General features: G+C 39.4%; 4 protein-coding genes across 8 annotated transcripts; 2 read left to right on the forward strand and 2 right to left on the reverse strand.

Annotated features, from left to right (window-relative positions):
- The first annotated feature begins 29396 nt into the window (after positions 1–29396).
- On the forward strand, positions 29397–39490 carry ccn2b (cellular communication network factor 2b). Of its 2 annotated transcripts, none has more exons than XM_041809824.1 (5): positions 29397–29524; positions 31698–31914; positions 34075–34326; positions 34422–34678; positions 36425–39490. In XM_041809824.1, exons 1-5 carry the CDS (start codon positions 29477–29479, stop codon positions 36728–36730), a joined length of 1080 nt encoding a protein of 359 aa, XP_041665758.1. In that variant the 5' UTR covers positions 29397–29476; the 3' UTR covers positions 36731–39490. The 2 variants fall into 2 exon arrangements, with proteins under 2 accessions (XP_041665758.1, XP_041665759.1); XM_041809825.1 differs by having other exon boundaries at positions 34425–34678.
- A 21399-nt stretch (positions 39491–60889) lies between these two features.
- On the forward strand, positions 60890–145373 carry epb41a (erythrocyte membrane protein band 4.1a). Of its 4 annotated transcripts, XM_041809083.1 has the most exons (19): positions 60890–60972; positions 89113–89438; positions 91878–92165; positions 93697–93801; positions 95236–95278; positions 95367–95442; positions 95692–95910; positions 97267–97354; positions 99180–99332; positions 99646–99743; positions 99832–100007; positions 100337–100584; positions 104318–104380; positions 107494–107664; positions 131616–131744; positions 132308–132424; positions 133281–133361; positions 135890–136007; positions 144395–145373. In XM_041809083.1, exons 2-18 carry the CDS (start codon positions 89121–89123, stop codon positions 135986–135988), a joined length of 2472 nt encoding a protein of 823 aa, XP_041665017.1. In that variant the 5' UTR covers positions 60890–60972; positions 89113–89120; the 3' UTR covers positions 135989–136007; positions 144395–145373. The 4 variants fall into 4 exon arrangements, with proteins under 4 accessions (XP_041665017.1, XP_041665018.1, XP_041665020.1 ...); XM_041809084.1 differs by lacking the exons at positions 60890–60972; positions 89113–89438 and adding an exon at positions 132563–132649 and having other exon boundaries at positions 92024–92165; positions 132308–132478; XM_041809086.1 differs by lacking the exons at positions 60890–60972; positions 89113–89438 and adding an exon at positions 132563–132649 and having other exon boundaries at positions 92024–92165.
- A 12621-nt stretch (positions 145374–157994) lies between these two features.
- On the reverse strand, positions 157995–165915 carry LOC121524504 (galactose-specific lectin nattectin-like). Its single transcript, XM_041809923.1, has 8 exons — positions 165762–165915; positions 165032–165156; positions 164306–164371; positions 162637–162655; positions 161227–161321; positions 161014–161148; positions 158317–158428; positions 157995–158158 (listed from the first exon to the last, which is right to left on the reverse strand). Exons 3-8 carry the CDS (start codon positions 164369–164371, stop codon positions 158073–158075), a joined length of 513 nt encoding a protein of 170 aa, XP_041665857.1. The 5' UTR covers positions 165032–165156; positions 165762–165915; the 3' UTR covers positions 157995–158072.
- A 10291-nt stretch (positions 165916–176206) lies between these two features.
- On the reverse strand, positions 176207–181639 carry LOC121523677 (galactose-specific lectin nattectin-like). The gene is made up of 5 exons (XM_041808610.1): positions 181516–181639; positions 176879–176973; positions 176663–176797; positions 176479–176590; positions 176207–176289 (listed from the first exon to the last, which is right to left on the reverse strand). The coding sequence occupies exons 1-5, from the start codon at positions 181637–181639 to the stop codon at positions 176207–176209; spliced, it is 549 nt and encodes a 182-aa protein (XP_041664544.1).
- Between the last annotated feature and the right edge of the window lie 86458 nt (positions 181640–268097).

A 268097-nucleotide genomic window follows, 5' to 3' on the forward strand; every position in this document is an offset into this window, starting at 1 on the left:
TGCGAAAATGCTTAATAGAGTTGAGCCTGTTCCAAAAACTAATAAGGGACAAAAGCTTTAGCTTCAGAGTGAAAACAAGATTAGAACAACATGAGCTGGATTTTTTTTAATGTGCAAAAAACTGGTCATTAAAACGGACTCCGTGTGCAAATTCCTTTACTCGTCATATTGTGTTATTGTTTTGGTTTGGAGCCCCCTGGTGGCTGAATTTTACATACTGGCAAACAGGCATGGTATTTTTTAATATTCAGTACTTTTGATGCTTCCAGCTATTAAGAATAAAATGACTACCACTATTAAATGCATGGCATAAAAAAGTATTTAAGTATTGATGATTTCTTTCAACCTTAACATGCACTTCACTTTTTTTAATGAATGCAATATTAAAGCTGCTTCTCTGCAGCACTGTTATCTGTATTTATATAAGACAGAGAGCAGTGAAAACCAGCAGGATCTGTTCCTGACATTAGTCCGTCTTTAATCTTTGTGTCCTACACACAGCACACCTAATCGCCGCTGTCAGGTTCAATCGTCCGTCTGTTTAGGAGCCCAAAGGTGCGTGAGAAGGAGGACCGCTGCTCTAAAAAGAGCTCAACAACCTGGGAGTTCTGCTTTATTTCCCTGCTCGCTGTCTGCTCCACTTACAAATATGAACCTTTGACTCAGAGCAGAGGGACCGAGGGGTTTTCTCCCAACATACCTCCTATTAATGTAAAGACAGGAATCAAATCCAGCTGTAACATGCAGGGAAAAACACAAAGCATCAAATAGCAGCATCATTTCAGCAACAAGGAGCTCAGTGTTAGGATCTGTCTGCAGTACATTACTGCAATTCATTTCAAAATGGTTCCCTCAACATTTTTATAGCAGCAGATGGAACTTATATTCCACTTTAGGAACATTAAACACTGAAGGATTGGCTCTGCTGTTGCATAACAGCACAGAGAGGCTAATCATAGAAAATAATAACCCAGCACAGGCTCTGGATGGATCCATTCTGGCACAGTAGACTTCATTTTCTGGCTCTCAGCGCTGTATTCTCACCTGATCCTTAATCTGGTGAAGACATATGGATCTGTAGGAGCATGAAGATGATAAATGACGAACAACTGACCATACAGGATATTAAACCAGAACATAAAGAGCACAAAGAGCTCTTGAAAAGTGATATTTTACCTTTTTTTCTGTAAAAGGCAGACAAGATACTCCGTACTTTCACACTGATGAATTCAAGCTGATTTAGACATAAGGCTGAATGGGGAAAAACAAAAAGAGCCTTATTTTCTAATCTAATGAGTGAAAATAAAACGTTTTATTTCTCATCATACCATATACCATGTTACAAAAACAGCATTACTTATCAAGATGTGGCATCACGTAAGATGTGTTATTATGAAATGAGAAAAACTTGTTTAACTTGTTTTTATAAGGTCATAAAAAAAGTCAAAACTGCTCAAACTTCCTAACGCAAACTTAAAAATGATCTACTTCTACAACAAAACCAGCAACAAATGTGTTCATATTTGAAATTAGGCTGTGATTCCAGATAAAATTCACTATTCAAACCCCCATACGAATGTTACAAAGTCCATACATCAACAATTTTAATGCATGAATACTCGTGATTAAAACATTTTCTCAAAAAAAAGAAAAAATTTTTTTCCAAAAGTACAAATGAAAAAGATATTCTGAGATGGACAGTAAAGCGTAGCTGCAGGCTGAACCCCTATGGTTCAGTCACATTTAGATTTGAATCATTTCATTTTTCAGAGAAAAAGGAAACCCCCTCTTGTTCTCATATCTTAAACTCATGTTTTATCGCTCCTTCCTGAACTTCATGCTCGGCCTGTTCCAATAACTACTGCTGTCATGAGACTGGGTTTAATGGGAGAGCTGTTTCCTGTATGAGATTTGATGATGAGGCATCCTGACTGATAAGAACATGAGGGGGGCTCCTCTCTCTGCTGTTTACATTCATGTCTGTTGTGCAGCTTTTTCACCCCCATCATGGACCGATGCAATGGGTTACAGATGTCGGTCATGCTTCACGATGCAAGAACGTGTGCTGTTCTCTGCCAGGGTCACATGATGCTGAACACGCTCTTATCTCATGAGTAAGATAAGAGCTCACATAACATGAGTAAATTTTGGTTGTTTTCTCAAGATTCTGACTTATTTATCTCCAATATTCAGGATGACAAAGCTGTTTTTTTCAAGCTAAGGTGGCAGCTCTTCTAACTGCCAAAAATTCCACCTTTCTCTGGAATAGAGTAAAATGTCTGCATGCTTGTCCTCCCAAGGCTTTTTTAATTATGTGAGTTTTAAGCACGTTTGTTATGCCCTATCTTCATATAGTCATTTTTTGTTCCATTTAAGGAGCATCTTTTTGATAGATATAATCCTGTCCACACGCTGTACTCAAAAACATCTTCATCTTCGTAAAAACACAAAAACACTGTTATATGCAGTAAAACTCCCGGCATGTCAGCAGTAGTCAACCCTTCACTGTTCAGGTGAAGTAGCTCATTTACAAACATCAACGATATCGTTGATATGTGAACATTTTCTCCCCAATCCTCTGCAATGACCATTTTCAACGTTTTCAAACCAACCTGAACCAGGTCTAGTCATTATTGTGCCTTAAGTGGACATACAGTACATCCATGAATTTTAATGAGGTTTTCCTGTGATAACAGGTAAATTGCTGTCTTGTTCCTCAAGGTTTCAACTTAGTTATGCTCTATCTCACTTCAGAACAAAGCTGGTGTCCCAGGATAATGAGGAAAATTTGAGACATTACGAAGTTTTCACGCTGCCTTCTGAAAATAGAGTATAACTAGAAAAGCACTATGAGAGTGCAGACCTTTGCCATTAGCCCTATCTCCCAACAGTGAAGAATCCTTTAAAAACATTCCTGGATCCAGATAGTAATCTGGATCACTCCCAAAATCTATTACGCCAATTACTCCTTCCCCGGTGGGATGGAGTCACGGTGAAGCAAAGTGTTGGCTTCGCTACATGTAGCCAGTCATGGTGGAAGCATTGCCTAGCCAACAGATGCACAGACAGTCTCACTCCTGGTCTCACCGGACAACTGAAAGTCATGGCAGAGGGTGAATAGTCCTCTATTCCTCCCAGAAATTGTGAGTATTCTTGCTACAATTCGCTGTCTTTATCTCTGCTAAGCTCTGACTCAACTCCTCGACCGAGCGTGCGTCTTTCAAAATCTATAAACTCCAAAACTTTGACTAGAAAGACATCAAAAACTGCTGCTGGGATTGAAGTTACTCATGTCCGCCATCTCCTGCTGTGAAGTGGTAACAGCGCAGACCTCCGTCATTAGCCTTATCTCCCAATAGTAAAGAATCCTTTAAATAATTTCTGGGTCCAGACGGTGATCTAGATCACTCCCAAAATTGAATCAGTTCTTCCTTATGCCATTTCTGACATTTCCTGAAAATTTCATGGAAATCCGTCCATGACTTTTTGAGTTATGTTTTTAACAAACAAACAAACTAACAAACGAACAAACCCACCTGATCACATAACCTCCTTGGTGGAGGTAATAAGATTGTTCATGGATGTCCTTCTGTAGTGATGTGCTTTCAAACCATGGACGAAATTTTGATTTCAGAGGTGGGGGGGACACAACTGGTTTGAGGGGGTATGGTCAATAGACCTCATTTACATAAAATTATACCTAATTTTTGAGTAAAAATAAACTATAATAAGCTATAATAAGATAGAAAAATAAGATTATCATCACCCTAACATTTGTCACAATGCTCAATCTCATGACTAACATATCTTTATTCTTTCAACCTCACCTGTGAGCCTCCAGCCTCTCCTCCTCTACCTCCTCCTGTCTCTCCTCCTCTACCTCCTCCAGTCTCTCCTCCTCTACCTCCTCCAGCCTCTCTTGCTCTACCTCCTCCTGAATCTTCTTCTGGATTTCTATTATCTGTCACCTGACAAAAATATATTGATGGATGACATATGAATAGTGGGGCAATTTGGGATGCAACAATCGATTTTGATGGTATAGTCTGAAGAAAAAAACTCTGTTTCTCAATTATTATGTCTAATTTATTCACAAACAATATGGATGTATAAAATCACATTTGTAATCCAAGGTTTTATTTTATTTTTCCCACAAACTTTCATTGTTAGTGTTTTTAAACAGTTGCTGCCTTTCAAAACACAAATAATACATGAAAAAAAAAATCAAAAGTGTATCTCTTTGGCTTTAAATATACGCTTTTTTAAAATCTCTGTGTTGTTGAGGCTCTACAGTAATAATAATAATAATAATAATAATATTTTATTTGTCAGCTCTTTCAATAAAACTCAAAGACACTTTACAAGAATAAAACAATTACATACTATGAACATATAAATTGCAGTACATAAGTTTATCATAAAGTTAAATAATAGAATATTAAAAAAAAATACAAGTAATACTATTACTACTACTACTACTAATAATAATAATAGGAGGGGAGAGAGTCTGAGTTTCTGATGAATGAGGGGAAGGAGTTTGTGGTGTAATGTGTTCCTCTGAGTAACTTACACTTTGACTTCCAAAGAAGTCTCTTATATCCAGTTTTCTTTTTTTCGACATCTTGCCACCTGGCTGCGCCTAATTACCAAACACATACACACGCACACACACAGACACACATTCAATGTTAATGTAAACGAAACCTCTGATAGTAAAATCCGTCTAGATGACGTGACCCAGGCAGAACAAATGCCCAACATGTTAACAACTTACAGTGGAAGATGAACGTGGACTCATGGACAACTAGCTGAACACCGGTGTGCTCATGTGCTATAGTCCAGGCGCTGTTTACAACCAGATGGAGTGACAGCGTGGACGGCCAATCACACGGTAGCAAGAAACGGCAGAGCCAATCGATGAGCTTGTAGGCCAGTGGGCGGTCTAAAGGGAAACGGGCTTCAGCTTGAGCAGCCGTTTTCCGCTTGGTCCTAGTGCTCAACCTGTCTCCATTTAATATAGCGTAACATTGTTTTTGGATGGTAAAAACTGCAGGGGACCAAAACTGCCTTTTTAAAAAGTGCAGGGGACATGCCCCCCCCCCATTACGTCCTAGTTTCAAACACAGTTGTTTTACCCTGTCTCTTTCTCGGGTCCCATTTCGTTTCATTTAGGATGCAAACTGCAACGTTTTTCATTACATGAATTTGGGTTGTGATTTAAAGAGACATTTGGCTGCAGACCTCTACAATGGAGAGACCTCAACCGTGGGGTGTGAAGTGGCGTTGTAACCCTTGTTGGGTTTTTCCTTAGTTTGTGGTGTGTTATTTTCAATTTTATTCCCCTCCCCCTTACCCTACCTTTAGGGTTGAGGTACCTAACCCTAACTCTCTTTAGGTTTTCTTTAGTTTGTCTGTTAATTCCGCCATCAGTGTGTGAATGTGGTGTGAAAGGTGCTATACAAGCTCAAGTTCATTTACCATTCACAAGGACCAGACAAATAGACACATGACACAAGCACAGGATTTTTATACAACAGTGAAAATGATGCTCTATCCTCCCCACATCTAAACTTGTAACGGTACCTGATGTCCGCCAGGCACTGCTGTCACTCCTTCTTAGGACGTCTCTTCTCCAGTGGCTGGTGGGAACCGAGCCACAGTGTAGGATGTGGCCTTCTCCTGTCGACTTCTTGTTGAAATGAAACAAACAAACAAGTTATTTGGTTTCTCTTTAGTAATGAATCAGGGCTCAGATCAATTGACTCAGTTCAATAAATCAGATGAATCAAGCATCTTTGCAACCCATGATTGATTTGACTGCATGTACTTTTTGTAAATTATTAGACTAAGTCATTCAATTCTCAGACTAACACAATTTTTACATAATGCTTGATATAAAACTATATCCAATAAAGTACCAGTTTCATAACTGTTTAATATGTTGAATGCTGGAAGTTTTTTTCACACACTGGATGGAGCATGGGGACAAAAAAAACCCTTAAAACTCAAAGAATGACTAAATTTTACTTAATGTTTTATAAATATGGAACTATGTAACACCCAGTGCCATATTCCCATTGTTCATACTAAAGAGCCGGCACATACATCTGGTCTCACTGATGATGACACATCACTACACTTTAGGTTTAGGTGTTTCAGCCACACCCTTCATCCCGCTTCCTCAGATAATTGGTGAAAACTATAGCCTACCTTTTCTCACATAAACAATCTTATTTTTTTTTCTTTGGTGCATGTTAAAAAAAATTGCTGTTAAAACCACAGATTTAGCTTAGCCTGGTTGTTGGTACAACTGTGGATGGCACAAGAAGTACCAGAACTAAACAAAGACATTTCAGTAACTATGAAGTATAATCTATCTACAGCTGACAATACAAACAGTGTGAACATGTTATAACAAAAATTCATCAGTATTTACAAAGTCAAGGTGAATTCTTACTGAAACGACCTCTATGTTTGTGATTAGCTGCTACTATTAGCCGCTGCACTGGAACAAACATACTTTGTGTATAGTACTTCTGCTTTGGCACCTGTAGTTTCGCCCACATTCAGTTTACAGTAGCAACCATAGCACCATTTGGTTTTTATAGGATAAGCTTTACAAAATCAAAACCTCCTTCAGAAAAGCATGATTTAACCATCTGATTTCTAAAACACAAGGGTCTATTTCATAGGACAGTGAGAGATGGGACAGATCGGTGCACGGTTACGGTCACAGGTCATTCTGATGTTACATAACATGATCCACAGAACAGCTCAGAGGAAACATGGACCATCAGAATCAAAAACTCTCAGAGGGTCTGAAGCCGTCCCTTGTGATCATTCACCGTGGTCTTTCTCATCATACGGCATCGTTACACACGACGTCAGGACAGATACGATTTCATGGCGGCTCAGAGAAACGCTTCCTCGACGGGGAATCTCTACATCTGGATCATGTTAAAGAGGATTTCTGTTGATCCTGCATGGAGAACAAGACAAGGTTGGGACATCCTCCTGCTGCATGATCCAGACTCCACCAAAGGTTCAAAATGTTTCCTACATCTATACATGATGTAAAGAATCTGATAATGAAGTTATCTATATGTACGTTGTAAATGATCCAATAATAATAATGATCCGATCAAATGATGGAGAATCCAGAAGACCACTGGTTTACGTGTAGGTACAGGTGGTAAAGGTTTTTTTAGGGATTATGGAAAACTTTTCTGACCTCAGCGGTCCCTCAGAATACACCTTTTTATGCTTAACAGTGATTTATATCTGTTTTGGTCTTTCAGGTACAAAGTGGTAATCCTTAATGCTTTGTGTGGACACACCTAAATGAAAACAGTTTGATATCTGATAGCTCAGACTGCATACAAAGGTGGTCTGGGATGTCTTCATCTGGACTGGATTAGTTGTGTAGATGCAAGGCCAAATGGTACAATAAAGAATTTATGTGAGCGACTAAACAGAAAGCATGACTTTATTTAAGTCCACCCAGCCTAGAGATCTGGGTTATTTGTCTCAGTTCAAGAGCTGGTCTTTCAGCTCCCAAACGGCCCTCATTTGGAACCATATTAGCTTTTTTTGGTCTTAAAAATGAAAGAAGGAAACCAGCTCACAAATGGGAGATGCTTTCAGTCGCTAACAAATGGAGCCAGCTCTTAGAACTGGTTCGTCTGTGAATGGCACATCACAACACAAGCATGTTTATGACAACATGAGGGAGAAAAGGTGTAAAAGAGGCCCTGCTAGCCCCTAATGTTGACTGTCCTCTGTGGTTCCACCCACATGTCCAAAAGTTGCCAACTATGGTCTAATATTTGGCAGAAAGGAGGGAAAAGACCCCAACATCCCCAGCTTCATGAACACGCCATTCTCTGCCTTTGAACATTTTCAAAAGATGACATTCTATTCTATCCCTTCCCAGGCAGGCCAGTCCAGTCCCCCAGTTGTCTATATAGTATATCAGTGTGTCCTTTAAAGCATGTTTATGTCAACATGAGGGAGAAAACCTGTTAAAAAGGCACTGAAGCCCCTTTTGTTGGTGGTCCTTTGTTAGGTCATGAGGGTCGCCATTACCACCCGCTTATCCAAAGTTGCCAACTACTGCATGGCTTAGTATGGACACGTATATTAAAGTAACATAACCTGGTAACCGAATGACCAAAATGGATTGTTGATGAAAAATGCAAACAGGACCTTTGAGGAAGAGGGAATAGTGTAGTTACACTCAGAGGCCTTCAGTAGTTGCAAAAATTCACCAGACTGAAGTCCTATATTGTTGCTTCTTCAACGAAGTCCAAGGATACTCAGGGTCTCTGAATACTGGAGGAAAATAAGGCTATGAAAGGTAGCCGTGTGGAGTGTGACAGCAGAGAAATGGTGTGACACAGTGGAGGGAACTGTAAGAACAGGAATGTGGTAACAGGGGGATTGTGGGTAAAAAAAAAAGTGAGTGTAGAGTCAGGGCGGGTCTCTGGGAAAATTGGTCTCACCACCTCATCCACCTTTTTCCTTCTTTAATTATTTCCAGACGGCTGAATGTTGAAGCTGGACGGCCTTCAGAGCCCGTGGGTGGGTGGGTACGAGGGCAACATGATCCACCAGCTGAGACTCTACAGACGACCTGTGGGACACCTCCAGAAAAACCCCTCTGCGGTCCTCTCTGCTCCTTCTTCTCCTTGGTCCTCTCTCTCTCTTAGCTTTCCCACGTCTCTTTCCTCCTCTTGTTTTATTCCTTTTTTACATTTTCTTCTACTTCTCATTCTTTCTCCCTTCTCCTTGTTTTCTCTCTCTTTTTTCTCCTTTTTTCCTTTCAGCGTCTGACAACACTGGGCCTCGTTCCTCAACCATTCTTAAGAAGAAACATGTTCTTAAAACTCTCTTACATAGTTAAAAAGAAATCACTGCCTTTCAGCCTCCTCCTGCCCTCACGTTCCTCCTCCTGCAGCCTGTCAAAGGTGAGGCGTGCTGCCCTCACTCTCCTCCTCAGGTATTTCCGCCCAGACATGCTCAGGTTAAGATCTTCTGGGACTCGTTCTCCTCTTTCAGCTCCCGCAGTCAAAACAGCCTGAAGCTGCAGAGTGCAGGACAAGGATCCTTTCTGCTGCAGCGACACGCTAACCTGTCAGTAGAAACACACGCAAATACACGTTCAACCAGAGTGAACTTTTTCATCCTTTATCCCCATGCTGCAGTCAGGATGTGGTCGATTTAACTTAAAGTGAAGCAGGAGGAAAAGCGTGGCTTGGATTTGTCCAAATTAGGAAAGTAACCCTATGAAAACCTTTTTCTGCAGAAACTTAAACATGTAGGTTAATATATATGTGGAAAAGTGGGATTATTAGCTGCTGCTTTTAATTGGTAAGAACAGCTGTGACTCTTCACCACCTGCCTGAAAACTGAGCAAAAATAACATCTTTGATTCATGAAGCATAGTCAGATTACCCAGCAGTTAATCAATAGGTATGTGAGATTTACTGCATTAAAATGTTCTTTCTTTTTGTTATTACCCATTGTAGCACTATATTAACAGCGTATGGTGAATGTAAATAGCTGCCTTTATTGACTTTAAATATTGGTCTTTATTGACTGTTGTACCCGCATTTATTGTCAGCAAATTTAAGCCTTTATCACAGTAAATATCAGTCAATATAGACTGTTCAAACAGACCTATATCGACTGTAAATATTGATCTATATTGTCTGTTTATTTCAGTCTATATAGACTGTAAAAACTTGACTTTATTGACTGTTAATATCTGCCTATACCAACTTTAAATGTCAGCCCATATCAACTGTTTATACTGACCTATATTGACAGTAGATGTTAGCCTATATCAACTATAAACATCGGTATATATTGCCTGTTAATACTTGCCTATATTGACTGTCAATATTAGCCTATATTGCCTGTTAATACTTGCCTATATTGACTGTCAATATTAGCCTATATTGCCTGTTAATACTGGCCTATATTGACTGTTAATACTGGCCTATATTGACTGTTAATACTGGCCTATATTGACTGTTAATAATGGCCTATATTGACTGATAGCCTATATTTGCTGTAAGCCCTGTTTGAGGATTAGCCACAGTTAACAGTGATTATTTCAAACATTATCATTTTTAGATACATCTTTTACTCATGAGAGACAGCAACATAACAAACTCTGGGTGAAAAATTCTTATCATTGGTCAACTTAAGTGAAATTGTTCTATCTGTGACTTTATTTTGGTTAGTTTGGTTGTTAAGCTCTACTTGTTCAGATCAACCTTACCTCTCTGTGTCATTGTAGGACTATATCTGAGGACAGAACTTAAACATAGCTGGTGCCACATGCTGCAGGTTCTTTACATGAAACTGCCCAAAAACATTACTCCCAAAAGCCAAATAAAGGTGTTCTCAAAGTAAAGATCAACCCCAGCTTTGTCCTTTTTCATCAGCACAGTCAATGAATGTGTTACATGAAGTATTTACGATATCTGGCTAGATCAGGATTTTCTTTTGAATCACATTATAAATTTCATTGAAAAATAAGACCTCATAAAGGGTTTCGTTGTAAGAGCATATCTTGTTTAGCAATGAGAAACAGAAAAATGTTTTGAAATGTTTTGGATTACAGAAACACTCAGCACACATGCACCTCTCATCTTGAAACTGTTGGATGCTGTAAATCACATTTCTCTTTGTCTTATCCCAGGCGTCATATGTCAGACTCATCACTGTGAGCTATATTGCTCTGTTTCAAACATGTTAGATATTAATGATTCAGACTGAGGAGGTGCTGACTTAAATCAGGCCTAAAATCTGACAGACTGTGCTGCCCCCCCCCAAACCCAGACCCAGACCCTTCCTCTGGTCTCTCTAAGTGAAGCGTGTCTGCTGTACAGTTTTTCATTCCTGTGGTCTGACTGGCACTTCCTGTCAGAAACACGACTGGCTACAGTAAAGAAACATTGCTCCATCTCCTCTTCCTCCTCTTCAGCTTTTTAACAAGCAGTGTTTTGTACTGAGACATGTGGGGAAGTTAGCCCATGAGTGACAGCTGTTTAAGTAGAGTTTAAGACAAACCTTTCATTAAATCACTGCAGGAAAAAGTCAAATACACACAATCCAACCTGTCTAGTGCCACTTGGGGATGCAGGTTAAGGTTGTCAAAGTTTTTTATCCTTTTCTAAACCATGTCTTTAAAAATAGCGCCCACTTCTAATATTAAACATCAAACTTTTAATAACATAAATGTTAGAGTGAGCTGTTGGTGTCTGTCTTCTCTTTATTCATCGATTTAACACTTAGTTGTAGTGTCAACAATTTATCAGATATTAGCAGAAGCGTTTCCTTTGGCTCTACAAAGAAATAATGGCTTCTTTTCCTTTGTTTATGTTATTTGAATTTTCTGACAATAGTTTATAGCAGTTAGAACAGGAGGGAAGTGAGTTTTTGCGACACTCACCTCTCAGTGTTAAGGTGAGCCTGGAAACAAGACATTCTTCGGATATAGAAGATAAGACCGTCTCACATTACGGGTCTTAAACCTGGAGTCTGTCATTTTATTTATGTCAGTTAAGTGACGGTTGATGGTGGTCCACAGGCTCCTTAGGCTGGCAGCGCTGTACTCCCTGCTCAGAAAATATGACTGTCTCAGGTTGCTATGGTTACTCCTAACAGCTAACGGCTGCTGTGCATTAACGTGGAACAGTGCAATGATTTTGTTTTTGACTGGAACTACTTGTGAAGTTTGAACGGTGTCCATATACCAGAAGTTAATGGACACCAATGGAATTTCAAGAGCCAATCAGAATCGAGTATTCAATTGCATTTGAGAAGAAAGAGGCGGTAGCTACAGGTGTGGTTGAGTTGAAGCAACTACAAGTCCATAAACAATGGAGGCCGATGAAGAGATTAGTGTGGATGCAGTGATAGCAGCAGTTTGATCAGAACTGGACAACATTTCTTTATTAAAAGAAGAGCAAAGAACCACACTAAAAGCTTTTCTTGGTGGAAAAGAGGGCTTTGTGCTACTCTTAAGGAAGAGACAAGATGTTTGTCCAGTCACCTTTAACACCAAGGATGGGACATAATCAACCTTAAAATGCACCAAGACTGCAACCCCTAAATTGGCACATTGAGTCTACCATCCAGGGAAGGAACAAGGGGGCACACAGCCCTGTCCTAAAGAAAATGTGTCTTGTTACACAGATGTGTACTTTTCTTAAACACTTCTTAAGCAACAGCTTTGGTTGGTTTATAGTCCTTTCTAAATGGTGCATCATTGTTTAAACAATCCTGTGAAATCTCTCTGTCTCAGTAGCAGAAATCAAAGCATTCCCGTGTTAATTTACCGCTATATATCTTGTTGTCATTCCTTGTTTTGTGCCCAGCTGCTGCGTGTTTTAGACACCTTGTTAACAGCTTCTAATTTTAGCAGCTCGTCTTTGTCTGTTCATAAAAACAAGCCAAAGAAAATAAAACAGCAGCAGCAGATGAAACCCAGCTGTTCTAACTTTACAAGCCTTGTTCGAACTCCTCTAAGCTCTGATGCCAACAGCTGCCAGCTCTCATTAATCAGACTATGTGATTCAGAAACGTTACACCAAACCCACTAACATGGAGATCTGATCTATGCGAGTATTTCTACCAGGCAGAAAAACAGAAGAAAGATGGAAGAAATGATGACAAAACCAGGACATACTGCACACGACTTTACCACTAATTATAATAATCCAAACCACAACAGAGATCATTAAAATGTAAAAGATGGAAAACTTCAACTAAACCAAACCATGATAAAAAATATAATGAAGTTTAAAATAATAACAGGAGAATATTATTCCTCATTTCTGTGTAGCTTTTCATTTTGCTTTTTTTTTTTTGCTCTTTTTTTGGTTTAATGTTTAGTCCACTACAGACCATATCAGCCATCACAGGAAGTCTGACTCATCCAACAACAACAACAACAACAAAATGGAGCTGTCACTACTGACAGTTCAAAATAATCAAGAAAACAAATCTGGAACATGCAGCCACCACTTCTTGGTGCTTTTTTTGTGCAACTGGACCTTTAAAGAAATTTGATCACTAAACATTACAAGAACCAAACTGTGACAACCAAAACCAAGGTAAAAAACAAAACTGTGATCCCAAATCCAAGGTACAAACTGAACCATGACAACCAAAATTGAGACATACCAAACTGTCACCTCAAATACAAACCAAAGTGTGACAGCCAAAACCAAGGAATGAACCAAATCATGACCCCAAAACTAATCTATGACCCTAAAGTTGACCCCAAAACAGAGGTTTAAGCCAAATCATGATCCCAAAACCTGAGAGATGAACCAAACTGTAACCCTAAAACAACGGTATGAACTGAACTAAGACTACAACACTGACTTATGATCCAAATCATGACTCCAAAACCAAAGTATAACCCAAAACATTCCCAAAAACAGAGGTACGAACCAAAAGTAAACTCAAAACCAAGGTACAGACTGAACCAGAACCCAAATCCAAGTTTCAAACCTAACTGTGAGACATAAACAGAGGTATGTACATAATCATGACTCTGAAGCTAAGGTATGTCCAAAATAAGACCCCAAAACAGGGGTAGGAGTCAACAGTTACCCCAAAACTGAGGTACGACCTGAATCAAACCCCAAATTCAAGGTATAAACCTATTCTTGACCCCTGAACATATTTATGAACCTTAACTTGACCCAAAACAGAGGTATGAGCTAAACCATGAGCCCTAAAATAAAGGTATTACAAATCATGACCCCAAAACAGAGGTAGGGACCAAATCATGACCCCAAAAGCGAGCCAAAAACCAACCAAGTTAACACCAGTAACTCCAAAACCCCTAAGAAGGTGGAAGCAGGATCGGGGATCGGAGTGGGGATCTCTGTGGAGATGGAAAAGATGCTTTTCTTCCTGTTGAAAGTTATTGAATGGTTGGACTGACTTTAAAACCACTACTTTTGGATGGTAATTTACTGATTTTTATTTGGGAAAGTATAACATCATCTGCCTAATGAGACAACTTTTGTTGTTTTCTTTAATTTTTTTCTCACTTACTGTTTCATTTCTCTTTACTACCAGCCAGGTATTCCAGGCGTTATGTTAATTGTTGTAAGAGACATCACTGGTATTGATTTTGAAAGTTCATTTCAAAGGCTAACAGAAGGTAAACATGAAAGGTCCATAATGAAGAGTGTCCAGCTTTTTTTGTGAATTATAAACACAATTGAATGTCTAAAACTTCTATTTTTATTGCCGTGGGTACGAGAATCAATTAATTTTTACTAGACTCATATCAAAATCCAAAAGTCTGGTATCAGCCCCACTAGGAGATAAACTGTGAAGGTTCTGGATTGGTGTAATCCAGTTTGGCTGCAGCAGGAGAGTGAACCTGGTAACCACATTAAAAATAGAGAAAGAGATGTCTGGAGTATCACGGTTCTTTAGGGTAAATGAGAATGAATTTTCACAGTTTTCCCTCCAGTGCAAATCTTCAAACCACAGCGTAGCAGCTGCTCCTCGGGGCAGACTTCTGCACCGTGCTGACCTCCTGAAATTCCTCTCATGGCCTAAAACAACCTCAGGCTCTGGTTCCTGTCGTTCTGCCTCCCAGACCTCCCATCCTCACCACTACTCTCTCCAAGACTAAAGTCACCTGGCAGTAGAAGAAGTTTTAGCAGCCACCGTCTGTGTTTGAGTCAGTGCCAGTGTTTGACTGTGCCACAGGAAAAATCCTCCCCCTCTGTGTGTTCCTCCAGACAATTAAACAGAGCCAGGCCAGGGCCCAGTTGTTTTCTGATGATCATTATTAGGAAAAGCTCTCTCATACCAAGTCTTTTGGGCGCAGCAAGTTGTGCTGCAAGCAGCGCGAGGAGGCTGGCGCAATAATGGTGGAAGACGTTTGGTCTGAACTTTTTATGATTAGATTTTATGCAGAATAAATTTAAGTTTTGAAGCTTTTTTAGTAAAAAAATTGTGGTGGAAGGCATTAGCGTGGATACTGCTAAAGTGCCAGTTTTATCAGGACTTGACGACAATTCTTCGTTAAAAGAAGAGCAAAAGACAGCTTTGAGTTGCCTTGTTTTCAAAAACAACAAAAGTCATGTACTGACATGTCTACAGTTGCCATGGTTCATGTTATGCAGCTCTCTACGGAGTTTAGCCTACTCATGGGTAACGCTGCACTCGGTTTGGGGCTATGACGTCACATGTTTTGTTGCTCTGATTGAAAGATGTGACAGACAGAACTTTCATCCAATCACCCTCTGAGTTTTTTTTCAAGGCTCTGCCCTTTCCCAAACACCATCTATGGAAGGTTTCCCACATGTGTTTCACACATCCATCTGGCGTGTCAGGTTAATAAATTATCAAATGGCCGAGCAAATCCAGAGAGAAGAATAATACAAAATTCTTATGCTGACTTAGTCAAAGTACCATTTAAAATTCAAAACATAAAACATTAAAGTGTCTTAAAAAGACTAAGATTTTCTCTGTGCTCAAAGTATCTCAAATCTTGAGTTGCTTGCTACAATTTCCTGCTTGTTCTTGAAACTGCAACTCTGATTTTTTCGTGCAAACGAACCGAACTTTGACTGAGTGCTGGAAACGTATTTCTGCTCTTTTGATGAACCAACCAATAAGAAACAGGTAGAGGATGGACCAATCATGTTTGCTCTGCCTGTTGTTGCTATGCTGTTCTCCAGGAGATATTTGCTTTGATATCACTCAGAGTCCCAACATTCTATCACATACGCACATCATTTCAGTTCACTTCCAAGCCCTTTTTTTGCTGTATTTTACAGATTTTCATGATTGATGTTAAAGTTTGATGATTATTATTAGCTCTCAAACTTTTACATTGTCCGTGGGAAATCCCTAAGAGCACAGAGAAAGTTTTGTTTGCCGACAAAAAAAAATCAGTGTCAGTTTCACAAGCAAGCAGAATTAACCTGAATGAGAAGAGAATGGTTTGAGCACGAGGACTGGAAATTTGTGCTCTAAAATGGAAACATTCGAGAGCAAGCAGACATTTAGAGCACAAGCAGAGAAAATCTAAGAATGAAGAGGTAGTTTAGAACACAAAGGCAGGTTTGAATAGAAAGTTTGACAAAATATTTAAGGTAATATAAAGACTCAAGCCAAAGTGCACAGGAGTAGTATTTTTTAAATCAATATAGACATTTCAGTGCAGAAATTGTAGCTTCAGAGGCAAACACCAGATCACTTTACCTGTCCAGTGGTTGATTTACTGTGTCCACAGTTTCTATTTTTTTGTGGTTTACTTTCAGTCCAAGTTGTCCAGTGTATTTAATGCTCAGTGTTTGAAGCAAAAAAGAAAAAAAAAAAAAGTTCTCAGAGTCGAGTCAGCTACCTTACAACCATAATTGGTGGCATGTCAGTCAGTCTGTCTGTGTGTCCATTTTGATTGCACACCACACTGTTGCTCCAGTTGTCCTTTATACTTCTCAGAAGATTTCTTTGGTGTAGTGGTTCGAAACTGGAAACATGGAAAATCATAAATATGTACATTGTATATTTTCTATAAAATCCCAAAGTATTGTGCTGAGTCATAGTTCAGGGCCTTCTGCTGATTTCGATTTACCTCAGAAGTCGGAGCTGGGAAAGATGTCACACCTGAGTTGAAAGCATTCGCTACAAGCTTGTTTTGTTATATGTTTGCAGTGCGCTGAAACCATCAATATCACCAGCCAATCAAAATGAAGAATGGGTGGGACTTTTTCCAGCTTTGTCAACAGTAATGGTGGAGTAGAGATCTGACTTGTCTTAAGTGTAAAGTTTTCAGGTCGACAGCTTCCTCTAACACCAGGACAAGAATTATTTATATGCATTTTTTCCCCCTGTTTTTTTAGTTTAATATCCTTGAATAATAAAATCACATAATAGTGTATTTTTCTTTAATCTAACTGCCTAAAATAACATGGATGGTTCCCTTCAGCACTCTGTAAATATCCTTCATGACAGATAAAGCTGAACTATAAGCAAAACTTGATATAAAACAAGGAATGGTTTCATTAATATGAGGCATATTGGTTGCACATTTCAAAAGGAAAAGTAAAAATTGTGATGATGATCGATAACAAGTTAAAAACAGACGGTGTATCTGGAGTGAAGCAGAATGGAGTGACTCTTCTGGCACCTGCTGGAGAGGGACCATGGCACATGTAGTGGGAATGCAAACACTAGTAAGAGGGAGTAATTTACTCTGCAGTCCACATACAGGATGCTGCGCAGACACAGTATGTGGAAATTGTGGGTATAAATTCTAAACATTCAGAAAGTCCATCAGCTGAAAGGCCCATATGGTCTTTTTAACATCCATCTAAAACTGAACAAAACTTAACCTGAGACACATCCTTGAAGGATTTATAGGAGGATTTGTGGATCAAGTGTACACGTTTAAATCGCAGCTCTCTGTTGTAGTAGGGGGGTTACGTACATTGTGACAGATGTGTAAACAGGCAGTGCTTCAGATCTGGTACACGCCGTTCTCCGGGCCATGAGAAGCTGGAACCAAACGGAGTGAAGGAAAGAGGCAAATATGCAGGCTGGCTGAGCGTGTGAGGAATGTTCCCGACTTCAACAACATCCTGAGTGAACACATGAGGAAGGTAGAGATGTGGTTCCCTCCTGTAGCTGGCTCTATTTTTAGCCTGCTCTTTAAAGACAAGGTGTTTGTGTAACCCCAGCATGTGTCCCCAGGGACTGGGATCTTTGGGGAAAATAGCCTTGGCTGTGGCAGACTAACAGGGCTGAGACTTCAGTGCCAGTTCTGCAGCTTTAATCTCTGCAGACACAAAATTATGCAACATGGGGCTGGAATGAAATCAAAATATCCCAGGGGAAGAGCTGGACTAACTTCTATTAGTTTTCTTGGTGGCTTGAATTCTTGGTTAATGCCTCCACGCAGGCGACAGCCGAGGCTGAGGACACTTTGTAATCAGGTTTTCTGTCCATATAGCTGTGCAAATGTCTTCATTTGTCCACACAAAGGTCTCAATGACTATATTTTGAAGGTCATTGGTCAAGGTCATTGGGCCTCATAAGCTCTACTTTGATACAACTGGTTAAAGGTTAAAGTCATTGAGTCTAATGCTCATCCCTTGCTTGTGGATGCAATTTTGAAATAACACTTTGAGGGATTTTCATCACACTTAGCTCAGGTGTCCACACAGACTCAAGAAAACGCTGATTAAATTTTGGAGGTCAAAGGTCAAGCTCATTGGGCCTTATGCTCATCCCTCTAAGATTAACCTGATATCATCCCTTGCCTGTGAACGCAATAACTAATGCACACTTAGAGCTCCAAATCTAGTAAAGTTATCCTAGTATCCTCAATCATCAGAGTAGTTGCAGCAGAAATGTCACCTTAATTAAACATTGTGATTTACCCATGTAGGTGGATTACAACCAATGAACATGGTAGATGAACGCCTGAATTTTTCACTGGTAGCCACAGAACAGAAACTGAGAAGAGGTGCACGCTCCAGCAGCAACTTTCCTAAAGTGTCATGAAACATACTCATGCAAATGACCCATATTTTCACTTTGACTCCAGCATAAACTGACTACATTTAGGGGGTCAAAGGTAAATATTTCTAGGCCTCAACTTCATCCATTGCTAATAAGATTTCTACCAATCAGTACCACAGAAGCCAGCCCAGGCCTTCTTCACTCACCACTGTACTTTTACCATCACCTCACAGAGACATTTTACCACCCAGCGTTTGTTCTGTTTTTCTTCAAGCCTTGTTTAAGCTCGTACCATTCTCTCTTTTTTATCCTGCTTCAGAACATCTGACTGAAATCCAGAGAATTAACAGAAAATAAATCCAATCTTTTCCAACAGAATCAAACCACACTCCCTGCCTTCTCACCCAAACACAGCAACAGAAACCTTCTCTGTGATCCATTCATCCTGTGATCCACCCATCATTCCCAAACCGAACATTTAAACCAGACGTTGATGAGCGAGCTCATTAAAGTGAGGTGGGACCTCGGTTCAAATGGCTGGCCTCAGATATTGCTGTAAAGAAACCTATCCTCAGCTGATGAATATTAGGTATGTAACTCAGAGCTCCATCTATCTGCTAAATCTATTCAGTCTAGTGGTCAAAGCATATTGCTCTGATGGTATTTTGACATTAACAGGCCTATAAAGTCATAGTGCTACATGAGGTTTGCTCTTGTTTTGAGTGTAAGTGTGGAGAGAAGCGATCTGCATGCACGGAGTGTTGCTCACATGCTGACAGAGATCAGTTCTGTCCACAGACGATGAGCAGACATTTCTTGAAATGATGTTTACAGAAGAAAATTTTAAAAATGAAAAAGAAATGGATCATCTTCATCTCCATGTGGACAAAGCCTCAGAGCTACCACTTCACTGTAGAACGACTAGGACTCACCTGGTTGTTTGACTCTGTGAGGTTTCCAAATGTTTGACAATGAAGTACAGTGGTGGGTCAACAGGGAGGGCTGTGGTGTTTTTGTGCAGTGTGATCTGTGGTCCAATGAGCTTGACCTTTGACCTTCAAAATCTAATCACTTCATCCTTAAATCCATGTGGGCATTCAAAAGTGTTCGGGCAGTATCACCTTTATAAAAATGGCCTGGAAAGATAGACCGCTGACTAAAACCAATAAACGGCTAAATGATATACACTCCCCTCCAAAAGTGTTGTAGCAGTGTGTGTGTGTGGGTGTGTGTGTGTGGGGGGTGGGGGGGGGGGGGGTTGTGTCTTATAATGAGGGGAGGTTCATGTTTACTTTGTTACTGCACTGTGATGATGGCTGGATGACATCCTGGACATTTAACAGATTTTCAGTGAATATGTCTGATTAATGAGGAATAATTCATTGTAAATGTTCAGATCTAGCAAATAAAACATTCTTTCATTTATTCTGGTATGACCTTTAATAAGAGGAGATGTGCACAGTGATGTTTTTAGTGTAATCTGGGAACAGACGCTGCATCAGCACCATCACACCAACGTTCCCATCAGGAGGATCAGCTCAGTGAGGAAACGGCTCTGAGTCACCGCCTCCATTCGTTATTTCTTTATGTTCTACAATAACAGCAGCAAAGCCTCGGCCCAGATACGAGCTTTGATGTATGTCTGAACGAGATGAAAACAGAGCTGGAGAGGGGGAGGACAGAGGAGTTAGCTGTGAAATCTCAATATAATCAAAGATTACACGATTGACATGTCCTACAGAGGGAGGAGGTTACACCACCTCAGCAGGACGTTAACCCAGGAGGGCATACACATGGTCTCCATAGAACCATGGACTGTATGGAGAATGGGCATGGGTACTGTTATGTCACCTTTTTGACTGTGGATGGCCTCTTTGGACATGGCCCCAGAGATTTTCCAGAGGCACAATCCAAACCAAGTGTTAATTAGATTAGGCTAATAAATGTCATCTCAATACAGTATGGTCGGTTTGATTTTGACCAAGCATTTTAAAGTCCATCATAGTTGAAATCTCCAGTATTAGTTCCATAAAACCAGACTGCTGATGACCTATCAGAAATTTGAAGAGTTGTCCTATTTCAATGATTTCACCATTACACCTGTAACTCTGTTATAAGGGGGGACTCAAAATCAAGGGGTGAAGAAATGAGACTGAGCTCAAGTTATCAGAGCTTTAGTGTCAGATTCTTGAAAAGTGAGCTAACTTTTGAAATATGATGCTGTTGGAGTTTTGAAAGCCACTGAGCTAGATCATTCTAGCATGACCAAAATAGTGAGGTTAAAATTAAATTGTAAATTATAAATTGTGTCTGATGATTGAACTCATAGAGAGTGCTGCCTGTATGATCTATACTGTCACTGTGCACCAACCCTTGCTACCCCAAAACCAGCCAGGCCCACTAGGAACCACCCTGGTTCCCCAGATTATCTGCTCCAGGCCTGGTCAAGGACATTTGAAGACCATAGGTAGGCTTAGATCTGAGATTTTTCCTAATCTTACTGATAAAAGGTGGTTTGGTGATGGCCACCATGGTCCCTGGTGTGAAGAATTACTTGTCTGATTCATTGGGTAGGATGGGTGTTTTGCTGAAATCCTGCAGACTGAACAGCTGGAATAATCAGAATAGTTTTGACTAAGAGAGGGTCTTTATTTATCTGAAGACCCGTTGGTTCTGATCCTGATCGTTGGTTTGGAGTGTGTTGTAAAATATTTAGAGATTTCTTCGGAGGGTGACGGGTGTTATAAGGAAGCAAGAGTCAAGGACTGGCCTTCGGTTTTTGAGTTTTCAGCAGAAACTTTCCCAAAGTAATCAGTTCATCTGGTTCAATGACACGTCAGCCCGCTCCACCCTGCAGGGTCGGGGGCTAATCTCGCTCCAATAACACTCGTCAGCGCGTTACCAGGTGAGGTCATGGTGCAGGAAATCAGAGTCAGCTGAGATAAAGGCGTGATGTCAGGTTGAGAACCAGACCCAGTCTCTGCTCACCGAGAGGTTCAGGAAGTGGCTGATAAGCTGCTCGGCCCTCACACGTTGTCTGGATGGGGGGGTGGGGGTATCAGAGAGTGATGAAGTCTGACAGAAAAACAAAAAGAATGATGGAGAGTTTCTAAGAGAGCAAATAGCGGTGGTATTCAGGAGAGGAAACTAGTCGGGTTTATATCAGATTAAAATGTTACGTCACATATGAGGTGATGCAGACTTGATTTGTATGTTATTCATGTACTTGTGTAAATAAATCTGACAGAACCATGTAAAAAAGGCTTGAACAGAAAAGGATAATTGAAGTTCATGTACATGTGTCATATAAGATCATTACCTGATTATTCACAGTAATCAGATTAGTGTGATCATGTAAACACACTCACTGGCGATCACTTGTGTGATTATCAACTATACAGAAAGAAGAAGTGAGTTACAACAGAGCAACCTAGGATTGACAAATCATCCAAATGAAAATGCACTTTTTAACAACCCTTCTCAAAATTTTATGCCTTTGACAAAATCAAGACTTTTAAGACCTTTACACACCGAGTACAGTTTATTTCATAAGTTATAAAAGAATATCGAGCTCATGTTATGCTTTTTATGTTTACACACTGACACAGAAACTTTTGTATGCCATTATTTTTTTTTCAGAATGGGTTTGATTTTATGCAAATTTTCATACCAGTCCAAGTCATTTGAATGGAGATTTATGATTCAGAACAGGATTCTCTTTACCTCACCTCACTTTAAATCAGTAATCATCAACTGGCAGCCTGGGGGCCAGATGGGAAGGTGTGGGGGGCCTAATCAAAACCATCAGAACCATCATCAAATTCAGAACGTGCAGAGGAAAAGTATGTTGTGGTATTTTGTTTTTTAAAATAAACTCCCTACAGCTTTTAAACAACTACTTAAACAATTAAAATTGACTTTATGTTTAATCCATTTTTTTAGAAATCCCCTGTCAGCCATTAGTAGCATATATAATGCATATTAATACATATTTAATAGTCCATACTTGGTTAAATAAATGAAAAAACCCTGCCATTGTCTGTGTCAACTTTTGACTTCGGGTTTTTTGGGAGTGTGAATTTTTGCACTTATCACTACACAGATATTAGCATGAAACCCATTAATCGACAACCTGACAGCCACAGAAATTTTCAACCAAAATATGTCAATCAGCGCCTTGAGGCTGGCTGTGATATAGGGACTGATCTGGCTGTTAGAGTCTAAAATGTATGTACATTTAAAAGAAAATAAAAATGTAACCACAACTGTGTTAATTACAACATTTTAAAAGTTCAGCATCCAAAGTGCCTGTTTAGGAAAAAGCTGGCCCTTATACAATAGTAGTTGATGACCCCTGCTTTAAACACTGTTTTTGCCTTTGTATTATGTGGTACAAACCATGGAAATGTAATAGAAAAAGGCACAAGTGTGTACTCACAGCCACCTAACAGAGACAGTGAATATAAAATGAAAATCACAGACTCAGTGTGCAAGGGCATTAAGAGCCAAAATGCCAAATTTAATGCTTCAGTGAATTAGTTTGGTCCACCTATAAACGTCCAAATGGTGCATAAAGGTATTGCCCCTAATTGTGACAATATAAACTTTACCTTTGCCTAAACTCCCCAAGGCATTAGACTTCACAGGAAAAGTAGAAAAAATAAATAATGTGTGAGTCACTCTCACCTGCAGATGAGTTTCAGTAAACTATTATAAAGTCAACATCAGTGAGAGTTGCCATGCAGCTGCTCTGACTCATCCGCCTCCATCAGCAGCCAAAAGCACCAAACGGCGCTCTAATCCCATCAAACGGCTTCAGTCACCTCAGCTGTTGTAGCGTAACACAGGATGTAATTAACGGCACAGATCCTGCTGTGAATAATAAGCCGTGGAGTCAGACGGCTTGTTTTCACTCTGAGTTAAAGGTACTGAGGTCAAAGAAATGCTGCTGAACAGAGGAAGTTACACAACTAAACACTCAATGAGCCCATGATGGAGTATTTTTCTGGTCTGAGGCAGCTTCACACAGATAATAGATTTATTCTCTGCAGGTGTGCTTAAGTCATTAAAAGAACAAGAGGCGACTCATGCTGCATTTAGAGAGCTAATAAGGACTCAGGTGGATTGGAGGAAAGTTTGTCCGTTAGGTGAACCTGCAAGCTACAGTTATCATCAGAAAATTTCAACATCCCTACACTTTTCAAAAAAGGGATTTTTCCCACAGGTTAACTGACTTAGTTGGCATGTAGATGATCAATATCGCTAATGATTTTAGTCCTGCAGACCTCATCCCACACGTCTAGATGGATGAAGGGAGACAAGGGCCTAGAGGAGTCCTTTACTGAGCTAGCTGAACCTCTTTAACAGCTTTTCTCCCTCATTTTGTCCTAAAAACAAACAAACAAACAAAAATAAAATAGAAACAAAACTTTAACTTGAAACATTGATGTACTATCAACTAAAAAAACCTCGTGGGGTAAGTGGGCCAGTGATGATGTGCTGTTCACGAACAAGCCTGTGCTACGAAACAGCTCTTCAAAATGTGGTAGCTAGCTCTCGTTTGAGTGACAGTTTTCTTTCCTCCATCCTTTGTCGTTATTTATTCCACATATAAAAAGCCAAACTGGGACCAAAGGAAGAGCTATTTGGGAGTCAAAAGACCAGCTCTTGTCACTAAGCTGTGCCAAATGATCCAGAGCTCTTTAAAAATACAGATTGTCTGTCACAATGAGTGAGGCTGGATGGACATCAGCTGTGGAAACTCAAGAAAAAACAGGGTTTATTGCGACAAACTGAACTGAACCAAGCTGTAACAATAGAAAAAGACCCAATGTGAGCATTGTCTGACTCCGGTTTAAAACATGACCTTATACCCTGGAAAAAAGTGCTGTGCAGAGATTGATTTTGTTTGCTCTTGAAAGATTGAATATTAAAAAGGCTTATCTAAAATTTTCATAATTGAAACTGAGACAAGAGCTTCGCTATGCTTGCACCCACCTGATTGTTGTATAACTTGTCTAGTTCCAGGGGTCTAATGTGCCTGTTTAAGCCTGAAAAAAGAAATCTGAACCCCGTTCTTCATCCAGAGATGAACATCTGTGTAAAACAAAAACCTTTTTAATGGAAACTGCTTCATCTGTCAGTGTTAGATGAAAATAGGGGTGAAGGCAGGGTGAGAAAACAACACATAACCATGATTTACTCCGCAGGTCGGACATGGTGAGGAGGATATACGAGCTGAGCTGTGGCGGCTTCATGATGTCACAAACATGGTGACACCTGCCCAGGCATGGCAACCATTAGAGGGTAAAGAGGAGTTATGTAATGTTTATGAGATGAACACATCAAACTTTTCACTCTGTGGTTTCTGCCGTCTGCCAATGAAAAAACAAGGACTCAGTGTTTTCATACCACTCTACAGCCAACAATTTCCTCCTGATTCTTATGAAAAATATCTCAAACTTTTATACATTTTATTAGCTCAGGCGAGTTTTCTGTGAGTCCAAAAAAGTATACAAAAAGTATACAGGCTCGATTCAGTCACACAGTAACTTTGATGACTACTCAACAGTCACAGAGTCACGCTGATGACTACTCAACAGTCACAGAGTCACTCTGATGACCACTCAGCAGTCACTGAGCCACTCTGATGACCACTCAGCAGTCACAGAGTCACTCTGATGACAACTCGACAGTCAAAGTCACTCTGATGACCACTCAGCAGCCACAGAGTTACTCTGATGACCACTTAGCAGGCACAGTCACTCTGATGATCACTCAACAGTCACAGTCACTCTGATGACAACTCAACAGTCACAGTCACTCTGATGACCACTCAGCAGTCACAGAGTCACTCTGATGAGAACTCAACGTCACTGAGTCACTCTGATGACAACTCAACAGTCACAGTCACTGTGATGACAACTTAAAAGTCAGAGTCACTCTGATGACAACTCAACAGTCACTGAGTCACTCCTATGACCACTCAAAAGTCACAGAGTCACTCTGATGACAACTCAACAGTCACAGTCACTCTGATAACAACTCAACAGTCACAGTCACTTTGATGACCACTCAACAGTCACTGAGTCACTCTGATGATAACTCAGCAGTCACAGAGTTAATCTGATTACAACTCAACAGTCACTGAGTCACTCTGATGATCACTCATCAGTCACAGAGTTACTCTGATGACTACTCAGCAGTCACAGTCACTCTGATAACAACTCAACAGTCACAGAGCCACGCTGATGACAACTCAACAGTCACAGAGTCACTCTGATGACCACTCAACAGTCACAGAGCCACTCTGATGAACACTCAGCAGTCACAGAGTCACTCTGATGACAACTCAACAGTCAAAGTCACTCTGATGACCACTCAGCAGCCACAGAGTTACTCTGATGACCACTTAGCAGGCACAGTCACTCTGATGATCACTCAACAGTCACAGTCACTCTGATGACAACTCAACAGTCACAGTCACTCTGATGACCACTCAGCAGTCACAGAGTCACTCTGATGATCACTCAACGTCACTGAGTCACTCTGATGACAACTCAACAGTCACAGTCACTGTGATGACCACTCAACAGTCACAGTCACTCTGATGACAACTCAAGAGTCACTGAGTCACTCCTATGACCACTCAAAAGTCACAGAGTCACTCTGATGACAACTCAACAGTCACAGTCACTCTGATAACAACTCAACAGTCACAGTCAGTGTGATGACCACTCAACAGTCACAGTCACTCTGATGACAACTCAACAGTCACTGAGTCACTCCTATGACCACTCAAAAGTCACAGAGTCACTCTGATGACCACTCAACAGTCACAGTCACTCTGATGACAACTCAACAGTCACAGTGACTCTGATGACCAATCAGCAGTCACAGAGTCACTCTGATGATCACTCAACAGTCACTGAGTCACTCTGATGACAACTCAACAGCCACAGTCACTGTGATGACATCTTAAAAGTCAGTCACTCAGATGACCACTCAGCAGTCACAGTCACTCTGATAAAAATTCAACAGTCACAGAGCCACTCTGATGACCACTCAACAGTCACAGTCACTCTGATGACAATTCAACAGTCACTGAGTCACTCCTATGACCACTCAAAAGTCACAGTCACTCTGATGAGAACTGAACAGTCACAGTCACTCTGATGACCACTCAGTAGCCACAGAGTTACTCTGATGACCACTTAGCAGGCACAGTCACTCTGACGATCACTCAACAGTCACAGTCACTCTGATGACAACTCAACAGTCACAGAGCCACTCTGATGACCACTCAGCAGTCACAGAGTCACTCTGATGATCACTCAACAGTCACAGTCACTCTGATGACCACTCAACAGTCACAGTCACTCTGATGACCACTCAACAGTCACTGAGTCACTCTGATGACAACTCAACAGTCACAGTCACTGTGATGACCACTCAACAGTCAGAGTCACTCTGATAACAACTCAACAGTCACTGAGTCACTCCTATGACCACTCAAAAGTCACAGTCACTCTGATGACGCCTGAACAGTCACAGTCACTCTGATGACCACTTAGCAGGCACAGTCACTCTGATGACCACTCAACAGTCACAGTCACTCTGATGACAACTCAACAGTCATGGGGTCACTCTGATGATCACTCAACAGTCACAGTCACTCTGATGACCACTCAGCAGGCACAGTCACTCTGATGATCCCTCAACAGTCACAGTCACTTTGATGACCACTTTGCAGTCACAGTCTCTCTGATGACCACTCAACAGTCACAGTCACTTTGATGACCACTTTGCAGTCACAGTCTCTCTGATGACCACTCAACAGTCACAGTCACTTTGATGACCACTTTGCAGTCACAGTCACTCTGATGACAACTCAACAGTCAGAGTCTCTCTGATGACCACTCAACAGTCACAGAGTCACTGTGATTAGGCTGGTAAAAGCCTCACCTCACATTCATATTTTCACTCATTTATCTCTTTGGCCTTTTTGTTTTTACCGTCATCTATTAACTGCACTCATATTCTTTTAGTAAATAATTTATTCACTATAATTCAGATACTGTAAGACACTTCTCTGTGGTAAAATGACTGACATCATATGCACATTTGCCTTTATTATCCATCTTAAATGATCTTATTTACCTCATGTAAATCCGTCCACATCTATGCATGTTTTATACTTATACTAATCATGTCTAGTCAGAATCATTGCACCTTTTGCACATCTTGCAACAAAATATCAATGCATGCGGACTTGTATATATATGAAAAATACAAGAGTTTGTACATATTTAAATCTTATATTTACTTATACTTTTTTCACACATGAAATGGGATCGTTACTCCAAGTGAGCCTAAACTACAGTGAAACTAAGTGTGAATGGACTTTATAGAAACACAAATATGAAGAACAGTTGGCGTTGTCGGCAGGATCAGCACTTGTGTTACTTCAATATTCCAAAGGTTGGTCTTTTCTTTTCTTATAATTTTTTTGATCAGGGATCAATTAGCAGTAACAGAATTCAGGAGGCTGCCATTGTTGTTGGAATCCACCTTCTAGCACATAGTTATTGACTGGAACCTAGTGTTGGGGGATGCTTCATGAGAGATTGAAGATTTCTTGCCTTTTGTGCTGAGAAAATATTGAAGCTTTGGGGTTTCATTCTCAGGGAAAACAGTGACATCTGGTAGTATGTTGAGATGACAGAAGCTATTTAATAAAGGGCCCAAAGTATTGGCTCAACATCTCACTGTTTCAATCTGAATTTTTTGCTGTAAAAGTCATATCATGCTGTGTTTTCCTTTTTGAATTAATCTGTGCAAATATACAAACATTTGGGATTTTTTTAACTTAATTAAATAAAGTGCTCAGTAAGATAGATCTGTTCCTCCAAAGCAGGATTAAAAAATCCATTTCTACCATGCATTCTTATTCATTAAGCTACAGATTTACCTACCATGCCATGGGATTTTACATGTTCAGTTGGCATGAATTTGCTTTGTGCGAAAAGATTGAGACAGTTTTCTATGGCTAGCATTTGTGGGGTAAGAGTGGTAGTTTAATTAATCAGTGTTTGGGGAATGATTGGGACACAATATGAACTACAGTGTCAAGTTTCACTTAGGTTTTTTATTCAGGTTCTGAAACGCTGTCAAAGTGAGAAATGCTTTATCCCTTTATGGGGCAAGGAACCATATATGGTCAACCTCATTCATGTCCTCCTCCCAACTCTCTGTCACACAGTAGAACCAGTATGATTTTTCTCAGCCAATCAATGGAGATCAGTCAGCATCACAGAAAGTGACATCACAGCATCTGACCAATCAGCATTGGCCCAGAGCATCTCAAACTTCCTGTTTACTCCAGAACTTTTGACATGCAGTTTTACGTCTCTTTTGGTCCTAAACAAACGGCCCTAAAATCAAAACTAGTCATGGTAGGTTTATGAAACTCACACATTACACAAATGGATAGAGGTGCTAAATGTCATAATAGGTTTTGTTTGCGTAGGCTTTCTAGCTATTACTGCAATTTTAGCATGAAAATTAAGGAACCAGTTTGGACATACGTCCATTTAGGGCTGTAAAATGATGTCTACATTGGACATATGACCATTTTATCCTGAGTTATTTCTTGACAAATAACTCATTATAATGTAGGAGAATAGTACTGTATTGTGAAAATATATAATGTGATGGCCTGACCATGCAGGCCATCACTCTCTTTCTCTCTCTCTCTCTCTCTCTCTCTTTCTCTGTGAGTGGGGCGTTTGATTTGGAACATTTTCACCTCAGAGCGTGCAAGCATGGCTCTGATTTCTCCGGCTACACCCACTGAGCTGATATTTAAGCCGTGTCTCCTCCCGGGCTTCAACAGTCAGAGAATAACACAGGGAGAGAAGACAACAGTATACATACAGAGGACAGCAGCCTGGACTCCAACATGTCTGTGGAAACTTCACTTTATCTTCTTCTTCTCTTCATCTCTGTGGTAAGCTGGCTTTAATCAAACTAAAATGTTCTTTCAATCCAGAAATTCAAATCTTACCCAGTGTATTTGTTTAATTCCACATCAGAATATCTCATTAGACTCACTATAAGCCACACAGTTCTATACAGACATCTTATTCCAAGGAATAAAAAGCAAATTTAAAACTTAAATGCATGTAGACAGCTACATGACTCAAACATGCATGCTGCATGTGCAGTTGTTTTGAGTCATTACAAGCAAATTATGCCTTTTTATATCTTAAAACAAGACATGTATCCTCATGTTCAGCTGAATGCAGCTTATAAAGGTTTATGAGATATTGTTGACTAGAAATTGGACAATATGCTTTGTGTATATTTTGTAGTGCAGTTGCTGGTACTTGGTGCAGCATGGAAATGTGTGTTTCAGTCAGCATGTGAGTCACTTCAGCAGGGTGTAGTCAATTTTATTAAGAACTCAAAAGTCCTGAAGATCAGCATCATTGTATTTGGTCTGACTACTGAGCATGTGCTGCGTTTCTGCTTTTTTTTTTTCAATATTCTTGTTTTCCTGCAGCCGTTCACCTCTGCTGTCATGTTTTCCTATCAACGTGCTTGCTCCTCTCTCGCTCTCTCTGATGTTGAACTTTGGAGGGAAACAATCATGGAAACTATTTGCTGGCTGTGTCCTAACGGTGCACTGGCTCCCTCTTGTGGCTTTAAAAATCTTTAGCCTAGATGACTGTTCTTTCTGCAGATTTAGATCATCTTTTACTTTGTTAAACGTGACAAATGAAAGTAAATTTAATTAACCTGGAACAGTGGTTCTCAACTGGTGGGTTGGGACCCAAAAGTGGGTCACAGTGCAGTTTTCACTCTGATGTACAGTGTCCCTGATCATATATGCATGTATTTTATTTATTTTATGCACTTTTGCCACGTTTTTGGTTGGTTGGTTGTTTTCTTGTGTTATTTACTTATATATCTCATTATCTTGGGATAACAAAGCTGGTTTGCTATGATAAACATATATTATTTAATTTACTATTATTTGTTTTTCTTTGAATGTCTGTAGATGGGATGTCATCCATTGAAGATGAAGTCATCATTTAAAGCTTACAAATGGCTTTAAAGGATGACATCACCTTCAAAGACAGGGAACTAAATGTTCATGAAGCTGGGGATGTTGGGGCCTTTTTACCTCCCTTTTTTGACAAACAGTAAACCCTCACTCCTCCCTCACAAAGGACAGTCAACAGAAGAGGCCAGCGGTGCCACAACAACCTGATATTGTCATAATCGTGCTTTTTAACGACACTTCACTTTGACGTGTCCTTCAGTGATGGGGTTGTTGTTGCTGCAGTTATTTTTCAAAAATTTTGCTGGTGCAGTTATAAAGTTGACCTTTTAAGTGTAAAGAAACTCTTTTTTAAAAACTGAAACCCTGTGAAACATTTTAAAAACCCCTTTTCTTAACATTTTAAGAAAGTAGTTTAAGAACATTTTTTCAAAATGTCGCCAAATATTCCAAAACCTTTGAGTAAAAAAAAAAAAAAATCATATTTTGTTCATCTTGTTGCCTGTTTGCACATGAAGCCACAGGAAGTAAGCAGCATTCATGTGGAGAGTGTGTAATATATGCTGTATTTTAATGCTGTTCTGCAAACTAGTGCCACTCTATGTTCTTCTCTGTGTCGAACAGCTGCTCTCTCATTGTGTCTGTTTTAATATTCAATGCTCACTACTTTAATAAAAGCTGGTATTGTTGTTCATGTTGCTTTTTTGTTGATGTTCTTGTTCATTTGTTGGTGTTGATGTTGTTTTTATTTTTGGTATAGTTATTGTTGCTATTGTTGTTTTATAGGTACAGTTGTTTGTTTTTTGCTGATATTTCTGTTTTTAGTGTCGTTGTCCACTTAAAGCTGCTGTCAGCATTTTTTGTTAATGGTAATTAACTGGATTGAAAATGTTCACCAAACCTCGGAACTATGAAATCAAGCCAGACAGATAATGATTAGATGGATAGTTTCTCCCAGTTTGGGTTTGTTTGACCAGTTGGAAAACAGCAAATATAAAACCAAGTTTGACATGTTATTACTAAGCATGGTTTGACAAATACACAATTATTTATCGTTTAAAGACTCTGGTAAAAGGTCTCTTGTTTAATTGATTCGTACTTTTTTCTCGTGTTTCAGACATCGGCCCAGGACTGCGCCCAGCCGTGTTCCTGTCCATCAGCACCCCCTCCCTGTCCCGTGGGGACGAGCCTGGTGCTGGACGGCTGTGGATGCTGTAAGGTGTGTGCGAGGCAGCTGGGCGAGCCATGCTCTCTGCTGGAGCCATGTGACCACCACAAAGAACTGTACTGTGACTACGGCCTGCTGAGTGACACCTACACTGGAATCTGCATGGGTAATCAATGATCCTAATCAATATAAGATTACATATTGGAATCCTGAGTGCTTAAACTTACTGATCCAGAGGGGAATCAGGCGCCAACAGCCATTTTTAAGTCCAGCCACAAGTTCTCAATTGGATTAGGGTCTGGGCTTTGACTTGGCCACTCAAGAACATTCACCTTGTAAATTTTCCATTTCTGTGTAGCTTTTTCTGTATGCTTCAGGTCATTTTTTGCTGGAAAATAAATCTTTCCCCAAGCCATAGTTCTCCTGTAGCCTGAAGAAGATTATCCTCCAGGACTGTCCTATATTTGCTGCATTCATTTTACCCTCTACCTTTACATGCTTTCAAGGCCTGGCTGCTTAGAAGCATCCCCCACAGCATGATGCTGCCACCACTGTACTTCACAGTGGGGATGATGTGTTTGTGGTGATGTGCAGTGTTCAGTGTCCTCCAAACATAGTATCTTGTCTGATGGCCAAACAAGCACCATTTTAGTCTCATCAGACCAAAGAACTTTGATCCACTTGATAAATGGGGTCTCCCACATTTCTTTTGGCAAAGTTTAGTTGAGATTTTGGATGAGTTTTCTCTTACAGTGGTTCTCTCTTTGCCTCTCTCCCATAAAGCTCTGACTGGTGAAGAACCTGAACAACAGTTGTTGTCTGCAGAGTTTCTCACTAGTCTCCTTCTTGTACAATCACTTCTTTTGTGATCACTTGAGACACGTTCACTGCTCTCAGGTGATCCCCATTTCACAAACTGTGAGGCTACTGGCACCAGTTGGCTGGGCCTCTGTTGAATTAGGTCAGTCTCTTTAAAGGGGGTGAATATTTATGCGTCTCATTATATTATTTTGTAGAAATCTGTTTTTGCTTTAACAGCAAAGCGTTTTTTAAGTTTTTTTTTTTTTTTTTTTTTTCACAAAAGTCAAATGAGATAAACCACAACCGACTTATACAGTTTATCATGTGGCATTTAGTGTCCTAGCACTGATCTTGGAGCAAAGTCTCTATTGAAATAAAAGGAATTATTATTATTATTTTTTAATTTTTTTAGCCCTTCATTGCTCTTTTTCTGGACCTTAACACGCCCCCAAACTCACCAACTTTTACAGAAAATTGTCCCTCAGGGGCCCCAAATAGAGCTGCATGCATGAAAATCAGTGTACATTTGTATGATGTCTAGACAAAAAAAAGTTTCTTGGGAACATGCTCTAAAACAGTGGTTCTCAACTGGTGGGTCGGGACCCAAAAGTGGGTCGCAAAGCCCTTTTCAGTGGGTCATGTATGTGTGCCTGGGAAAAAAATTGCACCCAACTGTCTATGAAACTCTATAAAACATGCATATTTTATCCTATTTCATTGTTTTTGTTATACTTTTTGTACCGTCTTACGCCCAAGCTCTACTATTCTGATGTATTTCATAAAGAAGTCGAGAGCAGTCCCCAAAATTTGGGTCGCAACTCTCCTTAGGGAGATAATAGTGGGTCCCGTGACTCAATCAGTTGAGAACCACTGCTCTAAAATGTACAGGATGCTACTAACAATTTTTGGTCTAATTTTGGTATTTTTGCACATTATAAAGTTTCCCATTTTTACAAACTCTCCCTGAGTATTTCATCAGATTGACCACAGATTTTTAGAGGTCAGTCTAGATTATATGGAGCTCAAATAGGGTAGGGCCGAGACCAGGTGCCAAATTTGGAAAAAATGTTCTTGTTTTTTGCAGTGTACCACTAGCACTAATACCCTTTCAGTGCTTACCCAACTTCACAGGGATGATCTCATATTGAACACAAATACATTCAAGCATCATGCTGTTTCATTTTGTTGTCAGTGCACAACATTACATTTTCTGACCGTGACACTGAACACTAAAGGACATGTCAGCGGCAATGATGAACAGCCTGATGCCTTGCCATAACACAAGAAGTTGATGCAACTCTCATCTCAAACATTTGATTTTCTTCAAATCTCACATGCATGATAATAGTCTGCCCGTCTAAACACTCCAGTGTAAATTTACATTTGCTCATGTGCCACCTTACATAACTTAAATAAAATTAAAAATATTTTTATTTTGCAATCACAGCTACTTCAGTGTGCCTGCAGCTTTATCTTGATTTTTCTTTAAATGTAAATAATCTTGGTGTTTGTGTCTCTGTCACAGCTCAGGAGGGTCAGTCGTGTGACCTGGGGGGTGTGATCTACCGTAGTGGGGAGTCTTTCCAGCCGAGCTGCAAACATCACTGCGTCTGTATGAATGGAGAGATTGGCTGTGTTCCAACCTGTGCCAGTGAAGCCCGGCTGCCCTCTCCTGATTGCCCGTACCCACGACGCATCAGCATCCCCGGGAAGTGCTGCGAGGAGTGGGTGTGCGACGAGATCCCCCCGGACCAGAACTATGAGTCCGTGATGGCCGGTTAGTCTCAGATAAAGATGACTTCATGATTCTCTTTAAGTTTACTAAACACCATGGTAGACTATAAAACTCTCCCTCCTCTCTTTCCCTCTCAGCAGCATCTCAGATTCACCCCCTGCCCTCCTCAGACCCGCTTTCAGTATTCAGATCGGCGCCCCCCTATGGACTGCCCCTAGAGAGTCCCAGAGATAACTGCATTGTGCAGACGACAGATTGGAGCGAGTGCTCGGCGACCTGTGGCATGGGCGTTTCCTCTCGCATCACCAATGACAACCAGCACTGCCAGCTGGAGAGACAAACCAGGATCTGCATGATCCGACCGTGCAACAGCCAGCAGGAGAGAGAGATCAAGGTAAGAGGGGCTACAGCACATTATCTAGAGGTTTTTGTAAATATGCAGGTTGTACATGTTTAGTGGAAAATGTTGATGGAGTTCTAGCGAACACCTCTTGGTGCAACTCAGACACATCCCCAGTAATGTTCTTGGGGCCTTCAGGTGTTTCGGGTCTTTCAACATCATAAACCCTCGCCCAGGCAATCCAGCCGGGGTGGTTAGGTCCTGGCTTGTGTCTGATTAGCCAATTCGTAGGTACACCTGTACAAATAGCTACTCAGCCAATCACATGGCAGCAACTCAATGCATTAAGGCCAGTAGACATGTTCAAGACGACTTGCTGAAGTTCAAACTGAGCATCAGAATGGGGAAGAAAGGGGATTTTAGTGATTTTGAACGTGGCATGGTTGTTGGTGCCAGATGGGCTGGTCCGAGTATTTCAGAAACTGCTGATCTACTGGGATTTTTACGCAAAACCATCTCTAGGGTTAACAGGGAATGGTCTAAAAAAGGTAAAATATCCAGTGAGCTGCAGTTATGTGGACGAAAATGCCTCACTGACGTCAGAGGAGAATGGGCTGGCTGGTTCGGCATGATAGAAGGCAACAGTAACTCAAATAATAACTCCTTACAACCAAGATATACAAAATACCATCTCCGAACGCACAACATGCAGAATCTTGAAGTGGATGGGCTACAGCAGCAGAAGACCACACCAGGTGCCATTCACACAGGCTGATCAAAATTGCACAATAGAAGATTGGAAAAGCATTGCCTGGTCTGATGAGTCTTGATTTCAGCTGCACCATTCAGATGGTAGAGTCAGAATTTGGCATAAACAACATGAAAGCATTGATCCATCCTTTGCACACTTTGGGCCCCTTAATTCCAGTAAGCATTGTTTAAATGCCCCAGCCTACCTGAGTACTGTTGCTGACCATGTCCATCCCTTTATGACCACAGCGCACCCATCTTCTGATGGTTACTTCCAGCAGGATAATGCACTGTCACAAAGCTCAAATCATCTCAAACTGGTTTCTTGAATGTGCTAGTGGGTTCACTGTACTCCAATGGACTCCACAGTCACCAGATCTCAATCCAATAGAGCACCTTTGGATGTGGTGGAATTGGTGATTTGCATCACGGATGTGTATCCGACCAATCTGCAGCAACTGTGTGATGCTATCATGTCAGTTTGGACCAAAATCTCGGAGGAATGTTCCCAACCCCTTGTTGAAACTATGCCATGAAGAATTAAGGCAGGGGGTTGAACTCGGTACTAGCAAGATGTACCTAATAAAGTGGCCAGTAAGTGTATAAGAACAGTCTTTCCCTGATGTTGACCGTCTTTTGTTGGCAACATTTAGAAAAGTTAGTTTAATTGGCAGAGTGAGGAATTCCTCGCTTTTCCAAAAGTTGCCAACTATGGCCGATTTTTTGGCCAAAACGGAGCAGCTTCCTAAGCATTCAATCATCTGCCTTTGAAGATAATGTAATCCTTTGAAGCCCTAATAGGCTTTAGAATGATGGCACCAGGGCATGCTGCAAAACAATGGAGTAAAAATGTCCTAAATGTATTTGAAGTCTCTATTGCAGCAAAAAAGTATGTATAAAATCCAATTAGACCAACTACAGAGCCTTGAGGTCCTCCACAACACCCTCTAGAACAGTAGGTCTGATACTTTGGGCGTCTTTACGATGAGTACATCAGGATTAAGTATAAAGACTCCATGATGCTGACCTTTACTTGTCTTTGTCCTGCAGAGGGGGAGGAAGTGTGTCCGGACACCAAAGGCGCAGAGGTTCATGCGTTTCGAGCTGTCAGGTTGCTCCAGTACCAGACTTTACCGACCAAAGTTCTGTGGCGTCTGCGTAGACAACCGCTGCTGTACGCCACACCGCACCGTCACAGCACAGGTGGAGTTCCAGTGTCCAGAAGGAGATGCCTTTGTCAAGAAGATGATGTTCATCAAGACCTGCGCCTGCCACCATGACTGTCCATCAGACAACGACATCTTCATGGCGTCGAACACTCGGAGGATGATTGGAGACTACGACAACGGCATGTGATGCAAATGTGCAGAACAGAACTGCACACCCTTTAAACACAACCACATGTCTTGCTTGGATTTAACTAAGCCATAAATAGAATGGGTCAATGATTCATCACTTCTGCACAAAGAGACAGAAGAGTCTGGATTATGTTTTTACTTTTGAAGAAAGCTGAAAAGACGAGAAGTTGTTTGTGTTGTTGGTTTGGAAATCATCCGATAACATAAGATCAATTTTTCAAACAAACAAAGACATCACATTAGGTCCGAGCCACAATATTTGAAAAAGACAAAGCAGTCAGCACCGTCAGCCATGTTTGGTGATGACAAAGAGCATGAGGTACGCTTCTTTAGTGATGTTAAAATCCACCTCTAACATGCCTAGACTCCCCTACCAGTCTCCCTTTATGTGTGCTCTTATAGTTTAATAAAGAGATGCACAGACAACAAAATGTACAAATGCATATCAGATTCTAACTTTATTTTAAACTTTATTGAAAATTTCCTTCCTGGTAACCTGGATTTGACATTAAACGATGCTTTGACCTACCTGACCTTGAAGAAAAGTCTAGAGTAGATTTTATTTTCATTCTCTCTCAGCTTAGTTATCAGCTGTAAAAGTGTAGCATTTTTAACATTTTTGAACTTTTGTTGTCGTTGAGTAACATAAATGGCATAAACCTGACCTAAATAGTCGTGAAGCTATTCTATCTAGAAATATTTTATTTTTAATGTCATGACTTTGACATTTCTGTCACAAACATTTTCGTCTTCAAAGAAAGAAAAAATGACCTGAGCTCTCAATGGGATGCTTAGATTTAAAGGAACTAAAAGTATGGCAAACCACAGCTGAAGGTGAAACGTATGGTGGCTTAGAAGGCCCAAAACAGTTGTTATCATGAGAAAACAGACTGCAAATTCAGAAATATGTGAATTTAAAATGTACAAAACAAAGAAATGATTTCACAGTAAACCTGCTGAAACTAAATAAATGCATAAGCAAATCTAAAGACTGCCCTCACACGTCTGGAGGATTTTTAGGTATCTAAGGGCATTTATTTAGGCTTTTTGCATCACATTTCTTTTATCTAAAACATATTTTTGATCATGCACTTCTTTTGTACATGCACATGGTTGCCCTCTTTGTAAGGTGTCATGAGATAACTTCAAATATGAATTGGCGCAATACAAACAATGAATGATTGATCAACTGATTGATCCTTTCTGAATTTGCAGCCTTTTTCCTCCTTACTGAAAACACCTGTGCTGTTGTTGTGGGTTTGCAGCTATCAACTGCTGTATGTAGAAATATTATAATCAAACCAGCAGTACCTGGTAATAATAGCACAACATAGCAAACCAACCTTTTACTGTGCTATGCTTTATGCACAGTACGGGCCACCCGGTCTGAGCGCCAGTACAACCTAAGTTTATTGGGTACTAATGAAGCATCATGTATTTAGTGTTTCCCTCTTCAGGGACTGAAGGAGGACCACTAAATGGTGCTTTTTGTCATATGAAGGCTTTAAATGTAGCTCTTTGTTCTGACAGAGTGGTCTTTAGATCAGTGCAGGAAAGAAAAGCATAAACCATGACTGGAGAAGTGCTCAAACTTCTCTCTTTTTTACTGTATATTTAAAGAAAAAAGTGTGTACGTTTTTTTAATGTGCTTATGTAAATACTGAGAGGCCTAGTCCACATGGAGGCGAGTATTTTTGAAAACAAGGCTTTTCTTCTGCATTCTCAAAAACTTCTTTGTACGCATGAAAATGTGCTGTACAGAGCCATGCCAGCAGTCGTCCGTCCTTTGCTGTAAATCAAAGCAGTGAAATTTGTCCCCCCATCGACCTGAACAGGTTCTCTTTCCAAACCACTCTGTCATTAGGGCAGGGTTTATGTTTTGGGAATGTTCAATAAGGCAGTGGTGGTAATTATCATCTTTAGAGGCATGAATAGAATATTTTAAAGACATTAAACGATGACATCATCTTCCTCTACAATGGTAGAGGATGAAATGTTTTTGACATTGGGGGATGATTACCTCAAAGACATAGGACAGAATGTTTTATAGACATTAAAGAATGACATCATCTTCAGAGGCAGAGAATAGAATGTTTTTCAGACATTAAAAGATGACTTCATCCTCAAAGGTAGAGGAAGGAATGTTTAATAGACTTTAAAGATGACATTGTCCTCAAAGGTACATGATGGAATGTTTCATAGAAATTTAAGGATGACATCACCCTCAAAAGTTGAGCGTGGAATGTGGTGAAGCTGGGGATGTTGGGGGCTTTCCCCCATGATTATTCACCAAATAGTAGGCCATAGTGGGCAACTTTTCGAAAAGTGAGTAGAAATGGCAAGGAGTTCTACCCACTTTACCAAAAGTTGCCAACACAGAACAGGCACAAATCAAATAGATTGCTGGTGCATCTGTGTTTTAAAAATGATAGAGATATGACGTATGCTTAGTTATTTCAAATAACTTGTCTTTTTTGGTGTAAAGAAGGAAATAAGTTTAAGCAAAAACTGTAGAGAACCACTGTTCTAAGGGTGAATTTCCAATAACCTAATTGCTGTTGGCTTTTGTTTGAAAGGTAAATTGATGAGAGAAACCTCCATGTTCAAAACTACCTGCCCAAGTGTGGACTAGTCCTGAGTACTGTGTACGGTTTTGTACTCTAATTTATGTAACACATTGTTGTACTTGTTATTGTATCATTTTTAACCATCTGACTGTTGCACTTTTCACTACAATAAATAATAAAGTCTATTTTTATAGAAACGCCCAGCGTGTTGTTGGTCCTGCAGGTAGAAATAGAGGACTTAGAGCTGAATGGACATCTCTAAAAACAGCAGATCTCACAGTGAGGTAGCAGAGAGCTCCTGTGTTTGTTATGTAATAGTAATGTGTGTGAGAGCTGCAGGCAGTCAAACTGAGACCAGCAGGCTGCACACGAACACGAGGAGGGGGAGTTGAGACTGCATGGAGGATTCTGATTTCTGCTCCGTTTTCTCTCAAAAGAAGAGAGAAGTCAGGATTACTACCCAGTTTATTGGTTTGATCAACTTGTTCATTCCGGATTTAAATCCATTTAGTAGTAGGGGTGGGAGAAAAAAACAATACATCATAGTATCATGATATTTTGTCTGGTGATATATCGTATCGTCTCATCCACTAAGTATCAATTTTTTTTCCAAATAAACTGCTATTGAATTGAACTGAAGTCTATGATAATGGAAAAATAAAATCAGTTGTTTGGACAATTGTTTGTCCAGTGAAGTCAGCAGAGGTGACGGTCATAGAGCAGGAGAAAGTTGGCAGCACCAGGGGAAGGACATTAGGAATGCAAGCAGGGCACAATGAACATGACACATGGGGTTTGCAAAAAGTGCTACATGAAAACAAAATACTACAGAAATATGACAAACAGGGCAAGACTAATGCTAAATCAGCTAAACAGTTGAAAAAATGGTACAGATTGCAATAATATCAAATGGTGACCCAAGTATCGTGATAATATCGTATCGTGGGGCCACTAATGATTCCCACCCCTTTCTTAGTAGTACATAACTTATCCTCTGAAACTGAGTTTTGTCCTAATTCTTAATTCTTCATTTATACTGCATTTCCTTAATTTGGTCTGTATTTCTGCATATTCACTGGAAGCTTACGGATGCAGACCAAGCGGCAACCTCCGGCCCTGAAAAATGAAGCCAGTGTGGAAGTGCAAAAAATTGCAATACAGCGAGTGTTCACCTGAGACAAACAACAAACACTCAAATGCTTCAAAGTCTGAAAATGAAGGGTCAGAGGAGTGTCACAGGTCAGACGGGGATATTCCTCTTTAGCCCTGAGCTGTTCAGTCTGGCAGGCGGCCATATCATCTCTCTGTGCTTGTGACACAACTGAGTCTGTCCAGTCATAACACCACCATATGGTCGCTCATGTTTACCCATAATGCCCAGAGAGTAATAAACATATACTGTACATACAGGTGGATGTGGTCATGGCAGAGTGAGCAGAGAGTCTGATGATGAACCCTGAACATGAAATGAAGCCTCTGCTGACTGTGATTGTTATTTTGAGGACCTGTTGGAGACAGGTCACAGGGCCCCTTGTAGTCTGGGGCTCCAGGTGATTGCCTAATGATTAAGGTTGTTTTCACACCTGATAGTCCAAGGGACTTGGTCTGTTAGCAACATTGTTGCAATTTCCTTTGGTTTGGTTCGCATTCACGTTGCTCTTGGTCAAACGGACCAAACCGTCTGAACACCTACAGCCTCTGCCCGTTAGGGGCGCTGTTGTCACAAACAAACAGCAACCAAGAAGAAAAGAAGGCGTAGAAAACGAAATTGGAAATCCATCTCTTTCCGCTGGTCTTTTTTTCCCATATATATAATGGAAAAACACAGAATTACACTGTCTTGGGGTTTCTGCTTTTGCATTGGGGCATTACGAGCAGCCAGCGAGGTGGTGAGCTGTCCAGCATGTCATTCATTACATGAAATGAATAAATCAGTACTGACTACGACATGTTGCTATGGCTACACAGACACCAAATAAGGTACCGACATGTATTTGAATGTATTAAATCGCATGTAATTCCCTTAATCATTACGCTCTATGCCACTTCCTGCCTTTGGTTCACAAGTTGGTCCACTTTACTTTCACACCTCAAACAACCCGCACCAGGGTTTGCTTTGAAATGAACCGAGACCCCCTGTTTTCAAGCAGAGCAGAGTCTGCTTGTTTGGTCTGCACACCACTCTTTCACACCACTCTAAATGAACCGGACTAGCTTGGAAAATGGACCAGAGTTCGTTTAAAGCAGACCAAACAGCTCTGGTGGGAATGCGCCCTAAATCTGCCTCTGAATGTAAGTGCAAAAACTGTGCAGCGGGAGCTTCATGAATGGGTTTCCATGGCCGAGCAGCTGCATGCAAGCCTCACATCACCATCATTGTGTCATCTGTGAAGTTTGCTGGAGGAGGGATAATGGTATGACACTTTTTTTTTAGGGTTTAGGCTAGGCCCCTTATCTCCAGTGAAGGCCAGTACTAATGCCTCAGCATATCAAAACATTTTGGACAATGCTATGCTTCCAACTTTGTGGCAACAGTTCGAGGAAGGTCCTTCTCTGTTCTGACATGACTGTGCCCCAGTGCACAAGGAAGGACTATAAAAACATGGTCTGATGAGTTCGGTGTGGAAAAACTTGACTGGCCCGCACAGAGCCCTGACCAACTCCACAGAGCACCTTTGGAATGAGCTGTAAGGGCGATTGTGAGCCAAGCCTTCTTGTCCAACAACAGTGCCTGACCTCGTAAATGCTCTATATAATGGATGGGCACACAATTCCCACAGAAACACTCCAAAATTTTGCGGAAAGCCTTCTAAGAAGGGTGAACGCTATTATAGCTGCAAAAGGGGGGGAAACTCCATATTAAAGTACATGTATTTGAATACAATGTCATTACAGTCTCTGTTGGTGGAACAGTCAGTTCAATTAGTGCCATACCTCAATTATTATTTATTAGTATTTTGTTGCTTTTATGTTTTTATTGTGCCACTGTTTTTAAAGCATCATTGTGTTTAGATGTTGCACTTTTAGTTTTGTTTTAATACCCATATAATATGAATGACCACATTCTATTCTATTCTATTCTATTCTATTCTAAATGCTGCAGAAGTTTTAAATGTGATTATTTTGTGTTGTTTCCCAGAAATAAGACAGCTGACTGTGTTCTCACTGCCTCCTCCCACATCCCTCTGCATCTCCTCAGCACTCTCTGCCTTCGTGTACCGGCTGTTTAAAATGTATGATCATATTGAGGATTTTGCAGCCTGCCTGCCTTCGTTCCTCTGTGTTTTTCACTCTGACTGAAGCAGCCTGACGCAGCAGAGAGCCCCGGGCGGACACTCCTCCACTGCTGTGAGACCAGCTGCAGAAGGATCAGCTGAGAGCGGATGGAAGAGACCGAGCAGCTGTCTGCGGACACCGAGAGCTCGCAGGTGCTGTAACAGGCTCATCTTTCTTCTTCTGCTGTAAATATGCGGCTGCTGAACGAGTTTAAAGGCTGCTGAATGGAGGCAGGGAGATTATTCTGGATCTTTTGTGTTGTGTTGCATGTGTTTGGCCTGATTTGGGGAGCTGTCAGCTGGGCTGTGCTCTCTGACAGACGCAGTACAGTAAAAGCAAACTCATGCAGTGATGCATATTTCATTAATCTGCTGCATGCTAATACTCAAACACCGGGCGGCTCTAAATCCTCTTTAAGGAGAAAACTAATTTAATTTAATTTAATCATAATGACAGAAAAGCATTTAAACTGCTGCAGTATGGGATGTTTAGCTTCTGTTCTAACATTAGAACAGGTCTAAACAGTATTGTTGTGCCAAACAGAGGCTCTGCTTTAGGGCTGGGCAATGTGTCCCAAAATCAACTTTATTATATTTATAGAGTTTATTATGGTATTTATTTGTGAAGATTTATGTATATTTGTATTTCATACAAATGTTTTTGCATTATTCAATGAACTTAGCTGTAGTCAGTGTGCAGGGGTTGTTTTGATTGAAATTACAGTGCATATGCCGATCAAAAATATTCATCCCCTGGATCTTTTACCCTTTCACTGATTTTATAAATCAATCATGGTCATCATAATTTGGCCTTTTTGACAAAAAAACCCTCTTTAATTTCAAAGTAAACGCAGATTTATACAAAGTGATGTCAGTTAAATAAAAAATAGGTTAGGTAAATAAAGGACTGCTTATATTTACCCCCTTCAAAGTGACTGACCTAATTCAAAAGAGGTCCAGTCAGTTGTTGCCAGTAGTTTAACAATTAGTGAAATGGGGATCAGTGAATGTGTCTTAAGTGATTGTTGCAGTAAACACACATGTGTCTATAAGGTCCAGTCACTGGTTACTAATTATTCCTGGCTACCACTGCAACTTGAAGACAAGAGAACACTCCAAGAAACTCAGAGACAAGGCTATTGAAAAGCATAAGTCAGGGGATTGATGCAAAAACACTTCCAAGGCACCGGACATCCACCCGAGATCAGTTAAATTTCTCAGCATGAAATGGAACGAATATGGCACATGTGTAAATCTGCCTTAATGACGCTGCCCACACGAGTGAGTGACTGTGCAAAAAGGAGACTAGTGAGAGAGGCCACCAAGACACCTGCGTACAACAACTGCTGCCAGGGTTCTTTACCAGTCAAAGCTTTATGGGAGCGTGGAAAAGAGAAGACTCCATGGTTATGTGGAAGAAAGTTCTTTAGTCTGATGAGACTAAAATGGAGCCTTTAGCAATCAGACAAGAAGCTACAGTGTGTTTGGGGGACACCAAACACTGCACATCACCACAAACACATCATTCCCACTGTGAAGCACTGTGGCAACATCATGCTGTGGGGATGCTTCTAAGTAGACAGCCCTGGAGGGCTTTTAAAGATAGAAGGTAAAATATGAGAAAATCATAACGGACAATCATAAGGCCAACTCAGATTACACAATTTTTAGTCGTTCATGACGGCACCATGTCAGACCGTGCAACAGAAAGCTTGTCTCGTCTCGGCCGACAGCCTGGCCACACGACAACAGTGGTCTGCTCGTTGTACGCTGACGTCACCACTGTCTCTGTGACTGTGAGAGAGCTCACTGGCTGGGGGCGCAAAGAGTGTAAAACACTCTACAACAGTGTGTGTGACTGTAGCTGTCTCTGCACGTAAAAGAAGAACTAAGAAGAAACAATCATGGATGTATGAAGAGGAGGACAAGATAGAACTTTAGCTATGCATGTGATAAAATATAATGTACACATTAGTTTTCTTGAGGGAGAAAAGGTAGGGACTCTTGTGAATGATGATGCAAAGACCAAGAGAAAATGTTCTCCTGTTGGTAGTTGTCAGAGATCACGGGGTTGATGTTGTGTCAGGATGTCAAACTAGACAATGATTAAAAGAAATTTTTGACATGTTAGCCTTGTACGTTTTGGATGCACCATTAATTATTTCATACTACAAGACCATTTGACCTGATGCTCAAAGTTTGGCCCTGGGTTTGACAATAAGCTGTGACGGTGCAGTTGGGCCAATATCTGTCTGAATTTTTGTAATCTAAGCTGGCTTTTATTCAGTTTCCAAGAGAACTACGGCTCAACCTAAGCTACGAGACAGCCATCTACCACTAATAGCCACTGTAGCTCCAGTTAAAGGCTACAGCCATGCTACTCTTTAACTGGATGTAAACAACAGTGAGCTGATAGCATCTACAGTATGTCTAACACCCGTTTCAGACTGGGAGTGTGACGCGCGCGTCTCGACCGCGACACGTGTGGATTTTCAGTTTGATTGCATGTTAACAAGTCAGGGCTCTGAGACTGCTTGCACGTGCACCGCGTCTTGCGCAGCTGATACGCCCAGCTCAGGCGCGGAGAATTGAGAGATTCAAAGTCTTGCCTATATACACTGCGTGTGGCCGTGGACCATATTAGACAGGAAAATGATAAATGGGGAGCCATATTTACATTGTTGTGGCAAATATGCACATAGAATATGTTTACAATGTGTTACTTGATAACCCTGAGGAAGGCCACAAGCTTAAATGCACCTGTTTGATAAAGTTGTTCTCTAAAGATCCTCTATTAGTGAAGCTTTATGTCTCCACACTTGTTGAATATGTCACAGAAAAGATAAACACCGCATGAATGCTTTTCTGGTTTGTGCTTTTCAAAGTAAAAGCCCGGTTTAGCATTTCTATAGAGAAACTCCGTTCACTTGTGCAGAATGCTTTTATTTTGAATAGTTCCAGACAAACTTCCACTGTACGCCGAATCAATTTGCTTTTAGTGGGGTTTATTGAGGTAAAACTCATAAGAAGGACAGGGCTTTGAGAGCAGGGACATGCGGCTGACATGCAGAAAACTTGCGCCCTGTGTGAAAGCCGCAACGGCAGGAGCCGGAGCAGACACGCGCAGCACACGCAAGCAGCAAAATGGGTGTAAGGAACAGCACTGTTCTGATCTATAAAAGGGGGACAAAGTTGTCCATAGGCTGTGTCAGATTATGCTCACATATAATTGAAGCATTTAGTGAAGACATTTAGGACAGGAGTGTGGATGGTAATGTTTACCCCATTCCTTAGATCAAATTGTTAATCAACTAATGCAGTGATCCCATCCTTGATGAATGGTTCTTTATATATAGATTAAATTGTTCTTATATGGAATAAAATCCACTAAATTAAGATTCCCAATTTAGTCAAATGATTTAAAATTGACTATAATGTGGTTCTTACCATGAACAACCTTTTCACTCAGCATCAGTTCTGATGTTGATTGTTTTGCATCAGCAAAGATGGATGTATTTCCCACTCATAGTTTGTAAACCGTTGGTTTATACATGGAGCTGAAAAGCAGCAGAATGTTTTGATGTGTTCTGACAGAGTCTCTTGTCTCCGTGTGTCCATGTTTCATCACACCTCGCCATCAAACGTCTGCATAGAGATGGAGCCATCCTTCTGTTTGCGCTAACGTCAGCACTGCAGGCCTCCAAAGCTGGCTCCTCTGAGTCACACAGAAAGGAAATATGAGTTAAATGATGGCAGAAAGGGATACAGATCTGAGGCAGACGTAGAGTACATTCAATCCTACCAAGTAGAAACTTCTTAGTAATCTGGATTAACAGTGTCCCACTTGAAGGCTCCATTTCCCTTCTTAATTCTCAAGACATGGAGACCAGATTGAAACTTCTCATCCTAAGTGTAAAGCACACTAGTTCTGTCGTTAGTGTTCCTTTAGTTTTTCATTTATACCTGCAGTATTTAAGCCCCCAAAAGATAATGTAATCTAACAAATCAAAATGTAACACAAGGTAATGTAACATAATGTAATGTAAATATAACATAATCTTACATTATGTTAAATATAAATAATGTAATAAACATAACAAAATGTAACATAATTTAATGTAATAAAGCAAAATGTAGCATAACCTAATGTAACATGACGTGATAGAGCACATCTGAATGTAATAAAATGCAATTTAAACATAATATGAAATGTAGCATAATGTCATATAATGAAATAATGTAAAAAATGTTATATAGAGATAAATTAATGAAACATCATGTAATTAAAGATAACATAATGTAACATACCAAAATGTAACAAAAGGTGATGTCATGTAATTTAATTTAATTTAGATATAGCATTATGTAATGTAACAAAATGTTATGTAACAAAGCATAACATTATGTTGTGTTACATGTTATGTAACAGAATGAAATAGCATGATGTAATGTAACATGATGTAAATTATACATAACATTACGCAACATTACATAATATAACATAATGTATAGTTTTATTTTCTAACTAACACAGTCACAATTTTCTAATCACTTTGATTGATTAATCACAGGGGTAAAGAATGCGATTACCAAATGTATGCCAATTAATCACTTTGACACCAAGTAGCTTTGTAATCTCGACTGGAACCATGTAAAAATTCTCTTAATAAATCCCCAAAGATCCTGAAGCAAATTCAACCCAAAATTTCCTGTCAAATTGTTAAAAATCCACAAATAATTCACCCCCAAAACTGTGTGACACATTATGGAAAACAATCATGATATTTCCCCTCAATTCAATGCAAAATTAAAGAAAATTCCCTTATATTTTCTGGAAAACCACAAGGGTATTTTCCCCCTAATTTACAAATAAATTCCGCCAAAATTCCATGATAAATCATAGAAAATTTCCTGACAAATTTCTCCAAACAGCTCAACAAATACCCTTATATGTCCATAAAAATTGCTGAATGAAGTCAATAAAGTTAACCCAAAAAATTACAAATAAAAACATCCCCAAACAGCCAAACAAATTCAGCTGTATTTCCAGGAAAATTCAGGAACCCCGCCTCTCACAAAAAAAAAACAAAAAACAAAACAATTACACAAATTTGAAAAAAGTGTTTACCCAAATTTCAAAGGACTTTTCACCCAAACTTTCCAATGACGTTCACCCAAAAATAAATGACAATTCCTGAAAAATTTTAAGCAAATTACCCCAAGATTTCATGGAAATCACTTAAACTTCAATGGCTTCACTAGCTAGAAATTATTACTCTTACTTTAAAATTTAACTTCGTTGTAGGAGAGCCATGATGTTCTATCATCACATGTACATGCAGTCTGAGAGGGTTAAATGGCTGATTATGTGCAGGAGACGGTGAACCAATAGGAAACTAGGACACTTAATATGTTTCTTAGTTTGTGTTGAAGATTTTCAGCATTTATAATTTATAGCAGTTATAAAAAAAGCAGTCCTCTTAACAACCTCTAACTGAGGTGAGTTTATTGAATCATCAGTTACTGACTGAATCAGAAGCTTTACATCCTGTCTCCACCGTGTGGCGACAAAGAGTTCTGATGTGAGATCAGCTGTTTCCTCCTCTGATCACTGCAGCTCCATCAGAAAGCTCATTCCTCTCCTCAAACCTTCCACTTATGATTCTGCATAAATACTGATACATGCTGACATGTTAGCATTAATATTTAATGATGCATTTCCATTGATTCTATTTTTGCCTTGAGAAATGGAAAAAGTCTGCAGTCTGTGTCAAGCAGAAGAAAGAGACGACATATAGGGATGAAGGAGGCAGGTTCTCCTGCTGCGGCATTCAGAAAATTATTCCAGTAGCACTGCCGGGACTGCTTTTTATCTGTAAACACTACATGACTTTATTTATTTGTGTCTAAACGAGACACAGAGGATGAAGAAACAAGATGTCAAAGGTGATGGTCTGGATGAACTCACTCCTTGTGGTCCCATATGCGGCTAAAAACTGAAGTCTATGGACAGTGCCATTTCTGGAAACATCATTAGACACGTCACAACTTGTGAACTCTGGAAACTTTGAGTTACAATATCATGAATGCCATCAGAGGGGGGCGTTGATATTTGAATATGATTAACACAAACCTATTCGCAGGCCCTAAAAGTGCAGATATTTTGGTGTCTAAACACTGTTCGGTCACTGTTTGGTTCTTGTAGTTACACCTCCTGGGGACAAATAACAACAAGCTAGTTTTATTTTAGTTTTAAACACACAACTCAAGAGGATTTTTTTTTAGTCAATTTGTTAATTTTCTAACCTCCAGTCATGATTTCATCCATGTACAGCAGTGGTTTAAATCCGCAGATGCTCGCAGATTTAACTATATAGCTTTTTCTATCCCCTGCAGATTTAAGTGTTGTATAAAGTCAGTATCAGCACAAAACGATGTGTCATATTTAGCACAGATGAATAAAACATGCTGGTGAAACATTTGAAAACAAGGCAGCTAAATATAGACGGAGAGCGGAGTGTTTGTGCCGAGCAGCAGCAGGATATAAATAAAAGATAAAAACAACTAAAAATACACTGATAGTGCAGACTGAGGAGGATTGTGTTCATTTGTTTCAGACAGAAAAGACACTCACTGGCTCGCTGCTCTGCAGGACGCTGCATGCTTTAGACACAGCTGACACAGTGAGGATACCGCCATTAATTATTTAAAGCTTACAGACGTGGAAAACTGGAGCTTTATCTTTATTTAGTATATGTGTGATTTTGTTATAAAGAAAGTTCACATAGGATATCCATTTCTTTTTGGACTAAATAAAAGCAAGAGGTCAGCTTATGTTCCTCTTTTTTCCAAATCAAAACCAACTGTTTTGCATAACTTTAACAAGCTGCATCAGCATGAACCAGCTGCATACTGTCTGTATAATGGTGCATTTACATATGTGGTACTGGCTTGACTTGGCTTAACTTGACTTGGTTTTAGTACAAGGCACCTCATTCCCTATCCCAGTATACTTTGATAGTACCCTCAGTGTAGGAGGGGTCATTGCACAGCTGCATGAAACTGCCATGAAGTGAAATTCACCGACAGTGGAGGACATGGAGGTGATAGTGTGCCTGGTCTTGGTCTGCAGCTTGTTATTGACCACAAACAGGGATTGGTATCCAATGTGTTCATTCAGATATTGCTTGGTCCTTAATCATGTGTGTGGACACACATCAGTGTGTGCTGAAAACAGTCTCCCATTCCTGACCTGACACTGTGTCCTGAGGTGGTCTGAGATGTCTTCATCTGGACTGGATTGGTTGTGAAAGTAACTAACTACATTTACTCAAGCTACTGTTATTGAGCAGTTTTCTTGGGGTACTTGTACTTTTTGAGTACACTTCCATATCAGTACTTTTACTTCTACTTAAGTAAATGTTAAACAGAGTAGCCGTACTTTTACTCGAGTACTTGATTCTTGTACTTTTCCTACCTCTGTTGACTACACAGAGGCAAATAGCAGGAGAATGATTTCACATCACATCCCAAAACAGCTGTCAGACACAACACAAACAGAAGTGTTGTTTTTGGTGCGAGACACATTTGCACCATGAGTGAAGTTACCCACTGAGTTGCCAGATCTATAGATCATGATTAGCTGTTGATGCTTCTAAAGGATACATAATGACTATTCTTCATCAGTACACGGTGTCTTGCTATTAGGTTGACTGTCAGGTTTGTGCCACAGATATTCAAGTTTTTCTTCAGCTCTGCCAGAGTGTAGTTTAACTAAATGTGGACCAATGTAGAAACCTTTAAAGTGTTAAATTTAACGCTGCATGACTTTATTCAACACTGTCAGTGTTCTTGTTTATTTTACCTGGTTGGAGATCTATTCTCTTGTTGTTATTGCCAGTAAGGAAAAATAAAGAAAAAATGTACTGTACAACTCATCAGTAACTACTCAGCACTTAAAGTAAACTTTGAATTAGATACCTTTGACTTTTACCCGAGTAGATTTGTAGACCAGTAATTTTACTTTTACTTAGGTTAATTTTGTCTAGAGTACTCATGCTTTTGCTTGAGCACAGTAGCTGTGTACTTTTTCCACCTCTGTTTATTTATACCTGGCCAGCCTCAGCCTGATTTATGGGATTTGCAGCTCTTATTAGAGATCTGGATTATGTGTCTCAGCTCAGTTTTTAAGAGCCGGTCTTTCAGCTCCAAAATGGCTCTTTGTTGGATACCAGTTTGCCTTTTTTGTCTTTAAAACAACATTAGAAATAGAAAAAAGTACACTGTTTCTCAAACAGGAGCCAGCTTCTGTCTTTCTCAAAACAGCCAGTTCTTAAGCTGGCTCGTCCATGAACATCATATCACGACTCCTCATCTTGAACTGAGTTGTCATATGAATCAGACCAGGATCCCACTAGATTTATTTACTAAAAAGTACATCAGCATGTCCTTTAAAATCATGTTAATGGCAACATGAGGGAGAAAAGCTGTTAAAGAGGCACTGCTTGCTCTTTTGTTGATTCCTTTGCAACTATGAACTCCTTGAAAATGCCAAAAGCCTCCAAACATTCCCAGATCCATGAACATTCCGTCCTCTGCCTTTGAAGATGATGTCATCCTTTAAAGCCTTTTATGTTTTTTTAAAGGATGACGTCATCTTTAAAAATCTTCAACCACCTTTTACTATTTGGTCTGACAGAGCAGTGAAAAAAAGTTACAAGTTCTAAATAATTTGTTCAAAACAAGTAAACATAAGTAAATTGAGTTCTTGAGCTTCTATAGCACACAGAACTTGTTTATAAAAAGTGTTTGCAACGGTTACAAAAAACTGAGTTAGTTCATATTAGTGTGCTGAGTAAAATTTATGTTGGTTTCTACAGTGTGGCTTCACTGCACAAAGCATGTTCATTCAGAACTAAATACAGAGAAAACAAATCATTTATCCTTGTTATAACAGGACAACAGGTGAAGCTGGGACACTGAACCCTGCAGCAGAGCAAGCTACACTGCCTAGCATTAGTTCTGCTGAGCATGAATGACAGATTTAAAACATTAAGATTAACACTAGCTGTATAAATGAGTGAAGACTGTTTGTATTGTTGATGATCTAACTTTTTGTTTCTTATATTTCTGCTCTGATCTCTCTCCTCTCTTGGATTTATGACTGCTGCTGTCTGGTGCACATCTTCATGTGATCGAATGGTGAGTAACACTGAACTTCGATTTTTTTTTTTTTTTTTTATAGCTGGAGTTGTTGTTGTTGTAGCGCATTGGCGGTGCCAGATCATCCCCCCGGTGCAAAAAGGGAGTTCATTTGTACAGTCATGGTGCATAAAAACACACCTATGAACACACACGCACTATCTGGCAAGTGTCCAGTAAACACGCAACATTTGAAATGTTAAAATATTTTTTGACAAGTGAAGGAAGTGAAGTCATATTTTTAAGCGTATAGATGTTTATATGAATTTACCACAGCTGAAGGGGGCTGGAAAAGCTTGATACTGTTCCTTAAAAAAAGCTTGAATTGAATCATGGAGGAGCCCTGTGTATTAGTGCTGGTGTCCAGCAGGGGACAGGAGAGAGCAGAGCAGGAAAATCTGATGAACAGGTGGTCTGTGAGTCAGGCTGGATTATCATCATCGTCATCATCATCATCATTGTCATTATGAAATGTCAGCACGCTGATCCAGTACATCAGAGAGGAGAGAGAGTGTTTACATTAGCCCGCAGAGCGACATTCACGCCACTGTCCTAAACTCCCTCTGACCTCTAGGCCTCCACGCTGGTCACATGACTACAAACTGTGAATATATCACCATGCTGCTTGTTACCTGTACGTGTGATGAGATGATTTTTTGATGAAGTGTGTTTTGTTTGATTTGATGATTTTAAATCCTGATGCAGAGAAGAAGATTTTTTTTAAGGTGCTCAGACAACAGAATATGTCAACATGGATGGAAAAATCCATGTGATAAATGGGGAAACATGAGGGCACATGCTCAGGCTTACATAAATGATGTTTCAGTGACTTTAAAACCCAAATTCTTAGAATTAAAGTTAGAATTCTGACCTTAATCTCAAAACTGGAAATACTATTTGGATCTAAAATAACATATTCAGTATTCAGATCCTTTACTTAGGCTCACAAAGTTTAACTTAAACTCTAGAAAAAGTTAAAAGTACAAAATGTCAGATTTTTACACTTGTCTACTTCAACTAAAAATGGACTAAACCTATGTTTTTTGTTTAGTTGAATACTCAAATAACCTCAAATATTTCCAGCAATTCTCTGTACCCTGGTAGCACAGACAGCACACAGAAGTGGTCAAGGATGCCCTCATCTGGACTAACTGATTGTGTAGACACAATATGAACTTGCACCGATTAAAGACTGCCCCATCATCTGATGTGACCTGTGGTATTAAGCCAGTGAACAAAAGCAGCTTTATTTATGTATTAATGCTTTCTTTATGCTCTTTATTTGGTAAGCCTGTTGTTTTGCCTTTTTAATAATTTTGAAACAATGATAAAATAGAAATAGAAAACATTTCATGCATAGAGTTCAATCTAACCAGCACCCTACAACATCTGTTGACTAGATAGTATCAGTGTATCCTTTAAATGCATGTTTATGACAACATGAGGGAGAAAAGCTGTTAAAGAAGCACTGCACTGAAAGATCTGACTGTCCCTTGCCTTTGAAGATGATGTCATCCCGAAAAGCCTTATGTTTTCCTTTTTTTTAAAACATCATCTTCAAAGTACGACGTTCCATCCTGTGAAGATGATGTCATCCCGTAAAGCCTTTTGTTTTTTAAAAGGATGACATCATCTTCAAAGGATGGCATTCCATCCCTTGAAGATGATGTCATCTCGTAAAGCCATTTGTTTTTCTTTTTTTTAAAACATCATCTTCAAAGGATGACTTTCCATCCCTTGAAGATGATGTCATCTCGTAAGCCTTTTGTTTTTCTTTTTTTAAAACATCATCTTCAAAGGATGATGTTCCATCCCTTGAAGATGATGTCATGCCGTAAAGCCTTTTGTTTTTTAAAAAGATGACATCATCTTCAAAGGATGACATTCCATCCTTGCCCTTAGCATGCAGGCCTGTCTGGGCTCCCAGTTCTCCATAATATATCAGTGCATCCTTTAAAAACATGTTTATGATAACATGAGGGAGAAAAGCTGTTAAAGAGGCACCACTAGCCTCTTAGCTTGTGGCCTATTGGCCCCCAGTCATTCTTAAAACCGGCAGCTTTACTGCACACAACACATAGAAGAAACAAATGATCCCAGTATGCCTTGGAAGAAGTTTGCAGCACAAACTTGAAAGGCGTCTTCACTTTTAAAAGCTTTCTTTCCTCATAAAAAAAAGAAAAAAGAGAACCATGTTTATGTATCCATTTTTCCTTTAACTATGAGAGTTATGACTTAAAAACAAATCCTTTTCTGTTCATATGGGTAGAAAAAAGAGAACATTTTGGATGTTTGCTATGCATCTCTGTTTGGCAATCTCAGAAATACCGTGGAGTAAACTTAGTGGTGATTTTAAATGTCACTGAATAAAGAATAACAGCGATCTAATGTTGACCTTCCCCGCTCTGATTCCCTCCAATGAAACACCAGCAGCCTGTTAGCATTGTTAGCACCGTTAGCTGTGTGGGGCCGTGGGCTTTTGTTGAGCTGCTCTGAGCTAATTGAGTGGAAGTGAAAGGCAGTAATTAAAGCACATGCTCAGCCGGACACCTCAGATGACAACAGGAGAGAGAGAGAGAAGGAGAAAGGAAGGAAGCCTCTGGAACAAATGGAGAGAAAGTGATTAACATCATAGCCAGGGCGAGAAATCCACCTGCATCCAAGCTGAGAAGGAGACAGGAAATTAAATTTAACATGCAGAAAAAAGATGCTGTAGAAGGCGTGCTCATCATCCCACTGGTGCTGATTTTACAGATTAAACATACAATAATAACAGGTTTCTCTTTTAGTAGGAGGTGAAATCCTACATGTATTATTTCAAATCCTAAATGTTCAATGATGCTGTGAAAGTAAGCGGCCAGTAAAGGAGACAATTAAGTGTCTATAGGAGGAAAATTTATACAACAAAGAACTTAACTGCAATCCAACTTTCTTGATATTGAGAGAGATAGGCCTATCTGTGTCTGGACCCATGGTTAGGTCACAGGTGACTTTTTATAACTTGAGATTGATATTTACAGTTCACATTATTTCCACGAGGAGGACTCTAGCATGTAACACTCACCCTCTCTGCCATAATAAAACACACAAAAAAGGTTCTACCAGCCAACTGGCCTGAACCCCGTAGAGAATCTCCAGGGAAATGTCAAGATGAAGATGAGAGACACCAGACTCAACAATACAGATGAACTGAAGGCTGTAATCAGAGGAACCTGGGCTTCATAACACCCCAGCAGTGCCATGGACTGATTGGCTCCATGCCATGTCATGTTGAGGCAGTGATTTGCGCAAAAGGAGAATTTTTCCATGATATTTGGAATTTTTGAGATGCACCTGTAAAGCACTTTACCCCATTTTGCTCAGCTTAAGGGCTTCCTACAGGGCATTTTATCACATTGTGTTTACTGAGATCATAGGGCACATTTCCAGGACCCCCTTTAGTCCACTGTGGATTCAGGATCCATATAAATACACTGCAGCACTGAAAGAGTCTGTGAAAACAGTGATGTAATGTTGAATGTACTTCAGTCATAATAAGTAGCATGCTGTAATAGTACAGAGTATCTGATTCGTGATGTCAGTCCATCCATCCATTATCACCACTTATCCCATCACAAGGGGCTGTAGAGGATCCCCGCTGTCAGTGGGTGAGAGGTTATACCCTGGACTGCTTGCCAGTCAATCACAGAGCTGACATACAGAAAGACAACCAGCCAGGCACACTTGCTTATAAGTGATGACTGTCTGAGGGCATTTTAGAGTGATCAATTAACCTAACGAGCATGGGGGACGGGGAGCACATGCAAACCCCACACTGAAAGGTCCTGTCTGACCATGCTGGGGCCCAGCATCGTCTAGTGTCAGGACACCACCTCCTTCACCATTTCAACCAACAATTCTTCAAACTTTCAATCATAACTACATGTTTTTAATGGCACATGAGGCAGTTTAGACTTAAGGTGTTACAAATGAAGTGCTGAGAATCAAGCACCACTTTTTGATACATTCTTCTTGTTTAAAAAGAAGCACAAACCGAACCGTGACCTCCGTGAACCACTGCACCCACAGTAAGGAGTGTAATTTGTCAGCTCAGCTTGTGTTATTGTGTTGCTGTAATCTTCATAATCGCCCCTCTGAGCAGGCTTCATTCATACTGGAGAAGCTTTGTCTTAAACTCGTCTGGGTGACTGTTGGGGGAGATGAGGGTGGGATGTTGTGAATGTGTTGGGGGTGTCGGTGTTGGATCGTGGTCCTCCTCTCTGTCTCTCTGGGGAGCCGCTGAGCTCCGTCTCTTCACCTCGGCAGACGGCCGTCTTAGCAGCTGCTCCTCTCAGTGGGGGAGGGGGTGTGACAGAGGAGGAGGAGGAAGGAGCCTGTGATGAGGGCAGAGGGTGAGGGCCCTTTGTGTGTGATGGGGGAAGGAACAGAGACAGTGAACGGTGTGATGACATGAACAGACAAAAACACCAAACAGGCTTAGATATGCCAATTACAACAACGCCGTCTCTATATCTCTGCTGTGCACTCAACATGCTCGTCTGTTTGCTTCTTTGTGCTAATTCCTCTTTTTTGTGAAGATCTATGCTGTGTTATCATTAATGTGAAAGTTTAAGAAACTATAGTTTACATTAAAGGACAGGAAATCAACCTTTCATTACAGTTTTGAGTTTAAATTACATCCCCCTCCACTACCTGTTATTAGATTTCCATGCAGTTACAATGCTTATATGCCAAATATGTCATATGCCACATAGGAAAATAAATGACTGATCAACTACTTTCATCATTTTGTTAATTTTGCTGACTAAAATAATGAAGGAAAGACCCCAACATCCCCAGCTTCATGAACATTCCATCCTCAGTCTTTGAAGATGATGTCATCCTTTAAAGCTTTGACAGTTGACGTCATCTTCAAATGATGATATTTCATCCTTGCCCTTAGAATGCAGGCCAGTCCATGCCCCCAGTTCTCTAAATAGTATATTGAGGTGTCCTTTAAAAGCAAATTTATGACACCATTTGGGAGAAAAGCTGTTAAAGAGGCACCACTAACCTCTTAGCTTGCGGTTATTTCCCCCTCATTCATTCTTATCAGAGTCAGATTCACCGTGCACAGCATGTAGGGATACCAAGCCACAAGCAGCGCCTCTTTAACAGCTTTATTTCCTAACAACCCTGCTAAATAAATATAATCCAGATTTTTTTTCTCCCTCAGAATTCTGACGTTAGTCTTTCTATTAAAAAAAAAAAAAAAAATCAATGCTTCTAATCCTGTTCTGTATTGAACATAGATGTGAATGTAAAATTATTAGGATATCAGAAAAAAAGTGATTTATTTAGAATCAGGATGCTGTTTTTGTCACTGCACAGCTTTGTAACACATTAAGGTGCTTCTCTGAAGTTTTGTTTGCTGAATGTATTAAAAAAAGTCTCATTCAGCACTTAAACGTGTCGGTATTGTGAGATTAAATATAGTTAGAATATAAATAATCAGTAATGTGCTGGCTTTGAATGAATATTTAAAGGCTATTCTTATCACTAATGAAAAATATTTCACAGATAAGCACTGAACAATCAATCTAAAGTCACTGAAGGCTCTGGTGGTGGTTGGTTTTTTTGTAACTGTAGCTCTACCCTCTGACTGCTGATCATTGTATAAATGATTTTATTTTTTTCATTGTTCAGAGCTCCAGAATAATCACAGAGCGTGTTCGACATGTTCACAGTACCAGGCCGTCGCTGTTATGTAACAGAACACATGTGGGATTTAAACCCTCCACAGGGCTGTCTTTAAGTAAGACTGAAACTCACAGCTGTCTCCACTAATAATGAGATCTGATCCAACCCCTCTCCTCTCCTGTTTCTGATCACTGTACAATCAATAAATGTATTGATCTGTTATGGAGCTGGATGCTTGGTTACTGATGCTGTAGCTCTTCTCTGAACAGACGCTCTCTCTGCTCTGATAGGTCCAAGCTGCAGCCTCCGTGCTCCTATTGGCTGATTCCACATGCTTATTACATACAGAGCTCCTCCCTGCTGTACCAAACAGAGGGAGCTAATGGGTGTGCGAGCCCAGAGTGCAGTCTTACAGGCTCAATGTGCAGTTTTAGAAACTTTTCTACTTTAGATAAAACACATGTAAACCTGAGGTTTCAATTTTAGATTGAAGGCTTGTAGAGAGGAGTAAAAAATCATGCTTAATATCAGAAAAGCAGAGAAGGGATGAAAATATGATAAAATCTAAGTGGCCGCATGAAGGATGTTTTATTTGTTTTTCATGAATGTGAAAACATGTTTTAAAATGTTAAATGTATCCATGATATAACGTTTTCCTGTGAAAAAAAATGTATTCTTTTATTTCACCTGTACAAGATCCAAACTTTAAATTAGAAATCTTTACGTAATATTCCTTTAACATTGAAATTAAGACAAGGTCATTAAAAGATCCTTTTTAAACAACAAAAACAAAGGTTATATTGATCCGAGACTGATCCTTGATAATCTCTACACACCTAACATTTTTATGTTTTGAAGACTGGTTTTGAATTTTTCAGACTTTTTAGTGATCAGTCTAACTCTGTTAAAGCAACAATATGAAACTTTTTCACCTTAAGATAATTGTTTTGAAGTCAATCTAATGGTTCAAAGACTTCCAACGTGGAAAATGGCATTTCTCCAGCTTCCACAGAACACCCTGGTCTCCTGCTTTCAGCACAGTGTAACTCAACTCACTAAATAACATCGTAACTTTACATTTTTTTTTCAACAATTGAAAGGTTTCTGACTTGTGATTTAATAAAAACAAATACACTGTAGCAAACCTAACAAACGTTTTCAAGCTGAGTGCAGCTCTGCAGAAGTCTCTACAGCTTAATGGCACTAGTTCACATACCAGCCTTCATCTGAAAGAAGCCAGATTGCCTGTCTCAGTTTGATACAGTGCAAAGCACTTAAACAACAGGCTGAAGATGCTAGCAGAATAATATTGTACAAAATCCTGTACCATTACAGTCAACATGGTGCTAGGGTTTCCCATCTCTTTCCTGGCTTTACTGCCTTCTGGTTGTCAACAAATGCACTTTGCCTATGGGGAGGAAACAGTGCAGTTACACTTCAGTAGCTGCCAAAAAGCATGAAACCAAATTTCCTCATATCTTACAACCATAATCAGAAACGTGTCTGTCTTGATTTGCACGCCACACCGTTGCTCCAATTGTCTTGATACCATAATTGATACCATAAATATGTTAAGATTTTCTAGAACACCAGAAAATGTTGCACTAAGTCATTTTCCGGGGACTTCTGCTGAGTTCCATTTACCTCGAAGTTGGATCTCGGAAACTTGTTCTTGATCTTTAAGGAAATAAGGGAACAGTAAAAAGGTAAATAAATGATTGATGACTTTTGACTTGTCCACTGAGCTGTCTGTGAGTTTTTAAAAGATATTTGAACCATCAAGATGCAACGGTGGACTGATTAACTGCGATTAATCTGATCAATCTTTAGAGGTCTCGTAAACATTTAAAGTAAAAATAATCAAACCTGTTAAAAGATGGCTTTGTTACTCGATGACAGGAGCTCTAATTGACTGCTGCGTCAGTGGATCTTGTGTTTCCTGCCCTTTTCTAAGCTCTTTCTTTAGACTTCTCTGTCTTTCTCCTGCCTTCTTTCCCATTCTCTCTCACGTGTAATCCTGGCATCAGGAGTAGTTGTTTTGTTGTGGCAGAGAGTGGCTCTGGGACGCAGGAGCACACTGTTGAGCCTCCTAGAGGTGTCATGGGACTGACTTTACAACCCTGGTGATATCGTGGCTCTTGTAGTCCAGCAGTTGACTTGTGGGGGCAGAAATAGGGCACAATAAGGTTAAGGGGTCCCTTCATTGAGTGCTTACCATTTCATCAGGGTACCAGTATCCTATGTTGTCATTTTCTCAGCACTTTTGTAAAAGTGTCACTCATTTGTTTTACTTAGGTGCATTAAAGGCAAATTATTTACTGGATTACTTAAAGGAATTTTATCCTCAAAATTGCAAACAACCTTTGGAGAATTGACCTCTTACCAATGCACACCTTTACAGATTTTAAATCAACAGTTGTTCATATTTTTTGTCTGTAGGGACTCAGTTTTGACATGTATTTGCTGGTTGGCTGATTTTATATCTCTTAATGCATTTCTGCAAGGCTATTTCTTGTTTGTTGCTGCATGTCTCGGCCAGGACGCTCAGAAAAGGTGGTGGTTATATATCTGCAAAAGTTTCAAATTGATGAAGAGCGGTGGGTAATAAGAAAAGTTGGAATATTTTCTGTGGTAAAAACATGATAAGAAAAGGCTGACTATGAGGCTTAATGACCTTGACCTCCAAAATGTAGTTAACATTTGTGCAAATTATAAAGAATATTCTCCAAAGGGCTCTTGAAGTCCCTGTAAAGTAAAATCAAAACTTTGTGTCTTAACACACTAGATATGTTGAAATAAGTTTTCTGTAAAACACTGAGATCTATGTTTGACTGATTTTTTAATTTGGACTGTAGAAAGTTGTTCACCCCTGTCCTGGCTTGGCACTAGCCTATATAAAATCACAGTAGTGTTTTGTTAGTTTAAGTAACTGCCTTCATTGAAAGTAAACAGCCAGTTACATGCTATGGCCCTGTCCACACGGAGAAGAATTCAGGAGTATACACAAAAGAATTTTTGTCAGATTGGCGACATTTGTTACATTCAGAAGCAAAAGATGGGCATGAGCCCTGTAACCTTTGGCCTTCAACGTCCATTCACTTCATCCATGGGCTAGAGTGAACATTTGTGCAAAGTTTGATAAAAATCTGTCAACAATTTCTTGAGATATGTTGTTCACAAGACGAACATGCAGCCCAAAAAATGAAAACTCCTGCCAAGCGAAGGCACAAAAATAAAACTGAAGCCCCCGAAAAGCCGATCCTTCCTCCTCTCCTCTCCTGGTCCGTCTCCAGCTGAGGAATCCTTCTCCAGCTGGGTGTAACTGAGGACAGAGCCTGCTCAGTGCTGCCCGCCGTATGCCTGTCAGACAACGCCGAGGGTACAGCGCTCATTGTGCTCCTGTACCTAAACAGACACATTGTTAAAGCGCTGCTGCTTTTTCCTCTGCTCTCTGATGATCCCTGAGCTGGATTTTTGAAGGATCTGTTTCTGTTCTGCTGGATGATCTGAAGGCTGCGGTGAGTCCATCTTTACATCTTTAAATTAATCGGCCGACTCGGTTTGTTGACAACATTATTTCACATTCAGCGCCATTTGCAGACAGGTACACCTACCGCCCCTTTTATTGTTCCCACCGTGTAACGCGAGGCTTTTATTATGAAAAAACCCGGGCATGGAAAACCTGGCTGCATAAAATCGACTTAATTACGTATTATTTAATTTAGTAGGCTGTAATATCTGATAATAAAACGATGCTGTGAAGATGAACGGAATCAGTGATTGATGTAAACAGCGACGCTCCTCAGATCCACAATGAACCAGATCAAACCTGCAGATCGATCTACAGCTCTTAATGATTTTATTTGGTTTTATTTTCATTATTTCCATCTCCATCATTTCACCGTGCTGCCTGCTATCATCCCTATTTTGTAATGTAGATCTACAGTCATAGATGGAGCATCAGCAGCAGCTTATAGAATCATCATGGAGACTGTTGACAGGAAAATCAGCCTCAATACATCCACATACAGACCATGCATCCACCTTTAGGTCATAGTATTGACTGAATGTTGTCCTATAGTGAATATTAATCCATTTTAAATTTGTGATTCATACCATAATGTGAGGAATTATGTCTTCAAATGCTCTGTTAAATGTCTATAAATAGAAACACCCTCCCTAGCATGTTACAAACTACTAAAACATAACCAGACCTACATTTTTATCCATTATAAGGGCTTTTTAAGTTGTTGTTCAGGTCAGAAAAATCCAAAAATTAAAGTACAGGCTAGGGCTGGGAAACATAACCTGTTTTTAAGTGTTATTCATCAGTACATCCAGAAAAAATGATTGTGGACTTGTATCAGGAGAAAGATAAAATGGACTGAATATCTATATAAATAATCTTAATAGCAGTGAAAACTAGTGAAAAAGCTCAGTTAGCCTAGCTAAACACCTTAATGCCTTGTTACCAACCTGGTGTCTGTTAAAATAGGATTTGGATACTAATGGAGAGGGGGCTTAGAGGAAAAAGGTTTGGAACCACTGCCATTAATGTGTGTTTTTGAAAATGACAATGCCTTCATCTTCAGGGGATTATTTCCTTTGTAGACATCACATGAGGGCAAAACACTTTTTTTTTTTTTTTAAGTAAAGTGTAAAGTGAAATTCAAACTTTGTTCTTAACACACTAGATATGTTTGAATAAGGTTTCTGTCAACATGTGAGAACACTGAGATGTACTTGGAGATAATTTTTGATTTAAACCGTAAGAATGTTTTCACCTCTTTCCTGGTTTGGTTTTATTTGAACAGGACAAATAATCTCAGCCCATCACATCTCTAGTCTTAACGAGGAATTACCTCGCCCCACTAACGCGACGACGTTATAAAATCACAGAGCAGTTCATCTCAGTACAGGCTGTTGTTAGCTGATGTTAGCTGTGTTTTTGTTCATTGTGATCTAATTGTACCACCTGGTAATGATTTTGCAGCTTAATTTCACAAACAAACTGAGATGTCTTTAATGACCGAAATTTAGCCTGGTGGTTAATAACATACTGGCCTGTCTACAACAAACCTAAAATGATAATTTTTTAAAGATAAGTTTAAAGGACTTTAAGAGGTCACCATGTCAGACTGTGCATCAGAAATCTTGTCCCGTCCTGACCGGCAGACCTGCAATGCTAAGAGTGTGATCCTGAAGAGGGCTGGGCAATTAATGTACATTTATGTTAAATCACAATATATCCTTTTTTAATTTACAAATTGCAGATAATGCAGTACTTCTTTTACCTGATATGTGTCAAAATACCAGTTTAATACCATTTTAGCAGGAGAGGTGTTATTGTCTACACACCATGCTAACAATCAAGAGTCATTTTTTTAGAATAGTTTACAATAATTCGGGATCCTATGGCAAGCGGTTTTAACATTTTAAAGCTAAGTTTGACTATCCAGAATTAACATTGTAGATATCTGTAATTCAATTTTACCTAGTCAAAAAGAACATTTCAGATATTCACAAATACATTCTGCCTATCCACAACTGTCGTTACAGATATCTACGTCATTTTGACTAGGTGAAATGATGTCACTTTTGCCATACATGTGTATGGGGTTTCTCATTACAGATATTCGCAAATGAATTGTAGATATCTGTAATTCCAATTCAAGATATCTCTAATTACATTTTGACTAGGCAGAATTAGAATTACAGATATCTTTAATTCACCGCAATTCTGTACAATTCAAGATATCTACGTGTCCCTTTTTGGATATCTTAGTTCTGACTTGGCAAAATTAAATTGTAGATATCTGTAAATGGAATTATGACTGGTCAAAATGGAATTGTAGATATCTTGAATTGGAATTACAGACATCTACAATTCATTTGCAGATATCTGTAATTCACATTGTGGATATCCGGCATGATGTTGTAGATATCTGTAATGGGAAACCCCGTACACATGAATGGCAAAAGTGACGAAATTTTGCCTAGTCAAAATGATGTTGTAGATATCTGAAATGACAATTGTGGATAAGCAGAATGTATTTGCGGATATCTGAAATGTTCTTTTTGACTAGGCAAAATTGAATTACAGATATCTTGAATTAAAATTCTGACTATTCAAAATGTAATTATGAGTAGCCAGAAAGACGTTGTTGATATCTACAGTGTTAATTCCGGATAGTCAAACTTAACTTTTAAATGTTAAAACCGCTTGCCATAGGATTCACGACATTGGATTTTTGCTGATATCCGATATGCCAATATTTCCAGATTCCTTTTGGCTGATACAGATATAGATAATGACATTTAAATATATTTTTCAGACCTAAAACTTCAGTCCTTTGAACACACTTTGAGGTTTGAGGATGAACAAAGAAACAAACCTAAGTCGAATGAGGATAAATACAGAAAAAGACATAGGTCTGTTGGTCCAGCCTAAAAGTCCTCTGATTTATTAATATACGGCCAAAATTTACGGTCAATAAATGCCGATATTCATGGCCAAAATATTGGATGTAAATATCAGCAGAAACTTTGATATCTTCCGATATGGATGTCAGGTCAATATTATTGTGCATCCCAAACAAAAATCTTATTTATTTGACATTTTTTTCTTAATCAAAATGAGAATGACAAAATCATCATTCCTTTCAATGCAAAAATTCATATCAAATTTGCAGTATGTGTCAAGAAACCACAGTTATTTATTTTTTCAAAATTGTTTAGCGCTAGGTCAATCTATCTGATATTGTGTTGGTTATACAATAGAATAATTTACTTCTTTTGTTTGTTGAAAAAAACATAACATGAGGAAGATATTGCATATTAAATCACAATGTTGGGTGGAAAAAAATCTCAATTAGATTTTTTGCCCAAATTGTTCAGCCTTTATCCCGACCAATCATTATATGCTATTATATGCTGACGATGCTGTCTTTGTTTCTGTGTGAGTAGGTTCAACCCATTTGTAACCTTTGCACCTTGTAGTCCAGGGTCCTCAGGTAGCTGCCTACCTTAGGAAAGTCCAACTCTGTTTATGACCATCCCACAGCTTAAACTACTTCTTCAGGCCTAATATAGATGCAGATTATTGTACTATAATATACCACATCTAACCATCCACTAAAGTTATAGCCTAACTTTATTTCTTTACCACTTGAATCTTGTAAATTTACAACTTAAATCTCAGAAGTTAAAACTTTTTTCTCATAAACTGATGACATAGATCGTCACATCTTTTGAATTTACCTCACAACCTTTTTCTTCTCTGTGGTCCTAATAAGCTATAGTTTGTAGAGACATCTGGCAGCAGACCACAATGGTGGCGCATTTTTGGCCTATCTGTTGCAGACCTCTACAATGGGGTGACCTCGACCATGGGGTGGGAAGTGATGTACTAACCCTTGTTGGCTTTTTCCTTAGTTTGTGGTGTGTTATTTTTAATTTCATTCCCCTCATCTGAACTCTAACATTTAGGGTTCACAGAGGACTTCTAGTCTGAGATGGTAAAGCTTCTTTTGTTGTTACCTGTTGCCATGGTGAATCGTTGTATCAGGGCTCCATTGATGATGGCTTTTAATCGCCATGTTGCCCACGCTGAACTCTGAGTTAACCTACTCAGAAATGATGTACTTAACTAAAATTTGCTGTTCTGAAACAGACAACTCAGAGTTTCTCATCTTAGGGTAGATCAACTCAGAGCACAAGGTTAGACTCTGAGTTTGTTGAACCCTAGCTCTAACATTTAGGGTTCACAGAGGACTTCTAGTCTGAGATGGTAAAGCTTCTTTTGTTGTTACCTGTTGCCATGGTGAATCGTTGTATCAGGGCTCCATTGATGATGGCTTTTAATCGCCATGTTGCCCACGCTGAACTCTGAGTTAACCTACTCAGAAATGATGTACTTAACTTAAATTTGCTGTTCTGAAACAGACAACTCAGAGTTTCTCATCTTAGGGTAGATCAACTCAGAGCACAAGGTTAGACTCTGAGTTTGTTGAACCCTAGCTCCTGCCGTAACAGAGCATTCGCTGCTTTAAAGTCAGGAACACATTAACAGTCTGATATTTGACCACTCCACTCCTCTAGTTTCAGGGTTAGGGACACTCCTCTCCCAAAAGAGTTCCTCTTCATTACTCCTTTGTCAATTGGGGATAAAAATCATGTGGTGAATAATGGCCGTTTTATCTATTTGATGCACAAAACACAAAGCAATAGAGTTTAATCACATTACTATTGTTGTTTTCCAATCTACCACCATTCAGGTAGGGCTTGTTTTCTATCAAACAAGGTTGGGTCACTCTGGAGAGGAGGAAGTGACGTTTCATTGTTTCTATCAATAGATCCATGAGGAAGCGGGTCAAGGAGTGTCAATCATAGCTACAGAAGAATTGCTCTGGAAAAAAACACACACACAAAGAAGAAATGTCCCTTTGTATCGAGAAGAGGAGACTATGTACTGGATATCCTTTAGATAGACCTGTATCTGCAAATTTGAGAGCACAGAGAGAAATTAGCCCATTTGGCTCAGATAAATACCATTATGCAGGATTAGGATGACCTTATTTCAACCCTCCAAATATGGAAATTTTAATTTAATTGCAAACCCATATATATATATATACATATATATATATATATATATATATATATATATATATATATATATATATATATATATATATATAAGCTCACGGTATAATGTGATGTTTCATCAGAGAACGCCTCTGAAAATGCCTCAGCAGATTAGAAAAACATCTCCAAGATTAACTTTTACAACTGTTTTGAAGAAAAATGGAACTTGATAACACAAGGTTAAGAACAGTAAGGTTGATTGACACATGAAGGAACAAATCAGGTGTGAGCTTTGACATGCATACGTTAGTGATGTTTTTCTACATCAACAGTTTGGACGACAACATTGTCTGACATGTATATAGACAAATACAGAGAAAGTGTTACAGGCATGGATCATTGTCTGGTGTTTCCACTGCATGAACGTAGGATGGGTCAGGTCAGGTATGGGAGCATATGCCAGTATGGCACTTCGCCACGCCAACCTTGCTGTATTGCTTTGTCTGATGGCCACTGTCCAGTCTTGCTACAGGCCAATGCCCCATCTCTCCATGCATTATCTCAGTTGACCCCTCCACTACACACGCTGCCGCCCTGATGTCTGGTCCAATAGGCCAAGGAAAGAGGGCCAGCTGACCTTTCATAGCTGGAGTCCAGCAGGCGGCACCTCTGGCCATCAGTCAGCATTCAGCCTACCTGATCGGCGTTTGCTGTGCTAGGATGTCCTCCTGATCTGGCAATGGAGGTCCGAAGGGCTTTGCCCTGCTGCCTTTCACAGTTTGTCTAATGGCTGCAGCGTCAGGAGTAGGAGGGAACGGGGTTGGCTGTCACACTTTTTACTCTAGTGTGAATTGCTTATCATCAAAACATCTTTCAGTAGTCATTCCTACATTAAATTGGCGCTTAAGCTGAAATGTGTATCCTTCTTATTTTCCATCTTGCACCTGAAAGTACTGCCCCTCATCACTGATTGGTCCTGTCCCTATCTAACCGGGCCCAAACGGTTCAGACAGGAGCTTTACAAGATGGATACGCCAGTGAGAAACCAGGAAACAGGGTTTAAAAAGTCAGTGGAAAATGGCTTAAAATGGCAAAAACGGCTGTAAATGTGGTCAAATAGGAATAAAAAGTGGTTAGAAAATTGGTTAAAATTTTTAACTTTTAACCAAACATGGGTTAAAAGTGGCAAAGAATTAGCAGAAAGTGGCAAAAAGGGTCATAAGATGCAAAAACAGGCAGAAAAATTGCTGAAACTGGTTTAAATAGGGACAAAAAAGGGTTAAAAAGTGGCAAAAATGGGCAGAAAAGGAAATGAATGGGATTTTAGGGGTAGCAGAAATGGGGGTTTAAAATGGTAAACAGAGGCAAAAAGGCTTTGAAGTGCAAAAAACTGATGAAGGGTGGCAAACATTAGTGACAAAATGGACGGGAAAAAGAGGTCTAAAGGCTAAAAAGTGACACAGAAATAGTATCAACATCAGAAACCAATAATAGCTTGACACACTTTTCAGCTCCAAAGTGAGGTTATTGTTGGGATGTTAGTACCAGCACACATGCATTAATATCAATAAATCATAAAAGGAAAGAGCTCATTCTCTGGATTTTTCAGGGGCCCATCAAATCTGTGGGCAGGCCTGGGAGAGAGCAGCAGTGGTTGATGTGGTAGAGGGACAGAGTGAAGCTAGTTACACACAAATCAATGATACAGTAAGAAAAGACATAATTTTCTGATCGTTTCACAATCAATAAGGAAGAGACCAAATGCTAAGGTAAAGTAGCATGTTGTTTACATACTCTATCAGGGTTTTACAGTTCCCACATGAACTCATGTGTTGGGGTGTGATCTGTTGATCTCTGGTCTCTGCTGCGCTGTGATTCAGAAACAGATCAAGCAAGTGAAGGTGGCGCTATCAGTCAGTTTCAAACTGTTGCATGCACTTACTGCAACAGGTGAATGTTTATTTCAGGACAATCACTTCTTAATTATTTGTTTTTATATCTAATGCTGGTAGTTAGTAGATTAAATACAAAAATAAACCAAACTGAGTTGGTATATGCTCAGTGACTCTAATGTGCAGATTCAGAATTCAAAACTAAATCAAACATTACAAAATTAACCAGTTCTAGTGTCCAGGAGGTCTTTTTTTGTTGCTGTGGTATCAAACAGGAATCAATATTGTCTGTTTTTCTCTAGTATCATATCAAACTTAACAATTCTGGTATCCTGACAGCTCTACAAAACAATAAAACAAGTGTTTTATTGAATATGTATTGAATTTGTTATTATGAATTAAACTTTATATAGAAAGACTAAATAAAAATGTTTATGTGGCTGATGTGTGAGTTTATTGGCTCTAATAACAGCAGTCTTTAGGTCAAATGGTGTATTGATCTGATTGATTTGTGGTTACCCACCATCCCTCTGCAGCTGCTTTATGACCTGATAGGGCTCCGCCCCCTTTTGCACAGAGGGGATGTAAAGGATTACACCATTTTCCCACAGCAGACATGTTTCTGTGGAGTCATGCAGTGGTTTGGGAGGTCAGCTGCTGTTATTAGGGCTGTTTTGTTATGGCTGATTTTCTGTGATTGATGTTAGTTTTTAAACATGATTACTGACTGATTTTCCAACATCTGCTTCACATAAATTCATCAAACTCAAGCACACTTTAACCACGCTGAACACTTTGAAAAATAAGAACTAAGTGTTAATAGATATGTAACAAATGAATATGTGAAATAATCCAGGATGCACAGATGCATCCCAGAGAGCTCTCAAAAATCTTCTTCAAAAACAGCACCACTCCAAATGTAAATAAGATTGTTTCTGATGAACCCAGCCCTGTAACCTGATTGGCTGGGACTCGGCCCAGTGGGAAAGTAATGTGCACTGTGTAGACATTTATCTCCTGGAGCTACCAGACACGTACATTAGGATGCTGTTTGTGGATTTTAGCTCTGCCTTCAATACAGTGGTCCCCCATGATCTGATTGAAAGGCTCACCACCTTGGGCCTAACCACCACAATCTGCTCATGGATCCTGGACTTCCTGATCAACAGGCCACAAAACGTCAGGGTGGGTAACCTCACATCATTTACTCTCATCCTGAACACAGGGGTACCCCAGGGCTGTGTACTCAGCCCAGCCCTTTTCACTCTGTTCACACAAGACTGCACAGCTATCCACCCCTCCAACACCGTGGTAAAGTTTGCAGATGATACCACCATAGTGGGTCTCATATCAGGCAATGATGAGACCTCACTATAGCGAGGAAGTCCAACACCTGGACAGATGGTGCTCATCCAGCAACCTGGTCCTCAATACTGCCAAAACCAAGGAGGTTATCCTAGACTTCAGGAGAACAGGAATGTCTCTCACCTCCCACTCCACATCAATGGGGAGGAGGCTGAGAGGGTAAACAACACCAAATTCCTGGGCATCCACATCACCAGCGACCTTTCATGGACACTCAACACCAACCACCTTGTGAAGAAAGCTCAACAGAGGCTTTTCTTCTTATGGAAACTGAAAAAAGCCAGACTTCCCACCCAGCTCCTGGTGAACTTTTACAGGAGCACAATAGAGAGCATCCTCTGCCACTGTGTTACAGTCTGGTACAGCAGCTGCACTGCAGAAAACCGCAGGGACTTGGCCTGTGTGGTTAAGATGGCACAGAGGATTGAGGGGACCAGGCTCCTGGAACTGAACTCTGTTGACACTAGCCGACTACAAAAGAGGGCTAAAAACATTGTCAAGGACCCAAAACACCCAGCTCATGGACTGTTTATCCCCCCTCCATCTGGAAGGAGATACAGGACAATCAAAACACGCACAAGCAGACTGAGAAATAGCTTCTTCCCCAGAGTTGTTGCATTGCTCACCCTGCCCCTCCATGCCCCCCGAAACACACACACACACACACCCACACACACACCCACACACACACACACACATACACACACTACACTTAACTCACTTTCAGATGGACTCATCCCCACTGACTGCCAGTATGTCAGATGCACTATGTAAATGAGACTGTAGCCACCAACGTCAAATGCAACCACTGTTTAATACCTTCACTTGCCAGCAAGAACCTCTACTCCACTACTTAAAACTTGCACTATGTACACTTTATTCAATGTTTACAAGTGTAATAATGTTTACACTCCACTCAGGGAAGTTTTTCACTGTGCAATATGATTCATTCTCTCTTTTTACTATTGCAACTCTCTCTTTTACTGTTGTGTTATTGCTATTGTTATTGTATTTTATTGTATTTATTCTATTTTTATTCTACTTTATTACCCTTATTCTATTTTATTCTAATTTTACTGCTGCTGGACTGTGAGTTCAAAACAAAATTTCATTGTACCAACAACAATGGCAATAAAGTCTTTTTTTCTTTCTTGTTTACTGCTGAATACATGACTTTAAACCCTTTCCTGTTTATAATGTTTGACATTTAAACAGCTAAGAAAATAAAGAATTAATCCTCTATGGCCTTTATTGAGATAGAACTTGTGGAAAAGGCCAGGGCTGTGACAGCACTTATGCCTGGTATCAAACAGCCGTAGCTGTATCAGCATGTGATCACGTTGGCCTCATTCTGACCCTCTAGATGTTTCTAACTGCAGTGTTGTCTTTATTGATTACTGAATATGTTCATTATGGATGAGGTGTAGTTTATTTCTGTGACCCCATGTCGGCCCTGCCCCTCCCAGCTACTCTGTGATGCTCCAGATGTTCCTGTGTTGGTAGTGTTTTTTTCTTCCTTTCTTTAAATATCTGCTGCCTCCGTCTCATCTGGGTCAGAGCGGCTCGCTGTTTCTGGGATGTTTCCAGAGCTCGTGCCAGCTACCCGCCCTCTGTGTATTCTGTGTATCTGTGTGGGAGGGGTCTGATGGGTCAGGGTGGGGCTGATGTTGAGGCGTCCAACGGTTGGATAGACATCCAGCTTCCTGTCCAGCAGCAGCAGCTTTAATCCCACACAGGGGACGATTAATTTTAAAGCGGCTTTCAGACGTTAAGCTCACTTTCAGCGCTGCCACACGGCTTCACTCACTCACACGGATCTGTTCTTAAGTATGTTTTTATCCTTAACAAGCTTTGAAACTTCACCAAACTCTACAAGGTACAAATATGAGGAGAATAATCTGATATTAGAGTCTGATTTCTAGGTTCAAAAATGAACAACACACACCAAGTGGAGAAGACTTGCTTTGGTCCTTGGTTTCATGCTGCATGATTGATCCTGAACTTCAGACAGTAGATTCATCAATGAATTCTGAATTAAGCAAACTTAAGGTCAGCTCAGACTACAAGAATTTAGCCAGATTTAAGCCCGACTGCAACGTTGCAGCTCGTCGACAAAACTCGGGCCCAATTTAGAGTGTTGGGAATGACAAATGGTCTTGTAGTGTGACAAAATTAATGACGCATCCAAGACGCCCCACGACCATTATTCTACAAGACTAGCATGTCAGAATTTTTCTTACATCGTCGTCTGGTTTGACACCCTGCCCTGACATTAACAACGTGAATCCTGATGTCTGCCAACAGGAGAGCATTTGCTCCTTTGCATCATCATTTACAAGATTTACAACTTTTTATCCCCTTCTATTCCCTAAAACTAATGTGTAAATTTTATTTTATTTACGCTATTAAATGCATACCTTAAGTCCTATCTGAATGAGAGCCAGTCTATATTGTCCTCCTCTTGAAACATACATAACTGTTATCCATAATCCAATCCATAATTGTTTCTTATTCCTTTTTTAAGAACAAAAGACCGCTACAATCACATAGAGCGCTTCTGTAGTAGAATGACTGACACTCTTTGACCCACCCCCCAACAACCTGTGAACTTGCAATCAGTCGCGGAGATAGTTGTGATGTCAGCATACGGCGAGCGGTCAAGATCACTCTTGTGGTGTGGCTAGGTTGTCGGCCAAGACGGTACAAGATTTTTGTTGCATAGACTGACATGGTGCTGTTGTGAACGATCAAAAATATCGTTTAGTCTGAGCCGGCCTTAAATCAGCCTACAGTGATTGGATGATTTGAACAAAATGTACAGTGCCGTGAAAAAAGTATTGTCCTCTTTTCTGATTTCTTAATATTTTGCATATTTTTTTACACTTAAACAACTGTGATAATTAGCACTGTGGAGGAATTTCAGCCCACTCTTCTTTGCAAAGTTTTTAAAATTCAGCCACGTTGGACGGTTTTCCAGCATGAATGGCCTGTTAAAGGTCATTTCACAGCATCTCAATCAGATTTAAGTCCAGACTTTGTCTAGGCGACTCCAAAACCTTTATTTTGTTTTAAAGCTGTTCAGAGGTGGACTTGCTGGCGTGTTTTGGATCATTATCTTGTGCATAACCCAAGTGCACTTGAGCTTAAGGTCACAGACTGATACGGACATGCTTAGGGCCCTTTGAAATCCATTTTATTTTTTGCCAAATTCCATTTTTTTCCATTTGAATTTTTTGGAATTCCGTTTTTTAACCTTTCCACTAATTTTACCAGAAAAAAAGAGTGCCTTGTTTATGTAAATGAATCAAATGTTCACTAATTAAATAGAAATAACCTTAAATTTATTGAAAAAGGGCCACAATTGGCCCAGGAGCCGTTGTTTGGATAACCCTGATAGAAGATAATTATAACCAGTGTAACAGATATTTCCAACATTTCAAGACACATGTTTATAATGTAAATGAAGAAATCCTTCTCTTCTCTCAAACACAGAATGTTAGTAACTTAATAAGCAGGTCACATTAAAGTTAAATGGTTGAAAGTAAACCTGTTACCTAAACTTTTCTTTACTCTCTCAACATGTAACAGTGCATGCAGTTTGTGTTCTACTCCTGACTGTAACGGTTCTCTCCTCATCTCTCTCCATCCTCGCTGTCTGTTCGTCTGCCATATATCAGGGCTACATTAATCCAGACACGTATTGGCTCATTAAGCAACCAAAGGGAACTACAGTATCTACAGGATGAATTATTAAGCCGAATTTAACATCGAATTTAACATCATTTAGACTTCATAAAATCTCGAGTCTGTATGACTTGATTTTGAGCCGCTCAGGTAGTGTTGTGAGGTAATATAACACAAAGCATGGATGAGTTTCCTTGAAGGTGCAACATTATGTTGCATTGTACGACCCCGTATGGGGCTATGTGATGTTTGCTGGTGTTACGTGAAGGGGCTCAGACATGCTGTTATTGTTTAGGAGGGGGCGGGTGAGTGTTTGTGAGTGAGGGACAAGTTGTGCCCCATTTTAGTGTTCCCCGGGAACATATTCCTCAGATGTACATTCCTCTTTCTAAAAAAAATACAGTATTTCAGTCAAATTCATTCAATTTCCACATTAAATTGTAAAATTACGTTTTTATTGCACGATTCCGTCCGCGATTCTGTTAACACAGAAATCATAGGGCCCTACATGCTCCTTCAGGATTTTTAAGAGGAAACTGGCTGCAGACCGTGCATCTCTGATGGCCACTCTCACAGACTGTTCATCTGAGATGCTATTTCAGAACCGAAGTGCCGTAATTTGCCACACAACTTATTTTAGTTTTAGATGTTTTTTTAATTCAACTTTATTAACAAAAAGGTTAGTTACAATAATGAAATAATTCAGGATTGTATAATATTCAGACCTGTTTTTTAAGTAGTAACACAAACAGTTGGCTCACTTTAGCTTCCTAAGCTTTAGCTAAAACTAACATAGTCACACTAGCTACGTAATTAATGTTACTACACAAGCCAATGCAACTGCGTTAGCTTTAGCAACGTGAGCTTTACCACAAAGCAGTGCAGCTATGTAAATAACATGACTACGGCGCTTGCATAGCTGCTTGGTAAGCTTAGCTTTACCTATGTAGATACATTAGACACATAGGTCTGTTACCTATAGCTAAGTTAGCTTTAGTAACATGAGCTTTGCAAACATAGCTAAAACTAACTTAGCTTTGTAGATAATGTACATACATTTCTTATGTAAGTGCATTATAAGTTAAGCTTTAGCTACATTACCTTTGTAGCTGTGTTAGCAGCGTAGCTTATGCAGCTAAAGGAGTTATCTGAGCTATGCTTGCTTTGTTGAAATGTTTTCATGTAGGACTAGCTTTCTTCCTGTTAGCCGAATGTTTACTATATTAAACATTTGGTTATTAGGTTTTGCCTGTCAGTTTTTTACCTTTAAACTTTTGGTATCCCTTACCCTGACCGTAAACGGAAGTTTAACCCAATTTTATTTTGAATGATTTAGTGTGTATTTCCATTCTGAAATACATAGTGTCTCTAATGAATGGTCTGCAGTCAGAATTTTTTGAGATTTTCTTGTAGAAAGCAGAAATCATGGTTCCATCAATAGTGGTAAGTGGTTCGGACCTGAACATCACACTACAACCATGTTTGACTGTTGGTAAGGTGTTCTTTTTATGAAATGTTTTGAAATGTCTCTTTCTTATTTTTGAGTCATGAATACAGATCTTAACTGAGTCAAGGGAGGCCTTCAGTTCTTAAGATTTTTTTCTGGTTTCATTTGTGATCTCCTGGACACGTCATTGATGCACTCTCAGAGTAAAGTTGTTTGGCCAGCGACTCCCGGGAAGGTTCACTGCTGTTACAAGTTTTCTCCATGTGTGGATAATGGCTCTCATAATGGTGGGCTAGAGTCCCAAAGCCTTAGAAATGGCTTTGTAACCCTTTCAGACTGATAGATGGCAATCATTTTGTTTCTCATCTGTTGTTGATTTTCTTTAAATGGTGGCGTGATGTGTTTTTGAGATCTTTTAATCTACTTCACTTCGTTTGGCAGGTTCTATTGAAATGATTTCTTGATTCAACAGGTCAGGCCTTAACCTTGCAAAGCAGATGGATACACCCATTTCCTTGTTTTTCACTGGCGAATCCATCTAGCAAAGCTCCCATCTGAACCGTTTGGGCCCGGTTAGAAAGTGACAGGACCAATCAGCGACGAGGGGCAGTATTTTCAGGTGCAGCAGAGTTGTGACGTTAACAAGCAGCAGCAAGAGCTGGTGCAGTTATGGAGGAAGAGATTAGCGTGGATGCTGCTACAGTGCCAGTTTTATAAGAACTTGACAACATTTCTTTGTTAAAGAAAGAACAGAGAACAGCATTGTTTCTCCACATGGGGAGTGAGTCCCTGACTCAGGTGATGGAGTTCAAGTATCTCAGGGTTTTCTTTACAAGCAGGGGTAGTATGGAGTGTGAGATTGAGTGGTGGATTGGTGCAGCATCAGCAGCAGGGCGGGGCAATAATGGCCCACAATTTATTTCACTTATTTCCCCCTTTGTGATAACAGTATTATATCATGGTTTATCAAAACTCAAAGAGATAACATATTTAAATGCACATTCAGGTGTTACAGCCCTCATTTTGCCCACAAAATAAATGTAAAATTCATTCTGTGGCAGGAATTTAACCTATGATGGTATTGATACTGGTTTACCATCCACCACTATGCCGTACTGCTGTTGTGAAGAGGGAGCTGAGCTTCAGGGCAAAGCTTTCAGTTTACCAATGAATCTTCCTCCTTGTGGTTGTCGGCTTAAGTAGTAACCTAGAGAATGAAGTGATCTGAATGAGATTCCTCAGGAGGGTATCTGGGCTCAGAATTACTGCTCCACTGAACGCCTCAAAGACGGGCCTCAATGCCACTTCCTTTTCTTGTTTGAATAGAGGAGTCTTTTTTGATAAAAAACTCCAAGACTCCTAACTCCATGAGATGCATTTACTTCATAGTAAACCACTGTTTCTGTTTCATGGATAGATTTCACATAATGAAAGGTATTTAGAAGTGACAGTGCCTTCTGGCCTCTGCTGCTGCATGCTTCCAAAATAGGTTATGTTTAGCTCACATCTACAGCCTTAAAGAGTTACCACTTTTACAATGTCTTTACTCCCTCAGTGTGGGAAGTTAATGCATTAAATGACAACAGTGGTCTATTCATTAGCAATTTCACTCTATCAAGGAGATTTTATTGAAAAGACTTTTCAATTTGAAAAAATAAGTCAGAAACTCAGGTTGGCAGAGCATGGCGGTGTGGGTCATTAACAGTATCATAACAGGGAGATATGTACCAGAAAACAGTAAATTAAATCCCCAACTTCTGTTTCTCTGCTCCTGCACAGAGCCAGGCAGCTACGCTCTGATCAGAGGCATATTTACATTCGCCAAGGAGGTTATGTGATCGGGAAGGTTTGTTTGTTAGTTAGTTAGTTAGTTAGTTTATTAGCAACATAATTCAAAAAGTTTGGACGGATTTAAATGACATTTCCAGGAAATGTCAGAAATGGCATAAGGAAGAACTGATTATATTTTCCGTCTGGATCCAGGTTTTTTTTTTTAAAGGATTCTTCCCTATTGGGAGATAGGGCTAATGGCAGAGGTCTTCACTCTCCGAGTGCTTTTCTAGTCTATTAATGTGAGCAGTGTATTTCTTGTGAGTAGGTGTGGCTTCAGCGTGTTCAACGACACACCAACACCATCCAAGAGCAGTTCAGCTGCCTCATTTTTCATGATTTCGAAGCTTGATTTTATAAACTTAGAGATGTTTTCAGGACTGAAATATGGCCTGGTGGTTCATAACACAGTGGCCTGTCATACAACGAACCTAAAATAAAGATTTTCCTTAATCACTTTTCAGGGACTTTAATAACCTGACCTACAAAAACTGATTACAAAATGTTTAATAAAGCCAAGAAAACAGTCTTCTTGCTGGAATAAAGCTCGTCCTCCATGAAAACAATCTAACGCAACATGGTTTACTCAAATTTTTTAACTTACATAGCTCTATTAGCTGTGTAAGCCACTTGCCCTATGTAGCTACATTGCTAACATAGCAAGCTGAGTTTTAGCGACGTTTGCTTAAGCACTCATTGCTGAATCTAACTCAGCTATAGATAGCAGAGATGAACAAACATAGCTATAAAGCTAACTTAGCTAAATCTAAGTTCACAAAGCAGCTGTGTAAGCTACATTGATCCGTTATCTACATAGCCATATTAGCTAGAGCCGTGTTTGCCAAAGCTCACATTGCTAAGGCTCACTTAGCTGCATTGGCTTATGTTCTAACATTTATTATGTAGCTAGGGTATTTATGCTAGTTTTACCTAAAGTTATTTAAGCTAAAGCGAGCCATTTTTTGTGTAATTACTTCTAAAATGGGTCTAAACTTTGTTTGTGGATAAAGTTGAATTTAAAAAAATGTCTAAAACTGAACTTCGTTGTACCGTCAAAATACCGGTAGAGAGACATGGTCTGCAACTGGACCCCTCTCATACTCTTAGAGAGAGGGAGAGAAGCTTTGAATAGAGATGCTGCTCCCTCACATTGAAAGAAGCCAGTTGAGGTGGTTGAGGAATCAGATGGAGATGCTTCTAGGGATGCTCCTAGGCATCAATTTCTTCTTTCAGCTAAACACCCGCTAAAATTGTGTTTAACCCACTATTCTAAAGAGAAGAAAATAGAAAAAAATCAAATTCATATCAGGGTCACTGTTAGCGGGTGTGATGTGAGCCTGGCACACTCTGTGCAGCGTGGTCAACATTAGCAGCTAGCTCCGCCAGCCTTTGTTCCTCTTTACAAATACTGTGCTTTGATATGTGGCCTCTTTCACTTCAGTTGGGTAGTTATATGTAAGTTCAACCCTCAGCCTACATACCACTTTATTTTCATTTATTACTTAAAAAACTGTCATACCATGCTCTTCCTATTACACACTAACTGCTAAGCTTCTCATACTTCGTCTGATGAAGCACCAGGGGGAAGCTCAGACAGGAAGGCAGCGGCCATTATCTGGAGCTACAGCGGCTTCTAGTGGTGGAAAGTTCATTACAGTTAAAAGTGCATTATAGAACGGAATTTCAACCCCATGTTCATGATAAACTAAAGGCAAATGTTTACCGACTTGTATATTTTGCACCAGCTAATTTGTTTTAAAAATGTAACCGTTTCTAAAGGCTTCCTGGTGGCCTCTCTTTGGGGGTCTTCCAGGTGTGTTTAACTGAGGTAAAAAAAACCTCAGGGTAGACTCAGTGTGTGCTGGAGGAATTTGATTTTTGGGAGTGGCCTGGGAGTGAAAGCTGGAAAATGTTGAGGGAGAGGGAGAACGTTGGATGAACTTTCCCAGCCTGTTGCCACCTCGACTCAGCCCTGGATAAGCTTTCAAACAATTAATTCAAATGAAGTCAGAGGGACCGTACAACAATATTTTAACCTAACATGAATTTTTATAGAAGTTTTTCTCTCACCCATGATTTAATTAAAAAAGAAAAGAAAAAGAAAATCAATATATCCATGACTTGCACAGACACACTGGAAACATTTAGAACCTAAAAATTGCCAACATTTTTGTACATTTATAAACACTTTTGATGAAAACAATGACTAAAGCTCTGAAGGTTACTTTTTGATTCCTCTAATCATCAAAACTACAGAAATTATACTGCTTGAAAACATGGTATTGAATATTATTGAAGTAAGATAAAATTATAACCTCTTTAGCTCTGTGAACATACTGTTATCATTCCTTAGTCTTATTCTAACCTAGGAGGAAGGTGTGATACTTGACACTTATGTACTTGTTGGAGATTCTCACCTTGGCACACCTGCTCTACTGCAGCTAAAGAGCTGAACTCATCTCCAAATGTTTTCTTCCTGCAGACAGACAACCAAACTTCATTTTACCACAGAAGGCGATGTGTTGTGTCTGTGTTTACGTGGTCCAAAAAGCTGCAGACTCCTGTGTTTTTCTGGTTGCTTCGACCTCACGCTGGCTGAACACTCATCACATCGTGGACTAGTTTCTGTGTTTGTGCAGTGTGTAGTTCCTGTCATGCCCTCCTCGGTACACCTGGAGCTGAGATCACACGCCCTCTGTTCTCTGCCCCGTCAGCATTTGTGCGTCTGTGCCGGCATGCGCTCTCTGCAGGAGGATGGTGCGGTGCTTTATTAGAGACTTGGCAAACCCCAACAGCTAGAAGACAAACACTGACCGTCATTGTTTATTGAATAAGAATGTGGCATGTCACACATCCGGGGGTGAGTCTAGACTTTTTTTAGACCTAGGGCAGTGGCTTATGTGAGGGTGGCCTGAAGTATGTGTGCACAAACATGTGAAGAAGCAGCATTTATATACCCTTAATTGTATCTGCTGTAATTAAATCAAAGGGATAGTTCAGTGTTTTTGAAGCAGTCATACAAGCTACTCACTTTTTCAGATACTGTACAATACACTGGATTTTTGCACTGAAATTTCTACATAAATTAGAAGATGACTGCTTCACATTTTATTGTTTTTCAGTTAAGTTCTTACATTGCCTCTAGCATTGCCACAGAAATCCCTCATAGCTGTAATGGTGCATTTCTTAGATTAGAAGCATTAGAGCATCAGAAGAACCCAACATCAGTTTGACACACTTTTCAGCTTTAAAACTTTTAAAAAAGATGCCAGCACCAAAGTGACTTATCCAAAACATATCATCAATAAATCACAACTGGGATAGGCCCATTTTTTCCATCTAATTCTGAGGGCAGTCCTGCACATAAAGGAAATGTTTAAAAGCTCACAGATAAATGCCGGCAGACATGGATTTAAAGTAGGGCTGGGACTTTATTGCGTTAATTAAGATTAATAAATGACATAAAAAATAACGCATTTAATCGCCATTTATTTTTGCACTCAAAACAGCGCAGAACGTTTTTCATTGCACGAGTTCCCGGTATACCCGTAATACTGATGCACAGGACACAACACGAGAAACACCATGGAAACCGATGAGAAGTTGTTGCTGGGTTTGGTGGGTGGGAAATTTAGTTTTAAAAAACTCCCGGATGGACACCTGGATAAAAGCACAGTTGTGTGCAAATTGTGCAAGAAAGAATTTGCCTATCATCGGAGCTCTTCCAGCCTTCGCTGCCACCTCAATGCCAAACATGCTGCAGCTAGCACAGACAACGTTCCTGGTTCAGAGCCAAAATGAGTAAGTCCACGACAGACAAATTAACAAACTCACTGGCAAAATGGATTGAAGTTGAATGTCGACCACTCTCTTTGGTAGAAGATAATGGGCTAGAGGCGGTGCTACAGATAGTGTCGTCTGACCCAAATTATGAACTGCCATGCAGAAAGAAAATTTCAAACAATGCAATCATAATATTCCTTATTCATATTGCACTTTATGTTAACAGTGATGAATATCAACACGATTTTGTTGTTTAAGCTCATTTATGTGTCTATTCATTGATTCAGTCATATACCAAAATCCATTTCAATTGAAAAATATTGCTTCTTGTGTTAAATATTGATATGCGATTAGTTGAGATTAATTAATTACAAAGCCTCTAACTAATTAGATTAATTTTTTTAATCGAGTCCCACCACTAATTTAAAGCCTCCATCTAAAGTCTGGAGGAGTAGTGTCACACAACACTCGTGCATGGTCTATTATACCAAGTAGTCTGGTTTGCTTTAGTACTTTGTCAGTGAAAGCGTTGATCCTTCTCATGTTTCCACAGCTGATGTCTGTCCAGCCTCGCTCGCTGTGACAGGAAATCCATCTGTTTTTAGAGATCTGGATCATTTGGCTCAGCTCAGTTATAAGAGCTGGTCTTTTGGCTCTCATACAGCTCTTCATTTGATACCAGTTTGACTTTTTGCATGTGGATTAAATTTTAAAAATGGAGGAAAGGAAACTAGCTCTCAAACAGGAGCCAGCTCCTGTAGTTCATATGAAAGAGCCAGCTTGTAGAACAGACTCATTCATGAACTACACATCATTACTCAGTCTCATACACATCTTTACCAACAATCTTTCCCTTATGTTAACTGTCCTTTCTTTGGCAACTTTTGGACAAGTTCCACCCACTTTTACAAAGTTGCCAACTATGGCCTTTGGTTTGTCAAAAATGGAGGGAAAAAGGCCCAGCTTCCCCAGCAAAAATCTCTTTTTTTGGAAAGTGTAGGTATCCTAGTCAGTGGATGTAGAAATTTTCTAATGCAGACTGCAGCGTGCTTGTCCAACAAGAGCTTTAACAGACTAACTACATTCACAATGAGTCGTAATCACTGTTCTTAACTTCCTGCCTGCATGCATCATCAGGATCATGTGACTGCAAACAACCTATATATATCTGCCGATGCCTGGGGATTGTTGATTTTGCCTCCCGTTGGTGTTCATGTGAGTCTGTTGCATTGACTAGATGATTTTGAGAAATGCAGCTTAGCGTTAGTTCATGCAGGACATGGAAGTCATATGCCCAGCTGTGATCACCTGACAGCTAGCTGTTCCCAGTTATCACCTGCAGTGTATTTAAATATGACGTACTTCTCACTAACCCCTGCTTACATTAATGCTGATGCACCACACTGCTGCTGACAAAGCTTAACCTCCCCCACCCCAGCCTCCTCTTTTATAGCATAAAGCTTACTGCACCCTCATATTCAGATTCATGCTACTATGGACTAATTGTTTTTAAACTCATTTTATTGTATTCAATATGCATTGTCATAAATGTATCTATCCACTAACCCATGTAGAAGGAGTGTTCCTGACTCAATTTCTATTCATGTGTTTGTGCACTGATATTTGTCTTTCTGTTTAATAAGGTACCTAAACCTGTGCATAAGTTGCATTTTGAGCACACAGCAGCATAGACATAAATCAGCTCTTAATGTTCTCATGCTGGGTTCCTAGAGTGAGGTTTCTTCTTTGGAGTTTGGATGCACATCTCTGCATGTCTTCATCTAAGGACTTGGACTTCTGAGTCTTAATATTGTAGTTTTCTTTTATCCAGTCAGACTCTGTCATTGTCCTCTCTGCTGTGATCTTGGTCTGTTTGACATTGAGTAAGTTTACAGTACATGTTGTTGAGCTCTGTGACGGCTTGATTGAGAAATGGACCTGAACTACTGCCCTTGTCCCAGTATACACTGCAGAGAAATTTATGTATATAGTTATATAATCATTTATATATTCATAATGATATGTCAGACATAGGCAGACAAATATCCCCTGCTTTTGATTTCTTCTGTGCATATTGACAATATTTATCCTGTGTTGTATATTTAACCTTGATCATTTTATTCCATGTATTGAACCAACAGACATGATGACTTTACTCTCCTCTGAATTTACTCCTTCAGTGTTTAATAAGTCCGTTTAGTACAAACAGCAAGAGAGAGGCAAGGTTTGAACGACTTCCTGTGGAGAGAAAAATGACTTTTTATTACAGATCTGTCAGAGTGGCTGTGGATTTACAGCTCCACTTTAATTTGTTAAAATGAAATTTTCTTTTTTCTTGACACATCACTGAGGGTAAATCAAACCTCCCGAAACTCTTCATTAAACTGTCAGCTTTGAATTTAAGGTTTGAACTCAGACTGAGGTTAAGGAAAGATGCTGTTTTAAAGAGTTTATCCAATACTTCATTTTGCACATTTAAATGGGCTGATACCTAACTGCTCTTTGATACATGTGTTTCTCTGCAAGGTTGGCTGCAGTAGTCCATTTAAAAATCTAAACTGATTTTCAAAATTGTACACAGAATCGTAAATATCTCACACATTTTGAGGATCATTGGGATAAATAATCCTTTTCAGCGTTAAATCTAGGCAGGGTTTCCCTTGCTCCTCACCAGTTCCTCCCACTTTTGTAAAAGTTGCCAACTATGGCCTACAATTCATGAACATTTTGGCCACTGCCTTTGAAGATGATGTTATCCCTTAAAGCTTTTTGTAGGCTTTAAATGATGACAGCATCTTCAGAGAATGACATTCCATCCTTGCCTTTTGCATACAGGCCAAGCTAGCCCCCCAGTTGTCATTTCAGTCTTGCCAGTGCCCCACAATATTTATTAGCTAAATAAAGTGTCTGTAACATGTAAGTTTGTTTTGTCCTTCTATTGATTTTAAAAGTCAGTTATGGTCAATATAATTTGGCTTTTTTTGACAGAAAAGAAAAAACATATATGTCAGAGTGAAAACAGATTTCGACAAAGTACTGTCCATTAAACAAATATATGTAATAAGTAAATGCCTAATTCTTCACCCCCTTTAAAATGACTGAGTTAACTCAACAAAGGCCTAGCCAATTGGTGCTATTGGTCTCACAATTAGCAAGACAGGGATCACCTGAATGCAGTGAATGAGTCTCAAGTTTCTGTAGTATAAAGACACCTGTGTCTGGAAGGTCCAGTCACTGGTTAATAACTCGTAATAGCTACTATTACACCATTAAGAGAAAAGAACACTTCAAGCAACTCTTTTTTTTTTTTTTTGCTTTGAAATTGAATTTGTTTGCTTTGTTTGCTACTTCACTCTAGCTGGGCATTACATGCACTGGAGGAAAATGCTGTAAGCCAGCTATCCCTGTCATATTGACTGTAGCTATGCTGAACCATATTAGTAGCTAGCTCCAATAGCTAAAGTAATGTTAGGACTTACATTGTGTTTTTCTTCCTGTAAACAATGAAAAATATGAATAATTTTATGTTTAATACAAACCTGATTATTGCGTCCCTGGTCTTGAGACATTGCGGAAAGACGCCAGCTCCGCTCAGTTCTTCTTCTTCTTGTAGGCTATTTTCGGCAGTCCCGCTTAGTTGATAACTATCTGTGCTCGATTACTCTACCTCACGGAAGTGGATGACTTAAACGGTGTGCCATGCTGAACTGAAATTGAATTGTAAACTGAATTTAAATTGAATGAACTGAAATTGAATTTTTATTTTTGAATTTAAGGAATATATAGAGTTGAATGCTTAAGTGATTAAAATAAAGTTTCAAAAACAAGCAAAAAATCAAACAAACAAACTCAATTTCAAAGCAAAAATAAATAAATAAATAAATTCCAAAGCAAATAAATTCCGTTAAATAAATTTGATAAACAGCTAATACCATTTGAATAATGAGTGCAATTATGCATCATATTTTCAGAAAATTGAAAAGTAAATGTCTTTTTCCTTTTTATTTGAATAATCTCGAACACTGAGCAAAGTGAAGATGAAAACTAAAATGAAAATTGAATAATTGAATATTACTTTAACTTATGAGCCAAAAAATGCACACACATTTTGAAAATGAAAAATCATTTCTGCTTTTGCCTTTTAATTTTCAAATCAGACTTTTCATTTAAATAATGAGAGCTAAATAACAGCATTTTCAGAAAATTCAAATATCTAATGTCTTTTTCCATTTCATTTTAATAATGTCAAACATTTTGCAAATTGAATATGAAAATAAATTGACAAATAGGATAATTGAAAATTCTTGTCATTTTTTAGTCAAAAAATGCTCACACATTGTAAAAACATAAAGGAATTTCTTTTTTTTTTTTTAATAACTTTATTTATTGTTATTTTAACATATACAAAACATATGACAAAATGAAGATCATGACATAAGTTCCCTGCCCCCACCCCCACCCTCACCCTTCAGGAAGCAAATAACAAAAACATAAAGGCATTTCTAATAATGGATTTTCTATTTGAGTTATGAGAGCTATTTAGCAGATTCTTTTCTGAAAACTAAGAAGAAAATGTCCTTTTCTTTTTCAATTGAATTATGTTAGGAAAATTGCATGCTTGAAGATAAAAATTAAAATGAAATGCAACAACTTATATTTAATTTTATTTATGAGTCATAAAATGCACACATATTTTGAAAATGATAAAACATTTCTGTTATTGCCTTTGAATTTTCAAATCAGACTTTTCATTTTAGTTTTGATTACTATACGCCAGCGTTTCTGCTAGACTTTTTTGTCCCCGGTCAAAATGTCAATCGAAATAGACTGGTAGACATGTACATATAGGCCCTAGAATCGACTGCACAAAGACTTTCTCTTATTTTTCTTTGTGTAAGTGGTTTAAAGTTTCACAATAAAGGCTACGCACTTTTCCTTACACACGCAGTCAGTTACACAATATACAACGTTAGCTTCACATTAGCACCCTTAGCCTGTTAGCACATTGGCCGCTACTATAACTTTGCAGCTTACAACAGCCAATGCCATCCTCCGCCGACAACAACGAAGCATCCAAACATAACTCCCCAGTGCTCTGTTAACTGGACGCTGCGTTAGAACTCTACATTTCAAATGAATAATGAGTCTTACCGTCAGTTGCTAATATTGGTCCTCATGATGATATAACTGTAAGCTGGAAATCCAACTATCCTGGTTTATTTGGACTAGTCCTGAAAAGACAAAAGCTCCACAGCAGATAGTCCGGTCCAGTCCACCTCTCGTTAACGGCTTATCCAAGACTACTTCTGCTAATTAGCCAGCATAGATCTCTCTCTCTCTCTGCTGCTGCATCGGTGTTTATGACGCTTAGCAGTTCCCTTCGTTTCAGTCTCTTCATTACTTGCAGCGATGACATACTCAAAATTCCTCCATACTGCTGATGATATTAAGCCTTTGGTTAACCAGGAAAACCTCACTTAGATTAAAATTCTGCTTTACAAGAAAGCTCTGGTCAAACTTTGCCTGCAGAGTCTCCAGCTGTACTGAGCATGCTCAGAGAGATAGATTTACTTTGATGTCATTGTGCATATATAATTAGCCATGCTTGCCGTCTGAGGAGATAAACAACCCCAGGCCCAGATAGGTTTGTATTTTTTTTTCCCTGAATAAATAAGATCATCATTTAGAAACTGCATTTTGTATTTGCTTAGGTTGTCTTTGTGAGATATTAAATTTGGTTTGATTATCCAAAACATTTAAGTGTGATAAATATGCAAAACTAGAAAAGCACTCGGGCAGCGCAGACCTCCACCATAAGCCCTATCTCCCAATAGTACAGAATCCTTTAAAAAATTCCTGGATCCAGATGGTGATCCGGATCACTCCCAAAATCTAATCAGTTCTTCCTTATGCCATTTCTGCCATTTCCTGAAAATTTCATCAAAATCCGTCCATAACTTTTTCAGTTATGTTGCTAACAAACAAACTAACAAACAAACAAACAAACCCTGCCGATCACATAACCCCCTTGGCGGAGGTAAAAATCAGGAATCAGAAAGGGGGGTACTTTTTTTTAAGATTTATTTTTGGGCTTATTTGTGCCTTTATTAGAGAGAGAAGACAGTGGATAGGGTTGGAAACAGGGAGGAGAGCGGGGAGAGACATGCGGGGGATGGTGCCATGGGCTGGATTCGAGCCCGGGTTGCCTGCGTACATGGTGCGCACCTTGACCACTCGACTACCGGCTCGCCCCCAAGGGGGTACTTTTCTAGGGCACTACCATCCCACTGTGAAGCACAGTGGTGGCAGCATCATGCTGTGGGGATTCTTCTCGGCAGCCGGCCCTGGAAGAGTTGTAAAGGCAGAGGGTGAAATTAAACTTAAAAAAAAAATTCTTCTCTTATCAGTGTTTTTTGAATAAGCTCATTGTTGCACATTTCTTCATCCATCTCTGCCTCTTGTTCCACTAATTTTCCTCTTCTTCATAATCCTGGTGGGACTCCTTTGTTGTTTCCATGGAAACAACAATCCGACTGTTGTGTTTCAGTTTCAGCTCGTGAAGACGCCCACCTCCTCTGATGGGATGGAGCGTTCATGTCTATGTGTGCATGAAGGCGTCAGCAGCAGAAATAAATCATCCTGTAGCCATCTGGGGCTGCTGGAGCAAGGGATGATGGGAAATGTAGTCTGACAAGGTGATGCTGGTTGAAGAGCTCAGCTGAAGTTCAGGGTTGGGGATGTTAATGCTGAGATAAAATAAGACTGCTGATTCAAACAGAGACAGAAGTGATTCTGTTGTTCAGTGATGAAGTGAAGAATTGATCTGATCCTCTGATTGCACTGTGGAGTGATAGAGGAGTCTATTTTTATCTGCTGTTTTAATTATAAGTTATTTTAACATGCGTAATCAGCTTAAAACGTTTCTGTCCTTTAATGTCATACTTTTCACTTTTAATTTTTTTGTATTCATGATGAAGTGGTTGGGTTTCTGCATTGTTTTATTTTTTGTTCATATTTTGGGATACAAAATGGACAAGTTTTTAATTGTCTTTATGAGTTGATCATTGATCATGATTGATCAAAGTGTGTTCATGAGGGTTCTGGATATTTAGCATGTATTTAACATGCTCTTGTTTCTGGGCCGCGTTAAACCAATCACGTATTAGAAGTGTGTATGTGGACAGCAAAGACAAAGTGACTAAACACACTTGCTCTTATCAGTAGTAATCTAACTATGATTTATTGATCTCTACCATCAGATACTTGCATAAAAATGACGCTAATAATCCATGTAATATGAAACATTTAAACCTAGGTCACAGATCTGCTTCCTGCTGCATGGTGAAAGCCAACCTCGAGGCTGCTGACAATCGAAATAGGTTGACTGACCATTCACTGTCAAATTGCACATGGTGTAGTGTTCTTGTCCAGTACGTAACATCTCTTAATATAACACCAAGCAAAACCATTGCAATGAAGATGGAGTTGTAGTAAGGTTTCTGTCATTTACTAAACTTTGTCCACATTAACATTTGGTGAAAATGGTAAAAAAGAAAAAAAAAAAAAAAAAAAAAGTTACAAAACATCCAATCTCTACTATGGTACAAAAGACTGGCATCTCACATGCATATGAAATAAAACTACAAATTATACAAACATACTTCCACAATATCTTATAAAACATAATGTCTAACATCTCTACAACAATACAAAATACTCACAGCATTGCCCATCCTATGCTTCAAGTGGATGGCAGTGGGTTGTCCCAAGCTATCTGGCTGGACTGGCTGAACTGCAGTCTTACTAACTCCCCACAAAACAAAGCCCACCCACGAAAGTTTTAGAAGCCCACCCACGAAAACCAAGAAAGTCAGTGAAGTGGGGAACACCACTAGGCAACACACATGGGCTACTGAATACCACTAATCCACTGTTAAAGCACTATCACACCACTTTTGATACGCTTACTTCAAATCAGAAATTTAAACTGACTGGAATCTAGGTTTTACTGTCAGTAAATATATCCTGGTCAGTGTAGTTTACAGCCAGTGGATTTTGAGTTTTGATAAGAAATACCAAATGAAGATCAAGCTGTTTCCCATAAACTTGTAAAAATAGGAAAACAAAACATGGAAAAAACATTCTTGTCTCTTTTAGGGGAGTTCATATAAAATTAAGAATCAAAAGACAGAAACCAAAAACAAACCATTACTTGTTTTCTTTCTCTCGTTTTTTTCCCTGTTTCTCTTGATTTGTTTTCCAAAAGAAAGGATTTTTTTTTCATTTTTGCTCTGCTCAAAAAAGGAAGATCAAAGAACGAAACCTTTACCCATTGCAGGTGTTGTGAGAAAAGAATGTTACATAACCAGTGTTCTGTTCCCTGATCCTCCTTTTTCGATGAGAACGCATGATATAAATAATATACAAATAATATTATTATTTTTTTCAATTTGTTGCTATAGTTCTATTTTAAAAAGTCCATCAATAAAGAGTAAAAAGTAATGACAAGACATCACAACAGGCGACTTGCACACTGGGTTGTTGGGGGGAATGAAAGCTGATGTTCTAAATAGGCTGATCAATGTTACTCTAAAAACACATAATCGTGCCTTTCTGCTTACCATTTCTATGCCCTTTGCCTGGGTTCATACCTGAATTGATGGTCTTCAGGATTGCATAGTGTGGAAGGGCTTGACCCAAATCACTTGCAGTAAGTGCTTTAGACAAAACATTTAAGACCTCAAAATACGGGCCCTTAATGTTTGATTTATAATGGATTGGGATCAATAAATCATCGTTAGACTACTTCTGATAGGAGCTGGTGTGTCATCAGTAAAGATAACATTGTGCAATGTTTCTTGCTTTCCATACAGACTGTTTCTCCTTCAGACACCAAAACATATCTTCTCTGTTTCAACTGTTTATGAATCTTTTTTCCTAGCCAGTCATCATTTTCTGCAAATGAAATAACTAGATGGCAATATTCATTTCAGTAAATGGGAGAAATGTTCATTTTATTCACACCCTCTTCAGTTTTGTCTAGTGATTAACCTTGTGCTCCATCTCCACAGCCGTTGCCATGACGACAGACGAGGCGGAGAGCCACCAGAAAAAGCCGAAGCAGCAGGAGGAGGCCGGTCAGGACGCTCGGCCGCCCTCTCCGGAGGAGGGTGAGCAGCTCCGGCCCCGAAACCGTAACTCTGCGGGTCGAGGACTGTCCCGGCTCTTCTCATCCTTCCTGAAGAGACGCTCGCAGTGCGACAGTGAGGGGGGAGAGAAGGAGGACAAGGAGGGGGAGGAGGAAGCAAAAGCCCCCATTGCTGACCCTGAACCAGAGCTAAGGACGGAGGGAGAGGTGGCCCCGGACCAGCACTCCGTGAGCAGTGCTGAGGCTCAGGTCAGGACGGGAGAATGTGGGCTAATGTCAAACTTAAGTTTAGAAACACAGCAAGTAGACGCCATGTTCAGTAGATGTCTCCTTTAGTAGACCTTGCGTTAAATAGAAGCCACATTAAGTAGACATCCAAATATGTATGCCCTGTTAAATAAATGCTATGTTCAGCAGACATTTCAATAAGTACAAGCCATGATTAGAAGAAGTCATGATAAGTGGACACCATGAAAAGCAGATGTCCCGTTAAGTAGACACAATGATAAGATGAAGCCACGGAAAGTAGATGCCACAAAAGTAGATGCATCAAAACGTGGACAACAGGAAAAGTAGACAACATGATAAAAAGACACAAAAAAGTAGATGCCATAAAAGTAGACCTTATGTTAAGTAGATGCCATGAAAATTAGATGCCACAAAAAGTAGACGGCATAAATAGTAGACCATACAAAAAAGAGACATGTTGAAAAGTAAACACCAAGAGAAGAAGATTCCACAAAAAGTAGATCCCACTGCGAGGAGACTCCAAAAGAGTACCCCCATGAAAAGTAGATGTCACCAAAAGTAGACATCCCAATAGTCACCACGATTAGTAGACGTCACCATAAGTAGATGCCATGATTAGTAGAGGCCAGCATAAGAAGACACCACGCAAAGTAGATGCCTTGAAATGTAGATGCTATGCCAGGTAGATTTCACAGTGAAGCAGATGCCACAAGAGTAATGCCACGAAAAGTAGACATCACCATAAGAAGACATCACAGTCAGTAGGCGCCACCACAAGTAGACACCACCATAAAGAGTAGACGTCGTGTTAAGTAGATGTCATGCTAAGTAGATGTTGTGAAGTAGATATCACATTAAGTAGACACCACGTTAAATAGACATTACTAGCATGTTAAGGAGATATACACAATTGGTAGATAACATATTAAGGAGATGCCACATTAAAAAGAAACCATGTTAAGTAGATGCACAATGAGTAGACCCCATGCTAAGGGGACAGTCTCTTAAGTATAGGCCATGATAAGTAGACGCCATGTTGAGTAGACCCTATGAAAAGTAGACGTCATGTTAAGTAGACACCATGATAAATAGACGCTGTTTTAAGTAGGCGCCACCTTAAGTCAATGCCTTGTTCATGTTTCTAGAGAATGGCGAATGGTTGGTGTTTTTGGCCATCCTATCAGCTTTAGTGATAGTCTCAGGCAGGATGAAAGCTTTTAGTTTAATTTCATGGTGTCGCCTCATCAGTGAATGAGCTCTAAATGACCTGGTGATAATTTGGGACTCCACTTTAATCCCTATTGTCTCACCTGGAGATTAAATGAAAATTTGGAGGTATTACACAAATAACTTTTCCAATCCTTCTGTTCTAGGATGAAAGGGCAAGTATTTTTGATCTGACAGATGAATATGGGAGTAGAAACCACAGACGTCACCTTGTTTTTTACCCATCCCTCCTTGCCCTCTATTTCCCGTCTAGTGGTTGGATGTCCTGATTGTTGTTGAATGGTGGGGTAGGGTGAAGTCTAGGGCTGCATGGACCTTCTTACTGAGATTCTCTAGGGGAACACTCCAAGCTGAGTGTTTTTGGAAATCTCCCAAAATGCCTTGGGGTTAAAGACTTAAAAATCACAATAGCAATCTAATATCACAGTTCTTCAAAGCGTTATGGTCTTTTTGATTTTAAACAAGAGGTTAAGAAAATTGCTTGCAGCTGAAATATCTGGTGTTGTCATTGCATGTGTTTATGTATAGTGAGCAACTACTACCCCTTTTCAGTGATCCCTTGCCTCTACACACAGAGCTATGAGGGGTAGTGAGGAAATCTTCCTCTACAAAACGGGATAACTTTTCAAGAACCTGTTATGCTATCAGTAGTCTTCAGTGGCATCTTTTTTTTCCCATCATGACGACACATCATAAAGGTAGAGGTATTGTTATCAGAGCTTGACTAACTCCCTCTGTCTCATCGTTCCATCTCACAGAATCTACTTCATTATTCCTCTATACCGTTTGTTTACTCTCAAGACTTTAGCACAAGCACTCTGTGCTCTCATTGGCCGAAATCACTGTAACATGAAGTCATGAGATGTCCCAGATGTGGCCTTAACTGTCTTTTACCTTGACACTCTAAAAGGGATTAAACCATCGCTTTCCAGTAGGGGTCGGACATTATCAGCCTGGCAGATTATCAGGCCTGATCTTAGGCGTTTGCCTTGTAGGCATCTGTATCAGCAATTTAATTTACAGATAACCAATGTAATTCATCCACTGATACAGTGAGAATATGCCATCACTTTGTTGATCATGCCATTTTATTTTTACCACATGAAGAACATTTTGTCATAATAAATTTATATCAGTTCCAAATATCAGTTTTTGTGTCAGTAAAATGTCAGATGTAAAGCTGTATTTTAACTGTTGTGTTTGCTGTGTCAGGCTGTTCAGGTAGAGAAGAAGGAGGCGGGGGAGGAGGAGGAAGAGGAGGGAAAAGACAAAGACAAAGAGAAGGAGAAAGGAGAGGAGGCCACCCTGGAGAAGGAGGACAAAGAGAAGGAGGAGGAGGAGAAGAAGGAGGAGGAGGATCCTGAAGGAGGCAGTAAAGAAGAAAAGGACGAGAAAGCTACAGGGGAGGAGACCAAAGCTCCCCGAGCTCCACGCCGACCCAAGACGATGCAGATCAAAGTGACCCTGCTGGATGATGCGCTCTTTGAGTGTGAGCTTGATGTGAGTATTGAAATGTTTGTTATATTTTGGTCAAACATAAGTGATTTAATGATGGGATTTTTTTATGTATGGGGGTGCAGTGTTCCCCCTACTATGCTATTAGGGGGGTGCCCCGCCCCCCCCAACGGCACCCTCTGCCCCCTTGAACGCCAAGTTAATTTTATTTAATTGTATTTTCTTTATAGCGCCACTTCACAACAGAAGTCATTTAAGGATACCTTTCCTATAGAGCAGGTCTCTACCTTGCCCCTTTATTAAACAAACTAAATATCATAGACGCTGTGTGTTTATGTGGCTAAGAGAGAGAATCTCTTTGTTGTTAAATCCAGTAATGAGGTATAATTTCACATATTTATTGATATGAGGCATAAGGCATACTGTAGAGACAGGCTCAGTTCTCTGTTATTGTCTTAAATACTTTCCCTGTAGTAGAGCTGAGAAGGACGTAACATTCTGTAGGTGAAGAAGCGTTTCACAATAAAAGCCCCTGGGCCAGAGATAGGCATTTTGGCTGGTTATTTGCAAAACTCTCTTAAGCCCTATTTAAATTTTGCATTATTGATCTTTTTCAGTCATTCAGACACTGAGTGACTTCATCTTATAAGATCATTTCTGTTGCTTTCTTACTGTGGCCTGTTAACCCTTAATGCCGTGTGCAGTGAAGCTGCTGCTGATCAGAATGAATGGGAGCCAATAAGCCACAACACCAATGCCTCTTAAACAGCTTGTCACCCCGCTTTTAAAGGACACACTACTATACTGTTTGGATAACTGAGGGCCAAGAGTGGCCTGCATGAAAAAGGCAAGGCTGGAATGTCATCCTTTGAGGATGATGTCATCCATTTAAAAAAAAAACAAACAAAACATAAAGGGCTTTCAAGGATGGCATCATCCTCAAAGGCAGAGGATGGAAGGTTGGTGAAGCTTGGGATGTTGGGGGCCCTTTTCCTCCATTTTTTTTCAAATAGCAGACCATAGTTGGCAACTTTTCCAAAAGTTGGTATCTGAATGCCCAAAACGAGTATAGATATTATTGTCCTGTTCAGTATAGGAGATTGTGGGCTCTTGCTTAGGAAATAACGATAAGAGAAACTCAGTTTAATGGAAGTTGAAGGCTTTCAACTTCAAATAAACATCCATATTAAATATGAATTAGAACCTTAACACTGATAAAGAATGATTAATAGATTAACAGGAAATAATTAAGTATGTGCAGAGCTCCTAGATGAATTGATTTGGTTCCAGATGGACCAAAACATCTTAAAAAGGGTGAATGTTAACTGTCAGAGCTTAAAGCAAAGAATTCCTCTGTTTGGAGCCGGTGATAAATGTGGTTGATCAGCCGTGTTTGGGCCCAGAGAACGTGTGATTACACTGTGTTGTGCTGAGTGTGTGATTCTGTGCGATGCTGACAGATGTTTAAGCGTCCTGAGGGAACATCCTCTGAGACTCTCCATCTGCTCCTCCAATCAGCATGTTCACAGAACACCAGCTGGTCAAAGGTTTAACGCTCCCTCTGTCTGTGTTTCAGAAACACGCCAAAGGCCAGGAGCTCTTCATGAGGGTGTGCGACCACCTCAACCTGCTGGAGAAGGATTACTACGCCATCGCCATCTGGGAGACACCCACCATGAAGGTCAGTTCTGCCTAAAGTCCAGTTTAGACCAAAGATTTGCAACACAACGAGACTGTTTTTGGTCATTACTGGGGACAGCTGCAGCTGCTGCAGTGCAAATCATGGCTGACAGTGTAGTTAAGGGCCAATGGGTTTTTAATTTGAAATGATAAATCCAAATTCAAGAGGCAAGCTGTTTCCCATTTCCTGTTTGGAATTGGTAAACAGGACATGGAATCCACCTGGTCTTTGCCCTTTCAGGCAGTTCATATTAAATTAAGAATCAAAAATTGAAAACAGAACAACCTAGTAAAAGACCGCTGTGGCAGCATGCAGTGGTGATTAAGAACAACTAGGTTGCCTAGGTTGTATCTGAACTGCGTAGTGTCCCTACTGTACATAAGGTGTTCATACGCTGTTTTCCAAAACACTGAGGAAGAGCATTTTGAAATGTGTTCAGTGTTGCTGTACACTGCCAAGTTCAGTAATAAAATAACCTTAAAAGATATATCTGAGTGCCAACTCCTCAGCTCATGTGCTGCGTTATCGTCAGCCATTTCTCTAAATGTCAGAACTGCTCTGGGAGTAATCAGGAGAAAAAGACAAAAGACCTATGCCCCATGCACAATATACACATACGTTAAACACAGCACAGCACTTAGCTTCACATTAGCTCCATTAGCTCCAAGTTAGCCTGTTAGCACAATGGCTGCTACCATAACTTAGCAGCCAACAACAGCCATATACCATCCTCTACTGTCAACACTTTCAAAATCTGCATTACATATGAGAATTTAGTATTACCATCAGTCGTCCCATAATCATCCTCATAAAAAAATCCCAGTGTCGTGGTTTCTTTGTAGTTGTTCCAAAGAAAGACAAAAGAGTCCATGTGGATAGTTCAGTCATCATTCCTCTAAATGTCACAACTGCTTTGGGAATTATCTGGAGTAAAATACCAAACATGGGATGTCTCCTGTCTCAGACTCACGGTATAAAGTAGTGTTTACCCTGTGGGTATTCTGTTGAAGCATCCATTGCTGATCTTAGGTCAGGATCCTTTCATTTCTCATACATTTACCAATTTTTCATCTGCTTATTTGGAGTTGGGTTGCGGTGGAGATAGCTGACCTAGACATCCCTCTCCCAGTGACATTATCAAACTCCTTCTGGGGGATCCTGAGGTGTCCTAGGCCTGAGTCTCCTCTTAGTTGGATTTTCCCAGAAGACTTCTAAAGGGTGGAGACCAGGAGGCATCCTTGGTAATACATTGTCTCTTCCACTTGTAGCAGTCTGATCTGACAACCCTTCAGAGCGTTGGAGAACAGCCAGTTGCAAATTTGAGCTCATCTCGTCTTGTTCTGAATCTTTGGTCTGAAACATGCTGTTATTTTGATATATTGAAGATTAAATGATGATATCAGAAATGATTTTAAGTCCTTCTTTTTTCCTCAGACATGGATGGATCTGACCAAAGAGATCCGTAGGCAGGTACAAGGTGAGCGGCTCTTTACCTTTAAATCCTCTGTCTGTTTGTCTTTTCAAAAATACTTTTTGAAGCAAAATTTGTTTTTTCCTTCTCATAGGTGCCAACTATAATTTCACCTTCAATGTAAAGTTTTACCCTCCTGACCCGGCCCAGCTCTCTGAGGACATCACAAGGTACTGAAATAATTCCTTTTAACTTTATTTTATTTTATAAAAAAACATATATGTTCAAAGGTCAGCCCCAGCAGTTTGAGACAGTTTTTTGACATTATATAATATATGAGGGAGCAGGGGGAGGTAGAGCAGGCTGACCCATCAGGACTTAGTGCAAGCCCCAGTCAGGGCATGTCATGGGTTCTACTTTCCTCCTCCTCTTGCTAAGCTCTCAACTTTCTTCATGTCCTTGGTGTTTGTGTTGTGCAGGTACTATCTGTGTCTCCAGCTGAGGAAGGACATCCTGCAAGGTCGCCTTCCATGCTCCTTCGTAACTCTGGCCCTTCTAGGATCCTATGCCTTGCAGTCAGAAATCGGGGAATATGACCCTGAGGTACATGGCACAGAGTATGCTAAAGAGATGAAGATGGTCCAGGGTCAGACCAAGGAGCTGGAGGACAAGATGATGGAGCTGCACCAAACGTACAGGTGAGTAAACAGGAAAAGACCTACCCATGATGCCCCAGTCCATACTATAGGACCTAAATTAAGTAATTAACCAGTGGGGAATGATTATGTATTTAAGTAAGTAACTCTAAATGTCTCCTATCTCTTTAAAAGCAGTCATATCTGTGCAACACTTGCCCATTTCATCCTCTGAGCTGCATGGTAGATCTGAAAATAGGAAGAGCCGTTGTTGCCATCTCTAAATTAATATAAACAATCCAAGGTAGCAACTATAGTTTCTGCTAGAGTTTTTTGTTTCCAGTCAAAATGACCAGCAGTCCTTGAAACTTCCAGTCATATTGAACAACTGCTGGACACATGCTTTAGATAGTATATTTGACCAATAACCTGCATTTAATGTCTGTGAAAGACAGTCTTTTATTTGTCTGTATGTTAGGTGTCTAAACAAACATGATGAAAGCTGAGTTTTTCCTAAGATTAACGACAGCACCACTGAGCTTCATGTTAGCTCCATTATCCCTTAAGTTAGCCTGTTAGCACATTTGCTGCTACCAAAACTTAGCAACCAAATATTATCCTCTGCATTAGAAATGAGAATCCAGTCTTTCAGTCAGTTGTCCCAATATCTTCCTCATAATCCGATGATCTCAACTGTAACCACCACTAAAACAGTAAAATCCAACCATTGTGGTTTATTTGGAGTTGTCCCAAAGAATGATGAGAGCATCCACTGTGGATAGTTCAGTACAGTCCCTCTCTTATTGATGCCTCTCCCTGCAGCTGAAGTTTCTGCTGCTGCTGAAGTTACTGCTAGTACTCCCCTCCAAAAGAACACACACCTTTCTAAATGACATCATTCTGTGATAATACAAATCCACTTTATCTCAGCATTTGTCACAGGTAGATTTACTCGCTCATCGAAGCCCACTTAAACTGTCTGCACAGTCCAGGCGCATCCTTGGCCCAGCCGCTGTATCTGTGTTTATACCACTCTGCTCTCTACGGTTCCCTTTGTTTCAGCTTTTTATTACCTGCAACGATGACAAACTCAAAATCCTTCCATACGCCTGATTTCTCTGCATAGTTTGGAGTTACTCTAAAGTCCCCTGGGGTTAGACTTTGTTTAAATTCATCCACGTTGATCACTTGAATATCCACTGCCTAAATAGCCATGTGCTGCCAACACAGATAAACAACCCCAGCACCAAACAGGAAGCAGGTTGTAGTAAAATGACTTTGAGTTTATATTTAAGAATTCTTGACAACATATCTTCTAGGCTCTGACTAGTCATTTAAATTGGGGTAGCTGGATTTTATTTAATGAGAAAAACCAGCAGAGTATTGATGAATATTGTGTTATGTGTGTTTCTGCATCAGGTCAATGTCTCCAGCTCAGGCAGACATGATGTTCCTGGAAAATGCCAAGAAATTGTCCATGTACGGTGTGGATCTGCACCAGGCCAAGGTGAGCATTGGAGTCACAGTACTGCATTGTTTTCATGGTTGCATCAGGATCATAACAAAAAATAAATAAAAAAATACTACAACACGAAATGAGGGTTTAAATGTGATGCAACACCTTAGTGCTGCAGAAAAACAATCATCAGTGACGTAAAAAGTGAATAAAAACACGCTGTCTGTGTACAGCTGTTGTCTTTAGAGCAGCACAGCAGCAGGAGGACATGTGACTGTCAGGTTTTACAGAAAAAAATCAGGTCAATCTGTTTGCATCAGAGCTAGATTTAATCTCATATAGAGAGACAGAACTTGAAACACTGACACTGCCCCCCTGTGGACAACAGGCTGCAGTACAATGAAAGATGAAGGTGATAAACACTCATTGATTACTTTATTTAAATGAATTTCAGCATGACATCAGCTCTTTATAACAACAGTAACATTAAAATTACAATAAATAACAAAAAGAGAAAACAGCACAAAAATATACACAAAGGACTAAAAAGAAAAAGAGAGCTGTAAAATGAGGATAGGGAAGAAAATAAGGCAGTCAGCCTCTGATGGACACACTAAGTATTATGACAACAAACACTTTTAGAAATCATAAAAAAGATATTCATAAAAGTTACAGCAATCAAAGATATGGAACAATTCATGTGCAGCTAGAGAGTTGCAAATGTTTATGTCAGATGAAAGACATGCAAACTTTTCACTGCAACAATAGTTTTGCAAAGTTTCCATTGTAGATGTGCAGTCTACATCAGGTAAAATCTTCATGTGAAACAAAACCAGGGCACAGTAAATAGTGCAAAATTCTCACATGCCATACGCAGGACTGTAGCCATCCTAGCTGACATTCTTGCAGTTTCTACACTAATTTTTTAATTATTATTAGAGCAAGATTTATTTTATCAATAATACTGCAGAAAATACTCAAAAAGATGCTGTCTGATTTACAAAACACACAAAATTTGTGAATTTGTTGGTATTAAGGGAAGGTACCATAAGTTTCAACTGTCAGAATCAGAATGAACTACAACTGCTGTAAATGGTTAAATCCACCACTTAAAGCATTACAGTGCAAACAACATTGGCTCAGAGACAGAGACTCAACAGCAGATAAACATACATGTTCATGACATGGATTGTGGAGTGGGTTGTAGTGGTCAGAGATGCAGCAGGAGCTGGAGGGAGTGGGATTAAGAAAACAGCCTTTCACAGGGCTCTATAGACTTAATGACATGCAGATGTGCTGTCATGTGCAAGTTCTTCACAGTCAGTAATGGACAGAGATGCACAGACGTGGTTCTTTAACAAGATAAAGGTTTTATTTTGTTGGATTTGGTTAGAATATTGAACACTGTCATTTAAAAGGGAAGGACATTTGTCTGTTATGAAAACCTCATTAAGATATTGGACATTAGGCCTTGAGGGAGGCTCTTTAAACCTACAGATGCCCCCTGACTATGGGCTTGCTGAGGATGTGTAACAAGAGTTGTGAAAACTTTGGCTTACCATCAAGGATATGAAACAGTTTCATGGATGTGCAAAAACTGGAAAAGCACATTTGCAAAAGGTTGGCATGAAAATTTGATCATGCCATTAAGAATATGCAAACCTTTCTTGTGCAATCAAAGATGTGAAATACTTTTGTATCCAAGTGAAGTTCTGCAACATTTCATGTGCAACAACAGAAGTGCAACACTTTGACATGAAGTAAAAAGACACAGGTATGGTAAGGTGCTGATAACACACACAGATTGCTGCAGACAGGAAATTTACTGTGGTCATATCCTCCATCTGTTACCTACATGCTCTCCTCTGTGCACCAGGATCTGGACGGCGTGGACATCATGCTGGGCGTCTGCTCCAGCGGTCTGATGGTTTACAAAGACAAGCTGAGGATCAACCGTTTCCCCTGGCCCAAAGTGCTGAAGGTGTCCTACAAACGGAGCAGCTTCTTCATCAAGATCAGACCGTCTGAGGTACAACACTTCACACAAGCACATGTTCACTCATGTCTACGAACATCTGACTCCTCCAGACTGTAATGGAAATTGTGAAGCTAGTTTCAGATCATTGGAAAGCCCTCTCTGATTTCAAGGAAGTTTTGATTTTCGGCTACAGAGAGAGAAATCTCCAGACTGCTTCATAAATGACATAAATGTAAACGTTGCTTGAAAGAAATACTTGGGTCATATTTTTTATGAAGCAGCAGCTTTTTGGATGAAGAAATCAGTTTGGATTGTACTTTTGAGTCTTGTTTTTATCAGCATGTTTGTGTTTCTTCTTTTAAAGGTGGAACAGTATGAGAGTGCCATTGGCTTTAAGCTGCCCAATTACAAGGCGGCCAAGAAGCTGTGGAAAGTGTGCGTGGAACATCACACCTTCTTCAGGTACGGTGATGTGTGATCATGTTTGTCCATGTTTGTTTTTTTCTGTCAGATCAGATGTTTAAATCAGCTTGTTTCTTCTTGTTTGCAGACTGACATCAACAGAAATGGCGACCACTCCGCGAAGGTTCCTGGCATTGGGCTCAAAGTTTCGCTACAGTGGCCGGACTCAGGCTCAGACTAGACAGGCGAGCTCGCTGATTGACAGACCGGCGCCGCTTTTCCAACGCACATCCAGCAAGAGGAACTCCCGCAGCCTGGATGGAGGTGCGCAACCTTCTCCTCAGTGTTTGTTTCATAGATTGTAAAAATTTTGAAAGAAGCTTTAGTGATGTAAGCGGCTTGGCTACTGAAGCTTTTGAGTCCGACCCTCAGTGGCCACAATACTGAAAACACTGCCTCAAACTAGGGCCTGGTCCATATGTAAGCAGATCCTGGATCCTGCTTTTTAACCCTTTATTTACATTAATCTTGTTCCACCAAAGTCCTCATTAAATCTGCAGACATATCAGGAGTTTCCACTGTTCTTCTGTTTCTGTACATCTCTGTTATCTTGTTTATAAATTACTCCATTGTCCTCCTCCCCGTTCCTTCAGCCATGGCATCCACCCCTGACAATAAGTCCACTCGTCCAGTCAGCGCTCCTGTGATGTCACCAGTGTCACCCGGGGAGGCAACTCCATCCCCGCTGCTCCCCGCCCTGCGCCGCTCCGACCACCACGATGGCTCCACCCCCAAAGCACACCGCTGTGCAGACAGGAAGTCGGCCAAGAGGGCGGAGAGTCAGTCGACCGAGCACGCCAAGAGCCAGAGTCCACGACTGGAGAACACTCCAGAAATCAAGGTATGTGTTTACATCAGTCCATATGATGTACTCTTTTGTTAAAAGCTCAAACCAAACCTGTTATTTAAATATTTTCAGATTTTATACTAGTTTTGATCATTTATCCAAACCTGTCTGTCCAAACCAAACTATAAAAAATATAAAATGTACTGAATGTGAGTTAATATATGAAAATGTGATTGTCAAAAGATTCATAACCAGAGGTATACCCAAATGTCACCTGGTCCTCTGCTTTTAATGAGAGCAATCTACGCGGGTGCCATCTTGGAGAGGGGTAGCTATGGCTCAGAATTAAATGTATGTCTGTCTCATTTTAATTTGGAACCTGCATTTTAATTAAATCCAACATCCTTAATCACATATACATACAGAAGGATTAGGGCCAATTCAAAATAGTTTCAACTTTTTCAATTCCTACTTTTTTATAATCAGGATTTGAAAAAAAAAAAAAAACATGTCCTCAAGAAAAATAATTAATCTTTAATCTCAGATCTCTGACTGTATTCTCAGAATTTTGACTTTGATATTTAAAACTTTGACTTTAATCTTGAATTTTGACTTTAATCTCAGAATTTTGACTCCAGTCTTAGAATTCTGCCTTTAATCTCTAAATTTGTCTTTAATCTCAGTATTATAAATTTATTCTCAGAATTCTGCATTTGATCTTTAAATTCAGAATTAAATGTTTTACATGCTGTTATTACATCTTAAATATTTTTGACAAGATAAAAGACTTTGAAATTGATTTATATTTCAGTGACTTATAAATGTTTCCTTCTTGGATAGCCCTCCCATTATTTTAAATTTAAATCCATCCTGGGCCTTGGCTTGCTCTGTCTGAAATGACACCCATGTAGACACCTTTAGTAGACAGAACAGGGCACATACGTGTTTTTATCTACCTCGAGAACAGTTTGTATTCTCCCTTGTATCTGCTGGACAATTTTAAATGGATATGCCACCATTTTCATAAATTTTCATTTATTGTTGAATGAAGTTTTTAACTTTTTTACTAGACTTTTTCTTATCAGTTTTTTATGAAGATTTATGAGCAGTTTTTTTTCTGTACAGACAGAACTGAATGTCACTTAACAATCCATCCAAAGTTTAACCATTCCTTTCACTTGCTCTATTAATGAGAACTGAATATTTAGTGGTATTTTTAGCTCTGGTTTAAATGGTGACATGTGAGTTTGTCTGTGTCATCAGACCGTGGCAAGGAGAGAGCGAAGGCACTCGCCCTCCGTGACCACGGCCAACGGGGAGAGAGAGAAAAAGAGCCAGGTTTGTTTGTGATGCTTGTGAGCATGTTAATAAGGAAATCTAGATACTTAAACTACATAAGGGAGGTTTATGAACTCATAAATGTACTAGTTTTAACCTAATTATTATGTACTTTACTTTCAGTTAAAATGTTGATGCAAATCATCAGCAGATAGTAACAAGTATCAGTAATTAAAGATTAAACATAAGACAGAAAAATTCAAAGTGAATGTGAGTCTTGAGTGACTTAATCCAGTGTTTGTTTTTATTTTTATTATATAATTAATGCTTAATAAAAGTGAAATGTACCTTTATTCTGGTACATAAGTGAGCTAATCAGTGCTCCTTGTTTTGGAGTAGTTATGACTTAAAACTTTAGTCAGGATTGGTAAAATCAAACTTCTCAGCATGTTTGAGGAAATTAAGTGCTAGTTTAATTTAGCCCAGATATCAGTTTATCCCTTGCATCACTCTCAGAGTTTTTCACGCATGTTTTTAAGAGTTTGTTTCTCAGTTTGGTGCAGTGTTAGGCTGAACTGTAACATGCAGTAACTGTCTCTCTCCTCTGGGGGGCAGCACTCTCCTCAGGACAAAACAAAGATGGAGGTGATGCGAGTGAGGAAGGTTAGCACGCTCTGCGCCCGTCTCACATCCTCATCGCTGCATCACGAACACATGACGACACTTTGATTTCTGACATTTTCCATCACAGACACACAGAGGGCGCTATAATCCAGCCCAGTGGTTTATTCTCTGATTTATTTTTGACATTATAATCCAATCTGATGGATCATTTAATGATCAATAATCTATGGCTGTCTGTTTATCTGTGATGAGCTTGAACACATCCTGTCAGCTGCACGTCGACTTTCTACTCCAGAAGGAAGAAATCAGTCCATCCATCGTGATGGTTTTACTCAGTCATCGTCATTCCCTGGAGATGTTTGACACAAAGTTTGGCTGTTCCCGGCTTCATTTATCCTCCTGCAGAGGAAATAACACATACTTGTTTCTGTTTTTTTCCTAAGCAAAAGACAGGACATTTTCACTGGCACATGTTCACGGGATTTCTTCTACAGCATCAGGACAGACACTCACTTAGGCTTGAGTTTTCCACTGTCAGCTGTTCCAGCGTTGTTTCAGTTCAGTTAGATTTATTTTCTTAAATGAGATGTCATATGTTATGGATGAAGTCAAAAATTATTCAGATCAAAAGAAAAAAAAACAACAAACAAAGCACAAACATGATGGAATAAAAGTATTACACATATCTTAATTTAAAATAAAGCATACAAAGTTATAAACAAGTTAAAAATATATTTTTTTCATCAGAACAAGACAAAAATAATGAGAGAATCAGTCATCTAAGGGAAATGAATGATTCATATTAAAAATAGAAAAAAGTATGCTAGAATAAAAAACATAAAAATTAAAAAAGGGCAATATTATTAATTGAGATATAATTGCTTTCTAATCTATAAAACTAATAATAATAATAATTTTGATTTGAAATCTTATCGTTTCAACTTTTTTTCTCAAAATTATTCTCTTATCTCAGCATTGTGGCTTTTTTTCTTTTAATCTTATATTTTATCCTTTTTATCAATAACCCTGATTGCTCATCTCATAATTACATAATTAGGACTTTTTATCTCATAATTTTAAATTCTAACTTATCATTTTAATTTTTTAAATCATGTGATTTCATCTTTATATCTGAAAAATTACTTTTCTTTTCTCAGAATTTTGACTTTGTGTCTCATGATTGGGACAATTTACATGATGATTAGAGATAAAAGGAGCTTTAATTGTTTTCATGAAAATCTTTTATAAATTTGTGTTAGATAATCATCAACTATTAATTCCATTGCATTATAAAAACACTTTAAATCGGTTTAAATTTGTGTGTGACTGATTGAATTAAGCATTACTATGTATTTGCATGATGAATATGATATAGTTGTTCCTTTTATCATATTAAAAGTAATTGAAATTGTTAAATTAAGAGTAGCCCAAAGTTTGTAAAGTTCTGGCCATCTGGCAATGAGAATTAAAATGATGTGGCCCTCTCAGAAACCAAAGTCTCCCATCCCTGATTAAAAATAAGATGAAACTGATTAAAAATGAATTAAAAACATCTTTACCATCAGGACAGTAAAAGTTAAAAAACACAATGAGGGAAATCATTATTTATAAAATCAGCTTTTAGACACTTGCTCGTCCTGCACACGTCTCTGCAGCTTCTGCATGAACAGCATGGCCGTCAGCTCTCTGCACATACTGTGTCTGCCTGCTTCACACAGACCAAGGGCATCAACACATGCTGTGACCTTTGACCCCACGCTCCACAGCCCTGCAGTTCCGCAGCTTTTCATTTATTTTTACCCATCTTAATCAGCGCTGCTGGTGGACTTCATTACAAATCAGAAAATTAAAATGTTTGAGTGAATTCTTTCCCTTTTTTCTGCAGAAAAGAGCAAAGAAACTTGAGGGGGAAACGATTTATATCAGACATAGCAATTTAATGTTGGAGGTTTGTATGTGCTCGTCTTCACTCTTCTGTTCTGGCTGTCCGCCGTCTCCTCGTTTTTCTCTCTGCATGAACTTTTTCATACTTTTTTTTTTGCTTTGACGTCTCTGTTTCTCTTCATTTCTCGCCTCGTTTTCAGCTCAATCCAAAAGGCTTGGCATGCACTATTTTCCTCTCTGACACTCATGCAAGTAGCTTCTCTAAATCTGACATGGTCCTTGTTGTGTCATACCTTTTCATGTCATATGACTGGGAAAGCTTTTTAAAACACAGCTTTTCAGCTGATTTGATTATTATCTCAGTCCTAATGATGATTAGATTCATTGGCCTGTTAAATCTACATTTGTTTTTTAACATGGCTTGAAAATAGTGAACATAAGCAAAACATTCATGTGGGAGCATGTCTGCAGACCCTCCTAAATTTGGGATAAACCCTTGATATTTGGCACTTTCATTTCCTCCCTGGTTCATAAGCAAAGGATGCACATTAGCCCAATGACCTTAACCTTTGACCTCAAAATCAAATCAGATCATATTTCATCTCCTGCAGTTTGATACAAATCTGTGGAAGTGTTCTGTAGATATCATATTAAGAAGAAAGGCTCATATACAGACGGATGCATGTACAGACCTTCTGTCTTTCCCTGTCATGTTTGTCTCATCATGTCTTGAACGCGTTGTTTCTCATTGGACTCCATGATCACTGAAGACTTCCTGTTTCCTTTCTTTGAATAATTGAACATATGGTTGCCACTTCCAGTATTGTTAATGTTTTTGAGTCTGTCCTTCATGACTGTATGACTGTTTGAGTTGAACTCATTCCACAGACAAAGAGGGGACATGTTTTGTTATTATTCATACGCCACTGAATTTTCCTCTAAAGCTGCTTTGATATTTTACCACTGAATAAAAAGACGAGCTTATATTCTGTGTAAAATGATCCCCCAGAATGGCAGAGGACATCCAGCAGTCCTTACAGCTCTATGAATTTTCTTCTGTGGTTTTTAAACAGCCAAACATGAAATATTTCTTGGCGAAACCTCAAATAACATGACATGTCCCCTTCCTCTTGACTGTTCTGTCTCTTATTCAGCAAAATTCCTTGTATTCAGCCTGCCTTACAGCTCAAGTCATTTATACATGTTCTACTGGTTAGCCACACAGAATCAATGACAGTAAAATGATGGGTCACAATGAAGGTGTTATTTTGATAGATTATCTTTAATGTTTACGTTTGTGTTTGTAATGAACTTTGATTACAGAAAATAATAAGAATGTACAAAGAGGATGGGATCAGTCGTAAAGGATGCTCTTGAGATTCCACTTTTTTAATTCTAAAAAAATATCGACTTTGATCTCAAAATCCTGATTTCTGTCTCAGTATTCTGACTTTGAGCACAAAATTTTGACTTTGTTCTCAGAATTCTGGTTTTGTTTTAAGAATTCTGACTTTGTTTGCAAATTTTGACTTTGATCTCAGAATTCTCCTTTTATATCAGCATTCATAATTGGATCTCAGCATTCTGACTCTGTTCCCAGAATTCTAGATTTGATATCAGCCTGCTGACTATGATCCTAGAATTCTGATTTTGATCTCAGAATTTTTCTTTTATATCAGTATTCACACGTTGATCTCAGCATTCTGATGCTGATCTCAGCATTCTGACTTTGCAAAACGGTGACTTTGATCTTTGCACTCCGACTTTCATGTCAGCATTCTTGCTTTGTTCCCAGAATTCTGACTTTGCTTAAAGAATTGTGACTTTAATCTCAGCATTGACTTTTCAGAATTGTGACTCTGATCTTAGCATTCTGACTGATATCAGCATTCCAACTTTGTTTGTTGAATTCTGACTTTGTTCTCAGAATTGTGATTTTGATCTTATCATTCTGACTTTATTTCTTAGACTTAAAGGTCTTTCTGCAGGCATTTCTATAAACCTCTTAAGTACTACTTAATTCAAACATAATTGCAGGCTTTTATGCATTATGTACAGCCTGACATTGTGACTGTGATTAACTACTAAACACTGCAAAAATCTATGCTTTGCTGTCAGTACACAGGAAATGAATATTAAATACAACAATAAAACTGTGAAAGATAATTTCAATTTCAAATAAAAATTTGTGCAAGCTTTAATTAGACATTCAGCATATAAAAGTCTGTGTATAGTTGCGTACTTCAGTTGTAAAGAGTGCAAGGATGCAAAAACATTAAGATATGTAATGATGTGGCAGATTAACATTAGGTTTTATATCAGACTGATAAGTATATGACTGTATGTGATGTAGAACCACATTCAAGCAGAATAACAACACAAATTTCTCATGTGGTAAAACCAGATCAACAAGTCCATTTTATCAGTACAGTAAAAAGTCACTTCAAATATCAATATCAGTAAGTGAATCCAAGGAAATATCAGCTGACTATAGTCAGCCTCTTTGCTAAGCTGCCCTGCCTTCATATACTCATTAAAAAACTTAAAACTAATGGGAGAAGTTTCCAGGTTTGACGGATATCACAACCATTCCCAAAGGAATGAATGGACTTCTGGTGTATTTGCCTTCATATTTAAAATGTGCATATGTGGAAACGAGGGGTAAACATGATGAAATAATAGCTTAGCACTCAAATTATGTATGCAGATTTTTCTGCCTTGGAAACAGCAAATAATTAAATATGTGCTTTTTTTAGTTAGAAATCCTTGTGAAGTTCAGACACCTGTTTTCAATATTCGGCCTTTATGCTGAACCTGGAGTCAAATTAGGATGCACATTTTCACCTTTATTTCCTTGAGTCTATAAAAGCATTACGGCTTAACACTAACCCGTGAACTTGTGCTTTTTTGTACCAGTTTATCAGGAGTCGTCATCAGTGCATCTGCTACTTTATTTCACTTATCAGTGTGCATGAGGGAGATTAAAAATATCATCAAAATCACTGAAACACAGATCAGAGATAAGAGATGAGATCAGAATTATTCATGAGTGGAAACAGGCTGGCTGAATACAAGAACAAACCTTTTTATAGAAACATTTATTTTATTCCCATCCTGGTTTTGACTGTCACTCTTTCCATCTATCTTCCTGCTATGAACGCTACCTTCCTGTTCAAGGACCTGGATAAGACCCAGACGGAGATCATGCGTCACCACACAAGCATCAGTGAGTTGAAGAGGAGCTTCATGGAGTCGGTACCCGAGCCTCGGCCCAGTGAGTGGGACAAACGTCTCTCCACCAACTCGCCTTTCCGCACGGCAAGCATCAACGGGCAGCTGCAGCCCGCGGTGAGTCAAACAAACACTAAGAGGACCCATGGGTATTTTACAAGACATGATCTCACCCACAGAGTCATCATTCATTAAGAAACAGTTTTTTATTCTGTATGCTATATAGCTTTGCTAGCAGCTTCCCCCCTGGCTGCTCCAAGGCTTGTGCTAAGCTCAGCTACACGCATCCCTCTCCTTTCTCTGAGCGGGACACTCAGAAATGGAAGTGATGGTTTCTGCTTGCCTGATTCCTTCCAGCAGTCACAACAAGATTATTTTATTTAGAAGTTTAAAGAATCCAAGGATGCTGATGCACCAAACTGATAATAAAGAGCATCACTGTCAGGCTACTGTAAGGATGGAAAAAACTTTAGACCAATTTCACCTTCATTGATTTTTAAGTCTAGGGGGATCACATTCAAGTGGGCACCACTTCACCATATAGAAAGCACAAGCTGATAAACATAGGGTAATTCTGAATGTTGGTCTGATTGCCAGTTGGTCAGTTAGTTGGTTGATGAGCTCTCATCCGACCAAAATGTCATTGATCAGACCATTGCAGAGGGAGAAGAAGTGTAGGGATTAAGAAAGTGTGTATGCAGTGGTCGGCCATCCAGGTAGTAAAGAGACAAAGCAGTGATTCAGAGTAATAAGAGCTTATTTTCTCATTGTACCAGCTATGCTTTAAAGGCTTGGCTCTCAACTGGTGGGTTGGGACCCTCAAAAGTGGGTAGCAAAGCCATTCTCAGTAGGTCACAAATAAGTGCCTGGAAAAGTCTATGATGTGCTTTTATTTTGAAGGACATATATCCATCCCTATGTTTCCATCTCTTTTGTTCCAGTTAAAGACCAAACTGCCCCATTTTTAATTTAGAATATTGGTCTTGAATATTTCAAGAAATTTAGGCTGCAAGTTGTTGTTTAAAGTGACGGGTCTTAAGGCTAGACCAGTAAAGAACCACTGTTATAAAGATCATAGAAACATCAGCAATGCAAAGGAAACAGATTTTGTTTGTATTGAAATGGCACTATGAATGACCTCTGTCACAGCCCATGACCCCTCTACCTGTTTTATTTAGTAGTCGGATAATACATTTACTAAATCCCTTTATGATCTCATTTAAACACATAGCTATGTTGAAGGGATACTTCCTGCACAGTCACCACGCTATGAAATAATCATGGAACATTACGAGACAGAGTTGTTTTAAAGGCAAATGCAAAGCCAGAACCATCAAGTAACTATGGCACTGCCTGAGGCGCGCACTGTGTCACTTCGCCCAGTGGTTTACTCAAGAAAGTAGTTCCGAGTATTTGCTTCATGTGTCTTAATGTTACATAATTATACATTATCATTTCATTGCGTGGTGAATATGCAGGTCACAACTTGTCTATGAGAGTGTTTTGGAGTTGCTGGATTCTGTATTTGATGAGTTTGATGAGGGAAAGCCGAAAATACCATATGTCTCCATAGCGTTGGCAAAGCAGCTCACATCTCAGCCCCTCCGATCTAAAAATAGCTTGCACCGTCAGCTAAAGGTAACAAACCTGCTCCTAAGACTACAGGGATTATGGCAGTGGGCGAATTTGCCAAAATGTTGAAGTATCCCTTTAAAGGGATATTACAGTATTTTTGAAGTTGGATTGTATAAGCTACTTGGCAATAGTAATGGCATTAGCCTCCAGAGATTTCAGTGATCATTGCACCTTTAAGAGAGTTGGGGGCACTGGAGACGAAGATAAGCTATACAGTGCAGGTACACTTTCTCTGTGTAATTTTGCAAGTTTTAGGTACAAATGGGCCAAAAAAAACAATGTTTGCTCAATTGTACGCTATTGAAACATTTTGAAGTATTTTATTTATCCTGAACATCTCTGTGTTTTGTTGCAATGCAACTTTCAGCTGCTTGCTCCTCTACTGATCAGCTGCTCTGGTCTGTGAGCATCAACAGAGTCAGCAGCAACAAATGAAACTAAACTAAAACTAGTTATTTTAGCTCAGTTTTCGACAGCTGACACATTGGTTTCACCCGCTGTGTCGACATCCATGCCATTCAGCTCTTCTGGTTGGGGTGTTTTGTTTCTCTCCCCCTCTTTCTTTTCTTTGAGTCTTCATCTGAAGAGGTTGTTCCTTTGTGTACTCCGGCTCATAAAAGTATCCACAGTAAATTACACAACATTGTCACTCAAGTCAATTTGTAGTTTTGTTTTAGTTTAGTTTGTTGTTGTCTCTGTTGAGGCCTGCATGCTCAAAGAACTGACCAGGAGATGACGATGCACTGAGGTGGAAGATCACGTAGCTGAAAGTTGCATTGCAAAATAGTGCCAAACACAGATGCTCCCTGGTTGAAAAATAAAACACTTCAAAATTTTTTGGTATAGTGTACAGTTGGGCCAGCATTGATTTTTTTTTGGGGATATTTTGACCTGAAACTCACCAAATTACACAGAGAACTGTTCCCATGTGTAGCGCTATATAGCCTAGCTTCCTGGCCGGTGTTCCCAGCATGCTCTCTTTAATGGGAAAACACATAATGAAATGTCTATAGGATAATGCTACTATTATTAACAAGTACCTTCTACAACCAAACTACAAAAATACAGTATATCCCTTTAACACTAGAGACTGACACCATAACTAAGGGACCAGTCTTTGTTGCCGTATTACACTCCTCCGTATCGTAAACTCTGGGGGCGAGGCCCGCTGAACGGTGAATTTATAGGAGCAAACTTATGAGGGGCAAGTGGGTCCATTAAATTGCTTTGAAATGCTAGGAAATAAGACCAAGAAAGGATCCAAGATATTTTGTATACCTCTACATAGCTTTAGTGCTGTGATCATATACAATCATAAGAATAGAGGCAGGTGCAGACAGGTTTTGCTCTTTGCTATTTCGGTACAACAAAATAAGGCTGAAGAAATTCATTATGCAGTAAAAAAAAAGCTTGTTTTGTTAATTTTCATTAATCAAACCATCTGGAGTGCCTGGACTGGGATCATTTTTGTTTTTTGGTGTTCCTCCTTTTATTTTTTAATGTAAAAAGCTGTGTCTATTTAATAGGCAAACCACATACATATGATTGGAGAACATGCATTTATATCTGCTCTGATTCTTTGCTGTTCCATAATCGTCCACTGGGTGGTGCTGTTGGCTTTCTCCATTTCATTTCACTGCTTCAGCATGACTGTACCTGCAGTCACCGAGCGGCCAGACACTTCAGGATGTTTTTCCATGTCTGCTCATGCGAGGAGAAATGTGTGTGTATGTGTGGAGGAGGTCGACTGTTGTGCATACAAACTAGTCGGTGGCGTCTCTGAGGTAAAGGTGTTCTTCTGTGGAGCTCTGTGACAGCAGCAGGCTGCAGCAGTTTAACAATGACCACGTTTGGCCGAACAATAACAGGCAGCTCACAGCGGGCCGTGCTTACTGAAGGGGTTCAGTATGCTTCAAACCTGATAATTCATATGTAGTACAGAACATTTCTAATGGTTCAGATGTTCATGCATCTTCATATGGTTTCACATTAAAGTCCAGGGCCTGGATCCAAGTATACATGACCCAGAAATCTGGATCATTTGATCTAAAAGAGTAAAGTATTCAAGCACTGTAACCTAATCCACTTGTAGAGGACAAGATTCGCATATACTTGGGCACAGTAAAAGGGAGCTGTGCTGCATGGGATAGTAATTAGAGATGTAAAGTTAATCCTAAATGTCTCCTGTCTCTTTAAAAGCTATCATATCTGTGGAGCACAGACTCATTTCATCCTCTGAGCTGCACAGTGGATGTGGAAGTAGGAAAAGGGTCATTATTGACATCTCAAACATAACTGCAACTACTGCCAAGCGCTTTTATGCCTCTGTGAGGTATCCAAATGCTGGACAGTACAGTACAGTGATGGGACAAGCAGTGGGGCTGTGGTGGGTGCTCATTTATCTCAGTTGGTAGAGCAGCACTCTCTTCAGTTGTCCATTAAACAATGAAGTCAAAAGACAAAAATAAATCATCAAATGGAACTTGTTTGAAAATGAAAACAAACTCAGTTTTATTGGATTATTTCTGTGTGAATGTGGCCTAAGTAGTTCAGGCATCATCACCTGCAGAAAGATTTTATTTGTCCTGAAAGCTGACCAGAGAATGTGACTGGTGTAGAGAGTGGATCTCAGACTTGTTAAAGGGTTGGTGTAGTTTCAATTTAAAATGAGAAAGCAAAATTCTGAATATAAGCTGTGCAAAGTAAAAACAAGGACAAAACCCACCTTTGACCCTTTCAAGCTGTTCGTATCAAACTGGAAATCAAAATATGGAAAACAAAACAAAAAAACTTTTCTGTTTCTTGCCCCCCTCCCAAAAGAAATAAATCAATCAAATGTGTGTGTTCTTCATCTTATTGTTTTTGTGTATCAAAAAATCTTCTTTTCAGAATGTTACATGACCAGTGTTCTGTTCTTTGATCTTTCTCTTTTGATCAGAACACAAAAACAATGAGTTTCTTTTGGAAAAAGAAAAGTAAAACAAGAAAACAAAGAGAAATGAAAATGAATGTTTTGTTTTGTTTAAAAACCTACTTTGGCCAAGGCAGTTCATGTTACATTCAGAATCCAAACCTTTGTTTTTCAATCCTGTTTTTTGTTTTTTGTTTGTCTCTTTGTTTGTTTTCGACGACATTGTTTATTTATTTATTTATTTATTTGATTAGGACAGTGCACTTCAATCAACATTTTTGCAAAAAAACGTCAATGTAAATATGCCGCAATTAGCAAAATAGCTAAATTTCATCCGTTGTCCTAGGCAGGTAATTGCAAAAAGAGCAAAAAACATATTCAAATAACAGCACGATTTGCATGACAGTACACAGAAAACACACAGTTTTAACAAACAAGATAAACGTTTTAATCAAAATAATAAGATTGAAGAAGGGAACACTGGGAATATAACAATTTTGTTCCTTTATGTGTGACTCACAGCAGATGTTGTGTGGTTCTTTTTACTGACAGACGCTCCAAGGTCAGTGAATACTACAGTAAACAGGGTTTTGATTTGAAATGACCAAACAAGAAAAAAATGTTTAGAAATAGGAAAACAAAACATGGAAAAAACATCTTAGGCCAAGCCAGCTCATATAAAATTGAGGTTTAATGAATAGAAAACTTAAAAAAAAACATTTTATGTTTCTCATTTTTTGTTTTCCAAAAATAAATCAATTAATCAAAGGTAGTATGCTTTCACCTTATCATTTTTGTGTTCTAATAAAATAAGGTAGATCAAACAACAGAACGTTGGTGATATATCATTCTTTTTTCCACAACACCTGCTGTAAAAAGAACTGTTACATCCTCAGTGTTCCTTTCTTTGATCTTTGTTAGTTTAGTCAATTAGTTTCTTACAGCAAAAAAAGGAAACAGAAAACATAAACACAAAATTTTACAAAATGTTTTGTTTTTGACTCCTAATTTAACATGAACTCCCTAAGCCAAAGTAGGCATTCAAACAAGAAACACAACATTCAGTTTCTCCTTTTCCCCAGAAAAAAAAAACATTGTTTTGTTTTTGTGTTCTGATCGTAGATTGGAACCCTGGTGATGTAACATTCTTTTCCTTTTTGTGTGACTCCCTGCAGGTGTTGTGAGAAAAAGAATGTTACATCACCAGTGCTTTGTTGTCTGAGCTTCCTGTTTTGATCAAGAAAACAATCATGATAAGATGAAAAGCAAACTGTTTTTGATTGGTTCATTTCTTTTTGGAAATCAGGAAACAAAAAACAATACAGTTTTTGTTTTCTCTGATTTTTGATCCCCAGTGTCATATGTACTGACTTGGCTAAAGTAGGTTCTCTTCCCTGTTTTGTTTTCTTATTTTTAAACAGTAATTGTGAAACAGCTTGTTTTCTCATTTCTAATTAAAAAATGTTAACCATTAAGTACACTGACCTTAGGGTGTCTGTTGGTAAAATAAAACTCACAATTGCACAGATTCACGTGGTCTTAAGATTTAGCCTCTGCTTACTCTCTTTTTGTTGATCCAGTCAGTCAAAGATGTGGCCATTATTCATCATGTAGGAGCCGGGTCACAGTCCTGTTTAGTGATTTTACCATCATTTCATTTGAAGCATACTGACACCTTTATGAGCTCCCCCACCCCTTTAACCCCGCCTCCACGTTACGATTGGCTGCATCAGCTTTGACATCCTGCTTGATTTGCCAATCAATTGCATGGCTGGGTTACTCCTGATGATGCATGACTCTTGTGCCTGGTTTGATCAGTTAAGACTGAAAAAGGAAAACAAGCTAATGATTGGTAGCCAGAGGACTGACCCCCCCTCCTTCCCCTCCTTCATTTGTCTCACCCTCCTTCCCCCGTGTATCCGTCCCCCCGGTCTGGATGTCTGTTTGTGTTTTTTCTCTGTCTTGTGTCTCTCTTCAGTCTTCGTCGCCGTTCCTTTCCCCTCTAAAGTCTGGGCTTGTTTCCCAAACTGCTCCATCCTCACCCCCTTATCCTCCCCTGTCTCCCCCTCTCCCTCCCCCCTCCAGTCCTGCGTGTTCAGACAATGACGTTGAAGGTCAGAGAGGCTCTCAGTCCTCCGACCTGCCCCCACTTCCCTCCACCCTAAACTTAAAGACGCAGTTTCTCTCTCAGACATGAGCTCCTGCACTGAAACCTTATTTTACTTTTTATTCTTTATAATCCAGTCAGTCACTTTTTTGCTGAGAGCCTTAGGCACAATTTTAGCAATTTCATATTATTGCTGACTGCTCTAAAATCATGATGACACATAAGATGAAAAAAATAGAAATAGACTCTCTTGCATCACCTTCCTGCAGATCCCAGAGCGTATTCTTAAACACACATCCTGCCCACTGTGCAATAAAACATCCTCATCACCTTTATCCAGAGCCGAAATATCTTAAAAAACGCTTCATGGTGCCCACAAAGCGTCTATCATCTCAGATGCCTGTACTATAATAATACAATTATAAGGCAGTGCAGATTTCACGGCCTGGTTCTGCCAGATCTTCTGCCGTTTTCTCCTTCCTGTTGGCATTTAGACCACTTTGCACTGCCAAATAGTTTGCACTAGCTAGCATTTTGGCTGCCAGAAAATGCCTTTCCTATCCCCACCATGAAGCAAAGATTTAATAATCCTCATAGCAGTCCCCCTCCCTTTGTTCCTTTCTCTCTTTAGACCACCTCACTGTCCTTACCTGCTGTCTTTACAAAAACCATAGCGTCAGCATTGATTGCCATGCTCCAATAAAAATTCTATTGAATACTGAATGCACATTTTATATCATTGATTTGGTGCCAATAATATATCACTTCACAGCTCTGCTGGTCCTTACTCCCAGCAGAAACAAATTAATGTTTAACTGTTAAATATCCACAGCTTTGGATTTACCTGCAGCACCTTAATGCTGAAGCTGTTTTATACAAGCAGATAGTTTTACATAAAATACATCCCTCTGGAAATCACATTAGATCAGTAATGCTTCATAAGGTTAAGATAAAATGGCATTTTTACTACATAACAAATCAATAAGTAACTGCTAATGAACTTACATTAAAATTGGTATAAACACTACATGCTAAAAAATAGGATGGAACGAGTTACAAACTGCTAGTAAACAAGGGAACAAACGTGTAAGTATCTGGAAGTTAAACAGGGAATATTAATGGATTACTAGCTGCTAGTTAACTCACACTAAAGATGCCTCAAAATTAGCTTAGTGAAGAGATAACAATAATACTACTAATAATAATAATATCTTGAATTTATATAGCGCCTTTCAAGAAACCCAAGGACGCAATAGAGCAACCAACTGCTAGATGACCAACATTAAATAGGCCTAGTTACTTGGTAATAATTGAGTAGCTACCTGCTAGAAAGTAATGTAAAATTTACATTTTAAAGTATTATTTAACCTGCACTTAAAATGTTGTGGTTACTGTGTAAAAGTGCTGGTCTATAAACCTACTAAAGTAAAACGATTTAATTTTAAGTTAACTTTTCTGAGTAGCTACTGTACAGTACAGTAAAATAAACTTTCTCTATCGGCAATAACAACAAGAGGACAGATCTCCAACCAGGTTTTCAGGTAAAGTCACACCTCTATAATAAAGTTAAATACGCAGCAAAAATGACCGTGTTTATTAAACTCATTTAGAGTTAAATCTGACACCGTCTATATTGGTCCACAATACATAGTTTAACTATTTTACAATATAACAGAGTGGCAGTAACTCAGCAGAGTCAACTTTGTAGCAGTGCATGCCAATGAAGAATATGAACTATGCGCCCTTTAGGTACACCTAAAGTCACAGGTGGGGACTCTAACTCAGTGGATAACTTCACTCATGGTGCAAATGTGTCTCAAATCCAAAACAACAGCAATCCACCAGAAACATAAGCAATAAGAACCCTAGCAGGGAACAGTGAAAAACATCCAAACAAACATCAACACTTATAAAGCACATCTAAAAACTCTGCCCAAGGGCATGATGGGAAACTTGACCCACACATACCCCTAGGTTTGAAATCCAGTGGCTGGAGCTTAGATCAATTAACTCTTTACAGAGTTGAACTAACACTGGTGGATCAGCACTGTCAAATAAATCAGAATGCTCAGAATGGAGTAAAAGCCGACTCTAAAATTACTAAGATCTTCTGTCAGCCTGGTGCTACAAGAGTGATCCCAACTGCTCATTGTATGCTGACGACACCACTATCTCCATGACTGTGTGCAAGTTCACAGAGTGCCAGGTAGGGTCAAAGAGTGTCAGTCACTCTACAACAGTGTAGCTGTCTTTTGCTTGAAAAAGGAGAAAACAACAAGAAACAATTATGGATTGGATTATAACAATTATGGATGTATCAAGAGGAGAACAATATGTCCTGGCTCTCCTTTAGATAGAACTTGGAAGGCGTCAGGATTCACATCGTTGATGCCAGGTCAGGGTGTCAAACTAGAGGTGAAGCAAGAAAATTCCTGACATGCCAGTCTTGTTTGATCGTGGTTGTGGGGCGTTGGATGTGTCGTAAATTATGTCACACTACAAGACCATTTGTTGTTCCCGACACTCAAAATTGGGCCGGTGTTTTAAAGATGAGCTGCAATGTTGCAGTCGGTCCAAAATCTGGCTGAATTCGTGTAGTCTGAGCCGGCCTTCAATATTACACTCTAAAATGTTAAACCTTGAGATATCAACACTCCAGTTTTTGCTGTTTTGAGATCTGATGTGGATTCTCTCTCTATGTCCTACTGTGTAGTCAACAAAGGTGGAAAAAGTACAAGAGCATCCCTCAAGTAAAAGTACAGTTACTCTGGTTAAAACTGAATTAAGTAGAAATAAAAGTACTGATTTAAGAATATAGTCAAAAAAGTACCTAGAAAAACCCTACTCAATTATAGTAATTTGAGTAAATGTAATTAATTACTTTCCATGAGCAACTAACTACAAGTTAACAAGGAACAAATAAATAACTAACCACTTTTAGGGAAGGAAAGAGTAACTATTTGCTAATTTTTAACAAGGGGGCAAATGTCTAACAAAGTTCTAGTCAGTCTATACTATAATTGTTTTTTTTTTTTTTTTTAAAGAATGAAAGATTAACTCATGTAGTATCAGCCAGCTGTCTTGGTGTGCATTTTTTTAGTAGCTGTGTACCAAACATGCACACTTTAGGATTATTTGGATAAATAACTGGTAACAGTGGGCCATGCCAGCCTAATGCTAAGGCTTTGTCCACACTAAGACGAAAACAGTATATTTCCATTTCGTTTTGAAAAAGTTTTCCGTAAATACGGGACGGTTTCAGGAAATTCTTGTGTAACCACGGAGCCTCTGAAAACAACTGGAAATGCTGTAGTACATATGCCAAGCCTGTACGAGGCTTCCACGGAAATGCACCAAAAGAGAGAAGAACACAGAAAACTGCCCCAAATTTTCTTCTAGTTTTCCTCCTGGTTGTTCTCCACGGTGGATTTAAGAACATCTGGTGTGTGCTTTTCGCGGTGGTGGTAAAGGAGCATCAGATTTTGCTGTAAAAGCCATAACAAGCTCAGTAGCTTCTGCAGCACAAACACAACCCTGTAATCCACCATTGTTGTTTTGGTTCTATATGCGCATGCAGGGTAAGTGGCCTATGCTATATGTGATGCAATCTTTTCAATAAAGATGCGGTTGGCTGTCCACATGGAGCCGAAACAGTAAGCGTTTACAGATTTGTTCACTCTGGGACTCGGTTCCAAAAAGTAGCATTTAGGGCCTCTCAAAACGCTGTTTCCGTGTGGATGAAACGCCGATACAACAAAAACTTTTGCGTATACTCCTGAATTCTTCTCCATGTGGACGGGGCCTAAGTCAGATGACGGACTGTTTCAGTAAAGTGCTTCAGATGAAATCTCCCCAGTTAGTATTATGATTTAAATGCCTTTATTGTGAAACAGCCAAATCAGCACAGGGCGTTTCACTTTTATTTCCTCTTTCATCACTCTCATTGACATGGACGATAAACAAGGAAAGTGTGAGTCTATGCCCTCAATTCAAATTTTTTGCTTTTATGCAACATGGAGGTGTATTAATAGTGAAAAAGCAGTGCAGATAATATGCCTAAACATCTAATTGTGATTATTCTTCACTCATATTACAAATTTAACACACATTATTGAATTGAAGGAAATTATCATTTTTATGCCATTTTGATTTTAATTAGAAAAAACATACAAAAACATGGAATGTAGGATTTTTTTGCAAACAATTTTATAGTAATGTTGCGTCTCATGTTAAAATGGCAGGAGAGTGTATTGCGATTAAATCTGAATTTACTGTTCGGCCTTAGTTGATGGTGAACAGCCAATGCTGTGTGATGCAAAGCTATATCTGGCACTTGCATACTGGTAGGACATGCTTTGACTCATAAAAACACCTCAATCTGGTCTCAGGAAGTTAAATCAGATTTTGAATATTCTAAGTTGTTTACCAATAAATTAGTACACTCCAGTCCCCATCCTGCGAGTAGCTCTTAAGCAGAGATGTGTTTTGCAAGTGAACTGCTTCATGAGAACCTTCTGTAGTCTTCATGCACCATAACTTGATTTAAAAATTTCTCTCGTACCCCTCCTGCTAAATCCCCTGCTGCATCATTCCTCCAACCCTGCCATCCTTCATGCCCCCCCCCCCCCCTTCTCTGTCAGTGATCCCGCCTGTCTGTGTGTTCATTGTTATCTGTCTCTCTTGGTCTGCTGCTGCTGAGCACAGCGAGGGAGGCAGACGCTGTTTGGACACAAGGTAAGAGCTTGTAGTTTGTCCCCAGCCCCTGGGGGACGGCGGCTCTACCGACAGGACTGCCTACTGGAGGAAGATGAGGAGGAGGAGGAGGAGGACAGTGATGTTGAATGGGTAGATGAAGGGGAGGAGGAGGAGGAAGACGAGGAAGAATTCGCTCATGGTCACATGTTGAAGGTGGCTATCAACGTCCCTGACGAGGGGATGAGCTTGGTTAACCCCTGTGTGCTGAACCCGGCCCGCATCAAGGCGTCCCGGATGTCGTTTTTCCTGTCGGGGCTGCTGGTGATGGCACTCACCATGCTGTGGCTGGCCTTCATTTAGAGGGCAGATAAAGGGGTAGATACATGAACATTTAACCCTGAAGGTGCCGTCGCCCGTCTAAAGACTTCCTCATCCAACGCTGTTTGGTTCCTTTTACTTGATGTTTCTGGCTCCCCCCTTCTTTTAAAGCACCTCAGTCCAGCCTAAAAGGACTCAAAGACATTTTAAAGAGCCTTTGAAACTTTTTAAACAGCAGCCACGGTGGCTACCAACCAGCTGCCACTCACTAAGCTTTGCTTCACCTTTGTATACATCTGTAGAGCTTTAAGCTACAATAATCAACCATATTCACACGGCAGCCATTATCCACAGACGTCATGCTCAGGGTGGGACGCACAGATGCTGTCATGATGTTATTATGTTGTTTTCCTGGTTTGTGAATGCTATGAACGTACAGATCTGACTTATAACAAACATTCTGATGATTGATCAGCAATTGAAAAGAGGATAGATAGTGGAAACAAAGAGGGACTTCTATCTGGGTGTTTGGTTTGAAAGGGAAAAAGAATGTTTTAAAAACTGCTGAACATTTTATCTTCTGCTTTTTATTCTTGTGCAAAAAAGACATGGTGGCATGACTATACATATATATATATATATATTTAAAAAACACATTTTATAATTATGGTTTAAAGTCTCACACTCGGACTCATTTAGCAATATAATAATCCTTTTGACACCTACCTGTGATCAAAGTGGGTCAAGTGGGCAGAGGAAAGGGCCCGTAATCCTCTGATGCATAGCTAGCTTTTGGCCTTGTCCACACAAGGCCTCAGCCCCCTTCTTTGTTGATTTCTAGTTTCGTGTCTCAGTAGTGTTTTATAAAGCAGCAGTGACCTCTATAGCTGAATCAGGAGTGTCTGTTCAACATAGTGCGAGAGACACTGTGAGTTTATGAGTTAGCTGGGATGGCTAATCTGGAGAACAAGGATTTCTCCCAGTTCTCTAGATTGTCCACACAGTACCAGCCTTCCTGATGGTCAGGAGGGCTGATGCACAGTGACAATAAACAAGCTGCATTCACTAGGATGGGCATGGGCAGGATCACTTATTGCTTGAGTTGCATTTCCTCTCAAAAAACTCTCTCTCTCTATATGTGCTTGGTCAAGCAAGGTAGCTGTCCATGTCCATCTGACTGGAAATAATACTGTTACACTGGTTACCTAAGTGGTTCATCCTGTGACCCAAGACAGTCAAGGTGATAATCAAGACAGAGGCTGTTCCGTCAACACGTCAGGCTTTGCTGAACAGCGCAAGTGCACAAACTTAGAAACCGGGGAAGAAAGCTTGAATGACTCATAATGGAAAGAAATAGACACAGAGAGGCTGTGATGTGTCCCTACGATTCACTGAAGACAGGAAATGCTTTGAATGATTGGTCAAATTTCTCAAAGGAGGTTTTTTTTTTTTTGTAAATATGTGAATATTTTGAAGACAAATGATTATTTTTTCACTGTTTGGTCCCCAAAAGATGAGAGAGCAAGTTTGTGCAAAAACAAACAAAAGTCATTATTGTTTACCGTACATCATACATTAAGCTTTGTTTTAATTTCTGTTTAGTTTTTTCTTCTGTCCTTATTGTCCTGTAACTTTTTAAAAAATTCTAGTGTCATTACTGGAGCATGCATATTCTTAAAGCCCAGGTTTTTCTGAAAAAAGGATGTCTAGAGCTTGACTTTGCACCATAGGGTTGATGTTTTTCAAACTTTTTAAGACAAAAAGTCCAGGCGTTAACATCATCTATGATGTTAGCTCTCAGAGGCAGACAACTACAACCAAGGAGAGGAGGACTGTAAGAGACAGCAACCTCTAATGAATGTGACTTGTGAGAGCTGAAATGTTTGAAACCCACAGATCTTTTTTGTTCGTAAAGAAAGCAGAAATGAGTACCAAATGTGATTTATGTAGCCTTAAATATGTCCCCTCAAAACTTTCACTATCCATTGTGTTTTCAGTTGTTGATCAATCATGAAGTCATGTAATAATTTTCCGTGAGCTGGTTGAAAACCCTCTTCTCTGGAGTCATTTTGTTACCAAGAGTAACCTAACCATATATGAGGTTTAAACGAGCTTAGGGTAATGCTACAGCTCCAGGTTAAAAAAGCAGCATATTAACCATTTAATGAACCACTTGAAGGGCGTAGGAACAAAGGAGCAGTAGCGCAAATGACAAATTTTATCAAGCAGTAGCCAACATTAACATACCAGGTAGCAGCAACAAAGTAAATCGGCCAAGAGCTGCTGGAGAATTCTTGTTTTTTTTTTTTTTGTAAAAAGGTGTTGACTGCATTGTTTAAAGAAATACTTTGCTTTGACTTTGAGTTCACTCCTGAATTGTCCATTAGGTATTTTCCAAAGCATTGTTGATGACATTCCCAGCACCAGTGCTTCATGAATGCAGTAACTTGCATGAAAAACAAGTTAAGTAAGAACTTAATAAGGACATATCTATTATTCAGCCAGCACAGCCTATCAAACATGTACAGTCAGTCAGTAGACCAAAGCTTGCTAAAAATCTTCATGCTGTGATGACTGACAGGCATTAGCCTAGTGTTAATGTTGGACCAAGTATCAGGAGACAATCAGGCCTAGCGTACGTTACCAATACATCAGTGGAAACGGGAAGTTACTCAGGAAAGCATCACGGCTATTTTATAAGCTTTACACCAATATTTAGTGAAGCTGACGCTGATTCTGACCTCATTTACCGTTGAAGCATGCATCTGTGATTGGGCAAAAAATGTCAACTTTGGCTTTATGTGATGCATGGAGAGGAATACAACAGTGTTGCAACAATGTAGAGCTCTGGATCAAGATGATGCCTTTTCTCCCGGGTGCTTTCACACCTGGATCGTTTGGAAAAGTGGCTATTAAAGAAAGGTTTTTTATTCTTGGCGCACTTTAGTTGGTCAGATGTTACCATGACAGTCCAACTCTGATGTGGGACACAATCAAGCATGCCTTTATTGCCAAGACTCAGCTTGCTTTCATTCGAGCCCTGCAGTGCTTCGTTAGCAGAGATTACAATCAACCAGTGTGTGCACCAAATCACTGGTTAACTCGTCACACTCTAGTTGCCTAATGCAGCAGGCTACATGGCAATTTATATTACAACCAGCTGTTTGAATTCAAGTTGAGTTCACACCCTTTTAGAGCTCAGACCCTAATTGGCATGAACATACCTACAGGATAACGTCCCTTATTGCCTGGTCAGCAGAGCATCACAGGGCTTTCTGGCGTGAACTGGTTCAACTGGTTTAGTTTTTAGAATTTGACCCAGCTGACCCTTCTCATCACTAGGATCTCTACTTTTACCAAGCTACTTTCACATCCTGCTGTCAGAGCCTCTAACACACAGTACTACCCAGCTGCAGACCCAGAGCCCAAGTCCCTGACCAGATAGAGCCCTGATAGTGACGGCAATGGCCTATAGTCTGTTTTTATAAAGCCTTGAACTCGTATTACCAACAGAAGTGACATTATAACATCACTTTTTATTACACTTAACATTATTTGACTACTTTTTTATTGAATGTTTAACAGGCAGCTAAAGGTCACCCTTTAACACAGCCGTTTGACAAATTCCCACGATTTGGATGAATGCTAATGCTAAACAACAGCTCTGTCAAGGTAGTGAATGTTTCTTCTAGAAAAAATGAGAATATCATTAGAAAGTTCATATGAGTTTATTTAAGAGGTAAAACTTTCATATTCATCACCTAAAAAGTAAAATATTTCATTTTTGGTATTATTTTGATGACTATGCCTTACAGCTCATGACAAAATTCACAATCTAAAAATTAAGCTCCTCTAAGTTCTTGAATCTGCTTTGTTTAGCAATCATCTGAAGGCTGAGCTCAGCTCTGTTGCTTATGCCACAGTTTTCCCTTCTAATCAACTTTCCATGAAAATGCTGCGACAGAACCTCCGAGGACTGCCAGCACTTTCAGCAGTGACCTTCTGTGGCTTATCCTCCTCATGGAGGGTGCCATAATTGTCTTCTGGACAACTATCAAGTCAGCAGTCTTCCCCATGATTATGGTTGTATGAACTGAACCAGAACGAGAGAATGAAGACTCAGGAATCCTTTGCAAATTTGACTTTTTCACTATATTGTAATATTTTGAGATGATGGATTTTCAATTTTTGGGAGCTGTAAGCTGAAATCATCAACATTAAAACAAAACAAACAAAAAAACCCATCCTGGAATGTTTTATATTGATTGAGATGAATCTAGAATTTTAAAAGTTTAACTTTTTGAAGTAATTATGAACTTCTGCATGATACTCTAATATTTTTAGATGCAGCAGTATATGAGCTCTTGTCGAGACAGGGGCCCTGGGTCTGCAGCTGGATCCTATGCAGCAGTGTTAGGATTTAAAATGTGACCATGTTTAATGGTGACCTTTAGCTGCCTCAGTAAATAATTACCATAGTTTCAACAGAAAACACTGAGAGAACTCATGAATAGCTCTTTGTTTATTTCATCAGAATCTCAAAACTAATTTGTCTGTAAAACTTAGAGAAATGTTCTCAAATAACATCAATTAGCACGGTCACACGATACACCATAACAACAGCAGAGCATTAAAAGCCCCACTAATGCATGGACTGATATACAAGTTTGTTAACTGCTGTATATTTGTGATTGGTGTCATACCGTTTACAAGGATACCATTTGCCCAAATGCTGATGCTCCAAGTCAGCCCACAAGTCATACTGTTGATTCACTCCTCTCCAAAAGTTTTAGAACAATTCCTTTATTTTTGCTGTTGACTGAAAATATGTGAGGTGGACATCAACAGATGAGTATGAGACAAGAGATTAACATTTGAGCTTTTATTTCCTGGTATTTACATCTGGATCTGATACATAACTTAGAAGATAGCTTTATTTGCAACGGAACACCAAATTTTTAGGTGAGCAAAGTTATTGGAACAGATAGACTTAAAATAGTTTAAAGTGAATAAGACTGAATATTTAGTTGCAAATCCTTTGTTTGCAGTAATTGCATCAAGCCTGTGATCCACTGACATCACCACACTTTGCATGCTCTATAGGGTTTAAGTCTGGAGATTGACCTGGCCAGTCTAAAACCTTCCTCTTCTTGCCCCTGATGAACTCCATTGTTGTTTTGGGTCATTATTTTGCTATTATGAATGATACCCCAATCAGTTTGGTAGCATCTTTCTTTAAACTGGCAGACAAAATGTTTCTGTAGACCTCCGAGTTCATTTTGCTGCCATCATGTGTTACATCATCAATGTAGATTAATGAGCCCGTCCCGGAAGAAGCAATGCAAGCCCAAGCCATGACAGTACCTCCACTGTGTTTCACAGATGAGCTTGTATGTTTGGGATTATGAGCAGATCCTTTCTTTCTCCAAACTTAAGCCTTTCTGTCAGTTTGGTAAAGGATCATCTTTGTGTCATCAGTCCATAAAACTTTTTTCCCAGAGTTTTTTAGGCTAATTTCTGAACTTTTTGGCAAATTTCCAGCCTGGCCCTCCTCCTGTTTTTCTTGCTAATCAGAGGTTTGCATCTTCACTTCTGTGAACAGAAGATGGTGATACCTTCATTCCTGTCCTCTGGAGGTTGTTGCTGATGTCACTAACAGTTGTTTTAGGGTCTTTCTTTACAGCTCTCACAATGTTTCTGTCATCAGCTGCTGTTTTCCTTGGTCTACTTGTTTGACTTCTGTTACTGAGTACACCAGTGGTTTCTTTCTTCTTCTCTGATGTCAAACCCAAATGTTTTCAGTCTACAGCAAAAATAAAGGAATTGGCCTTACTGTTCGAATACTTTTGGAGAGGAGTGTATGTTAATTAGCTAAGCAGCATGCTGGAGCCATCCTACAATGTAAAGTGCATTGCATTAGTTTACCTATGCAGTGGTAAAAGTAGGCGGCCATGTAAAGACCCACGGTGAGCTCCTTGTTGTTGGTGTCTGCTTTGGCGCTCTTTACAGTGTTGTAGTGTGAACACAGTCAGTAGGAATAATGCAGCAGTGAATATTTTTTTCATTTGTGAAGCAAACAAGCTACAGTGGAGCGAACACTCTGATGGCTGTTTTAGACTGTATGCATGGCGGCTTGATTTTCATTTCATCATGCATGCCAAGAAGTCAAGGCTCTCAGACTGCCGACACTTTCTAGGAGTGATCTGTTTCGGTCTATGATAAACAAGGAAGGCAGTTTCCAGTGTGCAGCATGACAACATCAAATTGGTGTTGTTTAGATACTTTCAAAGGCTTTCCCAAAAAAACTAACATTTTTACTACACATGAAAGAAAGTCATCAATTCAAATACAATGTGATTTGTAGATGTTTTTTGTCTTATCGGAAATTAAGATCCAGTACCCAGTGCAGATTAGGTATAATTGTATTTAATACAAACTGATATGTAACACCATGTAGGATCAGCCCAGTACTGTCCTTCTAAGGCCTTAAACCAAAGCCGTTGCACTCTTACAGCACGGTGTACTTGTTTACATGACTTCACTGCTGGTTTGTTGCATGACTGTTGAAAGTGTTTGTTGTCTTGTCTGCTACATTATGCAACTTTTCTCCTAAATGCAGGCTGGGCTTTTTAAAATGCTGCCCAAAGGATTGTGACTCATCCTGCAGCTGCTCCTAAAACAGCAGAGTATCGGACTGTTCGGATCTTTTTAATGAAATTGTCCCGTATCCTGTTACAGAAGAAGAGAGATCTGAACAGAAGGCACTGTGGAGATACTTGGCATGCAAATCTGTGCTGTCGAACAGACAGTGCTGACCTTTGAGGGAACAAAGAGTTCAACAAAGAAAGAGGCTGCTTTGGAAGCAGTCTAAACATCCACTCTTCATTAACCTTTAATAAGAACAGCCCTATAAAAAAAAACACGTTTGTTAAAAACAGGAAGTCAGCATGTTAAGTAGACATGACTTTAAATAACTGGACTCTTTGGCTCAGTCCCATCTCTAACTTTTACCCCTACCCATTGATTTCCTAGTTCCACTTAACCCTCAACAGAGTAACGAGGTGTAGTGGTGTAATCTTTGTCCATTAAATGGGACGACCCTTCAAGTTCTTGACACGCAATCAGTAGACCAAGACTGCGTTTATGTTAACAGACGAGACAGCGACTGGACAAATCTTGCGGATGACAAGGCATTCTTGGAGATTTCCTTTAACAAAGGGTTTGGAGTGTTCCTCCAGAAAATATACATTTAAAGAGCCATGTGGCCCTAGATTTCACCCTACCTCTCCATCTAACAAGAATCAGGACATCCTACCACTAGATGTGAAATGTAGGGGTAGGATTAAGTCCTATAGGTCATAGCTTTTGTGGCTGATAGAGTAAAGGTTTAACATGTTCCCACTCCTTTTCAGATCTGTTAAAGGACCAATACGTGGAATTTCTGCACTGAAATGCACTAAATATTTCTCTAAACCATGACTGACAGCTTGATTATCTTTACTTTGGAGATGTTGGATGTTATGTATAAGGCTGCTACATAATGAAGCCTGTACTGCAGGAAGCTACTGTTCTGTTGCTGTACCTCATTCATGTTTTGTGCTGCTTAGTTGTTATGGACCATGATTATTCTCTGACATCAGCTGAGCTTTTAATCACCAAAGTTCATCCCTGTAAAACAAAACTCCAAGGTTGCTTCCTTACTTGACATTTCCAGTTTAGGTAGACCACTGCTCAGCTCCGCCAACCTCCACTACTTTCATGTTTTGATTTAAAGGGGGCATATTATGCAAAAATCACTTTTTCAGGCTTTTGCAACAAAAATATGTCCCCCTGACCTGTCCAAAATCCCCTCAAGTACCAGAAAAATCCATTCCCTTCCACCCTCTCTTTCTCCACCTTTTAGAAAATATGTGCTGAAACAAGCTGTTCTCAGATTTTAACCCTAGTGACCTCACATGGAGAGTAAGCACCCGCCCCCAGGTCTGGTTGGCCCTCCCCACTTGGAGGAGAGTTCCACTCTCCTCTCCTGATCCTCCCCCAGCTACCAGCTGAGATGCTGGATAGCTCAGTGGGTTACCCTGCTGACTATGGTCTGGGAGATTGATGGTTTGAATCCCAGTCAGGTCCTAAACATGGGATCAAAGTGTCTGTAGCATCAGGAGAGCCACATGTATTTCCTGTCAGGGGTGGAGTCAGAGAGCTCACTAACATTTGAAGCCACAGACACAAAAATGGCTTGTTCTGAGAAGGGCTGAAACAGAGGGGTTTTTAGACATGCAAAAATCCAATATACCAAATTTCACAGATATGTTTTGGGGACCTCTGAGACCAATATAAACTTGTCTTAAAATGGTAAATATTTCCATTTTAAGGACTCTGTTCAATGAAAGGGTCTCTCAATAAGTTGTATTTAACAAACACTAACAAACTGATTTAGCATCACATAATGAAAGAGAAAAGCTGTTAAAAAGGGCGTCCCAGGCGCTGGTTTGGCTTGTTGGTAGAGTGTACAGTTGCAGTCTTCATCCCACTGGCAAGATCCAATCCTGATCCTGATTTGGTGCATGTCCTTTCTCTTCAGCTGTCTTGTATGGCATCAACACTGTCACAAAACTCAAGAGCTCATTATAACATTTATTTATTTAGAGCTCAGATTTTACTTCAAACTTTTGCTGTGAAACCTGAAGGTCACTGTCTGCTCTAATGTTGTCAAAAGTGAAAAAAGTTGTATATATAAATAAGAAATCAAACTCAGTATTTCAGAGTTTAAAAAGTTGGAAACTCATAAGACTAACATGAAATTTCCAAGTTGGAAAAAAGGTCTTAAATTTTGACACTAGAAACTCAAAAACATCAAGTTTTTAAAATCAGAAATTTTAAACTGTGTAAAGTATAAACTTTACAAGAAACCAAGCAGAAGACAGTGGTTTGATATTCAAAAAGACGTACTGGTTCATGTACATTTACAACTTTTAAAGTCTTTTTTTTCCCTTGTGAATTAAGAATAATTTAAACTTGAGAGTTTAGATTTTTTTCATTTAAATGAATGGACCCTTGTTTGTTTAGAGTGGCCCTGATAGACCGCCATATAAGTTTATAGATAGATCTTTTGTCAAGAACAAGTTCAGGTAGGCCTGTTATGTTGGGATTTTGTCAATAAAAACAGTAAATTTTTTTTTTTTTTTTTTTTTTTTTTTCGTGTGTGTTATGGGGGGACTAAGCTTATCTTAGATATAAGTAGGGGGGTCCTAAGGAAAAAAGTTTGCGAACCACTCCACTGATGTAGAGAATAGAGAAGAGCTAAGCACAAGGAGATGATTCAGAGCACAAAGGCTGGTTTAAATGCAAAAATATAAGAAAAAATCAGAAAAGTTTGAGTGGGGTTTTGAGTTTTGCTACAACATTGATTCAGTTTATCTGACAGTTAAAAGTGAAACCCCTCAAAATAATGTGACAATAGAAAAGAAAAAATGGTGCCTATCCTGGTTTGGGCTGAGAACAATTCCATAATGTTTTGCTTGCAGCTTAAACCAGGAAGTCCACTTTTAACAGCTTTTCTCCCACGCTATGTGAAATTCATCAATTAGACCAAAACATTTGTCAACTGTTTAGTAAATATGGAGAGCAGCTTTTATTCTCAGGTCAAACAAGTGAGGAGTAGAGGTGGGCCAAGCTGAGCTGTCATCTTATGTCATTGTTATGATTTAAAGCTCCCTGGTGGTTGGATTTCCCTACTGTGGGTTAGCACTGCACAATTAATTGAATATTAATCACTATCTAAATTTTGGCATTCTCACAATCAAGGAAAAATAATCAATGGTGATTACTTAAGTTTTAAATGTGTTCCTAGAGCTGTCATATGAAGCTAAATGATCAGATTATTAAAGACAGTCTGGATGAAGATGACCTCCTTTTTGTTGTGCTTTATACTTATGTATGTTAACACTGATCATTAATGGGTCATGTTTGGCCCTCACTGTTAGTGCCAAACAAATAAACAAGTCTTTAAAATACATAAACAATCATGATTGATTATCGTGACTTTGGTGGTAATCAAAATAATTCTGAGAATCCTTCAGGCCAAAACTGTATGACCCTACTGTGTTAGATCAAATTTAACTTAGAGTTTGATGACTCTTTCATAATTTTCTGTTATCACTTTTTCTTTTCTGCTTGTTTTTAGGTGTATTATTTGAATTTTTAAACTACATTTCAAATCAGATCAACCATTGTCACCGTGGACACTTTATGAATACCATAACTGTGGTGTAGACCACTGGTTCCCATCCTTCCTCTTTAGAGCCCAGTATCTAAAAAAAGCTGAGACCCTGCCCCCCCAGGACCCATGGGGAAAAATTGAATATTAATCAATATTAATTAATGTTTTTGTTGTTTAAATCTCAACAGAAAAGGCCCTCGTTTCAGACAGAGCCATGTATAAATCATACACTATGTGTCTAATTATGATTTTGAAAAATAGATGCAAATCTAAAGTTGGCCCGGACTCGAGGTTGGGAACCGGTGGTGCAGATGAAGCTCTAAGCTTTCACTATGATCTCTAAGATACTGTCCACTAACTATCCCAAATTACAGCTGGGTATTATGGGTATTATGAACTCTGGGAGAGTAAAATGTTTACCCTGTGATATTCTGCTGGGACTGACCTGAAACTTTACAATGCTGCTGTTGAGCTGCATTCATCCCTAAAATGATCTGCATGTGTATGTCCTGCTGATGACTTAATGTCATTGATTCTTGTATAATTCTGACTCTGTCGGCCTGAACTTTTCACTGTGATATTACAGAAACGTCTATGTTGTTTTTCAATGTTAACTGATGGACTGACTCTGATTTCTTTCTTTGGATGATTTAACTTTTAAAGTGTTGATTTAACGCTTCAGTAAGGTGTGTTATTGGTAATCAAAATAATAAATGCATCAGATCATATGGATTTATTTGACCTTATTTGTCCTAGTCAGAAGTAAATATGACCTTTCTTTCCCTGCATGCTCATGATGATCTTTTAGTCTACTTGGGATAAACATTTAAATACTTAATTGTTCATGTTGTGCAATCTTTAAGCTCCGTGTCATTCAGTGACAGCATGAGGGTATGTTATCAACATAGTATGAGTTTATGAACTACTGTTGGCTATGGTTTTATCAGAGTCAAAAACACATTTCGGTGCTACTGTTGTAGTTTTGTGATCGACAGTTTTAGGTCTTTTTAGAGCTGATATGCATAAATATTGGTATTATAATTCTGCACCTTTATTTTTAAATTCCCCCTCAATGCCCTAGCTAAAAATTAGCAGCAGAGACTAAGAGGACAAGTAAGATATCAACTCCTCTTCAAGCTGAGTAAAAAATATTTGGGTGTACAGTCACGATGTAAGATTGTTTATGGATAAGAAAACAGTTTCCGTCAGAATCCACCCATGGCTTAAGTCTGGATTGACTGGATACAAAATCCTATCATGGCTTTGATATCGATATAAAACACTGTGTTGCACATTTTATTATATCAGATCAAATTTTATCATGCTGGATCAAATCAGATTTTATCAGATCATGTCATGTTGTATCAGTTTATATAGGATTCACAACATCATATTTTATCCATCCCATGGCATTGTATCATATCACATCATACTATATTCCATTGATCAAATCCATCGTATCGTATCAAATATCTTACCATATCGTATCTTATCATGTTGTATTGCATTGTTTCATATATGGTATAGTATCACATCATATATACCCTATCGTATTGTGTCTTATTACATTGTGTTGTATTGTATCACATCTGACCCTCCTCCTTGCCATTAAAGTTTACAGAATATTCTATCCTTGCCTTTTGCATGCAGGCTAGTCTAGGCCCCCAGTTGTGATTTCAATCTAACCAGTACCCCAGAAGGTATAATGTCTTCATAGTATATCAGTGTTTCCATTGAAAGCATCTTTATGACCAAACAAAAATAAAAAAGCGGTTAAAGATGCTCAGCTAGCTTCTTGGCTTAGTACAAGCCTCCTCTAGACTCGGATCTCCCTTCATCGGTCTAGAAGTGTAGTTGTAGTTGGAGGTCTGCAGTACTTAGTCATTAGTGCTATTGATCACCTTCATGCCAGGTAACTCCGTTAATTTGTGGTAAAAATCTCTTTTTGTAAAATGTAGGGATCATATCCAATGGATGTAGTAATTTCACATTGATTCATAACCACTGTTCTTCACTTCCTGATCATCTGACCCTCACGTATAGTTGGAATTGTGTGACTACAAACAACCTATAGAGGCTAAAGAAACAGTTGAAGAGTGAGAGATGCATGATTGGTATGAGTGTTATTTTTGATGTGACTCTTGTTAGATTTTGTTGCTGACAGATTTTTCTGATCCTTACAGTCTCCAGTGCTAAAGACTCAGACAATCACCATCTCAGACGTCACCAACTCGCTGAGAGAGAGCGTCATCTACAAAGATGTCCCCTTAGTCCACACTGAGACCAAGACCATCACATACGAGTCAGCACAGGTGAGGGGAATTCTGGGAATTGCATTTGAAAAAATTACATAAGGAATTGTATTGTATTGTATACATACATCGGTTGTTATGATAGATATTATTTAATAATAGATGTTCTGCTTTACTATAGGACTATGTGTCACAGAAATTAATACCATTCTGGGTTGTATTTAAATTTGCTCATTTTGTCATTTTTACCAGTCTATAAGCAAACCACTCATAAATATATATATGAACAGAAGCTATTTATATTAAGGCGGAGTGGTAGGAATTCTGGTTATAGGCCTCATGTTTGAAATAAATGTCACTGTTCGAAAATCTGCCTGATGAACACTAGAATAAATTTAAACCAAAAGGGCATTAATCATGATATTAAAGAGGTGCAGAAAGTGAACAAACTGCTCCCAGAAAATAGACCAGAATGCAGGAAAATAAATGTTTGATGCTTAAAACATTCTGGGGTAATACCTTTATAGTGTTTGAGTAATTTTTGAGCAGCCATGTTCGTTGTTATAATAAAAATGTTTTGCTTGAAATGTTTGACTCTGAGGTTCTCATCTAACATTTAAAAGGTTTCTCTCCCACAGCCCGTGGACACGCCTGCAGAGAGGGACTCAGGAGTGCTGCTGAGTGCCCAGACCATCACCTCAGAGACCATCAGCACCACCACCACCACCCAGATCACCAAGGTCAGTTTACTGCACCCAAAGCTCCCCATACCCACAACCACTCAGACCACGAAGGTACGAAGGTCTTTTTTAATGCAACATCATCCCCCTTTACCCACCACCACCTGGATCACCAAGGTCTGATTACTGCACCCACAGCCCCCCATACCCGCCGCCACCCTGATCAGCAAGGTCCGTTTACTGCACCAGCAGCCCCCTATACCAACCACCATCCAGCTCACCAAGGTCTGTTTACTGCACCCATAGCACCCTGACCCCCTAACCCTCAGTCAATACTAATCAATAGAGTAAATTACTATCCCACTGTGATAGATCCATGCTTTCAATCACTTGTGCTGTTGTTATTGAACCTGTGGGAGGCTCTTTAAGATACTGCAGGAGAGCGATTAAACGCCACCGTCTACTGCTTCTCATTGAAACAACCTCTACTATTTTATGTACTTTAATATGAAATTTTGTTCTTTAAAGCTGGGATATTTGCTTTTAAATCCCATGGTCTTTGTTTTTTTCTATGAATGTGTCATCAGAAGGCAGGGGTTTATGCTTTCATTGATAGAAACATCCTTCCATCTATCTCTGTGACATGAAAAGAATCTTGAATTTGTGCATTCTGAAATTTCCTATGTTTATTTTAGTTGTTATTTTGTTGCTGCTACCCAATTCTTAAATAAGACATTGCTAAACACAGAAAGACCAAGCATGTCACCTAGAAGTTTTTTCCTGAATTACTCTGATCCACATTTGGTCCAAATATCTTATCATTTCTCGTCCAAAGTTGTGCCGAATATACTAAAAAGTAGGGTTTCAATGTGCATGTAAAGCCTGTGTTTTAGCTTTTGACTTGTCTGTGTTGCAGACGGTGAAAGGAGGAATCTCTGAGACTCGCATCGAGAAAAGAATCGTCATCACCGGAGACACTGAGATCGATCACGACAAGGTAAATGATTGGAGAAAGTGTCTAATCCCACTGCGCAAAGACACGTTCAAACAACGTCTTTTCAACGTCATTTTTGCACATCTAATTTTGGTCCCCTGAAAGGGCAGACTGTTACTCAAGACGACATCTTTTTTCCGACGTCGAGTGAACATCCATTAATGACGTCCACCTCCATATAGGAGCTAATTGTAGTCCAAATGTGGTCCAGATTGCCCTAATGAAAATGAAAAAATCAGTCCTGAGTGACTGTGAACCTCCCCCCCTCCACTTCTTTGTGGCACATGCTTTAAATGCTCTGAAGCGTTTGTCTTTATAAAGTCGTCAGTTGCTGTGTTATCAAATTGCATGACTCCATCCCCTCTTTTCGCTGAATCACGTTTAGATGTTCGGCTGCATGTGTTCAGACAACATCTTCTTTTCCTTCCAAGTAAATTCAGTACAGCATCTTGTATTGCAGGCCATTGGAGAACTTGTGAAGAGCCAGTGAATAACTTTGTGGACTCTGTCCTTATGGTCCAACATGAGCTAGTTGCTGCAGCTGTTGGGAACAGAATGAAAAAAAAACAAATAAAAAAACAAAGGAAAAGAAAAACATTTTACTGACACAACTTAAGGATCACAGTGCAGGAAGTATGACTTAAACATGTATTTTTTCATTTCAGTGTCAAAATGTTAGATCTTAGATCTCAGAATGCTTTGCAGGACATGTCAAAGTCTGTCATTAGTAGACAAAATGACCTGGAAAACATTCTGGGATCTACGATTGTGGTTCCCATTAGAGCTAGCTGCAATAGGCTATATGATTAATATTGCATAAAAATGGGGAAAGGGCGTTTACTATTGGATCTATGTCCGTGAATTAAATTTCATAAATCCCGGCAAAGACATCCCACGATATTGATGAAGTAACATTCGGATTAAAAGACATTTTATATGACTGTTATTTGTTGTTGTGTACGACAATGCCAGTTCACAGCTAAGCACATACACTTATGTCTAGCAGGGCGTGTCGCTCTCACTGGCTGGGGAAAGGCACATGATCCCTCGGGGCGGGTATGACGAAGAGTTGGGAAGTCGAACTCCCTGACAGCAACTTTTACACAGACGCACTCGGCATCGCCTTTCTTCTAAAAGCTTCCAAAGACTCTGCCATCACATCCTTGCTCTTCGTCATCAATGTTGTTTTCTAGGTAAAGTGCAGGACATTTATTTTGATCGGTATCCTCACTGCGGGCACGCGCTCACGCCAATTTGTGTGGAGATGCCGCAACTACGTTACATCAAAGCATAAAAAGCTGCTGATAAAAACACTTAACTGTGTCTCCCAGTGTGGTGTTAGTTATACTACATTATAAAATCTGCTTTCTGACTAAAATAATGTTAACGGTGTCTCCTAGTTGAAAATTTCTTGACACGCGGGTTCATGACTTAGTATCTGCCAGTAACGTTTGAGTTTATTGAAAATTTGGCTAGCTGGGCTGGGATAGTACTTGTTAGCGTTCGCTATCTTTGTTTACCCCCACAAAAGCACAAAAGGTGGACACTGGTTTGCAACAATGACTGTTATTGACATTATAGAACATACAAGGTAACCTGCAGTCAAATATACTTACCTTTGACTTAAGCTTGTATTTCTTTAACGGTCCGACCAAGTCTGTGTGTCTGCCGTTGGCAGGCAGCGTGAGCTTCCAGTTAAACAAAAGACATACGTCATTTTTCCTGCTGATGGTTTCACATTTGCGCAGATTAGCTTCTGTCACTCCACTTGTAAGCAGTTACCTTGGTCGCTGAGGTTGCGTGGTTGCCTGAGAAAACGTTTGTTTTAATTTCAGTAAATATATTTATATGTGTGTAAGAAGAAAATGCTGGTGTGAGCAGTATATTGAATAATGTCTATTTCATGCGCTTTTTAATTTATGTCAATATTCTGCACCTGACGTTCACGTCCACAAGACGTTGAAAAAAAACGACTACACAAGTGTTCAAATATTGAACTGCATATCAACGTCCAGGAGAGGTCGCACTTTGACGTCCAGATCCATTACTTGATTTGGAGGTCAGAATGACATGCAGATTGGATCTGCACGTCCTGTAGACATCCAATGTTTAGTGGGATATGAGGGATCTACCTAGTGAGTACCATGTACTTGGGCATGGTCGTGTTCACTAGCGTACTACTAGTACATATGAATCATGCCTCAGACCATGCCCGAGAATGGTACGCTTGTGTCTCACTGACCATTTAGAACCAGACTCTGAGGTGAAGTATGCTCAGATTCCCAGTCTCTAATGTGAAACCATCCTTAAAGAAAAAGCTGTTTTCCTCAAAGCTCTGCACTGAACAGGCAGTTAAACATTTTCGTACTCATATATCACCACAGATGTAGCAGATAGGTAAAGATGGAGTTATCCTAATGTTTAATTTGCTCCATGGAGCCTCATTGAATTGAATCTGTTCTCCATGAAAGTCAATTTAATGAAGCTCATTAATCACGTTCTGATAAAGCAGACGGTGTTTTTGTCTTCAGGCTCTGGCTCAGGCCATCAGAGAAGCGAAGGAGCAACACCCTGACATGTCTGTTACCAAAGTGGTGGTGCACCAGGAAACGGAGATTTCCCCCGAGTAGGACGACGGATCCTTTAAAGGTGAGCGATCATCTCCCGCCATGTTTATCAGCATTTATTCACTGCTGAACAATACACAACAATGAATAATTAACTGTTCATGTATATAACACAGCAACAGTATTCTACTATGGAAGAATCACATGAAAAGGTCACAACAACTTGTTAGGAAAAATAGCATTATTGAGAAAGTTCATGAAAGAAGCCTAAGCCCGTCTAAAGGCTCATTACACTCTACATTTGAAAGAAATACAGATGGAGCTCTCTGTCTGTACCATGCCGTCATTTTATTCATATTTCTGCACATTCTCTCAAAGCTTATGAACACAGACTTATTGCTGCAATACCACTGGTAATAGAGCAGCATAACACAACAGAAAAATTGATCTATCGTGGTCAAATAAAAGTTGGCTTTTAAGACAAGAAAATAATTTAAAAAAAAACCTCTATAACGTTAAGTTGTAAACAGATTTCTACAAAGTAATGTCAAGCATTCAGGCTTGCACATCTGGGCAATGCAATTTTTTCTGCAAAAATGCTCAACCTCTGCCAGGTTTCACGGGGATCAGGTGTGAACAGCCCTTTTCAAGTCCAGCCACATATTCTTTATTGGATTAAGGTCTGGGCTTGACCTAGCCACTCCAGAACATTGACCTTGTTGTATTTTTCCATTTCTGTGTAGCTTTTGCTGTATGCGCCATTGTCTTACTGGAAAATAAATCTCCTCCCAACCTCAAGTTCTCTTCTGAGTAAGATTGTCCTCCAGGATTTGGCTCTGTAAAACTGTCGAAGGTTAAAGTACAATGGTCGGTCAAGAAGAAGGGCTGGTTTTTTGGGGTAGTGTGATTGAAGGAAATGCTCTAAGTAAGAGCCCTGACCTTTCAACATATGAACTCCAAAATCTTATTAGTTCATCCTTGAGTCAGAGTGAACATAAAAGATGCATCAAAATATTTTCATAGCACCAATTCATTACCAAAGTTATCTCAAAACCGTTTACAAAGATGACAGGTCTAGACTGGACTCTTTCATTTATTAGAATAAAGACTGAATTTTAATCCACCATGAGCTCACCACTAAGACACATTTAGCAAAGTTACAGTGGAAAAAACTTCCTTTAACCGGCAGAAACCTGGAGCAGAACCAGACTTATGATGATGCCAGCACTCCAGTAATTTTTCCTGTCTTTAATGCCACTTTTGTAGCATCAGGGCTGTAATGTTTACGATATTTCCCTCTTTGAAAATGTCTTGCTCAGTGGCTGCTGTGATTGCACATAAGTTTTAAAGGAAATCTAAATTGTTCCGCCCAGTTATAGGTTACAGATAAAAAGGAAAGAGCACATAAAGTAACGTTACAATACTGGAGTGAGAGAACTAAAGAGAAGAGAGCTGGGATCAGCAAGCAGAACGGAGAGTAAAGAACCAACAGGATTTAGAATAATGATATGATATTATTCTGATTATATATAATACATTTAGTGTGTTTGCTTTGATGAGTTGTTTTCTAAAGGGTCTGTGTCTCTTCAGGCCCAAAAGAAGCAGGAAGTAATTCTAGTTAAATCAGTACATTTGATGCCAGTATTGATCAAATCAAAGGATTTGTTTGCGGTTTTATAAAAATGATTAAAAAATAAGGTCCACGCCACAGCCCTAATGTCCTCTGTGATTCTGTGTTTAAACATCCCGTCGTCTCCCTCATCGAACACCCTGCAGGTCGATGACCTCTGCCTTCTGATAACCCTAAATTAATCCTGTCCATGCTGAGGGTCAGAGTGGATTTACAGCCTGCAGCGTGTGGCTTTAAATCACGTCGTAGCGTCTCTCCAGGTCGTCTTTAAACACTTAAAGCAGCGTGTCGCCCTCTGGTTCCCATGTTTACTCTAAAATCCTGACTTTATCTGCTGCTCCATGAAGCTTTCTGACTTTGACAAGGCAACAAAGCTCTGCAGGGCCCCATTTACTAATCCTATTCTCCAGATTTTTTCACGCATTCTGCCCCAAACCCACAAGAGGTATTTATCAAACCAGTGCTGCAGGATGGAGTCAAAGTGTGAACGTCATTCCTTCAGGAAGAGAGATTTCTCCTTATTGCATCAAATATAAAGAGGAGACAGGTTATCAAAGGTGTGTTTATATTCAGCAGGATGTAGATTGACATCAACGACAAAATATCTTCCTGCAACTGATGCCAAATCAACATTTTTCTCTTCTAAGGCATCTCAAGTTTCAACTATAATGAAAATGTTTCTGAGATGCTGTTTTTGGTGAATATTCCTCATTTGCTTCTTTAGAAAATGAGCATTAAAATTGTTTCTCCCAGAGTTGTAGTTGAGTCAACAAACCTTTAATCTAAAGCCTATCAGCTCCTTTTCTACATGGCTGTGAGCACAAATTCTGGCCTTCATCAACAACCCAAATTCCAAAGAAGTTGGGATGTCATGTAAAATGTAAATAAAACAGAATGTAAGGATTTGCAAATCTCTTAAACACATATTTTATTCATATTAATGCATAAACAACATGAGACATTTTACTATTTAATGAAAATAGCTCATTTTGAATTTAATGGCACCAACACATCTCAAAAAAGTAATGACAGGGCCATGTTTGCGTTTGTGTAGCATCCCCTCTCATGTTATCAACAGTCCGTTTTGCCTCAGTCCATTTTTAATTAGCTTTAGCCTGGAGAAGACAGCAGGGTTCCTGGATCATGTTCACATATATCTTCTTCTTTGCATGATCCAGCTTAACTTGCATTTGTGGATGCTACAGCCAACTGTGTTGACAGACAATGATTTGTGGAAGTGTTCCTGGGCCCATGCAGTGATTACAAGTACAGAGTCATGCCTGAGTCATTAGGAATAACTACAGTGGCCACTAGTGGTGGGCAGCTGTGTTACAGTTTAGACAAAGCCTTTGACAGGGATTGTGGGCCTCAGACGTTAAAGAAAATGTTGATAATTAGTTTAACTGACTTGTAATTCTGGTGCAGACTAGAAAGGGATCCAACTTAGAATGAAACAATGATGTGTAAGCCCCATTTTCTCCTTTTCTGTCATCAGTATGAGTCTCAGAGATTCCTCCTTTCACTGTCTGTGACATGAACAGGATACAAGCTAATACTGGAGGCTTGACAAGCACAGATCATAGCTATTTTCATCTACTTTCAAGGATTGAAACAGTCATTCATAATGTGAAAACACATTAGAAAAATAACTTGTTACAAACACCCAAGAACCCAGAGAAATTACTTTTCTGTCTTTTCCAAACAAAATCACAGTGATCTTCTGCATGTTAACAAATCATTTCACCAAAGTATTTGAATGACTAAACCAGCCAGACAGTTTTGATGTTTGAAGAAAAGACTTTTTTTCTATTTTTAATCAAAGTCAGACACTGAACTCATTCACTTGGTGGTTGCAAACTTGCTGTCCATGAAGGTCTGACTCTCTATGTTTCAAATCATCGTGAGAGGTGATATTCAGACACAGCTGAAGGGTTAAACATCCAGGATTATTTTTCAGAATGAACCTTTAATAATAGAAGACGTCATTCAAAGTAAGAGAAACATGGTAATATCCAAAGATGCTGAGAAGTCTGAGTTGTAGTTGCTTATATTTTCTGCTGTATCACTTGCACATCATGGGTCTATTACAGAGAGCATGTGTATGTGTATATGTTCATTCATGTATAAATCATGTATTTAACCATGTCTCTGTGTTCATTACCTCTGCCCATGTGGTTTTCATTGTGCCCTGTTTACGTGATGCTGGTGGGTCCCGGCCAGAGTCTGGGGCTGTTTAGTCGTCTGACAGGGTGGTATGTAAACACACCGACCCCACCCCTCTGCCTATTTGGATGTGTGTTTAAGCCCTCAGTGCTGTCTGACAGGCTGGGGTGGTGCAAAATCAACCAAATTACAACCAAGGAGCAGTCTGTGTAATTCTTCTGGATTTAATAAAGTTTGGACAATATGAATGCTTTAAACGTGATCATGCACATGAGAGAGAGAGTAAGGGCTTGTATCTATTCCTGCCTTTTTAGCACTGGCAGCACTAATTTTTAATCCAAAACCAGTGTAGTCCAGCATTGTGAGTGCTCAGCACCCTCAGCGTCAGCTGTTTTTGCCGCCACACTAAGACGCTCTCAGTTGAAAACTGTTCAACATTTGGAACAGCGCAATATCACTTCTACTTCACTTGCTCTTTTTCGAGGGTAGTTTTCAGGTCGACAGCTGCTGCCTGTGTCAGGACAGGATTCATTTACATAATCTGTCTTTTGTGTGATATTTCCTTGAAATATGGACATATTGTATGAAGTATAAAGGGCTATTTTAAAACAGCGTTGCTGACTCTACGGGATTCAGGAGGGTGGGATTGTTTTTTGGTAACATAGCAACAATAAGTCCTGGCAAGAAGCGTTCTGGAATTGAGATCCTGAGTGCTACCAGCACAAAAAAAAAAAAAAAAAAAACGCCAACTGTGGACATGCAGCCTAGCACTGAATGTACCCACCAAAACTCGTACAAACCACACTGGTAGAAAACAGACCCTTAAAATGAGAGACAGCTGCTAAATATTCAAAGCAATACATCAGGCCTGTTACAAAGCTATTCCAGCAGAACATGAAATAGCAGCTGTTACTACGCAAGCAACTGATGCAATAATTTGGCAACATGATAAAGCAAGAAAGAAAACAGCATCAACTAGACAAAACTTATCCACTACTATGAATAATAAGCCAGATGAGAAAATGGAATGATAAAATTGAACTGCATTTCTCCTAAAAGTTAATTTATCGTCTCCTCGGTGTGTCAAACACTTAGATCAGCTTTCTTATCCATTTCAGTATGAATGTTCATCAGTGTCAGTACACTGGACATTTGTCATATGTCTAAGATGTTTTACTGACCAAAACCAGTTGGGGTAGTGCTCTGTACTGATTTCAGGCATCGTCAAAAGAACCTTAAGCACAGTGTCTCTAAGGAAAATCTCAAAACCTGGCAGGTGTCACTAGTGGCAGTTGTATTTGTAGGCTGTTCTGTTCAAAATCCACATCTGTGGTGATGACATTGTGCCTCAAGGCCTCATATTCCTCCTCTGTGCAATGCAGAATATAGTAAGGCTTATCATTTTAAAAAATCCACAAACACTGTGAAATGATCGCTGACAGCTAAAGTTAAATTAAATCAATGGTAAAAGTGACACTTCCAACAAACCTTTCACAATAAAAATTTGTAGTTGTTGTTTTCCTTGAGTGCTTTTATTGTTAACACCCACAGGAAATGTAGTAGCATCTTGACACACCTCAGCAGGAGAGAAATTAATTTAAGGCCATATCGCCCTAGCCTTCTCTCAACATGGAAATCAAGATAGCAATGTGTAACATAAAGTGTATAACCTTACATATAATACCAGTTATTTGCATATTTTTTTAAAATTCAACCACAAATTCTACCCTCTTTTTTAACTATTGCTTCCGCCCACATTGTGAATAAACATAAAATAAAAATGAAATACAGCAGGATGCTGGATGGGATAATCCATCCATTATTAAGCATGCTTTTCTAAGAGCTGGCCTGATCATCACCAAAAACTACCTCGATGATGACATGAGGAAAACACATTTCACAGGGTTATATTAAAAATTGTTTAAATATAATTTGGTTCTAATTCAGCGTTTAAATCTCCAACATGTTGGTTCGTCTGAAGTTCAGACTGCCCCACAAACAGGACAGTGAACTGCACTCTCTTTGTTGAAAATATTTGTGTGGAAATGCAGACTCAGTTATGTTTCTTGTTAGCGTTGGAGGTTAGTAAGTCACAGTTCAATTAAGCTCAGGTTGGTGGAATTCATTAAAATGGCTTTGTAGCAGAACAAATTAGCACACCAAGGGTTTAATGAGCAACTGATGCCCACAAAAAAACAGTCTGTGAACATTAAATCAGCAGGAAAACTTTCTTTATGTGCTGAGAAACTTTTAAGGACACATGGAAATTCTATTTCTAAATCCAGCTGTACCAACAAGAGTCTTCTGGGAGAAGATTAGCCAACGAGTCAAGGTTTGTTCAGCCTGTGAGACAATGCTGAGGGCTCAGGCATTCCCAGGGTCCTCCATGTTTAACCAGCATGTTCATTCAACTTCATTATGTTTACATGGGAGTGAAGCCGGAGCCACATCAGTAACGTTCACTTTAGAGTCCTATATACAAACGTCAGGATGAAATCTTGAACGAGTCTTTGAGATGTTAAAAACGTTTTACTGTTCCCTCTCTCTAAACAGACCAAACTCATTCAGCTTTATTGGTGGCTTTGAAGCAGTAGACACTGATCTATTTTTAACACAGTTTTATTTCAGCGTTTCTGTCCTTTAAAGAGTTCAGACTGCAGTTCTGCCCAAAGTCAGAATGATGTTCAAGTCCATCAAAATAAAAAAAAACTCCAACATCCTGTTTAACTCTCAAAACATGCTTATTGGCAACCATGTTTCAGTACCAGACTGTCATCAATCAACCAGCTGCTTAAAAGGTTGTCGTCTAGTGGTGTTTTCATATTACCAACGATCGTGTACCGCGCCTGGTCACAGTTGCTCCCTCCTGCCCTATCTAGGCCATTCTCACAGACAAAATGTCTTGAACACTCTGATCAATCTTCATCAAACTTTGCACAGATTTTCATCCAGACCCAAGGATGAACTGTTTAGAATTTGGATGTCATAGGTCAAGGGTCAAGTTCAGAGTTCATATTCATCCCATGCTTTCCAAGCCATTTTTGTGAACACAATGCCTGAGGAACATTTGAGGGAGTCTCTCCAGAACTTTTTACAACTACTTTTTGGTATTGCTGGGTGATTAAACAATTTCCAATTGCAACATTCCAGCTTCCTACAATCATAAAAAGATAACTGACATTGAATTATTTTATACCACATACATTATGCACTTTTGTCAACTGTTGCAATGGACCACTCCTAATGAAATGTTTAATACAAAAATGACCCTAACATTGTTCACTCATGAGCTGTGAGTGAATAATGCAAGAAAAAAAACGATTTTTTCTGTAAAAGAAGCTTATGTGGTTCTGTTTAAGGGTAAGTCTGTTAACTTGGTTGAACAATAACTTGCAGAATTTGATACACAGATGTAGCTGCCTCTTTACACAACAAATATTAAATCATTTGGATCATGTGCAGACGTTCAATCAGTTACCAACTATGTTTTATAATCTTTAATAATTTTCAATCAAAGTATGTTGTATTGAGAAAATATCAAAAGCCTGATTGGTTCAGGTTTTACCATATGTTACAGTACAGCCTGATTGGCCCAGATGGATTTGTTTCACACATCCATGTGGAAAACCTCTCATAGACAGCACTTGGGAAGGGCAGAGTGTTAAAAAAAAAAAAAAACCTCGGAGGGTGAGTGAATGAATGTAGTAAACTCCATACAGAACTGCATAACGTGAAACATGGTGACTGTAGACATGTCAGAATATGACTTTTGTCATTTTTGAAAAAAAAACAACTCAATGCTGTTTTTTGTTCTTTCAACAAAGAAATGTTGTCAAGTTCTGATAAAACTGGCGCTTAAGCAGCATCCACACTAATGTCTTCCGCCATAATGGCACCAGCCTCTTATTGCTGCTTGCTTACGTCACAACTGCCCCTCTTTGCTGATTGGTCCTGTCACTTTCTAACCAGGCCCAAACGGTTCAGACGGGAGCCTTGCAAGATGGATTCGCCAGTGAGAAACACGGAAATGGGCATATCCATCTGCTTTGCAAGGTTACTGATGGCCCAAGTTATACCCAGTATTGTATTAGTTCCAGACTGGCTAAGGCTGTACCTTAGTTGTACCTTGGCTGTATCCTGGCTGTAACATTGAGGCCTGATCTTAATGTGTGTTACATTATGGTGTGTTAAACACAGGTTTTACTGAATGCTGCATTAAGGCCCAATTTGCCTTGTTTTTATCAAGATGTTTCATCTGGGACAAATTAACCCAGGTTTAACCATACATTACATTATGGCCTGATAGGGCCAGTTTTTGTCCTATACTAAATTATGGCCTGATTGACCAAGAATCAACTGAATTTCACATTAGTTCCCCATTGGCCTAGATGTAACATTACAGCATTGCTGGCCCAGGTTTTACGGTACATTACATTGTTGCTTGATTGGCCCAGGTTTAACCATGTTACATTAGTTCCAGACTGGCCCAGGTTTACTGAATAGTACATTTGTTCCAGATTCACCCAGGTCTTACTGAATTCTACATTACAGCCCGATGGGATTTGCATTACAAATGTTTTTCTGTTCTGTATATAACCGTTTAAATCTGAAGTCACACTAATGATAGCTTCTCTTTTTCTTTCTTTCCACCTCCTTTTTTTCGTTGTCCTCCTCAGACCTCCCAGCATCGCTTCTCCCTCCTTTCTTGTATCTCCATCACTCCATTTTTTCCGCAGCGCCCCCCCACCCCACCCATCACCCCGTCTTCACTGCCTCTACCTGAACCACCAGACCACATCGCTCGCTCAGAGGGAACCGGCTTCAACTATGAACTCAAACCCTCAGGAGAAGGAGACGACGGACCCTACCCACAATCCCCTCTTGTTCCAGTAACTGCCAAAAAGATCAACGCTGGACTGACAGAAAAAAATATTTTATAACAGAGAAAAATTAAAGTGCAGGATTTATTCCTCTCCATTTTGTCTGGAGATTTTAAAGAAATTTTCAAAGGGCATTTGGTCTTTTAATCTTGAGATTACTGGTACTTTATTTTTCTACAGCTTTTCTTACCATCAGAATTGGTGATCGATAACTTTTTAAGCAAGTGTTTCAAGCAGCATTGACAAAGGGATTGTGGGTGATTTTTCATGGCATCGGGACTGGAGGATCCCTCTCAAATTCTAGCGTGAGTTTGGTGTCATTTCTTGTACAGTAAATATTTTATTTTCCCTCTCAATGTGAAAAAATATTTTTTCAATTTATGTATAAAACAGATTGATTTTATTGAACCTTTCACTTTCCTCAAAGTTAGACTTTCTGTTGTGTAATTTTTCCATCTTTTGGTTGTTTTTGTTGTCATACTTGTGCTGGGGTTTTCCAAGGACGAGGGATTTACTAAAACCATCTTCTCTTCATTTCTTCCCTCCTTTGTCTTCTTCTTTTTGTGTGTTTTAGATCAGCGCAGCTCTTTGTAACATCAGGGTTTTATATTGAGGGCACTAAGCATGACATCTTCAGTATTTCTGCATATGTTTCACATTTCTGCACAATAGGCAGCGTGTACTCAAGCAGAGACAGGAAACTAGATCTTAACAGATGAATATGGAGTTTTTTTTCTTGCTTTATTCAAGAGCTAATTAAAAGTTTTGACGTATAGATTTTGTACTCAGACTGTCTCGTTGCACTTACATCTGCTCTGTTTGTGCTTAATTTCTGCTGTCATTTGCATTTTAAATATATACTCATCATTTTGGCATAGCTTTTTTAAATAAATACAACCCCACTTCCAAAGAAGTTCTGGGTTGTGTCCACATATAGCTTCCTCTTTGCATGATACAGCTTTAACATTTGTGGATGGCATTGACAGACAATGATTTCTAGAAAGGCACCTGGGCCCATGCAGTGACTTTTTGCCTTGTTCCTTGAGATTTTTCCAGATTATCTCAACCTTTTGATTTTATGTACAAAAATGCTGAGAAACATTCTGTTGAAATCAACAATTTCTAGATGCAGTTTTTCACAGATTATTGAACCTCTCTAAAATGCTCATTTTATACCCAGTCGTGCTACTGACCTAATGCCAATTAGCCTAAGTAGTTGCAAAAGCTCCTCCATTTTCAATAGTACCACTTACTTTTCCAGCCTGTTGTTGTCCTATCCCTACTTTTTTGAGATGTGTTGCTGACATAAAATTCAAAACTAGCTAATTTGATTGAGCAAATGTGATTGGTGAACCCTCAACCTGTTTCCTTTTGGTAGGTTCATCAGAAACTCAAGAGCAAAAAGCTTTAGCATGCAGAGAAAACTATCAGAAATTGTCTGTTTCGGAATCAGCAGAAGTTACCAGAATAAGAGGAGAGCAGTTTGATCATGAGCACAGGATGTTTGAGCAAACAGCTAAAGTACCAAGCACTAGTAGACATTTAGAGCACAAACAGAGCAGGTCTGAGCACAAGGAGGAGGTTTGAGCACAAATAAAAGTTTGAAGGAAAGTCTAAGCACAAAAGCAGTACATCGTGTTCTGAAAACTTTAAAATGCACTGTTTTACGAGGACACAATTATAACTCTATAGCCAAACAACAGGTAGAGGAGTTCAGGATGACTTCTGCCTCATTTGGTTTAAAAAACTGAATCAAACCTTTTACAATCAAGCTTCTAATTTGATCAGCATCTAATTAAAAACTCTGCAATGAAAGTTATCTGCTGAATTAGTCCCAGTTATCTTCATACAGCGAAGAAGAACACATCACTGCAAGCTTCAAGAATAAATACAGTGCCACTTGGCTCACACAGAATTTGAATCAGTTGGGATTACATTTGTGTGCATATATTGTAACTTGACCTCAATCATATGAGTCAACAGATGCAAGAGAGCATGTAAGATACACAGAGCTATCCTGATGATCAGAAACAGAGGTCTTAAACTGCTGTCCCATGGGCTATTTCTGGCCTCTACTTACAGCTCGCACGTAGTGTCAAAATAATATCATCAGTCCCTCCAAACCCAATACCCATGACCAGGCCTGCCCACAGATGTGGCTTGGCCCCTGTAAAACCCAGAGAACGGACCCTCCCCAACTGTGATTTATTGATGATACAAACCTTGTGTGTTGGATCAATAGCATTAGTGCTAGCATCCTGGCTACTAGCGGCTTCATTTGTAGCTGAAAAGTATGTCAAGCCATTATTGGGTTCTGGTTTTGAAACTATTCATTCGTGCCACTTTTCAACCACCATTTAACCCATTTTCACCATGGTTTCATCTCAATTTTGCCACATTGAATTTTTTTTGCCAGTTTTTCCAATTTTAATTTTATTTTATTTTTTGGCTATTTTTAACCTCCTTTATCTGGACATTTTGAAACTTTTTGCTACTTTTATCCCAGTTCTGTAACTTAATTTGCCCATGTTGCATTGTTAGCCCAATTGTGCTGATTCTGGGCCCATTCTAACCTCTTTCAACCCCCCCCCCCAGCACTTTTTTTTCACCCCAGTTTTAGCTATTTTTTTTCCCTATTCTTAACCCCCATTTATTACTTTGTCTGGCAATTTTGGCAACTTTTTTCTCTTTAATCCATGTATGCCAAATTTTTGGCCCATTTATCATATTTAACCTGTTTTCACATCGTTCACCCCATTTTTTCCCCCAATTTCCCAAACTTTTTGCTATTATTAACATATTTTTCAACACTTTTTTGCCTATTTTTTGTCGTCTTAACCCATTTATGCCAGTTTGTCTCATCTTCCCACTTTTCATCAGTTTTTGACACTAGTTAACCACATTCCTATTTTTGCATCTTTTAATGTCTTTTTCACTACTTTTTCCTCCATTTTTGACACTTTTAACCCATTTGTGACACTTAAAACCCATCTTTGCCAATTTAACAATTACTTTCCTTTAAATTTGTCTTAATTTTAATGGCATCCTTACATTAGTGCACTATATAAAGTATGATAATCATAGATTAACTTTACAATGGACCATGATTTTACTGATCTCCATGGGTCCCCCACCTGGCTGGGCCCAAAAAGTTCCCCCTTTATTTCCCCTTATAGGCGGCCTTGCCAATGACTATGAACATTTTCATACTTCTAAATCAATCGCTCTGGTCTAAATCAGGACTCAAATTGTTCTTTTGTTGTTTAATTACATCAAGTTTGGTCTGCATTCATAAAGGGAAATTTACTGGTGGACCACAATGTGTGATACATGAGATAAAAACTCTCTAATTTGTCAGAATTTCTCATGGGAAGACACTGATATTATCTGCAAAGAACTGTATAGTTTGATGTCCAATAGTCAAACCATTGTACAAAATTTTGAGTGAACACGGACCCAGAATAGAGCCCTGTGGGACACCACACCTCATTTAGAAAGACTTAAAACCACCCAAAACCCTGTAAAGTGAATCAAAAATGATTTTTATGGACTTTTTTTATCTTAAAACTTGCAACAATTTAGATCCTTTTTATTCATACAGTAGTATAAAAGGCTTTCATCACATCAAAAACAATCAAAAAACGTTGATTATTCTCCAGGGCACTGATAAAGTTTATTAATGAATGAAGCATAAAAACCAAAATGATCACTGCACTTTTGTTGTGACGGTGTCAATATAAAGATGAGTTTAGGTGGCCAAAGTTTTCCTCCTGCGATGTACACGCTGCCTCTCACCCTTAGACTCATGTTTAGTCTTACTCATGTAGTTTCTATTTTCAAACATGGAGCTTTTTTTAGAACACGATCTTCTGTACAGTTCAACATGTTGTAGTTCTTTCACTGTGCTGTCGTCCTTTTCTCTTTGGAAACAAGCAAATGTTCTTTCTTTATCGTGAACCCTCACTTTTCCACCGCAGAGAGACATGTAATAAAAGAACACCATGCACAGAATAAACACGAATGTAGACATTGTATTTTATCTCCTGTGTGTCTGTTGTCTTTATTTCAGTGGCACCAGTCTTCCTCTCAGTCTCACATGAACAAAAACAAGGAGGATTGAGATGAGTGAAATTTTAGAGGCCTTTTTTTTCCTAAATACGTTCTTCACTAAGTTAGTGACAACTAATGCTTCCATTTATTTCTACTTAATTTGATGTCACTCCAGTGTTTGTAGCATACATTTCTATTTATCTGCTTATTGTCTCTGTTTTAGTGGGTGTGAAAGCCACACAATCATTTTGTAAATCAGCCTTTGGCTTTTACAAAGCATCATGCTTAAAAAAAAAAAGAAAAGAAAACACATTCATCCTCTCTTTGGCATCTTTAAAACCAATCAATATGTCAATATGATTTGTGTATTGATACAAATGCTACAGATTCAATATGGCCATAAAAGCACATCTTCATAGTGTGTTCTGCCAGCAAGACAAAAAGTAAAGGGCCCTGAATTATTTTTGGTCTCTTCAAACACCAGAAAGTTCAGAGTTGGACATGAGTCATTAAAGATAGTCGGGGAACCTTCAGAATAAAACTCAAGATGAAATTGTACTGGGCTTTTTCTTTGCAAAGCACAAACCGGAAGTGTACTCTTACTGGCCATAAATATTGACCTTGCAAAGCAGATAGATTTGCCAGTCTATCATCAGGTGAATCTACCTTGAAAAGCTCCAACAACAACATTTGATCAAAACAGAAAACTGTTCCAACCAATCAGCGTCATTTTAAGAGAACATAGTACAGGTAGAGAAAAAGTCAAGTGGTGGTTATGACAGCACTTTAAGATCGGTCGTCTTGATTGGCAGTTAAATTTTCCTGATGCTCCAACATTAACTGGCCCATTTTAGCTGACTCCATCTCAAGTCAACAAAATCACTAATCTATTTTTTCTTACTGCATTTCGTTCCCAACATCCCACCTCGCTGGGATTAAACACACATGAAAGAAATAATCGCAGAGTGCCTGGAGAGGGGAGGAAACACGGGAGCATCCTACAGTTAAGTATGCATGACTGATGGTGGAGATCATCTTTTCATCTTTCATTAGAGGCTCATTACAGGATCATCAGGAGACGGCGGAGAGCACAGCAGAGACTCCTCTGCATGTACAGTCTCCACATAAACACCAGTGAATGTAGCGTCACAGAAACACAGTATACATGTCTAAAGAGGCTCAGCTTCAATTTAAAGGTAAAGTCTCATATTTCTGGAGGGAGGATGTTCTGTATGTGGGTCTTGTTAACTGGAAGTGAACTGGCTGGAGGTTGGACCCTGTTATTAACACACCCCTCAAACTTGAGTAAGGAGACTACACTATACCGAGTGTTTGCTTTATGTGTTTAAGCTAATTTTGAGAAGAACTTACAAAAACCCCCAATCCCCTCACCAGGCCCATGCCCCATCCCTCCAGTTATCCTCCCAGCTGACCCCTTAACGACACATGTGACCACCCCCTAATGCCTGGTCCAACCTACCAGATCCCATGAGGCCTGGGAAAGTGTCTGTGGAAGTGCGGCCTACCCTTTCTATCCCCACCCTCCTGAGCACGTCAGCGTTGGTCTCATTGACAATACCAAAAAATACCCTTAAGAAATGTCGTCTCTATGAAGTCCAGCCAGAGTCTCTGACTTGAGTCTGAATGCTAAGACAGCGCGAGGCCAAGTCTGTGGTTGATGGCCACTGTGGTTAGTTAAGGTAAACTATTTCACAACTTCCATCCATTTTGGAGAAAGTTCAACCTTGCAAAGCAGATGGATTGGCCAGATTCCATGTTTCATCAGGCAAACATATCAAAGCTCCAATCTGAAATGTTTGTGCTTGGTCTGAAAACCGACCAGACCAATCAGTGTCATTTGAGGAGAACGAGGCGGTAGCTACAGGTGGGGTTTAGTTGTAGTGGGAGCCGATAGCAATAGCGCTCAACACTGTGGTTCCAGAATGAAAATTCTAATTTTTTTTAACAGATTTAATTATTAGACATATCTTTTTTATAAATATCCAAGTTAGACTTACCATGAGCTATCTGAGGGTAAAACGATGGTATAAGTACCTGTAGAACACAAAAGTTTGTAGGATATTAACCTTTTGATAAGGAAAAACCATAGTTTATTCACAATCTCTGCCAACAAATACTTCAATACCCACAAAATTAGAGTGGTGTAGAAGTAAAAACTGTCTTAACAAATAAAAGATATTGCATTGGATTATGGGATACGCAGTCCTTCCTCCCTTAAAAGTGTTGATATAAAGATTTTCCAAAATGTCTACAGGGGATTTGAATGGCAAATTTTACTTCTGGAACCAGAGCTGCTGAAAATCGGGCAGCCACTGTTCAGCTCCATGGCTGCTGCTGGTGTAGTGTTCAGCTCAGATATAGCTATGGTATAGCAGCAGTTTTATCAGAACTGGACATTGCCCGTGTTAATTTCGACTAAAACTATGACTAAAAATGTTCGTGGACAGCCTTTTTTTCCATGGAGAAAACTAGACTCAGACGAGCCAAAGATAGATCTATGATGACTAAAACTGATAAAAAAGTAAGTTTAGTTTTCATCAAGATGACTAAAACTAGACAAAATTGTAATTTAATTTTCGTCAAACATTAAAAATCCATGATATTTCTCCACAGTGAATAAATCTGTCAAAAACCAATGCATCTATAGCTATTCTGCCTCTCAGCTGTAGAAAGCAGGGACCCCAGGTTTTGCAGGGTGCATAGAACCCACTAACATGACTTGGTGCCAGATTTAGGCAAGAGAATAAATGCTCAGACCAAAAGTAAAGACTAAAATGTGAGGACTTTATATGGACTAAAACTAGGCTAGGAGTTTTTTCGACTAAAATGTGACTAAAACTAAAAGACTTAATCAAAAGACTAAGACTTAAGGTTTTAAAACGCTGGGTCTGTTATTTTCTGATGCTTTTTCAGATCCTTATCCAAAAGAAAAAAAAAGTCACGCACTCGGACCTTGCACACTGATTCCGATATGTTTTTATTTGCTTTTACTGCGAAAATTCGTAGAATGTGGCAAATTGTTCGTATTGCAAGCCTGTGGCTCTGTCACTCCTCTAAAATCCCGCTGGATCCATCCATCCTGACAGAGCTTCATACAACACCCACCCATGTGTCATAGCGCTGAGCCAAGTTAGAGAGATGGAGAACAACTTTCTAATTCAGCCTTGGCTACAAATGTATGCCTTATCCGTTATTTCAATGGATGATATCCACATAATACTCAGAAAACTATGGTGTTTAAAGTGACATTTCAGGTAGGAGTCATTCAAAGTAAGGGGAAGGTAAAATAATATTTTGATTTATTTCCACTCATACACACAATGCACTCAAGCAAATGTTGTTTTTTAAAAAATTCAAATACAAAGAGAGAGCCAACTGATGGTGTTGACCCTCACACAGATACACAACCCAGCTGAACTGAGCAGCAACCTGCTCCCTTTACAACCCTTCAGCCCTGCTGATCACCAACAGCTCTCAGCTGGGAGCAGCAAACTCAGGTGCACCAGGTTTCCCTAAACGAGCAGGGTGAATTGTGACCAGGTTAGTGTGAAGAAAAATCACCAAACAAATCTAGGCATTCATAAAAAAGCAAAGAAAAAAGAAAGGAAGGCTTTTCATGATGGAAAATCAGTTTTTGCTCTCCCCCAGTCCCCACCTTGTTTCGGCATGAGTTTGCAATGCCAACGGGGTTTTGCTGTACTGTAAGCTGGTATGTACAATGGCTGCTGGTGACCTGATTAGCTCTGATTAAGCTTTAGTATGGCAGCAGTTTTATCAGAACTAAAGCACATTTATTTATGAAAACAAGAGCAAAAGGCCATGCTGAAAGCTGCTTTTGGCAGAGAAGACTTTTGTGCTCTACTCTCGACTGTTCCTGGTATTAGTTTTATTCACCAACAAGCTCCAACATTCCTAAACTGTTTTTCGATCTTAGATTAGAACTGGTGTTGCGCATGACCTCATTTTTTCTTGTCACTCTCATTGGCCTGTTATGAATGTGACAGAACGTTTGTCCAATCACCTTCTGAGAGTTTTTTGAAAAGTCCTGCCCTTCCCAAACACTTTGTATAGCAGTTTCCCCAGATAACTGTAAGTATATCCATATACAATAGAGATATGTAACCGTCTATCTGGCATGTCAGGTTAGAGATATTCAATTACAAAAGAAAATTCTGTTTGAGCAAGTGATCCACGCAAACCATCAGTGACTCATATACAATCAAATAACATCATACTGTAAACTAAATATATCCCATTGCAAACTCAAAATACTACAGTGATACAGTTTAAGCCTTAAATCATTTCACTTTAACCCTGAGAGGTCTACAGGCTATTTTGCCATTTTGTTAAAAACCTTCTTTCGACAATATATGCGTGCAAAATGTGTGCACACATATATATGTGTGGAAATGTGTGCCATGCTTATGTTTGGTATCTTTTTTCTGCACTACCTCAGCTTTATGAAATTATTTTTTTAAGTTTAACTTGCTGTAATAGATATAGGACCTTCAAAACACACTAACTCCCCCGAAGAAAGGATTTTTCAAAATTGTTGTTTAACACAATATATTCTCAGTTTTTTTTTAAGAAATGACAAAACTGAAATTATGAAAAAAATGCCAGAGCCAGTCCTGTACAGCAGTGGTTCTCAAACGTTTTTTGCCCAAGGCACACCTAACATCCAGCCAAGTTTTCAAGGCACACCATATTTATTTCCATGCAAAACAACCTATCTAACATGCGTTAAAAACATCATTTCCTAATATTGACTTAATCTGTTCATTACGATGTCATCTAATATCTAATATAAGCCAAACGACAAATAATTATCATGATATTGTCTACTGGCTGTTTTTTCCCCCCTTTTTTTGGTGGGTCTTCCTCATTAACAGCTCTTTGGGGTTTAATACGCTCAAGGAAACGATCCATTTCCCCTCGATTTCCCTCCATCACAAAACTGTCAATCAAGCCCTTTGATGTGTGTCGTTCTAACAATCCCCCCACCTGCTGATTTAACAAACTGCAAAGACGGTGTTCCTTTTAAGGTGTTATTGGGATTTTTATATTAGGCGAATAGAATTTGCAGCCATACATGGAAAGAAATGGTCATAAAATACTGATAATGTAAATTTAAAAAAAATCAATCATGTGTTGCTGAATAGTTGCAAACATGACTTATAGTAGCAAAAAACCTCATGGCACACCTAGACTCACCGCAAGGCACACCAGTGTGCCGCGGCACACCATTTGAGAACCACAGCTGTACAGTATGGTCCACTGTCCTCTATGTGTACAATTGATTTTTATATCAGGTTGAGATGTTCATAATTCCTGTTTTACTTGGCCTATTGACATCAAACAAAAACTGAAAGAGACTAAAACAGGCTTTCCACACTAATTGAATACAATGCAAAATCCGGCTTTGTTTTTTCATGCTATCTTGTGACAAAAATAGCGCATGATGACATCACACTGGCGTGATGGTGGACTCCTAAGGGTTAAAATGCAAAGGAGAAAACAATGCTGTATGGAATATATAGCGCACATTTTCCACAATTTTTACACTTGTGTCACTGATTGACTTTTACCATTTGTAATGTTCTGTAAAGTTGGTGGAGCAGCTTCCTTTACACGGGTAAATCGACCACTTTTCCTTTACTTCCGTGACTCACACTAAGGGCTGTTTCTACTGGGTGCATGGCTGTTACAACTCAACTGCATCACAGCTCAATTTTCATTTCAGCTTGCATGTTAAGAGGTCAGGGCTTTTGGACTGCTTGGGTGAGCCCAACGTCTCACAAGCTTAGAATCTAGAGAATAGAAGGCTCACCAATTTTAGTTAATTTGCCTTGTTTTAGCAGAAATGTTAGCCAGTGCTATATTTGTAGTCTGTTTCTTACCAACCCTGATAAGCTTTCTGTTTCCACCTTGGTAAACAGGTTATAGGAGAGATTAACACAGTACAGTCACAGTTCTGGTCTGTGATTTTCAAAGTAAAAGCTTTGTCCTGAGAAAATCCCCTTGTTTGTTCAAAATGCTTTTATTCTGATTTCCCTGACTCTGTTCTACAATGATCGAGTCATTTGTAGGGAGATTTATTGGGCCAATTGAAGAAAGGCAGGGCTGTGACACAGACAACAAGCAGCACACTCATACCTGGTATGACAGCACATACCACAGCCGGCACACAGCAAACGCGCACCCAGTTGGAGGAGGTCTCTAGGGCACCCATTTCTCATGTTATCAGTTTTGTACTGAAAAACTGTTTTTCTTGTTGCTGTTTATTAACTTTCATGAGCTGGCAAAAACATGATTATCAGTTTGACAGGGGTCTGCAGCTGGCAGCCACCAGCTGATCTTGAGATTAAAAACTTTTTCAAGTGTTCTGGCCAAGACAGGTAGCAGCGAAAAAACTCAGATGATAGGCAGCCAACTAGTGTGTTTTGATATAGTTACATATTTCAAAATAAACTAAAATCGATCACTGCATATTTTTTTTGTATTTTTTTTAGATTTTAACAGCTTAACACCTCAACACTAAAATGCTGACAGATCATTCCACATACAGGTGTTATTTTTAATTTGAGATGCATGATGCCCTTTTCAAGTCTTCCTCACAAGTGCCTTACCATTTGTTTTGGATCATTATACGTATTCCTTGAAAATCTATTGATCAGAAAACTTATCTGTCCCAATTCACCAGGTGTCCCATTTTACTGATACTCCCTCTATAAATCTTTGAGATTGGTCAGAAAATTTCTTATTATGATTCTTCACACATTAACCTGTCAACTGAAAGGCTTCAGTGAGAAACTCCATACTGCACAGTGGATTTATGGAGCGCCGCGGAAAGTGAAGCACGCTTAATAAATCAAACTTGTGGCTCTCCGTGACAGCCAATCAGCTTTATGAATTCATCGAACAAGGTGAGTTATGGTGTTTTATTTCACCTCTGTGTGTTTATTTCTCTCTGGCTGAACAGTGTATAAACCTGCTCTGATTCAAACCCACTGTGAGGGTCAGAAAGGTGAACTTTTATTGATATTTTTCAATACATTTTCTTGCAAAGGCGTCACAGGTCGGTTCAGCAGCATCTCGTGGTGCTGTGACTGCGTGCAGAGCAGAGCTTCTCTTCATCTGCCTGCAAACGGCTTAAAATTCATATTCAGTGAAGAAAATTATTATTTATTAAAGCAGCTGGTGCTCCATATGTGAGTCCGTCCAGCCATGAAATAATTGGCTGGAGGTGATCATTTAAACATTAGTCCTCTCAGCTTGCATCCTCTACACTGTTGCTTTCAAAGCTCAGGAGGATTTTAACTCCAGGTAAATTTTGTCCCCTTCCATCCAGTCTGACATTTGTACTTCTGGTTTTCATTATTCCAGGTGAGTAAAAGCAACATTAACTGTGGCATTTTATTGTAGTTGCTTGCCATAAATACCATTTTGTGTGCTCAGCTACTATTAAACAGGAGGATGCATTTATAAATACCACTTTAGATACGACACAAGGATGATGGCCTCAGGAATAATCAGTCTTCATGGTTGTTCAAGCAAAACCCAAACATGATGAGGTCGTTATCATAAATATCGGCATTTTTTGTTGCCCTCAAAGTGGACAAAGTTGGACAAAGTGACCTCTTTGGTGTCTTAAATGAAAAAATGGTCATAATGCCCTCCTTGGTGTCCTTTGAATGGATGAAATTTGACAAAGTGCCTTCCTTGGAGCCATCTAAGTGGACTAAATTGGACAAAGTGCCTTCATTTGAGATCTCTGAATGGACACATTTGACAAAATGCCCCCCTTGATGTCTTTTTAATCAATAAACAGTACAAATGCCCTCTTTGGTGCCCTGTAATTGGACAAAATTGAACAAAGTGCCCTTGGTTTTGAGATTCATTTTTGGACTTCTAGTGCCTTTAATTATAGAGGAAGACAGTGGATAGAATCAGAAACAGGGACGAGATAGTAGGGGAGAGACATGGGGGAGAGGGCCACAGGCCAGATTTGAACCAGGGCCATGGACATGGGATGTGCATTTAACCACTAGGTCATCTTTTCCCCCTGGTGTCCTTTTAATAGACAAATTTGACAAAGTGTTCTCCTTGCAGCCCTCTAAATGGACAAAATCTGAGAAAGTGTCCTCTTTGGTGTCACTTATGTCTTAGAGTGGAAAAAAGCAACATGAAACCACAATTTCCTAAGTATTACGTTAATATTAGGTTAACTTTATCTCAACTATCACTTCTTGTATGCTGGTGCCCCTCCACATACAGAAGGTGCTGTTTTTGTTATGTTTTCCTCTGCCCTTTTAAACATCCTGAGTCCTTGTTTATCCAATCATTGTGCACCTTTCATATTCTGAATCTCTAGTACTGTCTTCTGCAGTCAGATTGTCGTTTCAGTGTGGAATCTGCAACCCTCCTCCACCCCGGCCATCTCCATTCAGTTCATTAGTATCTAGTCCTTATCCTCATAGGTCTACGGATCATCTTATCATGCATACCTTAGTCTCCTCCTCCAAGCGGCCTGATTGGTGTCCAGGTCCAGCTTCTCAGAAGTCCACTCATTTGATCCTACATCCCTCATCAACACCATCACCAGTGTTTGGACTCCATAGGAGGTATCCTATTCCTGCTATCAGCCTCACTTTGCCTTCAAATACATGAAATCATCACGATGGAGTCTGATAACCACAGAGATGGTACACTTCTCTTTCATTAATATTTATAAAATAAACAATTGTTTAAGTCTCTCCAGATTGAACTATTGTTACCATCATTATTGACATGATAGCTATATCTAAGACAGAGAGTTTATTTTGGATTTATGGCCCAGAAAGCCTTAAATCTTTCTGAATCTTTGTTTTTATGCCCTCTGCTTCACCCTTGTACCTATTTCTGCCTCTTACACTTTTCTCTTTCAGTACCTCCTTCTCTCCCTCCTTTTTCTATCCTGTTACTCTCTTTTATCTTCTTTTTTGCTCTTTGACATTTTCCCTTTCCTCTTTTTCTGCATCTCCACTTTTTTCTCTCTGGATCCTCCTTTTCTCTCTTTCTGCAGTCTGGCTGGACTCAATTATTATAGCAGAGAGCCAGTACAAAGTCATTTTTGCTGTTGTCACAATGATCTACTAAGATGCAGCCTGACAGTTTACAAAGGAAAAATATGCCAAAGTTGAGGATTCTGCTCATGGTTCTGCTCTCACTTTTGGAATCACAGCCCAAATATCAAACATGTTAGACATCCATGCAGTGCATGGACTGTTGAGATCATTTGTGTTGGTCAACAGTTCACAAAGACGTCTGTTTGGATGCTCAGATAAAATGTTTATTGAATTTTATTTCAATAAATCAGAAATTTCAGAGAATGACAATGAAGTGACACAAGATCACTGTTGAATTATGTCTGCACCTCGTCATCAACATCCATGGCGCACATGTAGGCACTCATGACATTGCAGGGGGCGTCGTTGACTGGTTGACCCTCTGTAATAACACACAGCACAAAGATTTTAAAAGCTGGTTTTAACAGTTAACCTAAACAATATCTGCTGCTAAAAATGACATAGAAACATACATCTTAAAAAGACTTCTCTATATAAAAATTAAACATCACATTAAGAAAGAAAAAGAAGGGTTGGCACCTTCATTGTGCATCTGCTGGCAGCCTTCATCTCCTCCGTAGTTGTTTGGCTCATTTTTGCCCCAGTCTTTAAAGTCAAACTTGGAGCCATCGCTGTTATGCCAACAACCCTCCTGAAAGAGAAACGCTCATGTTTACGAGCACCACAGTGACTAAATGAATGTTGATTATTTAAAGTGTCAATTAGTACATTAAGCTAGAAGTTCTGTGGACATATTTTTAGTTCTGTAAGCTGGCCCCATACAACACAAATTTAGCGCACCTGAAGACAAGATTTTCTCCCCCTGATCGTTGGGGGGGCATGACATGATAATACAACATATTAAATGTTTTAGAAGTGGTATTGTGGACAATAGCTAGTGTTGTTAGCTGTGTTTGAAACATATGGAGCTTTCAACTGTGTTTATTTCATCTTTTTTGTCTGTTCTCGACAATCATACGGATACTGACCAAACATTTCAATACCACTGGTGATCATGGGGACAGGGCTGAGCAAGGTAGCCAACAGTTCAATCCAGAGCAGCAAAACACAACAAAAAAAAAATTATTTGAGAATTGGAGAATCTTTATTTACATTTTAGAGGAAATATTGCTGGATATTGTGTAAGCTGTTGGAAACTTCAATAAATGATGTTCATAAAGGGAGTATAAATGAGCTTAACCCTGTCCCGAACTAGAAGTGTATCTCATTTTATTATAAAGATTTATGGGTGCAGTCAGACTGTCCTGGAAGTAACATGAGTACCATCATGTTCTAATGTCCATTTTTACAGCAGAATTAATACATTTACAGTCTGGTTGATATGACTACAAGCCAGTGTGCATGCAAAAGGCAAGGATGGAATACTTTATAAGCTTTAAAGTCCAGTTCAGAACAAAGATATAAAAATGCACAGCTGAAAGAGTGAAGTTTCTATGCAAAAAGAAACGAAAGAGGACTGATGTAATCATTTCCAAGAGGCAAATAACGAAGGAAGAGATAAATCAATTATATAGTTTTAAAAATGCTCTCCTCTTTCAAGCCACGTTCAGACAGGGTGTGTGGCGCTGTATGAGATAATCCATGAGGACTTAAATGAAAAGGCTAAATCTGTCGGTGGAAAATAATTTTTTCTCAGCAGATAACAAGACTGATCTAGCAAAACATTTGTGTCCAAATGTACTGTGAAAATGCACAGCCACACTATGATGCTGACAAGGAACAGCAATCACTCTCGTGCACCCGCATTTGCTGTAATGGCATGATCATGATGACAAAATGACATGAAAACAGTGAATTTGCAGTACTGACCCTCTTGTAGTGTCAGATTTATTACAGCAAGGATGGAATGTTTTTAAAACTTTAAAGTAGAAACCGTCTTTAAATGCAAGAATGAAATTTCCCGTGTCTTTAAAGGAGGGGATCATATTTTAAGGCAATGATGGAATAGAATGAAACCGGTGAATAAACATGTAAGATCCAAGGTGTTACTATTTGATATAAGACTATAATTATTACTTCTGTGTTCTGAAGATATTTGTAATGCAAAATATATAAATATACATTTAATGTTGTTCAATATGTGACTCTAATTCACATAAAAAGTAATAACATGCATGCCATTGTTAGTCTTTTATGTCCATTTTATTCTGTTGTATCATATGTGTTATTTCTTAAAAGCCTAACCAGGGACAAGGACTGCAAACTAGCCATGGCTAGATGTCTTTTATACATTGCATTGGTTGCACTGTAATTAAATGCAGCATTGCTTATGTATCGTCCCTGACAAATAAACAGATAAATAAATAAAATAATGTACATTTATTCATTTTTTTATTATTCTCCTAACATATCTAAATGACAATATAATACATTAAATATCTTTTTATTTGTATTTTATTTCAAATAACTAATACTTTAAAAAATTCATGTCTATAATATTTTATTATTCTAATTTTAATATCTGTACTATTGTAGTTATTATTGAAAAATTTTCTTGTTGTTTTAGCAGTGTATTTTTTTTTCTTTTGTCCATGCCAGTAAAGCACATTTGAGACATCATCTTTAAAGGCAAGGATTGAACATTTTATAAGCTTTAAAGGATGACATCATCTTTAAAGGAAAGAATGGAAAGTTCTGTAAGCTTAAAGGATGACATCTTTAAAGACAACCATTGACTGTCCATCAGCTTTTGAGGATTGCATTGTCTTTAAAGGCAAATATAGGATGTTTTAATCTTTAAAGGAGGACCTCATCTTTGAAGGCATGATGGACTGGGTTATAAACTTTTAATCATCTATCGCCTGTTTGCAACTTGCTGTTAAAAATGGAGTGGGATAAGTTGTACGTGCAAAACAGCAACGCCTGATTTGGGACAACACTAGCACACTGTGGTTAAGTACTTAACATTTAAGTGCAGTCTTTGTCTGTTTCTAGTTTTATGTAAATACAGCTATCACTGTAGATTGTACTCATCCATTTATTTTTAAAAGAGGGCTACTGAAGTTATCTTTAATAAACAAATGGCTGACATCAGTCAAGCTTTGTCTGATATTCTCTTGAGTGACCGCTGTGATACCATCAGCAGAATTACTTCTCACTCTGTAGCTTTGGGCTCATCTTTATCTCCTGTTAAACATTTAAGTCAGGTCATATTTATTTGATCAACATCCATACACAAAACAATTCAAAGTGCTCCTCACTTTATTCATCACTCACCTCAACCCTGTCGTAGCCCCCAAGCCAAGTTTTAGTTCTCGCACCAGTTATTCTCTTCACCATCTTTCTGATAATGTCAGCATCTGCCTTGCTATGAACAGCAACCAGGTTCCCTCCTTGCTCCACACAGTGGGACTAACAGGGGCACAGAGGAGGGAAGATTAAATATACTGTAGATTTAACACGAATGAAAACTGGATAAGCAGGTTGTACCTCAGCTTTACACCAGGTCTTGGGTTCATTGTGGAACTTGAGACAACGATCTCCATGTCGAGTCCACCCATCAGGACAGCGCTTACAGCAATTCCCTACAACACAAACATCACATTAGACTTTATTAGCGGCAACCCTTTGGTTAAACACACAGGACACTACAGTCTACAGCAGCCAACATACAGAGAATTAAGAGCCATCTAACTCATTGATGCTGTATTTTTCTGAGGCTGTTTCATCTGAAGCCAATTTTCCTAAGGCTGCTTTGTCTAAAGCCATTTTGTCATAAGCTGCAAAACTGTGCCTTCTGAAATCCCTTTTTTTCTGCAGCTGTTTTTGACTGTTTGTCTGTTGGAGCTTTTTTATTTGAAGACATTTCATCTGAAGCCATTTTTATCTGTGGCCATTTTTCTGAAATCCTTTTTTCCCAGGACTGCTTTATCCGTTTTTTTTTTTTTTTTTTTTTTTTTTGCCTAAACTTGTCAAAAATCAATCCATTTAATCCCTTTTTTAAGATTTTTTTCTGACTTTTTATGCCTTTATCGATAGTGGAAGACAGTGGATAGGAGCTGAAATAGGGATGAGAGAGTTGGGGGAGAGACATGCAAGAAAGGAGTCACAGTTCATTAATGGCTGAAAAATGAAACTATTCAGTTCACTGTTTCTCTAAATATGAATGCGTTTAGACACAACACTGCAATCAGGTCACCCTGATCTGCTGACTGGTTGTCATGCTCTATATCTTGACAAAAGCAGACCAGCAGTCCCCCGCCATACATGTAGAATATTTCAAAGAATCTGAAGTTAAATCAAGCCTGGAGCATCTTAACTCCAAAACAGCGCATTTCCAATTTGACGTCAAAATCATGAAACTATGACTATTAACAATCACCAAAATCAGTTTCTCACCTCAGAAATCAACTTAATTCTCATCCTTTTTGTGTCTCCCACCCACTAGGTGTCTCTCTTTAAATAATAAATGAAATGATTGATCTGTTAATGATGAATGAAAAAAAAATCAAAATGATAACATTTGCCACTATTCTTCATTAAATTATGACAATTTAACAGATCAACTTCAAATTAATCAGATCACTTCAGAATTTATCAATTCTTTTTTTTTTATGAATACTGTACTCTCATCTGTACAGTAGTTTGAATCTTGGTTAGTTGGTTGATCATGCACAGTTAGTCCCCAAAGTTGGCCAAATCACTTGGAACAACTGCATCTGTCTATAACCCACCTTCTTCACTCAAGAGCTCTCTCCTTAGATGATCAACACTGACTCAGATCTTTTATGGCCAATATAATAACTAATAACATGTAATTTAACAAACCAACTTAAAAAAAATACCAACATGCCCCTTTAACCATCCAACTCCATGATTACAGAAAAACAAGGTACCAACCTTTCTTTCTGCATTTTGCCTGTGAATAAATAGAAGAAACTATTAGACATTTAGCAAACCTTCAAAAGACAACTAACTATTTTCAAGGTTTTACCTTATATGCAAACAATAACAAAGTAGCCCTTAGGGCTATTTAGAATGATATTTGAAAATCCTGTAAAGTGAAAACAAATCTGTATTTAGGTTTGTTGTATGACGGGTCACTGTGTTATCACCCCCCCCCCCCCCCCCCCCGGTCAAATTCCAGTCAAATAAAACATCTCTGAGTTTATAAAATAAAGTTTTAAAAATCATGAAAATAGAGGCAGTAAAATCTGCTCCAGGATGGTGTGGGCGTGTCTGTAGAATGAGCTGAAGCCACGCCCACACTGGAGAAATACGAACCTCTCAAATTAAAAAAAATGGTACAATCTGAATTGAGGAAACACTCATGCCGTTAGCCTGCTTCTTGACCTTTTGCTGACCTTAGAAGAAGAGATGATCCTTTAAATGATCCATAGATCAGTGTGGCTGATAGATTTGGCAAATTTACTTCCCAATGAACAGAAAAAACAGCATTTACCTGACTGTTAACTTTCAATAAAGGCAGTGACATCAGATAATAACTGACAGTAGTGAGACAAACTGCTCTGTGATTTTTTAATGTAGTGTTAGAGGGGCGGGGTCATTCCCCACTGTGGGCTCATGACATCACCGGCCCACATAATAGCCCCGCCCACATTAACCAAGCCAGGAAAGAGGTGAACAGCTTTCTAATGGTCTCAATCAAAAATTCAGTCACATGTAGATCTCAGTGTATTCACATGTTTACAGCAACCATATTCCAACACATCTAGGGTGTTAAGACACAAACTATGGATTTCACTTTACAGGCTCTTTAATATGCGGATGATATAAAGTATAATGGATGTATAACAGACAGACTCATCTGTAATTAACAGCTAAATCTCAACAGTCAGTGACTGATGATTGCATGTTTAAACTGCACAGTTTGAAAACTTACATTTTAATGTGTTGTTCCTCATGTGTTAGTAAACAGGAAAAACTCAGTTAGATACCATTTATAGTGTTGACCCTCAGAAGGTCCCCAAAACATGCCTGTGAAGTTTGTTGCTGAAAAAACACTCCAGTATTGGATTTTTGCATGCCTAAAAAAAGCCCCTCTGTTTCAGCCCTGCTCAGAACGGGTTGTTTCTGTAGTTTAAATGTTAATGTGCTGTCTGACTCCGCCCCTCACAGGAAATGGAGGTGACTTAATGTTGAATGGCTTGTTTCAGCGCACATTTTCTGAAAGGTGGAGTGGGGCTGGGGGATTCTTCTGATTCTTGAGGGGATTGTGGGCAGGCCAGGGGCACGTAGTTTTGTTAGAAAAGCCTGAAAAGTGTATTTTGCATAACATATGTATATATGTGTGTGTATATATATATATATATATATATATATTTTTTTTTTTTTTTTATTTTAAAAGTTTTTGAAAAAATAAAGTAAAATAAAATAAACTATTGATTTTAAACCTGAATCTCAACAGGATGGTTGTGTTAAAGCAGGTTGCCTGGTGTGTATGCTTTCTCTTATATAAACAATCTGAGCTGCTATCAGAGGTGTGTATTTACATTTGTCAGTAGCTTCAGCACACAGCATGAACAGCAGAGTTACAGATTAAACTTACGTCTGCTTCCAGAAACAGTCCAGCGCTCAGACAGAGGAGCACGACGAGCTTAAGAGTCAACACCATCTGTGTGAGGAGCAAATACACGGAATTAGCTTAATCAGACAAGACAGTAGCCTCAAAGATTTAGGGACAAGGCAACAAAAGGTTGGAAAAGTAACAGGTACGACTCTCAATCTGTACTGGAAATCACTGCAGTATTTACATTTTACACAGCGCCTCAACTTTATTCGGAATAAAGGTTGCATTATTGCACGATGAAAGTCTTATAAAAAGTGAATCTCCCTTATCCATGGGGGCTCCGCTGTTGGTGTGATTAGCGGGGGAACTTTATTTTTTATTTAGTAGAAGTAGGATTAATATGTTTTTTTAGTGGCTAACCATCGTTGTTTTTGTACCCATTGTGCCATTTGCAGTAATTACAAGAAAGCTACATTTATGTCTTGAAAGATGCTGATCCTTTTCTGACGGCATCAAAAATAAAATACTATATAGTATAATATAGAAAAATACTGTGGTGACTCACACAGATTTCAAGTTCCCAGATTGTGATTGTAACAGTTAAGAGCTAGTAAATATTTGATCATCTCCAACAGTTGATCACAGTCTTGTTTTACATAATTGTTATTTCTGTAAAATCAATCTACCAGTCCTAATATATCAAACCAAACATGCAGCATAGAATTGTGGAAAAGTGCTCTAAACAAAGCAGAATCATCATCTTACCTTGTTGAGATGAACAGAAGAGTCGAGACCCGAAGCAAGCAGATTTCCATCATCTCAGAGGGAGGCCCCTCTTTTTATACCTTAAAGTGATGGGGGAAGGTTCTCTCATCTTCATATTAGGTCATCTAAGGAAAATATTGATGCTGCAATTAACGCTGATTAAGAAGCATCCAGTACAGGTGAGACTATAGCACCATGATGTGCTTTACTACACAAATCAAAAATAATAAAGGCAAAAATCAACATCTTCCTTACATTTCTGAACCACAGACACTCCACCAGTACAAATTTCTAAACTTATACAAAAGTTTCCTCCTTATCATCCAGTACTTTTTATGTCATTTTGGTGTCCTTATGTGCTCCAAATGATAATTGCAATTGTGTACCAAACACTTAAGTCAACAGCCACCACCTTCTGATGCTGGCGGCATGTTCATGTCTGTCTTTGACTTAAATCAACGCCCTGCAAACAACACTAATGAGGCATGCAATGACAAAGTTATTACTTTAAATGACATTTACAATAATTATATCATCATGTGTCTCTGCCATGTGGATCTATAAGCTGAGTCTTCTGAGATAAAAAAAAAAGCATATGATATCAAATTAATCTTAACTTCATTCAATAACACATAAGACGATGAAAAGTACATTTTATAAAGTCTGAAGATGTGACCTATAAACATATACCCCATAGAAGGAGTTTTGAAGTATTCCCATGGCAATTTACCAAGGGTGTGCCTGCGGCATGGATCCAAGCCGTGTGTTGTAATATGTTAATGTATAATTCTAATGCTAATGGTTAGAGAGAAGTCTTAAACTGAATGTAAAAAAATAAATAAAATTAACAGCATGACTACAGCATAAACCACATGAATACTTTCTGCTTTTTTCCCTCAATGAATGAGTAAATTCTGCTGGAGTAAAATTTTGACCAAACCCACTCAAGCTGCCATCACTCATGGGCTTTCACAGCTGCAGCTCATCCTTGGCAATCAAGATCTACACACCTGGTGTTGAACTTTCACCAGTGTACTACAGCATCTAATCAGGTAACCTGGCTTCTCTTCAACCTTTGAATCTGGTGATTTTTCACTGGGATTTTTGCCTTATCTAACTCCATTTTATCCTCTTTTTTTGCACTGTCTCTGTCTCTCTGCTAGTACTTCTGCCAACCACCATCCAGTACACTCACCATCGTCTGAGCTATTGTTGTCAAATAAACTTCTGTAACATTGCAGCCTCATCTCATGCTCTGCCACTGGGTCCTTTTAGAACACTATACTGAGATATATAAGCAAAAATGAACTCTTTGGTTTTTACACAATTTATATGTGGAAAGCAAGCAGAATTATCTATAAAAAGGAAAATATAGCTCTATAAAGAGGAACATTAATCTATTTAGGGTAAGATACAGCTCTACATAAGTGTTGTCCAATTCTATATGGAGAAGAAATTGTTCTATAATAAGTAGGAATCATTTCTTTAAGGAATGAAAAACAGCTCTGACAGAACTAAATACAACACTGTACTGAGTTAAAACAGCTCTATAATGAATAAATGCTGTATTATTCTGTGTTGAGTAAAACTGCTTTAGAGTTGTTTTCATTCAGTTCACATAATCATTTACAGTAAATTATAAAACACTTTAACCGAAAAAACTTTACTCTACAAGCAGAGTAGATTTTACTCCAAATAAACTGGGAACAACTGTTATATTTTTTTGAGTAAAGTTTTATTCAGTTTGATGAAAAATTACTGGGGTACATTCACTGTGTATCCACACCCAGGGCTGATTATTGCCAGACCTGTTGAATCCAGAAATCCCTCAGACAGAACCTGCCTGACAAAGGGAAGTCTAAAAGCAACACGTCATGCTGCCAATCTAAAGAGATTCAAGAACAGATGAGAAACAAAGTCATTTACATCTATCAGTCTGGGAAGAGCAACAAAGCCATTTCTAAGGCTTTGCGACTCCAGCCAACCTTGGTGAGAGCCATTATCTACAAATGGAGAAAACTTTGAACAGTAGTGAACCTTCCCATGAGTGGCCGGTCTACCAAAATAAAAATAGCACAAAGGCTCGTCTCACATTTGACTATAAACTTCTTGACGTTCCCCAGGACTTTTGGGAAAATATTCTGTGGACTGATGAGATAGAAGTTGAACTTAACATCTGGTGTAAAACTAACACAGCATTTCATAACAAGAACATCATACCAGCTAACATGGTGGCAGTGTGATGGATGGGGGCTACTTTACTGCTTCAGGACCTGGACCACCTGCTGTAACTGATGAAACCATGAATTCTGCTTGTGCGTCGTAAGCGATTAAGTCACACAGTATGAGTTGACATTCTGCCACGACTGTCGTATGGTCGGTTTGAAATCGCACAGTGTATACCCGACTTAACAGAAAGTCCTTAAAGAGATTGTCCGGCCACTGACCACAAGCTCAGTCACACTTGGGTTATACAGCCGGATAACGATCCCCAGAGTCTGAACTCATATCTGATTGAGATGCTGTGGCCTGATGTTAAACAGGCTGGGAAATCCTCCAAGGTTGTAAAATTCCTCCAAAACAATGTGAAAGACTGATTGCCAGTTATCTCAAACACTTGGTTGCAGTTGTTGCCACCAAGAGTGGCACAACCAGATATTAGGTTTAAGGAGGCTATGCCTTTTTCACATAGGGCCAGATACGTTTAGATGTCTTTTTCCCTTAATGAATGAAAACATTTTAAAAAGTATCTTGTATTTACTCAGACTATCTTTGATGATCTGAAACATGGAAGTATCACAAATATGCAAAAACATAAAAAATCAATAAGGAGAAAAATACTTTTTCACAGCGCTGTAACAACAGTCCTGACTGTTTAATCTGGCTTCTTCGTACTGTACATCTCCTGGTAAACTTGCGTCATGATTTGTGGGTAAAAGCACATCAAACAAAATAATGATTAAATATCAAAGAGACACTACAGTAACTTCATTTGCGACAGTGTTATCAAAAATGTACTCCCTGACCTCAAGAGGAACAACGTGATGCACCGCTGTGTTTGCAGACTTTTCATCGACTCTTAATATGAAGCTCCACATCTGTTAATAGGCTAATAAACAATCCATGTTATCATCGTCATTATTATGTTCCTTAGATCAGAGACTTAGTGAGTGACAGAGTGTGTTTCTGTAGAGTTCAGTTCATCAGATTCTTTGGACATGTCTTCAATCTTTCACCCTCATCTTAATGAAGTCGCGGGTGAAAGGAGAACATGAACAGGCAGACACTCGTGGCATTTATAGGTCAATGACGTGACACAAGTTTTAAAGTTTCTGAGTGTTTTAATGATATCTAAAAGGAGTGGATATTATTAATATTCTTACAAATCACTTATGCCCCTTTTATTGCCCTAATCTAAATTTTCAACTTTTAATCATTTTTGAGAAAATACTGGGGCAATTTAGGCAAAAATGTCAATGTGGTGAAACAAACAACAACAACAACAACAACAACAACAACAACAACAACAACAAAAAGGTACCAAAAAATTCAACTTCTTTAAAAATGGGGAAAATCCCAGCAAAACACTCTATTATATAGTTTGGTATAATTTTGCATAAGTACTGAGATAAATGTCTTAAAGCATTATTGTTATGTGTATTTTTGATAGTTTGGGGAATCTTTCAAGTCCAGTTGACTTCCTAAAATGTTGACGTGGTGTAACCACCATTCGAGGGGCCATTTTGTAAATATTTTTCAAAAAGACCTTTTCAAAGGAAATGATTTCACAAAGATGAGCATCTGATGATTATGACTGGCACATCTCAAGGCTGGTATCTTAGATTAAAGTCAGATATAATTGGACATTTCTAGGGCATGGTAAGGAATGTGAATGCTTATACTATGTTAAATGGTATTACCCAAGAAAAATGTTTATATTTCATGATCTTTATAAAAAAAATGTTATTTACATTAAAAGCACTCTTTGACATCTTTCTACCAAGACCATGAGCCTCCATAGGTGTCAATGATAATGCCTTTTGATTTTAGAGTGAAATGTCAAATGGGAACTGGTTACACCATTTGACACCTATGACAAAACCCATATTTAATCAATAATCAGGACTTTAGTATCCTGATTAAAGATAAAATCTCAAAGTATAAAACTACCATAAAAGTGTCATGAGCTCTCATTTCTTTGCCATCTACATAGTTACTTCATTTCGTGGTAAGAAGCTGCCGAATCCTTCAAAAACCATGCAGTGTCAGACCCACCCCTTCACTTACCTCTAGAGCCCACTTGCTTTCTTGTGTATTTTCAATAAGAACTGAACTCATTAATGTGTATTTACTAATCAGTAAACCACCATTGTCACATCTTCAGACTTCACCAGCAAACATGGGCAACATTTAAAGCATTTTGGCAGAATTTACATAAGGATGCCAGAAGGTGTTGTCACTTTTAACAGCTTTTCTCCCCCTCATGCAAAATTCCTCCATGAAACATAAATGCTTAGTAAAATACTTTGTGGAGAGCAGTTTAAAAAGCAATTTAGCAGGTTGCCATTAGTCTGGTCATTATGTCCATGTCCCACATGTGCAGTCTGTCTTCAACATAGAACACCTGGGTTTGACTCCAGCCTCAGGCTCCTTTGCACACTCACTCTCCCCAGTTTCCACCTCTATCTACTGTTCCATCTTACTGCTATAACTATAATAATTGTACTACAACTGTCTGTCTGTCTGTGTCAATTTGTATGCTACACTGTTGCTTGATACCAACTGGAAGACCTTTTGGTGGCACTGGTTTAAAACTGGGGCCATGAGAAAATCATTAATATGTGCAGATTTTCTATAAAATCCCAAAATATTGCTCTAAGTCATCTTTCAGTTGCATTCAATTTACCTCAGAAGTGAGATATCAGAGCTAAGAATGACAGCAAATCCAAGTTGAATGGATTATTTGCTATAAACTAAGATTAAGTGACAGACCAGAAGGTTCTGGCAGTTTTTATGACACAAAAACTTTCCAGAGGTCAGGAAACAGTTTTATCTTTGTATGACATGATAAATGATGTGAAAATGAGGTTGGTAAATATTACTTTGATATTGCTTTTACTAAATCAGTATGAGAGTCCCAGCTGTTTTTTTTATCCATGTGTGGCAGTGTTACGCATGACAAGGATGTGGTTGATTTCTTTGGGTTGCCTTCATTCAGAGGGAAAACTTAATCAGTGTTGTGCTTAAGTGAACACATTAACATTCCTTTTACTTAAAAGCACTCTGTTATTCTGAACATTTAACATGGTTTATCAGAATCTGTGCAGGATGTGGGTGGGTTTAGACACACCTGTTGCAGGTTCAGGTGGGAGTGCATTGCACGTGCTGCAGGAGGGGGCGGTGATGGTCAGAAATCCGGCAGGAGTGGGATTAAGAAGAGTCCTGTGCAGGACTCTTATCTATTAACTGTAACTTAAATCACTGCAGTTAAATGACTCACCTCATATTTGTAATAATTTAATCTATTAACCATACTTAAATGCTGTAAGTAGTTAATCTATTCACTGTAAAATACTATAAGAAGGCTCTACGTGGTAAAATACCTTACTTCATATGCATACTTTTACAGATCAACTATCATATCATTATCTTATCTACCTCCTGTTACTCTGCCCACATCCTTGACTATTTTACACTTCCAATCATGTCTAGTCTCTAAAAATGGCAAAACACCCCAAAAATTATTTAATAAGTCAAATTTCATGTCAGTGTTTGCTTACAGGGACTTCAGACGTGTGTGCTTTTGTAATGAACTTTACAGCATCATCATTGGCAGCATATTAATAACCATGTCACTTCTCTAAATGTCACGTGTACCTAACACTCATTTGCTCATACGTGCAGCAGTAAATGTCATGATACACCCTAATTAAAACTCTAACTGTATATATCCTGAAAAATATCCTGCAGGCTCACACTGTAAATATTAGAGCTGATTGAATAATCAGAATGATAAGCAAAAACACGGCACTTCAAAGACTGTCTTAAGTTGAAAAACTTTAACACAACGTGATTAACTTGCACTTACAGAAGTCTGCATCTTATAAACTCATTATAGATCTTGCAGCAACACGTTAGCTCACCTGAAAATACAAAAATGCATCAGCTTAGTGCGTCAACATACAACCAGACATCTTAGTTTAATACCACTACTAGGTAGTAACACTACTATTGAGAAGTTCATCTGTGTAGTACATTTAAAAACAGGGGGTTTTAAAAGTGCTCTGATGTACATGCTGAGCAATAAGCAAAGCATAAAAACCCACACACAAATAATCTAACAAATGACAACAGAAAAACACCATTTTAAGCAGATGAAACCAACATAAATAGCCCAAACTATGGAAGCACCCAAACAAGTAGGTATCAGTTTAATTTACAAAGACTATTTCATTTAATCTGTGTGAAATATCGATGGACTGGACACTCAAAAAAGATTATTGACTGTCGGAAGAATTGCAAGAACAAATGTATCTGATTTAACTCATCAAACTCATTTATCACCCTTATTTTTAGCAAATAAATCAAATCAATCGAATTTTACTTTTTAGAATGAATTCAAATCAAACAAATAAAACAAATGAGATTGGGTTTCATAAACGTTTGTCAGTAGATGGCAGCATCTTTCTGTAACTTTGTTTTGTGGTTAGCAGGTATAACCAAAAAAGAAGAGCATTTGTGTTTCCCCCTTTATCTGACCTTAATTAAAGCCACAGTCTTGTTCTTTGACTCATCATGGGCTTAAAACAAGCAATCCATGAGTTAAACACAACTTTAGAGAGCTGTTTAAGCCTTTATAAGATGAATCGCTGCAACGCTGGGCTCAAGACACACCGGGTACACACGCTGTATGTTACTGTTTCTACAGACATCAGCCACGTCCACCAACTACTCCATATCATTTAATTATTCATCTCAGTTTCTCACAGGCAGTTTTTAAAATATTTTATCCCAAGAGTCATGGCTGTATGAGAATTTATAGCACCTGAAAAAATACTTCCTAGAGAGAAGAGGATGAGTGCAACTTAGAGTCAAAAATGTCTAAAAAAATGTATCAAAGCAGGACGGATAAACACAGTAACAAAATGAACGAATGACTTCAGGTTATTAGTGGGTAAATAAACCGGCAACAAGAGTAAATGATAGAGATGGCAGTCAGAAAGTGAAGATACAAGGTATCCTCTGATGTCATTAAAAATCTTTCAGAAAAGTTTATGCTTTTCGACTCCAATGAGTCTTCATCAGGGATTTTTAAAATATGGTGGGGGGGTTCACTGAGACACTGAGTCACTTAGCCATGTCCCACCAACAAAATCCATATAATTCATCTCAATTTCTCATGGGAAAAAATTTAAACCCAAGATTCATGGATCCATGAGATTTTCATGCACCTGGAAAAACTACTTCCTGTTTCATGGCGAACAAAAATATGTCATGGCATTCGCGTTCCATGTAGTGTTTGTAAAACCTTCTAAAGGGGAGTAAGGTTAATTTCTTAGGATATGCCTTGTCATATTCAAGTGCAATTCAGTCAACCAGCAGCAGTTACTTTGTCTTGCCACGAGTTGGCTCTGTGAATTTTTAAAATGTTCAGATTCTCATGTCTTTGGGTTAATACTCTTATTCGGCACATGTAGACTTGTTCCGATTAGACGAAGAACCGCGGAGACACAACTGTGCAAATTTTGATGGTAAGGCATTTGTGGTCTAAGTGAGGGTATCTCACCCTGGGGTTAACCTTGCAAAGCAGATGGATACACCCATTTCCTTGTTTTTCACTGGCAAATCCATCTTGCAAAGCTCCCATCTGAACGGTTTAGGCCCAGTTAGAAAGTGACAGGACCAATCAGTGACAAGGGGCAGTACTTTCAGGCACAGCAGAGTCGTGATGTAAACAAGCAAGATTTGTAAAACAAATCCATCTGGCAGGTCATGTTATGCTGGGGTAGGTTCAGAGGAAAAGTAATACATTATAGAACACAGCTGTGCTGCCCAGTATTACCACTGGAAGTCTGGGAGGTTAAGCCTCCCTCTGTCATATAGTAATAGCGTATAGCAATGTAAGACGTAACCTGTGACGTCTATTGTTCCAGATAAAGTTTAAGCACACTTTCTTTAGTTTAGCAACGTAACAGGTGGGCAGAGGTAAAGGTAAGTTTTGGAACAGGTACAGCAGTTTAGGAAGGACCACCATTTTAAGTATATTAATTCTTACAATCAGAGAAATTGGCATGGTAGACCATCTTTCAACTGATTTATCAATTGCTTCTAAATTAGGATCCTAATTAATTTGGACATTTTCTTCCATATCAGGAATTATATTTGCACCCAAGTAAGTGAAATTATCTGTTAAATTGAAATTAGAAGTAAAAGTTGCAGGATTACGTCTTTCCTTTTCATTCCATAGCAACAGTGAGGATTTTGGGCTATTAACTTTGTACCCAGAAAACAGGCCAAAGGTCTGAATTTCCTCTCATAAGGCTGGGATGGAGTTTGAGAGGTTTGTGAGAAACAAAATAATATCATCTGCAAATAAAGCTATACGTTGATCTAGTTGTCCCAACCTGATACCTGATATGTTTTGATGTGTTCTAACTGCCATTGCAAAAGGCTGAATGGCTAAGGTGAATAAGAGGGGTGATAGGGGACAACATCACATATTTATACTCTGCAAATATTAAAAAGCTGAAAGAACAAACATCCAACCCATTTGTGTTAAATATGATTGATGTTTGGTATAGCATTAAAAAACTATTAGGGGACAGCTCCTCAATATCTTGCTTTAATCCAATCTGGGGTAATGGCAATTTTGAACCAGATAAAAAGGACCAGGGTTTTCATCTCTGGTCAAATAAAGGTCTAAATAAAATTGGTGATCTACTTCTTGGTGAGAATTTAATGTCATTTGAACAGCTACGTCTAAAATATGACCTTTCAAACCGCCTCTTTTACAAATACTTACAGGTAAGAAGCTTTACTGCTGCTTCTTGTATCAGCTACTGACTCTTCCTCCTCTAAATGAATTGGAACAACTTTTTTCTGAGAAAAAAGGCGGTATTTCAGCATTTTCTAAGTCATCTGAATCCAGTATTGATCAACTGGAGTCTTGGAAAATAGGCATTCAGGAGGATATTTCCTTGTATGACTGGAGTGCAGTTTGCATTGAGGCACAAAATCAAACTGCAAATACAAGACTGAGGCTGTTACAACACAACTGGCTAATGCGATCATACATCACACCAGCAAGGTAACATAAATTTAATAACAACATTCCAGGCAGTTGTTTAAATGTGGATGATATAAAGGCACACTTTTCCACTGTCTATGGGAGTGTAAGGAAATTGCAGATTTCTGGTGTGAAATTTCACAAATAATTGAAGAAATGATACATATTAAGCTACCTCTTCATCCTCAGCTGTTTATTTTGGGGTTGTATCCAGCCAACCTAGTCATACCAAGAAATTAAAAAAAAAAAATCCTTATAAATATGTGGTCGCGTCAAGCAAAACGTTTGATAGCTCTTTGATGGAAGAACACTCAGAGACCACAGCTGAGGGAAATGAGTGGCTGTTACTCTGTGGAGAAACTAACTTATATTTTGAAAAGGAAAGATGAATGTTATGAAGAAATTTGGGGACCTTTCCCCCGACTGTTGGGCAATGTTAAAGTGTTACAAATATTGTAAAGGGATAATGCTGGGAACATAAGCAGGATTTGTTTTACTCTTTAGGTAAAATATACATGAGCATTGCCTTAACCAAAGATAGACTGTTTGTTGTTTCATAATGCTCTAAAAACTATTGAGAAGCTTTTGTCATTTTTTATGTCTTACTGCAAAGTTCAGTTATTTTCAAAAGGGGCTTTGTCTTGTTTTTTTTTTTTTTTTTTTTTTTTTACCTTTATTAGTTTATTCATTTTCCCTAACCCTAACCCTAACCCTAACTCTAACCCTCACTTTTTTAAATGTTATGTTTGGATAATAATGGTCTTGTCTTGTGTTTATGTTGATTACTGAAGATAAAGATCGAAATGACAAAAAAAAAAAAAAAAAAAAAAAAGACTAAAGGGCCATGTTTTTGTTTTTTGCTCCACTGAGGTCACACCCTCTGAAGGAAACAGATTTTTTTGTTCAGTGTTGATTTAACATTATTAAGCTTCATTGATATAAATTTGTATCTTGTATCAAATTAATATCTCGCATTGACTTGAAACAGCAGCTTGTTTTGTAAACAATGGCATTTCCTGTCACCACTAGGAGGTGCTATGTATTGTCCAAAATATTACCACACAAATGTGTTCAGGTCTGGACCCTCTACACACTTGAAAAAATGCAATCAGATTGGACCATGCACAGCCGAGACACAAACAACTTCCTGTTCCTTTACAAAAAGAATGCAAATTTGAGGGCCAGGCCCTTTGAGTTTAGTACACCAGCCAACCTACTTTCTACTATGACAGTCTCTACAATAAGTGACCTAGATTTACGGGGAATTAGATGAACCCTCAAGTTCGCAAGGAAGCCCCTCAAAATGGGCAAAAATACCCAAATTTTTTTGTGGCAGATTTCCTTTTATTAAATTTTAAATTTAACTTTAGCTAGATTGATGCAAAGAGAACAGAGAACAACAACAGAGCAACCACACAAACAGGAAGTAACAAAATATGGTCGCAATATACGTCAGCACGTTAGCTGCATTGGTGGATGGGGATGTGAGGGGGAGCAAACTGAAGCCAGAAACAGCAAATTTGGTACTTTATACAAAAACTATACATATTAATGATGTCATGCTTCCAGTTTCGACCCAGTATACCCATGAAGTCCTCTGACAGGTATGAATGACGATGGAGCAACAGAGGGCTTTGAAAATTGAGACACAGACAGACGGGCAGGCAGCTCTCCAATTATGGTAGTAAGATACTCCTCCAGGCACCACTGCATAAGTCTAGTGACACACCAATTGTGTTGAACCATAATGTAGACAATATGATCTTTTTTTTTTGGATAACTGAAAAAGACATCTGGTTGAATGCTCAGAGTTGTTTATTGAATTATTTTCCAATAAATCAGAAATGTATGTGGATGATGGTGAAGTGACAGTCAGCATCACTATTCCATTAAGCGTCCATCTCCTCGATGTCCATGGCACAGATAAAGGCGCTATGGACATTGCAGGGGGCGTCGTTGACTGGTTGACCCACTGTTAACGATAAGCACAGCAAACATTTTTTTTTTAAAGAAACACTGCTGTTTTATAAGTGAATCAAAATGATATCCACTGCAAGAAAGAATTCATGTAGGTGCACACATTACTGATAATTTAAAAAAAGTTTGCCACATTCATCGAGTGATTTCTCAAACATCACAGACAGAACAAGCTGATTTGTACCTTCGTTGTGCAGTTGCATGCAGCCTTCACTTCCTCCTAAGTTATTTGGCTCTCCTTTGCCCCAGGGCTCATAGTCAAAAGGAGAGCCATCGCTGTTATGCCAACAACCCTCCTAAAAGAGCAAAGCAAGTTTAGCTATTGAGTACCACACACAAAGCAATCCAACGCTTCTTTATCCACTCACCTCAACTTTGTCGTAGCCTCCGAGCCAAACTTTAGTCCTCATACCAGTTGCAGCTGCTACTATGTCTCTGACAATTTTGACATCAGCAGCACTGTGAAGTGACATGAGGTTCCCTCTTTCATGCACACATTGGGTCTAACAAGGGCACACATGGTAATAGGGATGAAGTTAAACTGTAAGTCTAAAGCTGTCATGAAAATATCAGAGTGTGAATACCTCAGCTTTACACCAGGTCTTTGGTGTATTGTGGAACTTGAGACAGCGTTCTCCATACCGAGCCCAGCCATCAGGGCAGCGCTCACAGCACTTCCCTACAACACAAACATCACATTAGACAGATTTTATCAGTAACCCTTTGGTTATAAACAGATGATGCTACATGATCTACACACAGAACTAAGAGTCCCCTGGCATTATCTATCTATCTATCTATCTATCTATCTATCTATCTATCTATCTATCTATCTATCTATCTATCTATCTATCTAATATAAATATGAGAGAGAGATAAAGAGAGAGAGAAAGAGATAGAACAAGAAGGTGCTGTTTGACCTAGGTCTGTCTGGCTCTACTCTTTAAAGTCTCTATAAAGTGATTTAAAAAAAATCTGATTGCCATACAATCAAGTTCTATGGCAGGCCTCTGTGTTATGAACCACTGGGCCAAATTGCAGTCCTGAAAAACATCCCTAAGCTTATAAAATCAATCTTCAGAATTATGAAAAATGAGGCAGTAATATCTGCTCAAGGATGTTGTGGGTGTGTCGGTTGAACCAGCTGAAGCCACGCCCACTCACAACAAATACAGTCCTCTAAGATATTGAAAATTACTGCTGATCCAAGATCAGCTGCCTGGCTCTGTGCATGAATTAAAAAGTGACATCAGAGGAACATGGCCACCATGGGAATATGGTGCATTCATCTTAAGACTGGCTGCAACTTCAACCATTTGCCTCCATAATGGAATAAGAATAAAGAATGAAATACCAACCTTTTTTTCTACACTTTGCCTGTGAATAAAAAGAAGACATCATTACACATTTTAGGAATGCTCATAAGATGAAAATAATGTTCAAGTCATTATCTTAAATACAGTTTACCTAAAAAAAACCTAATCACTGGCTTGGATGTTTTACCCTATAATTTGGCTTTTTTGACAAAAAAAAAAAAAAAAAAAAAAAAAAAAAGAAAAAACCCTCTTCAGTGACAAAGTGAAAACCAATTTCTACAAAGTAATGTCAAGTGAAAAAAATATGCAGTAGGTAACTGCATAAATATTAACCCCCTTAAAGGGATTGACCTAATTCAATGATGCTTCTCAGCAGCTGGCCTCTGAAGGCGTGTAAAGGTAGAGGTTAACATGAATGTGGCAAAATATAGGAATTACAGCCTAGACCTCAATCCAGTAGAAAAATTGCGACTTGATTTGAAATGGGCTGTTCAAGCCTAATCCCTGTGCAACCTGACAGAGCTTGAGAAGTTTCACAAAGAAGAATGGAGTGAAATTGCAGTGTCCTGATGTGCAATCCTGACTGAGACCTATCGACACAGACTCAGTGCTGTGATGGCAGCCAAAGGTGCATCTTCTAAATACTGGCTTGAAGGGGCAAGTTATTCATACAGTCATTTACTTTGACATTAATGGGGTTTTATGTTGTTTTTTTTGTTGTCAAAAAAGCCAAATAATATTGACCATAAATAATTTATAAAATTAATAAAATGGTAAAACATCAAAGAGGATGAATTATTTTTAAGAGCACTGTAATAACAATTAAAAAGACTTTTCAGGAATTTTGGACCCTTCAGGAATGATATTGAGTATTCAGATTATATGGAAAAAATATACATACGTGTTTGCTGATTCTATATATGTAAAAGGTTTGTTAAAAAAAAAGAGCTGTCAAATGGACTAGTGTGTAGCCAGTGTAATATGGTCCAGGTGGACAATAAAGCAAAGAGATTTCTGTTCTTTGCTACGCTTTTACTTTGGAATTTATGCTGGCTAAAGATATTTTGAAAGGAAGTGGAACTTTGTTTGTTTTCTTAAGATGTATTTCAGGCTTTTATGCCATTATTTATTAAGAAAGACAGTGAATAGGGTCTGAAACAGGACTTGACATGCAGGTAAACCATAGGTCAAACTTGAACCCATGTACATGGGGCGTGATCAAGGGCCAGGCAATCTGTTTCCCACAGGAAGGTAAGCTTAACTATGCACAAAAATATCTTTCAGATGTTAAAGTAAAGCTTAATATATGACATTAAGTTCAAAAAAGGTAAATGTTTGATATCGTGGTGCAGATTAGGGATGAAAATTATTAGAAATATTATATGATTTGAGATACTTCTGCAGTCTTTAAACTCAGGAGGTGCAATGACTCTTTAAGTCAAAGATCCATTTCAAGTTCAAATTAAATTTCAATAATATGCAGAAGAGATTTCCTGGTTTTTATACACAAGAATATATTATCTTTATTTGTGCAGAAATCGCCCAAAAAAAAAAAAAAAAAAAAAAAAAAACTCACTGATCATGTTTTTCTCTTTCAACAATTATTTAATGTGTTTTAAATCAAAAAGGGAGTAATGATGTGAAGATTGTCACTCTTTAACACCACAAATGATACTGAAATTGCAGAATAAAATCAATAACCACAATGAAAAGTAAAAGTAGTGACACAGTACTGGATTAGGATATAAATCAAAATGACTTTTTATCATAGGTAAACCCTGATCTTAAATAAACACCTTAAATACACCAGCCGTTGTATTTACATTAGTCAGCAGCTTCAGCACACAGCATGAGCGGCACATTAAACTTACGTTTGCTTCCAGAAACAGTCCACTGCTCAGGCAGAGGAAGACAACAAGCTGAAGAGTCAACCCCATCTGTTTGAAAATCAAAAATATGCAAATTATAACATTACTCAATTGTATTTCTTCCTCAAAACAGCCATGTTTATCTGTCTTTTCAGGATTATTTGAACAAATAATAAAGAGAAGTTTCTGAAGATGCTGTCCTCATTTTTCTCTTCACTGTGGGGATGGTTTTCTGAAATGAAATGTTTGAATACAAACCATAGTGGTTGAGATTTTGTGTTTTTTCCCCCAAATTTTTGAATTTTTCTGTAGATAAATCCGTTGTTATTATGTGAAGAGAATCAAAATCAAAAATTATAAAATACAAGAAAAATAATTTGATTTAAAGGAGAATCCAAATGTTACCTTGATGAGATGATCAGACGAGTTCAGACGGAGCAGATTTCCATCGTCTCAGAGGTAAACCCTTCTTTTATATCTTCTACTGATGGGGGAGGTTGACTTGTTTACATATAAGGTAATCTTAGGACAATATTGAATTAACTCTGACCTAGCAGCCTTGAGTAAATGTCTGGTTTTTCCCAGGATATTTAGCACAATGATGTACTTCAGTATGGCATAACACAAACACCATACAAAAAAGTGTGGTGGTATAAAGTATGGTGATCCCCTTAGGGTCCCCAGGGGAAAGAGAGGGACTGTAGAAAAAAAAAGTTACATGTTGATATAAAGTCACTACTTCATTCAGCAGCTTTCTCAAAATCAATGAAACAACAGCTAACAAAATGCTGTGCAGGGTTGACAAATTATTGTATTAGCCAGGACAGTTGAGCTACAGTTCCTACAAAAAGTATTCACCCTCTTGGATGTTTTTCCCTTTTTTAGATTTTATAAATCAATCATGGTCATTATACAGTAATTTGGATTTTTTTTTTGACAAAAACATATAAAAAATCATAAAACTACAAAAGCACTCGGAGAGCACAGACCTCCATCATTAGCCCTATCTCCTAATAGTAAAGAATCCTTTAAAAAAACTAACAAACAAACTAACAAACAAACTAACAAACCCTGCCGATCACATAATCTCCTTGGCAAAGGTAAAAACCCCTTTAATGTCATAGTGAAAACATACAGTGTTTCTGCAAAGTAATTTCACTTAGATAGAAATGTAATGTAAAATAAGTGACTGTATAAACACTTAGCCTCTTCAAGTCGGTATTGAGTTGATGCACCTTTGGCTGCAATGACAGCATTGAGTCTGTGTGGATAGGTCTCAGTTAGGCTTGCACATCTGGAAACTGCAATTTCACTCCATTCTTCTTTACTCTTCTTTGCAAACCTTTTCAAGCTCTGTCAGGTTGCACAGAGATCAGGCAGCCCTCTTAGAGTCCAGCCACAAATTCTCTATTTGATTGATGTCTGGGCTTTGACTTAGACACTCATATTTGCCCTGTTGTCTTAAAACTAGTGCTGTTAATCGATTGAAAAAATGTATCAAGTTAATCACATCCCTATGCTGTGATTTAATCACAGCATTTCTTAGTTTAAGTAATTTTTAGATTTTTAAACTTTCTTATTATCAAGTGTTTATTTTCATTATTTTAACTTTATGTACAGCACTTTGAAAGCACTTTTTACTAAAAAAAAATGTGTGGTTATTATTATTATTTTATGTAAATTAACATTTAAAATACTACCATTTACTTGCATTTTTGTTTGAGATAAATTGGTACAAGTATGGTGTTTAAATGAAAAAATATTAAACAGACTACAGTTTTTAAACTTACTTGTGGTTTGTAAATCAGAGTGTCTTAATTCACTGAGCAATAATATTTATAAACTGCAAACAAGCCCAGAAGACAAACACATCAGGTACAAAATAACTTCTGCTGTAAAGTGAATGATCAGGTGTGTTGTTACACCGAGGTAGCTGAGGTTGCTGACTGATGTCCAGTGGTCTCTTGTCAATGAAATAAATGTAGCTTGTGCCAGCTGCTCCACTTTAGTTGCCTTTTTAGCTGTCATACGGTTCACGGATTCTTGTGACAGTAGTATTCGTAGGTGGTCTGTGGTACGGGTCATCCGAGGCAAACCTGATGATGTCTTGAAGCCCCTTGTCTTCAATAATATCGATGGTCTGCAGTCTCTGGCGACCCATTATCGATCACGTTAGTTAGCTTAGGTGTTGTCATTATGGGGACAAATCCAGGTCTGCTGGACTGTGCCAGTGTAGCTTGACATTATGGCTTGATCCCGTGTTGTTGTTAGTGTCTTTGCTAACATTAGCAACATTAGCTATTATGGCTTGATCCCGTGTTGTTGTTGTTAGCATCTTTGCTAACATTAGTAACATTAGCTCTCATGGCTTGATCCCGTGTTGTTGTTAGTGTCTTTGCTAACATTAGTAACATTAGATGCGTTTTGTCCGGAGGTGGTACTTCAGACTCGTGCTTCAGCTCATCATAGCAGTATGTACACACAAATTTTGTTTTATCCAGACTTCCATTAGGCAGCTTTTTTAAATCGAAATTTTTCTTGAAGCAGACCTGCGTCTGTCTCCCCACCAATCACTGCTGGCTGCGTTGACCCACCTTTAACTTTTTCACCCCAGGGATGTAAACATCGTGCAGGATGACTATGGGAGAATGTTGTGGTCAAGCTTAGTCATATGATTTAATTGCGTTATTTTATTTATTTATTTATTTTACGTGTTGAGGTTTTCAGATTAGTCACCAGTGTTAATGCGTTAATATTAACAGGCCTACTTAAAACAATTTCACTGTATGCTTCAGATCATTGTCTTACTGGAAAATAAATCTTCTCCCAAGCTGTAGTTCTCTTGCAGACTGAATAAGATTGTCCTCCAGAATTTTCCTATATTTTACCACATTCATTTTACCCTCTACCTTTGCAAGTCTTCCAGGGGCCAGCTGCTGAGAAGCATCCCCACAGCATGTTGCTGCCACCACCATGCTTTACAGAGAGGATGATGTGTTTGTGGTGTTGTGCAGAGTTTGGTGTCTGCCAAACATAGCATCTTGTCAGATGGTCAAATAGCACAATTTTGGCACCATCAGACCCAAGAACTTTCTTGGGTCTTTCTTGCATTTAACCATGGAGTCTCGAAAAAGTCTTTTGGCGAACTCTAGTCAAGATTTAATTAGTATGAGTTTTCTTCAACAGTGACTTTCTTTTTGCTACTCTCTCATAAAGCTTTGACTGGCAACAGTTGTATGCAGAGTCTCTCCCACTGAAGCCGCTGAAGCTTGTAACTCCTTCAGAGTAGTTACAGGTGTCTGCTTCTTGCATGGTCACTCAGTTTTCAAGGACGGCCTGATCTAGGCAGATTTATACGTCACATAATCCCCCCATTTCTTAATGATGTATTTAACTGAACTCTGGGGGATGTTCAGTACCTTAAATGGTTTTTGTATCCATCCCTTTGCTATATTTTTCAGTAACCATCTCTGAGATGCTTTGAGTGTTCTGTCGTCTTCATGGTGTAATGGTAGCCAAGAATACTGATTAACCAGTGACTGGACCTCCCAGACACAGTCACTTTAGACACATTCACAGCACTTAGGTATCCCTGAGATTAAAGTCAGAATTCTGAGATTAAAGAATTAAAGTCAGAGTTCTGATCTTAAGCTCAGAACACTTTTTTTTTTCTCAGAATTGGGAGAAAAATTTGGATCAAAAGAAACAATCATTAGTCTTGATCCTCTTCTATAAGATTACACAAGAGATAAAAGAAAAGTGCAGAGGAAGGTGATGCAGGTTAGACATAAAATGCATTAAAGATGCACCCTGAGATACTGAAAATTACAGCTTGAAGAGGAAACCCCTAACACGTTTTTGTGTGCCACAGAGGCTAAAACCTTCTCCATCACTACAAGGATGACCATGGGAGAGGAGTGCTCTGACACTGGCTAAAACAATGCATTTAATCTGTGTTAATGATGCATGAGGTCTGTGGCTTAGCAAAGTTTGGGAACTCAAATAAGAAATATGAAACAATTAGGACAGCCAAACACTCCATCATCCATCACCAAACACACAAGTTTTCATCACTTTTTAAGTGCTTTCTTTGTACATGTAGTGTCCTCATTTTTTCCTACACGATCTCTAACTTTGCACTCATGTCAACAGCCGCTGCCTTCCAAGACTGTTGGCATTTTCATGTCTGTCTTTGAGTTAAACTAATGCTCCGCAAACAAAGCTAATGAGTCTTTGTGATGACGAGCCTAATACACTAAAGAGCTAAAACATTGTTTTAACTTTTGAAGACATTTGAAGACCAAAGAAAGAAAAAAAAGTCTTTGCACCTTTCTGCATCTGTGCCTTCAAATATCATGGTCATTGATTCATGTTTGAAGATTTTTTTATTTATTTTTTTTGCAAATCCTGCCTTACAACTTTTTCTCAAACTTTCCTCAAAAGTGCCATTGTTCATCTTCCTTATGTCTCTCTCCTGTTCAGAGTTTCATATTCTCTATATGCAATACATTAATGAAAAAATGTCTTCGAATAGTATGAGCCAATCAGATTTCTTTCAGCTCCACAATGGCATTTGGACATCTGTCTGATAGACCTCCATAGAAAAGTATTAAAATGCTGATTTCCCAGAAGTCTTATTGATTAGAACACATTCTGTTAACAGAGAGTGCAGAAAAGTCTGGTGATTCCATCTCTGACTTCTTCCCAATTGGACCTGTATTGACTGGAAATTGGGACAGGTAATGGGGGCATGCTGACCTTGCTACAACTCCCTCAGATCCTTGTCTACTAGGGCAAACCCTAACGCTGTTCAGCATCTGCTCCTAAATCTGCAAATCGAAGCTTCGTCAAGGAAAAAAATTACAAAAATAAAAAATTTTGTGCCCACCAGAGTGAGCAGGACAAACAGAAATCAGGAGGGCACCATTATTGTTGTAGTTCATGGTCAGGTATGGGATCATGCCAGTTTGGCACTTTGTCTCGTCAACCATGGCCCTGTGCTGCTTTGTCCTCCTGATGGCCATAGTTTAGGCCTACAGCAGGTCCATGCCCCATCTCTCCAAGTATCTTCTCAGCTGACCCATCTACGATGCATGAACCCACCAGGTCTTTGGAATCTAGTATGAGGTGAGCTGGAGCACGCCCAGGAAAGTATGACAAGTGCCCATAGAAGCACAGCTGCTGCTCCCATATCCAGCAACTGACCCTTCCCATCCCTGCTTTCCTAACCATGTCATCATTAGACACACGGTCTGGCCAACATACCCAAAAATGGGCCAAAGAGAAGTCGTTACAAAGGAGACCAGCTCTGGACTCTGTCCATCAGTGTCCAGGCCTCATTGCAGTATAGTAAGACTGGGAGGACCAAGGTCCCAAAGATTCTGACTTTCATCTGCATGCTCAGGTACCATGAATGCCAAATGCCTTGCCGGATCAATGGATTACGCCGCTAAGAGTTGAACTGCTCCACAACTTCAATGCTGTCACCATTCACGGACACAGATGGCAGCATCCAAGGCATTCCTGAATACCTAGATCTTTGTTTTGGCCCAAGAGAGGCTCTTTCCCAACACTTCAGCCTCCTCATCCCCATAAAGTATCTGTTTTCAGAGGAGCTGACCATGTCTGACATTTTAAATGAATTTTTTGCTTCTCTATCAATGCTTTGTACACGTCTATATGAGTGGAAAAGAGTATACCAGCGACTAGAAAGGAGGGTGAAGCTTCTTCACAAAGATCTTCATGTTTCTAAGAGTCTGTAAATTTTTCTTGGGGGCTGGGGCTGTTAAAATATGGGTAGAGCTGAGCTGAAGAAGAGCGTTTTTTTCTGGAGTTTTGTGCATGTGTTTAAACATCATGCTCTGATGCATGTTCTCTCATTCATTGTTTGCGTAGTTAAGAGGAAGGATGAAAGACTGAGGACGTCAACAGAATCAGACTTCTCTCTGAAGAAACACTCTCTATTTGTCAATGTGTCATTGATCCAAAGTACATGATGATGAAGATAATTTGAACCATTAATTAAGCTATCAATATGGTTAGATCATATTAAGGCACGATGAAACATTGGCAAACACACCTTTGATGTTTCTTGTCCTCGCTGCCTTGTTGGCAAAGTTTTCTGATCACAGCTGAGAGAACAGTTTACACAAACTGTTTCTAAAGTGAAATAGAAAATATTCACTTAGTCTCTAATCTCAGCATTTTAAGACTTGATTCTTTGGGGTCACAAATTGATTTCAGGGACATTTTTAAAGTAACAGGAAGTGTTTATAATTGGCTTTACTTCTCTAATGGCTGATGAGTGCCCTGTACTCAAGCACAGTTGTGTTCAAATGTCCCATGGACCATTCTGAAGTCCACATGAATAGTGCCTGTGACCACCTCTTCAAGTGAGCTATGGCACTGAGTACATTTGTGTTCTCACTGATCAAATTAACTGGACTTGGGGTCAAATGTACTCAGGTCTGGGCTCAGTATCCAGAACGTGAAACCACCTTAAGTCGTCAGTGTTGGAGTCCAAGTCAAGTCTTGAGAACCAGGGCAGCACCACATCCAGCGGTGCAAAACTTAAAGAATTCTAAAAAAAGTTACTTAGACGTGCCCCGAGAAGTGATCTTCTGCATCTTCTGCATGAGTAGATCATAGCCATCATTGCTCCCTTGCTAAAATCACCATCATCTACAAACAATTACACAGTTAGCTTACTTGTACTTCTGTATGATGTTTCCCAATCAGGTTTAAGAACAAGTCACAGCACTGAAACTACATCAGTAAAAGTAATCACTGACCTGAAAATCAACAGCGATTCCAACAAAACTACCCAAGGTCAGCCACACACTACATGATTTCAAGCCCAAATTGAGGCAAGATTTGCCTCCCCCAACAATCGTAGGGGTGTATCCTGAGTGGCTGTCACAAAGACTGTTTGTCTGAATAATCCTCATGTGTGGTGTTAACACAGGTGTTTTATTGCTCCAAATCTTCTTGTAGCCTCCCAGTCCCCAAATCTTTGATAACAAACATGCTTGATATTTAAGATTAAAGGTCGTAGTGCCTCCGACAAAGCACCTACGACAACCAATGAAAGCGAGCAGACAGGGTAGCGTCACCAGCTGGATCATAGGTACTTTCACCACTCCCGACCATAACACAACTGTACCTTCATTCCAGCCAGGATTTCATCCTGAGGCTTTCCCTTGTTTTATGATTTTTGCTGCACCTGTAAATCATGCCAGGGCAGCCTGTTGAGGAAGGACAGCAAGAGGGCATCACAGACATTCGTGTTTGTTTTTATTTATTTATTTTTCTGAGGTCATGTCATCAGCCAGTGATCTGACATCCTGGCTGAGGTGTGTTCAGAGGAATAAAGATGAAAAATCTTTTGAAATTGTCCTCATGTCTGTGGTCTCCCATGTTTTTAAAATCTTTTTCAGATTTCAAAATCATGTAGTGTGTGGCCACCCTTAGTAATACTAGACTTAAGTTCTGCATTTGATGCAGTTGATCACAACACCCTACTACACTGACAGGAATATTACTTTGGCCTATCTGGATCTGTCCTTCAGTGGTCCACATCATACCTGAAAGAAAGAACATTCTCTGCATCACTTTCCAGTTTTACATCTGATGATTTTAGCATTCATTGTGAGGTGCCAAAAGGCTCAGTTCTTGGACCACTGCTATTCAGTCTCTGCATGATACCCCTGAGTTTCATTTTACAAAAACACGTCTCTTACCATACCTGATGATACTCTGCCTTATGCTTTCATTCTCCTATTGATCTTCTTTCAGCACATAATCTAGTAAGATGCATTGATGAAATTAGCAGATGGAAGTCCCATAACTAAACAATAACAAAATAAACAAAGACAAAACAGAAATCTTGATAGAAGGCCAACAAAAACAGAGGCAAGACTTCATCTCCATTTCTTCATCATTTCTCCTTCAGCGGTGGCTGCCATCAGGGGTCTGGGCATCCCTGGGAGGGGCAAAAATCTCATGGGGGGCGTGGGACCCTGCTCTGCAGGCCCACCCAAAGATTTGGCTGGTCCCCTGGTAAACCCAGTGAATGGGCCCTCCCCAGTTGTGATTTCTTGATGATGTCAATGCACATGTGTTGTAACAGTAGCATTTGTGCTAGCGTAATCACTGACAGCTAACTCATGTAGGAGCTGAAACTATTGTTACATTTGATGGTATTATTTATTTCAACACTTTTTCCAGTCATGATTACAACATTTTTTTGACACTTTTAACACATTTTTGCAGTTTTTGGCTCATTCTTGCCCTATTTTTTTTTTTTTTTTTTTTTTTTTTTTTTTCACTTTTAAGGCACTCATCCCATTTTGACCCTTTTACCTATCTTTGACACTTTTTGTCATAGTTTCATTTTTTCCCCCTTTTTTGCAAATTTCTGGGTTATCTTATTGCAACTTTGAGCTTATTTAGTTGCCTTTGGTATTTTTACCCATTTTTGTCCCTTTTTGTCCAAATGTGCCACTTTTTTGCTGTTTTTGCCCATTTTTTGCCACCCTTCTCCCATGTCTTGCACTTTATGCTCATATATGTCATTTTTGCCCATTTTAGACTATTTTTCCCATTTTCGCATTGTTTTCTTGTATCTTATTGACAATTTTTGCCACTTCTTTTTGCCAAGTTACCCAATTTTTGCCACTTCTCACCTGTTTTAGCCACTTTTTTGGCCCATTCTTTTGCCCTTTTGCCACATTTAACCCATTCATCCATCCATCTATCCATCCATCCATCTTTTATACCTTTTATCTTGTTGGGGGTCGCGGGGGTGCTGGAGCCTATCCCAGCTGTCATTGGGCGAAAGGTGGGGTACACCCAGGACTGGTTGCAAGTCAATCGCAGGGCTGACATATAGAGACATACAACCAGGCACGTTCACATTCACACCTACGGCCAATTTAGAGTCACCAATTAACCTGATGAGGATGTTTTTGCTGGTGGGAGGAAGCTGGAGTACCCGGAGAGAACCCATGCATGCACAGGGAGAACACGCAAACTCTGCACAGAAAGGCCCTGACTGGGAAGCGAACCATGGTCCTATTACTATTACTACTGTTTTAACCCATTTTTGCCACTTTTTTACCAATTTTGTGTCTTTTAAAATTATTCATAAATGTAATTATATTATATTCTTTTTCAAAAAAAGTTGTCTCAATTTCTTCTACTTTATGCATCCTAAAAATTATGCACATTATGGCCTAGCCATGATGTCTGACATTGCTTTTCTAATTACCTCCAACAAGGAGGTTATTGATCGGCAGGGTTAGTTAGTTAGTTGGTTAGTTAGTTTGTTAGCAACACAACTCAAAAAGGTATGGACGGATTTTAAAGACATTTTTAGGAAATGTCAGAAATGGCGTAAGGAAGAACTGATTAGATTTTGGGAGTGATCCGGATCACCGTCTGGATCCAGGAAATTTTGAAAGGATTCTTTACTTTTGGGAAATAGGGCCAATGGTGGAGGTCTGCGTTCTCCGAGTGCTTTTCTCGTTACTAAGTTTAATTTGCCCATCCACATTGTTTAAATCAGTAATAAAAATATCATTCTATTTCAAGAAAAGGGGTTTACATTTTGTTGTACAATATCATTAATAAATGAAATTCATTTTTTCAGCTTTGATAATATAAATAATATATAACATATAAATAAATAAAAATCAAATATGATATCACAGCTTAACTTTAGAATGGGCCATGATTTTTCTGACCTCCATGGGCCCCCCCATTTGACTGGACCCCAGAAAGCTCTCCACTTTATGGGCGGCCTTGGTGCTCTGACTTTGCCAATTCTAGATGCAAATATATATTTTCTAACCTTGTAAAGCTGACTATATCATATTTGATACAAGATTTTGTGAGACCTCTGTCGAATAACATCATCAACAATTTCCTTAAAAAAAAAAAAACCTTTTGTATACTATCTAATGATTTATATAAAAAATACATCCTAGCACCTGAAAAAGATTTCTGAGCTGAGGTACTTCATGTCACAGTCTGACTCTGAAAAACTGGTTCATGCATTTATATCAAAACATTCTTTGTTAGACTCCCTAAAAAGGCCTGTGGAAAGCTCCAGCTAATCCAAAACACTATGGGCAGAGTGCTAACAGGGACAGAGAAAACCGAACACATATACACCTGTACTATAAATCTTCATTGGCTGAAGAGTTATAAATTCTATTCTGCTTCAGTGCTACGTCACTGTGTCATGAGTTTAAGGTTAACTCTGTGGTTAGTTTACTCTTCATGTTAATGTGTCGACATGTTCTCTCTCCATCTGCCTCGTCTGTCTTCAGATATCATGGGTGTGGTCTGCCTGTGCTGGCATCCTGCTTCAAACATCATTGCAATCTTCTCATCAGACCACATTAAAGCCCCAACTCCTGCAGGTAATGAAGCACAGATCTTCAGATGATCCTCACCTGAACACTTTAATGTCAATGTAGGCCACATTTAATATGATCAGCTGGAAATGGAATCGGTCATGTTTCCAGTACGTGTTTGCCTCCACCATGACTGCCCCTTCTCTCCCATTCTGTTTGTGAATTTCATGGACAGGATTTCGAGGCACAGTTAGGGTCGGAAGGTTTACGGTTTGGGGAGTTCAGAATTTTATTTCTGCTGTTTGTAGATGATGTGGTTCTGTTGGCTTCCTTGGTTGGGGACCTTTAGCAGGCCCTGGGGTGATGGGTTGTGGCTGAGTGCAAAGCGGCTGGTATGAGAAAAAGCACCTCCAGGTGTGAGGCTGTGGTCCTCTACAAGAAAACGACAGATTGCTCCCTCTGAGTGGGGAGTGAGTCATTGCCCCAAGTGAAGCAGTTCAAGTATCTCGGGGTCTTGTTCATGAGAGAGGGTCGACTGGAGCGCGAGATTGATAGGCGGATTGGTGCAGCATCAGCAGTTTTGCAGGTGATGTACCATACTGTTGAGGTGAAGAGGGAGCTGGGCCAGAAGGCAAAACTTTTGATTCACCAGTCGGGCTGTTTTCCAACTTTCACCTGTGGTCATGAACTCTGGGAATCTTAATCTTATTTTTATTTTTTTACATCAATGTTCCTGGGTTCAAGCTGTCAAGAATGAGATTCATCAGGAGGGAGTCTGGGCTCAGCCTTAGAGATAGGGTAAGGAGATAGGACATCTGGAGGGATCTTGAAGTAGAGCCGTGCTCCTTCACATTGAAAGGAACCAGTTTAGGTGGTTCAGGCATCTAACCAGGATGCCTCCTGAGACCCCGGGGCAGACTCAGAACTCACTGGAGGGATTAAACATCCCATCTGGACTGGACTTAAATCCGAGCTGTCCACGCACATGAAGCACGACATTACTGCTGGGCCATCTGTGCCCAAATTTTGAGAACCAGTTGAGAACCACTGTTCTAGAGGGTTTGGAATTCACTATGCTTGTATTTAAATAAAAAGACCAGGACTTTGGGGTTAGTGTACTTGATCCAAGCTCATGAACTCACTTTTAGCTGATGTTGTCCATCAGGGATCATCCTGATTCCTGTAAGACGACCACACAAAATGCATCGTGGTCATATAATGTGCGTGTTTAGAGTGCTTGATTGGGTAAACAGCTGAGGTTTATTTGAAAAAGTTTCATGTGAATTTCCTTCTGGTTGTCTTAAAAGCCTCTGTGGAGGAGGAGTGGCCTCCCCAGGGAGGTGTCCCGTATACACGCTGAGTTGAAAAGCCCCTATAGAGACAGCATGTTGGACTTTAAATGTTGCTGTAGATTCCACATGCTGCACTCATCCTGCATCTTGTTTTAACCACTAAAAGGGCGCAGGAAGAGGCGGGCAGATGGATGAAATTGATCATAAAATATTGATGTGTGAGAACTGGTTTGCCCTGCAGTGTTTTTCATGTAGAGATTGTGTTTCATTTCCTCATTAGGGATCATCACATGAGTCAAATTATGTTTGCGGCCTGCAGCACTCCTTTATCCTGGCTCTTTATTCCACTGTTGATTGTTTTAAGCTGAGCACATTTTACTGTAAAAAAAAAAAAGCACCATCTCATTAGCCTGATGTACAAAGTGGAGCTGCGTCTCCTCTGACTGAGCCTCTTTTTGATCCGCCCTAATGGTGCAAAATTAAATTTGGATGTTGCTTTGGTCGCTGTGGGAAATCTCCTCCTAGGAAAAGGAAACTCAGAGTCAGACAATGCTAAGGAATACTGATCAAGTGTTTTGAAAAAGATAATAAAACGTAGGAAAGGGTCAACATGAAGAAGACTGTCAAACAGGAGAATGAACCGTTTATTAACTGCAAACATATTGATATATTGAAATATAGAATAGAACACACCATAGTTACACCACCAGGGGGCTCTCAGTCAGAACAAAAACATCCAGGAAGGCCATTTTTAATAGCTTTTCTCCTTGGGTCAGTCTACAGAAACACCCTTTATTCTGTCTCACCTTTACTGAAATATTTTACTTCAAAAAAATAACTTTCTCTTGTTTCAACCATTTACATACAGTCATGGACGAAAGTAATTGGCACCCTGTTTTTTTTTTTCCAGAAAATACACCATTTCTCCCAGATATTGTTGCAGTTACAAATATTTAATATACACATGTTCATTTCATTTATGTGCATCAGAAAAACACAAAAATCCGAAGAACAAAGCCAAAATTGACATAATTTTACACAACACTCAAAAAATGGGGCGGACAAAATTATCGGCACTCTTTTAAAACTGTGGGTAAATCATTTAATTTCAAGCATGTGACGCTCATTTAAACTCACCTGTGGTAAGTAACAGGTGCTGGCAATCTAGAAACCACACCTGAAGTTAGAATGTATAAAAGATGACTCAACTTTTATGTTGTGTGCCTGTGTGGAAAAATTGACAAAAGAATGCAATGTAGGATAGTTGGAATGGTGGATAAACATCCTCCGTCAACTTCCACACAGATTCAGGCTGTCCTGCAGGCTCAGTGTCAGCTCGGACCAGCTCTCTGAATGAGATGAAGCTCTATGGCAGGAGACCGAGGAGAACCCCACTGCTGACAAAGAGACATAAAAAAGCCAGACTGGAGTTTGCAAAAATGTACCTGAGTAAGCCTCAATCCTTCTGGGAGAACATTTAGTGGATAGATGAGACTGAGGTAGAGCTTTTTGGAGAAGCATGTCTTTCTACTGTTTACAGAAAATGGAATGAGTGTCACGGATTACGGGGAAAAACTCAAAACGGAGGACCCAAATGCAGATAAAATAGAAAGGTTAATTAAACAAACTAAAGTCCAGGAAAAAGCAACTTACTGAAAACAAAAAATCAGGAATCAAAATCAACTAAACAAAATCCAAAAGAAGCACGAGGAGAGATCATGAGGAGTAGCATGGGCAAAGACATCAACAATTAACCGACACAGACACAGGGAGACACAGAGCTTATATACACAGGGAGTGATTAACAGTGGCAGACAGGTGTGGACAATCAGACACAGGTGAGACTGGTGAAGGATAATCAAAGTGGAGGGAAACTCAGGCAGGAAGCAAAACTGGAATCACACACAAGGGAAGGCAACTACAAAATAAAACAGGAAACATGGGACCTAACACAAGAAGCACACAAGGACTGAAAACTGGACACAAGAAGCTAAACTACAGAAACACTGAAAACACAGGAGGATACAAAGAACCAAGGAGGGAAACTCAAACACAGGGAGTAAAACTAAAATATGAAACAACAAAACAAGAAGCACAGGGAAACCTAACATGAAACAGGGAATCAACTAAACATAAAACACAAGGAGCAAAAACTGAACATGAGACAGGGAAATAAACTAGACATGAAATACATGGAGTACTACACATGAAACACAGGGGAAAACCTAAACATGGAACACAGGCAATCACTAAATACAATTAAAAATGAGACACATGGAAAATAACAAAAGCCCAAAATACACAGAAACACAAAGACTATATAAAACACGAAATGAACTGAACTAAACACTAAAAGCTGAACAAAGGAAACACAAGGGCTACAGATAACATCTAAGAACTAAACCTAATACAAAGTCAACCTAGAAATCACAGAATACACAAAGGAAAACCACAGGAAAACTCAGAAACAATAATAAACCAAACCCTGGGTCATGACAATGAGGCCTACAAATAAAAAAAGAACACAGTACCTACAGTCAAACATGGTGGAGGTTCAAAGATGTTTTGAGGTTGTTTTGCTGCCTCTGGCACTGGGTGCCTTGACTGTGTGCAAGGAATCATGAAATCTGGAGACTATCAAAAGATTTTGGGCCACAATGTAGGGCCTAGTGTCAGAAAGCTAGGTCTGCGTCAGAGGTCATGGGTGTTCCAGCAGGAAAATGACCCCAAACATACCTCAAAAAGCACCAAGGAATGGTTGGAGACAAAGCGCTGGAGAGTTCTGAAGTGGCCAGCAATGAGTCTGGATCTAAATCCCATTGAACACCTATAGAGAGACGTCAAAATTGCTTTTGCAAGAAGGCACTCTTCAAATCTGAGAGACAAAGAGCAGTTTGCAAAAGAAAAAGAAGAGTGGTCCAAAATTCCAGTTGAGAGGTGTGAGAAGCTTGTTGATGGTTATAGGAAGCGATTGGTTTCAGTTATTTTTTCCCAAGGGTGTGCAACCAAATATTAAGTTGAGGGTGACAACAATTTTTTGAGTTTTGTGTAAAAATATGTCAATTTTGGCTTTCCTCTTCAGCTTTTTTGTGTTGTTCCAATGCACATACATGAAATTAACATGTGTATAGCAAAAAATTTGTAATTGCAACAATATCTTGGAGACATGGGATATTTTTTGGAAAAATTTCAGGGTGCCAATACTTTTGTCCATGACTGTAGATTCGAAGCACCACATACTGTAAGTGGCTGTTCTCACAGTTATGTATACATGGTGATGGCTGTACTTTGAGAACAAATATGTTTTATCTGCCATTTAAAACATAATCCAGGACCACTTTGAGACTTTGTGGCTATAAATATTTCTTTATTAGCAGTTATTAATTAGCATTTATTGCTGTTATTTATGTTTGGTGGTGTGGCTGTTCTGGGATCCTCCTGCCCTTCCACGAGCCTACGTGGAAAGCATTTGAGAAGGAATGGCACATGATCCTGCTTTTCCTATGCCGAAAAGAAAAGCATAAGGCAGGGAGAGAAACAGCAAAAACCCAAAGCAGAGCAGGCATTAGTGACAACAGAATCACACTGATTAAGTCAGAAGTAGAATGAAGGAGGAGCTGGGGTGGAGGTAGGTTGCAAGATCAGCTTGCAGAGTGTAACCAGGCAAAAGCAGTTTAAATAGGGCAACATGAGAGTGGTTACATAAAGTGGGTTGCGAAGTTCTATCTAGTGGGTTACAAATGTATGCAAGGAAAAATTGAGGCTAAAATTCAATGTACAGAAGCCCAAAGTGGATATACAGTAAATCCATACATGTATTCTTTTGAGGTTTTCATATGATGAGTGAATTTCAGTATTTGTCTCAAGCTTTCTACTCATGTATCGATTTTTCTTTAGATAACACAGCAGGTTTTCCCAAGACAGCAAGAAATTACTTTGGAAATTTCCCAATTTCTATGCTGAAACAAATCACAAGAGAACGACATGAAGCTGGAGAGCTGCAAACTGAATATCACTGGCGTAGTGGGTCTGTTCGTAAGATTATAATGTGTAAGATCAGCTGAAACACTTCTTAATGTCTGTGGTCTCCCATTTTTTTAATATAGATTAAGGTATGAAAATCAAGTTGTGCAGCCATCCCAAGAATTTGTCAAGCAGAGGAGAAAATGGAGAAATGTTTTCCAAACACTGAATCATGTTGAGTAAATGAAGATTTGCTCTAATTTCCAACCAACACATGGTAGAGACACCAGAAATGAACTTCAGATTTTATGACAGCTGTGAAATTGCAGTGATGACTTTGATGACTTCAATTTGTCTTATCATCAGTCATCAGGCTGAATACACAACAATTACAGATCTTTAATAGCCTCTTATTAAAACCATATATTAAGTACTTGGATTAAAGCTCACCCACACAGTAAATACACTTGAGCCACGTTAACACATACATGATCTACTGCAAGCACAACACGTGAACGCTCACATCCTCTTTCTTCGACAGAGCACCGAGATGAAAACAACCAAAAATCGCTAATACACCAGCATTTGTGTGAGCAGACAATGAGGTAGGGATGAGGTGGGGTGCATGCAAAAGGTATAGATGGATTTTTTTTTTTTTTTTAACTTTTAGAATAACATCTTTGTCAAGCCAATTAAAAGATTTAAGGATAACGTCATTCAAAGGCAGGGGTTGAATATTTTATAAACTTTAAAAGATGACATCATCTTACAAGGCAAGGGTGGAAGGCTTCAAAAGCTTTAAAGCATGATATCATCTTCAAACGCAGAACACAGAATGTTCATGAAGCTGGTGATATTGGGGCCAACTTTGCCAAATAGTAGGCCATAGTTGTCAACTTCTGGAAAAGTGTCAACCTAAAAGAGATGTTGTTGGTTAATATGTGTTCTAAAAGTGATATGAAATACAAATTCTGGTTTATTTTAATAACTAGTCTGCTTTGGTTTTAAGAAGGACACTACTAATTGCTAACATAAGCCAACATGAATGAGCTATGAGCTGGCATGTTTACATTTTTGGTGTCTTTATTTTTTCACTGAGAATACATTTATCAAAGACTCTAATCAGTTAGATAGAGGGTAAATAAAAAGTATTCACCCCTTTGGATGGACCCCTTGGGATAAGTGGGATGGACCCATTTATTGGTTTTAGAAATCAATTACGGTCAATATAATTTGGCTTTTTGACACATTTTCTACAAAACAAACAAACAAACAAAAAAAAACACTTCAATGTCAAAGTGAAAACAAATTAAAAGTATGTAATGTAAAGTAAGTAACTCCATAAATATTTACCCCCTTCAAGTCAGTATTTAGTAGATGCACCTTTGGCTGCAATCACAGCTCTGAGTCCAACCACAATTTCTCTATCGGATTGAGGTCTGGGCTTTGACCCGGTCACTCCAGAATGTTTACCTTGTTGTCTTTAAACTATTTCTGTGTAGCTTTCACTGTATGCTTCAGATCATTGTCTTGTTGGAAAATAAATCTTCTCCCAAGTTCTCTTACAGACTGAATAAAATTTCCTCCAGGATTTTCCTATATTTTTCTGCATCCATCTTACTCTCTACCTTTACAAGCCTTTTAGGCCTGGCTGCCAAGGAGCATCCTCACAGCATGATGCTGCCACCACCGTGCTTCACAGTGGGAATGGTGTGTTTGTGGTGTTGTGCAGTGTTTGGTCTCCACCAAACATGGCGCCATTTTGGTCTCATCAGACCAAAGAACTTTGTTCCACTTGACCATGGAGCCTCCCACATGCCTTTTAGTGAACACTAGTCCAGATATGAGTTTTCTTCAACATGCCACGCTACTTTAAAGATTTGACTGGTGAAGAACTGGGGCAACAGTTGTGTGCAGAGTCTCTCCCATCTCAGCTGCTGAAGATGTAACTCCTCCAGAGTGGTGTCCTCTCTCCTTGTAAGGTTACTCAGTTTGTGAGGACGGCCTGATATAGGCAGATTTACACATTTGCTAAATTACTTCCATTTCTTGATGATAGATTTAACTGAACTCCTGGGGATGTTCAGTGCCTTAGAAATCTCTTTGTTTCCACCCCTTGACTTAGACTTTTCAATAACCTTTTCTCTGACTTGCTTGGAGTGTTCTTTTGTCTTCATGGTGTAATGGTAGCTGGAAATACTTATTAACCAGTGACTGGACCTTCCAGACACAAGTGTCTTCATACTACAGTCACTTGAGACACATTCTCTGCACTCAGGTGATCCCCATTTCACCAACTGTTAGGTCAGTCACTTTAAAGTCGGAGAATATTTATACAGTCAGTTCTTTTACCTCACATATTTTTGTTTGACATTACTTTGTAGAAATTTGTTTTCACTCTGACATTAAACACTTTGGTTTTTGCAATTCTTTTGTCAAAACAGTGAAATTATATTGACTAAGATTGGTTTATAAAACCAATAAAGGGTAAAACATCAAAGCGAGTGAATACTTTTTATAGGCATTGTATCAATTAAAGTTTGTCAAATCAGAGAGTACTTTCAATTGTTTCTAATGGGAAGGAGCCAAGAGACATTGCTGGAAGCATTTCTTCCATTTGTCTAACAGCAGTCTAGGCCCCCTAAACAAATCTTGCAAATACAGAGTTTTATTCTTTATAAATAAATGCACAACACATCATTTTTTCACCGTATAATTGCCAGTGTTTGTGTTTTTGTTGGTATTTGCAGTATTTTCTTCAAGCAGTCCTCCATCTGTTTATTAGACACAGACCCGAGGCAGCAGACTCGGTAATCTCTGTGGAGGTTGTTGGACTCACGGTTCAGCCAGAGGCTCTCAGTCCCACATGGACTCATCACTGCGGTCACAGGAGTGAAATAAAAACACACAGCGGGTACTGCACACACCTGTCTGATAGTGACAAGGAAATAGCTTCTTATTAAAACAACTTTAGGAAACTCCATGTTCTCAGCATTTATGGTAGGTAAATCACAAGGCACATGGTAAATGTAGTTTTTATCACAAGCACAGGATAGAACCCACCCCCTCAATGTTATGGGACATTTGTCAGTAAGAACTGCAGTATCACACACAAGTTTTCTCTTGAAGCAGCTGGCACTATGCATGTAGTTGGTTTGAAAATCCATCAAGAAGAAGAAAGAAGAAGAGTCAGCCATTGCAGCAACTTGCATTAACACTTGTTTATGCTCTGTGTAGACAATTCGATCTGTCCTGCTGCTATATATGTTTCTATTATGCCTCTGCACCAGTGATAGCCTGGAAAGATTATGTTTTCAGGTTGAAAGTCAAAGTCATTAGGTCTCATGGTCAGCCCTTGCTACCGTACTTTCATTGTCTGGTTCTTGCAGTGTTTTTAAACTTTTTACCAAAGCAAACCTGGCAAACCAAAATCTCAAGGCACACCATAGTCATGTAAAGGTTCTTTAAACATGACAGCTCCAATTTCCACATACTCCACATGCACAGAGGTTGTCAAGTGCACTGCATTTTGTGGTCAGTCTTTGCAATTCAACTGTACATGCTCTGGTGCTGGTATGTTCCAGAAGCACCTTCCTGCTCTGGCAAAACATGTCAATCCCCGTAGAGCAGATCCATCCAAGCAGCTGGAAAAACATGCAAAGCATTTGGTCAACTTTAAACTGCAACACAATCCATGGACTCCTGATTGTAAACATAACCTCACCAACATTATGTCTCATTCTGTAGCACAATAGACAGGCCAGCAGGTCACAGCATCACTGAAAAAAAAAGTTTGTTTTTGAGGTGGAAAACCATAGGATTTACATGAAACCACACATCCTTTAAAGAAAACAAACCTTTTAACATCATATGCACTTACCCACAATAGAATAAAAAGTCATTCAATATTATTAAAATGAATGACAAATCAACCTCAGAAAGACAAAATGTTCTTCCTGCATTAACTCTTGTGATCTTGTGCCCTCTTGTCTACAGCTGCTCAGGGCTGTGCATCAGGAATTCTTCCAGCATGCAAGATCACTCACTCATAGTTGGAGCAAACTGCTGCACAGCTGAAATACAGCACAGGCAACTATGTGGATTTTGCGGGCTATAGCACCTTTGTTGTTATATAGTTCTAGTAAAAATGTACGGTTGTGCAAATTCTTATAGTGCACCTGGACCTGACTGAAGCTACACCTTTTGGAAACATTGGATTATTTGTTGGATACTTCACAGAGGCATGTAACCGCCAGGAGGTAGTTATCTGTGAGACACCAACGAGGACCCTCTTCCTACTCCCACATGCAGATCAGAGGATGAAATGGATCCGTGCTGCATGGATACGTCCATTTTTTTAAAGAGACAGAAATGGCAGAAATGATGCAAACCCCATCCTTAAGCACAGTTGCTTCACAGCTCCTACAGACCATGCTGAGTGCATGGATCATGCCCTAGAAAGCCTCTTCGTGCAGACTTGTGCATGTTGCCTGGGTCTGGTACACTTGTGCTCTCACTGATCAAATAGACAAAACTATGGGGTCCAGTGTGCTCAGATTAGGCCCCATGTCTCTTATGTGAAATGATCTTTAATTGAATATACCAGGTAAGAGACACAGTTGTGTCACTGGCCAAAAGAATCTAGCCCAAAGGACAAGTGACACAACTGTGTAACACTGTTGAATTTAAACTACACGACTATTGTACTCAAGTAAAAGTACAGTTACTCTGGTTAAAACTGGCTTAAATAAAACTAATGATTTCAAAGTGTACTCAAAAAAGTATAAGCATCTCAAAGCACTTCTCAATTACAGCAATTTTGGTAAATGTAATTAGCTACCTTTCACCCCTGGTTAATATTGTAGGTTCTACCAAAATTTGGCACACTTGATGTTATTTAGGGCACAGATTCTGTGTCTTTAATAACCGGTAACTTGGATTGTTTTGGCCTCCTAAAATTGAGTAACCAAGGCTTAGAAACATGAAGACCAGCAACATATAAGGACACCAAACAAGGATCGGTTGAATTAAAAACCCAAGCTTTACTGATGAAAAATGTTCAATCAAAAAGGCAGATGATGAAAAACAAACTTAAAGAACCAAAAGGGGCTGTAGGCAGCAGCCAAACAGAACCAAAAGAGAGAAGATGATGCTAACCCAGCTATAGGCCATGGACCACAGGAGCCCCCATCTCCTGCTAAAACTGCTTAAACAACATGAAAAATGACATGAAAACACTTAAAAGTGCTCTACCAGCAAATTCCAGCACAAACAAAATCAATGGATACTTGGATAAGAAAAAAAAAAGTATTTTTTAAAAAGGAGAGCTGATGAAGCTGTGGTTGACACTCTTTGACCTGCCTCACCGTCAACCTCCCAGACCTGAGTAGTCTGCCATGGAGCCATCATAAAGACAAAAATAAATGGTGTTGTCTGATTGGGCCTTTAATCATGAATCTGTTAATGTGCTAACTCATTCTCCCCTCAGCAACCGTTCCTGGAATAATATTTCTGTACGTGCTGAGTTTAACTGTTGGCCATTTTTCTCTGAATCCTAAAAACAGCCTCCAGCTCAGGATGTCCTTTAGACTTCAGTCAGAGTCTTTAAACTCTTTATTCTCTCCACATATCCTATTTCCTCCGCTGTCACTTCTCTCTGTTCTGATGCTTTTCAGCCATCATTTCTCTCTCTCTCTCTTCTTGCTCTTCCCTTATCTTCCTCCTCCTCCTCTTTATTCCCACTCCCCTCTCTCTCACTCCCCCCGCTGGCTGCTGCTGTCTTGTGCTGTGATTAGGATTGACATTTTTTCCTGCAGTGTTGCTGGTTGTCTGAGTGATTGACCCGCTGACTGCTCGGTCCTGCAGTCACCCCGACAGTCCTCAGACGATGACGAACACCAGTCAGCACCACGAAGGCTAACGTCACTGATTAGTGTCCTCTTCATCAGGATGGAGCTGGTCTTTTTAAAGCAGAGTCTGTTTAGTTTTATAACAAAACTCTGACACTGGGAAGTCACTCAGATCCGTCTCTATATCTTCATACTCTGTGTTTCCCTGTAATATTAACTTATGTTTAAACTTTCAGTTCTGATAAATGGTCTGTTGGTGTCCGCCCTTAATGAATCCTACACTCAGACCTTTTATGTGTTCTAGAAAACATGAAAAGATGCAGATTTCAGAGTTTTAGTGTATTCATTGTTTAAGTGTCTTGTCTTTGCTTGCGTATACTTGGCCACTGAAGTTCTTTACTAGCGAGGTTTCCGTCGCTTCACGCCAATTCAACCCACTTTTCCAAAAGATGTCAGCAAAAGACAATTAACATAAGAAGTGCCTATTTAACAGCTTTTCTCCCTCATGTTGTCACAAACCTGCTTTTAAAGGACATGCTGAGTATATGCCAGACTTTTTCCACATATCCATGTCACATGCCAGATTTTATATACTATATATACTTATATATAAATCAATATATAATGCCTCCATTGTACTTCACTGTGGGGATGATGTTCTCATGTTAGTATGCAGTACCCTTTTTGTGCCATACATAGTGCTGCGTGTTCTTCCCAAACAATTCAACCTTAGTTTCATCAGTCGACAAAATATTTTCCCAGTAGGGTTGTGGAGTGTCAAGGTGCTCCTTGGCAAACTTCAGGCATGCAGTGATGCTCTTTTGGAAAGCAGCAGCTTCCTCCATGGTGTCCTGCCATGGTTGTTTAATTTCTGGAGTATGGTAAAGTCATGACAGAGATGTTGACTTGTTCCAATGATTCCTTTGAGCTTTAAGCTGTTACTCTAGGGTTCTTTTTTGCCTCTCAGAGCGTTCTGCATTGTGCTCTTAGAGTCAACCTGGCTGGGTGCCCACTTCTAGATAGAGCAGCCACAGTAATGTATTGTCTCCATTTGTGAGCAGGTTGTCTAACTGTGGACTGATGGACTGATGAGTATTTAAAGTCTTTGAGATGACTTTGTAACCCCTTACATTCTTGTGCAATTCAACAATTCTTGATTGAAAGTCTTCTGAGATCTCTTTTTTTGTGATGCATGGTTCCACCGGTTGGAAGTTTGACACTCTTGCTGTAGATGGTGTTTGGGAAAGCAGAAAATCTCAGAGGGTGTTATGGGCCCAGTGCATTCACAATAGGACATTCAGAGAACCAAAATATACCATAGTCAGCTGTTGTCATTTCAATCCAGGATTCTTCACTATCAGCAGAGCCAGTTGGTAAATTACACTCTTGTTAAATCAAACTGCTGCTAAAGCTGCAGAAACACTAAGCTCTTCACCGACCGCAGTTGTTTACAGCTTGCAGTCATTTCAACTAAACCATGCCTGTAGCTATCGCCTCTTTCTCCTTATATGATGCTGATTGGATCCACCTGATACCAGACATGTAATCTGGTTGATCTAGCAGCTTTGTGAAGTTACCTCAGAGCAGCCTTAAATTTATTGGTAGCTCCTTTTGCCCTCTAGGCCTCTGTGCAGGTCACATGCCTGATAGTTATGAATAGACCACGAGTTTTGCCAGGCAATCATCTATTCATGGCAGCTTGTTAAACTAAATAAGTCGAGCAAACACAGTTGTAATTGGGTTTTAAATTAGACAAACTTTCTTCAAAATTTCCATCCCGAAATGTCCAATTATCTCGCTTCCTTCTGCAGATCAGTTTTCTCTTTCTGTCTGCCGAGGCTCAGCAGAACAAATGTGATTAATTCTGCATCCAGAGCGGCTCTGAATCTCAGCAATAATTGCAGAACTAAAACTTGAATCATCACATTATCACCTCTGTTCTGTCTCCCACAGCTGGCCCGGCGCCAGGCTGTGTCGTTGCCAGCCGAGTCGCTGACGGATCTTAATGTGGTTATCATTGCTTTAAATGTCTGCACACACGCTGACAGCTCAGATTCGCTGCCATCCCTCCACGCTCCATCTCTAGGTGAGCCGGCAAATACTCAGAACACACAACGCCGTCTATTCCTGGCAGCTCGGACGCTCTCTGCACCTGTCTGCTCAGTGGGTGACGCCACATTTTACCAACATGCAGACAAAAACAGGGCTTAAAAAAAGAGAACGCTACATTTAATTTCTTTTTATCCAAATGTCCACAGAGTTAAACCCTCCACTTCTCTGCTTCATAGAGCCACAGCAGATACGAAGCGTCTGGTCTTGCCCCATTTAATGCTACATAAATCTGCAAAGTGCAGATACAGTTTGAGCTGCGGCCCCCTGCGGTGCTGCTCCCCATTTCACTGAATGTACAGAGCATGAATACACAGCCCGTGAGTGAGTGCCGCCTGGTGTTTGGGCTCCTCTGTGCCCATTGGCAGTGCAGAGGAACAGATTGTCAGGTTTGCGTCCTGCTCTGATAATGCAGCTCTTGCAGTTTGTATTTTTATCAGCAACAGAACAGACCGGGGCTCTGCAGATCTCATGATGTAAGCAGAGCCTGACACGACACCCGTAGAGGAAAAATGCACGCTCTGGACAAAAACATGCCCTGAATTATAGATAAAATGGTGAGAGGTGGAGGTGTATAATAACCTGTGAACACATGCTGGGCTGGAAGAATGAAAACGTGGTCACGGTTCTCTAAGAAGCTTAACATTTTACCCGTTTTACTTAAATTTATCTTTAATAGTGTGAACATAGCCTCCCTGAAGGCTTTAGAAACCTGACATACTACCGCAGGATCATAAAAGTTTCATCAGCTGGATGTCCACTGGTAAAAATGTTCAGATCCTAAGAGCACAAGACGCAATTCAAGCTCTAGAAATAGAACTGATATTCATGGCTGTTACAGGTACATGTTAGGATTTCACACTGAAAAGTTTATAATAAATAGATCAGAGTTGCATGCCTCACGTAGACTTTAAAAAATTCTCAGATAGCTCACTGGGGAGGTCAGAAGTCATCAAACATTTACCTTTCAATTGTTTTCCTTTCCTAATAGGTCGTTTCCACCAAGCGGTCCGGCTCAGTTCGGTGCAGTACGGCACACATTTTTTTTGCGTTTCTATAGAGCAAAAGTTGGAAAGGGTCCCAAAAAACCGACCTGTACCGTCCCACTTTTCGGCACCCTTCTTTAGGGGTGCCAATCTTACCTACCCTTATGAAAAAGGTGGAGCTGCACACAACAATAGGGGCTGTGCACTGGCGTCACGTCAGCACACGACTCAGCCGATCGCCTCCGGGCTTCAAACACGGAAGTCTGCGCTGTGAGAAGCGGGCGAAAAAGGGAGAAAAACAGACTAATATCTGCCTAAATGGGAAATATTTGGACTCGACGGAGGTCCAAACTGTTTCCTAGTCTATGGATATTGGTATCTGGCAACAAATAAAGCTTCCTGACATTTATCCGGACCTGATTTTAAGGACACAAAGCAGAGCCCAAAGGCTCACATCAGCCTGATCCATCTGCGATGGATGAGAAACTAAATTAATGCTTAAGTTTTGTGAATACGAAGCCTTAGAACAGTTAATTCTCTTGTGTAACTAGTTATCAATCTACTTCTTATGTTAGATAACCTGTGAAAACATTGCTCTGTGGTTGTTGAACGTGTTTGTAAAAAATAAAAAATAAAGTTCAGGCTGCAGCCTGAACTTTATCTTTAATGCGGCGAATTCCCACAGTACAGCTCTAAACTTTCATATTTTGTCATATAAACTGTTCTAAACTAGATATATTCACATAATAACGTAGCATTACGACTCAAATCGTCTCTGTACACATATTCCATCAGCTGAGGATCTGTACTGACAGCGGTTAACATCATTAAAATGTAGTTATTTTTTTAAAAAGCACTTTCAGCTGAAATAAAGCTGTCTACTGCTTATTCCCAACTGATTTCTGTCACTCATCTATAACTCTGCGGCTGGACAAGCAGACTCGCGCTGTCTGTGACTTCACACATCATGCATCCTTTACAGCCCCGCCCACCCAAGTGAGAGCACGGATGTCTGTGGAAACGCAAACTATTTTGGGGTTTAGCGTACCAAACCATACCAAACCGAACTGAATCAAACCAGACCCCTGATGGAAACACGGCTTAAAAGATTAAGGAGCAAGTTCCTTTATGTGTGGTGAAGTTTGTGTTAAAAACTTTCAAAATAAAAGTGGGCCTGTCTTAGGGCTGAACGAGCTTAAGAAAAATATCTGTTTGTGATTATTTTAACTCGCATTGCAAAAGTGATGTGCATTAAAGGGATATTTCTGTATTTTTTAAGTTGGGTTGTGTATGGTGCTTGGTGATAGTAGTGGCATTAGCCTCCAGAGATTTAAGTGGCACTGTCCCTTTAAGAAGGACTTGCTGGTACAAGAAAGCGAGATACATAGCGCTACAGGTACAGTATCTCTGTGTAATTTAGTGAGGTAAAGATAAAAATGGGCTTAAAAAAAAGAAGTTGACTCTATTGTAAGCATCAAACATTTTTGAAGCCTTCCTGTTTTCTAATTTCTTCTTCAGAAAGTTGAAGAAAGACAGTAACAGACTTCAAAAGTTTTTTGATATACATTGTACATTTTAGCTAACATTGTTAATTGGCCCATTTTGACCAAAAACTCTTTAAATGGCACTGTGCTACTGTACCCATCTGTAGTACTGTATAGTCCAACTTCCTTGCCAGAATAACCAGCGGTTAAACAAGCAGTGCACACTGAAATTACTGGAGAATAGTGCCACTGCTATTGCCAAGTACCTTACACAACCCAAGTTCAAAACCATAGAAATATGCTTTGAAAGCAATGATCATCTTTGTCACTCATTTAAAACAATGAAAACACACAAAAATAAGGAAAGTAGGACTTTCTGCTTTCTCTTTTAGAAAAAATGTACACTTGAATGTTTGCATGATTTGTTGAGTGAAACATCACTGCTGCATAAAAAAAAAGCATTTAGAAGGTTTTCTGACATGTTTCAGGTTAAAGAAATATTTTGAAAATTGAAAATTGTTGTAGGATATTTATAATCCAAAGTTCATTTAATTGCCTAGCCTTAGTCTGCATCCAAACAGAAAGTCTACTACCCTCAGTATAAGACAGTACAGAAATCTAAAGACAAAAATGTTTAAAAAGCAAAGTAGTGGGATTTTAGAATGCAAAATGCAAAAAAATTATAATTTTTTTACAACAGAAATTTTAAAGTTTATAATAACAGCCCACACATCATCAAAACCAAAACAAAAGAACCAAAGCAAAGAACCTATGAGATGTTCGGTAACGCTTTACAATAAGGTACACAAATGTAGCATAGCTAGTAGGCATGAATCAGTAATTAACTTGTGGTTAACGAATGTTAACAAGTGATTATTTGCTCACTTGTTAATGGTCAACTAGTGATAAGTTAAACATCTGTAAATTGTTAACTAGTAGTTAGTTATACATTTGTGACCTGCTTATTATCAGTTTCTTCGGTTAATGGTTAACTATTGGTTAGTTTCTCCTGTTAATGGTTAACTATTGGTTAGTTACTATGGTTAATGGTTAACTATTGGTTAGTTACTATGGTTAATGGTTAACTATTGGTTAGTTACTATGGTTAATGGTTAACTATTGGTTAGTTACTATGGTTAATGGTTAACTATTGGTTAGTTATTATGGTTAATGGTTAACTATTGGTTAGTTTCTATGGTTAATGGTTAACTATTGGTTAGTTTCTATGGTTAATGGTTAACTATTGGTTAGGGGTTATCAGTAGCGGAGGGGGTAAATCCCCCCAGCAAATTGGACCTCGCAAAGGGTTCGACACCAGTGCAGTGCGCTTGAAGGTGGGGCTGGCCTGCTTTGGCCCTGATTTGAGCGTGGCTCAGCACGGCCAAACTGGTGATGGAAATGCATATCAGCACAGCTTGGTTTGGCTCGGTGCGGCCAAAAGCCATAGTGGAAAAGCCCCACCAGAATGCTTTGTGAGTAGACAGCAGCACTTACAAGGAGGCATTGCCCCTTTTTAACAGCTTTTCTTCCTCATCATGTAGAACTTTTCTATGAAAGCATGATGTTTATTAGCTGTGTACCTCATTTATACCCTGTAGTGGGGTCACACCATGACACTTATCATCCTGTGTTATTATTTGGATCGGGAACTTCCAGGGGGGACATTTACATGCTGTTTGTTTAGGCAGAGCAGAAGTCTTGGATGATTTTTTCTATTTTGTTACTGTACAGTTTGAAAAGCCATGAGAGAGTTGCCAGAGAGGCTTTTAGTCCATATGTCAGTTTGCTGAGTCGTCTGCTGACATTTTTCATTTTCTGCAGCCCAGATGTTCTGCACAGTTCTGAAGCCTGCACGCTGTTCTTAATGCACAAAAGGATCTGCAGTATTTAGCCTTCTTATGAGCTCCCCTCCTGACATGAATAAATGAAAAGCAATGCGATTGCACGGCCCTGTGGGAAATTAAACAAAGCAGTCAAAGATGTAATAAATCTGCCTCCTGTTTAATGACCTCCCAGCAACATTGACGCAGACTTTTGAGAGGTTATTAGTTAATTGTCAAGACAAAAGCGACTCTGGAGAAACAATACCACTGGATAATTTCAGCATCGTTTGCTGAGTGCCTTACTGTATTTTACAGCACCTCTTTAGTCTAATGATGCTCTTAATATTCATGCTTTTTACGCAGCATTCTGTCTGCATTTTCTTTGTTTATGTTCAGACTCTAATTCACAAAGATTGGGCCTTTTTTCATCTACTAAACCTGCTGTGATAACTGAGGGGAATGACAGAGGAGCTCACAACAAAACAGGAGACAGATGACTTAAAATAAAGGGTCTGTAATGTAATTTTGAGGAGCAAGAAATGAAGAGCTGATTCAAACTAACAGTGTTTTAACACATTTTTCACCTTACTCCCTTGTGAACTTATTATCTAGTGATCCATCTGCTCTGAGTTAAGCTGAGCTGAGCTCCCCATCAGAAACTGACCAAGTTGACAAGAGCAAAAACTGTCTGTTGAAGAAAAAGTGCAGTGTGAACAGAAAGCAGTGGGCACGACCAAGCCATCCAGTTTGTTTCAGCAAATCTTCTATCTTGCCTTCGACAGCTTACTGTACCATTTGTCTTGCCTCACCCTTTAGCATTGGATAGGTTTGCTTGATATCCCAACAGGAGGGTGCCAAACAAGCAGGATGATGTCAGTTATTTTTTTCCAGACTTTTCACTGTGGGCATGCAAAAAGTTGTGTACTATAATAAACCTGACTGAACCGGAGGAGTTGGTAGAAATACACCATATGTATATTTTTCAGGTTTGTCAGCTGCTAACATGGTAACATGTTAAACCATAACACCTGCAGAGTGTTGAACATCCATCTTGTTCAAGATCCGATTAACAACTCTGTTGAGCTCTGTATTTTTGTGAGTAGTGTCAAGATTTTGACAAATTCACTAATCTGTCAAAGAAATGTTTGACCTCCTTGCTGCTCCAGGACATTTCAGTATTTTCATAGTTGGACTGTATAAGGCCCTTGTCAATAGTTATGGTATTAACCCCACAGATTTCAGTGAGAACCAGCCAGGAAGCTAGGCTATACAGGCTACAGATGGGTACAATTGCTCCAAGTAATTTAGCAAGTTTTAGGTAAAAAATGGGCCAAAAGACAATGTTGTCTCAAATGTCAGGAATACTGACATTTTTTAAAGTTTTTATATTAACCCCAAAAAGCTTCTGTGCTTTGGTGATATGTTCTTACACCTTAGTGTATCGTCAACTCCTGATCAGCTATGTAGGTCTGAGGGCTTGGACAGCAAAGGTTTCCTGAGCCTTTAATCTCTCATTCTGGTATAGATCACACAACTGCAATCATGAGGAAGACTGCTTACTTGGCTAATCATTGACACTTCACAAGGAGGGTAAGCCACAGAAGGCCATTAGTGAAAGGGCAGGCTGTTCTCAGAGGCTGTATCAAAGTATATTCAATGAGAGTTCACTGGAAGAGAAAATTGTAATAAGAAAAGATGCACAAATCTGCATCTGCGTTTCAATGTGCAGTGGACACATGCAGCAGCTGTGACGCAGCAAACAGCAACCAGTCTCAGGGGGCATTTCTCTCCTCACCAGGCCAGTCAGTGTTGGGATGACGTTAACAATGAAGAAAACCCTCTAAAAATGTTAACTCCTCTGCATTAAAGATGTGAGTTTATGTAGTGCTCGTCTTTGTGTTTTATTTCACTGGCTCACTGCAGAGATGTCTCAAATCCTGCAGTCTGCTCTTTTATTTGCACACTCCTCCGCTCAGTGTTATACTGTATATGTTCTCTGCAAATGCATATTCGTGATATATACCCAGAATAATTCACACTATTGGCAGCCATATGTTCTCTGGTTTTATTTCATCATCTTGTTGCTGCTTTGTGAATCAATATCACTGATGAAAAAGACTTTTAATGCATCCAAAGGGCAGCATATCATTTTGTTTCTGCAGAGAGAAACAGACTGTAGGGGCTTTATTGGACACAGAGGTCATTTAACTCTGAGTTATTCACTTCGCAGTGATCAATCACAGGTATATTTTATATCTGAGTGGATTACTGTTCTCTGCTGGCTGTAGGAGTCACTGGTTTGTCGTCCTTGCTGCTTTCTGCTGATTCAACTCTCTCCTTCACTCTCTGTTTGGACTTCATTCGCTCTGCACGGCCTCAAATCAACCCGTCGGCCTTTCTGCTGAATCACATTTGTGGCGTAATGTATCTGAGCCTTGTGATTGGCTCAGGTCTCCAGGTGCATTCTGGGACAGATGTTTCCTGCAGCGTGCCTGAAGGAGTCCTCAGTGTGATGAATCAAACATCTGGATCGTCCACCCTGTCCAATCAGCTCCTCGTAATAACTCAGATTTATGAAGATGTATCACTTTCCTTTCTGCTTTCATCACACGGAGTCAGCTCCACGCCGTCCCCCGTCTGTTCCTCTGAGCTGCGTTTAAAAACTAAACAGTGAGACAGCTCACAATCACACTTTGAAGTTTGAAGCTTAAATGACTCAGAGTTCTGGCGCTCTCTCACCGAGCCGCTCGCTGATTTATTCTCCTGAGTGTCGACACATGAAAGCATCAAGCTGTCAGCGTGTTATAGATGAGCACAGAGAGTGAACCCTGATTCTTCAGCTCAAATTGATTCATTCAAACACTCAGACCGTGCAGTTACTCTGCAGGCAGATATTCTTCTGGTTTTCTGTAGAAGCAGCCTCCAGTGTTTAAATCGGAGAAAATGGTTTTGGAATATTCAAACAAGTCTTTAATTTAATTAATGAAAAAAGGGTGAAAAATGTTTGTTAAGGATCTATTTTCCATGAGAAAGATGAGACAACAATGAGCTAAACTAATCAATAGCATTGTTCAATGACCAAGCACAGTTATGTACACAGTACACTACAAAAAAACCCAACCTAATTTACTCAATAAAGTTGAGGTAACAATTTGTACTCAGTTCACTGTTTAAATTGACATTTTGAGAACATAGTGTCTAAATTTACCAGCTATAATACTCCAAAAATAAAATGGGTAAATTTTTACTTCAATAGATTATACAACTTATTACTTTATAATATAGAATATTATTTACTCTTCATTTGAACTTGTGTGATTTCTCATGTGACACTTCTCAAACTCCAGTGAGCTACAGCCGTGATATAAAGTAGTTCAGAGTAGGAACAAGGCAGACAAGGGAACTCTGAACTAGGAAAAACTTCTCTGTTAATTTCAGCTCACCAGCCAGTCACATCCACCTCCACAGCCAGAGATTAGCTGAGTGGTTAACTTCACTCGGGGTGCAAGAGTCTTAACAGTTATTACTACATATCAGACAACATCAGAACACATTTAAACAATTTCATCTGACTTTTAATCTGCAAGCACAATACCCAAGGGCATGCTGGGAAAACTAACGCCAAGTTTTTCTTTGAAAAGAATGTCTGTGGGAATCCAGTAAAAAAAAGTAAGAGCTTCAGGAGTATTTTCAGTTTATGCTGCACCTGTTAGCACTGCACATGCAGGGACATTGTCACCTATGTCACACAGGACTTCAAAGCCCTCCACCTGTAGTCCATGGCTAGAGATGTGGTGGCATCACTTTGCTCAACATGGATGATAGGGATGATGGTGATGGATGATGAACACAAGACTATTTGAAAAATGTACCACTATTCAGCAGCATGTATCAGAGTTTTTAGTGGAAAATTCTGGTTCCTGAAGATAGCACCAAAGCGCTAAATTGAGAGGATCCAAGTTTAAAGGCACACCACGCCTGCTGTTCCACTAATTAATCCAATAACAGTCACAGGCAAAAGAACAAGCATTGATGCATGCTTACTTTACAGAGCATATCCAGTGTTTCTGGGCAGAGTTGATTGAGTTTATTGGTTTTAGGACAGTTACTGTTAAAGATTAGGTAATGTAGATAAAATGTGCCCACTATATATAGTATCTTGTTAACTTATTTTATTAGCCACAAAAATGAGTGTAGTTGGCATTGCTGCAAAATTTGGTACTAGTGTGCAATTGTGATTACATGGGACAATATTTAAAATTCCTGATTGTGATTGCAATATCATCCATAAATGGTATCATAAGTGCCCAGTACTTTCTTGATATCTAAGAAAAGGCAGAGATTAATAATAGTTTCTCAACTCAAAACATACAAATATGAAGTAGCATAAAAAATAATGCTTTCAAATAAAGGTACTTCTACAAAGTGCAGCAGTGGCCCAGTTGTAACTTTACGGGACTTTCTACAGGCATTTTAGCAAACCTTTCAAGTACTACTGAATACAAAAATATATGCAGCCTTTTATCCAGTTATGCAATTGCAAAGCCTGACATTGCAACAGCAGATTAACTGTGCAGAAGTAGGAGGTGGTAAGCACGTTGTTGGTTTGCAAACTGGCAAGAAGAAGAAAGAAGTGACAACCATGACACCCAATTGTGTCAGCATTAGGGATCGACAGATTACTGGCAACTGTGAACAGTGTTATATTCTACTGTATGCTGATGACTCTGTTTATTTTATTCATGGTAAAAGTGCACTCAAACTAACCAATGATATGTTAAAGGCCATCTCATGGTTTAATCAAAAGCATTTACAGTTGAATGTGTCAAAAACAGTTTTCATATTTTTACTAAAGGTCAAATTATGGGCATTGTTAACTCAAGACAAAACTTACAAATCTATCACCCGCTGATGTGTCATTTTGCTGTGCCAAGTCGGAGAGCAACTTTGTAATTCAGTCTCTGTTAGGACCTGTGAGCACAGGCTTCACACGTGTGCCCTTATTTGTAATATTCCCATGATGTTCACATGATACACTGGCAAACAACAGTGTCTAAAGTGACGTGTCGGTGTGGGAGAGGGAGAGAGAGAGCGGGGAGGAGTTGGGCGGAGTTGAGTGAAAAAGAGGGAATGAAGCAGCAGGCGCTGATATGAATCATCAATCATTCGTTTAAATGGCTTAGACTGTAAAATTTTGCATTAAATCAAACCTTTTCTTACAAAAAACACTGACGGACAAAAATTTTGGCGTCAGTGTGCAAGCATGATTATTACAACATAAGCTCAATTTCTTTTTTAATGTGTGAAAAAAATTTGGACGAAAAAAAACAGACTCAGTGTGCAAAGGCCTCAGTGCTTCTGTCTCACGTCACTCATGTCCATTATGTTGGTCAAATATGTACTCAGCCCTAAAACCAATGGAATCATTTTATAAACCAGCATTCAACATTTTAGACAAGAAAACCAAAATTAGTAAGTCACTGTAACATTTATATGAAATGTCTGACTTGCATTGAATCTCATGTGAATAGGGTGTGCCCCTCTTCATATTTAAATGTGTTTTCAAATATATTTCAGGTTTTGCTGATGAGCCCAATTAACCCCACTCTTTCAGAAGAGTTGGATCAGAAAAGGAACACCATGTTTAAAAAGAAGTTGCATATATATCAACATATTTGGCTCTGGTAAGGAGCTCAAAAACCTACATCTTCACATGGCACCACTCCAACCAGAAGTCCAGAGTACCGCCACCCTCACCTACTGTCAATAAATGACTCTCCCTCTGTGTCTGAATTCTCAGATAAGGTCCAGTTGAATGAAATAATCCAGATATAACTGTACCTCCGCTTACCTGTACCTGTAAACTTGCTGACTCATGGATTTTTGTGCCTCCAAACAAAGCTGTGTGAAGTCTCGGGGTGATCTCTAATGGCTGGGTACACGATGGCTCTGATGGAACTGCTCTAACACCAAACTGAACTTAATGTGAGTCCACATGCTGTAAAATATAAAGAGCCATTACTTCTGTTGTATTTCCACATCATAAAAACTGTTTTTATGTTTGTAAGCCTCACTGGTGGACACATAATCCATCTGTCTTATTCTCATAAACATGAAACCTCACCAACAGCTGGAGGGACTTCATCACATCTGTCTGAACTGCAGTCTCAGTTTTCGGCCCGTCAGCGTGGCCTCGGTTTAAACTCGTCACTCTCCATCAGTCCACGATTTAAAAAATAAAAAAAATATATTAATGTTCCCCACGGCTTTTCTATTTTTGAGCCTCACCCTGACGCGTCCTCTGCTCTTCTGGATGTCTAATAGACCCCTGAGGGCTACTTTAATGTCTTTATAATGAAAATGACTCAGTGCTCCATCAGGAAACAGCTACAGGCTTTTAATACAACACACTGAGACGCATTTTATTAACAAATTCAGCTGAGAGAGAGCTCAAAATGCCTCTATTTAACCTTAAATCACTCTGTGGTAAGATCCAGAGTCTGCTTCCTTTTCTCATTTGTATGCAAATTTACCACAAGTTGATAAATTAAAATTTAAAAACACAATTTAAATGTTCTCCCTTTAGGACAGCATCCTTTTTCTGAGAAAATTAATCACACATAGAAGAAAAAAAACATTAAATGATCATAAAGGTTGAATTTTTGGCTTGATATTTCATTGATTATCCATAGAAATTCTGTGTAACCTTGCAAAGCAGATAGATATATGCCCGTTTCCTTGTTTCTCGCTGGCAAATCCACCTTGCAAAGCTCCTGTCTGAACAGTTTGCACCTGGTTAGAAAGTGACAGGACCAATCGGCGACATGGGGCAGTAATTTCGAGCATGACGGAGTCGTGATGTAAGCAAGCAGCAACAAGAAGGCGGTGCAATTATGTGAGAAGAGCTTAGCGTGGACGCTGCTAAAGCGCCAGTTTTATCAGAACTTGACCTCATTTCTTCGTTAAAAGAAGAACAAAGAACAGCAGTGAGTTGTTTTCTTTTCAAAGAACAAAAGTCGTGTACTGACATGTCTACAGTTGCCATGGTTCATGTTATTCCTCGGTAGCTGCGTACGCGCACCTTGGTCACGGCTATGTCACGTGTTTCGTGCTCTGATTGACCCATAAAGATGTGACAGACAGAACATTCATTCAATCACACAAGTTTTTTCAAAGCCTCTGCCCTTGCCTAAATGCTGTGTATTTTAGGGGTCCAAAATGGATGTGTGAAACACGTCCATCTGGCCTGTCAGGTTAAATTTTGTGATATTTGCTTATATTGTGGATATCTGCCAAATATATCCTCTTTTTCGAGTCAGGTTACAGGTTCAGCAGGTCAATCAAGTTGACACAGACATCCATTGTCCCAGTGAAGTTTTTTAGCTTCTTCTACAGAATTCCCAGGTCAAATGGAATATCTAATACCTCCAGACTTTTCTTGGTTACCCAGGGTCTCCTTCTAGTTGGTTATGGAAGACCTGGAAGACATCCACAGGGAGGTGACCACCTGATCAGGTGTGCAAACCACCTCAACTGGTTCCTTTAGATAGGAAGGAGCAGTGGCTTTACTCCATGGTCCCTTCATCTGACACCGCTCCTCATCCTGTCTCCAAGGATGAGCCATGACACCCTTAATAGGAGGCTAATTTTGATTGCTTGTATCAGCAATCTCATTCTTTCAGTCTTTACTCAAAGATCATGACCAAAGGTTGGAATAAAGATCCTTGGTAAATCAAAGCTCCCTCTTCACCACAATGATCCAGAACAATTGAGGGTATACTTTTAGCACACAATACGACTTCTCAGTCAGGCTGAGTAGCAAAACATTTAGATTCATGGCTGTCTGCACAATGAGGAACAGAAAAACTGTTCCTCCAGTTTTGACAGACTAATGTCCAATTAAATTGGTGATATTTGAACAGGGCAGCAGAAAGGGAGTGAAACCCTCACTCCTCCCCAGTTCAAACCAATTTTCTGGGGTTGGTTTCTGTCAAATGGAACAGCTTATAGATATGAATGGAGACATATGTTCTGATTATTCTAAAGATTTGCATCAGACTCTTTTTTATTTTACAAAAACTTTTATAAATCAATTTTAAAACAGCTTATTGGTGTACTTGTTATGCTGGTTTTGCTTCTAATAAGTTCTTTTGTAGTATAGATATAAAATGAAAATTAAACAGACAAGCTTAGTGTTAACTTTAAAGAGTATAAATAATTTGATGTGAAGTTTAAACCTTTTTAAACCTTCCAAAATATAATTCTTCACCAGTCAATGCAGTGTGCGTGTTAAAGTGGAGTTCAGCCTCCGTTTGCTGTCAGACGGATGAGTCACAGAGGAAATCAGAGTGCAACGACACTAACGGCTGTGACAAATGGCGAGCAGATCAGCTTAAAGTCAGTTATTATCACCACAGAGCAGCACATCTCTCCCACGTTGCATAGACGCTTTATTTCAGGTACGATGACAGAGTGGAGGCGTCCCGCCGCTGATTGAATACATGTTAAACATGACAAAACTAATGGTAGCAGGAAATGTCTGTATGCATTGTTCATGCTTGGAGAGACACAGAGCAACATTTTATACCAGCAATGCAATATCAGCCCCTTTGTAAAGGGTTACTTATCAAATCTGATCAAATAACTCTATTATATGATGACACACAGATCTTTTTATAAGGGTATAAAGAAGGTCTGGGTTATATCCAGCCTCTAAAAGTTAAAGACGGACATTGGAATATATTTTATCAAAAGTTTTACAATTTTTCCATGTTATTTGACTCCATTTCAATTTAGAATAATGCAGAAATACATTTTCTACCCAGAGTAATGACTTAGGGGCATTGTAGCCAACAGCATCACATGCTATATGTGATGGCAAAGGAAGCTCATTTTCTACACTTAGAAAAGAAAAATTATCATGATTTTAAAAACATTGGAATCTAAAGTCAAAATTATGACTAAAAAAATCTAAATTATGAGAGTAAAAGTAAAAATTATTATTATTAGTAAAAGTCATGATTATGAGATAGAAAGTTGAGATTAATAGATTAAAAGTAAGAATTATGAGATAGAATAGGGCTCACTTGAGTGCAGTAAATGTAATGTAAAGACACTGTTTAATAGGTATTCCTTGCTACCAGTGCACCATGAAGACAAAAGAACACTCCAAGAAACTCAGAGAAAAGGTTATTAGAAAGTATACATTTCCAAAGAAAGGGTTGTTCACGCCCAATCCCTGTGTAATCTGACAGAGCTTGATCAGTTTTGGAAAGAGAATGAAGTAAAACTGCAGTGTCCAGATGTGCCAGCCTGATTCAGACTTATCCACACAGACCCAGTGCTGTGATTGCAGCCAATGGTGCATCTACTAGCAATTGACTTGAAGGGGGTGAATATTATGCAGTCACTCATTTTACATTACATATTTTTATTTTACATTGTAGAGGTCTGTTTTCACTTTGACACATTAAAGGTTAATGAATGGCACACCGCTGATGCAGCAGTGGGAGTATTCTGAGGTTGTGTTGTGGTCAAGGACATGTTATATTGCAGGAATATAAGGTAAATATGCACAGTGATGGTATGGTGAGTTAATCAGTATTAAGAAATATTCTGATCAAATTATGACAGAAGTAACGGCATGTTTTGCTGAAAACACTCTGTGCTTGTTTAGCTCTGTTTGTTGTTGTTAAATTGGCTGCTAGAAAGTTGCAGATGCTGTGTCATAATCTCTCATAAATGTTTAATTAAGATAATATCTGCTTATTAAAACAGCCCACAAACATCATGGAAAATTCCTCCCAAAATGGCTCTCTGCTGGGGTTGTAATACCAGCAGTGATTATGATGAGAGCGCGTTTAATCCTCAGAAGGATTGTGTAATGCTAGGAACCCTCCTAAGCAGAGCACGACCACAGGAATCCTTCTCAGAGGGACGTTAGCTTCTCGTTTTCATAATCTCAGCCCTAAACTGGATCTTTATAACGCCATCGTCCTGGCAGAGCCCCTCTCTGGCCGAGAAACCCTGTCTGAGCCCAGAGAGCGAGCTGTGAGAGCGCAGGAGAAAATTGGGAGTGCAAACAGCCGGAAGGCAAGACAACATACCAATCTATGTGTCAGAGCTGCACGGATGATCTAAGATGCACTGCCACCACATTACACAACATCACCGAGAGACACTCAGACCAACACAGAAACAATTACTGCACAACAGAACAGCACAAAGAGGAGAGAGGCCTCCCTGGATAAATGTGAAAACGCTGCATGAGACAGAGCAGGGCTTTAGGCGGAAATAAAACCATGTTTGAGGAATAAGTATGAACCAATCATTGCAGACCAACATGTTACAACTATCCGCACAATTAAGGGTGTTTTCACATCAGACACGATCATTTCCTACCTTGCCCGAGCATGATTGCTATCTACTCCCCTCCTGGTCTGCTTTCACATGTGTAACATCACTCCATGCCTGAGCACACCTGTGCACATCTGAGCACACCTGAGCACTGGCAACAGTCTGATACAGAAGGTGGTAGCACACCAGGTAGTTTATCTTAATTTTTTTTTTCGTTTCCCATGTGGATGATGGAGTCCATCCAGCTAATATGGATGCTTCTATCAATATTGATACTGACAGGGATTTATATCCGTTTTGGACATTTAAATTTGATATTTGATAGCTGATTGGTTGTGCTGACACATTTACTGGCCTGTATTAAAGACCACCCCATCAGCTGACATGATCTGCTGTATTCTGCTAGTAAACAAAAAGTATGGCTTTATCATTTCAAAGTGATAGGAATGCTGGCCCATTTAGAGATCTGGATTATGTATCTATGTGTCTTTATTTAGTTTACTAAAATATTACCATTCTGGCCTTGACTTAAAAAAAAAACCCTTGCTCCTTCTGGTTCCACCCAATTTCCAAATGTAGCCAAGTATGACCTCCTATTTATCAAAAAAGAGGGAAAGCCCCCAGCAACCCCAGCTTCATGAATATTCAATCTCCTGCCTTTGAAAATGATATGATCCTTTATGTCATTTTAAAGGATAACATCATCTTTAAGGGTGACATTCCATCCTTGTTTTTTGCATCCAGGCTAGTCCAGGTCCCCAGCTGTCAGTCTTACCAGTACCCCACAAGATTTATTGTCTAAATAAAACCCCAAATTCCAAAAAAAAATTTGGGCACTGTGTAAAATGTAAATAAAAACATAATAAAATTATTTTCAAACTGCATAAACCCGTATTTTATTTTCAATAGAACATAAAGAACATATCAGAATTTGAAACTGAGGAATTTTACCATTTAATGAAAAAAAAAAATCATTATGGAGCCCCCCAGGACCCAAGAGAGAAGATAAACATCAACTTCTCTGCCTTAACTTCTGTGTGCTATCATCTTGTCAAACTGCCAAAGTGCTTTACAGAATCAGTTCCTAGGATCCTGGGAGCTACACTCGCATTGAACGTCCTTCTCAAGTTTTCAGGGTCACTACAAGGTCATCCCTCTTCTGTCATAACACATTTATCCCTCATGTGGCCACAGGGGGGCCCTGTCACTGGAACCAGGAGCTTTTTTTTTTTTTTTGAATAAGGCATTTCAATCAATATCTTTGGAAGACTTTTTGCTTGAAAAACCATCTAAAACTTGAGCCTTCTTCATGCTCTGACAGTCCGAAACATTCATTCAGACTATGATGGATCAGCAGTCGGTCCACGTAGTGATCCAGGACCCGGCAGAAACCCTGATCTCCCTCCAGAGCTGAATACACACCACCCGGAGAAACACAGACAAACTAAGCTCCTCACAAAACAGCTCGATAATTCTCCTAAAAATCTGATTGTTCTCTCTCTTTGGCTTGCACCTTTCTGACTGAAAGAATAAAGCAGCAGAGAGGAGGATTAAACTCTCTCAGAGATGATTTAAGTTATTCCTGCGTGCAGCTGTTTGCTCACAATAATGAGATTATTCTTACAGAAGTAAGGCTGCAGATTGCTGAAGTTATTTAATCTTCCAAAGGGACATTAATGCTGCGCTCGTAAACCCCGTCCCAAACTTTGTTGTGCATTAAGTGATTAAGTTTCTCTCTGTCTGAGCAGCTGTATCATAACCCGGCATAATGCTTAAACAACACATTCTGATGTCTGACAGTGTCTCTGACATGATTTATCCTGACACTGACACAGCCTAGGGAATATTACTCATATACCGCCGGAGGAAATGGAGGTGAGCAGTGCACTGCTCCGAAAAGTACTGCTTCAAACATCATGCTGTAAAACAGTTTATAGAGCTGCTTGTAATAACAGTGAAATCAGACTGCCTCAGCAAGGAATTAGAGTCAAACTGGATGGATAAAGTTAGAATTAACTCATTTACCTAAAGGTGGATATTGTTGAACTAGCATAGCCTATCAGCAATTACCATGAAGTAATGGTATGATGGCTCCCCTTGCTCCAAAGGGCCTCAAGTTAAAGCATTTTTATGAGTGCATTCAGTCTCTCTGGCAGAACAGGAGTCCTTAGGGTTCAGGATCCAGTGCTTAAAAAGAACTAAGACGAACGATTGAAACAGGAACTGCCTTTACAGCATGTGTTGGACATCCTCCTTAAGACAAGCTGCTCGTTTATCACTGAATCCCTCTCAGAAAGTCTCACTGAGGATTATTAATGTGACTGTAATGACTGTCAAAGAGCCACCAGACTCCTACATGAGTCCTCAGCAGAGCATCATGGATCAGCAGCCTCTCTTCTCCGTCTCTGAGACGCTGAGCGGCGATAAATCAGCATCCCTTGTTCTCCATGGCTGCCCATGTCACACACGGTTAGGATCAACGCTCCGCTGCAATTTCAAGATGTACGGGGAGGAGAGTTTTGGCAGGATGTGAGAGAGAGCTAAACTGATACAGGGAAAGTATTTTTGATGATCAGACGGTGACTGTTGCCCCAACCAGGCGCCAATCAGAGCAGACATGCCAGATAGACTGTTTTAGACATCCATGGCATGAGATATATTTTTACTTTCATCCCAATAACACCCCATTGATGGTGTTCGGGAGGGAAAAATCTCTTTGTTCTCATGCCTGTAGTAACCACCTTTCTCCTCAAATGATGCTGATTGGTCAGCCTGAAGCTTTGAAAATTAGTTCCACCTGATGGCAGACATGAATCTGATAATCCATCAGATTCATAAGGTGAGAAAGTCTGACAAAAATCCTTCAAAGTGTTTTGATATTGTAATAACAAGCAAGAGATGAATGTGAGGCCCAGTGACCTTGACCTTTAACCTAAGACCACCAAAATTGAATCGCTTCATCCTTGACTTAAAGTTGAGGTCCACTAAATAGACAAAAGTAATTGGCCACACCTGTTGATCACCTGTTGAAGAAATTCAAGTGTTTCAACCAGACCTGTTGCACAGGCGTAATCAAGCACCCATGCAGTCTCCATTTGCAAACATTTGTGATATAAAATCGTTCTGAAGAGCTCAGTGACTTCAAGTGTGGTACTGTGAGGGATCCCACCTTTCCAATATGACAGTTCATGAAATTTCATCCTCGCTGGAAGTCCACAGTCAATTTAAGTGATAGTATTAGAAAGTGGAAGCATTTAGGAACAACAGCAACTCAACCAGGTAGCACAAGACCATGTAAAATCCCAGAGCGGGGTCACTGACTGCCAAAGTGCATGGTGAGTAAAAGTCACCAACACTCTGCTGATTCCACTGCTGAAAAGTTCTGAACTTCCACTGGCGTTAATGTAAGCACAAAAACTGTGTGGCAGCAGCTTCAAGGAATGGGTTTCTATGGCTGAGCAGCTGCATGCAAGCCTCACATCACCAAGTCCAATGAGTGTTGGATAAAGTGGTATAAAGCACACTAACCCTGGACTGTAGAGCAGAGGAAACATGTTATGTGGAGTGATGAATCACGTTCCTCTGTTTGGCAGTCAGATGGTTTAGTCTGGGTTTGTTGAATACCGGGAGTACATTACCTGCCAGGTTGCACTGTACCAACTGTGAAGCTTGGTGGAGGAGGGAGAATGTATGGTTAGTTTTTCAGGGTTTAGGCTAGGCCCCTTATCTCCAGTGAAAGCCAATCTTAATGCTTTAGCATATCAAGACATTTTTAGACCAGAAAAGCACTCTGAGAGCGCAGACCTACGCCATTGGCCCTATCTCCCAATAGTAAAGATTTCTTTTAAAAAATTTCTGGATTCAGACAGTGATCCGGATCACTCCCAAAATCTAATCAGTTCTTCTTTCCATTTCTGCCATTTCCTGAAAATTTCATCAAAATCCGTCCATAACTTTTTGAGTTATGTTGCTAACAAATTAGCAAACTAACCTCTTGATACCTCATTGGTGGAGGTATAGCTAAGCGTCCAATGTGTGGCAACAGTTTGATAAAGGTCTTTTTCTGTTCTAACATGACTGTGCATAAAGCTAGGACTTAAAAGACATGTTCTAAAGAGTTTGGTGTGGAAGAACTTGACTGGCACACACAGAACCCTGACCACAATTAAACCGAGCACATTTCGGATAAACTGGATGGCAGATTGTGTGGCCAGGCCTGCTCATCCAACATCAGTGCCAGACCTCATAAATGCTCTACAGAATGAATGGGCACAAATTACCATGAACACTCAGAAATGTTGTGGAAATCCTACCAAGAAATGTGGAAGCTGTTATAGCCGCAAAAGGGGGACCAACTTCATATTAAAGTACAGTATTTGAATACAGTGTCATTACAGTCCCTGTTGGTGTAATGGTCAGGTGGCTAAATACTTTAGTCCGAATAGAGGATACGTGCCGAGTTGGACTAAAATCCCTGCAAACCTTTTTGAGATAACACGTTCTCAAGAATGGCCCAGATGGGACAGCCCAGATTACATAATGCCTCCATCCTTGGCTAAGGACAAACCACAAGGGCAGAGGGTTGTAGTTCAGACTACAGACCCCAGAGGAATATATAATGTTGAGAAAATTAACAAGGTGAAACTGATGAATTAGAAAAATGACCTGGATGGCTGGACAGACAGACTGAAAAAAAATGCCTCCTGTGCTGGACAACAATACTATCTCATGGAAAAGTAGACATTTAAGATTTTCAATGTGTTTCATTTCAGTAAGACAGTCTAGAAAGCAAAGAGGAAAGATTAGCTAAAGTGTTAATAATCCACTGCAGTATGAGTATAGATTGCATGTATTGGTGCAGAGTTTCTCTGTAAATGTATGAGCACCATGGGAGTTTTTATATCCATAGATACAGCTTTAATGGAGGGTCTCTAATGTGCTCATTACCATAATCTCTGTTTGTATTCACTTTGGACCTAAATTAAAACCTGACAGCATTTATTAAGAAAGCCCCGTTATGACTTAAGTTTGGATTAAAGTTCAGTTTAATTGTCAGGCTGAGGGTTATGTAACAAACCACGACCAAACAAGGAGGGGGAAAGCTGCAACATCAGCTTCATTAGAGGAGGAAAACATGCATACACAAATACACTCACAATAACAACACTAACTTTGTTAGCACTACTGTTTTTCACTAAATGATCAGCATGGAGACCAGTTTTCATACATAAAGCTTCAAACAGTCCCCAGATTACTATGGGCATATTCACAGAGAAGGACATGGGCCCATACTACAGGTCCATCTCAATAAACTTAGAATATCATCAAAAAGTTGATTTATTTCTGTGATTCAAATCTAAAAGTGAAACTCATATATTATAGATTCATTACAAACAGACTGATATCTTACAATTGTTTCTTTCTTTTAATTTTGATGATTATGGCTTATAGCTAATGAAAACCCAAAATTCAGTTTCTCAGAAAATTAGAGTATTGTAAAAAGTTCAGTACTGGAGAATCATGGTGTCGCACTGTTATCAGCTAATTAACTCCTCAAAAATTATTGCTCTTCCATTGTCAAGTTGTTGCTTTTGATATATTTATTGGTTGTAATTTTATTGCCTAAACCTTTTTTAATTTTGTATTGATATTTGACATGTGCTGCTGACCTCTTGGCCAGGTCGCCCTTGTAAATGAGATCCTGATCTCAATGGGGTTTATCTGGTGTCCAGAACATGATCCCTGACAACCTGCACAGGGAGGGTAAGGCACAAAAGGCCGTTGCTAAAGAAGCTTGCTGTTCACAGAGTGCTGTATGCAAGCACATAAATGGAAAGTTGAATGGAAGGAAGAAAGGTGCACGAGCAACAGGGATAACCACAACCTTGAGAGGATTGTGAAATGAAGCCCATTCCAGAATTTGGGGGAACTTCACAAGGAGTGGACTGCAGCTGGAGTCAGTGCTTCAAGAGCCACCATGCACAGATGAATCCAGGACATGGACTACAACTGTTGCATTCCTTGTGTCAAGTCACTCCTGAACCAGACACAGCATTGCAGGTGTCCTATCTGGGCTAAGGACAAAAAGGACTGGAGTGTTGTTCAGTGATCCAAAGTCCTATTATGAGATGAAAGTTAATTTTGCATTTCATTTGGAAATCAGGGTCCCAGAGTCTGGAGGAAGAGAGGAGAGGCACAGTTAGTGGTGGTTTGGGGAGCCATGTCATCTGCTGCTGTTGGTCCACTGTGTTTTATCAGCTTCAAGGTCAGGGTAGCCATCTACCAGGAAGTTTTAGAGTGATTCATGCCTCTCTCTGTTGGCCAGCTTTATCAAGATGCTGATTTCATTTTCCAATACATTTTAAAAATGGGGAAAAAATTGAAAATTTCATTTTCCAGCAGGACTTGGCACCTGCCCACACTGGCAAAAGTCCCAATACCTGGTTTAAGGACCACGGTATCCCTGTTCTTGATTGGCCAGCAAATTCGCCTGGCCTAACCCCCTAGAGAATCTATGGGGGATTGTGAAGAGGAAGATGCAAGACACCAGACCCAACAACCCAGAGGAGCTGAAGGCCCCTATCAGAGCAACCTGGGCTTCCAAAACACCTGAGCAGTGTCACAGACTGATCGCCTCCATGCCGCACCGCATTGCTGCAGTAATTCATGCAAAAGGAGCCCTGACCAAGTGTTGAATGCCGTACATGTTCATACTTTTCAGTTGTCCAACATTTCTGTATTAGAAATCTTGTTTTTTTTTTTTTTTTAACTTGTTTTAAGTAGTAATATTCTAATTTTCTGAGATACTGAATGTAAGGTTTTAAGCTGTAAGCCATAATCTTCAAAATTAAAAGCAATAAACACTTAAAAACCCCAAAATTGATAGTTTAATTTATTGTAATGTGAGAGTGGATTACAAACAGACCATTATGGGATGCTACAAGACCTCCCAACAAAAAATCTACCACAAAATCCTCCATCAGCCTGAAACTGAGGTATGAATCAGACTATGACCCAAAACTGGAGTAGAACCTGAACCTTGACCACACAAATAAAGTCTGAACTGAAACGTGGCCCCAATACCAAGGTATGAACCTCACAGTAGACGTGAGGTTGAGCTGAACTATGTCACAGAAACTGAGGCATGAATAAAATTATGAACCCCAAACCAAGTTACAGATCAACCCACAAACCCAAAACTTTGGTAGAGACTAAAGCATGACCCTAAAACCAAGTTCCAAACTGAACTGTGACCCTATAACTGAGGTACAAACTAAACAATGAACCAAAAACTGATGTATTTATGGAACTGTGACCCTAAAAAATCCAACTGAAAACTAAACATGTACCCCAAACAAAGGTATGAACTAAACCATGACCTCAAAACCGGATTAAGATCCAAACTATGACCCCAAAAGCAAGGTATGAACCAAACTGTGTCCCCAAAACTGAAGAATGATCTGAACTGTGGTCTAAAAAAACAAGGTCAAAACTGAAATATGACCCCAAGACTAAAGTAAAAACATAACAGTAAACCAAATGATGAGGGTGAGTCCAAATATCATCCCAGAACCAAGGTATGAACCAAACGATGATCCCAAAACTAAGGTATGAACACAACTATGACCCCATAAATGAGGGAAAAAAGTAAACAATGAACCCAAAATTGATGTTTAAATAGAACTGTGACCCTAAAAATCCAGCAAAAAATTAATTGTGACCACAAACTGAGGAATGAACCAATCTATGGCCCCAAAACCAAGGTATGAAGTACAAACCTAACAGTAAACCCAAAGATTTAAACATTGACCCCAAAACTGAGAAACAAACCAAACTATGGCTCAAAAAAGCATGGTCCAAACTGAAATGTGGCCCAAAACCCAAGAAAAGAACCTAAGAGTAAACCAAAAATAAGAATGAGTCAAGCCAAGACCCAGAAATTAAGAATGAAGCTTGGTCCCAGAACCAAGGTATGAACCAAACTGTGATCTCAAAACAAAGGCAAGAACTAAACTATGACCCCATAACTGAAATACAAACCAAACAGTTAACCCCAAACTGATGTACTGTATATTTAGAACTGTAACCCCCGACATCTGGCTAAAAACTAAACATTGACCTGAAACCAAGGTATGAATCCAAACTAAAATGTCGTCCCAAAAGCAAAGTAAACCAAACTGTGACCCTGAAACAAGGGGTCAAACTGAATTATGATCCCAAACCTGAGGTTCAAATTAATCTATTTACCCAAAACAGAAGTACAAACCTAGCAGAAAACCCAAAACTGAGGTATAAACAGAACTGGGACCATCAAAATCCAGTTTAAAACTTCATTGTGACCCCAAACAGAAGTGCAAACTGAACCATGATCCCATAAACCAACAAATGAACTAAACAATGATCCTAAAACTGAGATATGAATTGATCGGTTAACCCTAAACCAAAGTACAGACCACACCATGTCCCCAAAACCAGGGTACAGACCAAACCATGACCCCTAAACCAAGGTACAATATGAACAATTTCCCCAAAATCGAGGTGCAAACCAAACAACAACCCTTAAACTGAGTTACAGACCAAACAGTAAAGTCTGAGCTGAAAGTAACTTCTGAATACTTCACTATGGTTGATTTTAGGGGGAGGGCCTCATGTTGGTCTTTGCCTGGGGTTTCCACAGTACTCAGTGGAGGCCAAGGCAAAGACCTGCTTACACAGGCATATAACCACCAGGCAGTAGATCTAGTCTGAAGCCCCATCTGTAAGATGAGGTTGGATACTGACATCTTTGGGATGTAAAAGACCGGCAAACATGCATGAAGCATCCTCATAGATTCAAATCAAAGATGAACTTTAATGTGATATTTGTCTGTTTCAACGTACATCTTCAAGCAGGATCAATATCCAGTGAAATCCTGCAGATCTTAATCCATCATTGTGTGTTATTGACTTGCATATTTTTGCCCCCTCGTTTCAGTGCATGCTAACGTAGCTGCACTAACGTTCTTTGGCCTCATGCTGTGTCTCCGAGGAGAACTCTGTGCGGGTGAAACTGAAGTCAGGATTTGATGTTGAATAAGTAGGAGTCGACAGCGTCTGTCGCCTCCTCTGACTCATCTCCTCTCCCTGTCACACGATGCGAGAGACGAGCCGCTCTGCACGCTCGCTGCTCCCCACCTGATAAAGACCATTAGCTTAGCATTACTCTGACACTGGATTACACTGCTGGAGAGTTTCTGACGGCAGACTTTGGCATGTGTGAGGAGAGGGAAAGAGTGCGAGCAGCAGCAGGTTTACTGTCAGAGCTGCTGCTTTCACGGCAAGGAAACTCAGCCTAAAATCCTGCCTCTAACTCTCATTTTGTTTTGGGATTAAGAGCAGAGAGTTAGAGTGCGACCTTGCAGAGGTTGTGCTGCTTACTCACACTCCTCTGCACTCATCTCTGCAGTCAGCGGCAGCGGCATTGATGCTGGAGGGAGAAATTGGGATGTAAGGAGGGCGTGCTGTGAGCAGCAGAGGGATTTTAGAACAATAACCTCGACTGAGCTTCCTCTGATCCGTCCCCGCTGGGAAGCAGCTCCGCTCGCAGCACCACAAAGTCATTCAATTACTTTGATCAGTTAGTCTCGGGCCTGCAGCCTCACAGCAGCTCTGCAGCGCTCGCTTACATGTGAAACTAAGTTCTGTTGATGGATGCGACCCTGCTGCTTGCCTGTACACAAAAGAAGTCAATATCATCCAGTCGACACAATCCTGTCTGTGTAAACTTTAAACACATCCGTCTTCTCCATCCGCCCCCCCTGCAGTAACAACAACTACAGGCTGTACTCATGTTTCCTAGCCCTCTTCTTCACTCAAAGCTCTGCAGAAAGAAATGACCTTTAAATCAGAATACAAAGTCCACAGAGGTCCAGACTGGTATAGTGTTAGAAGACAGTCCAGAACCATCTCTGTCGTCTCAGATTCCTCTGCAGTGGTGCTTTGAGGGCGACAGCATTTTAGGGGGAAAAAGAATAAGTTATAAAATAGTTGGCCAAAATAAAATACGTGTAAGAATATGGTAAGGGCAATTGAACTATGCCAAGTAGTGGGAGAGTGGGACGCAACTTCAGACCGGGGTGTCCCAAAGCCTCCCCAGAAGGATTAACACTGAAAATTTAACTGGAAGGACAAAACCAAAACCAAATGAAAATGAGCTCAAACAAAAAAGCTCCGATTCCTAACAACACTGAGAACCAAAAAAGCTTAGACAAGGAGATCCAGCACCACATAAAAATCTTAGAGCAGCTGGAAAGTCAGAGAAATGCAGAGAAAGGTCTGAGGAGGCCTAAACAGTGGTGGATTTAGCAATGTTGGGGCCCTGGGTGAAAATACAGGTGTGAGGCCCTCCACATCCACTGCAAGCCTCCCTCAGTGACAAATGACAATATATTAAAAATATATCTGAGCTGAGGTCAGCTGTCCGTGCTTCAAGATGACGTTTGGTTCTGCGTTGGCACAAACTTAGGATGTTATTTCAGGTCAGAGCTCACAGTCTGAAGGATGCTCCTTTCACCAGCTTTATTGAAAATCTCATTCTTCTCATTATTATCTGAGCTCATGAGTGAATTGAAGACTTCTTTCATACCTCCATTTTTAGTTTATTTTTCACAGTCTAATGGAGAGACCACATCACCTCAGCAACATGTCAATCATGAGCTCTGTCTTATGGTTATCATTTATAAAAGACGCTCTCCTCTCTCTGTAAACCTCAGAGCTCATTCCTCCTCGGAGCAGCAGAGGAGGGATGTTGTTGGGAGCCCAAAGCGCCATCAAGGGTTTTTTTAGGCATCCTTGTTAAAAAAATCCTCTCAATTATGTAACGTTAATTCTGTTTGAAGTTCTCTTTATTTATTAGAAATGATTTAAAGGCTGTCACTTATATAACCATCCAATCAGCTTTGACTTTCTGCCTGTCTCCTCTGATGGGTCTGTAGGATTTAGCTCAACTCTTTCATCCATGGGACCGTTTTTCAGAGAGAGGACACTCAGACGGTAAACAGGTCGCTGTCACCGAGATAAAGACAACTTCAGACGGAGATTATGAGTGTCACAGCACAGATTAATGGAGGTATTACTGAAGAGTTGTTGTTTTTGTAGCGTAGCAGCGATGCTGTGTTGTAGGAGCTAAAAATACTGTCAGGAGTCCTGGAGTCTGTGTAACGTCAGAGAGAGAGAGCGTATCTCAAGTGTTGTTCTTAAGTTCAACTGCTGATTGTTCTGCCATGGAGTGTTTGGCTCTCTGAGAGATTCACTTTACTCAAAAATGATACACAAACACTTACACAGGGATGGACTGGAATGACAGGCGGTTCTACAATCAACTCTGGGCCTCATGCATCAAGAGAGCTCAAGACATAGGCAAAGGTATGCATCAAACATAACGTATTTATCAAAAATTACTTTCAATGGTTAACACATGTAGTTTGAATGTAAAAAAGATGCTAAGAGTGAATTGAGAAAATATGAAAATACATTTTAATGATCATAAAAGGCCCAGTGGAGGACTCCTTGCCCCAACAGCAACGTCCAAGCCCTTCAGAAGGTGCTGGAAAGTCTTCATATGGAGGTAATGATAGGTAGAACAGGTCTGGTCAGGCACTTTGCCGCGTCAACTTTGATCCTGTCCTGCTCCGGCCTCCTAGTGGCCAGCGTCCAGGCCTGCTCCATGCCCATGCCTCATCTCTCCGGTTATCCTTCCAGCTGGCCCCTCCACAACCTACTCAGCTCCCCTGGTGTCTGGTCCAGCCCAATGGATCCTGTGTGTCCAGCTGGATTCCAAGTCTGTGATTCATCTCAGCGCTCTGCAGTCAGCAGATTAATGGATAACATTGCCAATGTAGGTGACCTGCTCCACAACATCCACACTCTCACCATTCACAGACACTAATTCAATGATAACATCCAAGGTGCCTCAAAATGCCTACATCTTTGTTTTGGCCCAGGAGATGTGCATTCTCAAAGCTTCAGTCTCCTCACTCAGCAATTTAAGAACCCCCACAAGGACATCTACTGTCCCTACAAGGATCACAGCATCATCAGTGCCTGAGGGGCAAAAATCCTTTAAGTGCATGCTGTCTCTTGGAACCTTGGTTATCAGCATGTATAACCAGAGGACAAGCAGGAAACGCCACCTGCACAAAAAGATGTGTACAACATTACATTTTTTGTATGGATTTTAGAAATAAAAAATCATGTGTATTTTTATACTGCAGTCATGAAGCACCCTTATTATATCAAGATAATTCACAAATTATCAGAGGTCCACAGGTAATGTAGTCCCATGTGAATAGTCAATGTAATTATTGTCTATAGAAAAGACTTTTTTAACAACACAAACACATTTGTGGACTGCTCATGGCAGGTCTAATAGACCCTGAGGACTATTGGAAATCTCCTGGTCCCCTCAACATCAATCCACGCCTGCTCACTCACACTTTCCCAGCGTGCATCGCTCTCTTTTTCTCTTCTCATCATCATGGCTGACTGCAGGTCAGAATCCATCGAACGCCTCCTCGTTAAGCTCAGTTGGACACAATGAGGCGTGTAAGGATTATTGTCAAGGCCTGAGTAAACTAAGTGTGAGGAGATGACAATACATGAACCTCATTACACATCACAGTGCGTTAGGAGGACTGAAGAAATGCAGCGCTGCTTTTCCCCCTGAAAGAAGAGCTTAAACGTATCCTGCTGATGTGCTAACATCACCTCTTGTAATGAATGAGTCTTAAAGACACTCTGCAGTGAATCCTGGTTGACTTTAAGCTGAATATCCACACTTCTTCGTTTATTGATGTCAGTGAAAAGGTCGACTTCCTATTCCCTCCTCTTCAGCACTTTATTTGTGTATTTTTAGCTCCATCTGCAGAGTTTGCTGCTGGTGCAGGAGCCCTTAAAGATTCCTTAGAATCAAGTTTGTTATTGTCAGAGGTGAGAGAGGGGGAGCTCTGAGCTGTAACGCTGACATTGAATCAAATCTGAGACCTCATTTAAACATTATCCATCTGTATTCAGGTTAAGGTCTGATCCCATATGACAGCACTCAAAAATCTACCTCTTCTCTTTCATTAGACACACAAAAGTCAGCAGAAAACACCAGCAAGTCAAAAAGAGTGCAGATGAGCAGCAGGAGGACATCAGAGGGAAAGAATGATCATTTAAAATATGGCGTAGATTTCACAGATTTTATACAAAAAGTTAGAAAGTTCTGTTTTTACATCAGTCATAAAAACTGCAATACAAACAGGCTGCATGCAGAATAAAATCATTTCCTAGTCATGGCCACCAATAAGGGGGGTAGTTAAAGGTGCAGTGTGTAAAACTGAATATCAACATCTAGAAGTGGGTTCTAGATTGCACTTCTCTGCTGGAAACTGTGGCAACCAGTTGAATTTGATGTGGATCTGTAATGTGAGTACAATACAATACAATAACTTTTTTTATCCTTTTTTCCTTTTATCCTCTATGTTACCATGGAAACATGTAAAAATCCAAGATGGCGGCATCCATGGAGGGGACCCTCCCTATGTATGAATTAAAGGTTTATTCTGAGTTGTTTTTTTCAAAATAGCTATTTTTGAATTTAGATGAGTAAACACTCATTTAGATAGACCATCTTAGAAATGTTTTGCTTTATTTTAACAAGTTTGTTTAGCTAAATGCTACTAGGCTAAATATTACACACTGTCCCTTTAAGGGGTTAAAAAGTGGTCAAAAGAGGCAAAGTAGGTCAAATTTGGAATTAGTGTGGGAAAAATGTGGCAAACAGTGATAAAAGTGATTTTAAAGTGGCAGCAATAAGTAAACTGAACATCAGACCCTATAATAGCTTGATATACTGACTACACTCCAACATGCATGCATTGATGAGTGGGGAGGGCTCACTCTCTGGGTTTTTCAAGGCTCATCCAGGTCTGTGGTCAGGCCTGTTTCTAGGTGAGAAAGATGCTCTCCTATTGATTAAAACAAAGTGATCTCAAACTCTGTGAAGGCCAGCTCCAAATTGCTGAAATACCCTTTAAAAAAAATCCATAACCAGGACCTTAACTTTTCACTACCTTACTCAGGCTTTCGTACATGGTTCTTCTATTATTATTCGAGATTTTACAAACCAGAAACTGTAAAATAAATACTTATGAAGAATTAATGACCTGACTATTATCTTTAAAACTCTCTTTTTTGTTTCTTTTTAAGTGAGGTATGGAAGCAGTTATTGGACAGAAAACAATAGAAGAAATTGGAGTGATATCGATTTTCTTCCCGGCACATTGCTGAGAGAAGCACAAACAGTTTGCTGTAAAGGTTTGCAGGAAAAGAAGAAACACTTTAAAGAGGATTAAAGAGAATTTACTCATACATTTACTACCTGCCACATAAAAAGATGAGAAAATGGCTTCATTCATAGACAATAGGAGCATCCCATGCCTCATAAGTCACATCCATGAGTCTCACATACACACCATTCCAAATTATTATGCAAATTGGAATTTAGTGTCATAAACATTCAATTTTTTGTTTCTCAATTAAACTGATGGATGGTGTTGTATATCAGGGCTCTTTGGATCACTAAAATTAATCTCAGACACCTGTGATAATTACTATGCCAGGTGAGTCCAATTAACAGAAAACTACTTAAAAATTACGCTACATATTATTAAGCAGAACAGCAGGTTACAAGCAATATGGGAAAGAAGAAGGATGTCTGTGCTGCCGAAAAGCATCAAATAGTACAATGCCTTGGACAAGTGTTACAAGGCAGAAATATGGTTTTATTGTTTGTTTATAGTATTTTTGGCATGCTTTTATACTTTGGTTTTTGATCAGATCTTTATTTTATTGTGATTTTTGGTTTACCTTGTTTTAATTGCCTTGGTTTTATTGCATGTTTTTTAGAACCATTCTGCCTTGTTGAGAATTATTTTAGATGAACTACACCTGTAGAAGGACAGGTCAGCACACCAATGAGGTGCAGCAGTGGAGCTGCTGTGGACAATCGGTGGCAGGAGGGAGGGCCTACGACAGCAGAATGAGGAAGTTAAGGAGATGACAGGGAGGAGGAAGAGAGACTGGAGGCACGCTGAGGAGTGGATCGTAAAAAGTTTGGGGACAACTGGCCATCTTGGGGACAAAGGACCCCCTCGGAGCAGACGGGCACGAACGCCAGCCAGCAGGAGTGGGGAAAATCCAGAGTGTAACGACACGGAATACACGCAACAGAGTGAGAAGCTCTGCCAGTGGTCTAAGCATCCTTTGGGTGGTAGTAACACTCTGGTATTTTGAGCACGACTCATCTGTGTGTTTTGGATTATGTGTACCCCATACTGGCAGCCTTTTCTTTTTATCTGTTCGACAGGTGACAGGCTTTGAGAGTGTGAGGATATCAGCAGAGAAATGGACCACAGTGGCGAGGCACAAGGACCAATGGCCAGTTTGCCCCTAATTGGAGACAGCGTGCCCCATTTTAATGAATGACTGTTTTAGCCCGAAAACCCTTTCTCTCACTTTTAGCCCTCCTCACTCCCCTTTAAAAGATTTTTGATCCTCCAACCAAGCCATTTTAACAGATGTTTAAGTGCTCTTTCAAAGACATTTTAATCAGTTTACCCTGGCTTTTATTGTTGCAAAAGTAAATGTATAATTGTTATTAAATCACTGTGTTGCACCAGATTTCTTGTCTGTCCTTTTGATCACTGTTTTTAAACTTGTCCTAACCCCATTTTGAAAGACCTGAGAGTTTCATTCATTTAACCACATGAGATATGAAAACATTAGATATTTCAGGAAAACTTAAGAGTTATCATTGTACTGTAAAGAAATTAGTGGCTGATTTAGAGTACAGACGGGTTTGTGAAGATAAAGGCATAATGAGGAAGGTTTCTGCCAGAAAAATTCATCGGATTAAGTGGGCAGCTGTTAAAATGCCATTACAAAGCAGCAAACAGGTATTTGAAGCTGCTGGTGCCTCTGGAGTCCCACAATCCTCAAGGTGTAGGATCCTCCAGAGGCTTACAGTTGTGCATAAACCCACTATTCGATCACCCCTAACCAATGCTCACAAGCAGAAACGGTTGCGGTGGGCCCAAAAGTACATGAAGACTGATTTTCAAACAGTCTTGTTGACTGATGAGTGCCATGCAACCCTGGATGGTCCAGATGGAGGAGTAGTGGATGGTTGGTGGATGGCCACCATGTCCCAACAAGGCTGCAATGTCAGCAAGGAGGTGACAGAGTCTTGTTTTGGGCCAGAATCATGGAGAAAGAGATCTCCAAGGTGGGAAAATGACCTCAGTATATAAGTATATAGAGTTTCTGACTGACCATTTTCTCATGGTACAAAAAGAAGAACTGTGTCTTCCTAGCAAAATTATCTTCATGCATGGCAATGCACCATCTCATGCTGCAAAGAATCCCTCTGTGTCATTGGCTGCTATGGGCATAAAAGGAGAGAAACTCATGGTGTGGCCCCCATCCTCCCCTGACCTCAACCCTGTTGAGAACCTTTGAAGCATCCTCGAGCTAAAGATCTATGAGGGTGGGAGGCAGTTCACATCAAAACAGCAGCTCTGGGAGGATATTCTGACATCTTGCAAAGAAGTTCAAACTCTCCAAAAACTCACAAGTTCAGTGGATGCAAGAATTGTGAAGGGCTCCTATGTTAACATGGAACTTGGCCTGTTAAGATGTTTTTGATTGAAATAGCTTTTAATTTCAGTAAATATGACCTCCTAATGTTGCAAATTCAACAAATGACCATTTTCAGTTCTTTGCAACCTATAAAATGTTTTAAAACTGTGCTGTGCATAATAATGTGGAACAGTGCATTTTGAGGTTTTTATTTAAAAAAAAAATTGTTATCATTATGAAGTTTGTTAAAAAACATTTGAATTATGCCCTAATGGCTGATGACTTCAAAATGATGAGTGTTATTTGCATCCACTTATAGGAAAATCAGAGAAAAAATTTAATTTACATAATAATTTAAAATGCAGTGTAAGTCTTTTTCTTGAGTCTTTGCAGCTCCCACCATAAAAAAGAACATCATACCAACAGTCAAACATGGTGGCAGTGTGATGGTCTCGGGCTGTTTTGCTGCTTCAGGACCTGGACCACTTGCCATGATTGATGGAGTCATGAATTCTGCTCTCTAACAGAAAATCCTGAAGGATAATGTCTGGCCATCAGTTTTTGAACTCTGAGTGGTTCAAAAAATGTAATAAACTTGAATGGATTATGCCTGGATACTAATAATGTTTATTTTTGATTCTAAGGTTTTGAACTAAATTGCACAAAACTGGGTTTATTTTGAGTTTTTTAGCTTGCACAACTATTGTGACACTGCTTCTATAATAATGCTCTGTCTTTTTCCATTTTTGCCTCACTCCTCCTGACTGTGTTTTAGTCTTTTTTCTGCCAGACACTAAAGGTTTATTTTGTCTCTAAATGCTGACTGCAGCTCCCTCTGACAGTCCTATTTCACCAACAGGGATTCTCTCTTTTCTCTCTGTTTAAAGGTAATGTTTTGTTGTTTGTTGAAGGCGTTGTCGTCGTGCTCTTGCATCACATTTGATGACCGCCACTTGTCACGATCTGCAGAAAACTGGCGGCCCTTAAAAACCCTTTAAACTTGGATTGGAATCAGCTCCTGAAGAAGCCATTATCTCAGTCCAGTCCCTGCAGTGGGAAGAGAACAATGCAGACAGAGCAGAACCTGTGAGGATTTAAGACTGCATGTTATATGATTCTCAAAGTTGGAGCAGTGCAGAGCTTGAACCATGAGAACAACAATGCCGATGTGTTGGGGGTTTGTGGGATTAAGTTAAAGCTACAGAGAGAAGCAGAACATAGCCTGAAGTACAAAGTGCGACATGTGGGGATTACTGATAGTGTCGTCCTGAGGCTAGAGTGACGCCAAGAGACCGTTTCTGCTGCAGCCGGACCATGATTAAAGTGTGCATGTTTACAGCCCCAGTGTAATGGAGACAAACACTAAAGATACATATTATAATACACCACATACACTACTATTCCATCTTTGAATTTTCTCAGCTTTAATTGAGCCTTCTGGGTTTGTAGTCATGCTCGGCATTATCAATAATCCTGATAGTGCATCCTTTTAACATATCATAAATATGTATTTTTAGCTTCTATGCTCCTGTGCAATCATTAGCCAGGGTCAAAGGCATTATATTTCAGTCTATTTTGGCAGCTATTGTAAATTTATTCTTGGTATTTAGATTGTAATGGCTTAATTAATATTTTTCCTCCACATTTTAGGTTTAGTTTTAGTGAAAAAATTTTTTACAATCTAGCATTAACATTTAGTCAAGGTATTTATTTTAATCAGCCAAATTTTAAAATTTACAACCCATTTAACCAAAAACATTGTGGAATGCAAAAATTGAAAAGAATGCAATGATTTGCAAATCTAATAAACCCATACTTTATTCGCAATAGAACATAAACAACATATCAGATGTTGAACTTGAGACATTTTACTATTTTATGAAAAAAAAATTGAATTTGATGGCAGCCACATACCTCAAAAAAGCAGGGACAGGGCAACAAAAGCCTGGAAAAGTAAATGGATTTGGCAACTAATAAAGTTAAACAGTCCATAGCATGACTGGGTATAAAAGGAGCATTTTAGTAAGGCAGTCTCTTATAAAGAGAGATAGGCAGAGGTTCATCAGTCTGAGAAACACTCAGTCTAAAAATTGTAGAACAATTTCAAAAAGTTGATCCTCAACATAAATTGACTTTGAATATTCCACCATCTAAAGTAGATAATATCCTAAAAAGATTCAGAGAATCTGGAGAAACTTCTGTGTGCAACCAACAACGTTGAAGGTCAATATTGGATGCTCATAATCTTCAGGCACCCAGGGGGCACTAAATTAAAAGCAGGCACGATTCTATTCTGAAAATAACGACATGGGCTCAGGAGCACTTCCAGATATCATCATCTGTCTGCACAGTTGGCTGTGCTGTCCAAAAATGCAAGTTAAACTTGTTTCATGCACAAAAGAAGCCAAATGTGATCATGACCCAGTGATGTCACTGTCTGCTCTGAGCTAGAGCTCGTTTGAAATGGACTGAGACAAAATGGAAAACTGTTCTGTGGTCACATGAATCAAACTCTGAAATTATTTTTGGTAACCACAGACGCCGTGTCCCGGGCCTAAAGAGGAGAGGGACTATCCATCTCGTGATCAGTTCACAGTTCAAATCCCTGCATTATGATTGTATGCGGTTGCATTAGCGCCTATGGCATGGGCAGCTTACACATCTGGAAAGACACTATCAGTGCTGAACAATATGTAGAGGTTTTAGCGGAAGATATGCTCCCTTTAAGACGATGTCTTTTTCAGGACAGGAGAGTCTTAAACCAGACAGGAATGGGACAACATACCTCTCCCAAAACTCCACTTCCCAGGCATTCCAAGACTGTTGTTAAAAGAAGAGAGGGTGCTACACAATCATAAACATGGTCATATCCCTACTTTTTTGAGATGTGTTGTTGCCATCCATTCAAAATGGGATAATATTTTTCTTGAAATGGTAAAATGTCTTTGTTTCAAATTCTGATTTGTTGTTTATGTTCTATTGTGAAAAAATATGGGTTTATGAGATTTGAAAATCACTGCATTCAGCTTTAATTTTCATTTTACATAGTGTCCCAATGTTTTTTGAACTGGGGTTGTAATATAAATGCAACACACTCATAACAATGCACTATTGATAGTTCATGTAATTTCAAATACACTGATGAAAATCCATACATTTCTTTTTGCAAAGTAGAGAAATATTTGCTTCTGCTGTGAGTTAAAGTATGAGGCTTTATAAGTAAGTCCATTTTTGAGAAGTATTTTTAGTCAGAGGTTAATTTTCCAGGGAATGAATCTGAGACTGTTTATAGACACCGGTGAATTCTTCAGCTATCTTTCTCTGATCCATCCAAAATTGATGTCCTTACATAAGGTGTCTGAGTGCAGAGAGAAAGTGTGGTTTGGAGGGCAAACTATGGAGGAATCCAGCTTGATTATTCTGTTTCAATAGCACAGAAAGACCCCCCTCCTCCCCCTCCTTGGTCCTGTCTTGGCAGCTGTGCAGCAGATTCATGACTGCAGCCTGGAGACGGCCGGTAAACACGAGAGAGGAGCTGCAGCAGTTTAACACCGGCCACACACACAACAGAGCCAACACGCGTAACTATAAATGGACAGATCTGCTGGGCTGTAAACATCAAATCCAGGTCCACAGCTGCACATATAAACAGAGCGAGCAGATCATCTTCATATTAAGAAAATGTCTGTGTTCACTCTGCAGCAGCGTGTGGGCCTGCACGCTCTCACTCAGCGCTGCTGGATGAATACATGAATGAAGGACGAGATCAGCAGGGACTTCCTTCAGCTGACCGACACACTGACTCTGTGTTTAAAACATGCCCACACAGGAACATAACCAGTTACTATCACAGAACTGCAGGGTGTTAAAGGGTCAGTACACAAAATTATTGACATATCTGACCATGGAAGAGGTGTAAACGGTGTCCAAAATCACTCCCCATTCACTCTATAGTGCACTATGTAGTGAATACATCATAATGTAGTACTATCCAAATTCTGAGTGAGCATATATGCAAGGCTGCTCATAAAGGATAGAGCTTTCTGTGGCCCAGCTCATTGGGGGGCCCATCATTGCCCATTTCAAAGTTAACCTTTAATTTACAGTGCTTAACAAATTTATTAGACCACCCGTCACATTTCTCTAAAAGACCATCCAGCATCATGAAGTGCTTTAATGCAGACTCTTTCATTTTCAGTGAGCTCTCCACATTTTACCATTTTGAACAGGAATGAGGAATTTCAAACTGAATTCACCAAAATTTGTGCAGGCTCACTGGGCTTCTCTGAGAAGTCAGAAATTAATCAAGCATAACATTCAACCACTAAAACTTATTTTTCTCTTCAGGAATGCAAGTAAATAACTATAATTTGATATATTAATCAAGAAATAATAATGTGCTTTACTATTTTTTCAGTTTTTTTGTAAATCAGTAAATTTGAAAATTCATGGATAACAATAATAATTCTACTTTAGCATTAAAAATATCATTTGGGTTAAAGAGCTTCTACATATTGGTGTATTAACCATTGCAGAGACAAAAAAAAAAGATTTTGGTAATTACCAATGCTGTTAATTTAGGGCAGCTGTGGCATAAACCTTACTTTGGTTAGGGTTACGATGGTCTGATAAATTTGTTAAGCACTGTATATTAAACCTGAATAACCATTCTTATCAAAGAAACAAAATAAAATCAAGTATTTATTTGGTAGTAAAATATAGCCTTTCTTTAAAAAGTTAACCTTTTCTCTTAAAACAGAATTACCTTTTTTAGTAATTTTCACGATGTGTAAGGGCATATTGACTAAATCACTTGAAAAGTAATGTCAGACTTTATAGTTAAGCAAATGTCAGGGTGATAGAGAATAAAATAGACAGAACTTAAAAAATGATAAAATAGTAGCATAAAGAGGCAAAAAGAAATTTAAAAAGTGGTATGAATGGGTTAAAAGTGGTAAAAAAAAAATGGCAGGAAGATGTGGTGAAAAAGCAGTTACACAGTGGCAAAAATGGCTTAAGAATGGAAGAAAAGGGTCAAAAATGGGCAGAAAATGATGAAAAACTGTTAAAAGACAAAAAATTAGTTAATTGTGTCAATAATGGGTTGCTTTAAAAATGGGCTGCTTGAGTTGTGGAAAGGCGTTAAAAAGTGGTAAAAGCGAAAAAGCACCTTGAAGTTGGCAAAAAATTGTAAAATGTGGGAAAATGTGTGGAGACAATGATGAAAAGAGGTTAAAAAGTGGAACTAATAAGTAATCAGAACATCAGAACCCAGTAATGAAGGGCCCTGGGGAGGGTCCATTCACGAGGTTTTTCAGGGGCCAGTCCTGTGGGCGGGCCTTTATATACCCTATATAGTGCAGTCATTATATCCCACAGTGCACTGTGACCAGTATTGAACAACCAATGGCCACTAACCCAGCAATATTTACCATCATGCAAAAGTTTAGTTACACCAAAAGTAATCCATTACACATTACTAGTTACTTTGGCCATTCTTGGCCAGGTCTCCCTTGGAAAAAGAGATCGTAGAGCTTAATGGGACTGACCTGGTTAAATAAAGGTTTAAAGAAAAATTTTTAAAAAGTAATATGTCACATTACTCTCATCTAAAAGTAACTAGTTACACTACTATTTGTTATTGTTGCATTACTCCTTGTCACCTTGAGCCTCTGTAATGTAACCTTGCAAATTCACACATTAGTGTAATATAATGTAATGGAACTATTTCATGTAATAAAAGGTGTAAAGATTCATGAGTGATGTCAACACAAGGAGTAATAATACAAGACAGGACTTAGTGTATATTTGCAGACAAATTGACAAATCATGCTTCTCTGTTTGGCAAGATGATCAAGTCTGGTTTTGGCGGATTCCTAAAAAACATCACCTGCCTGACTGAATCGTTCCAACTGTGAAGTTTGCAGGAGAAGGGATAAATGAATGAGAGGATGCCTATTTTGCCTCATTATCAGAGCTTAAGCAGGTGTGGATGCAGCATAGGTCTCCAGTTCATGCTATAAATCTGCTGCTGTGCACTTCTTCAGTGTTGTTGGAGCTGTTGCTTATTTTTAGGGCCCCAATGTGAGCTTAAAGTCCAGCCTGAAGTTGAGTTAAGGCATTTCAAAGCGGCCCTCACTTTGCTGAATTGTTGCTGGCATTTGTCAGTGTCTGAAGCAGTAAGAGCTTCTGATGTTTACATCGGGGTTTCTGTTGGATTAAAAAAAAAGATGAGTCTGTTGAAAGTGTCGGGCTAACTTTTGATCTCCATCCGTCTCTGGTGTGAGGGATTAGCCGAGCCGACATGGACAGAAGTGTTTCAGTGAATCCAGCTTTACTGTGAACAACATCTGACACATTTCCCTTCTTTTTTGAGTGCATGAATATTAAACTGTCTGTTCTTTCAGCACTCACACTTTTCCTCACACACTGTAGCAGGATCATCGTGCAGAGAGAGCTGTGACGGAGAGATTCCTGCAGATCTGTGACAGCCTCACTCCTCAGAGAGAGCTTATTCAAATAACGGACACAGTGTCATCTCAGCGAGAAGAAACAAACCGCTCCTCAGAGAGCACTCCACGTTATTGATCGGGAAGATTAAAAGCTTTTCATCAGCCCAGATCCACAGCAAGAGAGCAGCCGAGTGGATCCAGACAATGTGGAAACAAGGACAGTGTTTCCACTGTTATCTGCAGGCTGAGAGAGCTCGGCCGGCCCCAGGCTTCTCTATCAGCTGGTGATAGCAGCCACAGAAATCTGCTCTCTGAAACCAAAAACTGCTGATAAGATAATGAGGAATTCAGAAAATGGAAAGTATTTATTAGAAACATTGGACTGCAAAGCTTCACTTATTATGTGAGAAGTTTTAGAGATGAGTTAACAAAAAATAGAAAACTTTTTGCAAAGTTTTCCTTTGAATCTTATTTTCAGTCAGTAAATTCACATGTAGCCTCTGTATTGTTGAATGTGTGTTGTTCTTAGTACATGCTTGATGTTAGACCCCTGAAAAACAAGATGATTCATCTCAAGGGATGTGACATCTATAAAATAAACAGAATATTGTTGGAAAACAGATGTTTTTTGTGTTTGTCCATACAGATGAAGATTATGGCCACTGACAAAAAATGAATAGAAGAACAAACTTTTTTCAGACTTTAATCTCAGAATTTTGACTTTGATCTAAGAATTCTGGCTTTGACCTCAGATTTATGATATTTTTCCCATAGATTTGACTTTAATCTTAGAATTCTGACCTTGATCTCTGGATTTTGACCTGAATCTCGGGATTTGGACTTTCTCTGAGAAATCCGACTTTAATTCCAAAACTAACTCTAATAACAGAATTCACACCTTTGATTTCAAACTTCCGATTTCTTCTGAGAGTTTTTTGTATTCATCTAAAATTAAGATTACAGCCCCTGACAATAAAAGTTCGAGAACAAACTGTTGTTTTCACATTCTGGACAGCATGTCTAAATACTGAGACTAAAGGCAAAATTCTGACTTAATATCAGGATCCCGACTTTGATCTCTTGATCCTGATTTTTTTCTTATTATTCTGACATTTGATTTCACAATTCAGACTTTGATTCCAGAATTCTGGCTATGATTTCAGGATCCTGACTTTAATCTAGAAATCACACTTTGATTTTAGAATATAATTGGGAATTCTGACTTTGAGAATATGACTTAGAAGAAAACCATTTTATGAATGATTTTGTTGTTGTTGTTGTTGTTGTTGTTGTCATTTCAGTGGCATTTATCGTCTTCCATAAGTTCAGCTAAACCTAAACTTTAAAAAGTCCATGTAAACATGTTAGGGTCAGATCGGATTACACAGATTTACCATATTCTGGTAATTGTCCAATCCCCGACTGCTATCAAACATCAGGCCCAAATATGAACATCAGAAATGACAAACGCTTTTGTAGTTTATCATAACCAAGGATGTCCAGACCGAGGCCCCTAATGTGAATCTATCCTTAATTTACATTTTTAAACCTTAGATTTTCCAAACAACTGTGATAAAGATGCAGTAACATGCCATATAAGCCTAATTTCTTTATCCCAGCAAGAGAGCGTTTCAAATTTGTTTTTCCACCAGCACATGAACATGAAACTGAAGTAAAACTTTCTTATTATGACATTTATCCAAAGACTTGACGAATTAATCAGGTATGCATTTCAAGAATTGCGACGTCTAAACATCATGTGGTTATCCTCAGGGCTTTAAAACACTGATGATTTGTGATGCTTGGACGATTCCTGCAGTTGCTCTTTGCAGCGAACAGAGAGCAGATTGTGTTGTGAAAGTGAATCTTATCTCTGCCCAACAGCTGCACTTAAACTTCTCAAATGTGTTCAATCTACTGAAGTCAGTGTGGCCCACTTGGGGGGGGGGGGTCGTCTCTGGATGTTTGGGTTCATGATTCAGAGGGAGGAATCTGCTGGGTTCATCAGGGAGACGGACAAACAGACGGTGGATGTTTGTGAGTCTGCTGCAGTCTGGATGCAGCGCTGCAGACACTCTGGCTGCTTCAGCACGCTGCAGAGTTTACAGACATTCCTGACATAATCGGGAATCAGCGTCAGCACTATAATTAGAGGGAGTGGTGTAAAAAGATTTAATGAATCGTGCAGGACGTGCTGTCTACTTCTCTCCTAAAAAGTTTTAAAAGTCTGATGAAATGGTATTTGTTTAAAAATCAAACTTTGGAACACAGTGAATGATGAATTCCTACTTTGTACTTTCGCCCAGAAGGGATTCATAACTTGTCTGCTTTGGTTTAAAGAAGGATACAAGTTATGCAGATTTACACAGCAAAAACTGAAGAGAACATTTTAGAGATGATTTGAATCCCATAGTGTAATTTTGAATTCTGTCAACCACTATCTAGCAGGCTGACAGCAAGTCGCGCTTAGTGGGCGGGCTGTTAGGTTGATCCAAAGTTTGGTTGAGACCGCGATTTCAATATGGAAGCCTCCACGGATTGGCTTCAAGAACCGTTTGAGTCTGCCTATCGTAAGCAGACGACTGACGTCACACGAAGTTTGTCCAATTCTTTATACAGTCTATGGTTCTGCCCCTAAAACACCATTGGTCCTGCTATTGGCCTTTGTAATCCATCAGCACATTATAAATCAAAATTTTGCGTATTATTTTGGTTGCCTGTAAGTTTTCCATATACAGTGCTGTCTTTATTCAGTCACAAAAAATACAAATCAATAAATTCTTCTTGTCAAAATGTTTGTTTACAGAATTACCATGGTAGCCCTGCCTTGTGCTGAAACCAAGCATCATGTTCAAATGTGGGCCATATTTCATCTAACATTCAGAATTTGCCGCGGGCCAATCAGAAATGGCTCGAGAGCTGCATTTGGCCCCTGGACCATAGTTTGGACATCCCTGTTGTACATATAAGACGTACAATTTGGACCCATTTTGCACAAAAAAATAATGGATACTCTTGATTTCTTCATCATTCAGGTTGTCCTAATATATTATGTTTCTAATCATGATTTTAAAAAATAAATGTACATCTAATCTTGTTAACATTTGAGCAGGCAGGATTCAATGAGATCTTAGTCCCCCCTGGGGTGCCTGGACACCAGGTTGGGAACCACTGCTTTAGGGCTCAAGTATCTTGTGTTTATGTCAAATGTATGTAATCTATTATTTAACATATGAATCTTCCTCTTCCTGTTATTCTCTTAAGCTTGTTTAATCTTTTCTGAGGAGTAAGAATTGTGTCAGCCAGGATGGCATGCAGCCTGGGGGGTCAGATCATGTGGGTTCATGCTGCTGTTATGTCTGTAATAAAGCTCGCTTTAAGTGTTTTACCCAGCTTTGTGCTTCCCTGCGGCCCTTAAATCCAGATAAACTTAAAACCCTGATTTGATTTCTGATGATTTGACAGATTTTGACTCTTTAATCAGACTCTTTGAGCTCACACCCTGCCCAAGGTCGAGCTGATAAAACTGAGACTGAAGTGTTTTTTAGTCTATTGTATGAGTTGACTGACTGTTCCTGCTCTCCTCCTGCAGAATAACAGAGAAATACTTTTGTGTTTAATGATTTCAAAGAGAGCGTGTGGGCTGATCAGAGAAAACACGGAGGCTTTCAACATCTCCCTGACATGAGGAGTTTAATCATCATCAAACTTTTCAAAGTTTTGTTTTTTATTTCCTGATGCTGAGACAGAAAACTTGGAGTGTCTCATAATCAGCTTACAGTCATTAGTCACTTTGCTTGTGTAATAAGTTCATTATATAATCACAGACACAACGCTTTAATCCACTATTAGAAATGTGATGAAGCTATCAGCTGACCAACAAGCTGCTCTGAAGGAGAAAATAGATGCTTGTGACCTTTTCCCACAAACCCTCTGTGGTCCAGCTCCTCCTCAGCACTCATCATGGCATCGTCACTGTCGCCGAGCTGCTGAATCAGCAGGATGAGTATTTTACTCCAGAGAGGAACCACAACATTTTGTTTCAGTGAAATAACCTCTCACTTTGTTTATGATTCACAGACAGGGCCTTTATGTAGCTGTCATTATCTGCTTTTATAGTTTCAGAGAAGAGAGGGCAAACACAGAGTAAGTCATGGCGGGAGAGCATGCAGAAATGAGCTTCCTCTTTCAAAGCTGATTGATTCATTTATTTTGGATTTTTTGGAAGGCTCTGCCCTTCCCAAACACCGTCTCTCGGGCCATGTAGATGTGAGATGAACTATCTGGTCAGTAATCATCAAGTTCTTAATGATAACATGAGGGAGAAAAGCTGTTAAAGAGACACCACTAGCCCCTTACGATGACCTTTGTTGGCAAGTTCTGGAAAAGTGGGTGGAAGTGGATACCACTTCAACCACTTTTCCAAAACTTTCCTATTATTCAGGAAAAATGGAAGGAAAAGCCTCCAACACCCCCAGCTTCATGAACATTTCATCCTCTGCCTTTGAAAAATGGTGTCAGAAAGGATGACATCCCAAGGGGACTGGCAAATGAGAGGCAGAGTGGGTGATGTCATGTTACAGTGCTGAGATGGGCTCACTGGCTTCTTTTTAGCTGAAGGCTGGTGTGTGAACACTGGCTGCACAGTGGATCAGTGGTTAGCAACAAGGTTGTTATAGCTAACTAAAACTAACTAAATAACTAAACTAAAACTCAAAAATCATTTTAGTTAATTAAAACTAAATAAAAACTATGCTTTACCAAAAAAAAAAAAAAAAAAGAAAACTAACTAAAACTGTAAAGTGTGCTTACAAAACTAACTAAAATAAAATAAAAACAGAGACAAAATATCCTTAGTTTTAGTCTTTGACACAACCATACTGACTGGCACCTACACACAAGTCTGGGGAGTGTAAAATTGCTTGATCTGATTGGTTAAGACTTCACACAGTGGTAGTTTTATGTCTGGAGTTGTTTTCAAACATCATCTTTAAGTAAATAAAATGATCAAATATGATATAAAGTGAATAGTAGCCTGTTTAAATATGTTTTTAAAAATGTATGATGCTCACTCAGCCCCGACATCTATCCGTAAAAAAATAAAATTAACACAAAAACTAAAACTAATAAAAACTAAACTTAAAACGAAGCATTTTAAAAAAATAAAAACTAAACTAAACTAACAAACCAGCAGTCAAAACAAATAAAAACTAAACTGAAATCGAACACAGAAAGTAAAAACAAAATAGAAATAAAAACTAATGAAAAATCCCACACTATTACAACCTTGGTTAGCAAAAGTGGTTCACAACAAAAATATTTTTGGTTCAAATCAATCAGTCCCAGTCAGAGTTTGTATGTTTTCCCTGTGCATGTTGTTTTCTCTAGGTACTCACGCTTCCTCCAACAGTCCAAAGACACTTGCTAGGTTAACTGGTGACTCTAAATTGCCCATAGGAGTGAGTCTGAATGTTTGTTCGTCTCTATATATTAGCTCTGTGATTGACAGGTGACCATTCCAGGATGTAACCCCGCCTCCTGGATGGTGTCAGAACTAGTGCTGTAACAAACACACACCTCATTAAAGAGTGGGAGCCTGCCAACAAAGTTACACTGTGTTGAAACCAGGCAAACTGGATGCTTTTGAATTTCTGTATTACTGTTGAAACATTACATATTCTTCATTTAAATTCAGTTTAAATGTGACCCTTTGAGATCATGTGGTTCACTGCTCATTCAAACATTTTAGCTGCAGTGAGATGGGACTTGAAAATGTGCATTTATATGTGTGTGAATGAGCTTTGAATCTTTGAGAGGAGCATATCTCCAGTCCTGCTCATAAATCATCAAATAATATGTGAAAAAGTTTGACTTTTAAATGATGTTATTTTGAGTCTTTTCAGTGGAAAAACACTCAGTGGAAAATGTTAACAGCTGTTTAGTATGCATTTATCATCCTGCAGCATGAAGGTCAAACTTTCATATAAAGAAATAAGAAGAAAAACATCAATGAGAGGAGGAAGATGCTGCTCAGGCTGCATTTAAACCTGATGCTACTAGAGAAGGCCGCACGCCCACATTTATTGATGGATTGATTGTACCAAATTGCCCTGTCAGAGACAATTTTGTAGTGCCAGAATGAATCCAAACAGTAATGAAGGAGGAAATCTCTGCTGTCATGGAGATGGTTTAGTTTAAATATGTCATAGATCTGTTTTTCTTGTCTCACTGGTCTGATATAGTCAGAAATGTTTCTAAACTTAAGATGCTTTTAGTCTAGGCTGATGCAAACAGTACATTTTAAAAATGCAAACAATTTCTGCAACCAAAAGGCACTCTCTGCATCAAAGAAGAAGTAAATATGGAGAGCCTGCTGTCATGAATGTGATGCCAGAGTTAGATGTTCTTGCTGGTAGCTCAGGTGAATGTGGGAGTTTGAGATAGGGAGGAAGACAATGCTACACTAACAGTCTGTTGGCTTTTAACACCAAGACGGGTGGTGTATCACACCAAATAAGCATCAGACAGCCAACTGTAAACACAACAGCACATGTGAATAAAAAGCCGCCTTTATACCCCTCATTCCCAATTATGGGGTCAGGACCCAAAAGTGGGTCACAGGTGTATGCCTTAAAAGAAAGTCTGTGTTGTGCTTTTATTTTAAAGGAAATATCTCCATCTCTTTGTTCTCTTACGTCTTTTGTTCCATCTCAGGTCCAAACATTTTCTTTAAAACATTTGGTTATGACTGAAAATGTAGGATATTTGTGTTGAAATTTGTTTCTAAACCAGTTGAGAATCACTGCTTTATACAAAGCATTAACAGGGTTTTATATCTCGTTTTGGGCATTCAGCTATCAAGTGGTAAACCTCAAAGTGTTTTTGTGAACATACCTCAATGTGTACTGAAGATGGTTTTAAATCCGATAGCTCAGACAAAAATGGGAAAAAAAAGGGCACTGGCTCTCAAACTGGAGCCAGCTCTCATCATTCACAAAAGGAGCCAGCTCTTAGAACCAGCTTGTCTGTGAAATGCATATCACTGCTTCCTTATGACTTGCAACTTTTAACTGAGTTGTCATTTCAATCTAACCAGTACCCTGCAAGATTGATTTGCTAAATAGTATGGAGGAAAATAAGCCACAAGCTAAGAGGGTAGCAGTGCCTCTTTAACAGCTTTTCTCCCTCATGTTGTCACAAACATGCTTTAAAGGACATGCTAATCTTCTGTTTAGTAAATAAATCTTGACTGGTACTGGTTAGATTGAATTGACAATTCAAGACGACAAGTTACAATGGAATCATGGTGTGTTGTTTGTAGATGTGCTGTCTATAAGAGCTGGATCCTGTTGTGAATGACGGGAGCTTGCTCTCATTTGAGAGACTCGTGAAAAGGCAAAATAATACCAAATGAAGAGTTGTTTTAGAGTCAAAAGATAAGCTCAAATGATCCAGATTTTGTAAATGAGCAGGAATTCCCATCACAACAAGTAAGGCTGACTGTAGAAATGCAAGCAAAATCTGGGTTGTCTGTTTCAAAATGCATTAATAGACTTGTATATTATTATCAAACTTTCTGTAGGAGACTGCTAGTCATTAGAAAGACCCTGGTTGGATATTTCAATTCTTAGAATAACAAGCAGAAGATTTATAGAGTTACTTTTCCAGAGATGTTTATTTAACAGATATTTGGCACGTCTAGGAGCTCTTAAAACTTCCTTTAGATCTAAATATGAGATGTCAAACCACTGTGTGATAAGTTAATCCAGCAGGCAGTGGTGTGAACTTGATGGACAATGTTATCTGCCGTCACACGTTAAGGAGCTCTGTGTAATCTGTCTGTGAGCCGGATGGAGCGAGTGCAGTAAAAACTATCACTCCAGCTCTGAGCTACATTTATCCTCCTCTTATTGCCTCTCATACATTAACTGCATGGCTCAGTTGGGTGACATCTCATCCTTTCTCACTCCACAGATGAACTTAATGCTCCTTGAAGCTCACATTATGAATGAAGAGGAGCAGAGAGACAATGTGCCATCAGTCAAGACTGGTTACCTTTTGTATTCTCTAACGTGTTCATGTCAGGAAGCAGTCACCTTTCATTACGCTATTACAGCAGGAAATAGGAATATTAAGATGTCAATGTGGTTTTTACACCAGGTTTTTAAAAAGCATATCAACACTTCACCATAAAACAAACCTTTTATTTCAGATGTCTGACAAAGTCAAGCTACACTCAGCATAGCTAATATTAAAGCCACTGCCAAAAGTTTAGGAGTCAGACCTTGAAAAAGTCATCCAAACCTTCACCTTCTCCACACTACTGCCATGTATGAGTTCATCAGTAAATTTAAAAGTTTGTTTTCTACAAAGGATGTGTGGAGTCAAATAAAATTCTGTGGTTTTCCACCTGCAAGATTAACTCTCCTCATCCATGGCTTGTGTTACCTCCATGACCCTCTTAGCCACTGATGACCTGTACCACCAGTTGTTAGATCATGTTGATATAGTCATGAGATCTACAATCAGGAGTACATGCATTGTGTTGTATTCAGTAATCAGACGCATTCATGAATTGGCATGTGCTGACAGATGGCTCTGCTTATAAAGACTCAGCATGTACCTCAAGTGGAGCAGAGCAGAGTGACACTTCTGTCACACACCAGAGGCACACCAGAGTGTGTGCTGTAGAATTGCAAAGACCATCTTGAAAGGAAATTATTTGCACTTTACACATAGATCACTGCAAAAATGTACACACAGTTGTGTTCAAAATAAAAGCAGTGTGTTTAAAGGTTTAAACTGGAAATGCTTAAAGATTTAGCTTTCCTGTGATTTAAACAAAATCCCTCAAAGCCCTTTAAAGATATTGTGTTCACAAGAATGGCCTGGAGAGCACAGAATGAACATGAGACCTTGTGGCCTTGACCTTTGAACTATGGCCCTCAAAATGTAATTAGTGTTTCATTGGTTCAGGATGAACATTAGTGCAAAGTTTGCTGACAATCCATCAATGAGTTCCTGAAATATTGCGTTAACCAAAGTGGCACTGATGGATGGATGGACAAACAACCTGAAAACTCGATTCCTTCAGTCATTGCAGGAGTGAAGCCAGGGAAAAGAAATTCTAGCCACCAGCCAGTTTGGCCTGGAATGGGCCCTCCCAGGAATCCTCCTGAACCTCGAGATGACCTAACCACCCCTGTGGAGTTTAAACAGACCAAATAATTCAGCATATCTTCTGCAGACGTAGATTGCAGAATGCAGTGATCAGTCAGATCATGCTTTTACTTTGACTTGCACATGCTCTCCCCAGCCTTATGATGGGTCTTTGCTGCATGCTTTGTCCTTCCAACATACTGCATGTAAACTGCTCAACACATCTGAGGGAGTTGTGCTTGATGGTGCATGTGGCGTTGCGTTCATGCACATTACTTTTTGGTGATGGAGATATAAATGCTAAAACCCAACTGTTTGCCAAATCTGTCAGTCCTAGCGGTCGTCTCTTTCAGGTAAGTATCATTAGCGTATAGGACAGCAGGATCATCTGCAAATCCAAGATCTTACAGACAGTTAAAGATAATCCACAGGGGTTGACTTTGCATGATCTGTTCTCATTAATAAAAATCAGGAAAGAAGAACAAATGCAGTTTAATATAAAATATTCACTTAAACAAGAGCAAACATTGAGGCTTTAATTTGTGTTTCTGCAGGCAAAAGAAGAAGATTAATTCATGAATGTGTGCTAGATTAAGCGAGCAGGAAATTACATGACATTTATTAAGACGGTTTAACAGTAATCTGTCATCTAAACGCCAGAATCTTTAAATGCACATGCACCGCCTAGAGTGTTCAATAATAAGGCTTGTCTTCCTTTTGTGAAAAAGGATTTGTTGTCAAGAAGAGAAATTTATCTGCAATACCAGAGAGAATACGATTAATCAAACAATTAGTCAGATATTCATGTACAGTTCCTGACAAAAGTCTTGCCCCTTATCCAAGTCGTAGGAACAACAGATTACAACTTGACTTGTAGTTGATCAATTGAAATCAGAAATGGCTTATATGAAAGGCAAAGCCCTCTAGATAATGCTTATTATACCAAAATAAAGTTTTGTATCATTCATTGAATTTTATCATTTAAGTAGGAAAGAAGGGTCAGATTTCACTTGGACAAAAGTCTTGTCACATACAAAAGTAATGTAGAAATTAAACATGTACTTTATTTTGAATACACAAACATGATACAATAATATCAGAACATAGTCATGATGCCTTGCAAAAAACAATTAATATCTTGTGTGACTCCCATGAGCTTGGAGGACTGTATCCATACGGCTCGGCAATGACTCAGATAACTTAGTGATGAAGTCATCTGGAATGGCAAAGAAAGCTGTCCTGCAGGACTCCCAGAGTTCATCAAGATTCTTCGGTTTCATCTTCCAAGCCTCCTCCTTCATTTTACCCCAGATATGCTCAATAATGTTCATGTCTGGTGACTGGGCTGGCCAATCCTGGAGCACCTTGACCTTCTTTGCTTTCAGGAACTTCGACGTGGATGCTGAAGTATGAGAAGGAGCGCCATCCTGCTGCAGAATTTGCTCCCTCCTGTGGTTTGGAATGTAATGGGCAGCAAGAATTTCTTGATACTTCAGGCTGTTGATTTTGCCATCCACCCTGCAGATCTCTCGCACACCCCCATACTAGATGTAACCCCAAACCATGATTTTTCCTCCACCAAACTTGAGTGTTTTCTGGGTGAATCTTGGGTCCACGAGGGTTCCAACAGGTCTTCTACAGCATTTGCGTCAATTGGGATGCAGTTCAATGGATGATTCATCAGAAAAATCAACCTTCTGCCACTTTTCCACCGTCCATCCTTTCTGCAAGCTGTGGGCCTTCGCAAATGCAACACGATTTTTTTTTTGTTGTCTTCTGTCTAATGCTGGTTTTTGAGCACTAATTCAGCCATGGAGACCACTGCGTGAGAGAATTCGACAAACTGTTCTGTAGATACAGGGGTTTCTGGTGAGAAATTCACGTCGCTCGGCTGCAGTTGAAAATGGGCTGGCCCTGGACTGTCGAAGCAACAAACGGTCCCCTCAAACAGTTGTCTTGCGGGGTCTGCCTGACCTGGGCTTGTCATGAACATCCCCAGTTTCTTCAAATCTTTGTCTTATCCTTTCCACTTGACGTTTGGATACATTAAAGATGTCTGCCACCTCAGCAGCAGACCTGGTCTTCAGGTTCTTGATGATCAGCACTTTGGTCTGTGGTTGAATCTTTGGCATGTTGTCAGAGGTCAGGTTACACTTCACATGAAGGACTGGTGTGCTGGGGTTCTTTTTATACACACCTGGGAATGTGTTAATTACAGTATTTGTCACAGGTGAAGCTCTAATCTGTGATTGGTTGAATCATTTAAAGACAGGACAAGACTTTTGTCCTTGCAAAAACAGTTGTTATGGGCTTTACCAAGCTGTGGATATCAGGATACTTTTTGACAGTTTTGTTTGGCACCCAGTTATTAATGTGAAAGCCTTTGACATTAAAATGAAACATTTATTGTAACAACCAATTGATTAGAAATAAAGTTAGATGCCATTTTAACTTACTATGTCCTTATGGGACAAGACTTTTGTCAGGGACTGTAGAAGGCAATCTTAACAAAAATGTTAAATCATGATGTAGTATATGTCAAATAAGAAGTAGATTAACCAAGAGGAGGGAATGCTGATATCAGGTTGTCACTGAAGACAGATTGTCAAAGCAGAATATGGACTTGGTATCTGAATGACTAAAATGCATGGTAGGTTGCCCTATGTATCCTAAATGCACGTAACTACAATGTGCCCAGGTCTTACCATATGTACACGAAGGAAAGTCCTGATATCTAAACAGTTATGACCCTAAAAACAAAGGAATCTAAACATCTCCTCCGTGCTGTTACTAAGGAGATCTTGGCTCTTTCCTTGCTTCCATCGAGGACTCTCTCTCTCTCTGCCGTGTTTCAAATCAGCTGCAGGCGACAAACGGCCGGGTGACTGATTCCTTCACAGAGACGACTGCAGCAGGCGAGGAGAGAGGACATAAAAGTGTGAACAATCTCTGAGCAAAGAAACGGAGGCTGCAGAGAGAAGGCAAAGAAGCATACATCCACAAACAGAGCTTTCTTAGACATGGAGAGAAAAAAAACAACAACCATTAAAGCTGAAAGCGTGACGTTCAGTTTAAAGAACCACGGTCAATGAGACGTAAAGTAAGGGTTAAATTACAGCACAGTCACACCGCTGCTGCAGCAAATCACCTACATGTAAATTTAATGAGCCAGCTTAAAGATATAGTTATGCATGAACCTTCTGTAGATTATCTCTACATTGGTTTAGCCATAGACCTCTCTAACAGCTCTATTTCTAAAAAAAAAAAAGGTACATTCACTTTCAGATGGGACTTTGAGATGGAGAGACCCCTAACCAAACATTTGGTTATTCCCATGAAAAAGCAGTTTATAAGCAAATTTACTGAATGTCAATCAAAACAATTTAAGCAGCACACATAAGGAGGATCCTGATTTGGGTGTGATTGAACTCGGAATATAAATACATGAAACAATCTTATGTCAAATTTTGTGTATTTCCTGATTGCTGATCCAGCCCTGTACATTGCACTTGTACCTATTACCTCTTCTGCTTTCATCACTATGAGCTTATCAGTGCCACTTCATTTAAGGCTCCAGCATGTTTCATCTTCATTATGAACATTGTGCAAAGGGGGATAAAGTTGCCTCTTGGTGACCCCCGTATTGTGTCTACTCACTTCATTTATTACAGGCGCTCTTTCTGCCATCACAGCCCTGAAAGTCTTCATAAGTTCATCCAAAAAAAAAAAAAAACAAGAAAAATTGCTTTTTCTAGGGCTGTCTAGATTAATCAAGTTAATTGCAATAAACTAAGGTCCACAATAAGTGCACTCATATTTTTTTAACTGCAATTAATCGCATGCTGTATTGTACCTTTCAACACACTTTGGTTAAGATGTGTCAGCTCCACCACTGCTACTTTGTATGTCACTTAAACTCACAGACAGCGTGGAAAAGTGAGATGCCATTTGCATGTTTTAAATGACCTTTTCTGTTTCATTTTCAGTCCATAGCGAGTTCCTTTTTCCCGTGGTTAAGTCCATGTTTAAATCCTTGATCTAGGTCTGTCCCCAAACAGGAAGTCTATTATTTAAGACAGTTTTTAAAAAGCCAAAATGACACAAAAACAGTTTAAAATGCAAAAAAAAAAAAAAAAAAAAAAAAAAAGTAAACTTGCATAGCAGATGGATACTCCCATTTTGGTGTTTCTCACTGGCGGATCCATCTTGCAAGGCTCCTGTCTGAACCGTTTGGGCCTGGTTAGAAGGTGACAGGATCAATCAGCAATGAGGGGCAGTACTTTCTGGCGCGGCGGAGTCATGACGTATGCAAGCAGCAACAAGAGACCGGTGCAATTATGGTGGAAGACTTAAGTGTGGGTGCTGCTAAAGCGCCAGTTTTATCAGAACTTGATGACATTTCTTCGTCAACGGAAGCACAAAGAACAGCATTGAGTTGTTTTCTTTTCAAAAATGACAAAAGTTGGCACTGACATGTCTACAGCCACCATGGTTTGTATTATGTAGTTCTGTATGGAGTTTAGTCCAGCTTGATAGCGGCTATGTCACGTGTTATGTTGCTCTGATAAGCCCATAAAGAAGTGACTGACAGAACATTCATCCAATCACCCTCCGAGCTTTTTTTCAAAGGCTCTGCCCTTTTCCAAACACTGTGTATGAGTGGTTTTCCAGATGGATGTGTGATACACATCCATCTGGCGTGTCAGCTTCATTTTTCACAGGACCACTTTCACAAGTGGGACCTCAGTCTGACATATAGCTGGATCAAACTAAACAATTTTTTGTCCATAGTTTCTGGGAAGCGACACATGGGTTTTGCATTGAGGAAAGTTGTTCTGAAATAGAAAAACGGACCCCAAAAAAAACGTCAAATGTCCGAAGTAAAACGTAGTTATGCCATCACGTCTGGCAGAATATCTTTGACTTCCCTTGAGCCTGACGTAGTCCAAGGGTATGGGGATACCTTTTCCCATCAAGGTCCAGGCCAACATGGGCCAGTCTCAGGCTCAGACAGAGGACTTAACTTCTTTTGTAGGGTAACAACCTGACCTGAAAGTTATTTATCAATCTTGTGTAGAAACCTCTGCAGATTTGGGTATAGAAACCACTGTGACAAAGTGCACATGTGATTTAAGAAACACGCATATCTTGCCAATCACAGCATATGACTGAATGGGTGTTTTAACTGTAAGTTATAACTGAAAACAATCGTCGTCTAAATTACACGTCCTTATATATATTCATAGTTCAGCTGGTCCTGTCCCTGAGATACGTAATAAGACGAAATTACCTTCTCTCTCTGGTCTCCATGTCAGAGAAGTAAGGGAAAATTGATCAGTTGTTGTTTTTCAGCCTAAAAAGTGACATTAAAGTGAACCAGAAACATTTGTGGGAGAAAATCACTGCTATGATTAACAACGTTGTTGGACAACAGAAATCCATCTGATATTAGAATACTTAATTCATACATCTGTGATTTTTCACTTTAGTGGATATTATCCTAATTATTTATGTTAAGATTATAGTATAATCAATATGCTTTACATCTAGGTTTAAACAGACGTGGTCAGTTCTTAGGGGATTATCAAAAAAGCGTGTTTTGACTCTTTAAAAAAGCAGTATGCAAACAGAAGGAGGTCAGACTAAAAATGCTCCAGACTGAAGAGAGTGGCTACACTACTTCAGTTCCTGCTACTATTACTGATTTAGGCTAATTACTAGTGTCAGTGATATGCCGGTAGACTGCTCTCTTCTAAATGCTCATGACACCCAAAAAGAGTCTGAAATGTCTAGCAGAAAAAAAAAACAAATGAAGAAGTAAAGAATTTCTGATCTCTAGGTTTTCCATCAAAACATATTAGTCCTAACACTTACATTTTACAGCGCTGGATAAGCTCCTGTCTCATCCCAGCTGTGCGCCAATGTGTAATTTACATGCACAGTAGCGTATTAGATTCTTTACATCTCCAGATATCCCAATTATGACCCAATGTATAGTTATTTTATGTTTGTTTATGGTCTTAACCCAGTCACAGCAGTCTGAATATATTCCCTAAAAGATGCCCAATTTCTAACCCAATTTGCTTCCTCTCAAATAACCTTTTTTTTCCTCCTCAAATAACTGCAGTTTTGTTCTGGTTAAATCTCCCACAATATGTTCTAAGTGATATTACAGTGTAATTTTAATAAATACTGAAGGCAGCAAGTCTATTTTATTTTTGAAACCAATCGACAGCCTGAAGAGACGCTTGTTCATCAAAGATAACGTATAACAAGGAAATCAGATGAAAGCTCGCCGTGCTGAACATCATGCAGTATTACTCACATGGATCATCAAAGCTTTGGTTTAATATCAAACACATTTTTAAAACTCATTTCTGATCGAACACAGCCAGGCTTTAGCTGCAAAGCAAGTCCACGCTGACTAAAAACTTGCGTGCACGAGGTCAGACCTGGCATGGGATTTGAGCGATTGATAAATGTCAGTCTGTGCTTGGAAATGAGCGTACGCCTGAATATCTGATGTATGCATGTTTGACAAATAAGGGCCTTTATCATTAGAAGTTAACAGCTCAGCTCTGTAGCTTCATCTTCTTCTTCTATAGTGTAAATGATTTACAGATTTCATGGCTCTATCATTTGGGTTGAATCTAACCAGCCAACAGGCCACTAGTCTTTGACCCATGACAAAGCCTGCCTTTAATTCGTCTTAATGTGGTTTCACATCCTCGATTATCCACTGAGTGATTATTTGCTCATATTCAGGCCTGACGTTTGCCAATGGCCTCTTCAAATATCCTGTAACCATCTGATCTGGGAACCAATCAGCACCGTCTCACTAAATATCAAACAAAAGTTCATGGATTATTGCTCTCTGCTGGCTAAACTGTAAACAGTCGATCCTCCTTTAGCATCTTTTCCGTTGAATCGTCTGCATGGCAGTTTTATTTGTTGTATGTTAATCATTTTTCAGCCTTGCTCTTTGTGTTCTGACTTTTATTTCCTCTCTGGTTTCTCTCTGTTTATTTCTCCTCTGCTGTTTTGAAATGTGCTCTGTATATAAACCAACTTGTTTTGACAAAAGGAGCGCCGGCTCAGCGGGAGACCGTCCGGTCACCAGATGGTTGGTGCTGCCCCGACTGTTAAACACCCCCATACGCTTCAGAGATGTGTCAGCAGTGTAATGTAAACATAATTTGTTGTACACGTGTTGAATCATGATCACCAATATTGTTTTAATTTGTTGAAATGGATTTTTATGTGCTATAAAACGGGTGAAAATTCAAACTTTGGCTGCTCCGCTCATAATTATACATCTCTTAGCTCATTCTGCAGACGTCCCTGCTCCTCTAATGCCAGACTTTAATGCATCCAGCGTATTAGCTAATGGACGACAACAATTACGAGCCTGTTGAAATGATCCTGGCTGCATCTTGAATCAATAGAGCCCTTCATTACTGGAACATCTCTTTCCCCGGTTTGCTCTGATTCGATGAAAGAACAAAACGAAAAGATGGCCCTCGATTCTTCACCTTCCTGTCCTCCTGCAGCCATCCAATCTTCCTGTTTTTGCTGCAGAGGCCAGAGGTCCGGCCTGCCTGCTTTATGAGCTGCTAGAGACCCAGAAGCCGTCCTGTAAATGGCCAATTAAATGAGAGGAGATGGCGTGGGGCTGCATACCTGCCCAGAAGAAACCATAAAATCTAATAAGAAGGGAAAATGTGGAGCATGCAGGAGGCTCTGCAAGGGATAATTGCAGCCAGGGAATTCCCCCCTGCCACCCCGCCCAATGCTCGCTCGGGACCACTTTTACATTTCAAACCAGAGAAGAAAAAGGAGAGGAAGAAATCTCATCATTCATCACATGATAAAGTGAAATCTGCAGATCCCAGATGGGCGATTCAGCCTAAGAAATGTGGATGAGACTTGAGGTCTCTGTCGATGTGAGGGATGGGCTCGTCAGCAGCAGGCGGCCACAGATGATTATATGCTGCATACATACACAACCAGGAGCCATTAACCCTTTCTGCTGCATACATATATTTATAAGTCAGTGCCATGCACCATTTTCCCACAGCGGCCATGTTCCTGTGAAGTCTTTCTCATGGTAGGAGGTTTAAATCATGTCAGACTTTCTTGTATAATAAGGTGGTTTTTCATGTCAACATTAATATTGGAGATGCATAGATTGTAAAAATTAGGGCCGATGTTAATATTTATTTCTTTACTTCTTATGTTGTAAGATTATGGAGTCATTTTCGGGGCAAAACTCAAGAGCACATTTTAATGTTTTGAGAGCATGAGATTGATTTTTCTTCAAACTTTCCACTAAAACCTGCCTTTTGCTCAAAACTGCCTCCTTGTGTTTAGAATTTCTTCTTTTTGTGCAACAATTTCCTGCACTTGTGCTCAAACCGTTCTCCTCTCATTCAGGCTGCTTCTGAGTTTATAAAAACTGCCAAGTTCAATTTCTCTGTGTGAGCATACGAAACTTTCTCTCTAAGGCAGAGGTGTCAAACTCACAGCCTTGGGAAGAAATTAGGCCCGTGGTATAGTTTCACTCTAACCTTGCAAAGCAGATGGATACGCCCATTTCCTTGTCTTTCACTGACAATTTACCATCTTGCAAAGCTCTGAACCATTAGGGCCCAGTTAGAAAGTGATAGGACCAATCGGCGACGAGGGGCAGTACTTTTAGGCCCGGCAGAGTCATGACGTAAACAAGCAGCAGCAAGAGGGGATACAATTAAGGTGGAAGAGATTAGCATGGATGCTGCTAAAGCATAAGTTTTATCAGAACTTGACAACATCTCTTCATTTAAAGAAGAACAAAGAACAGCAGTGAGTTGTTTTCTGTTCAAAACTGACAAAAGTCGAGTACTTACATGTCTATAGTCGCCATGTTTCGCGTTATTCCCTGCAGCTGCGCATGCGCAGCTCAATAGCGGCTACATCACGTGTTTTGTTGCTCTTATTGGCCCGTAGAGATGTGACAAACAGAATGTTCATCCACTCACACTCCGAGTTTTTTTCAAAGTCTCTGTCTTCTCTCAAACGTTTTCAATGGGCTCTATGCATGGCAGGGAGTGGCGTATTTCTGGTGGAAAATAAGGCCGCTTCACATATACTGCCTTAATTTTCGTTGTTTTTTTTTTGTTTGTTTGTTTCGATTGTTGTTTGTGTTTACCCTATCATCATCACTTGGCATCCAAACATGCTAAAATGATGTTTCAAAAACAAGTTAAAAGCAGCTCTGGACATCGTTGCTGCGTGCTGCAATGTATATCTTCAGCTAAATTTAACTTGTCATTGACAGTCAGCTCAGGTAACTCATGCAAACAGTGAGTAAACGAATTTGCCATCATACGCCTTTCTCTTCTCCCGACTAGAAGTGTGTGAGCGGTCTAATGCCAAATGCGGAAGCAGTTCATGCATAGAGCCCATTGAAGCTTTCCCAGATGGATGTGTGAAACAAATCCATCTGGCGTGTCAGGTTAGTTTTACTCCTCATTAAATCTAAAAAAGTGTAACAACAACTGGTAAAAAAGTCAGGAATGTAGGAAAATAGATTTGTGTTTTCATTTCGTATATTTAATTTTGCATCACAATTACAATTACAACATGGACTTATGATTTTGACTTTTTATTCATATTCTGACCTTTTAGAAACACAGTTTAAAAGTTTATTTTATTTTTTCACATTTTACAATCATGATTTCGAATTGTATTTCACAAATGTGACTTTGAGTTATATCTCATATTTTGACCATTAAAACTTGTGATTTAAAATTTTATCACAAATTTTGATCATGATTTTGATGTTTTTTTTTTCATATTTTGACTTTAAAACCTCATGTTTTCATATTTGATCTCATATTTTGACCCTTTAAACTTTTTATATTAAATTTTACCTCATATTTTGATCTTTAAAACTCAAGATTTCAAATTTGTCTTATTTTTTTCTCCTTTTAAACTCATGAATTTTCTTTCTGTCTCATATATTCACCTTTTAAAAACATTACTTTGACTTAATTTAGTGTTTTGACCATTTGAACTAATAATTTTGAATTTTTATCTCAGATTTTTTTAACTTAATATTTCACCTATTTTCTTACTGGTTAAAATGAGGTTGACAGTAACCACGATGACTGCCATGATTGCGTCTGAGGCCCCTGCTCTAAGGCTTTGTCCACACAGAGACATAAATGATCCATTTCTTTTTCTGTGACCATGGCACCATTTCAAGAAATGTCTGCTTAAGCACGAAACCACTTAAAACGCTGTGGTATATATGCCAGGCATGTTAGTGGAGCTGTAATGCTTCCACAGAAATACACCAAAAACAGAGAAAATTGTGGAGCATGCACACCCAAAACCTTTCCCATTCCAGAAACTTTCTCCAGTCTGCCCTTCTGGCTGCCCTCCGTGGTGGATCTAAGAGTATGTGGCGCATGCTGTTCTCCATGACCATTTGTCACTCACGTTGGTAGTAGAGTAGCTTCTGCAGCTCGAACACAATCTTGCAACCGGGCATTATGGTTGATGCGGGATAAAGGGGCTGTAACATGATCGTTTCAGAAAAGATGTACATTGCTTGTATACACATGCGTTTGTTCTCCCTGGGACCCCCTTTAAAAAGTAGCATTTTCTGTTCCATGTGGATAATACTGATACAAAATAGAAAAACTTTTGCCGATGTCTAAATTTGTCTCTGTGTGGCAGCCCCTAAAAGTATTTTTCTACAGGCTAGCTTTAGTGCTAGCTTAGCTGACAAGGAATTGAGCTCAGTGGGTGGGCTCTTGTCTGCCATTAGGTTGATCAAATGTTCGTTTGTGACAGCGATTTCAATATGGAAGCCGCCATGATTGACTTCAAAAGCTGTTTGGGTCCGGCTATTGTAATCAAACGGCTGATGTCACCTCCCAGCTGCCCCCTCTTTGACGCATGCAGTCACCCCTGGCATCTAGACCAGCCAACCACATCCTGGACACCCAGTATGCTGTGAGCTGGATCACCACAGGTACCTGTAAAGGCACAGCTGCCTTTCCTGTACCAAGCAGCTAAAGTATGCCATCCTCACTCCCCTGAGCGTTCTTGCCAATGATACCCAAAGATGCACCGAAGAGAAGTTGTCTCAAAGGAGTCCAGACTTTTACCCGAATGCTACGATACAGGGAATGCAACACTGTCTTGCTCGGGGAACCCATCGCCCGATGCACGAGTCCAAGTCTGGGGTTGATCTCAGGCTTGCAGTCAGCAAATCGATGGATTATGCTGCTAAGGTACGTAAACTTCTCTACGACTTCCAAGCTTGCACAGACACCTTGGCAGCATTCAAGGTGTCCATGAATGCCTGGATTTTTGTTTTGGCCCAGGAGACCTGCAGTCCCAATGCTTTGGCCTCCTCACTAAGCAAGTTTAAGAAACCCCACAAAGACACCTACAGCATTATCAGCAAAAGTCCAGATCAGTGATCCGGACATCGCCAACTGACACTCCACAGTTTGCTGCCCCTGTTGCCAGCCCCATTATCCAGCCCATACAGGTACTGAAGAGCATGAAGCATAGGAAAAAAGGAGTACAAAGATCTTATGACCACAAAGGGATTAATCAATACAAGACTGTGCTTTCACATCTGTGATTATCAAACCTAAATGATAACCAGGAAGTGACAGAAGGTTGGCATTAGATTCAATCTCAAGGTAGCTAAAGGTTTATCAAACATTTCTTAACATGAAGTGTGACCTTTTTCTCTCTAGATTTTCTATTTCCATTTTTGTTGTAGTTGCTTTCCAACTGGGTAAAATAAAACCAGTGGTCAGACGCTTCCCACCCTGAGCGTGGCATCACAGGAACATGGCCACCATCAAAATGAACCCAAACAGCAGAAATAATGACACAACATGCGAGGAGCTGCTTTTTTGGCCTTATATTTGCAACACAGGCATTGAAATGTTTGATTTGTTGGTCTGCACAGCTGTGATTGTCCTGCCAGACACATCTATTGCTTGGTATACATTTAAACACAGTGTGACACAGAACAGACAGCACAGAGAGAAAACCAGAGGAGATTCACACAGGGAGGGGGCCAGCTCTGCAGAGGGACGGGGCCCATTCAGATCCTTGCCCATGCAGTACCACACATCAGCTCTCTGAATCTGATGGCAGGGAGGGGGAGGTGAGTGGAGAGACCCTCCATATAAATAGTGAGGAAACGATCACCAGGAGAGCAGCAGGAGCCAGCGTCCTGCGCTCACACTGAACAGAGCGCCGTCTGCATCAACCAGAGGAAGGGAAACGACCAGAGAGTCTCTGTTTTATTTTCAGTTTGGCCTTCATTCTTTGGATTCCAATAAAACCCGAATCACCGAGTTTACAGTCGAGACCTGGGAACACGACGTGTCATTAAAAGGAAGTCAGAGTCTGTAACTCTTTCAGAGTCTGCTTTAAACATGAGTTAGTTCATGCATACATCAGTAGATTGGCTTACTGTTCATGTGTTGAGTAAGTGGTGATTTATTTTCACACATTGGCTGGTTTTAGTCTTAGGCAACTTTGGCAGGACAACGATCTCAGCTAAAAGCGGAAACTTTTTATTACCTTTTGGCTGTTTTTTTTTTTTTTTTTTTACACAACAGAATTTAGGGGGCCTGAAAATGGGATCCAGAATGCACATGTGTGAAAAGCACCGTCTTTATCGTCATGTAACTATCAGTTGGTTGTTTCCAGTCACATGATCCTGATGATGGTGCAGGAAGTGAAAAACAGCTATGAATCAGTGGAGCTGTATACTGCAGTTATCATCAGAAATTTTCTTCATCCTTTGGCATTGATCCATACACTTGACAAAAAAGAGATTTTTACCACAGATAAATTGATTCACCTGGGGTCAAGGTGATCAAGGCTCATTGCAAATGATTATTTCTCTAAATAATCCTTAGGTGACTGGTGTCAATACCGTTATTTAACTGCTTCAAGTTGTGTCAAAGCCTCCCCGACCTGGAACCATAAATATCACCCTAATTCTTTCACTTGTTTTGATTATGTGGATTTTTTCTGCAACTGTAACGCATGCCAAGACACCCAGATTTCGTTATTACACCATGTTTGTTTTTAAATCGCAGGTGTGTGGTCTGGCTGAGTTGTCTAGTGTGTGCTTTCAGAGGATCATAAAATGAAAATGTAGTTGAAAATGTAGTTTTTCTCAGTTTTCTCTGATGTGTGAGGCCTATGACACCTTGATAGAGGGGTTCAGGTTAAAATTACTCTCGCGTATTCAAACCTCAATCAGCCCTTGCTTTTCTGAGCAGGCTCTGTTTCCCAGGCAAGTGCAACTAAGAGGGGGCACCAGAGGAGATTCATAGCTTACTGGAGGCATTTAGTAAGTACGCCTTCTCCTTAGAAGAAGTACATCATCGGGACAAAAGTATTTGGCCACACCTGTTAATTATTGAATTCAGGTATCTCTATTAGAGCCGTTACCACAGGTGTGTGAGATCAAGCACCTAGCCATGCAGTCTCCATTTGCAAACATTTGTGATATAAAATGGGTTGTTCAGAAGAGCTCAGTGACTGTAAGTGTGATACCTTGATGGATGCCACCTTTGCAATAAGACGGTTTGTAAAATTTCATCCCTGCTGGAAATTCCAGTCAACTGCAAGTGATATTATTGGAAAGTGGAAGCGTTTAGGAATAACAGCAATGAAGTGAAGGGCCATGTAAAATCAGACGGGGGTAAACAATGGCTGCATGGTGGGTAAGAGTCACTAGTGCCCTGCTTATTCCATTGCTGAAGGGTCCTGAATTTCCACTGGCACCAGTGAAAACACAAAAAGAAAAGCTGTATGCAAGCCACACATCACCAACTCCAATGCCAAGCGTCACATGGAGTGGTGTAAAACACACTGACACTGGACTGTGGAGCAGCAGAAACATGTTCCGTGGAATCCACAGAATCCAGTTCCTCTGTTTGACAGTCAGATAGGCAAGTCTGGGTTTGGCGAATGCCAGGAGAAAGTTACCTGCCTGATGGCATTGTGTCAACTGTGAAGTTTGGTGCAGGAAGGGTAATGGTATGGGGCTGTTTTTTAGGGTTTAGGCTAGGCCCCTTATCTCCAATGAAGGCCGGTCCTAATGCTTCAGCATACCAAGACATTTTGGAAAATGCTATGCTTCCAACTTTGTGGCAACAGTTTGGAGAAGGCCCTTCTCTTTCAAACATGACTGTGCCCCAGTGCACAAAGCAGTGACTATAAAGATATGGTTTGATGAGTCCTGAGCCCTGACCTGAACCATATCAAGCACCTTTGGGATGAACTGGAACGCAGATTGCGAGCCATGCCTTCTTGTCCAATATCAGTGCCTGATCTCATAAATGCTTTATGGAATGAATGTGCACAAAAACAAACCAAAATCTTGTTGAAAGCCTTCCAAGAAGAGTAGAGGCTGTTATAACTGCAACAATGTCATTACTGTCCCTGTTGGTTTAATGGTCATGCGGCCAAAAACTTTTGTCCATATAGGGTATCTGGTTGATGGGTGGAGTAAACATGTTTTTACTTTAAATGGAAGCATTGATAAATATTGAAAAATCCTTCAGAAAATCAACTGTGATTGATGTTTTCCTGTGGACCCATGCAGGAAGAGTATTGCTACTTGGGAAGTGACTAATCTAGATAACTGATAAATACATTTTAAAAAATCTAAAAAAAACAAGAATTCACAGAATTTTCCTACATCTTTTCACCTGGCTTGCTAATGTCTGCTGTGCTGCCATACTGACACAGAGAGCTGTTGCTCACTGAGCCATACCCACTGAGCCTACATGTCCCAGGATGCTTTGCAGCCTCTGCCTCGCTCTACTGGATTTTGTCAGTCGAATACTGGTATAAACATGTCTGAATATCCAGTCAACCAAAACACTGTGAAATGTTTCCTCTGACCCTGTACCATGATGCCGTTTTCTGTTTTTCTCACAGTAACACGAGCGTCAATAACCACTCGCTAACAAGCGGCCCACTGGTTTAGGGAGGACGACTTGTCTCCTCTTTTGTTTTGCTGCTTTCTTATGATCTTTGTGGTTGTATCCCTGACTAAAAAACAGATTTGAATCTTGTCTCTGCATTCTCCCACAATTAGCCACACACTAATGTTTAATCCATTTATTATTGCAAATGTTCTTTGGGAAGCTAAAAGTGAAGAAAAAGGAGTAAAACAAAAGTCAAATGTGGTTGGAGGAACCAACCTGATTAGGTGGAATGAGCTAAGGCTTCAGCCTACACCTTTTCAGTCCTGATTTGCTTTTTGTGTATCTTGTGGTCAGGCCTGCCCACAGAATTGGCTGGGCCCTTTTTAACCCCGTTATTGCCATTTTCTTGCCACTTTTCATTTTTTTGCAATTAAAATTATTTTCCCACTAAAGTGTCTCAGTGTCTTCTACTTTATTATCCGACATCCTGAAGTCTGACACTACTTTCCAAATGGTTTAGTTCAATTTGTCCATCCACATTCTTAACATTACTTAAAAAAGGCAATTTTCATTTAAGAAAAGGAGTTTATATCTTTGAAAAAGGCTACATTTTACTCCAGCATAAATAAATACAATTCCTTTTTGTGGCTTTGATAAGAGTGGTTATTAAAAAGGGTGAAAACAAAATGTTTCTGCCCTCCATTTAACTGGGCCCCAGAAAGCTGTCCCTTTATCCCTCCTTATGGGCTGCCTTGCTTGTGGTGCAACTGCGGTTCATTTATAGAGTTGGTCATCTTGCATGGAAGCTCAAGCCCATTTACCAAGTCCATCTTTTGGTTTTATTGCAAAAAAATCATTAGATTAATGTGTATGTATTTACATTCTAACAGTGCATTTAAAATTTTAAAATTGCCAAAATAAACCAAACTAAATAGTACAGGTGAACATATGGTGTTTTTGAGCCATGGGCATCATAATGAGGTGAAATAAGTGACTGACTACTTTAAATGTCCATGTGTATCAGTTTTCAAGCACTAAAATACAGCCAAAATGCATTAAAAAGTAAACTTACTTGGATAGAATCCTCACTTAAACATGGCATCAATGCTATTTACTCCTGCAAGCCCACTCTAAAATTTTGACTCAAGGCTTGGTGTGAGGATGTAAACTATAGTAGAAATAAAAAGGGATAATTTCACATCTGGATTGCCTACTTGTTGCATGCATGTGTGAAAGAGACTACTGACTGCAGTATCAGGCATCATGCCTAATTATAACTACAACTTTCTATTAATTTCAAAATTCAATAAGAAATCTTACATTTTTAATGTTTTAAAATATTTATTCCAGCAGCAGTACAAAGTTTGACTTTGGCACCTAAGCTCTGACTTCATCACTTATCCGTTTTAACTCAGAAACTGAGGAGTGATGACTAAATATAACTCCTGGTCAGGGCCTGCAGGTGGGTGCTGGACTGGTGCAGGGGTAAAAATTTGGTGTTTAAATTGACCACAAAATTGGGAGGATTTGTGTGATAGGAGACTGTGAACATGACGCATGCCATGTATGATTCACTGCAGCTCAAGTCTGAACTAGCTTGCAGGCATCGCTCCTTTCCCTTCCAGTTCAGAGACAGCTGACGTGACGTCGTGTTCCCAGATCTCAGCACTGGTGAGGAGGATTTAAAGCAGTAGAAAAACGGCCAAACGTGGGATAACAAAACCTTAGTTATAAAGACGATCCCTTTTTGACATCACTTCTTGTACACATAAAACCAACAATGACATAACTCTGCATAAGTATTAGGATGTAACACACTGTACATCACTGCCATGCATTGCATTTGGAGTAGGGTCCCTCTGCTTAGGAAAAAGACCCATGTTTAGTTGCATTTTGTTTGTTTGGAGTCCAGGTAGTTTGGTTCAGAAATGATTGCACAGTGAAAACGTCCCCCCGTCCTCCTGCACCGCTCTGTTCCTCCATCAATAGGCTGCTCACACCATGTTCTGGGAACTAAAAGCCCATTTTTGCATCCACATACTCGCTGATTTCTCACATTGCTGCAACCATGAAGAGTCTATCAGACCCTGTTTACATTTTTCATCAACACCTGTGCTGGTCGGGTAATCAGTGCCAACTTAACAGCACTTTAGTACGCCTGTTCACACTTTGCATTGACAATATGTCTTCAGTCATGGCCTGATATTGGAACTCTCGTGCCCGTCTCTTTAGCAAACAAACAGCCCATCATCACCGTATCTCTCTGCTTTATTTACATCCGCCTACCCTCACTGGTCACTTGTTGTCTTAGACTAATTTTAGTGCCGCCTCTTGAACAGCTTTTCTCCCTCGTGTCATAAAGATGCTTTTAAAGGACACACGGTTAATAAATCATGTGGGGTAGTGGTAAGATTGAAGTGAAAGTGGGGGTCTAGACAGGCCTGCATGCAAGAGGCAAGGATGGAATGTTTTAAAGAATTAAAGGATGACATCATCTTCAAAGGCAAGGATGTTATGAAAGTGAAGCTGGGGATGTTGGAGGTTTTTTCTCTCCATTTATGCAAAATAGAGTCCATAGTTGGCAACTTTTGGAAAAGTGGATAGAACTGGCATTCATTAGCACATTAAACATAAGGTGTTAGCTTTACTCTTTAACAGGTTTTCTCCCTCATGTTGTCATACACATGCTTTTAAACCGCTTAGGATCTCTAAATACCTAAAACAGCCAGCCAGTAGAATTTACCTATTATTAGAGTACATTGATTTTCATTAATAGCACTTATTAAGATTAGTAACCAGAGAGACAACAAACAGTTCATTAACCACAGAAAGAGACCTTGATCACTGTCCAATGATGATCCATCAATCCAAAATTGTCTTAGGAGTAATTGCTCAAGTCTTAGACTTCCCCAACATCAGATTCTTCTTCACTCAAAGCACTGACATTTCACAATAATGAATCTTGTTTTTTGCCTTGAGTATCCACATTGAACATTGATCTATGACTTGAGATTAGGCAGTGCAGCAACAGAGAGGTGTCTTCATGGCAACATGTATTGTTTATCTGCTGTTGTCAAGTATAACAGAGGGAAAATTGACAGCTTTTTATGGGGTAAATTTAACCCACATGGTGGTTTTAGGTATAAATGGCCTTTTGTAA

The sequence above is a fragment of the Cheilinus undulatus genome, linkage group 16 (genome assembly GCF_018320785.1).
Source record: "Cheilinus undulatus linkage group 16, ASM1832078v1, whole genome shotgun sequence".
Taxonomy (NCBI): domain Eukaryota; kingdom Metazoa; phylum Chordata; class Actinopteri; order Labriformes; family Labridae; genus Cheilinus; species Cheilinus undulatus.

Bases quoted from the DNA above. Each gene is read 5' to 3' on its own strand.
- ccn2b (XM_041809824.1), top strand. From the start codon at position 29,477: ATGTCTGTGGAAACTTCACTTTATCTTCTTCTTCTCTTCATCTCTGTG. The intron at 34,327-34,421 runs GTTAGTCTCAGA...TTTCCCTCTCAG, and splicing joins CTATGAGTCCGTGATGGCCG to CAGCATCTCAGATTCACCCC. The intron at 34,679-36,424 runs GTAAGAGGGGCT...TTTGTCCTGCAG, and splicing joins AGCAGGAGAGAGAGATCAAG to AGGGGGAGGAAGTGTGTCCG.
- LOC121523677 (XM_041808610.1), bottom strand. From the start codon at position 181,639: ATGGGTCGCCAGAGACTGCAGACCATCGATATTATTGAAGACAAGGGG. The intron at 176,974-181,515 runs GTGAACCGTATG...TTTGTGTTGTAG, and splicing joins TACTACTGTCACAAGAATCC to GGAAGTGCTGTGAGCGCTGC. The intron at 176,290-176,478 runs GTACAAATCAGC...TATCGTTAACAG, and splicing joins CATGCAACTGCACAACGAAG to TGGGTCAACCAGTCAACGAC.
- LOC121524504 (XM_041809923.1), bottom strand. From the start codon at position 164,371: ATGGTGTTGACTCTTAAGCTCGTCGTGCTCCTCTGTCTGAGCGCTGGA. The intron at 158,429-161,013 runs GTGAGTGATGAA...TTTCTCTTTCAG, and splicing joins GGGGCTACGACAGGGTTGAG to GAGGGTTGTTGGCATAACAG. The intron at 158,159-158,316 runs GTGCCAACCCTT...GTGTTATTACAG, and splicing joins CCAGCAGATGCACAATGAAG to AGGGTCAACCAGTCAACGAC.
- epb41a (XM_041809083.1), top strand. From the start codon at position 89,121: ATGACGACAGACGAGGCGGAGAGCCACCAGAAAAAGCCGAAGCAGCAG. The intron at 95,443-95,691 runs GTACTGAAATAA...TGTGTTGTGCAG, and splicing joins CTCTCTGAGGACATCACAAG to GTACTATCTGTGTCTCCAGC. The intron at 104,381-107,493 runs GTTTGTATGTGC...TTCCTGTTCAAG, and splicing joins ATAGCAATTTAATGTTGGAG to GACCTGGATAAGACCCAGAC.